The 229,551-nt window shown below is 42.7% G+C and overlaps 1 protein-coding gene, 1 long non-coding RNA gene and 1 other non-coding gene across 15 annotated transcripts; 2 read left to right on the top strand and 1 right to left on the bottom strand.

Moving 5' to 3' along the window:
• Positions 1-15,921: 15,921 nt before the first annotated feature.
• LOC148756084 (uncharacterized) lies at positions 15,922-33,535 on the bottom strand. Its single transcript, XR_016018251.1, has 3 exons — positions 33,401-33,535; positions 19,572-19,639; positions 15,922-16,022 (listed from the first exon to the last, which is right to left on the bottom strand). It is a non-coding gene; the product is annotated as an uncharacterized LOC148756084 (long non-coding RNA).
• On the top strand, positions 33,223-228,772 carry TJP1 (tight junction protein 1). 13 transcript variants are annotated; one of them, XM_074318109.2, is made up of 30 exons: positions 33,223-33,477; positions 42,437-42,569; positions 160,226-160,282; positions 174,833-174,957; positions 175,864-175,966; positions 181,043-181,319; positions 185,763-185,866; positions 186,443-186,611; positions 187,463-187,610; positions 195,757-195,896; positions 196,754-196,859; positions 199,736-199,886; positions 201,895-202,003; positions 202,907-203,126; positions 203,408-203,592; positions 203,695-203,790; positions 206,845-206,927; positions 207,542-207,752; positions 208,053-208,153; positions 211,242-211,592; positions 211,912-212,151; positions 212,769-213,641; positions 213,783-213,880; positions 215,245-215,472; positions 218,821-218,984; positions 221,170-221,647; positions 223,197-223,414; positions 224,517-224,600; positions 227,236-227,340; positions 227,903-228,041. In XM_074318109.2, exons 1-29 carry the CDS (start codon positions 33,305-33,307, stop codon positions 227,328-227,330), a joined length of 5,520 nt encoding a protein of 1,839 aa, XP_074174210.2. In that variant the 5' UTR covers positions 33,223-33,304; the 3' UTR covers positions 227,331-227,340; positions 227,903-228,041. The 13 variants fall into 13 exon arrangements, with proteins under 13 accessions (XP_074174210.2, XP_074174208.2, XP_074174206.2 ...); XM_074318107.2 differs by having other exon boundaries at positions 224,517-224,621; XM_074318105.2 differs by having other exon boundaries at positions 224,517-224,660.
• LOC141568372 (small nucleolar RNA SNORD113/SNORD114 family) lies at positions 101,324-101,398 on the top strand. The gene has a single exon (XR_012491516.1). It is a non-coding gene; the product is annotated as a small nucleolar RNA SNORD113/SNORD114 family (small nucleolar RNA).
• Positions 228,773-229,551: the final 779 nt, after the last annotated feature.

The raw sequence follows: 229,551 nt of genomic DNA, 5'->3' as shown, positions 1-229,551 counted from the left end.
TAATACATAGGGAGGTTTTCTTCAAGATTTGTTAATTCAGGAAGCAAAATAGAATAGGCACATTGTGAATTGTTAAAAAACAATTTTTGACCTCAACATTGACATTTATTCTTCAGACCCTTTATTGTTGAGATACGACATCTAATAGATTAAATTGTGGGGTTTACCTCTGCCAAACAAATCAATGTCAGTTTTATAAAACAATAATGAAAGCAAGAAAAAAATAGATTCACATCTTGTCTGTGTTTAAACCAGGGTTAGATGAATAAGTCTGATGAAGTGCTCATAATGAAAAATATTGGTAAACTAGTGTTTATAGCGGAATTTGATCTAAAATCCCCAAATTACCTATACTACTCTTCAACGGTGGCATGCATTCCTCATAGGAAATTGTCCCCTTAAAAAATTATTTTCTCCACCCTCCATCAATCTCATTAAATAGAGATAACTGTGCTCAAATAACACCGATTAAGTGTTTGTTTTTCAGGTTGCATTTACTAGAAGAAATGCACAAACTACAATTGTTTAGATAAAGAAAACACAAAGCAATACTCCATTCTGTGGCATAACCCAAAGCAAATTGCTGTCATTATTGTGAAAAATGTCAGCACACTACTTGTTCAATATCCTAAAACACAATTTATCGAGAATCCATATCTGAGACATATCTAAAACCTGGGAACATTTTAAAATTTAATATTAGGGCACATGAGCTACCAATTATTTATCTATATTAACTCACTTTAACAGACACATTGTGAATGATGAAAGATACGTTTCCCCTTTCACCCTTTTACTAATTTACAGTCGCAGGGTGTGTAAATCGACTGTGGACACGGGTTTGCCAGTCTCAGGCTGCAGATAAACCGTAATCCTCCTTTAAACAAGGATGGCGATAGATGTAGCACCACTAGGTGGTGCTATGAGGTTGTCATGAAATTCCACATCATTTAAACTTGGTATTGACAGTGATTTTTTTTTTCTTCGAGGAATAAATCACTCTTAATGCCTTCTTGCCATTCCCATTAGCACTGTCTACTCTCTCCTAACGTTAATTTAGTAAATGACCCATTATGAAGGAATGACAGCCTTTGATTCATAACCAAATCTCTTACATAAAGTTCTTTAGGTTAAATAAAATGTGGGCTTCTGAGAAGTGATAGCAGTTGTCCATTATTTTTTTTTTTTACAGTTACCTTCAAGCTAAACAATATTGTAAAGGGAAGCAAATAATAGTTTTCATAGCCAACTAAGCAATGAAAAGAAAAGACAAAATAGCATTAACAAAACCCCAAAACCTCACCATTCATGATATACGTCTTTGACAGCTTCAGCTTTTGTTTATTTCCATTGTTAAGTCTTGCATGGAGAGAACGTTTTGGTAGATAGGGTGAATTAAAGGGCGAGACTGTTTTTATCAGTGTTGGGCTGTGGTTAACACCCTGTTTAATCAATGCATTGCCCTTCTGGCAGCTTCCATGATGGACAGTAGTCCTGGGCTAGTCACCAGGACACAATGGTTTCACTACACAGAGCATTGGAAGCCAACACTCTGAGCTACCAAATATTTCCATTTTTCATTGGAAAAAATTCTACCCCATTGATGCGTGAGGGTCATTCTGGTGCTGATTTGTAATATGTGATTGTAGCTTCTGTCTCGTTTGTGGTCAGCTGATAAGAGTGGTGGTTCGAGAAGGCCTGAGTCAGCTCAGCTCCCAGGAACTCCATGAGAACAGATGTTTCCCTTACCACCATCCTAGCATTTGAATGATTTATTTGAGGTCAGATAGCAAAAATAATATAGAGTATAAAAGGAATCTCCGTAATAATAATATAGATAGAATTGTTAAAGAGAAAAATGCATTGAATGGGTAAATCCCAAAATTAAAGAACTGAAAAGTCATGTGTAAGTTTATATCTTTTTTTATATTTCTCTCCTGAGAGGACACATCCCAGTCATAATTCTTTAGTTCTGAACCTTGAGAAGGAATTCTTGGTACATTTACATCTTATACATACTTGTATGTCTTAGTCCATTGGGCTGCTATAACAAAATACTGTTGATTGGATGCCTTACAGTAACAAACATTTGCTTCTCACTGTTCCTGGTGGCCGAGAAGTCCAAGGTCATAGGGCTGGCCGTGTCTGGTGAGCACTTCCTGGTTCCTTGACAGCCGACTTCTCTCTGAGTCCTCACAGGGAAGAAAGGGACAGGATGCTTTCCGGGGTGTCTTTTACAAGAACGCTGATCCCATTACCACGAGGGCTCCACCCTCATGAATCACCTTCCACAGACCCCACCTTCTAATGCCATCACCTTGGGCATTAGGATGTCAACATGAATCTTGGGGGAACACAAACATTTAGACCATAGGAATTATATGTATATACATATATATATGTATATATATATATATATATATATATATATATATATATATGCTTACACATACATACATACACACACACACACACACACACACACACACACACACACACCAAGGGTACCAAAAAATGTCTACAAGTGGACACTTTGGTCAGTGTTGCTCAAGCAGTAGTTCACCATCCTCCGAAGTGTCTGGACGCTGATGGGAACCACTTTGAGCCCCTCTTGTCATTGCAGACATCACACGTGACTTGTATTCGTCTTTTGTTATCGGTATATATTGAGTATTACAATTTTAATACAGTTTTCCTTTCTTAAAATGTGTATATATATTTTTTGGCACCATATATATATATAAAATTAAAGAATTTGCAATTAAGTTAATATATATTAAAGAACACAGCCAATTTTTAATAAGGAAATAGTCCTTAATATTTCCTAAATAAACATTTTGAACAGATGTTTGCTGAGCACCATCGTGCTAAGTGTTGGGAGAAATGCAAAGTCAAAGGTGGTCCCTACCTTGGGGAACGCATCCCCACACACCTCCCTGAAGAAACCAAGCATGAACTGTTCCAGAGTACAGGCCCCGTGTCACTAGACAGCAGTGCTGAGGGCTGGGTGGGATACAGCAACCTCTTCAGCAGCCAGCAGAGAGAAACTTCTGGAAGAGCAGGGTCTTCAACAGCTCGTGCATTATCTGTTCTCGCCCTGCCTGTGGGCTGGGTCACGTGGACAGCTTCACAGAACACTGATACCTGAGCCCTGCCCTCAGACGTTCTGATTTCATTGATCTGGCCGCCCCCCTGGTGAGTCTAACCACCAGCTGCCTCAGTGTTGGTCCCAGGACTCCTGCTGGTGCAAGAATCCAGTTTGAAACAGAATGTACATCAGCCACACCACTTAGCACAGTGTTTCATTCTGCTGACATCTTTCTTCAGAGAATAACATAATAGGCCATTCTCACTGGAAGAAGCAGTCTATTTACCTTCTGAGACAAGGTCCTCATCTTCTTGGGTCCTGTTTTGAGTCATGCTGCTAAATCATGAGTGGAATTTGCATAGGTTTAGAGGAACAGAAGGGAGCCAACAGTCATGGAAATAGAACAAAGACATTGAAATGGAAAGAAATGATATTCCACAGCTAGCTTTGTCCATGGATCCGACGACACAATCATTAGTCTAAGCATCTAAGCATATGTGTCCATGGTAAATTATAAACAGACACTAGAGGGTTACAAAATGACAATTTAAGATATTAAAAAAATGGTCAGCATTTCTTTCCATTTATTCCACATTTTCCACCTTTCCAAAGCTCTTGATGTTTGTGAGTAAAAATCCATGTTTAATTTACTTCTCTCTGTATTCTGCATTCTTCTCCACCTGTGCTGTAGTGTCTAGCACAGAATACGTATTTAATAGACTTTTTTTGATGTTTTTTATTGTGGAAAATTTCAAACACTTTTAACGTAAACAGAGTAATGTCATGAGCCCATATGTACCAGTTAACCAGTTTCAATAATTACCAGCATCCTGCCATTCCTGCTTCTTCCACAGCTCCACTCACTCCCTGCCCCTCCTGCAGTCACTAATTTTTAACAAAATTTTTATTGGAGCTAAAAATTACATAGATCAAAATGACATGATGACAAAACTGGCTGTACAGTTTTGATACGTGCATACACTCACATAACACAGTTCCTTAGTATCTCTTTCCAGGCAATCCCTCACCAACCAGAAGCAACTAATATGATTGTTTTTTTTCACCTTAAATGAATTTTGCTTATTCTAAAATGTCATCTAAATCAAGCAGACAGTATTGACTCTTTTGCATCCAGATTCTTTTGTTTTACGTACTGTGAGGTTCATCCTTTCAGTAACTATTTTTTTGTTATATATTTTTAAGATTTTTATTAAAAAATATAGCTAACATACAACATTATATATATATAAGTTTCAGGGGTACACCATAGTTATTCAACATTTATATGCCTAACGAAGTGGTCACCATGATAAGTCCGAGAATTCTGGGCTAGAAAGGGTGGGTGCAGAGGGCTCACCCGAGGGGGGGGTGCATGCGGGGTGTGCAGGTTGGCGGCAGTCCATGTCAGTCCTTGGAAGCCAGAAAAGGAACTTGTACTCGATTTTCCTGGCTCCTTCATAACCACCGAGAGGGGCTGGGAGCTGGTTCTCTGCCACCATGTCCCACTCCCCATGGCTTTCATGAGTCATCTCTGTGCCGTGTGCCACTAAGTGGCCGTGTCTGCTGCCAGTTTCTGCTTGCAGTGGGTGTGTTCATACTGTGCCCCCCGAAGAGCTGGCACACTCACACGTCCCATCCTACACCCCCTGGAAAGATGGGGAGAACCATCTGAAAACCTGGCCCAGGCCTTTGAAAGATTGTTCACACCCCTTAAGATGGAAGAGCTGGGGAGGTGAGTGGCACAGAAGCTTGAGAGAAAGGCCTGTGAGCCATGGCCAGGGCCCACATTTGGCTGCACAGGACCTGGCCTTGAATCGCTGGGGAGGGGTTGGAAGTGTCCCACAGGGCTGCCAAGGCCCTTTTGATTTGTTTGCGTGCAACACAATGTCGGGAACATGGCAAACCAACCATCCAACGCAGCAGCGATAAAAGATCTGCTGACCAGCTCAGGCTCAGATACAGCAATACAGGTTGCACCCGTGCCCAGCTTCGGAACATAGAAAGCCCGTGGGAGGAGAGCGAGGAGAGTGTTTTCTTTCAGGGAGACGCTGGAGAAGCGTTTGTGCAGCAGGGGAAAGCGTGTGTGGAGGTGAGCGCTGAGTGACCACTTCTTCCCTCAGCAGCCCACTACCTTCCTTCACATACCAGAAGAGCATACATTTTGGGTCCTTGGAAAGGACAGGAGAGTCCTAGATGCCTTGTTGGAACTGAGAGGAGGAAAGAGAACTCCATGTGTTGGACAACAGGTGTGTTAGTTCCCTGTTGCTGCATAACAAATTACCCCAGACTTTACCTTGCACATTGTCTCACGGTATCTGTGGGTAAGGACCCAGGGCACAGTTTAGTTGGGTTATCCAGTTCGGGGGTCCCTCACAGGCTGCAGTCATGCTGCCAGGCAGGGCTGTGGTCTCAATCTGAAGAGTCAATGGGAGCAGGAGTCACTTCCAAGCTCACCCACGTGGCTGTGTGTGTGTGTGTGAGACATGAGAATGAGGGTCGAGATTCTTCACTGTCAGGTGGTCAGAGGCTGCCCTCGGTTTCTTGCCACGTGAACTTCTCCAGCTTGCTTTCTCAGTGCAAATGTGCGAGAGGTCAGAAAGAGAGCGTGTATGGAGAAGATGGAAGTCACTCCCTTTTAGGACTTAATGACAACACTGACATCCCATCTCCTTTGCAGATTTTATTCTTTCAAGTCAAGTCACTGGGTCCAGCCCATGCACACGGGGAGGGGGAGGGGACTACACAAGGGTGTGAATATCCTCAGGTGGGGGGTCCCTGGGAGCTATGTGGGACGCTGCCTACCACACCTAGGGGGCTGGAAGAAGGGAACTATCACGGACCACAAAACGATGGACAGGATGGAAGTCATCTAGGCACCCAGATGGTGAGCTGAGTTGTATTCCAGGGTGAGCGTGGAGTAATGGCACGGCGTCCAGAACCACGCCCACAGCCATTTGAGCCACGGAAGAGCTCGAGGAAGAGGATGAGCGGCAGACAGAGATGAGGAAGGACCCCGTTTTGACCATGTGAGGACATGTGTACTTAATTCCATTGCACACATCTGTGCAGTTAACTGGTCTGCCATCTGGACAATTAGGTCTGTCCTTGAGAACTCTAGGGAACCCCTGTCCTGGGAATGTCCATTTTTCAGCAGTTTCCTCCTGATTCCCAAAGAACCGACTGATGACACTGACCTTGGCCACGATGTTCACACAGGCGGAAGAAGCCACTTGGATATTTTTTTGAAACAGAATAAGGCCTAGAAATTGTTTTTCCATGATTGCAGTTGTTACTTTTCTAGAAATGGTCTCTTCCTATTTTAGACAAGGACGTGCCATCTGCCCAGTCTGTCTCCCCAAGTTCTAGCGGGAGCCGAATGAGATAATGCTCATAAACACGTTTTGAAAGGATTTTACAGAAGGACAAACGTCTGCTCTCCAAACCACTTATTGTGTTATCATTGCTAGTGCTTTAAACAATTGTGTATCAGGAAAGATCAAAGCTTTCCAGATACGTTTTGGCTCCTTTTGCTGTTTCTGTTCCCAGCGTAGCTAATCCAGACATCCCAACAGGCTGCCTCTTTATGACTCTGAGATTTGCATCTTTCTCTTACTCTCCAGATCCCTGCCTTCGGTCCCCACTCTCCTCAGGCCAGTGGCACACACAGCCCTCATGCTTGTTCCCTGGGCCTCCTAGTGTGGCCAGATCTTCCTTCTGGACCACTTCTACCCCCATGCCATTCTCTGGATAAGGTACAGAGAATGCTCCCAGCCTGCACTGGGGCCTCCCGTGGCCCTCCCATGGTTCCTCACTGACCAGTCTTCACCCAGCTGCCCACCACCTTGCTGAGACCTCGTGTCTGTATGCCTTCTCTGTGTCTGGGAGCAGAGGCAGGGCCCCATTCTGTCCCCTGGGGACTTGCAGCCACCATTACGGCTCCCTGTGGACTTTCCTCAGAACATTTGAACTGGATATAGTTCCACCCCTGCCTTTTGTCTTAAATACGGACTTGAAGTCATTGTCTAGTCAGGTGTGTAATCAGAGACGCCACTACCTGAAGATACATTTGCTCTACAAAGTAAATACGATCATCCCCATTTTCTGGTGGAGGAAGTTGAAGTTCAAGACTGTACAGCTAGTAAAGACCCAGTACCCAGTACCCAGGCCATATGCTCCTCCTGTACGGCCAGTACCTAGTACCCAGGCCATATGCCCCTCCTGTACGGCCAGTACCCAGTACCCGGGCCATATGCTCCTCCTGTACGGCCAGTACCCAGTACCCGGGCCATATGCCCCTCCTGTAAGGCCAGTACCCAGTACCCGGGCCAGATGCCCCTCCTGTACGGCCAGTACCCAGTACCCAGGCCAGATGCCCCTCCTGTACGGCCAGTACCCAGTACCCAGGCCAGATGCCCCTCCTGTACGGCCAGTACCCAGTACCCAGGCCATATGCCCCTCCTGTACGGCCAGTACCCAGTACCCGGGCCATATGCTCCTCCTGTACGGCCAGTACCCAGTACCCGGGCCATATGCCCCTCCTGTAAGGCCAGTACCCAGTACCCGGGCCATATGCCCCTCCTGTAAGGCCAGTACCCAGTACCCGGGCCATATGCTCCTCCTGTACGGCCAGTACCCAGTACCCGGGCCATATGCCCCTCCTGTAAGGCCAGTACCCAGTACCCAGGCCAGATGCCCCTCCTGTACGGCCAGTACCCAGTACCCGGGCCATATGCTCCTCCTGTACGGCCAGTACCCAGTACCCGGGCCATATGCCCCTCCTGTAAGGCCAGTACCCAGTACCCAGGCCATATGCCCCTCCTGTACGGCCAGTACCCAGTACCCGGGCCATATGCCCCTCCTGTAAGGCCAGTACCTAGTACCCGGGCCATATGCCCCTCCTGTACGGCCAGTACCCAGTACCCAGGCCATATGCCCCTCCTGTACGGCCAGTACCCAGTACCCGGGCCATATGCCCCTCCTGTAAGGCCAGTACCTAGTACCCGGGCCATATGCCCCTCCTGTAAGGCCAGTACCCAGTACCCGGGCCATATGCCCCTCCTGTAAGGCCAGTACCCAGTACCCGGGCCATATGCTCCTCCTGTACGGCCAGTACCCAGTACCCGGGCCATATGCCCCTCCTGTACGGCCAGTACCCAGTACCCAGGCCATATGCCCCTCCTGTACGGCCAGTACCCAGTACCCAGGCCATATGCCCCTCCTGTACGGCCAGTACCCAGTACCCAGGCCATATGCCCCTCCTGTACGGCCAGTACCCAGTACCCAGGCCACATGCTCCTCCTGTACATCCAGTACCGAGACCCAGGCCATATGCTCCTCCCATCCAGGGGACCCCCGTGACTCGTCCCCCATTAGATCACAAGACAATGTGTTCTCCAAGTTTTGGGGTCCCCACAATAGGTGGGATTCTGCCGCCCCCAGGGGCAAAATTATGTGTGCAGACTCCTGACAGACACCTACATTTCTGCCACAATTTATTTAACAGTGATACATTTCAATGGATAAAAGGGGTTAACTTGTATTTTGTAAAAATTTCTGATGAAAATGTTATATTTCTGGTGCCAACGTATGCCCATATTAAACATAAAATGTTCCGTTAATGGTGGGCTAAGTCTGGCTCTGTGTCATTAGGCGTCTACCTTAAATGAAGCATCATACCATCTTAAGATTTATTCATTTACATGAAGAGACTCCAGGGTGTAACACTTTTAATCTATAAAAAGTAGTAAAAGTACCCGTTACCATGGCAACACACTGCCTGCGTTAGTTAGTAGCCTCCAAAGGGGAAGCTTGGGAAATGAGCATTTACAGGCTAGTCAAGCCTCCATGGAATGGACTTTTAAATCACCGTTAGCCCTTGGAGTTTCATGCCTAGGTGCAGAAGGAAATCTCAGAGCTTGCCTCCTGCACTCACTGTTTTCAAATTCCAGGGGAGTATTTCATTGGTGAGTGATGGCTGATTTTCTATATATATTTGGAGGAACTGAAAAAAAAAAGTGGATCTGAAAATGCATCCAGATGAGTGAGGCCCATGAACGGCTATGACAATTTGGCAACAGGAGAGCCAAAGGTGGTAGGGCACTCCCCCTACGTGAGGTGGCAGCCATAAGACACTGTCTGTGGCAGAGGAAACGCAAAGAGATGGATCAGCCTGCAGGAGAGCCCACCGACTCCCACACACAGCCCAGGGTGAGCCCAGAGAGCGGCAACACTCCACACCAGTGGGGAGAAGATGGGGTGTTCACATCAACGGTCGGGAGACGATCCCAATAAATGGACTCCGGTCCCTACCCTGCGCTGTGTAATGAAGACAAACTCCTGTTGGATTTGGTTCCTAACTATGAAAAGTACAACCAGAAAGCAGGTGCAGAAAGGTGAAGGAAATGTTTTTGAGGCTGCTGGTGAAACGCACACAAAATTTACCATCTTGACCATTTAAAAAAAAAATTTTTTGGGGGGGGAAAGGGGAACAGGATTTTATTGGGGAACAGTGTGTACTTCCATGACTTTTCCCAAGTCAAGTTGTTGTCCCTTCGATCTTAGTTGTGGAGGGCGCAGCTCAGCTCCAGGTCCAGTTGCCATTGTTGGTTGCAGGGGGTGCAGCCCACCATCCCTTGTGGGACTCAAGGAATTGAACTGGCAACCTTGTGGTTGGGAGCCCACTGGCCCATGTGGGAATCGAACCATCAGCTTTCAGAGTTAGGAGCACAGAGCTCCAACCGCCTGAGCTACCGGGCCGGCTCCCATCTTGACCATTTTTAAGCGTCCTGTTCAGTGGTGTCAGATACATCTACAGTGTTGCACAGCCCTCACCACCAACTATCTCAAGAGCTTTCTCATCTTGCAAAACTGAGACTCTGCTCCCATGACACAATAACTCCCCATTCGCCCTCTCTCCCCAGACCCTGACAGCCACAGCCACCATCCTACTTTCTGTCTCTCTGAATTTTACGGCTCTCAGACCCTCATGTAAGTGGAACCAGACAGGATTTGTCTTTTTAGAACTGGTTTATTTCACCCAGCGTCGTGTCCTCAGGGTTCACCCATGTAGTAGCTTGTGTGAGAATTCCCTTTTCAAGGCCGAGTAATATTCCATCCTACGTATAGACCACAATTTGTAGTGGAGTATTTGTAATGTGCTTAATCTTTCTTTGTCTGTGGGAAGACAATTTCTCCTAAAAACATCTTAAATGTTTTGCTCAGTTTGTTAACACGAATAGCTTCAGATAAATGATTTTCTTTGGCATCCAGTACAAAATACTGCCTAAGAAGCTGCTGATGCGAGATTCAGTAATCCACTCACAATGTATTCACTTCTGCTTCCGGTCTGTTATTTGCCTGGAGATAAAAATAGACAAGAGATTTCAACCTCAGAGCAAAGAGCTGCTCATTGTTTCCTTGGTGTGTCAAAATTAAAACTGTGGTGAATTCTGCAGCTTCCTTTTGCAGAGGCTGCAAAAACCTTTTTTCAGTGTGGTTCCAATAGATTCTCACTTGAACCAAACTGAACTGGTTTGTGTTTTAGGGCTTAAAAACAAACCTCAGGTTAAAATCAAAACGCAGGGGCAACCGGATGGCTCAGTTGGTTAGAGCGCGAGCTCTCAACAAGGTTGCCGGTTCAATTCCCGCATGGGATGGTGGGCTGCGCCCCCCCTGCAACTAAGATTGAAAATGGCGACTGGACTTGGAGCTGAGCTGCACCCTCCACAACTAGATTGAAGGACAATAACTTGGAGCTGATGGGCCCTGGAAAAACACACTGTTCCCCAATATTCCCCAATTTAAAAAAAATAAAAAAAAGAATATTAAAAATAAATCAAAATGCAACCACACCACTGTGGCACCTGAGCTCATGCAGAAACAAAGGGTGTGTGCTATGCCCAGCATGTGTCCAGGGGACACTTTTATACACTCAGTTGAAGCTCTGTGACAACATTTGCGACCAAGGCCGTTATTGCTCACATATGCTTTTTTTCCTAACGTTCGATTGAGGTCACCCCCCTGACTCCATCATGAACTCCACTCTCACCTTCAGGATTGAATCCTTTTTAGATAAATCGAGTAATTATAAGAAAAAAGGGGGTGGGAGAACTTGCCAGTGAGAAGAGGTCACTAAAGGGTATTCACTGCATTGGCCGCCAGAGTTTTGGAGATGGCAGGAGAACATTGATCATTTTGGGGCTGTCTCCTAGAGCACCCCAGTGTCCATCTTGGGGAATCTTCCGTCAGATCCTCTCTCCTGCGCCAGTGCAGGCTGGCACGTTGGCTCCTGAACACTGAATCCTGAGGGTATGATGCAAGGACCTGGGCAGGGTCGGAGGTCGGAGGTCGAATTGTCATCACGGCAGCAGCCTCAGTGACCACAGCCATATCCCGTGAGGCTCTTCTTGACTCTTTTCTACTTCCTGACCTTCCAGAACTTTCTGGTCCTGCTGCTCTGGAGGGCAGTGGGGCACTCGGTGCGTGTTTGTGGGTGTGAATGGCTTGAGCCAGAGTAGCCTGGGCTTTGGAGGAAAATCAGGGAAAGTCACCTTGATGTGGAAACAAACCTGGGTCAGATTCCAGTCCTGCCTCTTCTGAGACACGTGGCCTTGGCCAAGCCCTGCCCCATCCTCCGTGTTTTCCTGTCCTCATTTGTGCTGTGGAGCATAGGCCTTGCCTTGCACAGCTCTCTTTTAAGAGCTGAATGTGGAGAACTTGTCCAATGGGCACATACTGGCCATCAGAGAGATGATTTTACGGTTATAAACCAAAAACCTGCAAGCCACACCAGACTTGGATGTGAAAGGGCTTCACATTGAAAATTGTAGCTCCCACGTCACTTCCTTTTGGCCTCCTCTTGGACCACTAAAGGTGATATCACACCTCCACCTGCTGCTTGGAAGGACAGCAGTAGGCAAGCTTCAGGACTGGCTTGATCCAGGCACTCCCAGGGCCACACCCAAAGTGTCTTTTGCATCCTCACTGCTCCACACAGTGATGTGCAGAGGAAGTCATGGTTCTCCCAAAAGGAAAAGAAGCTGTTTCCTGGAGGGCCCAGTAAACTTCTCAGCTGCTCGTTGGCCTGAATTGGGTCTTAGATCCATTTCTGAACTGACGTAGGGCAAGGAGAATGGGTCACCCTTTGATCAACCACCTCCCAGATCTGGGGTGGAATCCATCTCCCCTGAGGCTCATGGGGGCTTCCATGGATAGGGGGAAGGGAAGAACCACTTAAACTCAGAACTAGGCTAGGAAGGAGGAAGCAGTGAACAGATACCACATATGCATAGAAGAGTCTGGATAAAGGTACACAGCAGTATGTCCAATATGCTGCCATTTTTCATTTAAAAAGAGAGAAAATTATATACAGAGGGTGCCAAAAAATGTATATACATTTTAAGAAAGGAACACTGTATTAAAATTGTAGTACTTAATATATACCAATAACCAATGATGAAAACGAGTCACGTGTGACGTCTGCAATGACCAGAGGTGCTCAAAGGGGTTCCCATCAGCGTCCAGACACTTCTGATTACGGCAAACTACTGCTTGAGCAACGCTGACCCAAGTGTCCACTTGCATACATTTTTTTTGTACCCCCGGTACATTTGTGTATGCATAAAATATATTTGGAAGAATAAATAAGACACTGTTTGTGTGGCTGCCTCATGGGAAGGACCCAGGTATCTGGAGACAGGGGTAGGGGAGAAACTTGTCACTCTATACTCATTTATATCTTTTCCATTTTGAACCATGCAAATATATGGCTAATTCAAAAAATTCATGAATTAAAATTTAAAAATAAAAATGCCCTTGTAGAGGCACGACAGTGTGATGGGACATGGGCAGTGCCAGTTGGGACCCTTTCAAGGATTTTGCTCCCGATTGAGCAGAAGCTATTAAATTGAAGCTTCCTTATGCATCCAAGGACCACTCAGTAGATAACTATTGGGTCAAATAATCTCAGACACACACACACACACACACACACACACACACCAAACATGAATGGGAAATCTTTTCCTAACCCCTTCATAATCTGAACTACAGTCTCTGCCTTTGATGGGGGGACCATTTTCATGCTCAAGCAGAGGAGTAACAGGCCCCCTTCAATTCCCAGCCTCTACAGCACTGGTCCTCCACTGAGGGTGACTTCACTACTATCCCCAAGGGACCCTTGACAGTGTCTGGAGACAATTTTGGTCGTCAGACTTAGGGGTGCTCCAAGTATTTTGTAGGTGGAGGACAAAGATACTGCTACATACCCTACCGTGGACAGAACAGCCCCCAGCAAAGAATTATCCTTTCCCAAACGTCAGTGGTGCCGCTGTGGGGAGACCCTGCTCTAAGGGAAAAAGAACAAGAAAAGAGCCTACAAATCTAGCTCTCGGCGGCCACCGTTTAATAAAGTACCTGTCTTTGGAATTGCCCCTTGTCTTGCTCCCAGCCGAGAACTCTTACGAGAGTTCTGACACAGAAAAGGAAGCAATTTGCAAAGTTGTGATATCCTGGAATAAGTGAGGCCTCAGGGTTTCATGGAGAGGGACGTGGACCTCCCAGGGACGTTTGCTCCGTTCGCTGGAATGGAACGTGGTAGCCCACTGAGCTGCTGTAGCCGTGTGCTAAGCGTTCTTCTAACGTGTCTAAATAATCTAATCTTTATGACAGTGCTACGAGGTAAGCACAGTATCATCCCCACCTTATAGACGGGGTCCAGGTTGGGAAAGTCACACAGGTAGGGAGTTGCTGAGGTGTTATCTGATCCCTGGCAATCCAGTTGCAGGACTTTTATTGTTCTTTTTCTTTTCTGTGCAAAGGAGCTTAACTTTTACGCCCCCAGATTTAGCCATCCTTTCCTACGTGGTTTCTTGAGTCTTATGTCATCCTTAGGGGGCTCTTCCCTATAAAAGACTAGTAAAAATATTTACCCGTTTCTTTCTTATAGATTCGCATTGTGGAACTCTAATCTGTAGTCCATCTGAAATTAGTACACTACATTTGCATGTGCTGTGTTTCTTAACGTGGTAAAAATTGCAAATAGATCCTTTTATATTCTTAGCACAATGCAGCTTTCAGTTGAGGGGACGCTGTCTTTTGAGATTCACCAAAAAGTTGCCTTGAACCTGAATGATGCACCCAACACCCTTCCAAGATTTCTGTAGGCTAAAAAAAAAAAAAAAGATTTCTGTGGGCTCAAGGCGCTAATGGTGACTCTCTGCCCTGGCTGAACACTTTATCTCTCCCGTGTCACCCAGCCCTCACTGTATTGTGCTCTCTGCTTCGTCAGCCAGAGGAGGACCTCAACCTGCCGTCCCTCTTTGGTTTTCCCCACAGACCCTCACGACAGGGTCAGGGTGGGAGGCGGGGCTCCCTGCTGAAGCACCGACTAGAGATTGAACGTTAGACGTTCCATGTTCTCAAGAGTCCTTTGGTCAACTCACCAGGTCAGAATTTCTCCCCGGCACACTTCTCCAAGAGTCTCCCCAGTTTGCTCAACCACACACACGCCATTTTGCTTCCCTCCCACCTTTTTCCCCTTCCCCGACCTTGTTCAGTTTTTGTGCCAAGGACTGTCGCTGTTTCCCTGTTGGGCATTCCGGGGCAACCCACTCCCTCAGGGCTTTGCTTTCCACTCAAAATAGTTTTGACAGAGAGACCATTCCATCCCTAAATACACCCTGGTACTATCTATTAGCATAACCAATCATCCTTTCTGCTACACTAGTGTTTGCAAGTCTTTCCAGCAACACCAATTGAATTTTTCAAATGGCTTCATAGAATGCCATAAGGTTTTCATTCTCTATTAATGAATGAATTCCCCAGTCAAGGATCCTTTCGTTTTTAATGAAGCCTTGCTGAGTCATATTGCATTTCCTGTAAGACTTTGTCTTTTAAGTATGTGTTGGAGATCTGTAACTTGATTCATAAGTGATTTCAAAGTAGAGAGTTTTGCATGCACACGTGTGTAGAACCTCTTGGCTTCAGGTTTTAGAAGCCATCATGCATTTGGATATTGTGTTCTGTGTTTTCACATCGTATCATGTCTTCAAAACGCCCATCAGCATCTCCTGCTTCTGGTGAGAAGAAGAGGAAGGCATTGCCTCTTGAGATGAAGCTCAAGGTCATTGCCAACTGGAGGCTAATGTGCGTGTTCTGAGCACGTTTAAGGTGGGTGAGGCTGAGCTGTGACTTTCCGTAGGTTACGTGCAGGAAATATATGTTCGACTTTCGGTATTTTCCAGTTAGGATGGGTTTTGTGGATGTAACCCCATCGTAAGTCGAGAAGCATCTGTCTTGGAAACACCTCTCCGCTTCTGCTGCCCCCAAGCATTATCTCATTCAATCTCTACAAAGTATCCGTGGTGTGCTTTAAACACCTTTCTGCCTGATTTCAGAGAAACTGTTATTGAAGTTGTAACCCTTTTATGATATGATGTTTTGTGTTAGATTTTTGTATTACAAGACTACAGAATATCTTAACTCTGTTGTTTGATAGATCTAGGGCAGCAAATCCCTTCTGGATATTTTTCTCTGAACTTACATTGAAAGAAAGAAACAGCTGTCAGAAGTATGAAGGCTAAACCGTCAGAAAGCTGACACGGTCTCTGGAAGCTATGATATATCCTACAACACAGGTCAAGTGTCCTGACACTCAAGACCTCTTTTGCTTTTTTGAGGGTCAACATCAATTAGTTGTAGGAGGTTGAAAAGAGGAAGGAGAATAACTGACAAATACAAATGCATGTACAACTCACAGCGGCATTCTATGGTACAGGCATAGTCAAACAAACACGTAATGTTCAAAATATGATTCATATTTCATACCTGATTTATGGTTTGGGAAGCCTGTTCTTAATAACTATTCTCTTTATCCATTGCAACTATTGGACGATATATTTCTTTGTTGCGTGGTCTTGTTCCCCCCCACAAGACCCTATAAAACAGAGGTAATGAAAACAATATTTTACAAATATAATACCACTGCATTTTATCCCTAAGCCATATTTCATTCCTACCTCTCTCACCTTGAAGGAGAATCAAGAGGCTTATGCCCAGAGCAGAGAGTGGGTATGTGCCCTCTTTGGCAAGAGTCTTGGTTATAAATCCAGGCTTTATGGATTTGGTTGATTCTTTCAGTTGCCTTTCAAACTGTCTAGACTTGACTCACAGCTTAAATAAACCTTCTCCTAAAGTGAAGAGAGAAGGAGTCCTTCCTTCTGTCTTTGCTGGGCCTTGGTGCTTTCTTCTGTCTGGTAGGAGGAAGCTCTCATAGCAGAGACATAAAAGAGAAGCCTACCTCCTCCATCCCGAAGGATGATGGGAGAGGAACCAGAGGGTCCAGCCAAGTGGGCGGTTAGCTTGACATAGGTGCTGAGCGTTCCAGCAGACGTCACGGGCTGTGCAAGGAGCTGTAGGATGGGGTCCCCTGAGCCACGTGAGGTGGCCCAACCTACTTAAGAGCACCGAGCAGAGGGGTCAGCCACAGGGGTTTCCAGTCTCCAGCAGCATGGACCTGAGCTGACAGCCACTGGCAGTGGGTGAGGCCAGGCTGCAGAGGGTACCGAGGGTTTGCATGGAGGGCACTACAGGCTCTTTGTGGGGTCTCAGCCAGTGAGATGAAGAACCTGGGTCTGTCGGGGCCGTGCCCCACAGGAACGGTTCCGGAGCCTGCAACTCCCACCATGAATGCACCACCAGCCCCTGACCTCAGCTCAGCTGCAAATTCGTGTATAACTTCTGACTCCCCCATAACTTAACTACCAATAACCTCCTGGTGACCGAAGGCCTTACTAATCACACAAACAGTCAATTGACACCTATTTTGTATATTATACGTATTATCTACTGTATCCTTACAATAAAGTAAGCTAGAGAAGAGAAAACGTTATCAAGAAATCATAAGGAAGAGAAGATACATTCATAGTATTTATAGAAAAAAAAAAAAGCATGTATAAATGGACCCGTGTGGTTCAAACCCGGGTGTTCAAGGGTCAGTTATATTGTATTGAATATCCTTATCGCAATATCTACTATTTCACCTTTTTTTTCTAGTGTCTTCGAAACAACCGTTGTGAAGGCCTCTTCTCTCCCACACTAAGTTGATTTAGGTTTTCCTTAAAAGTCTCTTCGTGTATCACCCTGCTCTAACCCTGCCCTAAGTCACTCCTTTATTTCCCCATTTTATTTCTCATCTCTGTATCTATTTCATCTCAACTCAGTTTACCAGAGGAAGTGCTGCTATGTGCATTGTAATGTTTGACCCTATCCGTTGGGGTCAGGGGTCAGAGGTCAGAATCTGTTTGATGTTAGTAAGGCTTCCTAAGGCCAGCACACCGAGGGCTGTGGGCCTCTTCCTTTTATGGAAGGAGAACACGGTGCGAGTTTGCCGGACCGGAAGCCTTGGGCTTGTCTGTTTTTGGAGTCTGGCACGGTGGCTCGAGCACCGCATTTGGAGTAAGGCCAGCACCAGTAGGAGCATCATGTGAGAGTGTCATCTTAACGGGGACGCTGGAAGTTCCCGTTCCTGATTTGTCATCCAGAATGTTGATGAAGTCAGACTCTGTGGGACTTCCTGCTGTCTTTCCTCTTGATCTCATCCTCTGTTGAGAGAACGGCCATGCCTTTATCAGGCTGTGCTGCCACACATGTGGTGCACTAGACAGAACGGCTTTTCTTCCCCCTGGAAATTTCCAAAGGCAGCCAAAATTCTAAAACGAGGAGCTAAAACTCATGGGCCGGGACGACGGTTCCAGACTGTAAATGCAAAAAGATGTGCGAAGAACTGACGGGCAAGGTGAATGGTAGGGGTGCAGCACCATTTGTCCCCATGGGTGTTGTTCAGATAGCTTAATGGGGCTCTCCCCGCATTCTGAGTGGGACAGTCTTTGTTCAGAACCCTCCCACACGTTATCAGACATTTGGGATTCCAGGCTTCCAGGAACTAAAGAGCTGTAGCATTTCCCTGTCACCATGGCAACCAATAGCACCCTCTATATACGTGTGCTGCCCCTTGGAAGTGGTACCTCCTGCAATTGAGATTCACTAGCTGTCCCCTACGAAGTGTGAATGAATGATTTCAGATGTTCAGTTCAAATTCCATGTGTGTAGTCAATTGTTTCAATCCAAATTTCAAACTTTCAGTACCGGATCCAACTGGAACATGCTGGCCTCCCCCTTGTTAGCCTTTAGTTTTTAGAGCCTTCCTGCAGGAAGTGTGGTCCTCAGACCAGCAGCATCTCCATCACCCGAAAGCACGTTAGAAATGCAAAATATACTGAATCCCAAACTATATTTTGAGAAGATTCCCGTGCAATCCAGACACACACAAAAGTTGGAGACGCAGAGCTGCAGAGCGTCTTGGGACAGCTTCTGGAGCTGGACTTTCTCCCCCTCAGTGGTGCTACTGATTTTGATTTCAACCCCCAACCGTATAAGCCCTTCCAGCTGGCACTTTCCTGCTGAGGAAAATAGACACGTCTCTGTCAAAGAACCATCGAGTTCCTCCCCCACCTGGTTCCCACACCATCGACCGAGTTACCTTGTCATGATGAGAGAGCCAGGATGTCAGGTGATTTTAATCATCCCTGTCACCATCTCTGACAAGCTAATACAGTCTGTGACCGACCGTGTGTGGCGTGGTGCCAGGTCGACTTACACTTTTGGATAAAAGCCGGACACATTTGCTCAGGAGCGAGCCTGCCTGGTGTGGTCCACCTGTCCCACTCGTTGCTGTGATTTCCTTCTTAACCAGGAGATTTCCCCCCATCTAAAGCAGACCCTACTGGAATATTCACCCACCGCTATTTTCTGTCATTGGCAGGGACACAAATCCAAAAGGCCCCAAGACCACAACAGTCCAAAGGGAACACATGAATGGGGGATTGTGCCTCTGTGCGGCCGGCAGGCTTCTAGCATAAAAGACCACTTGTGTCAGCCGCGCTCACCATCAGCTGACTCCACAGGACACTGTACCAGTGGCTCTTGAACTTGGACCAATTCCATGTCCAAAGACACCCTGGGTGCCGGTCTGCTGGGCCCAAGCGCGAATCGCTTCTGTGTCGGTTATGCGGACCTAACTCATCCTTTCCCAGAAGTCAGTAGACATTTAGCAGGTTGTCAACAAAGAAAAGGATGGGCAATCCTGCAAATTTGACCTAGATTTATTTATCCTTTTTTCCTTCAAATCCCAGATTGTCGGTTCCTAGCAAAGCAGATTTTCAGGCATATTTAGATGAATGATGGACTGGGTATTTTGTTTTTTTTTTTTTTCAAGATCATTTTTAAATTGTGGTAAAATACATATAATAAAATTTATCATATCAACTATTTTTAAAAGTATAATTCAGAGGCATTTAGTCCATTTACATTGTTGTACAACCGTCACCACTGTCTAGTTTCAGAATTAATTTTGAAAAAGAGTTCTGCAATCCCAACAATCTTCTATCCTGTATTATATATTTAGAAAAATTTGTGTTTTTCTCACCTTTGTGTGTGCAACCAGGATACACTTGATTGATCTAATTTTGAAGATCTTCTCATGCCGTTTATGCACTAGAGATGAAAAAGAAATGTAGAAAAATATCTGGAACTATCTTTAAACTAAATGTATGCAAATGACTATTTTTGATTTACTAATATTGTCTCTTTATTATTGTCTCTTTATTATTACATATAAACATTGTTTTTTCCTGTACATAGCCTTTTTTACTAAGCCTCAAAAAAATCTAAGCAAGTTCAATACAAACAAAAGAGGAAAGTCATTAATTATATATGTGCTATTCTTTGTAAATTCAAAGCAACTGTCCCATTTATTTTAATGGTTTAAAGAACATTACACACCAACGAATATTTTGAAAGTCCTTGGCTGTGTGCTGAGATAAATACTTTGTTCCTTTCATATAGCCTCAAATGTATTTCTATATATAAAACAGACACACTCACACACACATTTGAAAATTTTCTGACTTTTTTCTGGAGGCTGGTTACTTGGAGGCAAGAAACCAAACTATTGGCACCAAAAAATTGTTGTCAGGAAAATTTGGGGTTGTTGTTTTAATAATATAAGACACAATTAAGTCTGTTCGTGACCCCTTGTTGTGGGTTGATAAGGCTGTGATTAAGTTCTCGTTCTTTTTATTGGTCGTAGCTTTTCATTATTCCTGTCTTTTTATAGCCACCTTCCCCGACGAGCAAAAGCTTCCCACTAATTTGGGGTCTAAGGCACCTTCTTATATTAGTACCATCCACAGGGAGAAATGATTCTCAACCAGTCATACATGCTGGCTCCCTATGTTTCACTTTGGCACACAAAGACCAGAGTTTATTACATCTGGGCAATTCTTTTTTTGTCAGTGACAACATAACAGTAAATTTTGCCTTTAGCTTTTCTCAGAATTTTTGTATTCCTGCTCCCCACTTGCATTGTCTCCTGAATACCAACTATAGATGATGCGCCATTTAGGCAATTATGTTGATAAACAGCGAATAAGTTATGAAAAAGTCAGGACAAGATCTCTTTCAAGCACTGGATTTCCACAGGTTCAAACCAAATGGCTGAGCCAGGCACATGTTTAATACACTTAAAGTAAACAATCTACTTCTTTGCATCGTCAGATATTTTTAAACTTTCAGTAATCTATGACATACTTTCCTCTCTTCTTAAACACTCTATGAGTTAGGGGCATACACACCAATACATGTTTCTAGAAATTGTGACTTGGGATAGACCAGTAAAGAAGTGGGGAGATGTTAAGCCGTGAGCCATGCAGACTCTCTCAAGCTGTCAGAATCTGAATATGGTCAGCCATGTTCAGAAGGGAGTAGGGTTCCTGTGTTGGCCCCAGAAGGCAGGTATCCGACGTTGGGAGGAGTCCCAGCAAGGCAGCTCTAGCTTCACAAATGGAAGACGTTTCTAGAATGTGGAGTTGTTCAGCAATGGAATTGGTCACCTTCTGAGCTGGTCTGTCTCTTGAAATGCTCAGAAAGATTGTGAAAGGAGTTGTGTTGATTGTTTACTGCTTTAACTCCCTTCACACGTTACTTGGCTTATTAGCCAGGGAGCTAAGGGGACAACCTGAGCCTCAAGTGTATTGCTGATTGTGGCCTCAGAGAGGGTTTGGTCTCGTGAGCTTTTTGCTTCTATCTGTGAAGTAGGTCGTTTCGAGGATGGTCACACCAGTCTGTCCCTTCCTGTCCCATCCTGTATGCCCTTTTACAAAGTGCCTTTACTGACAAAGAGGTTCCAGGCAAAATATTGAAAGTGCAGGCACCCTACCGAATGGAAACAAATAATTTCAAATCATTTATCTGGTAAGGGGTTAATATGCAAAACATAGAAAGAACTCATACCACTCAATAGCAAAACGAATTGGATTAAAAAATGGGCAGAGGACCTGAATAGACATGTCTCCAAAGAGGACATACAGATGGCCGACAGACGTAGGAAAAGATGCTCAATGTCACAAATCATCAGGGAAATGCAAATGAAAACCACAGTGAGATATCACCTCACACCTGTTAGAGTGGCTGTTATCAAAAAGACAAGCGATAACAAATGTTGGACAGGATGTGGAGAAAAGAGAACCTTGTGCACTGTTGGTGGGATTGCAGATTGGTGCAGCCACTATGGAAAACAGTATGGAGGTTCCACAAGAAATTAAAAATAGAACTACCTCATGACCCAGCAATTCCACCTCTGGGTATTTATCTGAAGAAAATAAAAACACATGAAATACAGATTTCCTTTCCTCAAGAGCATTGTCCACACAAGATATGTGTATATAAAGCAGATGAGAACAAGTGGGTCACCTTGAATCTCCAGTCTTTGTTCTTGAAAAGTTCCTTGACCACGTCTACCATGTTTCCCTGAAAGTAAGACCTAATTGGAAAACAAGCCCTGGAATGATTTTTCAGGATGACATTCCCTGAACATAAGCCCTAATGTGTGTTTTGGAGCAAAAATTAATATAAGACCCGGTCTTATTTTCGGGGAAACACGGTCCCAGCTCAGGCTCCAGCCTTCTGCCAAGCTGTTAGCCCTCCCTTTCCCTCGTCCTTCTCTGTCCTCCTTCCCCAATTTCTATCCACGCCTTTGGAGAACTCAGCTCTGGGACTCCATTTAAATACTCAGAGACTCTGCTGAACTAGAATCACACCCTTCTTTCTCTCCCACTAGTCTCTTAGAAGAAGAAAGCCGTAGAGAGATGTCTTTCTTCACTGATAGGAATTATGCTGCCTTCCTAAGAAAGCAAGGTAGGAACGGAGAATTTGGGCTCTATGTTCTCCCTTTTCCCATGACTTTTAGATGGCGCTAAGGAAAAGCAACAGTTTAGATCATAATATTGAGGGCTAAAATAGAACTCATTAAGAAAGATAAGGTGCTGAGACCCTGAAGTTTCATTCTACATGACATTTAGTACTATTTTAGCCTTTTTAGATTAAGACTACAAAGAAAATAATAAAATCTAAAATTGAGATAAGTAGCTACTATTAAGGATGGAAATAGGATGGGATGGTAGATGAGCTGAGATTCTCCAACCTCGCCACCCACATGCATTAGACAATCGCTTCTCTCTGGCTGGTGACTTCAGTAGCTAAAGAGCTGAATAAACCCAAATTGGAAGGAAACTTTTTTTAAACCACTGGCTGGTGTGCTTATTTGAATTATACAATTTTAATTACAATATTTAAAGCTAGTTAGAGGTGTGTAATTTAGACATACTTGTAATTTTGACCTATTTCAAGCTGTAGATATAAAATGCATTATGTCATTAGACAAAGCTATTGAGAAATTGCCAGAATGGTTCAAAAACTAAGCACAAACTATAAGGGGGAAGATTAGTCAATCGAAATAGATGCAAATATAAAACTTCTAGGTGCACGGAAAAAAATGAAAAGCCAGGGTAAATTAAGAGAAAACGTTTGCAACACATATAACCCTCAAGGAATTAATTCAGAATATATGGATGTATATGTGTATATGTGTACACACACACACACACACATCAATAAGAAAAAAGCAATGCAATAAAAAAATTATAGGAGACAAATGGGCAATTCACAGAAGAGAAAATAGGGAAGTCTCAATTCCACTAGTAATCAGGAAAATGTCAGTTAAAACCACTATGGAATTTCACTTCATAATCAGGTTGGCAACAGGGAGAGAGTTTCACACCATCAAGCACTGGCTGACTGTAGGACGGTGTGTCACTCTAGTGGGAGTGTGTGAAGAACACTTTGGAACTTTCTATGGAAGTTGGAAAGGTGTACGTTTCATGACCCAGCAATTACACTCCTAGATCTAGACTTACGGATCTCTTTAACCTTTGTAAAATGTTTACTTTACTGAAGGAAAAAAACCTCTGTATAATCATTAGCATATTTTTTGAAATTTGGAAAAAATTTAAAATCGCCTATAATCTGACTAGGGGCTCCATCTAGTCCTAAGAGGGTTTATCCACCCTCAGATTTATGCCTGCAACAAACACGCACCTCCTTTTCCAATCTTTCTGTTCACATTCCAGGTTCCTCTTCCTAGAAATTGAAATCTCCATCCGTTTCCGTAAGAGGGGGTCTAGCCCTTTGGGCGTCTAAGTCCTGTGGTCACAAGACAAAGGTCACAAGACAACGTCTAGTGTGTAGGGCGTCACTGCTGCAGAGGCTTCCGTTTGCATTCTAGTCTCACGATCACCAATGAATGGGTATCCTGACCTTGAGGTTCCTTTTCAGTTTTCCCACCAACTGACTGGCACCCAGCCTGGCCTATAGCGCATATGCAATCTATGTTATCAGTACACTTCTTTCTTTTTATGTACAGATTGCATAGTTGAGGAGTGTCATGTACGTTTGTGTCGTTGTACAACCCATCTTCAAGATGTTGGCATCCTACAAACTGAAACTCTGTCCCCATTAAACAGCTCCAATTCCCCTCCCCCAGCCTCGACAACCACCATTCCACTTCCTGTCTCTAGGATTTTGACTACTGTACGTACCTCCTATAAATGGAATCATGATAAAAAAACAAATCATGACCAAAAAACAGTTGTTTTGTGGATAGCTTGTTTGTCTCTTGTAAGATCGACTCCTTTCCTAGAGGACCAATTTTTCCCCTTTGGGATTGCGAGGGGCCTTTGGCAGCTTGCCACACACAGCTGGGGACTCACTCTCACTTCCCCCCGTGGGCTCTCCTGGTGCTGACCTGTGTCGCTTTGGCTGAAGGTGGAAAAGTGCTCCCCTCACCCTCTCCGGTAAGTCCAGATGTATTTATTTTTCCCCTGTGGTATTCTGGGATTTCTCTCCTGAACTCCTGGACTTTGCAAACACTCTCTCGTCCATGGCGATCATCTAAACCAGTGATTCCAAGCTGTAGACCACAGCCAAGGGGGCCGGAGCCGGTCGGGGGCCACTGAGGGTCCACGGCTGGGACCCAGGTCTGTCTGTTGTTTCTTGATGCACAGGTGGGCGAGACTCTACCTGGGTCCCCTGGCATATGGTGCTGGGTCCCACAAGGGCACTTTGGCCTGTGGGTGAATGCTAAATTGTTGTTGTTGGGGGGGGGGGGATACGGGGGTGGGGGGATATCCTCTTGGTCATCTGGCTGATGTTACTCCACAGTGCTTAACTTGGAAAACATGCAGTGCATTCTAATATTTCCAATTCTATTTCATTTAATATTTTAAGATGTGGCTGAGGACTCCCACGTTACTTTCATAACCCATTCATGGGTTGTAACCTGCAGTGAGAATAGCACTGTTCTAAATTCTGTGTACTTTGATTTGTCACATTTGCATTGGACCTGTGAAAGGTCCCGGGGCTCCTGGTATACTTAATGGTCAGTGTCTCCCGCCTCCCCTCCCAGATGCTACCACTCCATTTTCCTGTTATTTTAGTGTTCTTAAGTTGTCAGAGTTTATTATATATCAGTCTGTTCTGTAGCCTTAATTGAGTCTCTAGATTAATTATTAAAAATTACCTTAGTAAACGAGTATTTACAGTGTGATTAATTATTGCAGACATAAATGTGCCCACAGAAAAGGAAATGGAATGGTAGGCTTCCAAATTGCCCTTAACCGGAGAAGGCTGTGCTACGTATCCAAGTTCAGCGGGTTCAAGATTTCTTTTCAGCGTTCTCTTCCTTCCTCCGAGGCATGGTCAGCCACCCCTGTTTCTGTCCTAATGCGGTCCTCTTTCTTGAATCCCCTTTTCCCTTGATTGGCCACCTCGAGTAACATCTTTTGTGGGCTGGGTGTATAGTCCAACTTTCCAAATGCTCCCGTGTCTGCAATGACTTCGTTTTGGCCACACTTGATTTGGAGTTTCCCCTAAGAATTCTGAGGCATTGCCTTGTTCTGGCAACCAGTGTGTTGGTGAGAGAGCTGATGTCTTCTGCTTCTGACTCTTCTGAAGGTCACCTTTGTTGCTATTCAGAAACTATTGGGATCCCCTCTTGCCTTTGGAATTTCTGCAGGATGTATTCAAGGTACGACTCTCTCTACATTCATCCTGATTCTGTACTGAGCCCTTGCGATCTGAATGCCATCTTTCTTCAGTGCAGATAACTACTCACTTTTATTTCTTCTTTATGGTTTCATTCCCTCTTTCCCTCTGCTCACTGTTTCTACAAATCCTATCTGATAAACGTTTAGTGGCCGGACCTGTCCTCGTGCCTCTTAACTTCTCAGGTTTCCCTTGTTCTACGTCTCAACAGATGTCTTCTTCAACTTGGTCTTGGCCATGGCCTTTCAACCCAGGCATAAACGTTCAATTTGGCAATCATATTTTAATTGGTAGGAAGTCTTTCTTGCTCTCTGGGTGATCCTTTTTCATAGCAACCAATCTTATTTTTTTTGTGGATGCAGTATCCTATCTAAGTTTTCTAAGGATTCTAATTAGAATTCTAAAATTCTTATCTCTTTCCCGAATGATTTTTCTCTAGGTCGACTATTGGGTTGATTCACCTTGGTCTTTTTTATATAATTTTTTTATTGTGGTAAAATATTCATAACATAAAATTGACCATTCTAACCATTTTAGGTATACAATTCAGTGGCATTAAGTACATTCACATTGTTGTGTAGTCATCACCGATATCTAGCTCCAGGATTTCTTCATCATTCCAGACTGAAACTCTGTGCCCCTTAAACACTACACCCCACTGCCCCTTCCTCCCAGCCCCTCCTAACCGCTATTCTACTTTCTGTCTCCATGAATTTGACTGCTCTACACTATGTACCTTATATAGGTGGCATCACACAACATTTGTCCATTTGTGTTTAGCGTAATTCACTTAGCATAATGTTTTCATTGCTTTGTACTTTTTAATGCTGCTGGTTTGCATCCAGTGTCTAGTGTTCCTGGGTGATTATGAATGAATGATCAGGAGGAATAGGGAAGGGAGCTGCAGTTTCCCACAGACCTCCGTGTCACCAGGAGGCTGAGTGTGGCCCCAGAGCTGGTGGACACAGGTATTACCCAGCAGTGGGTGTGGTGAAGGGGGGCAGCCTGGAAACTCCACACTTGGCCAAGTTCCGAGGTGTTTATTCTGGACATGGAGTCCTTGAGTGGTCTCACTCCTTTTGGTCCCTGGGTATGTGGTGTAAATATTTTTGGACTTATCTTAAGTCCTGCTTGTTTTCTGGCTCTGATCCCAGCCCTCACACCCAGCTCCCCTCTCCAGGCAGGTGGTCTACAGGAAGCAGTACTCAGGTGTTCTTCTGCCAGCTTTGCATGTTCTGTATAAACAGGGAGCAAAGGGGGTGTGGGACCCTGGTGACCCTGCTGCTAGGAATGCAAGCTTTCTTCAAGTACCCTGATGATGGACCCATAGCTCATACCAGCAGCCTACTTCCGCTTTTGTCATTAATTAAGTTTGGGGCTTTTACTGTGCCCACTGGGCTTTTATGCACAGAAAGGAACCCTTATCACTACTTGTTTCAGCCCATATTATATTATTATAGTTACAATGGTAAAAATCTTGTTTTCCTTAAACATTGAAGCTTAACGTACAGCTCTTATTTTACTTATAAATGTTATCATTTTAATCAAAATAAGAACAATCACTTTCACTTCTGCTTTTTCAGTTAACTCTTGTATTGAACATATTTAACTAACCAAATTTCCTTGGCTATCTCAAAGTGCAATTTTAATACAATCAACTCTCTCAAGCATTTTAAATACACCAAGGGAGGATTATAAATGTAAGACACAAAATCTTCCTAAGCATATTACCCACGGTTGCCAATCTACTAAATCAGCCTTTTCCATTTTGTAGATAAAATCCTTTTAAGCCTTTCAAAAGTCATTAAAAATATTAACGGGGCATGTACAGGACATCATAAGGGTTCTATTTAAATGCAACTTATATAAGAGTACACTGAGTTTTAGAGATTCTACATTATTCATCCAACTAAGGGGAACAAAACAAGCATGTCAGACCAACTGATGGTCCAAGGTAGGTCAAAAGCTTGGAACAGCGGTCTGAGCATGTAGTGAGACCACACCAGAGGTCCAAAGAGTACAGGATCCCAGCAGCTCTGCCCAGGACATCTTATGGGCAGGTTTTGTCTGCCATGGCACTGGCAGTTTCCAAATTCATGACTTTCAGCGGAGCTTTGACCAATTCTATCAATAAGTCCATTGAAATTAACCAACTCCAATTTTTGACAATCCAGTGATTTTTCAAAAAAAAAAAAAAAAAAAAAAATGACCTGCCCTTATATTAATTAGTGCTTTCCAGGTCTCTGTTTTAAATTTCATTTTCTGTGATTCTCGTGTACATTCCTGCACTATAGCTAAGAATATTGTAATGGAACGTTGAGCTTGTAACCTGATAAAACGTCTTTCTTATCTTTGAAGGCTAATAGTTGACTATCTAGGACACCTTATTTCTATATTATGCCATATAAGCGACTTGTTCTATGTTTTTTCTGTATTTATTAAGACTGCCTAATTTATAAATGTCAAAATCTCGCATTAACAATCGATGCCTGAGTCTTCCACAAATTTCTGATTTAATTTCGTGTGGCTTAGCGAGAATTAGTACATATCCACACTTAGTTTCTGCTATGAATTTTCTGGTTGGCTTTCTGGGATTATTAGTCCGATTACTCTTCTCAGTTTCCTGCTCTCCATGATAGCCACCAAGATATCTTTACCTCTGAAATGTCTGCATTTGAAAAAAAATCTAATTTAAAGCTCCAGCAGCTAACACAATGCTTGGCAGATATTAATATTAGGCTGGTGCAAAAGTAATTGCGGTTTTTGCAATTATTTTTAACCTTTTAAGCCACAATTACTTTTGCACCAACCTAATAGTATGTATTCAGTAATTATTGAATGGATAGAACGGGTGATTAAACAAATCAATTATTATCTTTAGTCACTTGTACCTCTGGATCAATTTCCATAACTCACTTATAGACTTTGAAGAGTCACCTAAGTTATTTTTAGGAGGAATTGAACATATATGACATGGTAGGCTAAGAATGAGCCCACAATGCGTGTTTCTTCCATCGCCTCTCTGGTTGTCTTTTTGAAACGTAATACTACATATCAGCCATAGCATCATTCTGACAATTAGACTCACACTCTGAGATTCCAATTCCTGACGATGAATATTACAAGATTTTTGTCAATATCCTGCAATGGATATTTTATTGTGCAGGGAGCAAAAGTTATAACCAAGGGGTTTTTAATTACCAAGCGATTTGTGTCACTAACTCATTTCTGACGCTGTCCCTTCCCACTTCCTGATTAGTCAGATGGTACCAGCTGTGGCTCTGGGTCAACAGTAGAAAGTACCAGATGGTGTCATACCTACTTAGAGATACAGGAAAAACAAATGAGCTTCATTTGATGGGGGAGAGTAGCGAGTAGATTGTATTACATTAAAACCCTGGATGTGAACGCTGGAGTCTGGATCAATTTCAATCATTTATCTCTAGACTTTGAAGAGACATTTTAAAATCTCGAAGAAACAATTAACGCTTGTAAAAAAAAAAAAAGAAAAAAAAAGATCATACTTACTAATGGATGACTAGGACTCTTTATGGCAAAGATTGCAGGCTGCTTACCCAATGTCTTCTCTCCTTTTTTCCTTAGTAACAGAACTCAACTTTTGTCCAGAGACACAGTGTGCTAAGCTAAAAAAAAAATTTTGACTTCCCGGCCTCCTTGCAGTGAAGGGGGTCATCAGTGACTTTAAGTAGAACTCTGGTTGGTGTTTCCTGAGACTCTTTAAAGGGGTGCTGACTTGGGTGAGAGAGGAGCCTGTCGGCCCCTTGGTCTTGCCCTTTCTATTTTCCTAAAATGTGGACAAGCTGGCTAGAGCTCTGGCAGCCATGCTGTGACCCTGATGACGGAAATAACATGCTAAAGAATGCAGAGCGGAAATTAAAAAGTGCCTGGACCTCTCATGACTTTGTGGAACCACCTTACCAACCCCAGACTGGCAGACGAACGCCTTTTCTTTCTACATGAGAGGAAAGAAATATTGTTTCATTAAGCCATTATAACAGGCTCTTGATACGGCACCAACATCATTTCTCATTGACACATCCTAAAATTCTGGATGTTTATTACATAACAAATCGAAGATTCGTTCACTCATAAGGCAAACATTTACTAAGTAGCTACTGTATGTAAGAAACTGTATGTAAGAAACTGCATCAGACAAGCCACTGTCTACCACCTACAATAGTAATGTAAGATAAAAATTTAAAAGGAGCAGAGGACGGGGTGACAAGACGTCATCTTAGGAGAGCTTCTTGAAGGTGAGGTGTGCAGGTTTTAAACTAAGCAAACTTGAAAACAAGTGATCACAGTATATAGAAAAAAAGAAAATAGTACGTTTCCTTGAGAGGGAGAGAATTATGATTGATAATTCCTTCTTTCTGTTTTTTACATAATTCAGCCGAATGTAAGAACCACTAGAGGCCAAAACTGAAGGATGTCATCAGTTTTGCCAAAAAGCCTTCCCAGTGAAGAAATTCCTCATCTCATATTAGTGGAAGGAAACTATTAAAGCAACATGACAGCTGTTACTTCCAGTAAGTGGGAGCTGAACAATGTAACATTGGAACTGACAAGAGCCAGAATTCATGGCCCTGCCTCTCATCAAATCCACCAATGCAGGAAGTGAAAAGGGTACGTGCACGGCTCCCCAGAACCTCTGCGTCCTTCCACTACATTACATTCCCATTTTTATAACACAATTTGTCATCGTGAGATGTTAGAACAGTGGCGATGAATAGAAGATCTGAAAGCTTCCAGAGTGGGGGACTCAAACAAGCAAACAATGCACTCAGGACACAGAGGGCACTGGGTTTCTCAATAGCAACCTTGGAAACTAGAAGACAAAGGAGCAGTGACCTAGAAACTGAGTCAAATGAGTTGCAACCTAGACTTCCATACTCAATGAAGCAATAAATCAAGATGTCGGCAAAATCATGACTTTTCAGATATGGAAGGTCTTACAATATCTAGGGCTCATGTATTCTTATGATTAGCAAAGATTATCCATCAAAACAAGGAAGTAAGCCAAGAAACAAGATAGGCGGTCCAGAATACAGGGGCCCCAACGTAAGGAGAGAAATGAGAATACTCAGACAGTATGAGCCTAGAATGGAGGCAGCAGGATGGAGGACTCCTGGAGGGCGGGTCCAGGAAAAACGGAAACTAATGGATATCGTGTGTATCCTGAGTGCATGGGAAACTATATTGCAAGGCATTTCACTTTACTGTTGCAAACATAAGGACACTTAGCCATGGATATTAATAAAATTAAACAAGTTGACAAAAAGGTTGTAGGAGAAAGGAAATGTAATCGTGGTACAACATTAGGGTCAGTATCAAACAATGTTTAAATAGTCACAATAAATAAATATGTGGAGTTAACCAAAAATGTTGATGGGCCACAGGGGAGGACATATAAATGTCTTGCCTGGGGTTGCCAGCATTCTGGAAGCGGGTGGGAGAAGAAAGCTTAGCGTTTCAACTCAAGACACAGGCCTTCCTGATTTCTCCCCTTTTCAGTCTGAGGTTGCTAAGATCTACAGTAAGAACGAATCTTCTATCCATGGAATTGCCTAATTTTATAAATTAAACCTTATCATAGGTAGGTATGTAGAGGAAAAAAAACCCGTATATATAGGATTTGGTACTATCTGGGATTTCAGGCATCCACTGGGGGTCTTGGAGCATATCCCCCATAGATAAGGGGGTATAAAAAAGCAGGCTTTGCTTTATAGGTTCAGATAGGCCTGATGGTACGCTACCATGGTTTAGTTAATACCTGTTGCCCAACAATGTGATTTAAATTGCAGTTATCATGGCATTACCTGTAAGTAAATGCATACAGTAAAAATGCATATAGTACAAACATGCCGCTAGCTCTTTAGTCCATAAATCACTACATAAATAACATGCACATCATGACCAGTGGCCAATCACAGCAGTTCTTTCAAAGCCAGTCCGTGATTCGTCTCTGAGCATCTGTTATTTAGTTTAGGCACTGACAGCAAAGTGTGCAGCTGTGTTGCCTCTTTTTCTCTCTGGGATAAACCCACAAAACACTGTATTTTTATATAGGTAACTAAAAGAGGAAACTGCCACCAAAGGTGGAAAGTGCAGCAAAGAAACAAACAAACAAAAATGATAAAGATGGAAGTGCCGTGAAATTTGAATGAAATGTAATTGGAGTTATTAAAAAAAATTGGCAACTGGGAACGTTGACATTGCCATGACCTTTCCAGAGAGTAGACATGCAGTCAGAGGAACGGACTGAATGCAAACTCGAATGAGGAAAGTGGTTGTGACAAAAATGATGAGGATGTCCCAGAAGACATCACAATTCACGATCGTGAAAGAGCAGGGGTTACATGTTGAAAGTGATCCAAACTTTGCTTTGGCAAGGCACAGAAAGGATGCTCTCTGGAGATGTAACAATTCTACCAGGAGAAGACACACAATGTTCGAGTTACTCTTGACAAGTTTTCCTTACAAAGAAATGAAACACTTGAATTCTCAATGTTTTAAATTACATTGTAGTCAGTGATTAGTTTTACAATATTTTTCATTTCCCTATACATTTATAACCATCAATGAAGAGAGTTTGGAATGTTTTGACAAAATTTTTTAAAGGTCATGGAACAATCTTAATTTTCCCCATTGATTATTTGCATGGTTCATGGTCATTTCCACAGGCCCAAACTACTGTGTAAGTGAGGACTGCACATATATATATATATATATATGCACACACATATATATGATATATATATCAGGGGTGCCAAAAAATGTATACAAGTGGACACTTTGGTCAGCGTTGCTCAAGCAGTAGTTCGCCATTAATCAGAAGTGTCTGGAAGCTGATGGGAACCACTCTGAGCCCCTCTTGTAATTGCAGAAGTCACAGGTGACTTGTAGTCATCTTTTGTTATCTGCATATATTGAGTATGACAATTTTAATACAGTTTCCCTTTCTTAAATTGTGTACACATTTTTTGGCACTCTATATATCATAGATATGTACACACACGTGTATATATGTGTGTGCATATATGTGTGTATGTATATCCATGTGTGTATCCATGTGTGTATATATGTGTATATGTATGTGTATATGTGTGTATGTGCCTGCATATATGCATGTATATGTGTATATATATGTGTATATGGATATGTATTTGTGTGTATATGTGTGTATGTGTATGCATGTGTATATGTGTATGAATGTATACACGCATATACACACATTATATGTGTGCATTTTATATACACATCATCTCCAAACACATTAGGCTAGAAAACAAATGATGGTTAGGAACCATTCAGTGGTAATTATAAATGTAAAAAATTATTTTTTTCTGCTCTGGAAACCTGTGGTTGGAATCCTGGTATAAGCGGATCCCGTCACTGGGAAGGAAACTGAGGCCGGCGGAGCCGGGCCGGCGCGAGTGGGTGGGTGGGCGGAGCGGCCCGGCCTGCCCGGCGCGGGATTGGGCGCCCGGAAAGTCGGGCGGCTGCGCCGCGAGCCGGGTGCGCCCCGCGGGGGCCGCGGCTGGCGGGGATGGAGGGGGCGGTGCGGGCGGCGGGAGCGGCGGGCCACGCACGGCGGCGGCGGCGGCGGCGGGAGCGGCCGGCACGCACGACGGCGGCGGCGGGAGCGGGAGCCCGGGCCACGCACGGCGGCGGCGGGAGCGCATGGCCCAGAGCTGATCTATGCGGCGCTTGGAGAGGCTGTGCCTGCGGCGGCGGCGGCGGCGGCGGGGCCCTGCCCGCGAGCGGAGCGGGGACAAGATGAAGTACCAGAAATACCTGACGGTGCTGCAGATGGCCATCGGCGTCACCCCCTCCAACCGCGGCAGCCTCCTGCCGCTCAAGCGGAAGCTGTGGTGAGGGAGCGGCGGGCGCGGGCGCGCCGGGGGGGCCGGGCGGGGGCGCCGGGCGCGGAGATCGCGGGGCGCAGCAGCCATGTCGGGGCCCCGGGCCGAGCGTCGCCGCGACCCTCGGCTGTGCCCGGGGACACGTAGAGCGAGCGAGCTGCGCGCTCCCTGGAGGGATGGAGGGAGGGAGGGGCCGCCGGGAGCGCGGGGAGCCGGGCGCCCGCCCCGGGCTCTCCCGGGGACGGAGAGCCATTTCTGAGCACCGTGCGCGTCTCCCGTTGTTCCCCAGGCCCCTCCTGCCGCGGGTACACAGTGAAGGACGGGCCGCGCCCACGGCGAGGGGCGCGTTGCGAGGTTACAATGGCATCGGGACTGTGTTTCACCTGCATGGGCTCCGGGTCCCCCGCCCTGGAAACTGTTACTGGGGGAACGGGGAAAGGATGCACTTAAAGAAAAACGTCCAGGACTTACCCAGAGCTAGTTCACACAGTTGATTTTCTGTCCGGTTGTATTGCATATTATTAGCATTTAAGTGTGTCATATGGAATCCCAGTGGCTTCCTAGGCTTCCCTCGACTGGAGACTTAGGTGTGAGGTTCTATCACAAAAGGAATAGTCAAGTAAAGGCATGGTGACCGTGGGAAAAGGAGGCCAGGAATCTTGATATTCAGCGGTCATTTCCATTTTACAATTGAGGGCCAATGTAGTTCGTAGTGGTTTCATTCAATTCAATGGAACCCGTAGTCTAATTTAATTTTAAGGTGATAGAGAAAAGGCAGTGAGGCAGCTTTTAGGCATTTGAGAAAAGTAATTTCTGCTGTATAAGACAAGAATGAAAGAATTATCCAAGGAATATCGAGATTGAGCAGTCAAGAAGAGGAGTTAAAGGAAAAAAGAATCCCAACAGTGGAGCATTTTGGAGGTAAGACCAAAAGAATATGGGCTGCGAAGTTCCAATTTCAACTTGGCACTTACTGTGTGACCTTAAGCAAGTGAACTGGAGTATCTGTTTCTTCCTCTGTAAAATGAGCACAGTGTTATTTATCTGCCTCCTGGGGACACAGATGAACGGAGAGAGTGGATACAAAGTGCCTGCCCCGGTGCCTGGCTGAGTAATGGGTGCTTAGTGAATATCCGCGGCCTCCTCCCTGCCTCCCCATTTGTTTAAACAAAGACATTTATTCTGCAAAAGGTAGTTTAATTTGATGGACAGCAAGTGACCGCCTCGAAGGCTAGACTGGTAAAAGTTAGCAGTAACTGAGTTAAGAAATGTCCATGGAAGGAGATGTTAGCAAATACATGAAGACTATGTCATTATTGTGAAGCTAGAAGTAGTGACATTTGAAGATGACTTTTCAGATTGATGGTGGATAGGGGAAAAAAAAGTCAGCACTAACAGTAGTACCCCCAGCCTGCTTTTCTCCAGAGCACTTATCAATATCTAATACTACATATTGGACTTAACCTCTCCCCCCACTAGAATGTAAGTTGTATGGGGGCAGGGCTTTTGTGTATTTAATTCATTACTCAGTCCCCTGCACTACCTGCTACACAATAGTTCTCAGCAGCTATGTTGAATAAATGAATTCTTAATGAAACCTAACTGGGAAAGAAAGTTAAGGAAATCCCTTTTCTTGATGTTAAGTTTACAAACTAAGATGTGGGACTTACTTTTGAGGAGCCTTCAATTATATGCAGCAATTTATCACAAAGTCCGTCAGTTACTAGGTTTAAATCTTTTTCATCATCGGCATGCTGCTTCTCAAAAGACATTCCCCAATACAGAGTTTGTGAAGAGAGAACACCAGGAAATACAATCCAGGTAACTTTTGCACTCTAGAGATTCACATCTGAGGCAGACGGTGAACTGGGGCCAGGGTTAAAAATTCATCTTCCTAAGAAGAGACCAGCCTGGGAAGGGCCTGGGCAGTTGGTTGATCTTTCCCACCATCTTAAAGGAGCATTTCAGAATATCCATTCCGTTTGCAAATGTGAATCCGGTTTCCACAGTGGCAAAGGGAAGCGCGTCCTCTACAAAAACTCTGATGTGAGCGGGACTTTTAAACAGAGATGTCCAGTCCTCTGTTTTTAGCTGGAAAGTACCATGCTGCCTCGACATGGAGTGGGATGGTTTATGTCTTACATCCTCTGGAATTGTTTTTCTGGATAACATTTTATTTTGCCAGTGTCGTAGCCAACTGCACGTGGGGGCATTTGGGATGGAAGGCACTGTTGAATGGCGAGAAGATAGAAGGATAAGGGTTCTGACTCCAGGGTGACGGATGGGAACCAGGCAATGCCTGTCACACCTTGGAACGCACCAGCTTATGTCCATTTACAAGATGTGAGGGCGTCTGATGATAATTGGCCGTGGCGTATATGAAGATGGTTATGATAATGGTGATGAAAATGTGTACGCTCTCTGTGTTTCTTTCTCTACATGATCACAGTCTGTGTGTAAATACTGCACGCTTGCAAATCTTATGCCAGTGAGTACAGGTGGGGTTGAATGAACCAATGCTTTGGCCCCACACTTCTGTCTAGTTTGGCCAGTTCTCCTCATCAGCTTCCCTTTTGCGAAATCTTTCTGTCTTTCTGAACGGCTCCACAAATCCTTTAAGGAGTATTCTGTTTGCAGACCAGTTTCGGTGGAAACTGAAGCAGACCCCCATCCCCTCACCCCCGCCAGACCCACATCTGTGGGGCCTGGAGGAAGCCTCTTGTGTCTTCTCCAAGAAATTTTGAATGTGGGAGCATTTGCAGTGTCAGGTTCTGAATCATTGCTGGTTAAGAGCCTGGGACTAAGCCTGTGACCTCTGCCTGCTGCCTTCCTTCGGGGCCTCCTGTATTTGCCCAAGGTGGAATGAAGCAATAGGGCATGTAGTCCCTAGAGCTGACAAAACATGTTAGCGTGACTTGGTGGCTTTACATGGCAGAAACTATTGTCACAGTTTTGGCGGCCGGAAGTCTGAAATGAAGGTGTCAGCAGACCATGCTCCCTCGAAGGTTCTAAGGAGAATCTTCCCTCCTCCAGCTTCTCATGCTCCTTGTGGCTGCATCATGCCAGGCTCTGCGTCTTCACATTGTATCCGTGTCTCTGTCTTCTATTCTGTTTCTTATAAGGACACTTGTCATTGGAGTTAGGGCCACCAGGATGCTCTAACTTAATCACATCTGCAAAGACCCTTTTTAAAAATAGGGTCACATTCACCCGTTCCTGGGGTTAGGAAGTGTGGGGAGGAAGGGCACCCGTCCACCCACTACAGGTGCTAAGCCCGAGTAGTGGTCCCTTCTGTCCATTTGCTGTGAAGTGTGAAAGTATTTTCATCATAATTTTATTATTGTCAGGACTATTGATCGTTGCACTGAATGCTTTTAGGAGCGTTTATACCCATCTTTGGGAGGCAAAGGGGTGCCATTTCATTTTCTTCTGACTATAGCTCTCCTGGTTATTTGATTCAGTAACAATTGAAAGCCGTGCAGTATCAACTCATCCATTCAAGTAGTCATCCAATAATCAGATTCTGAAAATAGGAAGAGCCGCCGCTCTTTGAGTTGATACCTGCCCTGTGTAAGCGTTTTCCAAGCATCCCTGTGTAAACTACAGCACCCCTGCGAGGTTTTACAAATGAGGTCTGACTTGCCCAGACTCACATATCGAGTTTTATGCCAGTCATTGGATTAAAAACACATTCGAGCAGGGACACAACAGTCTAGGAAGGGAGAACTGAAAACAGGTACAAAACAAGTGGTCTATGGCCACTCCTGGGTCACAGAGGTCCTCCTGGTGGGACAGAAATGGCTCTACTATCCCAAGTCCGTTCTTGGTTTCTTTCACGAGCAAATTATAGGCAGTCACACACGTTATTATCAGTACAACTAAAGGCCATTTAATATTGCCCTGTTAAGTGAGCTATTAAGATGTCTGCCTAGGTCCTGTTGGTATGGTGGCAAGCATTCAGACAATAGAGGGGAGGGATGGTGAGCCAGGTCAAACCGAATCTGAAAACATGGAGGTGCTAACGTGTCGTGACTTAAGTCACATGGAAGTTCATCTCTGTCTCCCATTACTCTGTAGGTTGGAAGTTTACAATGTGGGGAGACCCTGTGCCTCAAAAATCATTTGTGGCCTCAGGTCCTTTCCATCCTGTTGTAGCACTGTCCCCTTAGGTGTCATCTTCATCTGGGTGGAAGGAGCTGGGTCACTACCCTGAGAGACAGAAAAGAGAAGGAAGGAGCCCATTGTCTTGTCGTAAGGTTAGGACCTAGAAGTGGCACATATCCCTGTCACTTACAGCTCCTTGACTATGTCTAACCATCCTAGAAGCCGAGAAACCCATCCAAGGGGGAGGTCATGTGCCAGCAAAACTCTATTTATGGGGGAGAAGAGGAGAGTGGATGGGGTGCAGATCTCTAATAGCTTAAATAAAAGTTATTTTTTAAAAAATTCTGAAACCTTATACTTATAAACAAAAGTTAGCATTTTACAAGCTTTTACTGAAATACCCTTCAGGAAGATTCGGTGTCATTCTAAAGTTTGCTGCGCTGCTGATTTTAGTACCGTGTTTCCCCGAAAATAAGACCCAGCCGGACCATCAGCTCTAATGTGTCTTTTGGAGCAAAAATTAATATAAGACCTGGTATATTACATTATATTATACCCGGTCTTATATAAGATCCTGTCTTATAGTAAAATAAGACCGGGTTTTATATTAATTTCTGCTCCAAAAGACGCGTTAGAGCTGATGGTCCGGCTAGGTCTTATTTTCAGGGAAACACGGTAGTGTTATCTTGAGTTGGTTGTGGCTGTCAGTTGCTGATATTTTAAGGTTAGTACCTTGTAGAATGATTGTTAGGTCTTCTGTTGATAGTTTTGTTCTTGTGTAACTGCCTGATTTTTACCATCTTGATGATTTTTGCCCAATTCTTTGTTATGCTTGAGATTTTTTCCACTCAAAATTAGCAATGGGTGAGGGAGGTGAGCTTGGGAGGTATTTGCCCTGGTCAAAAATGGTCATGAGTCAAAGCTCCTAGTTTAAAACAAAACAAGAGGATGGGCCTGGATTTCTGCCTTTCAGCCACGCCCACAAGTAAAAACATGGCCCCATTCGAGAAGTTATGAAATGAATGGAGGCAGGCCAGAAATTTTCTCTCCCACTGCCCCCTAGGGATGATTAAATGGACTTAAGAATTAGGAAAAATAAAAACTTCATTGTAAGCTAAATACTGTTGTCCCCAGAGTTCAACAGAAAATATCCAAAGTGCTTATGTCTGTGTTCACAACTTTATTTCCCTGTCATCAAGGGCCATTTTCCTAATGATTTGGGGAATAGCTCCCAAGGTCTGAGTTATTCAGTTCCCACACCATGAGGTTGGGAAAGACAGGTGCCTTGGGGTTAAAAACACTCCTTATACTCCACGTTGGGAAGAGCTGCCGTTGGGCTTTTTGTGCCCGGTACAGCTTCTTCTCACCTGAGTTGTAGCTATACCTCTGTATTCTTGCGAGTATCCGGCAGAAAACTGTTTAAACACATATCCATCCCAACCCTAAAACAAATATTAATTCTCAAAAACAATACTAAAATAAGAGAAGTGACATCTTAAATTGCCCTACATCTCAGGCACCTTTCTACTTACACACTAAGTAATATTCCAGGTTATTATCTGAGCTTGTGTTTATTCCTTTTCTTTATCTCCCACCAAAGAAAGGGGGGGTCATCACTGAGCCATATGCTTTATAACAGTTGGCTTCTCAGCATCACAAGGACCTGGTCAGAGCTTTAAAGTTCCTGAAATTACTCCGCGGGAGTCTGGGTGAAATCTTAACAGGAAGTACCAACCATCTCCCTGCTGAGTCTGTGCGTAGAGTGGGTGCAGACCTGATATTCACCTGCTATTTACTAGTTCTGCTTTACGGATTATCACAGATTTCTGCTGTGATCCTGAGTTCCATTCTTCTAATTGTATGTAGGATTTTTTTTTCTGTTTTACTTTGTCACTGAGTCAAATCTGATATATTTTTTGGGTTAGTCATTTATAAAATTTGGTGAATATAAATTCTTATTGCAAACTTTAGGTTTTAGGCTGTTTGGTTTGGAAAAAAAGGAAAAGAGAGATTCCTTTCTAAGTCAGATGAGAGAAAAACTTATGAAAGTTTGGACAAAAAAAGTTTCTATTACATTTGTATTACTTTTAATATGAAAAATAATTTCTTCTAACACAATCATGCCACATAACCAGTGCTATCAAAATAAAGTGAAACAGGAAATAAAGAAAATATTGGTCTTATATATTGTTTTACAATTCCGTTTTTCTTTTCCACCGGCCCTGTTCTCTTGAATGAAGTTCTTCATTATTTTAATGGAAGCTTTAACCTGCAGAGAAGAGAACGAAATGGTACAAGGTGCAGCTTTTTGTATTGAGAATAATGAAGGTGACATCATCAAAATTTTACTCTGGGAGGTACCTTGAAAGGTGGACTCACTGGAAACTCAATGAAATAACAAAAGTAGAAATTTAAAAAGCTACAACAAAAATACTAACCATCTGAATAAATAGTGCAGAATGCTGCCGGTGGACCAGCATTTTTGAGGAATCTCTTGAAAGTTGGTTAGTGATAAGATAAGCTCTAAGAGAAAAACCTTGCAGGGACCATTGTCCAGAAAATGTGCGGGAGGAGATTCTGCAAAGGTAGGGGTGGGTAGCTTGAAGTAGCCTCAAGCTGGGAGAAGCAGAGGCCCCTTGGGAGAATTAAGCAGATTTGCTCTACTAGGTTGGTTGATCCCCTCATCCTCAATAATTTGTGACAAGTAATGGACAGCAGTGTTGCTTTGTCACTTAGTAAAGCAGTGAATGTGAGGCCTGAGGCTGTACCGGAGATCCCTATGCGTCCTCTGACCCAGAAGAGAAGTGACCTCACCAGCCTCCCAGCAGCATGTCCCATTTCTCTGCCCGAGTTGCCCAAGGCGGGCGACAGCACTACAGTGGGGGAACAGATGTTCTCTAACACAAACATATGTAGACACGAAACCTCACCCAACAGTTGAGAAAGCCAGTATTAAGAGAATTACCATAGTCCACAAACAGCAGAACAGACCCCTGAGAAAATAGGAAAATGTTGGATTAGCATGGCTACTTCCAGAAAGATGCAAGAGAATCTTAATTAAAAAGAAACATGCTAGACACGTTAAAAATTTAATACTAACAATTGTCACCCCAATAAACTTTTAAAAAAAATTAAAATCTGCTCACTGAAATAAAAGAGAATGGCTGAATTGACAAATTGGAAAGCAAATTAGTAATCTGGAGGAGTAAGGAAAAGAATCACAAAAGAATAAAGAAATCAAAAATACGAAAGAAAAGTTAGGAGACCTTAAAACGATTTCCAAGAGGCAGGTTGGACTTTTGGTAGGGATGTGGTGGTGCCAGGAAGGAAAGAAAGTGAAGATGTGTTAATGTTATTTCTTGTGTAAGAGGAGATAAACCAATGAACCCTAGATATTCACTGAGAAATATGAGTTTAAATATATACATAGAAATTGTGTGTGTATGTGTGTGTGTATATGTGTGTGTGTATGTGTGTGTGTGTAAAGTTCGAGTTGCCCTAATAAGATGTATAATTTTCAAACTACTATTTGGAAAGGAGGAAAATTCAAGGGTGGGTGGGAACAAAGAAAACTTAATCATACTAAAAAGGCAGGAAAAGAAAGTATTTAAATTTTAAAACCACAGATCATAATACAAGATGGCAGGAATAATTCTAAATATTTCATCAGTAAATACAATGCATTTGAATGGATTACGTTCCTCTCAAAAGATACCACTTCTCAGATTGGGTTAAAAAGAAAAACAATCGAGCTACATGCTATTTACCAAGAGTTAAAGATACAACTAAAAGAAGACAGGGAGACAGACAGATACTTGGAAAGGATGAAAATATAAGCTCAGAAAAAGATAAGCCAGGAAAAGATTAGTATAAAAATATAGATGGGGGAAATTATCAGACAAAATAGCATTTCAGGTAAAATCTTTTAATTGGCACAGAGACTTCCCATATAATACAGGGTTAAATCCCTAAAAAGATGAGTTATTAACATTAAGGCATCGAATAAAACATTTGAAATGTATAAAGGAAAAACTAGGGATGTACAAAGATTGACTGACAAACTCATGTTCACGCTGTGAAATTCTATGATACTCTTTTTTACAGAGATCAGCAACTCAGCAAGACAAATATAATGAAGGACGCAGAGAAGCTGAGTTACAAAGTAGTAAAAAGATAAAATTGGCCTTGTATTTAAGTATTCTCCAAAATGGATATTCTTATATACCGTTGATGGAGGTTTAAAATGGTAAAACCGTTTTGAAAGGCAGTATTTAGTGATGCCTCTGAGTCTGCATTTTCCTTCTAGGAACGTGTCCTGAGTAAATACTGTGTTTGTACCCCACGAGGTTGTCATAGGTGTTCATTGCTTTGATAGCCAACATTTGAAAAGTAAAATAATGCCCATCGGTAGGGGACGGTTGAAGCAATTGTGGTACGCCTATGCTATGGAATACTGTTTAGCCTTTACAAAGAATGAAAGAGATCTGTATGGGTTGTTACAGGGAGAGCTTCAGGCTATGTTATGAAGTGAAAAAAAAAAATAACGTGCAGAACAAAATGAACTATTTGGTCACTTTACTGAAAAATTTCAAAAGGAGGTAAACACATAGATATAAGCATGAGCATTTGGGAGGTTACACAAAGCACTGTTAGTGATTGTCTAGGAAGAAGGATTTGGGGGGAAGGGAAGAAGGAGGCTGTTACTTTTCACTTTTGTATCTTTCTATATTCTTCAAATATTCTAACTATATGGATGGACCTATACCCAGTTACATTGCTATCCTCAAGTAAATGCTTACCGTGTACTTGAGAAATGTGTTCACCTGTAAACCTGTGTTTTAAAAAAATTTTCCCCTTCTTGCAGGGTAACGCCATCCTCTGAAAATCCTAATGGTGCTTCTTCTAGTGTCAGCCAAGGAAAGCCTTCTCTAAGACGAATTAAAGGGAGGTTACATAGAAGCAAAAGCCTCGATAGCATCGATTTTTGTGAACTCACTGTGAGTAGACCATTCAATATTTTTCTCATTTTTCAAAAATTAAAGTTTTTATTTTTTTATTTTCATAAAAATGCAACAGGCTTATTTGGTGGTAAGCATTTTTTAGTAAAAACTGCTTTGTCCAACAGGTTATCACCCAGCATACTTGCTTCACTGATATCCATATGATAGATTAATAATATAATATTTGTAATGATTTCTGTTTGAAAGACCAAGATAAAGAAATGTTTCCTGATCTCTTCGACAAAACTTGAATTAAGTTCAGTGGAGTAAATGTATAATATAATATCTTGTAATATGATATAATGCATAATACATAATATAATGTGTATAATGTAATATATAACATAAATTTGTCAGAAAATTAGAAATTCACTTGTAAATGTAAGTAAAGACCTATGTATTTGATAGGCCTCAAATACCCAATTTCCTGGTAATGCCAGAAAATAGAGTTTCTCTACTATTATAAGGACAGATCCCAATTCAGTTAATGATGCTTCCTTTCCATTCTAACTGATTAACATCGGCGGTCTTATTTTTTTCCTGGCTTAGTGACAGGTTTTCATACGCATATGAGATAAATTCATGCATGTTTTTGGAGGGACACTGGCACTTTCCGGCCCCCCATCCTTTCCTGTTAATTGTACATAAGAGATAATGCAACGCCATAAAGAAAACACTAGAATTTTCTTTGCCATAAGAAGGTTTTATTCACATTTATGTGTTGTAGGGTTCAGTGGCAAATGAACGGACATTTAGGATGCTTAGTCGACCAGATGTATTTATTTCTCCCCTTTGAGCTCTGACAAAATCTGAATTATGAAAGTACGGTTGACCATTATTATTTCAAAAGGTGACGACAAAGTATGAAACTAAAGCTTTTCCTTTCTGAGACTATGACTTCTGCATCTTTTACCTATAATTGATGAGAACAAAAGTTGAGTAAATGTGGACACTCTGTTTTTTTACTTTTTAATTTTTTTTAATTTTAGTAATTATTTTTACTAAAATAGTTTACTCTATTTTACTTAAAAGCGTGCTTAACCACATTTTATGCACAAGACATAAGAGGGCAAAATGTGGCCTATCGGAAAACATTTAAGCTTCCTGAAAAAGAAAGGTAAAAAGCAGTCAATTCTTGCCAAGTAGACCTAACAATTAAAGTGAATGAAGAAAATGTAAGTAAGTAGGATTTAAAATAAAGTGAATTGCTTTTCAAAAGTGAAACATTGAATTAATTGAGAAACAAATTTGAATTATTTGTTGGGATATAAAAATGGAAATGGAAAATTTCGTAGGTTCTTTTATATGATGTTAAGACATTGTCATTACTGAAGCATAATCAGATAACTAATTAATTTGGCATGTCATAAAATATATTTACTTGCGCAAACAATCATTGCGGTTGGGAAAGAAGTTAAAATTTATTTAAATAGGACAGGAAAAAAGCTTTGCTTCATGTAAAGTTGCCTTTGGTTTCCCAAAAATAGATTACCTTAACTGTGAGGTAAATTTGGTGAATAGAGGTATCTTTTTACCATGATGAATTTTTGAAAATTGAGAGTGTATTCCCTGTCTGGTTTCATGAAAGAGTTGATCTGGTTGAAGTTAGTACACAGCCCAAGAAGGAAAAAATAAAAATAACACTACTCAGGTGCCGTCTGCAGAATTAATTTCTTTCTTTTTGATGATCTTTCCTGTTTGACATTTTCTGAAAAGTTCAGTGTCTTAGCCTCTGGAGGGAAGGCTTTTTTTTTTTTTTTAATTTTATTGGGGAACAGTGTGTTTTACCAGGACCCATCAGCTCTAAGGCAAGTGGTTGTTTTTCAAACTAGTTGTGGAGGGCGCAGCTCACTGGCCCATGTCGGAATCGAACCCGCGACCTTGGTGTTTACGAGCACTGCGCTCTAACCACTGAGCCAAAAGGCCGCCCCTGGAGGGAAGGCATTTTGACATTGAAGTTGACAGAGAGGTACGGTTGAGGTTACGGAAGGTCAGTTCCAGGGAGGGCCATGTGTACTGGTGTCACTGTTTACTCAACTCCATGGACTGTGTTGTGATTTGGTTGCTCTTCTTTCTAAACAGTGCATTAAAAGGCCACGGACTTTGGTGTGGTGACATTTCATTTATCTGTCAGCAATAGGAATGTACTCGTGAAATGGAAGTACTGCAGTCAATTTGGGTTTTTTGCAATTTGAGTTCATTTTCATTCTCAGGTGTTCTCTCAGTCATGGCTGGTGGGCAGCCTTTTATATTTATTTTACTCTGGACATTTTTAGATTGTTAAAAATTTTTTACAATGAGCATGTTGCATTTGTAGAAAAGCAATAAACAAATTTTCCAAACAAGAAAAAAATTAAAAGTTTACCAGCTTGCTACTCTCACTTTCTACCATAAGCTATGACAATTAATTCTGTAATATCCAAAGTACATAGGGGCATATAGTATTTTTAGCATAGGGCTAAAAAAATTATTTTCCCTCCACTTTCAAAATTCTGTCTTTTTTTAAAAAACATAGATTAGAGTCTATAATGACTTCCAATTTTATAGGAAGACACGATCCTTCTTCCCTTTAGGAAACAGCATAGCTACCACAGGTATCTCTTCATAAATGGTCTCATTCAAAAAGACTGAACATTTTGTCACATTGTATACTATTTTAAAATTTGTACAAATTTTTATTAAATGTGTGGCTTCCCCTGACTTGCAAAGTAAATAGAAAACCTTAAAATAGAAATACTTAAACTTAGTTCATAATCTGCTGTCACCGGCACATATCACATATTCATGACCAACAGAATAACATTGATATTTTTTTCCATTTTACTTTTAGCTTTGCCTAAGAAAAACAATACAATTATTTATTGCTTTTGGAAGAACACCGCAAGAGGAAGAAGAGGTCCCCTTGCTCTTCCTGGGGGTTTTAATAAGTTCCCCATTTCTGGCTGAGACTGTTGGCTTGGGTTCCTGGCATCAGATTGCTGCCCTTGCACTCCTGGGGAGAGGTGATTGTTTCAGCGTCTCTGTGTGTTCCAATGGGACGGGCTTCCTGGTCCATTCTGGAACCCTGCAGCGTAATCGACATCTTAGTTGACTGAAGGGAACAGGAATCCATCCAATCTCCCTAGGTCCTTGGGATAGTGTCTCAGTGATATTTGGTCAAATTTTCTTAGGCACAGCCTGGAATGGTCAAGTGTTACAAAGATTTGTTTTGCCAAGAAAACCTGAGCCTTTCTTCACACTTCAGTGGGTAAAATGCTATATAAACCATGTGACAAGTTCTGTTTTTTCCTTGGGGTGATGAAGTGATATGTTGATAATAAATATTGTTATCAATTATATATATATATATATATATATATATATATATATATATATATATTTACATGTAAATATTATCAAGGAGAAAAGCAACCTTTTATCTTTAGAGTTAGTTGATGATGTTTACTTAGCTATCCCTTTTCACTCTAGGCTCTTAGCCCCTTTGGAACAATTGGGTTGCATTTTCCCTTCTGTCCCTTCTCTCTCAGTTCCTAAGTGTATCATCAAAGAATTAAAAATTCAACAGATTACTTGAAATTTTACAGCGTCTCTTGATTATACCTCCCCCCTAAAATGGGAGAAGAGAGGCAGTTGGTGAGATTCGTTCATTCTGAGCATAGACTTAAGTCATTTATTTCCTTCTTTGTGGGTATTAACCTAGATTGCTAGTTTTCTCTTTTTCTGCGAACCGAAAAATACTACAAAAAGTTTCAGGTACAATAAGTAGAAACAGTGAACCAATTAATAACTTATGACTGTTCCCTTAGCCTTGGATGAAAGGAGGATTCTGTCACATTGAGAACCACTGGGCAAAAATGATACATGTTTCAAAACCTTTAGAGGAGTTTTTATCATGAGAGGGGAAATTTGTGATAATAAGATATTGTTACATTTGCATCCATTTTGGGACTAATAAGTCACATTTCACTGCTGCCTGAATAATAGTTCTGTGTTTTTTTTAATGAACAGCAATTTTTCATGTTTGAAAAGAAATTCTTTTTCCTGGTAAAGAGGAGTCCCCGTGTAGGCTCATCGAAAATATGTGTAACTCTGTGGAGATATCAGTGATGGAAATTTTCTTCTCCTCCCTGCACCCTCAAAATCTCCAAGTATGAGATCGCTGAGAGGCTGAGAGACCCCAGAGGCCTGTTTCAAAACTAAATATCCCTTTGACTTTGACTATAAACTCCATCTGCTTTCTTCTTGACATGACTTGGGTCCCTGACCAGCGAAGCAGGAGCTGGGCACTAAGAGATGAGAACACGGTGGAGGGACAACCTGGGAAAGGGCATTGAATACCAACTTAGCCTGCTTCCCAGTTCAGTGGGAGGGGCTGGCCACTTCTCCCACGTCTCTCTCCCACTCTGATCTCCACCACCCGCCTCACCCATACGAGGTCCTGGAAGAAACAACGGTGAGCATTGTGGGCTCCCTTTTGCTCGGGGTGCACAGCTGCTCTTTTCACCCTGGGCTCCAGTGATCTGGGCCTCTTTCTGTTCACTTTAACATATCTCTGTGTCATTGTAGGTGCTGTCCCTAGTGCCACCAGCTGAGCTCCTCACTGTGCACTCAACTCTTAGTGCATGTTTTGTGTCCTGATGGTATCATGTACATCGGCGTCTCAGAGGCACGGAATATGTCTTTTGTATTCCCCAAAACACTAAGGATGACTAATTTTATGCTCATTCAACATTTGTTGTTTGATTGTTGGTTCACCGATTGCTTCAGTGACTATTGCAGCCGAGTAGAGAAAAGCTAAGGAACCACGAAATGTTAAAATAGTGGGGGTTGAGGAGCAAGAGGACATGTGCTGTAATGTAACTCATTTGGCATGTAGTCAGGTGAAGTTCCAACTCACTCTGTTTACTTCTGTTATGAGGAATGTGCCTGAGCACTAGGAAGTGATGAAAACATTTTTTGACAAGTCAAGGTCAATGTGGTGTTGGTGGAGGTGGTGACGATGATGGTGGTGGTGATGGTGATGATGGAGGTGGTGACAACGATGATGGTGATGGTGGAGGTGGTGACAATGATGATGGTGCTGCTGATAGTGGAGGTGGTGACAATGATGGTGCTGCTGATGGTGGTGGTGGAGACAATGATGGTGGTGATGGTGATGGTGATGGTGGAGGTGGTGACGATGATAATGGTGATAGTGGAGGTGGTGACGATGATGGTGCTGGTGGCGGTGATGGTGGAGGTAGTGGCAGTGGTGACAGTGATGGGGGTGGTGGTGGTGATGGAAGTGGAGGAGATGATTCCAGCAACTGGCTGGTCTCAAGGTGGCCAGGTCTTTCGTGTTTTGAGGCAGTTAGAATGTTTCTGATGGCATGTAACAAAACACTAACTCAAAGTGTCCTAAACATTAAGGCCATTTATCAAATCACATTCGTAGAAGGCTAAAGGTGAGGTGATCTTCAGGACTAACTGAATCCAGTGGCTCCAGTCCCATTTTCCTGGGAATCTTGGGTCTACTCTCCTGTCTGCATAGACTTCAGAAGTCGGCTTATAAAATGACAGGTGCAACCGTTCTGGGCCTCACATCCACATGAATGAAGCCAGGAAGATTGCAAGTCTCTATGTCTCTCACAAGCATGGAAACCCTTCACTAAAGCCCTCCTCCCCGCTTTCCGTTTATGTCTCATTGGGCCTTTTCCTGGACCAGGTTCTAGCCTGGTGAGTGCCATGCATTGATATGCTTAGCTGGGTTCTTTGACCAAAGCAAATGTCTTAACATCCACCAGTAACAGCTATCAGAATGTAAAAGGCATGGTAAATATGTTTGGAGAGGGAGCAAATAGTCCTCCAGTATCAGTTAGGAGTGTCTTTGGTTGATTGGATTATATTCATTTAAAATAAACCACCAGGAATTTTTTCTCCTGTAGGAGTCTGGGCTTAAGCAGTTCAGGGTGGGCACAGCTCCTCTGTGATGTCCTCAGAGACCCAGCTTTTCCCACCTTTCCAGGCTGCCCTCATTTTCTAGGCCTCTGTCCTCACGCTCTTCTTCCTGTGGTCTCTGGGTGGCTGCTGTGGGTCTGCCCTCATTTATTTCCAGCAAGAAGAAGGGGGCAGAATAAAGGCTCAGACTTCCTCCCAGTGAAGCTTTGCCCTTTTACTTCAGAGGAGATGCCCTTCCCAGGCTACCTGGGATACAAATGGGATTCTGCCGACAAGGAAGAAGGAGGAACCTTTGTAGGTAATCCACCTGCAAACCCCAGCAGGTCTTCAACTCACTGCCATACAAACCAGAAAATGAATGCCACAGTAGGTTAAATTATAATTGGTATCATGGCATTTTATGAAAGTAGTATGTTTCTGAGGCCTCTACATAATTCAAAATTCATACAGTGGGGAGACTAATTTTTCCATAGGACTCACAAAGTATGGTGGCTTATCTCTGTGTTCTAGATAAAGTGATTTGGTTATAGTTCATAAGTTATAGTTCACTCAGCCTGCTAGTTTGAAATCATGTGATTCTCGATGCTTATTTTTAATTTGGGGTATTTGCATAATTTCAGATTTGTGTCTGAAGTGGTACTTTATATTTTATGTTTCATAATTTAGATTTACACAACTGAAATTTGTATCATATGTCACTAAATTGTGTTCAGTTCAAGAAGGCAGGAAAGTGTGCAATACATTTTAGAAAAAAAAAATATAGTCAGATGGTTAAAATACAAAAAGATTTTGTTTGTACCTGAAGTGTTATTTTCAGTTAACTCTAAAAAACTTGTCTATCCAAAACAAATTGTTCCCCATGTTTTTCTTCCCTCAAGGAAGTTTTTGTTTTTACAGTATGGCCTTACAAGATCTCTTCTATTATAATTTACGGCTACACGTTGCCTCCCTAATGTCAAAGACATTATGTGTCATAAAACTAGATATAGCTTCGTAATACCTAGCATAATGCTAAGGGCTTAGTAGAGCTCAATATAAATATTTGTTCAATGAATGAAGGGATTTGATTAAGTAAATAAATGTGAAGGGGCACTGAAAATGGAAACAGAAACCACAACTTGCAAAACGTGTCCTGATTTGCAAAACAGATAAACTATGCCAGACCATGCCATGGTGCCCACCATAGCCTGTGTTCAAGTTCTTTAACACGGGTCTGTACAGACTCCTATGTTCCAGGATAAGACTAGAGACCAACTGGTCTGACAGTAACTCCTTCAAACACTGTTGCTGGGTCGGGTGGGTCTTGAGCCTCCCTCTTCCCCTTCCGCTGAGTAACTGTTTTTATCTGTTCTGCTGGAGGGTGAATGCGAGACACACACCATATCTTTTGAAAAAAAGGATTCTGCTGCTGGTGTGGCTTTGTGAACTAAGAGGGCTAATGCTACAGCCAGAGAACACTGCCAGTTCAAGGGCAATCAGAAGTGGAGAAGCAGGGAAGTTCATGGACAGAAGTCAGAGAAGCTGAGGAGGGCAGTTTCCAGAAGGGAGTGACTGATCCACCGATACATGTGGCCTTAAATAGCTGGGGGAGGCCAAAAGTATCTTGGACCGGCTAGCAGTCAGTGGTCATTTGAGGAGCCGGAACTCAAGTTTATCTTTTCCTTTCTTTTTAATCTTTTTTTTTTTTCCTGATTTGTTTGTTTATTTTGTTCTTTAGATTCCACATATAAGTGAAATCACATTGCATCTGTCTTTCTCTATCTGACGTACTCTGCTCAGCACAATACCCTCCAGGTCCATCCATGCCACTGCAGATGGCAAGAACCCATTCCCTTCCCTGGCTGAGCAAAATGCCACCGTATATATGTACCACCTTCTCTATATCCATTCTTCCATCAACGGACACCCAGGCTGCCTCCACATCTTGACCATTGTAAACAATGCTGCAATGGACAGATGGATGTACATATCTCCTCGAAGTAGCATTTGTGTTTCTTCAGATAAATTCCCAGAAGTGGGGTTATTGAGTCCTTTTTTGTCTCTTGTTATAGCCTTTGTTTTAAAGTCTATTTTGTCTGGTGTAAGTATTGCTACCCCCAACTTTTTTTTTTCATTTCCATTTTCATGAAATATCTTTTTCCATATCTTTACTTTCTGTTTGTGTGTGTCTTTAAATCTGAAGTGAGTGTCTTGTAGGTAGCAGATGTAAGGGTCTTGTTTTTTTGTCCATTCAGCCTTCCTGTGTCTTTTGAGTGGAATATTTAATCCGTTTACATTGAAGTAATTGTTGATAGACATGAAGCTATTGCCATTTTATCATTTGTAATTTTGATCTCCCCACCCCCCATTTTAAAGACGTTCTTCTAACATTCCTTATAATACTGATTTGGTGGTGATGAACTCCTTTAGTTTTTTCTTGTCTGGGAAGCTCTTTATCTGCCCTTTGATTCTAAATGATACTTTTGGTGGGTAGAGTAATCTTGGTTGTAGGTCCTTTCTTTTCATCATGTGGAATATTTTGTGCCAATCCCTTCTGGCTTGCAAAATTTCTGTTAAGAAATCAGCTTACAATCTTATGTGAGCTCCCTTATAAGTTACTAGTTGCCTTTCTTTTGCTGCTTTTAAGATTCTCCCTTTGTTTTTAACCTTTGCCATTTTATTTATAATGTATTTTGGTGTGGGCCTGTTCGGGCTTGTTTGGGACTCTCTGCACTTCCTGGACTTGTATGTCTATTTCCTTTACCAGGTTAGGAAAGGTTTCTGTCATTATTTCCTTAAATAGGTTCTCAATCCCTTTCTTTCTCTCTTCTCTTTCTGGTACTCCTATGATGCGAATGTTGTTACATTTGATATTGTCCCAGAGGTCTTTTAAACTATCCTTATTTTTTTTAATTCTTTTTTTTATTTGTTGTTCTGATTGGGTGTTTTCTGCTACTTTGTCTTCCAACTCACTGATTCCATCCTTTGCTTAATGTCATCTCTTGGTGATTGCTTCTAGTGCATTCTTCATTTCAGTTATTGTATTCTTCACTTCTGACTGGTTCTTTTTTTATATAGTTTCTATGTCCTTTTTATGCTTGCTAGCTCTTCGTTGAAGTTCTCACTAAGTTCCTTGAGCATCCTTATAACCAGTGTTTTGAACTCTGTCTCTGATAGGTTGCTTGCCTCCATTTTGCTTAGTTCTTTTTCAGCAGTTTTCTCCTGTTCTTTCATTTGGGACGTATTTCTTTGTTTCCTCATTTTGGCAGCCTCTCTGTTTGTTTCTATGTATTAGATAGATCTTCTGTGTCTCCCAGTCTTGGCCGGGTGGCCTTAAGTAATAGGTGCCCTGTGGGGCCCAGTGGCACAGTCTCCCTGGTCACCTGCACCAGGTGCTCCAGGAGTGTCCCTTTTGTGGGTTGTGTGTGCCCTCCTGTTATAGTTGAGGCTTGGTTGCTGTTGGCACATGAATGAGTGGGATTGGCCCTCAGGCTGATTGGCTGTGGAGTAAGATGATTGGCCACGTCCACAGGTTATGGGCTGCTGTGTGGGGTGGAGAGGGGAGGGGGGCTTTCTCCACTGATTCACCCCGGCATGCTCCGGTGCCTGTTGAGACCACCCTTTGCATGTGCCACTTGTGGGGCTAATTGTGCGGAGCTCTGCTGTGGCCTGAAGCCAACCTCCAAGTATGTTGGTTCTGGGGCCTCTTGCCAGGGGTTCTGGTGCAGGCCCAAGTCACCCAGTGCCTGTAACTGGTTGTGGAGTACCTGGAAAGAGCTTTGTGAACGTCCACGGTTGTTCACTGCCTCTGCTAACTCTGGAGGTGTGTGGAAGAGGCCATGCCACACTGAGGACTGCCACCAGTACCAGGCCTGGGGTGGCTCCACCAAAAGCCAGGACACCCTAAGGCCTGTTGCCACCTGCTGGCCCTTAAGTTTCAGCCACTGATAAAGCCTCGTGCCATACACCAGTTGGGTAAGGCAGGGTCTCGGAGTCACTAGATTGGGAAGACTTGTGGTTACCAGGTTAATGTAAATTCTGGTTTGGTGCCAGTGTTGACCCTGGATGTGCTCAGCAAAAGTCTCAGAGCCCATCGAGGCCAGTTACTGCCTGGCTAGGGTCTGTCGAACTTAGATAGCTTTTCAAGAAAACGTGCAATGTGGACGGGTGTCATGCGGGGTCTCTGGTCCCACTCCCCACATAAGAACGTAGGATATGGTGAGGCCAAAAAGCAACACCCACAGAGCCATAGATAGGGGAGTCATACCACTATCTTCTCGCTGGTGGCAGGGTTGGAGACACAGGAAGCAGGAGCCGCAATCTGCCGTCCGCTTCTCTGCCAACCAACCAACCAACCAACCAACCCACCCACCCACTAGTGTAGCCTCTGCAGTTACATTAGTGGCTAGTGGCTAACCGGTAACAGCTGACGGCCACCCAGCCACAACGGATGGCCATCTGATTACAGCTGATGGCCATCCAATAACCGAGCCAGCACCTTTCCACGTGGGGCCGAGAGCCTGGCTCTCTAGGACTCTGTCCCCACAGTGGGGCTGGCTGCTCTTGGAGAAAGTTCCTCTAAGGTTGGGGGAATTGTGTGGGGTGGGGTCCCAGTGAGTCAGCAGGGCAGAGCTGTGGAGCTCACCAGACCAGATTCAGGTTTGGCCGTAAGCATGGGGGGGTTGGGCTCAACACATTAAAGGTGGAGGCCGCCTGCCGGCTGCACAGGAAGAGGTCCACTCACAGGGAAATGGGAACTGTCCTCCAGCCCTCAACCCGAAGCAACATAACTCAGTCTGCTCCCGTATGCCTCCAATACCCCCTGAGTTACTGTCCCTCCGCTGGAGCGCAAGGTGAGGGCCTGCGAGCAAGTAAGTCTGTGTGCGGGCCCTTTAAGAGGACACCTGGGTTTCCAGCCACCTTCTGTCCCACTCCAACGGTTGGGATCCCCACTGTTTTTCACAGACAGATGTTGTGAGGGCTCTTCTTCCTGGCACCTGTAGTCCGGGCTGGGGAGGCCAGTGTGGGGCTGGGGTCTCTCGCTCCTCTAGGGAAAGCTCTGCTGCCGAGATACCCTTCCCAGTTCTCACCCGCCACACGGAGGTTTGGTGTTAGACAGGTCGGGGTCTCCGCCCCTCCTACCAGTCTCCACGTGGCTTCTTTGTGTCCTTAGTTATAAAACTCCTGTTCAGCCAGACTTTAAGTGGTTCTTTAGGTTCGTTGTTCTGTAATTTAGTTCTAAGTTTAACGTGTTCGTGGAAGGAAGCAGGCACAGTGTTTATCTACTCTGCCATCTTGGATCTCCCTCCCTCTCTTTTTTATCTTGAGAGGAGAAATATGTAATTTTTCGTACAGTCATAGAACAAAGAAGTATCACTGCTTCAAAATCTACAGAGCTGATGTCATGGACACTGACAGCTCTGTCACATTTCTGACAGTTACAGCCTCCCCCCTTCCCCAGTCTGTGAACAGGGCACACCACAGCGGAACTCACCCTGGGGTGCTGGGCTTGTGGTGGTGAGCGGGGGAGGGCAAAAGTTGGGGGACATTTGGACGTTTGGTGACAGTGGCCAAGGGCAATGGGGCAGGCAGGCAGGCTAGAGGAGATTGCAAATATAGAAATAAAGAGACAGAATATTTTCATGTGTGCTGAATGAGAAAATTTATGGAGATAATTCTTTTTATCTAAAATAGATATGCTTTAGCTTTTCAGAGATGATCTTGTATTATTTCATTCCGTTTCACTCAGTGAACTGAACCATTTGAATTCCACATTTGTTATTGAACAGAATTAATAATCTCCGGAGAACATAATAAATAGTGTAATTATCGGTGTCTGCACACACACACACACACACACACACACACACAGACACACACATACAATTTCAAGTATATGTAGAGGATTAGTTGTTTTTGTCTTTGAAACAGATTCCATTCCATTCCCGCCGGTCTAAATGAAAGCATTTTAACTCATCTGGCTATTATGTGACTTCTGAGCATTAGAATGAAAACTGGAAGTTTCAGAAAGTGTTTTCTATTTCTAGCACTTTCTGTTTTAGGGAAGCCCCACGCCTGACAGTAGCGAATGTTGCGCGAGGGCTGGCAGGGTGCATGGTGGAGAGTGACACGTGGTGGAGAGTGACACGTGGTCACACGTGGCGAGAACACCAGCTCTTCACACTGGCGTAGGGCAGGCCTGAGAAAGTAAACCGGGAAAAGAAGCCTTTCACTTCCTGGGTTTTTCACTGTTCCCTTTCCTATGGCGATGGGGGAATGAAGTATGACTGTTGGTGTCTCTTCAGTAATGACTTCCTAGCTTATAGGAAGGTGTATTCCTCAGCACCTGATTTGGGTGCTGTCATAAGACCCCGTCTTCCTTGTGGCCTGTTTGTTCTGAAAGCCCCTCTCTGAGAGTCACTGGTGGCCTTGGATGACAGCTGTTCCCAGATGTTCTTATTGGAGCTAGCTTTCTCACCTCAGGGGCGCCGAGAGCCTGTCACTGGGGCTGAGGGGACAGGATAGGTTCAGGAAGTGGCCACTGGTGCGTGGAGCGTGGCCGCTGAAAGATCTGCCTCGGGAGGTGCGTTGGTTGGGTGGGAACCAGAGGGCCCCAGAGTGTCCCAGGAGAGACACTGGGCAGCTGGAGATGGGAAGGAAGGGTCCCAAACCACAGAGTGGGCCGAGGGGGAATACCGAAAGCCCAAAGTGCTAAGATACCTCGTTTGCCCCAGTACCGAAGAAAGTCTCACGTGACCTTTATGTCCCACTTTAACTGAAACTATGTATGTAGTGAAGCCTTACCAGCAAAGTGTAGTTGTGAACCGGAAAGACATCATTTCATTGGGCCTCAGCAGCATCTCAGAACTTGAACGTCCCTGTTGGCTGAGCCACGTGAGAGAAGCCAGGAAGGCACATGCCGATAGAGTGGTGGTTTCCATAAGTTACTTGTCACGTGTTCCCGTTGTCCCAGACACTGAGCAGACACTGGGAAAGGTCCGGTGTCTGCTTGGGGACTTGATGCCGCATCTTTTAACAGCCAGAGGTGGGTGGTATTTAACAGGAGCGCTTTAGACCTGAAGCTTCTCCCTTGTGTGTCAGGGCAGCTCGACCAGCTGCACACAGGGCAGTGGCCACAGGGGGGCAGGAGTCCCCATCAACTGCCCACCGACAGCCTGGCGGGGCGGGGCGCTGGGTCTCTGGGTTAGAAACTTCATTCTTCCTCCTTCTCGTCCATCACATCTCTATTCTCATTTATGATCCCTGGACTTTACTGTGGAAATCAAAGAGGACAAAACCTTCCCAATTTGAAGTGATTTGGGTTGTTTGAATTGCTGGAAGCGATTGATATTCAGAGCGATGCAGCTTCGGGCACAGCGGGATTTTGAGCCCCCCCTGTGCTTGTTTAAGGGTGATTTCTATGTCAGGAGCTGATAATAGAAGGATAACCAATAGTAGAGCAGCAGCAGCGACCCCGTTTTATTCTTTGGGGTGAAAAATGAAAGGGCTTCTATTTTTAAGGATTTCTGTGCGGTCAGAAAGAAGCCAAACTTTTGTTACTCATTTTTTTGAAATTCTTTATTTAAACCTAGCTTCATACCAGATATGGTTTTAGTTTTTGTCTTTTTAAAATCATATTTTCATATTCATTTCCATGTTTTAATGTAACATGAGCCATCTTTGTAAGCATCTATTTACTTTGTTTTTCCATTCTCTATAGTGTATTAAATATTGAAAGATTCATTATGGTTAGAGAGAGAGGACCGTAAACTAGCTTTTAAAGTATTTTACTTTTTTTTGCTTTTGATATAACTATATACTTTGAGTTATCTCATTTTATTTAGGAAATTCATAAACACTGGCATTTTCATACTATTTTTGGCATGAAAATTCATTGTCTACATTTTGGAAGTTACATTCAGTATATTCTCGTCCCTGCTGTTTGCTTTATAAAAACCTGTTTAACCCTTGGCTTCCACATACATGTGATTCTTTTAATATGTCAGGTAAAACAAGCACACTGTATGCTTTGTGTTCACCGCAGGATGTTTAAAATGGACTGCTTAATTTTAAGTGGTTCAAATGTTTATTTTCCCCCTTAAAAATATTAGCAAGGTACCATAAGATTAGAAAGGCGTGCTTTGATGCAGGGTTATATTTTAATTCACCTAACTTGTGTTTTAATGTAACACTCGATTTAGCGTCGGATAATTAGATTTCTTTTGAGTGAAAGAGCAATGTTTTCCTTCGAACTTTCTCATATCTAGGTGTATTTTGGACCAAGGCAAAAACACAGCTTCACTGGCACTGAGTTCTCAGGAGTGTCACGTAGGAAAGGATTAGAGGGTCATGCTGCTGCCCTTCTTGACTTACTCCTCACGTGACGATTGTGTTGAGATGTCATTTTATATATTGAATTGGGTCACTGTTGGGTTGTATACATGTTACTTCCTTTGCACATTACGAGGTGTGACAATTAAGTTCGTGAACTCATCCTAGAAAAAGTGCTGCACACCTCGTTGCTGAATATCACTACGGTCACCTTCGAAGTCCTCCCCTTGGGAAGCTCTGCACTGACGCTAGTGCCTAGTCCACCCTTCAAAGCAATTTTGGAATTCAACCTTTATTTCAAGCTATGAAGGACTGCTGTGTGGTATATTCATGAAGCAATCGGGGTCACGCAGCAGTCCCAGCAGATATGTGGGGGACAGACTGAAACTAAGCCAAGAGTTGGGCGATGGGCGTTGCAGTAATGAGGAAGACAGCGTAGGTTTGGAGAGCCAGGGGTGGCCCTTTGGATCCACACACAGGAAGCTGGAGTCTTGGTGAAGGGCTCAGTGGCGTCAGTGTCTACAATAAGCTGGACCAGGGAGGAGGTATTGACGAGGGACGAAACAATATCAAATAATATCATGAAGGGTGAGCAGACCACTGGATTCAGTGGGTAGTGGAGTGTTAAATGTTCTCTATAGAACTTTATAATTGTTAACATAGGCCATTTTTAATGGGAGAGTATTGTGCCTCTATAGTCCTGGGGGAACCTTTGAAGATACCAGAGGGAGGAGGAAAATGGTGCTGTGGGGGTGGGCAGGGTGGCTGGAATTCAAAGCACAGGAGCCGGCAGAACATGCCCCCCCCCCCGCAGAGGAGGAAATGAATATTTGCAGATAGAGATAAGGTTGGGGGTGGGGGTACTTTCATTGTCTAAGTGGGCTCTGAGATTGCCAGTGGAGGAAGAGGCAGTAGGTGAGGATTCTAAAGGGAGGTGATGAGGTAGGTTGCTGCTGAGGGACAAAAGGAGAGGGAAGTGACTGGGAACATGAGGGGACTGGCAGGCAAGGCCGAGGGACCAGCAGAGGTCAGAGACCATGGCTGCCCCAGGGCCAGTCCGTGTGATGGTCCCCAGCAGAGTGCCTGAGCCTGGAGATGGCAGAGGAGAGGGGCCTGGCTGGTTAGAAGGCCGGGTGCAGTGAAAGACGAGGGGAGGAGAGGGTGAGAGTCAAGGTTGAAATGATGGCCCATGGGGACCAGACTGACAATGCGAGGAAGTGAAATCAAAAGGAATTCGGGGGGTTGGGGGGGCTCCAATGTGGACTACAGGAGCTTCAGTACTGGGTGTAGGAGTTTAAGAAGTTGTCGGGGAATGGTGGTAGCCAAGACGAGGTGTGGCTTTGGGAGGGCACTGCTGGAATGGAGTCGGGGGCAGGGTCATTCCAAGAATGGTAAACCTGAGGTTTCTGGTTGTTTGGAATGATCATGGAGGATGAAGCAGGCCTTGGAGTCCCGGCGATTCCCAGCTGTCCTTTCCTGGTCAATTCCTGCTGCTCTGGAAGGTGCGGCGAAGCCACTAGCTCCTCACGGGAGACCCAGGAATTTTAAGAAAATGCTTGACAGTCATCCCCGAGCGAGATAGGGGGTTTAGAGAGCCATTACCCATCATTGCATCATTGCAGCAGAGGGGGTGAGTACAAAGTATAGAAAGGAAATTAAAACACTGAACATGGCATAAAATTTGAGAAACTTGAGAAGAAGAAACCTTTGAAGGAGAAGAAATGGTTAATGGAGGCAGTTGGAGAGTTGGGAACTCGTTGGAGACTTCAGTGCGAGATGTTACCTAGGAGATCTGCAGGTGTCGCTGGGCGTGTGCGGAAGAGCAAAGGTCTCATGTGAGCACATGGAAGAAACATCCGTGGAATGAGGAAGAATGGGGGGGGGGTAGTCATTTCACTGTGATGTCATTTCTGCAGATGCTTCTGAGAGTAAGAATTCTCAGTTCCCTCTTGGCACTGCGCTGATACTACCTCAGAGATGTCCACACGTAAACTGATTTATTTTAACCTACAGGAAGTTAACAGCTGTTTCAGAAACTGGAATGGTTGGACATTTTTGTAAATCTACAATCAAAGGAAAATCTTCGTAAGCTTTACTTCCTCAAATCACATCAACTCTTCACTAATTAGCTTTTGTGTCTAATGAATGTTTGTAGGTGGAGTTGAAAACCACTTTAGATGTTCCACATGTTTCAGTTGTATGTGAAGGTACACTTTCTTTTCAAGTTTTTATTACTCAGAAATTTTAAATCTCTTTTTAAGGAAGGAGTCATTAGCTTTGGGAGCATTCTCGTTTCTCCAGTTTGCTGGGTTTGTGGTACAAGGATGTCTGCATTAGTCGTTCTAACTTGGCGTCGTTCAAGGTGGGGCTGACTTTTGAGAGGCAAAAGGGGGTGTGTGGGGCTTAGATGTGGAAGGAGCTGGAAAGAACACAGTGACAACCCAGCCTGACTTCTCGGTCACAGAGGAGCAACCTTAATACAAGGGCCATGAGTCATCACATCCTTGTTTAATCACAGATGTTTAGGAAAACATGGGTTGGGTTATATCCCCTTGAATTGTTTTGTTTTTAATTCTGTATCTTAAACTAGCAATTATGCACTTGACCATGTAGCATTCACCTACAGTGTGGACAGATGATTAGCAAAACACAATATTACAATAAACCAGTATTTTCCTTCTTTTAAGGAAACAGGAGCTCATCAGTCATTTGGGTCCGTCATTAACTAGTTTTAAAAATGGCCATGACCATCAGTATTTTGAAGTTTCACTCACATTCTGGTCATGGTTCTCTTGCCCTGGGTGAGCTGAAGCAAAAACATAAGGAGGGATTTTTAAAAAATTGTTTCTAGTAAGCTCTCAGATACAGTTGAATGTGCATTCTTGATTTAAGGAGAATTTTGTCCCACGCCAGGTCTTGGTACTAAAATTACCAAGTTTACTTAGGTCATCGTCATCAACTTGAAATGTCTCTATCATGACACTGTTCTTTTCTCGGACTGTCCCCGTTACAAGTCCATCCTCGCCCACTGCCTTCACACCTGTGTCCCTCCTTTTCTTCTCTCTTCTGGCATCTTCTGTCTTTTCAGTGTGTGTATTGGGTTTCTCTCCCTAGAGCTAACTAGATTTCCGCTATCCTGAAAAACACTTTCACTGATTGGTCAGCTTGTCTTTCCTGCCAGATTTGTTGGCTGTATGGTTCACACACTTCTCTTTATCTCCTGTTTGTTTGTTTGTTTGTTTGTTTGTTTGTTTGTTTTGCATTCCCATAATCTGCTATTTTCGCCACAGTCCTCTGTTGCCTTTTCTTGGCTCTCCTTCTCCTTAACTTCTTTGCAGGATTTGGCAGTTGAGCAGTGGCCTCTCGAAATTCTTCCACACTATCCCCACTCCTCCTACCTCTCTGATCGTACCTTCTCTGTTTTCAAGCTCTTTCCCCAGCATCTGAATGTGGCCCTTCTCCCAGCATTTCGTCCTCATTCTTATTTTCCTCCTACAGTCTCTTCCTCCAACAACCTCTCTGTGAGACTGCTGCTCTGAGAATGTCCTCCCGAGTCCACATTCCCGGACCCAACCTTCCTGTTAGCTTATTACATCACCTACTGATTGAGGGACGTCATCTCTGAATGACCCACTCTCACTTCAGACCCACGTTGTCATGCATAGGTACATATTAATATACATATTACAGTGTACAAATACATATCTGTATGTATTAATGGAAACAGTGTCAGGAAAAATTCCAAACTATTAACAAGGATTTGTGTGTGTGTGCATGAAGGATTATTAATAATTTTTATGTTTTTATCTATTTCTTTTTAACTTAACTTTAACATTTTAATTATTTAATATTGTAAATGCTTATTTTAATATCTTTACAATTTGTACAATTGTGAATTATAATCGTAAAAACACTTAAAAATACGTTAGTTTTGAAATATTTTTAATAGTTCTAATACTATTCAAATCAATTTTAGAATTCTGCGTTGGAAATGATAAGAGAAAAAGAATATTCTCAGAGAAGCTGAATATTTGTTTTTTAAAATGGAAACAGAAAATGGAGACTTTTCACACTTGTAAAAATAGCTGAGTTATTTGGAGAGAAGATTGATTATTGACTTGTAGTTCTTTGTATATGGTCGTTATTAGTCCTTTGATGCTGATATTCATTGCAGATATCTTATACTTATCTGGGGTTTATCTTGCACTTTCTCTTTTGTGTTCGTAATTTTAACGTAGTCCTGTTTATTGGTCTTTTCCATTTTGATTTTTACCCTTTTTAATATCTTATTTAAAACCCCCTTTTTTCCTCTAAGTCATAAAGATGCTTCCACTTGGTATTTCTAAAAAAGTTTTAAGGTTTGCTTTTCACGTTTGGATCTTTAATCCTGAAATTCGTTTTTTGAATGTGATAAGATGTAGAGATTGCTTTATGGTGGTGACCAGTAATCTCAGCACTGTGTACTGAATGTCTGTCAAATACAAAGTTTCCACCTCATGTGGCTCTGTTTCTCTCTTCTTTTCCATTGGTCTGTTTATGATTCCTGTGTTGACACACTGTCTTAATTACTGTGACTTAATAACAAATCTTGAAAACTGGTGAGATGACCGCCCTCCCTCCTTTCCTTGATTATTTCAAGTTTCCCTGACCATGCCTTGTTCTTTGATCTTCCTTGTACATTTTGTGATCAACCTGTCAGATTCCACAGAAAACATCCTCTCAGGAGTGCGATTGAAATTACATTGAATGTGCCAAATTGGAATGGGGGAGAATTAATATCTTTATAACTTGAACTCTTGTTAAACTTGGATCAAGCATGTCTCTCTCTCATCTAAAATTACTTTCAGTGAAGTTTCATATGACATGCTGGATAGTTTTTTTGCCATTACAAATGGCAAGTGGCTTATATTTCATTTTCATGTTCTAACTATGCTGATGCGTAGATATATAACTGACTTTTGTATTTTCATGTTATAACCAGCAACCTGTCATTTTCATTCTAATAACTTACAGTCCTAAATCTACTTCCATGTTTGGCCCTCCAGTAGTGGGCACCTCTGTCTTCTAATGTTTCATCATCAAGTAGGGACTTGGCTGTATATCTTTGTAGATCACCTCTATTGGATTAGAGAAATCCTCTTCTAGTCTTAGTTTGCTAGGAGTTTGTATCATGAATGAGTGTTAAATTTTAAAGAGTGCCTTTTCTATACCTATTGAGATGATGCCATTTTTCTCCTTGAATCTTAATTGACATATACACGTGAATGTAATGAACTGCAAAATTACCTTAATGGATTTTCTGGTACGATACTGTCTTTGTGTTACTTGGATAAATTGTACCGTGTTTCCCCGAAAAGAAGACCTCACCGGAAAATAAGCCCTAGCATGAGTTTTCAGGAAGACATCCCCTGAACATAAGCCTTAATGCATCCTTTAGAGCAAAACTTAATGTAAAACTCGGTCTTATTTTCGGGGAAACACGGTACTTGACTTTGACTTTGCAAAATTGTGTTTTCTAACATTTTAAAAAAGAGTTTTTCATCTTCGTCAGGGAGACGTTCATACTGTTCTCATTTGGTTTGGTTTCTGGGTTTTCCTGTCTTCATTGTATGGGCTGGGAATGAGTCCTTCTTTTTCTGTTCTCTGGAGTAGGATGTGGAAATAGAGGTTATCTGCATCTTGAATGTTTGCTCGAACTTGCCTGAAATATCGTTGAGGGCTGGTATCCAGCAGTTTATTTGTTTGTTTCTAGTTTGTCTTGAGGGCTTAGATTTTGAACTGCTGATTGAATTTCTTTAGTCTTTCTAGATTTATTCAAGTTTTCCACTTCTTCCTGAGTCAGTTCTGATGTTAAATTTTTCTTAAAAACTGTTCATTTTCCCTCAAATGTCTGTCGTATTGGTGCAAAGTTGTTCATTCTATCTTTTTAAAATGTCAGCTGTTTCTGTAGTTGTGACCTTTTTTTCATTCCTGATATTGTTTGTTTATGCTTTCTATATTTAGTCTTTTCCAAAAAGCGAGCTTTTGATTTCCATGCTCTTTTTTATTGTTTATTTTTAGTTTCATTATCCTGCTCATAGCCTCTTATCCGTCATCTGCTTTTCAACTTCTTGAGTTGAGTATTTCTTCTTTTCTAATATACACATAAAACATCAGATTTCTAATTAGTCATTTAGCTGAATTTCACATATTTCAATTTTTAGTGCTCCCTTTGTTATAAAGTTTTAAGTATTTTAAAATATTTTTCATGGTTTCTTCTCTGACTTAACGATTATTTAGAACTGCGTCCATGCATTTCCAAGAAGAAGGGCATAAACTGGTTACCTATTTGCTCTTGATTTCTGATTTCACTGTGGTAAAATAATGTGGCCTATATGATAATGATTCTTTGATAATTGTTGAAATTTGCATTTTGCTTCATGAAGTCATTTTTTTTTCATGTCTATGGGGTTGAAAATAATGGATTCTCTAATCAGATTTTATATTTTCTTTAGATTGGGCTTGTTAGTTGTTATTCAGCTTTTCTCTACTTGACCAATTAGTTTACTGAAATGAGTATGGTAAAATCTATTACTGTGATAGTGGGATTATCCATTTTCCTTCTAGTGATCAAATTTTGCTGTTAGAAGTTTTCTTGTTTGTATATGACTTGGGGTTTACTCGTGGTGCATGAGTTTCTGTTGGAGGAATAACCCCGCTGTAGCGTTACTACATCATAGATTGTACATATGTCCAGTTTTATTACATCATACTAAACAGTTTTCTAAAGGGTTTTCAACAATTTCGAATCCTGCCAGTGTTGCATGAGAGTTCCTGTTTCTCTATTTTTAGCAGTACTTGGTGTTGTCAGTTTTTTAAAATTTCAGTTGGGGCGTAGTAGTAGTGCATTGTGGTGTTATTATGAATGTCTGTAATTACTAATGAGATTGAGCCTCTTTTCATATGTTTGTTGTTTCTTTATGGTTTCCAGTTCTTTACCTAAACGATCAATCTTGTCTTTTACCTTGTTGAACATAGTAAGAAAAGTTACTTTAAACTTTGTCTCACTAATATACAGAGTCGCTTGTGATTCCTTCCTTTTTTTTCAGTCTTGTCTTTCTGAGTGTCTGATAATTTTTTTATCGAGTGCCAGGAAAATGAAAAAAATTAAGAAAATTTGAGTTCTAGGATGACGTAGTCTTCTTCCAGAATGGGTTTGTTTCTGCCAGGCACCTGGCAGCTGCAGCGATCTGGGGTCATCTCAGTCCAATTTCAAGAACTGAGGTGATTCAGAACTTGGTTGTCATGCCTACGAAGATCTGGGGATTTCTGGTTCATCTTTATTTTTAGGGGACATTCCTTCAGAATCCCAACCCAAATGAAGGAGGATTCACCAGGCCCCCTGACTTGGGTGGGCCTCAGACTCAGATTTCTGTCCCTTGGTCCCTGGGTGGAGTGGCTGCTCAGCCATACTCTCCAGAATCAGAGGACACCCCTCGGGACAAGTGGCCCCCTGTGCTTGTCTCACCTTCTGGGACCTTTATTCTCCCAGGATTTGGCTTGACAGGGTTTTGCTGTCTTGTTGATTCTTGATGCCTTCGAGAAAGTATCTTTTAGATTTTTCCAGTGATGTTCAGAATTATTAGTCTGAATTATCTAGTCCACCATTTCCAGAATCTAAATTCCTCCCACAGATAGATTTTTCCTGTTTTTCTTCTTAAGTTCTCTGTAGCGGTATGTGTCTCCATGGAGTTTGTGGGGTTTGTTTCTCTTTTTACACAATCTGAATTTATATTCAATTAAATGGACACATTTCATTTATTTATACTTACTGTGATTTATGATGTGTTTGGATGTATTTCTATCATGTTTTTCTATGCTTTGTATTCACTCTGCTTCTTCCAGATTTTTTATTTCTTTGGATCTTTCATTGTCCATCACACGTATGAATTCATTCCTCATCCCAAATAGTTCTGTACTGTTTCTTGGGCCCATATGGTTATTTGTGGGCTTTTGATTATTTTGGGGAATAAGGGCAAACATTATGAAAAACCTATTTTTAAAAAACAAATCAGCTTTTGCTTATAAACTCTCACTTGCTCTCTCTTCTTTAAAGGACCAGAAATTATATTCCCTTCAGCTCCTTTTTTATCCTTGTTTCTTTGGTTTTCAGTAAAATCATGTATTCTGAGCCTTGGGCTTGTTCTCTGGGGGAATGTTGGGGTCGTGAGGGAGTGTTGGGGTCGTGAGGGAGTGTTGGGGTCATGGCACAGTGAGCTCAGCCAGCTCCTGCCCAATCTTAACAGCCAAGCTGCCGGGAGGTGCTGCCAGGCCTCTGAAGAGGTGCTGCAGGGCCTCTGAAGATGGCCACGGGTTAAATGGGCACCCAAGAAAATACAATAAAGAAGGGCAAGATGAGGAGGTGGCTGAGTACAGAGGTGAGGTTACTAATTGATTTTTTATCCCCTCTGTGCTTGTCAAGATCTGCCTGTCAATAATAAAAACCACTGAACTTTACCCTTTAAGTGGGTGAATTTTATGGTTTGTGAGATACACCCCAGTAAAGCTGTAAGAAAAGGAAGACCTACCCTTCAGATAAGTTAAAGGAGAATGCGTCGGAACTAGATTCCAGAAGTCTGCTGACTCAGTGTGACAGATATTTCCAAATACAATACATATAAGGCGCGCGCGCGTGTGTGTGTGTGTGTGTGTGTGTGTGTTTACAGAAATAATTTCCTGGGCTCTTGGTAAGTGCCAGGGTTTCAAAGTTATCATTACTATGTCCAGAGCAGCAAATTGGCATCTTTTGTTTTTAAATGTCGTTTTTTTAATAGAAAAGAGATACACAAAAGAAGGTCCTCCAGTGAGATAAGGGTCCTTATGCCTCCACTTTGTACCTGGCGGTGCTCGTACCTTGGGAGAGAAGCAGGGCCTGGCCTGAGGGACCTGAGCGGCTGCCGTCTCCCTCACCACGCACCGCTGGCCACTTTGCCAGAGCCCTTAGGTGCCCCCCTCCCTTCCTCAGAGATTTGGGTGCTGTCAGAGGAGGGTGCTCAGATCCGGGCAGCCGAGAAGCTCCCCCTACACCCCGCAACTTCCTGCCCGGGGTGGTGTTTCTGCAGTGCAGGGAACCGCGTGCAGCCCTGCGGTGCCGAGGGGCCCAGGGGCAGACCCCGGCGACCGTGCTGATGGTCTCAGGCAGCAGGAAGTGCCACCGTGAGCGCTGCTAGGCTCGGGGGCCGTGCCTGTGAACCGTGCTTTAGACAAGTGACCAGAAACTTCCGACTGGCCGGAACTCCAGCTGTCGGTGTAGCTGACTCTGCTCTGGGAGTGTTTACTGCGGCTGGAGCGGGTTACACAGGGCGCTGCACAGGTGGCCCCCAGCCAGCCGCGCTCCCGAGGGATTAGCTCTGCTGTGTACAGCCTGTGTGTGCTGGGACACCACGCCTCTGCATTCCAGCGAAGCTGAGACGGATGGGATTGAAGTGCGGTATCGGCCAGGAGTCCCAGCCCCTGGGGGGCCCACACCCCAGCGGCATTCCTCAGATAGCCTAGGTCTCCCCGGGGCTGGGGCTGGGGCTGGGGCGGAAGCCGCGGGCGGAACCTCGTGGGCTCCAGGGAAGGGATTGTGACCGCACCCACCCGCAGGTCAGCCTGTGGCTGCGCAGTGTGCTCGGTTAAGAGGGGATGGGATTTGGAGAAAGCAGTGGGTGTCCCCACATCCCGGTTGTAGGTACTGGAACGTACATGACAGGACCACACGGCATAGACACTCTGTGTTCTGCCTTTTTTACACATAGACCATGAACAGTTTTCTTTGTATTCTCTATACCTTGAAGACATCTTAATGTGTTTTGGCTATTCCTTACGGACATATTACAGTTTATTGATTTTTGTTGTTGTTGTTAAACATGTAGATTGCTTGCATTTTTCCCAAATTAAAAAATGATTGCCTTGGATATAAACCTCTGAATTTATGCTTCTTTATGATAGATTTCCAAAATGTAATATCCAAATCAGGGGATAAGAATTGTTATTTTAGCTGTTGGTGTGTATTGTCAGATGGCTTTCTAGAAACGAGGAGTAACAGATGAGTGTATAGCTGGCTTGTTGCATACAGGTGGTGAAACTCACACACAGAATAAACAAATAAAGTGTATTTAGCTTTAATTATAAGAGTACTGAGGTGGCAAAGGGGCATGCAAAGATATTCAGCAGATGAGAGCTTCTTTCTTTTTAATACCTTTATCAAGATATAATTCATGCACCATGCAATTCTCCCATGTAAAATGTGCAGTTCACTGGCTTGGAGTATGTTTACTGAGTTGTGCCTCCACCATCACAATCAATTTTAGAATATTTCCACTAACCCCGCAAACCCTAATCCCTTTAGGTATCACTCCCTCATCCTCCTGTTTCAATCCCTCCCCCTCAGCCCTATGCAACCCAGTGCATGACTTTCTGTTGTATACATTTGCCTGTTCTGGACATTTCATATAAATGGAATCATACACTGTAGTCCTTTGCGACCTCCTTCTTTCACGATGTTTTCCAGGTTCATTCATACAGCGTGTGTCGGGACTTCATTCCTTGTCATGGCCCACAGGAGAGCTCTGCTTGCATCAGCAGATGGGCCTATAAGTCGGTGGTTAAATAAAGAGGATGGGGGCCCATTTGGGAACAGGGATCAGGAATTGATAATGGCACTAAGTTTCTCTGTTGTGGGACTCTTTTCAACATCCTTATGTTTTAAAATGGCCACAGCGGTCTCGTGCATCCTTTCTTGTGGAGGCACCAGTTTATTTTTACCCTGTCTATTGTTAATGGATATTTCAGTTTTTCCTAGTGTTCGCTTTTTTGAACACTGCTTCAGTGGGCATTCTTATGGATTTATCTTTGCACACTTATATGATTGTCTTCTACGGGTAAATTTCTAGAAGTAGATTTGGTAGAAGTAGGTGTGGTCAGTTTACATTTTGACAGAGTGCCACCCACCTTCCTGAAAGGCAAAGGGAATTGATGCACCAACCAGTGGTACAGGAAAGCGTTCCTGTCCCCACGCCCTCATCACCCTAAAATAGTCTTAATCTGTGGTCATTTGATGAGTGAAAAACAGTTCATCAGCGTCCTTGTTTGCATTGCTTGGCACTTTTCAGGTTGAACAGGTCTTTTTTTTTTGCCATTTATGTTTCTTCCTTTTAAACTATATAAGAAGTTTATAAGTAGAAGTTTAGGATTTTTATATGGAAAAGTATTTGTTTTTCAGTATATATTTCCTTCCACTGCTTTAAGTTTAATTAAAGTTTTGATGGTATCTTTTGATTGCTGTTAATTATCATTATTCTACTGTTAACCTGTTTATTATTCCATTATCCTTTCTTTTGATTGTTCTATTACCATTTCCTTTCCACTGCTTCTCTTGTAGCTTTTAATAACCATTTAATTTCTTTTAAAAGTACCACCTTCAGTGTTACTCTTCAAAATATTTATTCTTCTTGAGATGCAAGAAACTTACAACCCTCAATTAGACATTTTCCCACACACAGCTAACCCTTGCATTTTCACACCAATTATTTCTTTTTACTTTAGTTTTAGAAGACTCTAAACTGCTAACTGCAGATTTTCTTAGAAACTTAAAAAGCATGACCCTTTACAGATGTAATGTTTATGTATAGCCTATGGATTAATCTGTTAATTTACAAAGCAAAATTACTAAATATCCAATTAATAAACTTCAGTTTTCCCTGACTTTTGCATTCATTTCCCATATTTCTATATAATTTCTTTTTCTGATTTCCCCAACTCCTCTCTTCATTTTTCCTAATTTCCTTCTTTCCCTTTTTTGGAAAGAGGGAAAAGTTACATTCTTTTGTTCTCCCTATAAAGTCTTCCTTCTTATCCCAGACATTATTTTATGGTGAAAAGAGCCCATCTTTGGAATCAGAGGTAACTCTAGTTCTGAATAATAATTCTGGAATTTTCCAGTTGTGAAGCCAACAGGTAATAGCTGAATAAAGAGATGACCAGAATGTTACATAGAGGAATTAGTATGAAGATGCTTAGTAGGGAAAAAATACAAAACTTTCTGGCTGGCCAAAGAAATACCAAAAAGATAAAAAAGAACAAAGAAAATGGACCCCATCATATACATCAAGTGTTATATAATTCACTCATATTGACAAATGTAAATAGGCCTAAGTACTATTCAAAGTTAATGATTCTCAGATTGGCTGGTAAAGTAAAATCTAACTCTACGCAGAGACACACTTAAAGTGATTGAGAAGTGAGAAATGAAGGCTTGAGAAAGATACACCCGGAAAATACTTGTAAAAAGAAAGGCTTGATATCAGACAAGGTAGAATGCAGGCCAATGGGACAGAGACACCATAAAGGCAAAATACTATAATTTATGATGAAAATGATCATTTTTAATGTCCATGTTCTAAATAACTCAGAAGCAACTTTCCTAAAGCAGAGGCTATAAGACGTGAAAGGAAAAACAGACACACACTAATAAATGGGATTTTAATATACCTCTTTATTTCACACAGAACAAGTGCAAAAATTAGGAAGATGGCCTAAATAATGAGATCTATAGATATTTATTGAACTGTGTACCCCAATAATAGAGACTATACCTCGATTTCAAGTGCTGATGGGTCATGTGTAGCAGTTAACCTTTCTACTAGTTGACTGTAAAAAACTTTTTCAGGTTGGTAAAAAAGTTTTTGTCATTAAAATAATTCCATGAAATTAACTGATAAGCAGTCTTAACATGAACTCATAATTTTCACTAACACTTAAAGATGCTACTAACAGCAGTCAAGAGGGAAATGCGAAAAACAGTCACAGGACTCCACATCCCTCTGCTGTAAAGTTCAGCAGGGGAGAAAGAGCAATTTACTTGCATACCAACTTACTCTACATAGAAACAGGAGCAGTTATCGCTTACAGTGCAGCTAGAGAATAGAATCGAAACCTAAAACGAACGTTAGAGTCAGCGCCTTTTTGAAACAGATGAAGATTTTGAAGCCCAGTGAGAGGAGTTGTTTTCCAGAAAGTCTTCCATCTGATTAGTGTACAGCCAGGGTTTACCTTCTCTGTGTGTCTGGAGTGTACCCCGGAAGCATGATACCTTTCGAGTAAAACAAACAGCACTGGGAGAAGAGGGGAAACAACAGACAAAGAAGATAAGGGAACTACAAGTAAAAACAAAACTTCCTTACAATGTGGACATTTTTAGAGTGGAACGCTCATTTGCTCCAAAGTGTAAGTCTTCCTTAAAGGTTAAAAGTTATCTATTCATTTTTTCAAAAAGGCTCTTAAATCCGGATCATTTAAAACTCTATGAAATAATTCTTGGATCAAAAGGAATATCTGAAGGAAACTACAGAATTCTGAGAAAATAATATTAAAAACATGTCATGTCAGAGTCTATGGGTTGTAGTTGAAACAGCACTTAGTAAGATTCGTAACATATGTGTCTGTATAGGTAAAAATCAAACCAAAAAATGAAAAAACTAATTTAAGCGTCAAACTCAAAACATGGAGGAAATAACAAAATAAACTAAAAGAAGACAGAAAGAAGGTATTAATAAATACAAAAACTGAAATTAACTAGTTAGTAATCAGAAAATAGAATTAATAAATCAAGAATTTTGTTCTTAAGATAAAGATCAAGAAAAGAGAAAAACTACTAACTCACCTAATTTTTAAAAAATGGAGGAGGAAAACAATATACATCTAATTAAGATATGACAAGGGGGAATAACCATCAAAACAGAGGAAATTTGAAATAAAACCGAGACTACTTTGCACAACTCCATGCAAATATGTTTGAAAACCTAGGTGCACCTTTTATAAAAATGTAATTTACTGAAAGTGATCCCAGTAGAGACAGACGATCTAAAGGACCTAATAATACAGGAAGTAGGAAAAATTGCAAAAGAGTTTGATTAAGCACCATGCCCAGATGGTCTCATGGTTATTCCTCCAAAATTCAAATTCAGATAATCCCAATACTATGTAAACTGTTCCAGAGGTCAGGAAAAGAAGGGAAATTTCCAGATTCTTTTAGTGAAGTGAGTTAATAATAAAATCTGGTAAAGGCCTTACAACAAAGGGAAACTGAGGAACAATATTACTTATCAACAATGCAAAAAATTTAAGTAAAACATTAACAAATATAATCTGATGGTACATAAAAAAGGTCATGACCAAGCAGAGTTCCAGGAATTCAAATGTGACTTACTGATCCATTTGTATAGTTTATCATATTAAGTCAATAGATCTAAAGAGAAAAATTAATTATATGCTCATCTGTGTGGATTCCAGAAATTCATTTAACAATATTCAACATTCATTCATTAGAAAGTGCTCAATAACTAAGACTCAATACATAAGAGCTTAATGTGATTAAACATTCTCACATGCATACATACATATGTGTATACGTGCATGCAAATATACATACCCCAGAGTCAGCTTCTTACTTAATGGGGAAAACTAGAGACCACACCTCTATAATCAGGAACTGGAGAGGCATACAATTTGGAAAGGAAGAGTTAAAAATCTTCTCTGCAGATCTCAAGTAAAAACCCTCTCGTTACATTTTAATTAGAAATATTGGTACGAACTGATTTTTTTTTTAATTAAAAAAGAAAAACGTACTTCCTGGCTCTATCCACAGAACAGCCCTAGAGTAATGATAACTCTAGCAGTGAACACATCTAGCGCTCTGACTGTCGCGTCTACACAGGGCTCCTTGGAGGAATAGCTAGTTCCAGGTTTGAGGCAGGAAATACTCAGTATGAGCCTGGAAGTTTTGTATGTGTGTGTGCTAGAAAGCAAAGAAGTTACTAAAGATTGGGATCATGTCTAGAGCATAGAAGCAAACATGAAGGGGCTTGTTTGGGACAATTTTGGGAATCACACACAAAAATCCAATTAATGGAAACACAAAGGATATGTAAAAACCTATGAGTTCATAAGAATACTTTTAAAAGAGAAAATCAAACTGACAACTCATTGGACCCTATTGGGTGAATTCAGAATTAAGGTACTAGTCTTACTCTGCAAGTTAGTAATTGAAGAAAGGAAAGAATTATGCACATATCCTGCCTCTTGTGTATCGACTATAATACAAGTAAACGAACAGCTAACTCATAAGGGAAGGTTGTTCTTTATAGAACTTCAGCTAATAGCTGTGGAGAGAATGATGGAATTAGAAAAATCATCATTTTACAGCCCTGGATGAAATAATGACTCTCAGTGGGAGAAACCACTGGATGAAAGGTTGAGGGGGACTTCGCAGTGAAGTGTTGGGGTGATCATCACCTCAGTCCTCTTGACGATTACTAAGGGAGGAGCCAGCAAACACTGGGCGTCCCCACGTGATGCACTAGGAAGCACGCAGCTCTACCTATGAATTACTCCTGCCAAAACGCAGAACCACGTTGTGGTAAGTTTAACGCTTCTAGAGCTAGCTTCAATTTGCAGAAGGCATGGAAGAAAGAAATTCAACAAATGACACTATGGGGAAACAGGCAGACAAATCCAGAATGTGGGTCAATTGGAGCAAACTCAATAAATCAATGGCACTGAATTAACAGAGGTGGGAGAGAGTGATGCCCGGATGAAAGCAGATGTAACAACAACCACACGTAATAAATACGTGTCTGCGTCTCGACTAAAACCTGTTCGGGTCAAAAGACATTTTTCAGACAATCAGGACATTTTCATTTTCAAGAAGTTGTTTTTAATTTTTAATTTTATGTGCAATAATGACATCGTGGTTGTGTTTTTTAAGCTCTACAATTTTTAGAGAGGCATTTAGAGAGGCGCTGAGTGCTCCTTTAAAGTACTTCCGCAAAGAATGTACTTTAAAGAAAAAAATTGGATTAATGAAGCAAATTGGTCAAAGTCTTGGTACTGGGGTGGGTTCATTATACAGTTCTTTCTACTTTTGAATATATTGAAAATATTTCATAATAAAAAAATGTCTCAGCCATTGAAAGACATGTTCCATGAAAATGGGAATGAACTGAGCTCTCTCAGAAAGGGGATTCAGGCTTCTCCCCCTGTGAGGTCAGTGAGCTGGAATGAAAGGATTTGGTCTGAAGAAACCGGAATTTCATTACCAGCAGCATCACTGTTCCAAGTGAGGAGAAGGTCCCCGAGGAAAGGGGAGCCCAGTAGGAATCGAGGGTCAGGAAGCATGAGGCTGGGTTGTTGAATGCATCATTCACATGGATATTGAAATTACCCAGGATGACGCGAGAGCCTTCCCCCCAGCATTTTATTATGAAAAATTTCAAAAGTTTTACAAAGCTGGAAGAGTGTCACAGTGAAGACTCATATTCCAGGCAAACTCTACCTTGATCATTTTACTTTTCTTGTTTTAGTGAAGTATCCATCCATCCATCCATTTTCCATTTTGGACTCATTTCAAGTAAATTGCATACACTCCTGTGCTTTTCTTATGCAGGAGTTTTGAGGACTAAACGGAAAAGTATTTTTTTAAACTGTTAGATACTATAGAAATGCGTGGTCCTTTAAATCTGGCTAAGAAGTTGTCTGACCTCGGGTTCCACGCGGTGACTCAGGGCTTGAGTCAGCTCAGGCGGGAGCTGCTGAGCCCACATGTCCTGTCCTGCACCTTCCACAGTGCCGCCCTGCAGATGTAAACATTCCCCTGCTCTCAGGGCTAAAGAAACGGCAAGTGTGATGGGAAAGGGAGGCTAAGGTGGAATATTCCAGAAGGGAAGTGGCAGTGATGCTGACAACCCAACCACTGCACCATCTTTCTCTTCCAGGTCGACTTTATTCTATTATTCAGTTTGCATGTCTTTCCTGAATTTAGTTGTTTCTGGTCTGAGGCCGAGTAAGTCTAGCCCTGCCTCTCACCGTGGGTAGGAAATAACAGCTCCAGGAGAAGTTCCAGAAGGACTAGACTTACATTTTTTAAATATGGAATTAAATGATCTTTGGTTCTCATGAACCATTCGCAACTTGAGCTCTATTTTCATTTGCATGGAGAAAATGAAAAGTAACGGAAATGTTTTTATGTCTGGTGAAGACGACCCTGACACAGGCCCAGGTTCCAGTGTGGGCCCTGTCACTGGTGTGATCTGTGAGCCTGGGCAGCTTTCTTACTTGGCAGAGCCCAGTGTCTGCATCTGTCAGGGAAGAGGATGGTACCTTCTCTGCCCATCTCTGGCTTGTGGAAACACATATACGCTGACATGTCTGTCGAGACCAGTTTGGGGCCTGGACTTACCATTTTAGCACTTAACTGCTTCTGCCCCTTCCATCTGGGGTCCCGTGTCCCTTACAAGGTCCCCACTGGGAGGTGAGAGAGAGGATCAGTCTGATAGGGCATCAGCCTGAGAGTGTCTGTGCAGGGAGGAGGCAGGGTGGGGTGGACCTGGGGACCCAAGTGCTCCATATGTTAGTATTCATTGGCCCCCGCTGCTTTCAGCCCCTGCACCCTATTACTCTGCCCTTTGTACTTGCGTCCTGTGTCCCTGAGCCAGGGGCAAGATGGCGTCTCTGGTGTGACGTGCAGTGGCTGCCGTCTGCTTCCTGTTGGTAACCACTCCTGTACTCACTTTCCCTCTTCCCAAAGTGCTGCCATCTCCATCACTTGGATCTTTTCCCTTGTGGTTTTATATCTTTTTTGGGGATGGGGAGGTCGGGGAAGTGATTCAGGAGGAAGAGGAGATAATATGCATGTAGTATGCACTGTCCACCTTTTTAATTAGAAGTCAGTATAGGTGTTTGTTTTTTTTAATAGCTGTAACCATGTAATTATGGATATGCCACTTTTCGTCTTTCTAATCCACTCTTGTACCAATGAAAATCCCAAGTGCTCATTTCAGCCAGTTGGTCTGATTGTCCACATTGATAAACCGTCCCCTGGGAGCTGTGATCCGAATGTGGAAGCCCCTTCTAACCCGTGCTCTGGTGAGCCACAGGCCCCTTCCAGGTACTGTCCTTCCATTGACAGCTGAGGTGGCGTGGCTCTCTGTGTCCCGATAGGACAAGGCATTTCTTAGAGAACGTAGGAAACAGCCACAACAATAATGAAAACTTTATGGAACTGATTCCTAAATGTCTTACCTTTTTCAGTTAATCTAAAGAGGGTTGAAAAATACTTCCAAAGTTGTCAAAATAAATTAACATTAATTTGGCTAAATTGAAACCATAAATATGTGCCATGAAAGATTGGCGTGTATGTGTGTGGAGTGTGTATGCATGTGTGTATGTGTGTGCGTGCGTGCGTGCGTGCGTATGTGTGTGGTGGCAGTTGGAAGGATGGATTAAGGGGAAGGTTTGAAAGGAAATGTCTCCAGGATGACATAATTGACTGTTTTGTCAGTACTTCCAAAATGGTTTGTCCCAATTGTCTAATTAATGCTGTAGAATGACACACGAATTAATTAGCAAGTTGGTTTTAAACCTAACTTAACAGCCACATAATAACATGTAGGTACATCTGCCCTATTATATGCGATCCATAAGAAAGAACGCTGAATTGTACACCTGAAATCTATGTAATTTTACTAACAATTGTCACCCCAATAAATTTAATAAAATAAAATTTAAAAAAAAAAAAAGAAAGAATGCCATCCTCAGACTGACAACAAACCTTATGAAAGCAGAACCTAGGTCTGTAGGAGCTGACTAGTGAAATTGAACAAGACTTCGAGGACCAGAGAAAAATGGATTTGTTACAACACTTGTGTAGGGTTTCAAATTCGCGAAGCTCTGATAGTTTCCAATTTGGCTGCCTGTCACACGAAGTCAGTGTAATTTTACTAGTACCATTTTTTTCCTTTTAAATTAAGGGTGAAGTTAGTTGGCCTCCAGTGGATTCAGTGGAAGACAGCCCCTTGCCCATTCAGGAAATCCGGTTCTGGCTTCTCAAGTTGCTCTGTTAACATTAGATTCTGTGCGTAAAGACCAAGCGCCAGTCCAGAGAGTTCTGTAGTTCTCCTGAGATCTTACAAATACGCTACGGGTATATTGAATAATAAATTACTGTTATTTTAACGCATTATGAGCAAGGAGCTACTGAACAGCTGGTCTGCACTAATAATCTTTCTATAACATGAATTTTAAAGTGTCAGTTTTTAAAGGAAGATGGCTTCTCCAACTGAAAAAATTTTCCAGAAAACATGAACAAAGCAATTATTCCATAAAATGACAGGCTTTTTGTAAACTGTAATTTTAATAGTCACAACTTGGAGTTTTTGTTACTCAAACTGAAATAGGCCAAAACAAAGTAAGCAACTACATACTTTGCCTTCACAAATTAATTTTAAAAGATTTTTGAGATAATCTTCAATATTTCAAATCCTGCGACTAGAATGCAAATGTTAACAGACACTATAATATTAGAGCACTTCATATAATTATTCAGGCTATAAATTCTTTTCCAAGTTATATGAAATCTTATTAGACAAGTTGAAGGAAGATTTGGCCTTGGTTAAGATTTAAATCTTAATAGAAAACCCTTTACTATTAAGTAAAGGTAAATATAAATCATAGTAAATGAGATTGTATGCTTTGCAAATCATCTTTGAAACAGTCCAACAGAGCCAAGCATTTCCCAATTGGAAGGGAGCACAACTGGCGTTGGAGTAGGGTGGGCGAAGGTGGGTGATTGTGAAGGTGGTAACTATTCCATGTAAATTCATGCAGAAGAGAAACTGGAGAATTGCTGGCATTTTGGTTAATTCTTACAATGGTTGACCAGTAAATTGCAAAAAAAGTAAAGCAGAGAACCATACAAAGTGACCCATATACCCTTTATACATTTTATGTTGCATTATTTAAAATACATATAAATGCACACTATTTACCAGTCTTCCGATGTAAATTCCCGTCCTTTTCTTTGAATATAGATTTGCTTAGTTCAACATTTTTGTTCTTCCATTAACCATGCCATTCTGCAGTTGAGTTTCCTTAAAGTGGAAAGACCTGGATAGCCTGGGTAGAAGATTGTTTTATGACTTTTAATAATTTCCTTTCCTCTTTTTTACAGTTAATCTCTTCTGTGCTAAATCTGACGGCATTTCTTTCTTTCTTTTTTTTTTTTTTTTTTTTTAGTAATCAGGTGCTTCCAAAGCATTCATTGCATAATCCTTTTTACATCCATTCATCCGTTAAGTAACAAGTACACACGGAACAGTACAATTGGCTGAGGTTCACAGAGCTCAGCTGGTGAGAGCAGCAGTGCGCGTGCACGTGTGTGTGTGTGTGTGTGTGTGTGTGTGTGTGTGTGTGAGTGTGTGTGGCCGGATGGGGGAGGAGCCTGAGGGCCTCACTGAGGAGCTGGGTGATAGTGGGTCTGACCGCTGTGTGAGTGGAATCCAGGAAAGAGCATACATACCCTGCTGTCTAGTGTAGACATGAGCCTCGGATGCACTTCCAGAAGGTCCCCTTTCTTGGTTCCTGTCAGCTCCATGCAGCTGCCATCTCCATGGCGCCACCTGCCCTGGCCTCCAGGCATCAGCTTCTCTTCTATAGGGCCCTGGCACCTTTGTATTTCTGACCCCGTCGTAGTGTGTGGCTGTTAATACTGCTTGTAGAGCACAGTCTCCCTGGCCGTCTGCTGTTGGGCTTGCTCTGGGCTTCCGAGGCTGTGTCACAGCCATGTGGATCCCAGGTCCTCTGGAGGTGGGGCAGACAGAACAGGCAGGTCCTCTCTATAGAGTCTGAGGGTGGGGAGACTCCTCAGAGTAGGGATGCCCTGAACAGTTATTCAGACACCCGGAGGGACCAGCAGCTCTGGACCCCTGGGAGGCCTCCGTCTTTCTGGTTGGAACATTGTGATATGCTCAGAGCAGAAGCAGGAGGGTCTCCACTGTGGTTTGGTGTCAGCTGGTCTGCTGGCAAAACTAGGCTCAGAGCAGGAAATCACATGTCTCCCTAGGGTCACAGACCTGGAGAGCGATGAAAGCTATGGATCTTAGCAGGAAAACAGACACAGACCCACAGCCTTCTTACCCAGTGTCAGGGAGTTCCAGGCCTCTAGGGTACGGGAAGGGCAACCCTGTGTAGCTAGCATTCCATCCTTCCGAATCCGTCCTCTCTGTCCCTTCCTAGCCGCTCTCAAGCCACTCTGTTCTCCTTTCCTCCTACTGCCTTCTTCTCTTTTGCTTAACCCTTATGTCTGGACACGGCTGCCGTGACCCTCGCTACTGCATTAGCACTCAGGCTAAAGTGTGTTTTTGGCTCTAGATCGACATTTTCCTGAGCGCGTGCCAAAAACTGCCAGTTAATCAAGCTGTTGGGTGGTGAAGAGGAGAGTTCAGCAGAGGTGATAGTGTGACGTGTGGTTCTCAAGGTGAGCCAGCAGCTCTGGGAGCTTCTCAGAAATGCAGAGTCTCAGGCCCGCCCCAGGCCCACTGAGTCCAAAACTCTGGGTGATGTCGCTATAAGCTAACGTGTGAGAACCGCTCACAGCGTGAGTGAGGGCTCCACTCCCCCAGTTTTAATTGGTGTTTTCGAGGCTGTGTAAAGTTCTTTGCCAATTCAGCTTCAAGCCTCTTTCTAACCAGGCTGGAGCCCTTGACCTACTAGAGAGAAATTGTGGATCCTAGGTAAGTGGCTGCAGGGCCAGGAGGTGCCCCCTCCAAGGTGAGCTTCAGTCCCTGGCTCTGAGGGTGGAGCTGTGACAGTGGGATACGGTGATGTCGCCTACTGCTGGAGGAGTGAGCCGAGTCCAGGGCCTGACCTCCGTGGGAGGTCGGGGGCAGAGGTGAGGGGGTGAAGGAAGAGTCATTTTTGCCTCTTCTCAAACAGTCTTTGACTTAACAGATTGCAGAGTTAATGGAATCAGAGAAAAGTCATATAAGAATCATCTTTTTGAAGAACAGTCTGACAGGAAGTCTGTGGGACCACTTTCCTTGAATATCACCGAAGTCAAAGTTAGTGGTATTCTAACTCCACCTTTCCCACCAGACATACAGATGAGCGTTTTTCTGTTGTCTTTCTAAGCACTTTCCTAGACTGACGTATCTGACTAGCTCTCATTCCTATCTCTTTCCCTCCCTACCACCTATTTCTTAGCTCAGCGGCTTCGCCTGTAAGAACCACGTGGGGTGACGCCTTCCCCATTACAGAGGTGCTGGCTCTGATTTTAATGAAGCCCAGGTGGGCCCAGGAGTCTGCATTCCTAACGAGCAGACCAGGACATGGGCTCCCCGGTCCTTGGACCACTCTGCTGGCCCCTGTACTGGAATACATACATAATATTGGTGTATTTTCAAATTGGAATTTTGTCATGCATTACTCGTGTTATATAGGAAGACATTTTAAAAATGGGTTTTTAAATCCCATTTTTGTTTGACTTAGAAATTGAGATAGAGGTGAGCAATTACATTGTTCTGGACCCAACTTTGAGCTCTTGCTGTGTGTGTCAGTCACTGTTTTAACTTGGGAGGTTTGAGGAGGGAGAAAGGGACAAATCAGAAAGAACTTAAAGGCTTGGCTTAATGACTGTTTACTAAAGAAGTACAGATGTGTTCCACAATATGAGTTGCGATCAAACAATATGGTGAATGTTTAAATAAAGAATAATTATTACAGTAGAAGACACATTGCCATTAATCTCCCTCAAAACACTCCCCCTTGCTTTGAACATACTTATCCCATCGGTCTTGCCACTTTTTGAAGCAGTTCTGGAAGTCCTTTTTCGTGAGTGTATTTAGTTGTGCTGTTGTGGCTGCCTCGATGTCCTGAATTCATTCAAAACGTTTACCTTTCATGGTCATTTTGGCTCTGGGGAAGAGCCAGAAGTCTGCATAGGCCAGATTCGGTGAATAAGGTGGGTGAGGATACACCATAATGTTTTTTATGTGACAGAAATTGCCGTACCAGAAACAAGCGTTGTCATGATGGAGGATGATTTATAGCACACTTTAAAATATACCGTCTCTCAACCGTAGCTCACACCCTCCTGACTGCACCGAACAAGTTGAAACTTGTCATACACTGTTACTAAGGTTCGACATGCCACTTCCTATATTGAAGATCCTGCCTTTCCGTTGGGTGGCACTTGGCAGCAGCATTCACTGTATTTTGTGATCAGAGCAGAAAGGTTCCATGTCTCACATCACTTCTGGTGGGTCAATTTTTGTCAAATAAAAACATTACAGTGTGTCCTCATCCACCATATTGACTGGATCTGGCACCCTGTGATTTCTGGCTCTTCCCCAAAGTCAAAATGATCATGAAAGGTAAATGTTTTGAATCGATTCAGGACATCGAGGCAGCCACGACAGTGCAACTAAACATACTCACGAAAGAGAACTTCCAGAACTGCTTCAGAAAGTGGCAAGAACGATGGAATAATTGTGTTCAAAGCGAGGGGGAGTATTTTGAGGGGGATTAATGGCAATGTGCCTTTTACTGTAATAATTTTTTAAAATTTAAACATTCACCATATTTTGTGATCACACCTCATATGTTTTATGTATATAAACACGTGAGAAAGAAGCTATCTGTATTCAAGAAGTAATCCGTGCTGGTGAGTCAAATTCCTAATTCACAAAAACCTTACAGTATATGAAATGTTTTGTACATTTTAAGAAATGAACACTGTCTGGATTGCTATCTTTAGCTTCTTGTCCTCATGTATGTTAAGTTCATTGCCTTATGTGAGCGAAGCAGATGCCATCTGAGGTTTCCTAATGCCGTGAAGAATATGGAAAGCACGCCTACATGGAGAGAGAAATCACTGAGAAGGACTTTGAAGATTGTTTTCTCATCTGCTTTTTATTTTTATATGCAAGAAGGGTCCTCTGCAGTTCATCTTATCTGTCTGTCTGTAGCCAGAAATACTTTGGCCCATAAAAACGGGGGGAAATCTCCAGCGAAGAGAGACACAAGTGGAAAGGTTAAGTATTCGGTTCTTTGAAGTGAAATCATTTTTTGTTGTTGTTGTTCTGTGATACCCCCTTCTGTTCCTCTCCCCTTTCCCTCCTCCCTACACGTACGTCCCGAGTCATCAAACTCACATCTTTACTATCATCTTTGAACTCCCCTTCTCTCACTCTCACTCTCTCACTAGTTAATTGCCAGAAATGCCGTCCTTATGAAGTGTCTCATGACGTCAGTCTGTTCTCTACACACTTACTGCTCCTGCCCCATCACTGTGCACTGGGGCTTGACAATTCTTAACCTTTCCGAGGCTATGAACCTCTGGAGTATCTGATGAAAACCAGAGGCCCTCTCCCTGAGAAAACGCATGTACTCGTGTGTATACACACCTACAGCGTGTACACACACACACACACACACACACACACACACAATTTTGTAATCATTGCAGGGGATTTGCAGACCCTGGTTAAGAGTCTGATCAGTCATTCTCCTGCCTCTAGTATCTCCTGCAGTAAATCAATTCTCCATTATTTTTTACCAAAGTTACCTTTCCAAAACAGACTTTATTATGTCACTCCCCTGCTTCAACGCTTTACTGTCTTTGACTGTAGAATAACTTCTAGGCTATTTCGCATGGTCTTGAAGGACCTCCATACTCTGAATCTGCCTCCCCCACCCCACCCCCTTCTTTTTTTGGCTTCTTTACTTTCATGAACTTTCTACTGCCTGATTTGCTATTCTCCAGACGGACTGAGTCTGCATCACTTTTTGCTTGCTCATGCCATTCCTGCACCTAGAGAGCTTCCCTGCTTGCCGTCCTCCTCCTCGTCTGTTGAAAACATCTTTATTTTCTCAAGACCGTCTCTTACTCCCTTGTCAATCTCTGCTTCGCGTGCTTCCGCACAGCCATCTGCCTCTACCACAGCATAGCATCTGTTAGGTTGAACCACATGAAATTGCTGATAATTCAGTTGCTTTTCATATGTATTCTTTAATTTGTGTACGGTAGAATTTACGCTTTCTGGTATAGATTGTCACTCTCACAAATGCACTGAGTTATGTAACCACCTCCACAATCAAGATATAGCCCAGTTCCATCACCCCCTCTTCCCCCAGAATATGTTCCCTCTCCATAGTGTTCTGTTTTTAATGTAATTTTGTATGGCTCAAACTAATATTTAATCCCAAGCTAAATAGTTGCTTGCTTATTTTTCTCCTCATTAGATTGTAAACTCCTCGAGAATCCAAACCATGCCCCATTTTCCTGTTTCCCCATAGTTTCTGACATAGAGCCTGGTGCTTTTTAAGTTCCCAGGGCCTGAGTCTTACTTGAGTCAACACATGCATGCATGGTGAGCACAGATAATTATGAGGTTGGCTTTAATTATGAGCTTGAACTTCCCTCATCCTCATTTTCCTGCGTTTGCCTGTTCATCTGAATCTTCTAATGGGTTCCACCATGCCCTGCCCTGTTCTTGCGCCAGTCAGGATAGGAACAGCAGCGTTCACTCCTTTGGCCTCAGATTTGGGAATGAAGTGGTGACAGTGAGCAGAGCTGGTTGCTGCATGCCCTCCCGAGCCGAGGCCTTGGCACAGCCTCTCAGGCAGCAGGCAGCTGCGGTCTTGACAGCAGCTAGTGGTTTCCTGAGAGACACCGTTGCAGGTGAATGAAGAGGGCACATGTGAGTTAATCCTTCTTGGCCTCTGGTGTCCTCAGGGTCATCATGGCACAACTTTGCCTTCCACACTCTGAATGCAGCAGGGCTACGTGGAGCTGTCGTGCCGGCCTGGGACCAGAATGGGACATTGAGCCCAGATGTCTCCCCTGCCATGCACACGCGTGCCTCCTTCCCCTGCCTCTCTCTCAGGGCTCGGAGCTCATTGACTTCCCGCTCTGGTAATCTCTTACTCTCTTCCAGTGTACCCCATTACATGTGATTGACAAGTCGGGGCCCCCCTGTGTTACGGTGTGTTGTTTTCAGGAGAGGAGCTGATAAGTCTCACGTCTTTAGGGCTATTGGAACGGGGCTTGATGTCAGTCCTCAAGCATCTCAATACTGATAAAAACTGACTTGCAAGCCCGTTTTTGTCACTCGTGTTATTAGCACGCTCGATAAGAGCTATACCCCAATATAAGTGTTTTCAGCTTGAATAAAATCACTTCGTGCAGGTGGTAAGCATAATCTCCGTTGCTCGATTTAATTAAAATACTTTCCTTCCTACAAACAGCGTTTAAAATATAAAAGTAAGCACAATATCAGAAAATGTTTTACAAGTGGAAAGGTTAAGGGAGTGGTGAAAGTGTTCAAAAACAGGGCTGTGGTTGGTTAGCACTTCCTAGCGATAGGCCAAATGCTTTGGCAAAGGTTCAGGTATTGTAGCCATGTACTTGGGTGGAGTAAGCATAGGAAAGTCACTCTTTCCACTTAGTATTTAAAAATATAAGCAGGCTTTGATGTTCCAGTGAAAGTGAGTGTTCATAGAAAATAAGCACTGTATTTACTTCTTCTCGGGTTTCTGCGACTTTATAGCATTTCTCAGAATAAAAGGCTCCGTCCCCAGCACCTGCTGTTGTTTTGCGAGGCAAGTGGGTGTTAGATATCAATGTAGATTTGGGGAGGTGAGCAAAAGTTCAAATTGTTTTTCCAGATAAGGCGTTTTTACAAATAAACAAAGATCACGTTGCCTTCTTGCCTTCGCGAGGGTTTTCTGGTGTCAGTCCAGGTAGCTCCGCCCTTTGTGGAGCATGGTGAGTCTGGATCATTCTAGAAACTCGACTTTGACCGAGATCAACGATGAAGACATAAAGAATGCTTTAAAGGAAGAGCTAGCTTACTCTCCCCCCTCTGCCTGCCTCGCTTCACCCACGCGTGGCTTCCGTGCAGACCCTCCCCAGCGCCTGTCGGTCACGGCCAGCCCCGCAAGGGCGGAGTCACTGATCTATAGAGACTCTGGTTTGGCACCAGCGCCCGGAGACATTGCGTTGGTGGGTGCGGTGCTGAGCTGCGCTCAGAACTTCGCGCTGCAGGTGGGAGTGACCAGGCAGCAGTGTCCTGAGAGCAGCAGGACTGGCACCCCGAGCTGCTGAGGATGTAGGCACCTATAAGGATGGCTTTGGTTTTCACTCCTGAGCAGTTTGTCCACAAATTGGCTTGAAGAGCGTCAGAATTTCTTATCACATTGAACTATTGTTTGTAAGTTATCCAGCCCTTTCTTTTCAAAGCTGAACACCTTGATAAAGCAGTCACTTATTTTTATCGGTGAATTGCTGGTAATGAACTAGGTCTTTGAAGTTTAAGGGGGAGCAGGGGGAGAGCAGCCTGGAGAGGCTGAGCTCAGTGGGTTTGGCTCAGATGGGCGCTGAGATGGCTCCCAGTGGGAGAAAGGGAGACCTGGAGGAGAAAGGCCACCGAGGACAACCTGCCTTTTCGCTTTACCTTTGGGCAACTCCAGCCGTAGGACACTCCCAGTTACTTGCTTTGAAGAATGTGGAATTGAATCATTGTCCAAGTTGACAGTCTTTCCTGATAGAAACCTTCTTTCCTTAGGATGGCATTTCATAGAAAAATCCCGAGAAGCTCCCTTTTGCATCCTCTGTGGAAGTGAGGCCCCCAGTCCTGCATCCCAGGATGCTCGGTGCCATGCGTCCTCGCTGGCTGTCGGCAGTGCAGCCCTCCCCCCTGGGGTGGGCCTGCAGATATAGCCCCTGAATCCTCTGATGGTTAATTCAGGCACTAACCACCCAGAACTAGCACAGACCCCAACAAGACTTCCGTTACTCAGATGCCAGCTGCACTTTTGACCAAATGGTTGTAAATTTGGGGGTTCCTGTCATCCCCTCTGGTTAGATAACTTGCTAGAAGCACACACAGAACTCAGGAAAGCCCTCAAACAGTCCCAGTTTTGTTATAAACGACACAGATCAGGAGAACCAGTCCAGGGAAGAGATGCCGAGGGCGAGGTCTGTCTGGGAAGGAACACGGAGCAGTGTGCCCTCTCCTCTCGGAGGCCACGTGTCACCCTCCTGGCACATCATGTGTTCACCAACCAGAATCGCCACAGAACTTTGGGGTCCACAGTTTTTTTGGGGGCTTCATGACAGAAGCATGATTAAGTAAGTCACTGGCTATGTGTTTGATCTCAGTCTCCAGCCCCCTTTCCTCCCGTCCATGGAGGTCGGGCAGCCGGAAGTCTCTACCTTCTAATCACAAGGTTAAGCCTTCCTGGTGACCAGCATCCATCGGCAAGCTATCTAGGGGCTCACCCAGGAGTTAGTTACCTCGTTAGCATAATAGACACGCCTATCAGGAAATCCTAGGGTGTTAGAAGCTCCATGCCAAAAAGCTGGGACAAAGATGAGACAAATGCTATATTACACCCCAGTAATGGATTCATATAGTTGAACAAGTTAAATACTCACGGGACAATAGGATTTAAATATCTTCAACCTTTAACTTTTTCTCCAGAATTGCTTCCACATTGCTAACTGACATGCTTATTCAATGTCTCTTGACGCATCTACCCCAGATATTACCCAGCGACTTCCCGTATGGACGATGAGGAGGTAGCCCTCTCACCCTGTGTTCTCCCACTTTTCTTCCTCCCCAGATTCTGAGTGTGTATAGTGTGACTATATAAATATTATTTCACTGCTGAGCCAAGTTGTATATTATGACAACTCTTCCTTTCTTGTGCAAATTTTTGTTTTCCTTGGACTTAAAAATTGCCTCATTTTTTCATTTGCTTAATTTTCTATGTATCTATTACTGTGTCATCTTCAACTGTGTAAGAAAATGACAGAATCCTTCATGTTATTTTTTTACAAGTCACAAACCTTACGTCGATTGGTTCTACCTGGGGACCTTCTTCTGGCTACAGTCCAGAGTCATTGTTCTCTAGGCCTTTGCACAGCTGTTTTCCTCGCGTGTCCTTTCACTCTCATTCCAGAAGTTTCCTTCACCTCTCCTGTTTCTTGGCTCCAGTGAGGCCAGTGGAGGACATTAGGTTTCTGAGAAAGGGTATATTATCAGTTTGTGATGCTTTCTGTTGTAGGTATTAGACAACTAAAAGAGATTTAGACAGAAAGGACATTTATTATGTCAGATAGGTCAGGAGTTAGGATGGTACAGTGAAGGCTAAGTGATATTTTCAAACTCCGGTTCTTTCAAACTTTCAACTCTTTGAGCCTCAGTGTGAGGATTTGGCCTCGTGGGTTAGCAGCAAGGTTGCTGCCGTGTTTCAGGTGTCATGCAGACAATAGTATCTGAAAGCAAAAATAAACTGTTTTCTCTGGTGAGCCAGGAAATCCTTTTCTCAAAGCCTCTTAGCCACAGATGATTCACAAACAATTACTTCAAATCCCAGACCAGAAGGACAGCTGTTGGGTAGACCATCAACAATGAGTGCTGTGATGTCAAGGGAGAGAAATTGAATGTCTGAGTATATGTCACTTGCCATGCGTGTCACCTGCCCACTTGATAGTTCTGTTGGGTATAGAACTCTAGCTTGGGAATCAGTTTCTCCTAATTTTGCAGGCATCACTTAATTGTCTTCTAGTTTCCAGTGTTGTCACTAAATTCAATACCATCCTGATCCTTACTCCTTTATATGTTCTTGTTCCTTCTCTTTGGGAACTTTAGGAAATTACCTATTTCTAGTGTTCTGATAGGCTCTGGAGTAGGTCTTTTTGTATTCACTGTGATGGGCACTTGAAACTTTAAGATGAACGTGGAACTAGAAAATGTCTTCCAAAGTTTGGGAAGTTATGTAGTGGTATTTTCTTCTCTAGCTGGACCCCTTGGACCGATCTTTTCATTTTTTCTTTTTACCTCTTGTTCTTTTCTGCTTTATGAGATAATTGCACAATTTTAGCTTCCAAATTTCTATTGAAATTTTTTCCCTTCCTGCATAGTTTTAATTTTCAAGAGGTACTTTTGTTCTCAGTTGTTTTTTAAAAGAGCAGCAAATGTCAAGAAGAATGGAAGGGTGGGTGAAAATTCCAGGCAACTTTGTTATGCATGCAAGATCGCATTAGGTGAATTTCATCATCCCCGAATAGGTAGGCATGCTGCTTTGTAAAAAAAAAAGGAGATGTGTAGGGGGGTGTAGTTGAAGGAACCTGGAGGGAGCTTGGGAGGAATGGAGAAAGTTACAATGGCCGTGAACAGGAATGCAATGGATAAGTTAAAACAAGGAAACAGCTGGCATTGAGTGCTTAGTTGAAGAGGTTTGTTAGTTCTCAAATTAATGTTGTTAGGTGTCTCAGATTCTTGCATTTGTTATCACCTTTAAATAAACTCTACATTCCTGATTACAAAAGTAATACATTTATTGTAGACATTTTGGAGAATACAAGAAATCACAAAGAAAAACATAAAAATTGTGCATAATCTCATACTCAGAGATAACCATTGTTAATATTTTAGTGTTTTCTGTGTGATATCTAGTAGCATATGAATAGACATGTATATCTTTTCTTAAAAAAACTAGAATCATACTGTAGGTCTTTTTTATACTCTGCCTTCCCCAGTTAACAATAATACTTCATGTGTTTTGAATATTCTTATCAAATATTTTTTCAACATCACTTTTTTTCTTTTGAATTTTTAAAGAATTCATACGCTTTATTTTTAGAGCAGTTGTAGGTTCACATCAAAATTGAGCAGAAAGTAGAGAGTCCCCACGTGTCCCCCTCCCCATGCAGGCACCGGCTCCCTCACTGTCAACCTCACAACAGCATGGCCCATTTGTTACAGTTGATTAACCTATGCTGACACATCATTGTCACCCGAAGTCCATAGTTTCCCTCAGGATTCACTCTGTGTTGTGCATTTGATGGGTTTGGACAAATGTATAATAACATGAAGGTACCACTACATGTCTTACAGAATAGATTTGCCACTGTGAAAACGTCATGCGCGTCACCCATCCACCCCTCTCCCCGGGCCCCCAGCCCCTGCCGACCACTGACCTTTACTGCCTCCACAGTTCCACCTTTTCCAGAAAGTCATACAGTTGGAATCATGTAGTATGTAGCCCTTTCAGACTGGTTTCTTTCGCTTAGTAATGTGCATTTAAGGTTCTTCCGTGTCATCTCGTGGCTTCATGGCTCATTTCTTTTTATTGCTGAACAATATTCCATTGTCTGGATGGACCATAGTCTGTTTATCCATTCACATATTGAAGGGTATTTTGGTCCCTTCCATGTTTTGGCTGCTGTCGACATCCGTGTGCAGGTTTTTGTGTGAACACAAGTGTTCAACGCATTCGGGTAAATACTAAGAAGCGTGATTGTGCATCCCATGTTAAGAGTATGTTTAGTTCTGTAAGAGACCACCAAACTATCTTCTAGTCCAAATTCGTTGTAATAGCCACGTGGTATTTCATCGTAAGTTTAACACCATATTTTACTAATTTCAAATTTTTGAACTTTTAGAGTCTTTGCGATGTTAACCCTAGGATGAATAGTCTTCTTTGAAATCTTCCACACAGTTCTGATTATTTCCTTAATATAAATTCCTCACATTGGTATTGCTGGGTGCAAAGATCTGGTCATTTAAAATCGTGAGCGTTGTGAAATCGTCTTTGCCGAGGGTTATACTACTAATTTATGCTTTTGCCAACAGGATATTGTAGTGACTGCTTCCCATGCTCTTGGCAACACATGTATTATGTATTAATTTCCCAGGGCTGCTGTAACAAATAACCACACACCTGGTGGCTGAAAGCAACAGCAGTGTATTCTGTCACAATTCCAGAGACTGGAAATCTGAAATCAGGTGCGCGCAGGGCCGTGCTCCTTCCAAAGCCCGTGTGGAAGAATTCTCCCTGCTGCTGCTTAGCTTTGGTGGCTCCTGGCTCCTCAGTGACCCTGGCTTGTAGTTGCATCACGCCACCTTGCCTCCATTGTCACATGTCCTCCTCTCCTCTTCTTAGGATACCAGCCATTGGATTAGGACACACTCTAACCCAGTGTGCCCTCATCTTAACTAATTACATCTGCAGAGACCCTTTTTCCAGATAAGGTTACATTAGGAGGTTCTGGGTGGACATGAATTTGGGGGTTACTATTCAACCCTCTACAGTTATCTTCAAATGTCTTTTCCAATCAGAGTGGGGGCGGGGGGGAAGCATATTTTCTGTTTTGTTTTAATTTGCATTTCTGTAATTACTAGTGATGTTGAAATCTTTTGATACACATTTCTTATTTTGTAAACTGTTTGTACCCCTTATCTGGTTTTCATTTGTATGGTTTATCATAACGCGTCAAACAATCGGGAACTTATTTTTATTTATGAAAAGAGGTAGTGATGTAACTCTGTCTTCCTCTTACATCCTGCGTCTTCGCCTCTAATTAGTATACCTCTTACACCTGATCACTTGTTACTGCTTCTCCACCTGCGGGGTCCAAGCCACCCTGTCATGGCAGGAGCCTGAGTCTGATGTCACCACAGCAGCCCAACAATTGTTTTCAAATGTCAATCTGACCCAGTCACTCTCAGGCTCAACATCCTTCTGTGGCTTCTGAGCACATTTGGAACAAAAGCCTGCAGGGCCCGCCCTCTTTTTTCCTGCCACTCTGCCCCTGGCCTCCCTCCCTCCTGTTTATCCAGACGCGTTCACTGATCCCGGACTTGGGCACCAAAGCCAATCCAGCTCTGCCGCAATGTGCTGTAGCTATTTCAGACCTTTCACCCAGCTCCAGGAGGCTGAAGAGGCGATAAGCGAGGCGGCCGCGTCCCAGCGCTTCTGCTGCCCAGCCCTGCGGCTCATCTGGTACGAGCCTGACATCTTGTCTTCAGGTCGCCAACTGCAAACACACGTCCTCTTTTGGATTTTTCCAAGTTAAATTTCCATAAAGGGATTTCCCATTGCTATGACCTCCTGTTTCTTCTGCAGCCAGTTATGCTCCAAGAGTGAGATTGTCTCTGCCAATAATTTAACGCAAGTTCACTTTGGGAAATACCATTATAATAATAATATTTCATAAGCCAGCAGCCTACAGGATCATATCTCTTAATAAGCCAGTAAAAAATAACACTCCAAACACGTGACAGATTAATTACACTATCGTTCCAGGCAAAGCGGGGCTAAAGAAAGTCAAGTGTAGCTGAGGTGGACCTTTCTACGTGGTAGTCCTCAGTATTCAGCCCTTCTAGCTATGGGCTGGCTGTCAGCTGCCAGCTCAGGCCCCTCACTGCTGGGACATGTAGCTCACAGGCGATGGCGCGGGTGTTGGCAAGCAAGGTGGGCTGCTCCAAGGGTCGAGGTAGGCTCACCAAGGCAGGACAAATGTCCCTTCTCTCTCGGAGGCTGCTGCTTGGTGTAGCACTGCTGCCGGCCGAGCAGCCTGGCCACGGCGGAGCTTTCTGTCCATCTGCAGAGCGGCCTTGCCCACACAGAACACTCTGGAACGTCCTCAGTGACTCAACGTTTGAAGTTGAAACGTCCTTTATGTCATAGCCACACTTCCGTATGTCATTGATAAGTCCCCAGCGGTGCCTGTCAACAGCCAACCTTATTGATGGCAACATACGATGACAGCATCCTGTCACAGCTTCCCCAGTGGGGACAGTCCCCCTCAGATTAGGACAGCTTCACTCGAGCCATAAACAAGTGCATTCGAAATCATAACAAACCCAAACACAACATCTGCTTACATGGCTGCTATTCACAAAAGTTCTCCTCTGATTTCTGCAAAAGAAAGGACAAATATCTTGAAGACCGTCAAGGGAAATTTTCTGATTTTTTTTTTTTTTAAATACTTTGAAACTTGGTCAGGTTAAATGTGTACTATGGGACACTAAATAGTTTGTCAAGGAGTAAGGATTTACTCTTTACTGTTTTACCAAATGGCAGGGACATCCTTCTAGATAAATAGTACGTGATGTTAAAAGTACATTTGATCATGGGAGGGAACTGATCATGAAATTTGTGGCAGGCATGTTTTGTGCCTTTGTAAACTCTTCATCTTGAGCTAGATGTAGAGCTTGGGAAAAGATGATACATAGACCAGCGGGAAAGCTTTGCCTCCTTCACGCTCACCCTTCCCTGAGTCAGAAGCCACCAAGTATATGGAGATGGGAGATGGATGAGGGAGCAAGGGGGCTGCCAGTGTTTACAGATTGCCGGTGAATCACTTACGTCACGACCTGGCCTGTTAGATAGAAGACACTTTTCTTAAATGGGGTTGACAGGTGTGTGTTTTTTCCCTTAGAAGTTAATGGCGTGTGTAACAGATGTGAACTTGCTAAATTGTTGGTTTCCACCTCTTCTAGTTCTTACCCGTTTCCTTAGAACCAAAGTGATCCCTTTAGGGCAGGGCGAATGGTACTTTAGTGCAATTTATTAAGTAAAGGAGTGCTGTCTTAACAGAACGAGCTCATGGCAAAAAAGGGACCATTAATAATGAATAGTTCTCATTTTCCTGATCATTTTTTGAAGGTGTTTATAAATGGCAGTAGGACTCTACTCCCGTAAACTTATGAGTGTTGCGATTGGATAGAAAGGTGTTTTGTTTTGTTTTGTTTTAATTAAGCCTGACCCCTGATTGTTTTCCATGTAATTAACTGAGTTTATTTTATCCTTAGTATACTAGTGATTTCTTCCTCCACTTACACTGTCGGTTAGAACAAAATACAAACTTATGACACTTGAGTGTTGACTTAACATTTTCTCAAGTGGTTAAATCTAACTTTCAAATAACCAGCAAGCGGAAAAAATACAAGGCTCCATTTCCTTTCAGCAGAAAGGTTTTAAAATTTCCATTTCTTTATGGCCTATTTCTGTTTATTTCCCATTTTTCCATTTTCTCACAAAATAAAAGTTCAGAGCTCTCCATGATTCAAATTAAAGAACCAAATGTCATGTTGTTAATGATTTGATTTAGTATCTGGATTTTTTTCTCCTCTTTATCTTCCAACTCTTGGAAATAGAGTTGTCTTAAGGGTTGATCTTGTGAACTGGAGGGAAATGCCGAAACTTATGGCTTATTTGCCCATCTTATTTTAATTTTTGTAGTCCTTTTATTTCATCTTATTAAGAACAATGAAATACAGAATTATAGGCTGGTACTAGACGTGAACAGTATAAAAATATTGGAATCAGAACTGAGCACTAAGCAAGCACATCACCCGTTGAATAATGTTATTAAAAGTGACATTTGTTCACTGCTGAGACTCAGAAGGCCCCAGAGGCTTCTGTGGTTCTTGGATCTATGGAAAGAGAAAGCCCCAGGGATGTGATGTAGGGCCTCCCTCCTCAGACAGCTGGACTTTTGCAGAATTTTGCCTCAGAGGTCTATAATGCAGAGTTACGCTGCTGCCTAGAGTTGACTGAATTGAGCTACTGCTGTGAAAGCAAGAACAGTCACACCAAATGTAACAACTATATAGGCAAGGAACATTCAGAAGGAGCCATGTGTGCTGTGGTCTTCAGGACACAGTGACCGGCGTCTCAGTGGTAGACGATCATCCTTCACCATTGGCCGAGCGTTGCCTCAGTTTCCTGTCCTTCTCCTCATCTGTTCTCTTCCTGTGACGTCACCTACTCCTGGATGCCCTGCTAGATATACATCCCCCTTCGGAGTCCACATGCCCTCCCTGCCTGACTTCCGTATCCTGTGGGCATTTCTGGAACTGCGGTTGAACCACGTACTGCAGAGGAATCTTTCTTCTTTCACTAGACTGCGAACTCCCAGACGGTGGATTTCCCGTCTTCCCCCCGTGCGCATCTCTGGGCCTTGCAGAGTCAGAGCCAGGCACAAAGCAGCATGCAGTAGGGTTTGTTGATGTGAATGCAAACGTAACTTGACGACCCGCCGTGCCAGGCATTGGGCTGTGTGCTTGTAGACATTTATCACTCTTCTGATGCTCAGAGTCAGAAATTAAGGCACAGATTATGCAGATTACGTAGCTCGTCAGTAGAATCTGAACCTGTCTGACGCCACTGCCCCACCACCTTACTACACGGTGGAGACTGTAAGATAAGGATTTGATTAAAGACTTGCAGAGCATATAAGTGCTATTTTTTTTAAAAAGGACAGAAATTATGTCCTTGACTTTCTTGCCATGAAGGGATTTGGCCAAAATCTGACAGAGTTTGCATGGTAACCTCTAAGATCTGAATTTAGCACCTGCATGATTGAGTATTTCTTTGGTCTTCCGGGTGAGGCAATTGTGTATATACCGTGTTTCCCCGAAAATAAGACCTAGCCAGACCATCAGCTTTAATGCGTCTTTTGGAGCAAAAATTAATATAAGACCCAGTCTTATTTTACTATAAGACTGGGTGGGTCTTATTTTACTATAAGACTGGGTCTAATATAATATAATAAATGTAATAATATATAATATAACATAATATATACTATAATACCAGGTCTTATATTAATTTTTGCTCCAAAAGATGCATTAGAGCTGATTGTCCGGCTTGGTCTTATTTTCGGGGAAACAGGGTAATTACCAGTTTTGCCAAGTTACCTATCATTATTGAGACCCTGGAATATAGAAATTAAAAATGGATTATATTAGTAGAAGGAGAACTTATGTAACAATAGTCCTTTCACTTCACCCATTACTCATAGTTTAATCACAATATATAACAAATAATCCCATTAAAGTGAACATGGCTGTAGTATATTTTATAATGAGAATGCTGTACGGAACTTTGTTGTTCTAGGTCATGGGTCAGCAAACTTTTGTAATGACCAAGAGGAAAAGAGAAAAGTGACAGTTCCTACTCCTTTTTTCTGATGCTCAAACTCCTCATGTGCCTCCCAGGGGTCTTTAAACCTCTCAGGAAACCTGGGGTGAAGTAGTGTGGTCATTTGCACTTCACTCAAGAAGAGGTTGGGGTTCCCAGGGCTTCTACCGCGTGGCTGTGACCACCTGTCTGGCGGCCTCCCTCCCGCACACCTGTGCCCCTGACGCTGCTGTGCCCGCTGCCTGCCCCAAGGGCTGCCCTCACAGCTGGCCGGATACACAGCACTGGCAAAAGTTCCCGAAGACAACAGAGAGAAAGCTAATGAGGTAAGAAGTTAGATTAGTGAATAACAGCAACGTTATGATTGGAGGCAAAGGAGCGACTTACGAGTAATTGAGAACAGAGAAGAAAACAGGCTTTGGTTGCTAATGGAAAAGGAGTCAGTTGGATACATAAAGTAAGGAAATGGGACTTTTCTGATCAGATATAATGAAAAACAGAAGAGACAGCCACTCCCTCATGCTAGTGGAGGTACTCTGTTACCTACCAGTGACGGGGATCGTGGCATTTTATGCTTTTTAGGCTTTTTTTTTGTTGTTTTATAAATTTCATTGGCGAATACTGGGGAACATTATGTTTCTCCAGGGCCCATCAGCTCCAAGTCATTGTCCTTCAGTCTTAGTTGTGGAGGGCGCAGCTCAGCTCCAAGTCCAGTCGCCGTTTTCAATCTTTAGTTGCAGGGGGTGCAGCCCACCATCCCATGTGGGAATTGAACTGGCAGCCTTGTTAAGAGCTCGCGCTCTAACCAACTGAGCCATCCGGCCTCCCTTTTCGGCTCTTTCTTTAGGAATCACTTTCTGCCTCATGAAATGTTGGCTTAATTTTTTTCAGGGCTGCTGAGGGTGCATGCAAAAGCAAACAGAGAGGCCTAATAAGATGATCATTACCGTCCCTTTCAGAGAGACCAACCCTTGTTTTTCTGTGCGTATTTCATTTCAGCCACCACGCTATTATAGCCAAAACCTAATCAATGGGAACAAAAAATTCGAGTATCTTTTGGTCTTTATCAGTGATCTGTAACCTACATATTTTCATATATTTACTAAACATGTGTTATATCATTTTCTCACTTCTAGAGAATGTGGGTAGGAATAATTCTTCCAGTTTAAGATTCTGTTCGCATTAGGTAACAAACATGCGGTGTTTCTCTTCTCTGACAGATCCTATCTGAACCATTCTGAAACGCCACCATTAAATATAACGATGAAAATTCAAGAGACTTCGCCTTTCAAAAAATAGCTGTTGGCTCTGTTGGGATTCCTTTATGTACCTACTAGTACCCATTTTGAATCTTTCCTAATCTAATCACCCCTGTCAAGTGTGTGGACAGAGCACACCATTCCGTGTGTGCCGCACAAGTGACTGCATGTCTGTTCATCTGGCCCCAGACGCATAGTTAACAAAACCACCAGGGAAAAAGCTTCTCAAGGCGGTGAGACTGCCTTTCCCCCACTTTTTTGCAAAAGCCTACCTATTACATAAACGTTGCTTCATAGAATTTGAGTCACACAGAAAAATGGGCGGGGGCGGTGCCGAGGATGGAGAGAACAGGTATAATAAGCCTGTGGCTCCCAAAGCTTTTGTTTTTGTAGCCTACGAAGTGGGGCGAATAGAAAACTAAAATACTGTTCAGAGAACTCTTTTTTCAGTAGTGCCCATTGTAAATTTGAATTGCAGTGAAAAGACGATGGTCAGAAAGGATCTGAGTGAAGAGTTTCTGGTGTCAACCTCTGGTCAGGAACCTCAGGATTTGAGCTGGAGCCCGTAGATCCAGATTTTCCCAGGATGGCACTGTGTGCAGAGCTTCCCATCCCTGTTGGCTTTTCGTCCTCGCCCTCAGTCCGGAGGCTGACTCACCCCCATTTCACAGCAGGACTGAAGCCCAGGGAGGGTTCAAGTTGCTGAGTGGAGAAAGGTTTGAACTCCAGGTTCCTGACGTCAGGTGTTTGTAGGGCCGCGGAAGGCATCCTGGGAAAAGATGCTGCTGTTGGGATGGAACTGCTTGGGCTGGACCCCAGCGCCCTGAGTCCCTGAGCCGTGCTCCGTCCCTTTGTGCAGGGCGCTCATGGGCTGGCAGGACTCGAACGAGGACATCCCCCCTCCAGTGTCTTCTTCTTAACAGCTCCTGCCCTCTTCTGTGGCCTTGACTTAGCAGTGACTCTGCTTTTTGGACAGTAGATGAGACAGTGAGAAAGGATGGCCTGTCGTCCTCTAGCAGTTGGGTAGAGACTTGCCATCTCATCAAGCTCTCCGCGCAGGACTAAGGAGGGGCCAATCGTGTTTCAACACGTTTCGTATTGACCGTGCTACATAGATTATTCTGTGTGCCCTAGAGTGGTGTGAGCGGTCGGTGCCATGTCTACCAGTTTGTAATTTCCAGAATCTTACCCTTCTGCAAACTGGGACGACAGCGGTCTGGTTCCCATGTCCTGGCAGCTGTCCCTGTTTGTCCCTTACGAGCCACACCAGCGGTGGCCCCATGGGAGCATCAGCCGTTGCTTTTCATCGCAGTGGGAGTGATTCGCTTGGGCCTTGAAGTTGTCAGGCGTGCCCTTCCCTACCTGCAGCTTTTCCAGTGTCAAGAGCTTCCTGATGGTGTGAAGAATTAAGCAAAAATGGTGAAGGAGCTGTCCTTCTGATGGCCTGTTCCCCCCGAGGTCTCGTGTTGCTACAAGGGGCTTCTAACAATCGTTTTATTTTAAATGATATGGGAGGAATTTCACTTCCTGGCAGCAGGATTCTATCCCCCCTCCCAGTTTTGTTGGGCTTTTACACTGGGAGGGGTGGAACAGGGATGGGGGTGTGTGTGGCCCCGCTGTATGGTTCACTGTGCAACTTCTATTTCGCTGGGTGGGGCACACAGCTGGAGGTCAGAACTCTATCTGAAGAGAGGCGATGGGAGAGGAGGAAAGAGAAAAAAATGAAGCTGCCAGAAAGAGAATTTTGATGCAGAAGGAATGAGATATCTTATGGAAGAAACTATTATTATTATTTTTTGCTATGTAGTAGGTGGAAAAAGTATAATTCTGCTATTACCCATGAAATCTGTAGTAAAACATACGACTTGATAATGCCTGTGGCATCGCATCTCTCTGGAGGGTGGGATGAACTACTGTGTGACCTCAACAAGGGAGACAGCTGGGGAGGGAATAGAGCCTGTCATGCGATTCACATGGAAGTCCCCGCCCCCCAGTCCGCCTGCAAGAGATCCTGGGGGAGGAGTAAATGAAGCTGGCCTTACAAAGAACTGCTGTAGTTACTTGTGTTTAAAAATATTACTCAGCATATGGAAGTTACACTTTTTAAAAGCCCATTTTTCTTTTTCAATTTACAAAGCTTATTCCATTGATGAATATTTATTTTGATGCATATTATTTTATGACTTGTTTAATTTTAGTTCATTGGATTTCCCTCAAACATTTTAAACTATGTTCATAGGTATTTTTAAGCATTTAAAATACCTGAGGCAAATTTATAATCTCAATAGAAAAAAAAACGCCTGCCACAAACAAAATCTAATAAATTAGAGTAATCAATTTACCTCAAACATAAGTGTTTTTTTAAATGCAATACATTTCTGATACATCTTTCAACTTTCAGATGATGAGACCATTCTGACAGGTTTTCTGAAATATTACTGACACTTTAAATGGCATTCACTCCGAGATTGTCTTGTACTTTACAGTAAAGCAAAATACAAACACACATGCCATGAATTTGATTCTGCGGCCTCTCGTCTTAACTTTCTTCAGGATTGATTATCCAGCTGAGGGAACAGATTTCCCTTCTCTTGGTCTTGGGGAGCAGGAGTCCTTGGCCTTCCATTGAGCACCATTTTAGGGGGCAGTTTTCAGCGATGGCACTTGGTGACATTCAGTCTGTCTCTGCTGCCCCTTTGGGTTCTGCATTCTCCTGTTATTCTTGTTGGGCTTTCAGCCCCTCTCTGTACTCCTTTGATTAACATCCCTTTGTAATGGACATTCCTCTCGTGCTTCTGTCAGAGGCACATTCCAAAGACATAAGTGAAAGCGCATGAAGTTCCAGCCTCTGGAGTTCTGGGAACATTGCGCCAGAGCCACACCTTACGTAGGTTTTCCTCGTGTACTGTCAGGGTGTACAAGGTGGAGATGGGAACAATGAATACTTGCATGCGGAACGTTTTCGTGTTACCCATGTTAGGAAACAAATTAATTGTGTTTTAATTTTAAATGATTGGTCGTTCTAAGTATGACTATTTAATGTACACTTAATTCATAATGGGCTTTTTATGACTTTATTTTGGGGAAAACAATTGGGACTTTAGGATGCTCTGGGAATTATTATACTTTGAAATGAATGGTAATGCTACATTAATGCCTTTTGGCCTAGTCCTTGTTTTTTTAACAGGTTATGGGTGTGGGTGTGTGTGATATAATAATATACGTAATATATTTATACACTATATATATATATATATATGAACATACACATACATGAAATGGATACATATATAGTATTTTAGTAAATGTTTTAATGAAATATTTTAATATACATAAATCTAAATTTAAAAAACAGTTCTATCCCTCATTGAATATGCAATTAGTATCTTGATTTTTTAACATTATATCATAAAAACTTAAACATTATTACACATTGTTTCCAAGCATCATGTGAAAAGATTGCATAGTTTATTTAACTGCTCTTTAATGCATTTTCACATTGTCTCCAATTTTTTTCACTGTGATAAGCATCTTTGTGCACAGACAGTATTTTATTATGTGTAATTGTTTCCTTAGGCTAGATAGAGTCCCAGAGTGAAATTACTGGGTCATAGGTACCAGTATACTTAAGATACCAGTTACATATGTTGCCAAATTTCCTTCCTAAAAGTTTGTGCTGGTTGACTGGCTACTAGCAAATCTGATACAAATGTTACAGGTCTGTTTATTGGAAATCGCTTAGTCTTTTGATGACCATTTTTAATTCCAAATATTTTTTCCAGTTTGGTGTTTCTTTTCCAGAAATATCACATACACATTTTTTACCTTAAAATTTTTTTTGTCGTTAAACTTTTTAATAGGCTGGTGCAAAAGTAATTGCGATTTTTGCAATTATTTTTAACCTTTTAAACTGCAATTTCTTTTGTACCAATCTAATAGAATTTACCGTTTCCCTGAAAATAAGACCTAGCCAGACCATAGGCTCTAATGCATCTTTTGGAAAAAAAATTAATATAAGACCCGGTCTTATATTATGTAAAAGCTGGTCTGATATTATAGTAAAATAAGGCTCGGTCTTATATTAATTTTTGCTCCAAAAGACGCATTAGAGCTGATGGTCCGGCTAGGTCTTATTTTGGGGGAAACATGGTATAATGTTTCAGTTTTGGGACTTGAATGAGGGGGCCTTTTTTTCCCATCTGAATTGCTACCCAGTTGGCATAATCCTTCCCCAATTTCATTTGATTGATTTGTGATCTCTGTATAATATGTGTAAGTTTTATTTCTGGGTTGTCTTCTCTGGTCTGTGTGTTTCTTCCAGAGCCACACTGCTTAAAATACTATCTGATAGTATTTTCAGATAGTATTTTCAGATAGTATTACTTCTTCTGCAAATTTTCTTTGTAATTCTTGCCTGTTTGTTCTTTCAGATGAATTTTGGGATACTTTTGTTGAATTTACAAATTATTTTAGGAAAAACTGGCCAAGTAAGTTTTTAGTCATCCGAGTCAAACAGGGACTATGTATGTGTTTACTCAAATCTTACTTTTTGTATTTCTCACAGAATTTTCCCATTTTCTTTAAATAGGTCACACCCTTCTTATTATGGTTATTACCACTTATTTTGTAGTTCGTGTTTTGATGTCATTTTCATCTTATTTTTAGACTGCTGATAACTGACATTTTGATTTTGTGTATCTTATATTCATTCATTCATTTATATTAAATCTAATCGTCATCTTCTCAAAATAAGTCTTTTATTATCTTTATAATATTTAAGTACTGGTTTCTGTCTCATGTCTTTTAGCATTGGCCTGAATTTCTTGAAATTTTTAAAATAACAAAACATTTTCAAATGATAAAATAGTAATACTTTAAATTAATAAAAATGTAATGAAGTATGGTTAGTGGCTTTACTTCTTGAAGAGACATTCCATGGGATCTTACTAAACGATAGGTTTTGACGTAACCTGGTTTTCCTGCACCGATGTTTACACTTATGTATGCACACAATGTTTTTAAGTTGGCGTCTCATCTAGCTTGGTTGTGTTGGCTCAAGGAACAGGCAAAGCCTGGATTACAGTTGATGAGGGGTTTTCAAATCTAAAATTATCGAGTGGAACTTGTGCTTATTGAAATGTCTCAAATGTCTCTTTTCCCTGCTCTTCACAAGCCTCCTTTCCCTGCTTTTTTTCTTTTGTTTGTTTTTTGTTTTATTTATTTATTTATTTATTTATTTATTTAGACTCTCTGAGGTATAGATTCCATTTCTCAGCCTAAAGTAGTTTCTAAGAACAGTCCTTTCTCAGTTTGGGGGGGTGGGTTCCAGGACTCCTGTGGGTACCTAAACCCGTGGACGCCCAAGTCCCTTGTACGACATGGTGTAGTATTTGCAATGACCTGTTTGCATGTGAGCTACAGCAGGGTCTGCTTACACATTAACTTCATTCTCCAGTGCAGTGCTTGCAGCGTGGCAAACTTAAGCTTTGCCATTTGGAACTTTCTGAGGTTTTTTTTCAAATATCTTCAATACACAGTTGGTTGAGTCCATGGACACGAAACCTGCGGTGACGGAGGGCCGACTGTACCGCAGACCGAGCCACGTGATGCAGTGCTTACTAGTCTGAGGCAAAATAATAATTTAAGAAATAAAGTGTTTTTCATAATGTGAATTTATTCTACTTCAAGAATTGCTCTTTACGGAATTAGTGGCTTTCCTATGTTGTATAAAATCGTTCCAAAGGTTCTTAGACAGCAAAACAAAAGGTTGGCAATTCTAGGTCAGTCCTGTTTTCCTCCCTCACTTTTTTTTTTTTTAAGTCACTGGCCCAAAGCAGAAAAGAAAAGCAGATTGGCAGATTGTGTATCAGTTTTTGGTGTTATTTTAAAGGTTAAAAATGCCGGGTAGTCGTCTGTTGCCTGTCCTCAGCATCATGGGGAGGGGTGGGGGCAGGGGGGGAGCATTTACTGATAAAGGAGGAGGGAGAGAAAAGGGCAGCGGGGAGAAAGCCTGGTAGCTGCCACTCTCACTTCATGACCCCAGGGAAGTTGCCAGTACCCTCTGAGCCTTGTCCCATCCGTACAAGAATAATCTGTAACACATCTGGTGAATGTTGGGGTTTCTTGTCAAAACTTGGAGTATGCGTAGGGGAGAGGGCAGGGCCCAGATCGACAACAGAGCCTGAAAAGTAGGCGAGTGTGAGGGGTGTGGGGTCACGGAAAGCAGCCCTGTCTGGGTCGGCCTGGCAGTTCTGGAGAGGAACCGCCAGGCCTGAGAGCGTCTGGCTCCTGTCACCTCTCCTTTCTAGTTCACGTTAAGCGCTGCCTTGGAAGGTTGCCACTCAGGACGATGGAAGCCTTCCCTCCGTGTGCACACTTGGCAGTGAGCGTGAGTGGTCCCCTGCCCTTGCCGGCCCAGCCCGCCTTCCTCCCTGGCCGAAAGGCCTTCCTGTGCAGTCTTTCTTGCTCGTGTGAAGCAGAAGAGAGGGCTAGCTTCAGAGACCTCTTAGAGCGCGTCAGTTAGCCTCCAGCCATGGTGCTAGTGGCAGGCTAACGCGGGTTGCACTTGTTTGTGCAAATGTCCCAGCTCTGCTCACTTGCAGACACCATGCGGGCACTTTTGTAGTTAGGACAGTGATGCCCTATGGAATGTGGGCATTCAGTTCAGATTTGTAGATCAATGATGAGAACTGCCAGCGTGCGAGTCACGGATGACGCATAATACGTGTCTGGAACTTTAAGATCCAACACACATGCGCGCGCGCACACACACGATTTGCAGACTAAAAGAATGAATGGGAAATCCTTCAGATGTTGCTGTCAGATAGTTGCAGAAAATGTAACTGTTCATTCTGCCTTTGTACAGGCTAGTTTTTAGTAACTGTTACGTGTATTACAGAGCTCCCGTGTGATGTTTTCATTATTGCATTGTTCTGCCTAGCTCTGCCGCTCCAGTCTTGGGCCACTGGGTTCAAGTTTCTGTGTTTGAAAAGGGAAGAGATAGGAAAACAGAGGTTGTCCAAATGTAATGTACACAAGAATGAGATGGGGTGCTTATTAAAACTGTAGGTGTCCCGGCTCTGAGGTCTGCGGGCCAGGATGGGGGGTAGGGGACTGCAGGTCTAATACACCCCCCGAGTGGTCCGCAGAGCATCTGCTCAGAACCATTGAATAAGGCTTCTCCAGCTCTATTTTAAAAGGATACTTCAGGCATTACAGGCATGTGTTTGTAAATCACTTTCTTTCAAAAGATGTTTATTTTTCCTAGTGCGAGTTCAGTGCAACAACAAGTACAGATAACGAGCAGGTGCCAGATAATTTAGCAGAAAAGATCTGCTTTCAGATTCTGTGCAAGGAGAGAACAGTTAACGGGATGTCCATGCTTTAGTGGGGTGCCCTTACCGTTTGGTCTAAAGACTTTTTCCCAGACATTTTGAACATCCAGGACTTGTCGTACGTACCGTGTGGTCACTTTATAATAGCATGACAGTGGAGCTCAGTTGTGACCCTTTCCCCCTAAACACGAGGCTGTCAAGCTCCATGTACGTGATTTGGCTGCTGTTTCATAAACTTGAGCTGTAAATATTTTATGCATAGACTATATGCACAAATTGTGCAAGATTTATTAAAAAGTCACCATGCATTGAAATGCAGCCCGGCATCACTGGAGACTTTTTCTCTTAAAGAAGAAAGAGAGAAAGAAAGGCCTATCTTCATAATTAAAGCCAGAAATGAAACCCTGCCTCAAAATACCTGTTTATCTTCTTTGTCCTTTGGTCATTCTTCTATTAAATGGCATTGATAGAATAAATGGTCTCAGGATTAAAAGGGCGGGAGCACCACTTCACTGCTAAAAAGTGTGTGTGTGTGTGTGTGTGTGTGTGTGTGTGTGTGTGTGAAGGTAAGGAGACACTTGTGAGGCAGATATGTATGAGATTACAGTTTATTTTATAATTGTATCCTTCAGTCATGATACAAAGTTAATCTCCCATTGAGGAGTAAATATGTTATTGAAGCAACTTGAAACAATTCAGAGTCAAAAAGAACACAGACGGACACTCTGCATTCCATGCATTCTCTGAACTTTCTGCACGGAACAGTCACCAAGCCCTTCTGGAACATTCTTACTGGAAAGCTTTCCAAGCTGCAGGAAATGGACCCAGCCTTACTCTAAGTCCCAAGGCAAGCCTAGTGCTTGGAAAAAATCTTCTGCTTTATTAGATTCCAAATTAAATTTCTGTGACAGTAGTTGGAGGAAGCAGGCCTGTATCCAGTGGACTTCAAGCTGTGTACCATCAAATAGAGGTCTGTCCACGTGGGCTTGGGCAGGATATTTGTTAGGTGTTCTTTCTACCGAGAACAGTAGTTCTGACATTCAAGGGGATGCATTTTTTTCATTAATGAGATTAGTTCTTTCAAACAACCATGTCAAAGGATTTAAATGCTTTAGGCATCTTTGTACTCCTTCCATCTGGAAGTCCTCGGAGTGGCAGCCTCCGGAGGGGCAATAGGAAGGCAAAGACCAGAGTCAGAGGCTTTGGGGGAGTGATGACGTCATCGATGACATCATCGCCACAGCCGGAGGAGTGAGCCACCGATTGCTCAAATCTGGGGTCCATGTAACTATTTCTAGTCCCTCTCCAAAACACCCTCACCAAATTGATCCAAGAGTTGTTTTTGTTTGTTTTTTAACCTACAGGGCACTTCAAACTGTTAGACTTTGAGGAGGGTAATTAGAGAGGGGCATCCTCTGTTAAGCAGGTAGATACACTAGCTCTTCAACTTGCCCCCCACATTTAATCCAGCCGCCTAAGTCTCTGAGGAATTTTGTGCTTAAACTAGTTGCCAATTTCATTTGGGTCCTGTTTCCTCTTCTGCGCGTGACATCATGTGCCTGCTGGTCATTTGGTGGCCCATTTTCTGCAGTCCATTGAATGAGCTGATTTAGAATGAAAGTCACAGAATCATTTTTAGAAAGATTAATGGGGCCGGGGGGTCATTTCATGTTTAAGGTCTGCCCTGTTGTATAGCTTTGAGCCCATTGAGGAAGCAATCTCCCATTTTATGTCCTAGAGTCGAATGTGAAGCCACATCTTCTAACATCTTTTGTATCTGTTACTGCTTGACGTGAAATTATTTTTTAAAAAGTGAATTTTATTTAATGCAGGATCCTGAATTTATAAAGATTAGAGCAGAATGCTGCCAGACCAAAGCAGCAAAGTAACTGACACGTTGTACAGAAAATTGGAGCAGAAGTGAGGAGAAACTTCAGATTTACATGAACTGAAATGCATCCATTTTGTGGGCGTCCTGGTTACTGAAGGCTTTGCTATGTCCACATAAATATGAGATGTAAGCATCTGGGAGGTGGGAAAGGTTTGCGATGATTTGAGGCTGCGGACAGATACATGCAGGTTGTTCACGCTGCTTCCTCGCCCCCGAAGTCTTCAGAGGGATGGAGGGCAGCAGTCCGGGTCGCTTTTCCGCCTTTCCGTAGTCTCAGTTGTGTGTGAACAGCCGGGAGGTGTGCTGTACTAACCAGGAGCTCGAGCAGACCCATCTTTCATCATGTAGAGCAAAGCAACCCAGTAGAACTTTCTGCACTGCTCAGTATGGTTGCCACCAGCCACACGTGACGGGGGGTCATTTGAAATGTGGCTTTAGGGTGTCATTGAAATAGTCACCTGCTGCCATATGAGGCAGCAGAGGCACAGAGTCTGGGCTGAAGTAGCAACACATTTGGTCACTGGAGATGCAACCCGCAGAGACGATGGTGACACTTTCCTCCTAGTGGGAAAACCAAAGCCCACCGCCTGTGTTTGGGGGAGAATTTACAGACTTGAGCTTGGCCTCTCCAGGAGAAGTTCGTCCTCAGATCCTTGCACAAATGGTTGGCTTTAGGAATTCCTGGAACAGGTGGAAAAGTGGACTCAGATAACTTGAAGAGAACAGAGTCGGCCGGCTGTCGTGTTCAACGGCAGTGAGGTACGGAACACAATAAAAGTTGAAAACAAACTCGAAAGCACTTAAACAGCCTCGCAGGTATTGGTTGAAAGTTCAGACTGGAGTCTTGCCTTTCTCTTGGCCACAGGTGATCACGGTGGCTCCAAGAGCTGCCCACCCAATGGGCAGGTACACACTTTGCTTCAAGTCCCCATGGGTCGCCAGGCTGCGATTCAGCGCTCCTTACGAGGCTCTGCTGGGTGCGTGGCAGGTGTGGGCCCGTGGGGAGCAGGAAACCCCTGTGGAAGAGATCTCATCCTCCCTCAAGTCAGGATTTTGTTTCCTGCAGCCCCAGCAGCCTGCAGACGTACAACACATGCTACTGTCCACTGAGGAGGAGAATGAAAATCCAACACCCTTTAAACATTGTTTTAATTGGTATTAATGGCTACTTGCAACCCTGAACTGTCTTTACCCCCACGGTCCTACGGCTGTATATGCGTGTCCGTATCTTTATGTGATGTTTGGGTATAAATTTATCATTAGAAACATCATATTAATCATTGTAATACTAATACCACTATGCACTCATTAACTTGTGTTTAAAGCCATTCATCATTGAAAAAGGAATTAGACTTTTTGTCCCCAAGGCTCACGATCAAGTTTGCAAACAAATTGACATTTTTTTATTCTAAATTTGTTTAAAATGGTGATTGTGCTAGTTTTTACTTGACTGAGAGAATTTCGTTAACATGGATTCCAAGGGGGAAGTCGCCACTCTAGATTCATTGTGATGCTGTGTCATCCGCTCCGAGAGAATGTGGGCAGCGATTTGCTGAGGTTTCTCCTCTTCCAGAAGAGGCCGGCTTCCTTTCCTAAGCCGGGCCACTGTCCCCGACGGCTGTCTGCTGTGGGCTCGTCTCGTGGTGGACGACGCCCCGTTCTCATCGCGTGCACTGTATGTAAGGCTCGCCCTCCTTCCCGACTGCTGTGGGGACCAAGTTCCAGTGAGCCGAGGGCCTGACTGCTTCCGGCAGCACACGGTGGGGACTTCGCAGGGCTCTGCAGCCCCGTCACTGACGTGTTCCTACTGTCACCTTGTCACCCGACTCTTCAGAGAGGAAGGAGGCCATGACACAGGCCCCACGTGGCCACACCTCCACTACTGTTATTTGGTGTGACGAGGGGTGGTGACAGTCATGAGTGGCAGCCTGAAAGAGAACCTGGAGTGTCAGCTTTGTCTAAACACTACACTCGCCGGGGGGTTGGTACATTTTAGGAGGCGGGAGATGAGGAGGGGGAGAGAGAAGAACGCTGCTTTTCTTTCTGCCCCTTTGTCTTGTTTTTGAGCCTATTGGTTGGGAGCTGGGTCTAATGGTGTACTTGGTGCAACGCCAACCGTACTTCTTATTCTCAGCAAAATGGAAAACAACGATCTGCAGAAAGGTTTCCAGACTTATCAGGAGACAACTGCCTGTTTGGAGCAGCCCCCATGAGGCCCTGGAGACCACAAAGCCCAGAGCCTCGTCCAGGCACGGAGCCGGCTTCACGCCCTCCCTGGAGGAAAAGGAGAGCCCGTGCTTGAGCTCTACCAGATGAGAATATTAAAACATGAAACTGAAAACGATTGCCAAGCCTCCGAAAACTGCCTTGATCGTCAGCCAGCAGCCCTCTCTGTTTTCTTTACATTTCCAATTTGATTCAGAAAAGAAACTTACTGGTCACAGGAGGTTTGCTGTCCCAAAGAAGCGTGTGGCCCCCGGCACCGGGGAGTGGGGCCCCCAGGAGTGAGTGTGTGTAGCACGGCCTGTGGTGTCTTCCTCTCCAAGGTGTTTCCAGCACCTGGGTTAGGTTTGGGCTGCGAGGGAGGTCACCTTTGAACTTGGGAGCAACTGATATCCAGAATTCATGTGTTTAAACCTGGAAGAGGAAATCCCTCACAAGTGTGTATCTGGACAAATACAGTCAGTCTACTTAATAAGAAATTCTTTTGCCAGATAGACATCAAAAGAAACGTTCAGAACTGCTTGTTGAATGAAATGTGTGTGCCTGCAGTTTTCTGTACAATTCCACCCATCCTGCCAGGCCCATTTCAAATGCAGCTTTGAACCTCAAAAATGACTCTGTACCCACCCATCTGCTTGTGAAGGATGACACGTCTGTGGGGCTTCATGTCTGTCGCAAAGGGCCAGCTTTCTCCAGTATCTGAGATACGTTTCAGTTCTACTCTCCTTGAATTGTGTTTTGTTTGTCCTTTTTATTTTCTGTTCTGGTCTGTGCTTTCACCTTTGTTTTATATTTTAAATTTGCATTTGAACTCATGGTGCTCGAGAATCATCTCTGATTGAAAGACAATGAAAAGATTTAAATCTGGAGCGAGTGAGGAATGTAAGGTGCTGCCACATCGTCTAGGACAGTACGAGTAGTTCCACGTTTGTGCTCACAGGGTAAGGTACCTCTCTAACCCAACCCTGGGGCATTCTAGACTTTGCAAGAGAAGCACAGCAGGGCTGGACGTGTTTCGCATGGGAAGGTAAGTGGTGTGGCAGAGTCCGTCGGCTGACTGCCTCCTGGTACCATGTTGTCTGTGGCGCTCACAGGTCGCTTCTCCCCCAGCAGACCGCCTGGCTGCGTTCCCACGGCTGTCTGCTGCTGGGTGTTCAGACCCGCTCTCCTTCAAAATACCCCAGGAAACAGAGAAGCATCTCTAAGGCCCTCTATTCCGAGCAGCAGCGTAAGAACTCAACAACTGTTTGTTCGCCTTTTTGATTGACATTTCTCGTGTGTCTTATACGGCAAGAAATCTGTTTTAATATCTTTTCGCAGTTTGATTTCATTGTTGAATGAGAAACCACCCCAGAACTTGGTGGCTCGTTTGTTACTCTCTGTCCTGGTTCTCGGAGGTGGTGCTCATGGACTTGCATTCAGACAGTGTTTGGCTTGGACTCCTGTCAGTGGTCGCCTGGGCTGTACGTCCAGGATTCCAGGATGGCTTCTCCACATGCGCGTGTGGTGCTGCTGCGGGGAGGGCTGGGCCGGCTGAGGGCTGACTGGCTGGCACCTGTCTCTCTCCAGCCATCTGCCCGTGTGACTAGTGTACACATCGTCATAGGAAGGCCTGGCAGGGCATTTGGGCTTCTCCACAGCAAGCATTCCAAGAGGCGCCGGTGGCAGCTTATTCCTCAGAATGAGGTCTCAGAAGTCGCCAGAGCTCCGCCTCTACGGCGTCCGAGGGGAGGGGATTGCCCAGGGGTGAAAGCGGGAGATTTAGCTCTCGGTGGGATGGAAGAACGGGGGTGATTAGCTACGACAGCCAGAAAACCAACTACATACATTTCTAGATTCTGTAATATTTTGTACATTGTTAAACATCTTCTAATTTGACCGTTACTCGCACAGTATTTGAAGTATCTCCCTTTGACCTCGTTTCCTGTTTTGCATGGTTTCTTAGACGTGTACGGGAAGTAACCCAAAAGTTGGGTAAGTGAGCCTTGAGCTGCAGACAGAGGCTTCAATTACCAGCAGTCGGAGTGTTCAGTGTCTCCTGGAGAGGGGTGTCTTCCCTCCTCTCTGTCTGGTCACAATACCGCAGTGCTCAGAGCACAGCTCTTAGAAGTGGCTTCTTCCCGCCTCCCAAGCCCGCATGAGTCGGTGGTGGGAGAAGGTCCAGCTGGAGGAGGAAAGCCGGTGAGTTCCCGCGTGACTTTGGGCAGGTGTGACACATGCACAGCCGTGGTTTCCTCTCTCTGAATATATCAGTCAGTAACCGTGTTCGGTGTATTAATTTCCCCGTCCTTCCTCGTCCTTCCCTTTGCATTTGGCCTCAGTTCAAACTTTTCCTCTCGAGTCCTCCAGCAGGATGTGTCACTGAGGAAGTCCCTTGCGAGGACAGTTCCCCTGACAGGAATGGATAAGGGCACGTTATGTAAAACCTGGAGGGCAGGCTCTCCTTTTCAGGTCAGCGTTCAGCTGCAAGCTACAAGGGGGAATCGACCGTCGGTTTTCTGTGTTCATTCCAGACACTTTCCCAGGGGCGCAATCCATCCAGCCTGCCTGTTTGCAGGCCCGTAGTTACTTAACAAGTGAGTCTCCCAAGACTCAGCATCTTTGGGTTCATCAACTCTAACCCCACCTGCTGAGTTGGTGAGATGTGTTGCTGTCTCCTCGCGTGGCCCTGTGTTTTGTAAGAGAATTTCACGTCCTTAAGAAAAAATAGCATTTATACGCAAGATGCACATGAAATGTATTAGACAACTGTTCTAACGTTTTGTTTCTCTCCCTCTTGTTGACCTTCCACCCGTGTTTCAATCCCATCTCTACTCTGCCTACTGGTTATTTCCTGGTGGTGACTTACCTCCTTTACACATTCATTCATTCATTTGTTCATTCATTCAACAGATGTTATTTTGCGGGCCTGCTCTGGGCTATATAAGTATTACATAGGAAAGATAGAAGGGTGTCGTCCTGCCTTTATGATGCTGGAGCCTTATAATTAGAAACACATTTTTTAAAAAGGGTGCTCGGGCCTAGTGAGGGAGCTCACAGGTCATTAGGGCCACGCAGGGAGCTTTCTAATTGTGTGATGTCTCTAGCGTGTCCATCTGATGTGACAAGGAGGGCGTCATGAGTGCGTGTCATGGGCAGTGTCCGTGGGGTATGTGGTTCAACCTGATCACAGAGCCGGCAGCCCTGTGCCTTCCACAGCGTTGACCTTGGAGCAGAAGCTCAGATCATGGTAGTATGTTTATAGGATAAATTCTCTGTGGTCCAGAGTTTGGTGAGAATATGCGTACGTGTTTCCTAACTTTTCTTAAACATGGCCACGTTCCCCAGAAATATTAACATCTTACCCAGATTCCCCTCAGCGGTGTCAGTGGGTGTCAGTGGGTGACCCCAGGCCTTCCCCAGGGTTTTGCCTTGTGGTGGGTGAAATAAACAGTATCTCATGGTTTATTTGATTTTACCTCTTACAGAGTGTGTGCTATTGAGCCTCTTTGTATGATTTCTGTCTTGTTTTTGAGATTCGTATTTCTCTTCTGTGAATTTTCTGTACGCATTCCCCATTATTCTGTTGGTGTATTGATCTTTCACTTGTTTGAGTGAGCCCTTTCTGAATTAAGGAAGTTAGCCCTTTATGTCTGCGTTGCACATACTTCCCCTGTTGGTTGTTTGATTCTGAGGGTTACGTCCTGGTAGAAAGAGACCGTCTCTCCCGGCCTTGATGTTTGCGTGCTCACTCATCACCCACACTTTCTCTCATGGCTTCACTTTTACGTTTAGAAACTGATTCATCTAAAATTCACTTTCAAATAAGATTGGGAGGAATCTGGCTTTATTTTTTCGAGATAGCTACCCAGTTGCATTAAACACATTTATTAAGTAATCTCTTTTCTTGAAATGCTACCTTGATGGTAACAAAATATACCTTTATCATGTACCTTTATATTAAATTGACTTCGCGTCAACATTTTTAATCGTTTATTTTGATCCATTGTTTATTTCTTCTCCAATCCCAAATTGTTTTGATATTGAAGCTTTATAATCTGTTTTATCTGCAAGGGCTACTTTCTACTCACGACTCTATTTTCAGATTTTTTTCCCCCATGGTAAAACTTGCTTTCTAAAGTTTTGCGAAGTTTGTTAGCAGGAGCAAAAATCTTTGTCTTATTGTCCTCAGAACTGGTTTCTAAAGGAAATTTGAAAAATCTTAAGTTGGGGCTGTTTTACTTAGAAGGTTCACGTTCTCGTTTAACACTGGGAACCTAGTACGTGCAGTGCCACACGTCGTGAGCCGTTTCATTGCCTCGATTTATTTTTTTCATTCCCTTGCTTCCTTTCCATTGGCGTTTATTGCGCGTTGCTGTGTGCGTGGCTGGGGAGTGACAGGAGAGCCAGCGTTCCCCGACTCAGTGACAGCACAGCCAGCTTAGCCTGTCCTTGTCACTTTGCTGCACACACAGGCCCAGTGTTAGAGCTCATGCGATTTTATACGAAGCCAGAACACCAAAAAAGGGAAAGAAGCCTCCTCAGCAACTGTTTTGCATTTTATCCTAAGCCTTTCACAACCGCTGGGCAGAATGATCTACCTTGTAACTGACCAGCTCTTTTTAATACCTGGAAAATTAAAGAGGGACTTAGGCTCTAAGACCCTAATCCTCTGCTAATTCTTCTTAAAAATGTCTAAAACTAATCTTTTACATACTGAGACAACATACCACGTGAACAGCTGGCTGTGGGATGCCTTCTTCCAGGGCGCCTGCTTTCACATTGGGACAAACAGGTCCCCACTTTTACCCTGTCACCTTCTGGGATGGTTGTCACATAGAGAATTCTTTTTTTCCCCCCGTTGATTTCTTGCTTGTCAATTGCCATTTGTGTTTGCAGTGAAATGCCTAAGTTCTAAATATTGGCTGTAGACAAGCCCGTCTGATGTCCAGGGGAGTTCCAGTACCACCAGAAATGGCCCTTTCCATTTTGTACATTTGATACAGTACATACTTTATATTATTGGTTCTCAGTACATGTCATAAGCCCAGTTCAGTGGATTTTGCAGGCTTTTTTATTTTTATTAAATGTACCTCACCCTTGGAGTTGTTTTGGTGTTGTGAAAGGCAAATTATATTTTTCCAATAGATCAGAAATGTTGGAATGCTTCCCAAACATTCCAGAATACTATTTTCTGACGTGACATTTGACTTATAGAATGCAGCCTGGTTTTTGTTTTGTTTTTGTTTGTTTTTTTCCTGCATAAAATACACACTGAGGATGGCTTTTGTAATATAGTAAATACGATCCCACACAAATTCCACAAGATACGCTGTGTGGGGAGTTCACATAATAAGCTGAAGAATGCCTGTTTGTTTTCCCACCAGTGTGGAGTCGTCTTCCTACCCTGCTCTGTCCAAGCCATGCTCAAATACAGAAATGACATGTTTAAACATACTGATTAAAAAGGGACACTTTTTCTTTATCAACAAAACACACCTGTTATTGCGGCTACCCTTTATATTCCACTAAGGGTGAAGGCAAGCTCTAAATATAGCTAATGGCTGAAGCTAATGCTAAATTTGTGAGGGAAAAACGTGTTGAAATTTAGGTGGGTGTTGCCAGAAGGAAGAGGAATGTAGGGGGGCAGAACTTGGTGACACGCACGTAGTCATGGCAGACCAACGCAAATTTCAAAGAGAAAATTTAACGGAGTTAGCACTCTGCTATTTTTGAAAAGGAGAAGGTGTCAGATCACTGAAAGAAAAATAAAAAATGCTTAAAGCTGTATTTACATCCAAGTGTATGTCAGCTTTATGTTTCCTTTCTTCCAAGTGCCCGTGGTGAAAGCATACATTTGCAGTTGTTATTTGCAGATTTATTTCTGTCTCATTACCAGTCAAGGGCAGATCACTTCTCTTTGTAAATATCTTGTGTCCCCAGTTTCTAGCACAACACCTGGCGGTTTGAATTGATCTGAACTGGACTGGATTCATGTTTCTCCTCATCCCTCTGCTTCTGTTTGTTTCGCTTTTCTGTTTGTCTCTCTCATTCACTCCCTCACTTCTTTTCTTCATTCCTTCCTCTTTCTCCATCAACTTTTGAGGCTTTTGAGGGCCAGGTGCATGTATGGTTGTGTTGGTTCTGACTCCTGGCTCTGACTTTGCACGCGACCTTGCTGGACGTGTGTGTATCTTTTCCAACCTTCCTTGCTGCCCAGGCTCCTATGTATATTTGTATTCTTCGGGGTATATGCAGAGGTTTTCAGATGTTCCTCATATTTAGAAACATTAACTCATTCACTTAGCTGATAAATATTGATTAATATAATTTTTACAAATAAAAAATGTGCTGCCTCTGAACATGATCTTGTCGTACGAGGCCCCCAGTCCTTCCAGACACCGCAATTTTCCATGTAGCAGTTACACAGAAGTGGAAGGAAACTGTAGCCCATTCTTTGGGGGAAACTGGATTTCGGGGTTGCACTGGACCCAGCAGAGCAGAATGTCCCATGAGTGGAATCGCCGGCAGAGTTTACGCTACTTAGTATTTGGAAGAATCACCCGCTTCATTCCCCTCGTGCTTAGGCTCTGGATTCACACGTCCGTATCTTCTCGGCATTCGCTTCTGTTGGTAACTGCTCATGGAGTGGTTCTTATCCTTGCAGAGGGAGGGCTGTTGATTTGTGAGGCCAGGACCAAGGAAAACAACCATCTGATCTTGTCCTGGTCTTGTTACATGTTGCTTATCCTGTTCAGGTTCATTTGTAGATTCCAACTCAAACAGATTCGGGAGATCTTGGCTCAAGTGAGGCGTCATGGTTTCCTGAATCTTCGAGTTACAGAGTTGGAAGGGCCCTCTTTTGTCATTCCTGGACAAGGAGAAAAAGAGGTTATTTTAAGCCTTCTAATTTTGCCTCCTGTTTCCTTTTTATTATATACATATATATTTAATTTTAGAAGAGAGAGTTACAAACAAAATATCGGTGTTTGTCAAACCGATAATAAACAGCACACAAATATTTACCACTCGGTACCCAGTAAGGCAAAGAAAAAAAACGGTGCCAAGTATAAAGGATTTGTAGGTGAGAAAGCACCCCATGTTGCTAATTGATAAGAAACATGGGGAGAATGGGATATATAGATGATGTAATACAGAATTGTACACCTGAAATCTATGTAATTTTACTAACAATTGTCACCCCAATAAATTAAAAAAAAAAAAAAAACAATGAAAAAAAAAAAAAAAAAAAGAAACATGGGGAGAGTGATAAGATGGGCAGGAACTCAAAGACACAATACCAGAACCACAAAAAAGATCTTGAAACCCTCAGGGGTCAGATGCCGGGTTCCTTCCTTTGCTTTTATTCCTCTCATTTGGTGAGAGTGCTGTGGCATTGAACCTGGCCCTGGGGCCAAGGGTAACTGGAGCTGAGAAGAGCTTGTAGATAACGGTCCTGACAGCAGGAAACCGGTCCAGTTCCCAAAATAACCACCTCCTCCAGCGGAACCTCAAGAGCTCTCAGGTCACTAAGCTAAAGGAGATGCCCAGCCCCTCCCCTCAAGGAACTTACACTCTGAAAGAAGGACGTGGGTAAACAAGATTCAGAAGAAAGCAAAGGATGCTCTTGGAACGAATGCACATCTTTATAATCTTCAGAGAGAGAAATCTTTGGAGTGTTACCCATGTAAGACAAATGAAAGTCAATACCACATCACGGACTAGCCCCGGAATCTCCACACAGCGGTGGAAGGTACAGCCTGTAGTTGAAACGAAACTGTGCTTCCCAGAAAACCACAGGGGCTGCTTTCTATAGCTTTCCTGTCTTCAACCGTCAGCAGGAAAGAAAGCACAGTGGACAAGACCCTTTGAAAGACTTTATGTGTTTTAATATTGCCGCGGGAGACCGGGCGGAAGCAGCGCCAGCTGTGGAAGTGGCAAGTTCAGCAAAAGCTGTGTCATCCCTGGTGAATCTTAGCTTAACGCACCAGGCAGTCGTTTCACCAGCGCCTGCTCTGTGATCCCACTGCAGTGCAGGGGTGACCCTCATCCCATGAAGCCAGTGTCCGTCCGCTTTCTAATTGTCTATATTGTCACCACCTTAGTTGAGGCACAGGTCGCAAACTGAAATGCTTCCAGGGTCCAGGCCGGTGACATAAATGGATGCTTCTGCCTGGCCACACCTAAAGAGGGAGTGTTGGGGTTGTGGCACCCCAGAAGGAGCTTGCCTCCCCTTCCTCCCCAATCAAGTTCACGGCGTTTCAAAAACACTACTCTAGTCAAACTTAATGTATCTGCCAGCGGAGTCTGCGAGCTGGTTGTGGGGTGAGCACTCTGCTGGAGGGTCCTTGTCATGAAATGTTGCAAGAATCGCCTGAGACCTTCCTCCAGACTCAGCCTCCTGTGACCCACCATCCTTATCGCCAGCAGATCTAGGGGTGTCACTTTCCTGCTACCCCCCTGGGGTGACTCCCCACTGCCCACCAGAGAAGGGCAAACTCAGCCAGGTCTTCAGCCTTACATGCAGGCCCTCTGCACTTTGGCCTTCCTTTGGCTCTGCTGTCACTCCCTGTCCTTTTTGCCCCAATTTAAGGTCTCACCGCACTGGTGACTGTGTGTGTCTCCCACCACATTCCAATCCAAAGGCTTTTTTCTATGTGGAATGACCTTCCCTGGTGAATCTTAGCTTAATTCACCAGGCAGTGGTTTCACCAGCGCCTGCTCTGTGATCCCACACCACGTGTGTATTTCCGCTCTGAACATGCTGCATTGCAATGCCTGGAAGTTCTATAAAGTAGGAGTCGAGTTTTCTCCCTTCCTGTAACTGCCTTTATTCCAAATGCAGAGTAATTTTAGCTTCATCTCTCTGGGCCTTACCTTTCTTACCTGTGACACGAAGATGCTGAAAGTGTTGGACTAGAATTCTGTGGTTCTTAACTAGAGGCGCACGTAAAAATCACTTGGAGTGAAACAAGCGGTCCTGGAACAACAGGGTAGCCACGTGCAAAGGAATCAGGTTGGAGCCCGACTTCACCCTGTACCCAAAACTCAACTCAAAATGGATTATAGACCTAAATGTGAGACTGGAATCTATAAAGCTCTTACAAGAACACACAGGAGTAAATCTTCATGACCCTGGAAGAAGAATGGTTTCTCAAGCAGAACACCAAGAGCACGGTGACAAAAGAAAAAAATAGATGAACTGCACTTCCTCAATGTTACAAACTCGTGTGCTTCAAAGGACGCCATTAAAGTGAAAAGACAACTCCTAAAACGGGACAAAATACTGGCAAATCATATGTCCAATAAGGGTCTCATATCCAGAATATATGAAGAACTTACAAGTCAACCCTAAAAAGACAACTCATTAAAAACTGGCAAAGGACTTGAGACGCTCCTCCAGAGAAGATATTCCAATGGCCCAGAAGCACATGAGAAGACTCAGCATCTGTAGTCATCAGGGGCTGCAGATCAGAAGCTAGAGGAGCTCCCACCTCACACCCACTAGGGCGGCCATCGTCAAGGCTTGTTCAGTTACACTTTTTCAAGGACAAGTGTTGACCAGAAAGGTGAGCAATTGGAACCCTCGTGCATGCTGGCGTGGATGTCAAACGGTGCAGTGCTGTGGAAAAAGTTTGCAGCTCCCCAAAATGTGAAACAGAGAGTTACCATGTGAGCCAGCAGTTCCAGTCCTGGGGGTATATACGTAAGAGGCTGGAAAGCGTGTCCACACAGAACCTTGCACCTAAACGGTCACAGCAGCGTTGCTTCATAGTAACCCCAGCTCCCATCAACTGCTGAGGGACAAACAAAGGTGACCTCCATCCATACAAAAGCACACCATTCAACCACAAGAATGAATAAACGTCTGACATGCTACACATGATGAACCTTGAATACGCTACAGCCGGTCACAAGGGGCCACATACGCTAGCATTCCATTTCCATGAAGTGTTCAGAAAATGCAAATGCATAGAGACAGGAAGTAGGTAACTGGCCAGAGACCAGGAGGTTGGGGAGGGGCCCCCTGGGGAGTGACTGAGGTGATTGTGTGTATGAGTGATTGTATGAGGTACTTCATGGGGCCCTGAAAACATTCTGGAATTAGACAATGGAGGTAGTTGCACAACTTTGTGAATATACTAAAAACCACTGAATTGTGCACTTTCAAAGGGTGACTTTCATGGTATGTGACTTATATCTCAATAAAGCTATTTTTTAAAATCCCTGTGAGAGCTTTTCTACAACACGCAAGTGGCATCTTCTGTCCTGTCGAGATTGACTTTCAGAAAAAACAGAAGATATCTGGCATTCCACCTGCAGTATTCTCCTATGACTTCACAAACCAAGAGCGCGAACGAACAATGGGCATCCTTGGGTTATCCTACAGCAAGAGTGAAGCGTTTCCTAGACACGGAAGAAGAGCTGTGTACATCTGAGGTGTCTCTGGATGGCTTGAGGAAGGAAGGGGAAACAGAGGTGTCCTGTCATTTCAGCTGTGCTGTCTGGAACCCTGGTACCAGCAGGGAGAAGGGAAGGCACCTGCCGCTGCCGCAGATAACCAGGTTCCCGGGGGGAGTGAGGGATGGGAGCACCCCCTCCCAAGGTCAGAGTGTAGGATGTAGGCGGGTCTTGGGCGCGTCCCGAAGCAAGGACTCCAGTATGGACGGCAGTGCAGGGTCACGTGTGAGACAGGACTCGCCCAGGAGCACAGCCGGATGACACATGGCCTGCCTGCCTGCAAGAAGGGTGGCTGTGCCTAGAGCTTCTTTTGGTTGGTAGCCAAACACCTTTGGAGAAGTGCTGTAATTGACACCCTTCTCCCCCCACCCCCAGGATATTTTCTTGTGGAGACATAAACTCATCGAATATAAATGCAAAAATAAAAGCCAACCATAAAATTCATTTAATTCTCAACATAGGGGGACAGGTACGGTACAAAACCATTTGCTTTCTAAATTAGATGGTCCACATAGACCCGTGAATGAGATCGTGGTAATAGCCATCTGATACTCCGTTTGGATATGTCAGAGCTGATCTTAACAGTGGGGTTTAGGAAAAGGACATTTTTCTCATTCTTTAGAATCTAACAGCCCAAATTGCCAGTTATATAAATAGTCACAGGGATGTAAAGTACAGCACAGGGAATATAGTCAATAATATTGTAATAACTATGTGTGGTGTCAGGTGGGTACTAGACTTATCAGGGGGATCGCTACTTAAATTATATAAATGTCTAACCACTATGCTGTACACCTGAAACTAATATAATATTGTATGTCAGCTGTAATTGGAAAACAAATTTAAAAAAATACCTGGAGAAAAAAATCAACTGATAAAAAATTTTAAAAACCTAACCACCCACCTCTTAGCTGGCCTCTCAGGCTGTACTGCATTTTTTTCTTTTTCTTCCAAATTTTAGGTATACTGTGATTTTGGCATAAATAAAACCTCCATCTTAAGGATGAAAATTGAAATACCATGTTGACTGAAACCGTTTGGATTGTTATCGGCTGTCACATTATGTCACTGTATAAACTCCGCAAGAATGTCTTTGCTTTGAGTATATCTCCTGTATTTTAAAGCTGTTTTTCCATTCACACTGTCTTTCAAATCAGTTCTTTCGGAAACGAGATGGACTATATTGTTTGTGTATATTTGTTTCCACCTGAAAGATTAAAATGGGAATGTTCATACAGACACGTTCAGCAAAAAATCAAAAGCATAAACATTGGTAATTTGAGAATTAAAAGAAATAAAACCATTGTTGCCGACAGAACACTTTCTGATAATAATAATCTCAGAAATGAAGCAATACTTGGTAAGTAAGCGTCCCTAACTGAAAATATACCATATTATGGTTTAATTTGTAAAACTAAGGGTAGACAAATTATATCCATCATCTGTGTCCTTTCCAACAGAATTGCCTACCTACATGGGTGGTTAGTAAGTGTCTCTGACTGATAACGTAGCATATCATCCTGTGCTTTGTAGCTGCAGCATTTTGAAATTTCCTGAGGCTGCTTTGCTTAATAGTCCCGTCTATAAAATGATTGTAGTGGTTTTTTTCTTCTGATATTAACATACATTTTTATCATGTTAGATTTTTAAAATAATTTACATTTTATAATGACATAATAAATAAAATATGCAGTATATGATAAGGATTACAACCAAATTGAGCAAAGCAGGCTAAGTCTTACAAGATGATATACTTCTCCAAAAAGACCATTTTATATTAGGACACATATTTTAATGCCTGATGAGGGTAAACTTCACTGAGCTATTGTAAGTGAAAAATCAGTAAAACTAGGAATTATATTTGGGTATATTAATGAATTTGGAGCAGTGTAGCATCACGATAACCACCATATATTAACCATCTCTCCTATGCCAGGGTTTGTGTTATTTCTAACCCTCCAAATAACTTCAAATGGCACATAGTTCTGTTTCTATTTTATCAGTGAAGAAACTGAGGGTCAGAGTGGAAGCCCACGTCTGCTAGGATTGAAACCCCACATGTTAAAATGTGACACACCACAGAAATCCAAAGATGCTGGTTTCCAGTTTTGTCTTTCCCACCAAGTCTTTGGATGAGTCACTTAACCTCTGGTTCCTTTTTTCCTTATTTGTATAAGGGACATGGATTCTATGACTTCTAAATTCCTTTCAAGCCTCATAATATTTAAAAGACAACTATTGAAACACTGTATCCTTGGAGGTTATATACACATAAAATCTTTGTCATTGGAAGCCATCAGGAGATAACAAATTATGAACAGTTAAGCAACTTGGAAAGTTATTGAACTTAAACCTTTAAATTCATCAATTCACATGTTTATTCAATGTATCCTTGGTCTCTTTCAGGAAAATGTTAAAAATTAAACAAGACATAAGCCAGAGGATATAGAAGAGAAAACTGACCAGATCTGGAGACAATGATGGGGGGCGGAAAAGAGGAGTTTTAAATGCAATAGAATAAGCTCAAAATAAAAAAAAGATTGCTAAGTCATACTACATCAAATTTTTTACTAGAAAAAGACATGAGCTGAGAAAATATTTTCGATAAGTAAGGCAGAAAATGGATTAATATCCTCAATAGCTAATATGTTCACTCAAAGTCAAAAGGACACCAGAAAACAGAGAAAATGGAAAAAAGACATTAATAAACAATATAAAAAAGAGCATTGTGTCAATCTCTCAACAAACTTGAGAGTAACTTGTATCTTACAGTATTTAGTCTTCCACCCAATAAACTGGGTATGTCTCAGTTTATTCAGGTCTTCTTGAATAAATAAAAAGTTAATAAATAGTAACAAGATAATAATTTTTGTCTCTTTGTTTTCATATGGGTCCGTGCATTCCTTGATGCTGTGTTTCAATATTTTCATACTTTTGTGAAGGTAGTGTTTATCTAAACTAGCATTTCTGGTATCTAGTAAAAATAACAGCTTAACTCATATTCATCGATTTTATTCTCATTCTTTGCAGAATGCTTATTAATGAAAGGAATTATTTCTTTAATTTTTTGGTGGAATTGCTTCCCTTTGACAATAATTAAAAATTGTTTCTAAGTTTCGTTTTGCTTTTTGTTTGTTTTTGCTGCTCAATAATACCTTTCCATTTGGTTGTTTCTTGTTTGTTCTGGATTCAAAGTTAGTTTGGAGGTCTCGTACTTGCATAAACTAGACTCTGGGTACCCTGTTTCCCCAAAAATAAGACCTAGCCAGATGTCAGCTCTAATGCATCTTTTGGAGCAAAAGTTAACATAAGACTCAGTCTTATTTTACTATAATATAAGACTGCATATAATATAATATAATATAATATAATATAATATAATATAATATAATATAATATAATATAACATACTATATATAATATGTAATATAATAATAATATAATTAATATAAGACTGGGTGTTATATTAGTTTTTGCTCCAAAAGACGCATTAGAGCTGATGGTCTGGCTAGGTCTTATTTTCGGGGGAATACGGTAGCTTGTGTCCTCCAGTATTTTGGAGATCTGTTTTTGGCCTGAACTTAAAGGAGAGTGGTTTTCATGCTTTGCTTTGACTGGCAGGTGAGTGGATTGTAGTCCCTGGAAAAAGGAGTGTGTCAGTTTCCTGTGGCTGCAATGACAAATCACCACACGGTTTTGGAGGCCGGACATCCCAAGTCTGGCAGCCCATACGCCCTCTGGAAGGTCTAGGGGAGAATGCAGCCCTCACCGCTTTCTGTTTCCGGTGGCTGCCCCAGCATTCCCAGTGATCCTTGGCTCGTGGCCTCTTCTCTCCCATTTTGCCTTCATCTTCACATCCCTTTCCCTCTGTCTCTGTCAGCCCTCCCTCTGCCTCACTCTTTTAAGGACACTTGTCGTTGGGTTTAGGGCCCATTGGGAGAATCCAGGATGATCTTCTCACGTCAGTCTCCTTACCTGAAGCCTGTAAAGACCCTTTTTCCAACAAAGATGACATTCATAGGTTTGAGGGTTAGGATGTGGACAGACCTTGTAGGGGGCCACCATACACCCTATTGCACAAGCCAGTACGTAGACTATCTTGTTGGTAGCTTTTTGTACTTCTGTATATTTTTATATACGTCTTGTATTTCTATGTTTTCTACACATGAAGAATATTTCATTTTGCACCTGGATGTAGAGTTTGGTAAAATATATTTTTTCCAAATGATGATACGATTTCCTTTGAAAGTAGCATGACGAGAGAAAGGGCCTGTCACTCTGCTATGTGTTATAAACTGAGTGACAGCCCTGTGACATACCGATGCCCTTATTCATGACTCATGGCTGTCTGCTGGTTGGTGAAGGTACAGTGACCACCTCCCAGCACTGCACACGCACGCACTGTTGCTCCTTAGGTGTGTCCTGCAGCTCACTGTTATCGTGGGATGCAGAAGAGCGTGCTCAGAAAGGATATTCATTTCAGACGCTTGGGTTTTGATGTAAGGAAATTGCTTTCATGATCCCGAAAACAAGCACATTGAGTAACCTTGGAAATTTACATTTTATAGAGCTTTGATTTTTTTTTTTTTTTACAATGTACTGGTATTTGTTTTAGTTTTGATGTGTTGATAAGGAACCACAGGGAATCAGTTCCTCTTATTCAATTTTTATGGCACGGCCATTGTGTTACATATGAAGCTTGTGGGCAAAAACAGAGCTGCTGTAAAGGGTCTGTTTCTCTTTATCTAACCTTTACATATAGTTATAATGTACAATTTTATTGTAATTTTACATAATAAGAATAAATTTTATTTATAAAAATGCAGGGAACTCCCTTGTCCAGTTTCCCCGACGGTAGCCTCTGACCGATAACAGCACAATATCACGTGTCATGAGGCAGCCCCGGGGGACGGTGTGTCCGGTGAGAAGGTGACACCTGCAGACAAACAGCCGTGTGAGTGAGGCCCCTGGGGAGTGGACCCACCAGCCCTTCGAGCCTTCAGATGATTGCAGAGCCCTTGAACCAGAGCCACTCAGCTGAGCTGCTCCTGGATTCCTGACCTTTGCAAACTGTGTGAAATAATACACTTGTGTTAAGTTTGGGGATGTAGCAATAGATAATTACAGCTGACGGTTGAACAGCATGGGGGTTGACCACCTGTGCAGTGGAAAATCCACATATAACTTGATTCCCCCAAAATTTCACTACAGTTCCTTCAGTGTCCGTGGGGGATTGGTTCCAGGACCCCCATGGATACCCAAACCCTGGATGCTCAAGGCCCCTTATAAAATGGCGTAGGTCAACGCGGATTGAAAAGACTGATTTTGATCCACAGATGGTTGAATCCACGGACGAAACCCAGGAATACAGAAGGCGGACTGCATGTTGATTGAAACCAATCCACGTGTAAATGGACCCATGTTTGAACCTGTGTTGTTCAAGTGTTCGCTGTAAAGCACGTAGCACTGTGTACATGTTGCTTTGCACATAGTAGGTGCTCAAACAATTTCTTCAAAAAGCATTGATTTGAGTTAGGTATTTATATGTTTTCAGATACTTTTCTGTGACCGCAGCCCTTTTTTCCCCTCCTTGTACCTCTTTCTAGGTCTGACGTTTTCGAACCCTGCCTCTGTAAATCCCCATTGTTCCAAGTTACCTTTTTAACTCATATCTGGAGTGAAGAAAGGAGGTGGTCTCTTCACTCCCTCTACTTCTCATTTCCCCCTTTTACCCAGATTTACCTGCTCATTGTTCATTCCACTGGGGGCTTGTATATCAAGTCAGCCAATGAGGAGACAAATTATTACTGACCAGAGCCGTGTACATGTGATAAGCCATGATCATCGTGGATGGAGGGACAGACAAAGGGAATAAATAGCATCTGTGAAGGACCTGGGCGGGGTGGGAGCACCAGGAGGACCACAGCTGGAAAGCGGTGCAAAGGAAGGAGTCGTCGGACAAGGCTGGAGGGAGGTCCCCTCATGCAGGACCTGTGGGCCACGTCAGGGATGTGGGGGCTTTAGTTCTGAAGGATTAGAAACAGCAGAAGATAGCGTAAGGTGAGATGCAAACCTAAGAGTGTGTCTGAGACTGGGGTGTTAGAGTGCAGTGATTTTGGGGTGCTGGAAAAGCCTGCTATGTGTGTACCCATGGGCGCTGGGGAGGAGAAAGGTCCAGGACTTGAGAAGCTGCATCACTGATGTCCCCCTGGCCACAGGCAGGGACCGGGCCGGGGGACAAGACCGTGAGCCGGTGTCCTCTGCGGCCGCAGAATAATGGAAATGTCTCAGAATATTACGGTGTACTTTTTATTTTGAAGTTTACCATTTAATGTGTCTATTTGTGCGTCACTTTTTATGTCTTCTCGTCACCTGCCTAGACTGTAATCTCCTTACAAATCTGTTGTAGTCCCAGGAGGTTTCTGCGTTTCCTTTACGGCCTCTGAGGCTTTCACACTTCTGGAATTTCTGGGAAGGCCAATAAGACTTAGCTGGAAAATCCATTTTTGAATAGATTCCAGAGTGTGTTTAACACTTGGGGGAGCGAGAGAGGAAGGAGACACATCCTGAGCAATAATGTCTTTGTCATTGTGTGTTTATAACTTTATCTTTAGTGTCACCAGTGAGATTTAGTATAGGAGATACATCCACGTGTAAACTCTCATGTTTAATTGTAAGACCTTATTAAAATGTTAAAAACTGGTTTAGTAGACCCTTTTTTTGTTTTGTTGAGGATTTTGGAGTATCCGTTTTGATCAGCTCTCTGTTCTTCTTAACCGAGCAAAGCAGTTGACACCGTAAACAGTCCCTTTTCATTCAAGCCTTTTCTTCTCTCAGCTCCTAAGATGCCATCTTCTGTCTTGGGGCCCCTCACACTCAATTAGTTGCCTCTGCTACTTGCCCTGACCCCTTCACCTCGGCGTGTCCCCAGGCTCAGTCCAGAGTCAGCTTTTGGCATCTGCACCCACTCCTTTGTGAGTTCACCCACGTCTGGTGTTGTAAATTGAGGCCCCACCGTCTTAAACTGGTGACGATCCATAATGCATCCTACCTGACCTCTTCTCTGAAGTCCAGATTCAGATTTCCAGCTGCCTCCTCAGCATGTCTGCCTGGACGTCTGGCACGTCCCTCACATGCGACACGTCTCAATCTGGCGTTTAAGGTCAGCCTTTTGACGGTGGTTAGGAGCTTACTTGATGGCAAGTTTGTCCTCTCTGTAGCTCAGATTACGAAATCTTAGCATTTTCCTTGATTGCTCTCTTTTCTCGATACTTCTGTCAGCCAATCCTGCCGGCTCGACTTTGAGACTGTATGTGGCATCCACGGATGGCTTCCCCCGCCAATAATGCCTGGTCCAGACCACCATGCCCTCGTCCCAGGCGGCCTCACATGCCTTCCTGCTCCACCCTGACCCTCTCGCTGCATTCTCTGCACAGCAGCAGTGTTTCTGCTGAAACAACTGCTCCATTGTCACTTCTCATTCAAACTCCTCCAGTGACCCCGCCCCGCCACACGGCTCCTTCACTTCCTTCGTCAGCTCCAGCCCACCGGTCCCCTCCTTGTTCCTCAGACACACCAAGCCCTCGCCCATCTCAGACTGCGCGGTGCTCTCCCCCCTCCCCAAGGCCTTCCCCAGATGTATGCATGGCTCAGTCCCTCTGTTCACATGTCGCCTTCTCAACGAGACCTTCCTGAATCCACAAATCAAACTGTCCCCTGCCTTCCCCACAGATTCCCACTCTTCTTCACGTGATTTTTCCCTGTAGCACTTACTGCCGTCTAACATTTTGCATATTTTTTCTTATTTCTGTCTTTCTCCACCACAGTGGAGTCTGTGTGGGGGGAGGGCTTTTCATCTGCTTTTAACTGCTATGTCCCCAGCAAAGAGAAGAGAATAGACACTCAATCATTGAACTGAGTCTAGAAAACAACTTTGTCATCTTCAGAATGCTTGCCTAACCCTTTTGACTTTTCATTGATAGAATAAGAAAAACTAACCAATAAGCAGCACATAGCAGGTCCGTATTCAAAAGGAAGCAAAGAATAATTCAGTCAAAAAATGAACAGATACTTATTGAGTGTTTATGGACTCTCTCTCATAGCACTGACTTATAAAAAACAGTAATTACCCCCATTTTTATTGATGAGAGAAATTACGCAGTTTGTCCACACGTGGACAATATCTGGCAACGCCAGGACCGTTTGGCAACTTTGCTTGTCTGAAACCCCAGATTAATTTAGCATCATCAGAAGTGAAATTTTCTTTTCACACATGGAGGAAAAATGTGTCATTTAAGAAGACTTACGATTCTCGTGGCTGTGGGTAACAGGTGTTAAGGGAACAGCAAAATGGCTCTTCCTGATGTCTTTGTTAGAAATTGGCACTTCTGGTCATGCATTTAGTGTCCCTTCTATGCGTATATCTGGAAGCTATCACTTGCTCAAATTTCCATCCCTCGCTCAAACAAGACCAAACCAAAAATCGAACTTGGGCTTCCCAGTTGTTGAAAGTGTACCAGAAGGTCAGAACGCCTGCTCTGTCCCATCACCTCTAGAAATGTCCCTAGTTTGGGAATTCTTAAAGGGTCCCTGACCATAGCTTTATTATGTATCCTGCATTTAAGACACTAGAAGACAAAGACCGCAAATTCCAATTCAATTCCCAATCAAATCTAAGTTATGGTCGAGAAGGCGATAGATTGTATTTTTTATGGTACGTATGGCTTTGCCGACAGCTTAAAATTAGTAAAGAAAACGAAGGGCTCAGCTTTGACCTCTTTAAAATCCTGAGGTTTTACTAATCCCACGACATCTGGCTGGAAAGTTGAGAGACAAGTCAGGACTTCACGGCGGATCCGCGACAAAACGTCACTGGGTCAGACTCATTGAGCACAGAGTAAGCGGGACTTAGTCAAAAAGTAAAATTATAACGTACAAAGAAATGCAACCTTTTTATATTTTGCTTGTACCGTAACTCCAATTAAGTGGGAACTAAGTGTTGCAAAGTATATGTTCTGAAGGGTGGGTCTCTTTTTAATGAGTAGTTAAGAATCATTTTTAATCAGCGGGTTGTTTGTACACAAGTATCAATTATTTTCAGTGTTTTCAATATCTTTGCTGAAATATTTTTCACCCTGCTTTTCTGCTCAGTCAGCTTTTGGTCGCGACCCAGCCAGACTCAACTTCATCTTAACCCCGTCTACCTCCTGGTGCTTGCTGGGCTCTGTGCCCTGACTGTCACGTGTAACCGCCAGCCTTCCGGGCTGGTGGCGAGGGTGTCAGGCTTGCCACCCTCTTGTCAACCTTAAGCAGTCACAGTCCCCCTTTGTGGATTCTTCTAGCTCCTCATGGACAATGCCAGTCCCGTGTTTGGAAGACCAGCCCCAAACTGGGGGTTCCCTTTGAAATGTACTTCAAGAACTCTCAGGTCCATTGTTTTCTAGTTCTGCTATTTACCTCCTGCCGTGCCACCTCCTGGGGACTCTTCACCCCAAATCCCCAGTCCGGGTGAAGCTCCCCTCCCTTCTCTGCTCCCCTCCTCCCCTCGCTGTGCCCTTAGCCCTTTCTCTCTGGTACTTATCTCTTATTTTGTCTCCTTTTCTAGACTGTAGATGATTCTTTCCTGCATTCTGAACACCTAGCGTAGTGAGTGGCATCTGAGAAGGAAACATTCATGATTGATGGAGGAGAATGCTTTGTATTCACAATGGGGTACAGCGCGTATGACGTAAGCCTGGCACCCAAGGGTAAATACCCACAGGAATCTCCATGAGCAGACTTCCTAATTTAGACGTGGCCCTTGCAATGTCTGCCTCTTCCTTCCTGGGACAAGGAGATAGTGAGGAGATAGATGTTTATAGTTTTGATTTCTGAACTAAGAATGAAGTAAGGGCGTGGCGAGGAGGAGGAAGGGGAGAGGCAGGCTTATTTATCTGATTGGCCTCTACGAGCCAATCGGGAAGATCCGACGGGAGCCGGTGAGAGGAGCCGTCCCATTCCACGGCTTTCTATGGTGTCTCTTCTACGCCCGCATATCACTAGGGTGACTAACTGACCTTTGCCTGGGAGTGCCCTGGTGCCAGCACTGAGACTGCATGTCCCAGGAAGCCACTCCCTGGGACACAGAAAGCCCGGGCTTCTGGTGAGGGGTCCTGAAGGTTGGGTGGAAAGTACAAAACCCAAGACGTGGCCCCCCAAACAGGGACTGCAAGCTATGCCGGTTTAGTGTCTGATGGATACCACTTAGATTATTTACCTCTGCGGTCACTGTTTTCACCCCAACCCCTGATGGCATCCATGATTGGCAGGACAGAGAAATGGATTACCCATTGTTGCCTCACTCCCAGCAAGGAGATTTAAGTGTGTAATTAGGGGCGTTGTAATCGTGAGCCTTAAGATGCGGCTTTGAGTGGGCCTGTTGATTACCTGCTGTGCTTTGTATCAAGACAGTGAAAATATTAACATTGAGAATATTCTGATCATGTTTTCTAAGAGTTCAGATCGTGAAAATGAAAACGATTCTAATAGCAATGCCAGCATGGCCCAGACCTCACTGAAAAGGAAGGTGAAATGACCGATACTTTAATGACAGGTGGAAGGATGCCAACAGCTGGATTAGGGAGGCAAATGCCAAGACAGAGAATAACATACAATGTGCAGAACCAGAACTGGGCCTGGGGGGACCGTCTGGAGACTGAATCTCCCTACTTGGGGCCCAGATAGGCAAGTACTTCTAAATCAGTCAAGTTTTTTCCCTCTCCAAAAGACACCAAGACTCAACTGAAAATAGCTGCGACTGACTAATCTTGGGCATTCCGCCAAATGTGTTACACTTTCATCCCTCTACTGCCCGATGAAACTGAGTATTTATATTTCCTGATTCGGAGGCTGCAGTGAGGTGCCTTATGGGCAGACAAGAGGCCCAATTGGCATAAAGCTGACTCTGTCACGTCTTACCAACCATCCTGCCTTCTCCAGGGTGTCCGGTGATGGATGCATCAGACTAGGGCATCAGGAATGTGCTCCCCAGGTCTTAGGTACTTTGATTGGGAAATTTAAGTTTCAAATCACCTCCTTGATGTTTATGAAGATTTTAATGAAATCTCAGAAAACAAAATGCACAAAGATTGTTGAAACTTTGTCCTACTTTGCTTATCTATCGGCATATTTGGCAGGTAGTGCAGATATAAATTTGGGGAATTTCATTCAGTCCATAAACCTCTTACCAAAGAGACTGAAAGGATCTTGCCTACCGACTCCTGCACGCCACGTACATAACGCTTTTGTAAAGGACTGTTTTCCCATGATATTGAGGCTTTGATTTGTTTTCCCATGATACTGAGGCTTTTATGATGCAAGTCTTGGGTCACTTTTCAGTTTCCTCAAAATGTGCAGAAGCACTTAATGAGATGCTTGAATTTACAGAATGGAAGGAGAGAGTGTCCTTAGCACATTTGCTTGAAATGGGACTGTCTTTGTTGTTAGACATAAAATGACATACAATAATGTTTGCCTGGCATAAAATCACGTTTTCAAAGTCTGAGACAAAAGGAATGTCCTTTTGTAATCTAGAAATACATTGAGGATGAGAATGGAGAAAAGTACAGGAAAACAGATATTTACGTATATGGTGTTTCTTCAAAACTGTTTATTGATCTTTGACAAGACCATTGAAAAAAGCCTTTGCATGGAGTGATGTATCTGAGTTGTGTAATGTTATGTTTAGGTTGTGGTAAAAACTCATATGGTGATAAAATGACTCATTTTTGGAAATGACTGCTTCAAGTTTTTTTAAGAAGTCATCAGAAAAGGGCAACGAAGTTAAACGGGACTTTCTCGACGAAAGTAAAACTTTGATCTCACAATTTCAAATCATGTCATTGCTTTAAAACTATTTTCCCTGAAAAAGAGAGGTGTAACTTATCCATTCGGGTGTTTGAAAATGATAGACAAATTGAAATGTAAAACGTAAAACTACAGATCGTCTAAAAAAGAACATAACAGAAAATCTCCAGGACTTTGAACTTCGCTAAAGAGCTCTTAGACTTGACTCCAAAAGTACAACCTGTAACAGGAAAAATTGATAAATTGGAACTCCTCAAAATTAACAACATTTCCTCTGGGAATGAGCCTGTTGAAAGGATGAAAAGATAAGCTCTGTATTGGGGAAAAAATATTTGTAAATCACATATCCCACAAAGGCCTTGTATCTAGACTATATAAAGAACTCTCAAAACTCAATAGTTAAAAAACATTCCTAGTGGAAAATGGACAAAAGACATAGATATTTCACTGAAGGGGCTATAGAGGTGGCAGATAAGCACGCGAGAAGCTGTTCAACATCATTAGCCATTAGAGAAATGCAAATTAAACCCACAATGAGACACCGTTATATAACTACCAGAATAGCTAAAATGAAACATAGTGATAACACCAAATGCTGACGAGGACGTAGAGAACTGCTGGTAGGGATGTAAAATGGAGCAGCTACTCTGGAAAATAGCTTGACAGTTCCTTTCAAAACTGAAAACGGATTTATGCTGGGACTCAGCATTTGCATTTGTGGGCATTTGTGCCAGAGAAATGAAGAGTTATTTTCATGCAAGGATTTGTACGTGAACATTCATAGCAGTTTTAATCATGATAGCCACTAGCTGGAATCGAATCAGATGTCCTCCAGAGGGTAATGGTTAAACAAACTGTGGTAACAGCCACACGGTGGAATACTACTCAGCAATAAAAAGGAAGGAACCATGACAGCAAAAGCTTGTATAAACCTCGTGGCAGTTATGTCGAGTGGAAAAAGCTAGTTCTAAAAGGTTACACACTGTTATGATTCCATTTATGTGATATTCACGGAGTAACATAATTATAGGGGTGGAGAACACGAGTCATTGCCAGGGGTCAGGGACAGGGGAGCGGATGGGTGGCTGTGCAGAGATAGCATGAGGGAGTCTTGTGGTGAAGGCCCAGCTGGGTACCTTGGTGGTAATGCTGGTTATCCCGAGGGTAACACTGTTTTAAAGTCACATAGAGCTACACACACACGCACGCACACACACACACACACGCACACACGCACACACACGCACAGGTACGCACACAACAAGCGCATGTCTAACTGGTCTACTCTGAATCCAGTCTTAGGAAATTGTCCCAGTGTCAATTTCTTGGTTTTGCTATTGGACTGGATTATGTGAGATGCCAGCACCGGAAGAGGCTGAGTGAAGGGAGCATGGGACTTCCCTGTACAGTTCTCTGCAACTTCCTGTGACTCTGTCATTATTTAAAAATACCAGGTGTTTTTAGAACAATGGGTATGTTAGACATTGATGGCGTATATGATGAATTTATAGATGCAAACAGCCTGGTTAACAAACGAGCCCATTGGTACCAAGTGGATGGACATTTTTGGAGAGGTGGAAATGAGTGACCACAAGCCTGCAATTGCTCGTAAATAAAATCATAAGTAGTCCACGCGCAGCTGCTTTTGCTGAGAGGATGTTTAGCGTAATGTCATCACATGGGACTGACCAGGGATCAGTGTCCTGTGGGTGCAGAAGAGCAGAGCTGCAGGTCAAAGGGAACTTTACGTATGACTGTATTCTGTTTGGCCACCACATCAAGAAAAGAGGGGTGACCAAAGTGGTGCAGGCAGTTCAGAGAAGTATTACTGGAAAAGGAAGCAGGAAGAGGGAAAACATTCTACTGGATTACAGAGCAGAAAGAAAAAGGGTGTGTGTGTGTGTGTGTGTGTGTGTGTGTGTGTGTGTGTGTGTGTGTGTGTGTGTGGAGGTTAGACATAGGTAATATCTGTTTCATTAGCCCTGTTGTATTTATATTTTCCTTTTAAGAAGTCTCACATTTATAGATCTTAAAAATGCACAATACGAAGCCTTCAGATTTTAAATGCCTAACAAATAATTTTTTAAAAGAGTTAAATTGCTGTATCAGAGGACCGAAAGAAACATTGAAAAATATTGTTTTTCTCACACATTGTTTAAATACTCCTACTACTAATTACTATTGATTGCCACTATTAACCAGTCCTATTGTTTTGTTTAAACAATAACATTTGTGTAACAGACAGGGAAATAAAACAAAATAATATATAATTTTTGTATGCACCTATTTTAATGTTAAAGCAGTAACACACACACACACACACACACACACAGTCTCTTTTGTCTGTTTTTGCTGTGTCTTGGGTTGACTTTCTAAAAGTTGGTCATCCCATGAATAGCTTCTCTTCACAGTAGTGGACTCAGCCATACAAATTAATGAAATCTTGCCATCTGCAAGCACATGGATGGACCTAAAGGGTATTATACTAAGTGAAATAAGTCAGACATAGAAAAATAAATACTGTTTGATCTCACTTATATGTGGAACCTAAAGAACAAAATAAATGACCAAACAAATCAGAAACAGACTCATAGATACAGAGAATGAACTGATGGTTTTCAGATGGGCGAGGGGTTGGGAGGCTGGGTGACAAGGGGGAAGGGATTAAGAAGTACAAATTGGCAGTTTCAAAACAGTTACGGGAATGTAAAGTACCACATAGAGAATCTGGTCGATAACGTTGCAGTAACTATGTACGGTGCCAGGTGGGTAATAGGCTAGTCAGGGGGTTCACTTCGTAAGCTATACAAATGTCTCACCACTATGCTGTACACCTGAAACTAATATAAAATAATATTGAATGTCAACTGTAACTGAAAGAAATAAATTTAAAAAAAAAAAAGCAATGGAAAAAACAATAGTGAAAGAAGCAAGAGTCAGTCCAGCTGGACCCCTTTTCCCTTGAGGTGGGGTGGGGATGGGGAGAGTTCCAATCTGCTCCGTATTTATTTACTCCTCCTGACACCACAGTGCACGGTGTTGACCCATCCGGGGTGTGTTTTCCCCTTAGTAAGAGAGCATTCTGCTTTTAGTACCACATTTTAAATCTATTCTTGAATACTTTGGACATGGCATCCTACCCAACCAAGGCAGGAGTGAGAGTGAAGGGGTATGACGTTAAAAAAAAAGTGGGGAAAAATTTAAGCAAAATTGTTTCTGGCACGTAGTAAATAATATAAATACGTGTTGAATACATGAACAATGAATGAATGAATAATTGAAAGTATCCTGTGTTGATTAATTTTTGAGTCCAGCTAACTGTATAGACTATCTCTAAAAAAAGAATTAAGATTAGAAGTCTTTTGGGTGTTTATCACATGTTTTAGTTGACTTCAATTGATTATAAGTAAAGGAATAGCTTGTTTTATGCTGTTTTAGGCACAAGTTCCTTGCTGCCCTCAGGATATCAGAGAAATGAATTTGGCTTTGTGAGAATGTTTCCACACAACCCGGAGTCAGGAAACCACACCCTTTCAAACCGTACACTCACTCACACGCAGATTTAGGCTTAGCTGGATTTTTATGTTTTTCAATTTGCCTACCTTTTATAAAACTTTTTACTTTCATGTAATATGCACTCTCTTATGGAAGTATCCAACCCATTTAAAATTAGAGCTTTTCGTAGAAACAAAGCCTAGAGTTTTATAATATGTATCTTTCTGAAATTTGTAAGCTCTACAAATAACCACATCCCACGCTGGCCTTACAGCTCCAGGGATGAACAAGATATTCAGCTTTTGACTATTTAGATCACTGAACGTCATGGCTAGAAAGGGTCTCAGAATTAATCCCTCCCACTCCTCCCACCCCCAACCACACACACCCGTCTCCCCATAGAACCCACCTTCTCTTGTGCCCATGAGAAAACTTTTGTCCCATAGCAGACCTTTCCCAGAGTATTTCCATCGTATTCTTTCCGATGCTTTCACCATCTGTGTCCACTTTGCTAACCAAAAAGAGCATTTATTTTAATAGTAGGTAGAATGCTGGTGAATCTGATGACTCTTCCTCAGCGTTTGTGTTACCCTTGCAAAAAGAGAAGGCTGGACTATCAGGGGCAGATTAAAAATGCTCTCCCAAGTGAGGGGTTGTGGGGTGCCCTGGTTTCTGCCATCCCAGCCTTCAGCTCAGCCACAAGTCATCCATCATGTGCCCCCTTCAAGTTTAGTTTCACAAATAATGAAGCAGCCAGTTTTTCATAGTCAATTCTTCCCAAATACCATACCTAATGGTTTTGTGTGTGTGGTTAAACCTTGTTGAATAATGTGAATTCCAAATCCATAGAGTCTGAAAAGGTGTTTCCAATATTTACTCAATAAGAGTATAATGCACCTTTAAAAATTAAGTGAAGAGGTTGGATAAATTAGCATGTACATGTGGTGGCATTTGTGCACATGGGAATTCTAATGTACTGAAAATAGCAATATTCATCAAAAATTAAAGTATCAAGTTAACTTTAAAATATTTCCGACTAAAGAACTAGTATTACGGAGAAACACCGATCTATGTTGAATTTTTCTTTTACAAGTTACTGTGTTTTGCTAACGATACTAAAGTGAGCTACGCAATCCATATGCAGATTGTTTTAGAGCTGTGGGATCCAGCTAAATTGACCAGTCATAAGTTCAAGTCCGTTAGTATTTTCTTTTAGTGAAACATACCTTGGCTAAAACCTCCACAGGCACCTCAGTGGCTTCCATGTTGGTTTTTTCTGTGGCCCTCCAAAGACTCTAATTAATCCTTTTGTGTGGATCCAGCGTTTCCAGGTGGACATCTGTGGCAAAAAGGAAATGATTTGTTCTTAGAATGCATAGGATGAAATCTGCCCTTTTGGAAAGTGTCCCAGATGTGTTCACAGGTAGCCCCAGCTGTGGCCCTCGGGAGTGGGGTCAGCCAGACGCTCACAGGTGATGTGTGCTCTCTCTGTGCACTGGCGGCTTGGGTTGCAAAATTGTTAGGGTGGAAAGGAAGGGCCATGTGCCAGCAATCCCAAAGCCTGTTTCTGTAGGGTCTGGTCAGAGGCAGACTGGTTTCCCCTCACAACAAACACCACAAAGCTCTCCGTAGTTCATCTCCCACACTGGCCTGTGTCAATGGAGGGATTCCTTGGTTTTCCAGCCCTTCTGCACACAGAAGGAGGCGGTCTGCCGAAGCCTCTATTCCCCTGAGAGCAGTTTCCCTATGTAGCATTTCCTAGGGATGTGGAATTCCCATTCAGATACCCTAGTGAGACCTGCCATACCCCACGACTAAGAAGCTAATCTTTTGCGTATGTGAGTGTAGTACCCCCGTTAGGTGTAGCCTTCCGTATCAGTTCGCCCTTGCTGTGTAAGAAGCCACCCCAATACTTAGCATCTTAAAAACACAATCACGATTTGCGGGCTGGCAGTTTGGGCGCAGATCAGCGGAGTGGTCCTTTTGTGAGACTTGCCCGGGCTCCCTCACGCAGATGCAGTTTGTGGCTTGGCCGCGCCTGGATGGCCTAGAATCTCTCCTCATGTGTCCGGGGGCTGGCAGACTTTCAGCCAGGGCCTCTTGTTTCTTTTCCATGTAGCCTTTCCAGCAGGCGCATCTGAGCTTCTCCCCAGGGTGGTCTCAGCAGAGAGAGAGAGAGAGAACGCCCCAGTGCCCACGTGCTTTCCAAGCCCCTGCGTGTGTAACTAGAACTCCTCACACTGCTGCCTGCTCTTCAGGGGTGGAGAGAAAGACTGCCCCTCTTGGTGTGAAGAGCTGCGATGTCACATTGCAATGGGGCATCCAAATTGGACGGCAAGGATTCTGACAATGACTTACAATCTACCTAGCTTTGCTTTTTTGCTTTTATGTTTTTGTTAATTTTCATGATAAAAAAAATTCAAATATACACTAACATGCAAATATACCCCAAAGTAGAAACAATAATCCCATAAACCTGTCCTATGCCCGTCACCTGGATTCACCAGTTTTCAGTATCTTGCTACATTTGCTTCCTCTATTTTTAATTTTTCTCTTTGCCAAAGTATTTTAAAGCTCAATTCCCAAACACTGTGCTGTTTCAACTCTGTTGGTTTCATTGTGCTTCTCCTTACGTAGCCATCTAACACTCAGTCCATCATTCCATTTCCCCAGTTGTCTCAAAAACACCTGTTTGCAATAGGTTGACTTGAAAAGGAACCCATCCATATAAAGTCCCTAACAGCCCCAACTTGCGTTGCTTTTTTGCTATTGACTTGTTTGGAAAACTGAGTCAGTTCTCTTGTATAGAACCTCCCACATTCTGTGTGAGGTCTGACAATTAAGTTCGCGAACTTGTGGCGTCGAAGTTGCTCACCTTTTTTGATATGAGAAGGATTATTCATTATGAAGTTGTACCAGCTGGAGAAACAGTTAACCAAGTTTACTATTGGGAAGTGCTGAAAAGGCTGCGTGAAAAAGTTAGACGACCTGAACTTTTCACCAACCATTCATGGCTCTTGCATCACGACGAGGGTTTCTGGGTGGGAATTTCCGCCCGTTCTCGGTAATTTTTTCGCTTTCCCGTTCCCAAATCCTGAGAAAAGTTGGTTGGGGAATCGGGAAAATCGGCGCCTTGAACCCAGGTTGTTGATAGTATCAGCTGTCACTTTGTGGAAACGATTCATCGTGGAGAACAGAAAACCGTTTATATCTCAGGATTCCGGAACAGGAAAGCGAAAAAAAATTCCTGAGAACAGGTGGGAATTCCTGCCTGGAAACCCTAAGATTCACAACAGTGCACCAGCTCACACGGCACTGTCTGTGAGGGAGTTTTTAGCCAGTAAACAAATCACTGTATTGGAACACCCTCCCTACTCACCTGATCTGGCCCCCAACGATTTCTTTGTTTATCTCAAGATAAAGGAAGATATTTGGATGACATGCAGGACATCAAGGGTAATACAATGACAGCTCTGATGGCCATTCCAGAAAGAGTTCCAAAATTGCTTTGAAGGATGGACTAGGCGCTGGCGTCAGTGCATAGCTTCCCAAGGGGAGCACTTTGAAGGTGCAGTGATATTCAGCAATGAGGCATGTAGCACATTTTCTGGGATGAGTTCACGAGTTTAATTGTCCAACCTAATACTCATCCATTCACTTCCTTGTGGGGTCATTTAACCTCCATCTCTGCCTCCTGTGTTTCTGTTTATGAAAGTTAGCGTTATAGGCTGAATGTCACTCCCATTCCACTCTGGGGGCAGGCATCCTTTTTAGATAGTGCTGTGCTTCCAATTGTGTCACCTAAATGTTTGCTTATCTGACTTTTAATGGGGCTGACATTAAAAGTCCCGTTCCACTCTGGTGGGCTGGTCCTTTGATGATCATTGCCTGATTTCCTCATCCTATATCATTCCTTCCAGATTTACTAGCTAATATTATAGGTTATCAGAAACTCGCCCTCATCAATGAGAGTTATTGGTTATCTGAAGTAGAGTTCATACAAAATACATTCTTTCCTTTTGATTGACAGCTTACAGAATAAGGAGTTGGTGCCCAGGTTATTTCAAGGGCTGTTCAACAAGTAGTTGTCTGGGGTTCTCTTGCTTTCCCTCTTTTTTGTTATTATTATGAATTCATGGGCTTAGCTATTCAGTGTGTTTCAATCAGTTGCATTTTTCTGAGGCTCAAATTGATTCACCTTTGGCCACTGGGAGCTTGTTATTGGCTTCTGTATCCCTTTGATTCATTATTCGTTGAGAACTTTTTTGCTTTCTGGCACGAAATAGCCCAGGATTAGTTTGGGTATTTCTTGCTCCAGACCTGTAATCAGACATTACTGGCTGGAGATTACAACAAGGGAACTAGATGTGTTCCTTGCTTTTGCGTTTTCATTATCTCGGGTCCTTTTCAATGGAAAAGTTAGGAAACATGTATACATTTTTAAAAAATTGTTATACTGATTTTTAAAACTTAAATTAGAATTGTAAAACTTTTACTTCTTTGATTTTACACTTTCTCTTAGAGTTGATTCCTCATGTTTACATACACTAATATGTCTTAATGTATTAACCAATATATTCCTAGTGTAAAAACATACAATATTCACATTATTAGCATACACTATATATATTGACATGTAATATTAGCATTATTACTTTGAAGTTGTTATATATATAACTTTGAACTATTATATACATAATGTAATAATGCTAATATGATAGTTATATATTAAAGCTAATGTATTCAATACACTAATATAGTAATACACATACATAGCAGCTGATCTATATATTAGTTAATACACTAATGAATATATAAGTTTTATATTAGTTAATGTACACATACATATATATATAACAGTTTCAACCTATAGTGGTGATATGATTACTAACAGACTACCAAGTGAAATTTGAGATTTCTCTGCAGTGCTGTTAACCTTAGAATATATTATACTAAGAATACACAGCTAAAGCACTTCGTGGAAGAGTCATTGGAAATAATTCTTTTCCCTGTATGTTAGGTCACCAACTTACTGTGCGTTTTCTTGCTTCAACTTGTTTTCAGTTTTTACAGATTTCTTTTTTCTTCTTGATTACATTTATTTTTCCTAAAATACGTAAAACGTTTATGTTTCCAAAGTCAAAACTATATTACAAAATACATCTAGAAAAGTCTTGTATTGCTGATGTCTTCTCCCCGCTAAACGTAACTCCTTTTATTGTTATCCTTCCAATGTTTTTTTTGCAAATATATTGATATATTTTATTCCCTTTTAAAAATTAATTTAAATATAAAAATATATTTACCTCTTTTTAAATGGAGTTCCACTAACTTTTCTACATTTTTGTTTATTTGTTTTAAAAGACTATTATTATAAAGGTTTTATCACATGTACATAGACACACACACACACACACACAGATGCTTAAACATGGTAAAAAGAAACAAAATCCAAATGTTATACTTTGGAGGACTAGACCATCCAGCTTCTTTTAAGGATTGTCTCTCTTTTATTTTTAATCCATTGAGTTTGGTGCTGTCACCTGGGGAAGACAGACTCCAAACTAAACTGGGGTTGACAGTTTTCTTCTCATCTCCCTTGATTGTCTGAGGCTGAAAAAGTATCCACAGCAGTCCTTTCACAAAGACTCTTAGGAAAAAAGTTGGTGAACATCGTAAGGACAGTGAACGTCCAGGTGAACCTGTGTGTTGTCCCCTGTGACCTTGCGCTTTACACTCGGCCTCATTCTCACAAACCTGAACTTAAGAAAAGTCTAGAGGCTCAAAATCAACATGTCCAAAACAGTGTTGATAAGATTTGGAAAGGAGAACTTGGCAAAATTGGAAGAATATTAGAGAAATTAAAGCATTAAAATTGGTAGAACTTGATGCAGTTTAGATAATAAGTTTAGATAACAGTTTAGATAACAATGTTAATTTTTTTAGTTTTTAAAAATCTACCACAGTTATGTGGAATGTTAACATTAGGGGAAGCTGGGTGAAAGGTATGCAGGCCTTTTTGTACTCTCTCTGCAACTTTCCTGTAAAGCGGAAATTATTCCAAAATAAGTTGTATTTCACACACACACACACACACACTCCCATGCGACAGACTAAGAAAACTTACAGTGCATTCGATGCAAAAGGATGCATAAAGAATTTCAACAAATAAATAAGAGAAATACCTAACAGATAGAAAGGGGGGATGAAATAAACAGGCAAGAGATACACTATTTTTGTCAACCAGATGGGTGAAAATGTAAAAGATTAATATTGTCACGTGTCCTATGGGTGGGGGAAGCAGGAAGTTGATCTGGTTTCTTGGAGGGCAAGTTGACAGTTTAAAATTTTTATTTTAAATAAGTAGATGTCTCAACTCAAAAGGTTCCCTTTGGGATATCTCTCCTAGAGAAATACTTGCACGTGTGTTTCTCTAAAAGGGACATAAGGATTTTCGCATCTAATAAGGATTTTCGCATCTAATAAGGATTTTCATTACAACACTATAATATCAAAATCAACTTAAACTACAGTACCTCCATATTATGGAATATTAGATAGCCATTTTTAAATGATGAGGTAGATTTTCTTGGTTGGACATACTCTCCAAGACCCATATATTGTGGGGGAAAAAAATAAGTTGTAAAACAGTAACTATAGTCTATCATGTTTTTTAAAAACCATGTATTATATATCTACACACACATATCTCCTCTCTCTCCCTCCCTCCTTCCCCCTGTCTCTGTTTCTCTCCATATATATGTGTAAATAAATATACAGGAAGTGATATGGAAATTCACTTCCTGTGTGCTATGTGCTGTTGAGTTAGCTTTGACTCCTGGCGACCCTATGAATGAGTGACATCCACAATGGCCTGTCCTGACAGCTCTGCTCAGCTCCTGGAGACTCAGCCTGTGGCTTCTTTCATGGAGCCCATCTGTCTCGTATTTGATCTTCCTCTTTTCCTGCTGCTTACTATTTTCCCAGCATAATTGTCTTTTCCAAGGAACTCTGCCTTCTCACGATGTGCCCAAAGTGAGTCAGCTTCAGCCTTAAAAGCTCTTCCTTATTCAATGTTGTTATATGACTTTATCGGCAGAGGGACACTTTAAGCAATTTATGGAATTTTTAGAGATAGGGCATAGGAGTGAGATTAGGATTTTTTTTTGTTACGGTGCTTTGATAAAGTTCTCCTAATTCTAGTGTTTTGTATGTATATTCTCCGCTATGACATTATCAACATTTTTTCATATTCTACCACAGTGTTCTAATACTTCCTCTTTGCACTTTGTGCATAAAGTCAGAGCTTGTACCAAAAATAACATAAATATGCTTTTCTAAGGATTTTTTGATAATGGAAACATATACATATAAAACATAAACATATAAAATGTGGATGTGGTATAGGTGTTCATTTGGTCAAGGCTGTTTTAACAAATGGTTCGTTCTAAAATTAATACAGATTTTGCACACAGCGATTTTTTCACTCTGAGCCGCAGACACCAAAAGTCCCACAGGAAGTTGTCTTCGTAAGTGTTGTGGTTTTTCAGTTTCCTGTTCAGTTTGCACGAGACGATCAGAAATAAGAAATCTGTGCAATGGAAAGAGATTCTTGGTTGAACTCTATTGTAACTCTAAACGAGAATCTTAAATTTGCGTAATTTTTTCCCACCTAGAAGGTTTAGAGCAGCTGTAACCACATTCATATGTCAGCATTAAAGTTGTGGTATAATTTGAACATTTTTTTGGTGTTCAGTGGATAAACTCTTCATTGTTCAAGAGGCAGCTATTTGAGAATATGCTTTATGCTTTCCACTTATGAAGGCATCTCCCCAAAATAAACCGGAGTAATGGAGATGTGATTTCAGATATTGATCAGTTTTGTTACTTTTACAAATGAAAAAAACTTTCTCGTTTCCTTGGAGAGAAGGAGATAAATAAAACATATTATACAGTTTAGATATTGTAAACCACATTGAAAATGTTTAAAAGGACACTTATTGAAATATTTGTATTAATGTAATTTTTAAAGCTTCGGATTCTCAAGGTGAAATTTTTTTGCTTGATTTCATTATTTTTGAAACCATGGCAAAAGTAAAATAAACTAAAACTGCAGATCTTCAACAAATCATTGTAATCTAGCATTTAAATTATACAGGGGAGATTTGATGAAAAGTAACAAATGAGAAAAAAGGAAAGGTTTCAGCGCATTTGTAGATAGTGTCTGGTTTAGGGTCTATTAAAGACAGTCTACCTAGTTCTGGGCCTGTTATGCCAATTGCACATATTATTAAATGGTAAGAGTAATAGTGTGAAATTTCTTCAACAACCACTTTTTAAAATTAAAAATAGTATTTTCCAAATTTAAAAAAAAATAGCATTTGCTTTAAGGAAATTTTAATTGCAATTCTTAAAAGAATAAATAATATTTTGTCCAAAAACAAACAAAAAGAATTGCACACAACATGACTTAAAAATAAGTGTCTTCAAAAATTTTTCTGTAGGGGAAAAAAAAAAAACAAAGAAAAAAATAAGGCTATGAGTTGTAGTATGGTTTTTCCCCCAGGTCAGGTAGTTTCAGGTTGCAAAATACATGGTACTTTGAAATCTTGACATTTAGGTCTGATACATGGATATTTATTGGTTAAGATACATTTGATCTTTTCATACAGTTGAGTTCTAAAGAGAAAACCATCGTTCAAAACTTGATGTTTATGCTTTTTTCCATTTGTGTACCTTCTGTGGCAATATACTAGGTACTTTAAAGATGTTATCATTTGATGTTACTCAGAATTTCTGACATTTGACGAGAGCTTTCCATTTTAGAAAGTATAGGATAACGTCTCTTGCATATTCCTTGGTGCTTAGGAAAGCCGCCAGCATGGTGGGAAGTTTGTGTAGTGGCTGATTAAACTGGACAGTGGAATAAATGTCTTTACATCTTTTTCCGCCCAGTATGAGCTGGAGGAACTGGGTTTGGAAATGCAAGGCAGCCTGACCCCTTCACTCACCACTAAGAATTTCAGCAGTTTTGATGCCAAAAAACTATTTTAAAGATCTCTGTCTCGTTGGGCTGGAGAAAGAGACTGTGGCTGTATCTTGAGGCCTAATGTGGGTGGGCCAAGAGCCCCCGAGTCTCTCGGGTACTTCAGACTGCTTGCCTTCGAGTGCCCATGCCCTCGTTGCCAGCTTTCCTTAGGTCAGTCGGTTTGTCGAGAATCAGCGCAATTATTCTGAGCCTGTTGGGAGCTCCTCAGAGCTGAAAGCAAGGATGGCGCTTTAGAGAAACGCATCCTGCCTTCAGAGGGGCAGGAGGGCCCAAGCACGTGGTGCAACCGTGACCACCGTTGTCGACTAGGTTAAGGAAGGACAGTCAGGGATTTGCAGCGGCTGCCCCCCTGCGTGGGTCTAATCCTGCGTGGCTTGTTGAGGGCAAAATGGACAAATCTCTCAGAAGTCAGAAAAGGTTTGGTACACAAGGGCTCCCCCAGGGGTATTTCCGCCGGACCTTTGAATAAAACAAACAGGAAGATTCACACGCCAGCGGAAACTCTGTCTTCCACGTTACTTCGGAAACCGGGCTTTTCCTTCCGCGACCGAGTGCGGACCCCAAAAGGAAGCGGGTCCCGGCCGCTCGCCCCGCCCCCACCGCTCGCCCCGCCCCCATCGTGGCCCCGCCCCCGGCTGGGCATGCTCAGTGGGCCAGGCCGGCAGGTTTGCGTGGCCGCCCGCAGTTGCCGGCGCCGGCTCAGCCCGCCGCCGCCGCGTCCCTGCCCCGGGGCTGGTTCCAGGGAAGTTAGGTGTGGAAGCCGGCTTCGGAGGAGCCAGCGGGCGCGCTGCGGGGACGGCGGGAAGCCCCCGGTGCTGCCGAGGGGCGAGCGGGCGGGGCCGACGTGGCCGAGCCGCGAGAGCTTCGGGAGGCCGAGCCGGTGGCCGCACTCGCAGGGAGGCGCCGGCCGGGCGCGCCCCGTGGAGAAGACCCGGGCGGGGCGGGCGGGCGTTCCCCGGACTTTTGTCCGAGTTGAGTCCCCTCCCCGTGGGCCGGGCCTGTCCGGCCGCCCCCGCCCCCAGCCCCGCTCGCTCCCGGGAGATGTTTATCCGGGCTGTGGCGTGAGGAGCCGGCGGGCTGGTGGCGCGGAGTTTCGGGTCCGAGGAGCCTCGCGCGGCGCTGGGGAGAGACAAGATGTCCGCCAGAGCCGCGGCCGCTAAGGTGAGCGCCTCCGCGGCCGCAGGGGCCCATCCCGAGCGCCTCCGCGGCCCGCGCCCCGCCCTCCTCCCCGCGGGCGTCTGGCCGGGGGCGGGGGCGGCGGCGGCGGGTGGGCCGGGCGGGCGGGGGCTGCGGGCCGCTGGGATCCGGGAGGGCGGGGGCTCCTGGGAACCGCGCGGGCCCGAGGAGGGGTGGCGAGCGCGCGGAGCGCCGTCCCGGGCAGGTGCATCGCCGCCGGCGTCGGTGCCTGGCTCCGGCTCGCGGCGGGCGGGGTCGCGCAACAGGTCCGGCGCCGGGGAACTCGGCGTCGCGAGTGGGTCGTGCGGCCCCCGGCGCCAGCCTGCGGCGGGCGGGACGTCGGGGCTTGGGCTGCCGCCTCCGGCTAGCCCGTAGCTGCTGTGTTTGGAGGAGTGGTTGGTCCCCGGCGAAACCGTGGAGTTTCGATCTGATGTCACTGTGAGTGGTATGCGCGCGCCAGCGATAAGACATGGAGACGGTAAAGCACTCAGCCTGTGTGTAGTACTAGGTTGGATTTTTTCCCCACCCTGCATTATTTAAGGTAACATTGAAAAAACTAGCCCCTTCACACTTAATTGTAGTTTAATTTGAATTAAACTTTCAAAAGTAACACAAAATGCCCCTACAAATGGACAATACGATGAACTCTTAAAAATAAAAACTAGCAAGGATCTGTGGGTTCAGCAAAGAAGTAACACTTTGTCCTGTCAATTCTTCTGTGTGCTTTGAAGTGTTATGCCCTTTTCCCAGTGCTTTGTAACCGACTTGTATATTACATCAAAAATCTGAAGTTCCTAAAAATCAGTTAAAATCCTCTTCTCTTTTTGTACATTTTAATCTTTCATCATAAAGGAGTACCTGTTCGTTTGAACAACTATAGGAATACAGAAATGAAATGTAAATATCCGGGCCCCTCCCCCCCATTAAAATCGATTCATTAATTGAAACATCGAAGTACTTAGCAGGTTGTGGCACTTATTTTTCTGTTTGAAATGCTTCTTCATAATATCTCTGGACAGGTATAGTATGGCCCTGAAGTTTCTGAACTCAAGACCCTGTTTTCCGGCGGGCAGAAGTTTAGTGGTTGCATTTAGTAGTGAATAGATTCTTAGAGTATTCTTTCTTTAAGAAGACTTTAATTTGTATCTCTCTGACTTTATGTTGATGATGAACAATCTAAAGATAAAATTTGATCCAATAACTTGGGGAAAAAAGGTAACATTTTGCTTTGATTTTTAAAATAAGCTCACTTTATTTACCTTTTCTGGGGCTTCCTTTCCTAGGAGGAAAGGCTTTGTTTCCCTAGTACACGGAATGTCAGTTTGTTCCTGAAGTGTGGTCTCTGGCATTTGATATCCTTTAAAGTGCCTTAACACACTTTAAAAAGGTTATTTCAAGACGGGAGAGAAATAAGTTTTTGATGCATTGCCATAGTAAGATAATTTAGGAGGATTCATACTTTTCCTCCTGAATTATGGTATTGAGATTTTATGGCATGTTGAAAAGCATCACAAGTTAAATATTGTCTTGTAGGGACATTTGCATTTTTAACTATTTATGAGTAAAATATGAGTTGAAAGCTTATTTTTTTGAATGCTGTATTATAAATCCACTGAAGTCTTATGTAGAAGAGTAAGGCAGGCCATGAAAAATAGGTGAAATGAAATAATATTCAACAATCTGTTTTCAAATCACATTTAATTTTTTAAGGTGATTAAAATGCTTGCGAAGAGCCAGGCTCCTTACTCAGTACTTTACATATGATACTTTTGTTTTCCCCACCCTCAGTTTAAAAAAATAAATAAATAAATAATGAAGACACTTTAATTTTTCAGCTTGCTTTTTTTTTTACCATCATAGTTTGTAGAACTCTTCTCTAAGCTGATACCTCTGATTCTATATTCTTTGTAATGGTTGAATAGTTTTCTATCCCATTAATATGTTGTGGATCATTCTTGCCTTTTTGATAGACATTCAGCTTGTTGCCAGGATTTTGCTATTGTACTAAGTAGTACTATGTCTGTCTTTACATCTCTGCACTTATATCGTATTACTATATGTCAGATTCTTAAAAATGGATTTTCTGGGTCAAAGGGTATGTGCATTTAAAATTCTGATAAATACTACTAAATCTTTCTCCAAGGAATAAATACAACAACCGTTGGTAAAGTACCTGAATTTTAAAGGACATAAAACCTGAATAAATGAGATGAGAGAGGGAAATATACACTGTGGGTAGGGAGAGTCAGTATTGTAGAATATACCAATTTTCCCCGAGTTGATACATAAATGTAATAGAATTTCAAATAGAATTCCAATGTGGTATTACAGAAAACTTGACACATTAATGAGAAAGTTTATCTGATAAAATAAATGAAGGCTAGCCATGAAATTTTGGGAAAGAAGGCCCTATCAGAACGTAATGTGTTATAAATCCAGAATAATTTAAAGCAGTCTGTCAGCTCGGGAATAGACAGACAATGGAACCACAGAGTCCAGAAACATCTGTGTATTTAAGAGCTTTTCGTGATTACAATCATCAGCATTTAATGTGTCAGGTACTGTTCTAAGTGCTGACCGTGAGTGAACTGATTGAATTCTTAGAGGAGCCCAGTGAAGTGACAGTGTACTATTCCCACTTCATGGATGGGAAAATTGAAACAGATTTTTTTAAAAAAAAAGTAATTCGCCTAAATTCACTTAGCAAGAGGGGAAATTAGGAATATATGATAAAAATAACATTGGAGATTATTGGAGAAAAAATTGGTTTTTCAGTAAATAGTGCTGAGACTGTTGGTTATCCCCCCTCCTCCCTTTAAAAAAAAACCTAATGAAATGTTTGAAAATGAGCAAATAAAGGAAATTATAAAATACTAGAAGAAAGTGTAGGATGCTTTTTTAAAAGATGTACCTGAGTTGAAAAGGCGTTCTCTGTACATGATACTAACTTAAGAAGTAATAAAGCAAATGGTTTTAATATGTGTGATCCACACCTGAAGACGCGAAGACAATTACTAGTGTACCTGGTACAAAATTACTCAAAAGTTGAAACCAGGAATTCAGAGGTGGTTCTGTCTCCCCAAGGAATTGTTAATTATGCAAGAAAACAATCTGAATAATTAGGAACACTTCCATTAGTTGAGTCACAGAAAGTGGCCTAAGGAAGTTGCGGTGGCGTCTGGATTTTCAAGTTGTTTCACTTTGAAGGAAGCAGTCCAATTTTAGATTATACTGTGACTGTGCTTATTAGGTTTTGCTGCTTAAATGTTTTCATTATGTCTGAGGGACAGTATTTTTTTCCCTGTGGTTATCTCTCAAGTTATAATGTAGTTTAGTATGAAAATTATTTACACCATTTTTCATGAACCTATTGTATCAGATAAGGCCTATTGGACTTTTCTTAATAGCTGAACGTTTGAAAGTTAACTGTAGGAAATAACTAAACTAAACTAATGAACAAAACTAACTGCAAAATTAGTCTTTATAGATAGGAATTGTGTCCTGAGTGGATGTTATAATGTAGTTTTAATTGGTACTTAACTGATCAATGCATATTTGCTTCATATTGCTTTAAAGATAAACTAAATACTGTGTTTTATGAGAATTCACTTGATTGTGTCTGCAACTTCTAATGAGCTTTACTGTAGTAATATTTTTCTGGACCTGCTAAGTTTGTACAATAGTTATTACTATTCACTAGAAATATTTTTATAGTATTTAAGGCAAAAGTCTTTTAATGTTTTATGTTAGCATGTTTGGTGTTTTAGACATTCGTGGTTAAAACTGTAATTTATGTATCTGGCTGATAATCCTGGCTACAGTTAAAATCCCTAAGTTTGTTTTAGGGCAGCTCTCTCTGTGAAACAGCTACTTCTCCAATCACTCAGTGCCTTTTCTCCCAGGTTGTGTAATGGCTCAACTTGTCCTGCCGTGCTAGGAAAGACCCCTTTTCCCCCTTCTCTCTCTTTCTTTGTAAAAATACTAATGTTCTCTTGTTAGAAACTGGCAAACTTTTATTTTATACTCAAGAAAGGCTTATGTTGCCCCTTGATTGTTGTCCGCCAGAGATAGAGAAGGTCAGCTGTCCACGCTAACAAGTAATGAGGTTGAAATCAGTCATGGCTTTGAGTGCTCTCCCGCAGTGTATAGAGCACAGTTTCCTGTTTGCTTTGACGGAAAACGATTACAGTAGTTTCACTCATTTTTTTTCAGTCCTGGAAACAATGGACTGGCTCTGACTTTTACTTGCTCTTTAATCTTTTTTCTATTTAGAGACCAAATGTAAACTCAGTACAGTTCTAAGAATAAAACAGAGTATAAGTAAGACAGTCAGATCACTGGGCTGCTAAAGAAAATGTCTTTAAAAATGATGCTTTTGGTGAAAAATTGGGAATATAATTCTGTTTCCTGACATAACACTGACATGACACAAATTCAGTGTACTGAGACCCTGAGTGTGGCCGTAAATTCACGTGCAGTGCCAGCCTCCCCTGACTGCTCAGTCCCCTCCTTCCAGGAGCGTGTACTCAGCGTGCATGGACTCAGTACTGGGTACTGACTGAGCATGCTAGTGGCCAGAAGACAAGCTGGTGGTAGAACTGTTATTTTTGATCAAACGTTAAATAAAATTGATAGTTGTTTATGTCTAGTCTGATATTTCTGAAATATTTGACTGGAATTTGCTTTGCATGTTTGAACTTTGAAAGAAAATCTTGCAAATCCTTATTAATTTAACAAATTTTAATCTTTTAGTAAGAGAGTGACATTAAGGTGTTTACTGAATTTTAAATCTAAAATCGGCGTGTTTCAGAACAATATTTTCAGCATAAGGTAGCTGTAAGCACAGGCCTTTTGCTACCTCTGACCTAGACTAGAGTGCTGCTTAATTTATTTATTACAGAGCAGAGTGGCTTCAGGTTGCTCCTTTATGGGTTAGCCAGGTGCTTTATTTCCATTCCTTCTTAAACAGATAAATTCTTAATAATGAGGAGTGTGTGGTGAGTACATGGGTAGGAAATTTCATTTTATAGCCTAAAAATGGGTGAAAATAATTGACTGAGTGATGGGCTGTACAAAAGCACTGCTTTAGAACATAAGAAAACCAGTGCTGCCAAAAATCGTACCAGAAAACACACCATTTGAGATTTACTAAAAGGCCCTGGCTGTTGCATATGTAGCGTTCCATGCTGAATCTCAGGTGGCCCTTAACTTTGGGACAGATCAGAAGATGAGTTTTTATTAGTTTGTGTGATACGTCGCAGTTATATATCAGGACAACCTAACTGGTGCTGGTAGAATGCTGGGAAGTGAGCTGACTAATGAATGACCTCAGTCATTCTAGTTTCTGGTGCCAGAAGGGAAGTGAAACGGGTTAGTATTACTTTATATGGGTGCTTATTGGGGACATAAGACTAGCATATACCTGGTTTAATTTAAAAATCTTTTTGTGATTTGCTGAAATTTGTTTGTTTGTTTGTTTGTTTTAAATAGTGCACATTCCCAAAGAGTGAAAGTTCATTTTTTGGGGTTATGCTAGGGATTTTCACTCTTCTGGAATCGTCACTCATAATCTTTGGGGTTTGTACTATTTCTGATGACTCAATTAAACTTAATTTCTGATTACCTTTCTTAATTCAGTGCATAATTATCAAATCCAAGAGGATACTGGAAATGACTCATTTTTCTGGTTAGCTGAACAAACACTAATTGAGCACACTGTTGGATCTCTGTTCTTTGGCAGCATGTAGTTTTCTACTTGCTCTACATTGTGATATCACGTGTGGAATCTAATTCATTTTTAAGATCCAAAGAATTTGCATTGTTTACTCATAAGAAATAAACATGAGCGTGCTTCTGGTCAGCTTATAAGAACGCAGCATTCTGGGATGCTGTTTTGGTTGAGGAAGGTGATGGAATCATATCTAAAGCCTGGGCTTGCTGTGACAGGTGATTTCCTGCGTTTTTCCTCATTAGTTTTTTTAAATGTTTTAATTAAATCTGGATACATCCATGTGCTTGATAAAAGTATGTCACTAGGAAAAAGGTTAAGAATACAAAGTAATTAGAATTGCCTTACGTACTTCTAAGCCCTTGGATACACTGACGTGGCAAGTGTAGAGTGTGCTAGCTGTTAGTGTTCTATTTAGGGCTGACAAGTTGTGAAATATGGAACTGTTTGGATTTCTGAAAATGTATTCTACATTCAACAGGTGTTTATTGTGCACCTAGGACATAGCAGGCCGTGTTTTAGATGCTGGAGGTAGAGCAGTGACCTTACCGCTACTCGTGGAGCATTTTGATGGAGTGGGCAGACAGCAAGAAATAAAATACCATAGGTGATAATAAGTGCAAGAATCCCTAGCAGGCCTTCCCCCCAGCGATTACAGCTGTTTTCTGTGCTCCTCATTTTGTAGCTTTTCTTTAGAGTTTTACCACTCAATTATGCATTCCACAAGCACTGTAGTTTTGCCAGTGAACTCACACACACGCACAGAATCTTCCAGTGTGGATTCTGTTGCTCATGGCTGCTTTTACTCAGCATCGTGTGTGTTAGATGATTGGTGTGGGTAGCTGCGGTTCATTAGTTTTCATTGTATTCATGGGTGAAATTCCTGGTAACGCATTGTATGAGAGCTTACTGCCAAATGGGCTTTGGGGAAAAATAGCTTGGACTAGACTTCTGTGGTTTTTTTGGGGAAAATATTGTATGTCTCTGAGGGACAAGAATTAGACAAGCGCGTTCACTAGTCATTGGAGCCCTAACCGCTGTAAAAGATACTAAGCTGCTTTTGGTGTTGATGTGATGTTTACCTTGAAAAGTCATTTTTAGTTTTGAGGGTATTTTACAACTCAGGGCTTAAAATCCATCATCTTAAAGTATGTTTTTAAGGTATCCATTTACCTGACTCTGATGAGACCAATAAAAGCCACCATCAGGTGAAATGCATGCTTTGGGCAAAAACAAGTCTACTTTTTCAAAGTGTAATTGTAGGAAAATTTTCCCATGGTGTCATGGAAAGGAACTTTGGAAGATTTATTTACTGGCTCTTTTTGTTGGCTAAGTGATAAATGTTGGACTATTTAATTAAATAAATGTATCCCAGCACATATTTTGACGCAGCTGTGTCCATAAAATCATAAGACAGCGGCCACAAGTAGAGGTACATGGTAGTCGTGACATGAGAAATGTGTGTCAATAATAAATAACAGCTCCCTACTACTGAACACTGATCCTGTGACAAGTCCTCAGCTGAGTGTTTTACGGGCATCATTTCATTTCATCTTAACCCCGTTAGGGACTACTGTTACCTCTACTTTGTAGGTGAGGAATCGGAGGTTAAATTTCCTTGCTGGAGCTAATGAGGCACCTGCCAATACGCTTTGTAAGTCCTACGTGCATACGCGTCTGCGTTCTGTGATCTCGCAGTGTGGGCGGGTTGCCTATGGAATGTGTCAGGTGCGTCTTGCCTGACAGGTAGCATGAGTCACGGAAGCAGGGGAGAGGGCTGGGGCCGGCGCCTGCCTATCTGAAGGAAGCGGCTGTTGCTCAATGCCAGCTGAGAGCGGGCCTGGAGGAAGGCCGGCCAGGTCGGCTGGGTTTTAAAGCAGGTTGTAAATCCGGATTTCTGTGGAAGTCCCTTTGATTTAATTGTTGTCAGCTGGCTTCGTCTTTTTTTTTAAATCTTTTTATCGTGAACTGTAATACCTGTATAGAGGTACCTAGAACACATGCACACTGATGGATTAGTCTAAAGTGAACACCTATGTAAACACTCCTGGTCGAAGGATAGAATATTGCTGGCTTCTCAGAAGCCCCCCCACACTTGCCTCTTGGTGGTAACGTTACGCTGCCAACCACTAAGGTAGCCACGGGCCTGACCTTCAGCTCGAGTGGTGGCCCTCCGCCCCCTCGGCAGCCGCTGTGTGACTTCGTGCTTCCCGTTTCCTCCGTGCGTGCGTAGGTCCCCGTTCACCTCCATTGCTGTGTAATACTCTGTGGCATGAACGTGCCGTGCTGTGTTCAGTCTGCTATCGACCGACATTTGGGCTGTTTCCTCAGTGGGCTAGAAAGGGTAATGCTCCTACGAACTCGCGTGCGTGTCTCTTGGGGAACATTGCACGTCTCGGTGTATTGAGGGGTGGCGTTGCTACTGGACGGTGAGTGTGTCTTCTGCTTTAGTAGCTCACATCTTCTCCAGAGAGAAGTGCCCCTCGCACCCTTCATCCCCAGTCACTGAGTCCCGTCTGCTGGTGCATCTGTCAGTCTCATTGCAGTTTTAATTTGCACTTCTTTGCCTAGATGAGGTTGAGCAACTTTTCATGTGCATGGCCTGTTCAAGTCTTTTGTCGAGTTTTCTTTGGGATTCTTTTTCTCCCTGAGTTGCTTCCTATGTTTTGGATCCTAGCCAGTTGATTATTGTAGACACAGTTTTCAACCTGGTGGTTCTCTTACTGGTGTTTTCATGAATGGAAGTTCTTACTTTGAATGCCATCTGAGTGTCGTGGCACAGAGAAAGGCCAGCAAGGGAAGAGAGAGTTTCGTTTCAGGAGGGGGTCCTGTCAGCACACCAGATCCTGACAGAGAAGCCGGGTACAGCGAGGGTGAAAGGTTATCATGGAGTTAGTTATCCAGGTCTGTGTCACTTCGCTGTGTGAGTTTAGGCTCTGGACTCTGAGTCTTGGGTCTGCACGTAATAGCTGTTATCTGTAAACTGCAGCTGGTGATAACACAGCCATCTCGGTGTTTGTACTCCCGGCTCGGTGCCCAGCACAGTGAGCTGTTACGTTAGCTGTACCTGTAAAACATTCCGGGTGAAGCCCATGCTGATACAGAAGAGGCGTGTAGGAATTGTGCTTCTGCGTGTGTGCATTTTGTGCAGGCATTTAATTTGTGTGTGTGTTTCTATTGTCCTGAATTTGGTTCTGGACAAAGGTCGGCCTATAGGTTAGGGGTCCCAGCCCAGCAAGATGTGCTGTGGCTTTGGAGAAGGTCCTTGAGCCCTTAGACACCTCTGAAAAATTGCAGTAGCAGTAAAATGCGATCTTTAGTCGGCTGGATTAGGGAATAGAGATTAAAGACTGTTTCAGTTCCATGCACCGTGCCATTCGGGGTGGCAAGGGATTGCTTAGCCAGTTCTGCTCTGCTTTTACCTCCTGAGCACCCCATATCTTTGTAGTTGTTCCATCTGTACTTTCTACTGTTTACACCCCCTCCCCAACACACATGTTCTCTCTCTTTCTCTCTCTCTGCATTCCTGGAATGGCCTCTTAGGTCGTATCATACCCCTTTCCCCTCTACACTCGGTTTTTCTAAAACGATCTTTCCAAAATCCAAGTTTGATTAGTCCCTCCCCACCATACCCCAACTCTCTCTCTCTCTCTCTCTCTCTCTCTCTCTCTCTCTCTCTCTCTCTCTCTCTCTCACCTACTCACTCACCCTAAAACTCCTAGGCTTCTTACTGCCTTTAGAAATAAAACACCAAAATCTATCTATGACATGCTCACAGCCCCCCCCCCCCCCGCCCCCTTACGAGGCCCTGCCTACCCTCTGGCCTCCCCCTGCCTCTTTCTCCTTCCTGCTTTCTGCGCTCACGTGTCCTCTTTTTACTTCCTAGCAGATCCTGCGCTTCCTCTCAGGTTCCTCGTTGAGATTCTCCCATGGCACCGTTTTTTTTCTTCCTTTTTGGTAGTGCTTGTTTAAGCCTATGATTGTATAGTTAGTCATGAATTTGTTGATTATCCAGTTCTCGCACTAAACTATAAGCACCGTGAGAACAAAGGTCATACTGGCTGTGTCCTGTTACCTGCAGAGCTTCACACAGTGTCTGGCACATAGTAAACTCTCACATATTGTTTGAATGAATGAAAGAAGCACGTTCCTACCCTATGGCTCTTGTGCATGCTCTTTGCTCTGCTTGGAAAGCTTCACCACCTCCACCCTCATTCACCCAGCGTCTGTCTAGTCTGTTCCTCAGAACCATGCCCTGAACCCCGAAACTAGGTTAGACTCTGCTTTAGGCTCCCTGTCTGTACCTTCCCTTTATTGCACTTATAACAACTTGTAGTAATTTGTCTGCTGCTTATTTGATTAACATCTAATGTCCCTCCTAGACTAGAGTTGCCTTTTTTACTCTGTTCTTCACTTACTGGTAATAGACCAGCTAAAATTCAGCCCAGAAACTCCCAGAAGATAGTAGTGCATCTTCAGGACTAGCTGCATTTTTCTTGTCTGGAAGAGAAGGCAGCTGCTAGAGTAGCCAGTGGTGGGAAATTTGTTTCATGGCCTGGCGTCTTGGTAGTAGCAGTCATGGTTCGGGGCTGTCCTAGATCAATAATTCATTTCCAGGAACCTCAGGTTACTTTCCTGTTAATGTATTCCGCTGCTGGTAATGAATTTGAGCACCTTCCCCACGTTTATTTCCATCTCGCTCACCTTTTGTGAAGTTGAGTGCTTCCTCACGCTCCTGGCCGTCAGTGGTAGGGTTCTTTGTGTATTCGGGATGCGAATACCAAGTTGGGTGGGTAGATATTATCAGGTTACTTAAAAACCCAGTGTTACCTGAAAATAAATGATGTTGCTTTGTAGTGTATGGGGAAAGTCTCAAGCTTTACTACCTAAATGGCTTGAATATTACAGTGCGTTTACTCCCGTCTTTTGGAACTTTGATTCATTCATTGCTCCTGATACGTGAGTGGTAGGATTTTCCGCCTCAAGGGGCCGGATCTTGGAACTGGAGGGAGGTCCCTGATGGAAACTGTGCAAATGAGGCTTGGCAATTGAAACACTGCTTGTCACCTTTTTATTTAGGCATTTCATGATTTGTTTAAAATTTTATGATTCAAGGTGAAGAAAGGTTAGAGAATCGTGGCTTGTTAAATCTACAGATTTGGCCTGTTTCTCATTGAGTGCTTTGTTGTGTAAGTATCATGATTTTTCGTATATTTTAGAAACTGAAAAGGTGTTTTAAAAACTCTAATTTTGAATAAATGGTAGCCTTAGAGAAAAGTTACAGAAATTAGAGTCCCCTTATATCCCTCTTCTCACTCCCCTTACATCTTACATACCTGTAGAACAATTATTAAGGACAAGAAATGAACATTGCTCAGTAATAGTAACTAACTGCAGCTTGTACTCAGATCATGCTGGCTTTCCTTTGTACTCGTTCAGGGTTCCTTCCACATTGCATTTAATCGTCATTTCTCTTTGGTGGCTGACGGTCACAGACCCTCAGCCTTCCTTGTCCCTTGTGACCTTTGTGATGTTGAAGGGAATTGATCAGTCATTTTGTAGGGTGCACCTCAATTGAGTTGGACGTTTTCTCATCCTTGGAATAAGGTGATGCGTTTTGGGCAAGAATACTGTAAAACTCATGTGTCCTTGGTGCATCACGTCACGGGGTTCGTGATGTTGTGACTGACTTCATCACCTTGTCACGGTGCTGTTTCCCCTCTGTACAGTTACCATAGTTTTGTAATTGGGAAGCGTTTTGGAGGAGATAATTTGAGGCATGCTACCCCTGTTTCTCCTCATACTTTTCACCACCCACCAATTTCAGCATCTACTGGTGGATCTTACCTGCAACAATTTGTGGGACTTGCCTCACAGGTAATTCCCCTTTCCCTTCCACGTTTGTTAATTGAAATTCCACTGTAAGGAAGAGCTGTTCTTTCCTATTTATTTATTAGAGTATATCAGTATGAACCCACAGATACCGGTTTTATTTTATGCGTTAAAATCTAATACTGTCATTATTTTGTCGCTCAACTGATTCCAGCTTTGGCCATTAGAAGCTGTCAGATTGGTTCGTGTGTTCCTTTCACAACCCCCTCTACTTTTCTGAGGGGTCCCTTCACTGCTGGTACCACGTGGTAGGCCAGGGTCATGCCATGTGTTCTCTGCCCCAGCCCTGGACCCAACCACTTTCCCAGGAATCCGGGTTTCTTGTATTAGAGAACAGCATTAGAAATTAAGAATTCCATGCTAGCTGTTCATTTCAGCCTTCCTCCTTTTCTATTTATAACTTTTTTCCTATAATGTAGAAACCCAGCTCTCATTATCTACAGTGTAATTTACTTGTTCACCTCTAGTGCACCTAACATAGATAGTTTCAGCTTTTTACTCCTATCCCCAGGAGAAACACTCTAACTAGGCTACAAAGTTTCTCTAGTTCTTGTGTTTGGCCTTAGACCATTCAGTCAAGATACTGTTTTTCAGTTACTTCTTTCCTTACCCACCTTCATTGTTGTTGGTTACTCGTTTGTAATACACTTAGGTTCAGTAGTTACTGTTTGTTTTCCATTTTGTACCCTCCACCCCACCCCTTGGGTTTTTTAATGCTTTATTTTTTTGATATGTGACGGATGTATGTCATGAAACAATGCCGTGGTTCCCAGAAATTGAACTGGTGTTGAGTATAGTGGGATGTTTTATGCTAAACTTATTTTCTTTTGAGAGCTACACCAAATGGCACACTCAGAAGTGTCACTGGCTCGTCATCCTGCTGCCTGATTCCCTTTCCTCTTTCTACCTGCAAGCAAGTTGAAAGGTCTTTTATCCGTGTTCAGCCATTAAAAAATGTCAACCTAAGAACAGTTTTGGTTTTGAAACCTGAAAAGCACTCGTTTTCTAGAATATCTGTACCCATTCCTGATGAGAATTTTTCAATGTTTAATGTGCATATAATGGTCACTTATTTAAGTTGATATTTTTTCAGTTTGATCTGAGGACAGTGGCAAATACAGTGATTTATCTGTGAACTTACATTTTAAGCAAACCTCCAGCTTTGATCAACCCCGAAATTCCAGGTCTGCCTATGTCCTCCAGCCCTTAGTATTTTCTAATCATATCCATCTCATCCTTTGTTTCCTAGTCGTCAGCCCAGGGCTGATCACAGTAAAGTCGCATTTGAAATTGAACTGGTGTTGAGTATAGTGGGATGTGGGATGCTAAGCTTGCCTTCTTTTGAGGCTGTCATCCCAGAGTTGTTGTACTCTCACTTTGATCATTATTTTAATTCTTATGCTTAGTGAGTTATGCTGTTTGAGAAGTTTGTTGAATCCGTGAGTGTCTACACAATCTCTCTTCGTTTGACCTTCGTTGTTTGTGTTTCTTAATCTACCTTTTGGACATCGCCATTTTGACTTTCCATGACTGCCCTTCAGATCAATCCAGATGAATATTTTACCCCTTTTAACACATATGCTAGTCTTTCTTTGTACTCATTTGCATGGCAGTGATAGAAATTGGAAATTAAATAATTAAAGGTCACAGAGGGGCAGGCGTGGTCTCTTTGAGTCATTGAAATGTAGGTCGCATTTCTCCTTAAGTTCCTGGCTCTATCTCATCTCAGTGGGTGATCTTCCTATTTTGGATGGAGAAAAAGCTAAAACAAAAACAAAAACAAAAAAACAACACTTTGGAGAGCAGAATTGAGAAACAATTCCGTGTAGCAACTCTGCTTCCGAAGGAACCCAGAGAGTTCCTGGGTTTTTACTGAGTTGCCCGGTTCTGCATCCTGGCAGCCATCTTGGACTCCTCCCTCTTTTCTCTTTAACTTTGGAACTGGTCTCCCTGCCTCCAATCCATCTTCTCCACGACAGCTTTCGGAAAGAGTTCTGAGTGTATCATTTGATTGCCCAGAATGCCTTGGTGTTTCCCCATTGACTTTAAAGCCCTTACATTACAAGGCCTTTACTTGGGCAGCGTGTCTTCTCACCCTTCCCCTTGCCCACGGTTTGTACGATTCTGCCCTGGCGGACCAGCTTCCTGTGCAGCGCCAGCAACCTTGCTGACCTGCTGATTCTCCTCCTGAAACATCTTTCCTCACTTGTTCTCCTGCTCATCCTTCAAGCTTGAACTCAACACGTTGCTCTCTCAGTCTGAGTTCTCCAGTCTTCCTAACAGGCAGGACTCCGTGTTAGGAAGTACCCACTATACACCCTTTATGTCGTCTCCGGGCCTTGTCCTTGAGCCCTTAGGAGGAAGGGGGGCCTAGTTTCGGCCTCCACAGCAGTTAGCACATCTGACAAATGTTTGTTGAATGAATGAGTGAATAAATGAATGGATCGTTTTTTAATTATAGGCGTAAGGAGATATATATATGTATATATATATATATATATATATATACACACACACACACACACATATATGTATATATATATCGTTATATCTAGGTATATGTATAGCCTATATATCCAGATCATGTTAGGAGTTAAGATTTTCCTTTTTTGGAGAACACTTGCTTTATTCTTTTTTGGATTTGATCGTCCAGTTATAGGTTCATCCTGTGTCATCAGTTCTTGTGTTCTCCTGTCTTTTCTCCAGTTGGTTTGTAATCAGCCCTGAAGGACAGCGAAACTGCCTGGAGTTGGGATCTGAAGTGTTGGCAGGAAGCCAGCCCTTCAGAGGGGTGATCTGAGCAGTGTCTTCGCCAGCTGGAGCTGAGAACAAAGAAGCCAAACAAACTCTTGGTAGATTCTGAAATGCAGCTTTTTGCTTCCTCAGAAATTGTGATTCCAGTCAGTTGATGCTGACTTGGAAATACACTCTCAGAATCCAGTAGCCACGGGTTGCAGCCTGGATGCCCGCGTGCTTCGTTAGTTACTGAAGCTGCAGACCGGCAGGAATTGGAATTAGAACTGGACTACAGTCGGAATTACAGTTAATCGAATTTTAGAGCTGGGAAGCACTTTCTACGTGAGAAAATTTCATCCAGTTCCCTCACTTATAGGTGAGGAAAGCGGAGGTCACCTGTCTAGTTAATGGTAGATTTGCGCTCTGATCTCAGTATTTCTGGCCTAGTTCATTTTCTGCCTAATAGCATTTTTCAAAGTTACTAAGAAGCGATGGTGCTGGGAGGGATCATGCTTAGAGGAAACACCTTTTCCTCGGTCGGCCACAAACCTGAATGCTTTGGGAATGAGACTAGATTACCAGAAGACCTTTGTCCAAGTTATGCAATTTGTCCAAATTCTGCTTTTTTTTAAATAAGAAAAAAGAATGACAGGCAAGTTTACAATAAAGATGTGGAGTTTTAAAAATCATTTATTTGAATAGATAATAGATGAATTTGATAAAACACTGCGAAAGGGCTCATAGTAAGAAAGTAAGATTCTCACCACCCCACCCTGTTTCGGTTTCTACACCCCAGAGGCCACTAGTTTCTTCGATATTCTTCCAAAGAAAACCCCCTTCCTTTTTTCTTTATGTAGACCTCATGAAAATAGTGCTTAATAAATTGTACTAATACGAATACTGTTTCATATCAATTTAACCTTCAATTTCCGAGTGAGTTGCTGTAAGAATCTCCTCCACTGCCCCACAACAATTTATTATGATTATTTTCTAATATAGTAGAGTTGAAAGGATTTTTAAAATGGATCTTGAATCTTGGCAACTGAGAATCTCTTACGGTATTTTTCTGTATTTGCGTTATCTGTGTGTGCGTCCATCTCTTCATCCCTCTGCATTCAGAACTCCGCATAGGGTCTGCCTGGTTATACAGAGAAACATGGATACAATTCTGCTACTTGTGCCTCTGCAGGAAACCAGAGGCTGGAGAGGAAAGAGAGGTGACATGGTTCGTGGTTTAAACTAGGAATACATTTTTTCTGTTTTGCTGGTTTTTGTTAAGTGATACAGATTGGCAAGGCATAACATTGATATTTTGGGTTAAATTGGTGTAGTGTGCTGGTCCAAAGCCTAACTACCCATTTTGAAGTGGCGTTTCTATTGCCTCCTTGTCCGTGGGTCTCCTTCAGATAAGTCAAACTAATAAGGATATGTTTGACTTGAACAGAGAGGTATTAGGTTGGTGCAAAAGTAATTGCGGTTTAAAAGGTTAAAAATAACTGCAAAAACCGCAAATTACTTTTGCACCAACCTAATATAACCCTTTTGGGGGGAGCCATTGAGTTAGTTGACATGTGTACTCTTCTAATCCCTCCAAAGAAGAAACATTAATTTTGATTGGAATACTGAGAACAATTGTTTTAGGATTTTTATTTTTCCCCTTATCTTACACAAAATAATCTAAATTTCTCGTATTGTACTCTTGAAGCTTGTACATTAAGACATGAATGCGTATAGATCCCTTATGAACAGTAGAATACTTTTTATAATTAACAGTAGAACAAAATAATCTTATTAAATATTATTTGGTTTTCCTAAAAGCTCAAGATAAAATAGGTATTTGAAGTTTCAAATGGGATTTGGTGAATGCGGTTTAAAATACTTTGGCAATTTATTCTGATTGGAAATGGAGAAAGGAAAGCAAAAAGATAAAATTCCTAATGAAAAAATGTCATCCACAATCCCTTCACTTGGAAGCTGATCAGTGTTAACATTTTGTGTATCCTTTCAGCCTTTCTTTTCCTACTCGTGTGTAAACAAAATGAGGGTAACAGCATAAGCTATGTCATAGCTTGTCCCCATTTGATTAATATTCTTTTACAAAATGGGAAGCTATGTGGTCATTAAAACCATATGGAGGATGATAAATGCTTTCATACCAGAGAGTATGTTATCGGGATTGGCCTGTTATCAGATCACTGTTACCAGTTTGCACTGATAGAAAGGGATTAAAAGTATGGGGATGCTGGTGAAGGAAGGGGGTCGGGAAAAGCTAAGTTTAGAGCTCTGCAAGCAGTTCTCAGTCTCGCCAAGTCAGCTAGGACTGGACAACGAGCAATTCTGCAGGTGTTTTTACCATGTGTCTTTTAGTAGGACTCTTGATACTTAGTAGAATTACTCATATCATCATTGCTTCACATTGATGGAGGAATTTTTTTTCAATACATTAAATCCTGGTCAATTTGTGTTAAAGAAAGAAACAAAACAGCTTTGTTTCCATCAGAAGTCTCATTAAAGGGAGGTTTTGCTGCACTTGATTGGAAGATTGGAACAAAACGCTGGTAAGGGTGGCAGTTCTTATCTGTGGGAGTGAACAGAGGGATCCTTTCTCCCTCTCTCTCTCATTCATGTGGCAGGAAAGTTAATCTAGTTGCTTTGAATTTAGGGAAACAGGCTTTCTGCATGGGGATTCATTTTCTAAAGTGGCATTAATCTTTGAGTAAGGTTGCTGTGGGAAAGGAGAAATGGCCCATGGCACCTTGATGGGTATATTCTCGTGATGCTAATAGAAAACAGATCTCACTTGTGAAATAGGCATTTGTAACAGTGAGTAACAGTGGTGTTTTGAGAATGTCATGCTCAGCGTTCTCCACCTTACCTTTTGTTAACTCTGGAAAGGTCTACATATTTTTGTTTGTAAATATATTTAGGAAGCCCAGTTCCATTAAGTGGTAACAGTAAAAGAGGCTGAATTACTTTAAGCCTCCAAGAGCAATTAACCCAATTTATAAGAAATTTATGTTGAATTCTTTAGTGCTTATCCCTGGGATGGTAGTTTATTTCCCTCTGTAGTAAGAGTTTTTTGACAGGAGATAAACCTGAACTACACCGTGTGGTTTCAGTAGTACCTTTGTTGAAGCTTGCGTTGCTCTTATTTATGGTGGTTTTTGGGGGGTATTTTGGAGGTGTGCATGTGTGTGTAACAGTTACGAGAAAAGGCATTTTTTCTTAGGGTTATAAACAATTCGGTAGTAAAACTACCTAGGTGGAGCAGTAGCGTTTAACTGATATTAAACCAACCATTGACCAAACCTATCAAATGGTCTTATCTGGTTTCCTGTAACATGCATATTTATAATTACTGAGTTCAGAGGTATTTGACTTTTCCTTTTCTTTGCACAGTGTAAGAACTGCTTTAAAATGTTTTTTTGTGTGTGTCATTAAATATTTAAAAATAGTACTATCCGACTTCTTTTCTATCTTATGTTAAGTATGAAGTTGAAGAATTAGCTGGAACACTGATTTCAGCAGCATGAAGTGGATATAGAGTGGCATCTGTCCAAATTAAGTTAAAAACAAAGGAAGTTCCTGTGTGTAGTTTCCTGTCTCTTATAACAGAAACAAAAGCAAACAAAAAAACCTTCCATAATTATTAAGCTCCTTTCAAACTAATATTACTAGTAAGAATTTTGGTATTTTACTGTGCTAAATTGTTCTCCCTCACTTTATTAAAGAAGGTAAATGGCTTGTTTTTCTTTTTCTTTATCAGAACACAGCAATGGAGGAAACCGCTATATGGGAACAACACACAGTGACGCTTCACAGGGTAAGTTTCTGTTGCAGTAAATATCTGTGTATAACTCAGGATACTGGCAGCTTTGCAAAACAATAGAGCGAAGCCAGATGTCAGGAAGCCAGAAGAAAGGGGAAAAACTTTTCTATATTCCTTTGTTTAGAATTGCAATAAATTCTTTATTAAGGTCAGAAGTGAGCATGATTACTTTTTCATATGTCCTTTTGGAGGTCATTTGTATATTTGCTGTTTTTATCTCTGACTTAGAGATTAATGGATTAGTTTTTAAATTTGGAGTGCTCAGGTACAAGACACTGTACCTGGTAGAAGTTGTAAACTGCTTCAGCCTTTCTGGGTATGTGTGCCTGTATTGTAGGCCTGGGACTTAAATTAAACCAGGTCGTGTGAGCAATGGAATCTTAGAAGATACTTGTAGACCTAAACTGTTGCTTAAGCAATTGCAGATGGGCAGAGAGCAGACACCAGTAGCTGGTAAGAGTGAGAGCTTTGTCTGAAGCCAGCCTGTCCTGCATTTGAATCCTAGCTCTGCCTCTTTCCCTTTAGAAATGGGCAAGCAGTCCAACTCCCTTTGAAAGCCTTGTTCCACAGGTTTAAAATAGGGCTCGTGGCACCTGCTTACACTTGACACACAGGAAGGACCTCCGGTGATGCTCCTCTTTTCTCCCTTTGAAGAGAGCTGACTAATGAGCACCCTTCTCCTTAGAGAATGAATAGAAAGAGGTTCAAGAATGTCTAGTCTGAATACTTCACCCTTCCTATTTCTACCAACTGTATACGCTTATCACTTCTGCCAGCTGTAGGTATTACCAGGAAAATGGAAAGGGGCAAAAGCATGTTCCTGAACCCTGCCCCCGATTATCTCGTGAATGTTTGAATTTGTACATAATAAATAGATAATGGGTAAATTAATTATCAAAAAACAGTGATTTCAGATAAGATGTAATGGACTTTTTATGTCTCCCTAAGTGACAAAAGGAATCATTAAATATTACTAACCTTAACTATTAGGTTGGTACAAAAGAAATTGCAGTTTTTGCAATTATTTTTAACTTTTTAAACTGCACTTACTTTTGCACCAACCTAATATTTTAATTTATAAAGCTGAAATATGACCGGTTCTTGTTTGAAATACGCTGATAGGTAGCATATTTCAATCAGATTAAACATAAAAATAACTTTATATCTCATAATTGGTTAATTAGCTGGTTATGATGTAATAATTTGGTATTATTTTATCACATTGCATATGTTTTCTGAATACCTTTAGTATCTTCTTTGGTATGATATACATACAATGAAAATCATCCTTAGTGTATAGAATCAAAAGACAATCAAAAGACAGAACAGTTCACCCCGAAACTTTCCTTGTGCCCATTTGTCATCAGCCCTGTCCCTTGAACCCCCAGCATTCAGCAACCACTTCCATGTTTTCTGTTCCTACAGAAATGTTTAGCCTTTTCCAGAATGTCACGTAAGTGAGCTCATACTATATGTAGCCTTTTGAGACTGGTTTCTTGCACTCAGCCTAATGCAGCTGAGATTTCTCCATGATGTTGCTTGTATCAGTGGGTTTTTTTTTGTTTGTTTTTGTTTTTTTTTAGTTCTGTTTTTTGTTAGTGCCTTCTTATGGCTGAGTTGCATTCCATTGTATGAATGTAGAATAATTTGCTTATTCATTCTCCCATTTTGTTACATTTGGCCTGTTTTCAGTTTTGATTGTGAATAAATCTGCTCTAGTATACAGGGTTTTGTATGAACATAACTTTTCATTTCTCTTGGGAAAATGCTTAGGAATGGAATTGCCGTGGGTCTTACGGTAAATGAATATTTAACTCATAAGAAACTGCCAAACTGTGTACCATTTTGCATCCCCACTAGTAAGTGTAAGAGCTCCATTTGCTGTTAGTTACTATTCTCACCAACATTTGATACTATCAGGGTAATTTTGTTTTTTTTCATTTTCTTAATTTTAGACACACCAATAGGTGTGTAATGGTATGTCACTGTGGTTTTAGTTTCCAGTTCTCTAAAGAACTTCCTTGAGTATCTGCTGTGTGCTTATTCATAATACATCTATCTTCTTCGGTGAATGTATTCAAATATTTTGTCCATTTTTAATTGGGTTGTTTGTTTTCTTATTGAGTGTTTTTTTAGTAATTGTAAAATACACGTAACATAAAATTTACCATCTGTTCAAGTCCTTTGCCCATTTTTTAATTGGGTTGTTTTTTAATTGTTGAGTTGTAAGAATTTTTTATATATTCTGGATAGTAACCCTTATCAGATCTACAACTTGCAAATATTTCTTCCCGTGCCATTGATTGTCTTTTCATTCTGTTGTGTCCCTTGGTGCACAGAAGTTGTTACTGAGTTTTGACAGTTCTTTATATATTCGGGATACAAGTTCTTTATCAGGTGTTGTTTTACAAGTGTTTTTTCCAGTCTGTGGCTTGCCTTTTTCTTAACAGTGTCTTTTGCAGAGCTTAAGTTGATAAAGTACAATTTGTTGGTTTTTGCTTTTATCAGTCATGCTTTTGGTTTCGTATCTGAGGTTTTCTTAGAAACCAAGGTCACAAAGATTTAGTTCCTGTTTTTTTCTAGAAGTTCTATTTGAGTAAAATTTTGTATGTGTTATATGGGCAGAGGTTTTCCTTTTTAATAAGAATGTCCAATTTTTTGATCAGCCATTTGTGCAAAGATTATCCTTTCTCCATTTAATTTCTTTCTACCTTTGTCAGAAATCAGTGACCGTATTTGTGTGGGTCTTTCCCTGGTCTGTTCTGTTGATCCATGTATCTTTCTCCCAATTACATCTGCCTTGATTACTACAGCTTTATATTAAGTGTAGAAATCAGGTATTGTGTATCCTCCAAATTTATCCTTTAAAAAAAAAATTGTTTGAGTTATTCTAGTTCCTTTGCCTTTCTATATAGATTTTAGAGTAAATTTGTGAAATAAAAATCGTCTGCTGGGATTTTCATTGGGATTGTATTGATTCTATAGATCAATTTGGAGAGAATTGACGTCTTAATATTGAGTCTTCTAAACTATGAACATGATGTATCTCTCCATTCTTCTATTTTTTTCATTATCGTTTTGTAGTTTTCAGCAAACAGATCCTGCACATTTTGTTAGATTTCTAGTTAATTATGTTTTGTGTTTCCTAGTGTTTTTGTAAATGATATTTTTATTGCAATTTTTGATTGTTCGTTAGTGTATAGAAATATAACTGATTTTTAATAGGTAACTTGCAACTTTCCTAAACTTACTAGTTCTAGGAACTTTTTTGTAGCTTTCTTGGGATTTTTGTATGTAGATAGTCATATCATCTGTGAATAGAGACCATTTGATTTCTTCCTTTTTGATCTATATGCTATTTATTTCTTTTCCCTGCCTTATTGCACTAGCTAGGACTTCCAGGATGTTGTTGAACATTAATGGTGAGCAGACATCCTTGCCTTTTTCCTAATTTTAGATGAAATCATTCTGTCTTTCACCATTAAGTATGATAGTAGCTGCTGGGTTTTTGTAGATGCCCTTTATCAGGTTAAAGAAATTCCCTTGTACTTACAGTTTTCCATTTACTCGGTTGAGGACGTTCTTTTTTATACAGTACTTACTTTGCTGAGAGGCTTTTTTTTTTTAAGTCATGAATGGATGTTGAATTTTCCTCATGCTTTTTTTTTACTATTATTGATTGAAGTTATCTACATGAGTTTTCTTCTTAGTCTGCTGGTGTGGTCAGTTACTTGCTATTTGCATGTTCACCAGCCTTGCATTCCCAAGACAAACTCTGCTTGGTTGTGATGTATTTATTATCCATTTTATATATATTGCTGAATGGATTTGCTAGTGGTTTTTTTTGTGTGTGTTTTTTTGGAGATGCTTGTTTCTGTGTTCATAAGGAATATTGGTCAGTCCTTTTTGTTGTATTGTTTGTATCTGGTTTTGGTATCAGGGAAAGTTACTAGCCTCAAAACAAGCATTTGGGAAGCCTTCCTGTCACGTTTTCTGGTACAGTTCGTTTACAGTTCATGTTGTTTCTTCCTTCAGTGTTTCGTAAAACTCATCAGTGTAGCCATGTGGTCCTGGACTCCTCTTTGTGGGAAGGCTTTTATCTATACATTCGGTATCATTGGTTTTCTGTATGACTATTCAGGTTATGTATTTCTTTGTTAGCTTTTTCTTTTTTTTCTCTTTTTGGTAGCTTTAGTAGTTTGTATCTTTCAAAATATTCACCTCTTTAAGTTGTCAAACTTATGAACATAAAATTGTTTACAATATTCCCTTATTTTATTTTTATTGTAGGGTCTGTAATGAGGTCCCTTTTCTATTTCTGATATTGGTAATTTGTGTCTTATTTCTTGGTCTGTCTGGCTAGAGCTTTAGTAATTTTGATCTTTTCAAAATACCAGCTTTTGTTTTCATTTATATTCTTTCTTTTCTATTTGATTAACTCTGTTCTTATTTTAACATTGCCTTTCTTTTGCTTACATTGGGTTTAAATTGTTTTTCTTTTTATAATTTCTTAAGGTAGAAGCTAGATCATTCTTTTGAGGTGTAGTTTGGCATTATCACATTACATTTGTTTTTTTTCCTAGGTACCTTTTTGTTTTTAAATAAGCAAAATAAAGTAAGGCACATTAGCTAAAATTTGTTTTCCCTTCCTGCTGTTTTGCCTGGTTTTACTAAGAATTCAGGTGTGGGAAAATACTCAGCATATTTCCTACAGATACGTATCTCATACTTAGATCTTGGAGGTTGATATAACAGAAGCTGGTTTTTTTTAATGTGTTCAGCATGTCATACCAACTCATCATAGTAGGTAAAATACTCAGACAAGTCTGAGAACTCCTGTCTAGAAGATTAGTGTAAGTTTATTCTGTAGCTGGCCTCTTCCTCTGCTTCCGTTTTCTTTTGCCGTGAGAAGGGTACCAGCCCAGAAAAATGTCATCAGAAGACACACAGATAAGAGGAGTACACGTCCATAAGTCTTTGGTTTTTAAACATGCTAACTGTTGTTCTGGGAACACAGAGCTGCGTTGCCATGGGCCTCATCAAAGAGACACTGACAGAGTGGAAATCCAGAACAGCCATCCCTCCAGGAATTGGCTTTTTAAATAATCCTCTCAGTGCGGGCATAATTCGGGTGACTTCCTTCTCTGCGGCTGCAGAATAGTACTTTTAGAAATCGCAGTCCTTTGGTGTTCTGAGTTGATCCAGAGTAAAATTTAGAGTATCTAGAGCATTGTCAGCAAACTTTTGCTGTAAACAGCAGATAATAATATTTTCGGCCTCGCAGGTCATAGGTCTCTGTCACAACTGCTCAGCTCTCCAGGTGTGGCTGTGTTCCAGTAAAACTTTATTTACAAAAATGGGCAGCTAACCAGATGTGACCGCAGGCCATAGTTTCTGACCCCGGATCCAGAGCAGGGGCTCTTCGGTTTTATTGTAAAGAGGAGTCAGCTGGGTCATTCCCAGCTGCTCGAGATCCTGATTCAGTCAGTCTGGATGGAACTCCTAACGTGCATTTTGAAAAAATGTTCCAGTTTGAAATGGAGGGCCATGATCTCTGGCGTCACATTTTTGAGAAACAGCAACAGAGAAATGAGAAGTTACTCTCCTTGAGGTGAGCAAATGGGCTTTTGGCAATGGTAGCAAGTGAAGGAAAGAATTTGAGGCCATATTATTCTGTCACTAACCTGAAATGTAGATACTGTGCGTCGTCAAATAAGGGCAAATCCATGTTCTTTGACATCGGATGGTCACTTCCATGTAAGGTGGGGGCGACTTCATCTTTTAAAAGAATAAAAATTCTGTGGATTAAAACACAGTATTTTCTGCTCATAACTGTGAAGAATAATTTATGATATGCTTCTGTATTGCTTCTTTCTTCTACTTGCTTCCTCAGAGGATACGCTCTTCCCCTTAGGATACTGGAGAGGATAGACATCCTGTCCATTCTTCAAGGCTGAGTAATTTGTTGCTGCTGCACAGCGTGCCACGCGCTGGTACAGTCCCCGGAATTATTTAGATCAGAGAAGAGATCAGGCAGGATGTCTGATTGTGGGTTCCGCTCTCCCCGCTGTGCCTCGGGGACAGATGCCTAGATACCTCAGGTCCGTGTACCGTGTCTCCTGTGGCGTCATCATCGGCTCAGAGTAGGAAATCTTAACCAGTTTTCTATCCCCTTCGTGCTGGGTGCTTACGTTATAAGCCCAGTCAAACTTAGGAGGCCACGCTGTGCAACAGTCACTCTCCGGAGGTTTCTGGAGCAGCATTGTAATGCAAAGCACATGCGCCATTTAAAGTTTTCTAGTCTTCACATTAAAAAATGTAAAATGTGGATGAAATTAATTTTATAATAGATCTTATTTAACTCCGTGTATCCGAACTATTATTTCCAACATGTAATCAATATTTAAAAATTGATATACTTTACTTTTCTTCATACTGTGCCTTAGAAAACACTGCATATTACAACTCCAGCACATTTCAGTCAGGCAAGACTAACCACATTTTCCATGCTGGGTAGTCATGTGTCTAATGGCTGTCACCGTGGCCAGTGCAGGTCGGTGACCTGAGGTGGTGGTTGTGTCCAGAGGGTCCTGTGTCCCACCCCTTTGGCCACCACGACACACCCACACTTTCTTCAGTTTCACATGTTCTCCCTTCGAAAATGCATGTATTTTTCTAATCCTTTGAGAAATGAAGTAAATTCTCAGGAATGAGTTGGTCATCTCTGCTTACATTCCATAAACATTTTTTGCATTTAGAATTTGAAATATAAATGGAAAGAGTATTATATACTGAGTCCAAAGCCCTGGGTTCGAGGTGTAGCTTTTTTGGGACATTTCACTAGAACTTGCTTCAACGCAGTTTACTCTGCGGTTATCAATACCTGCTTCACAGAGGCTTAAATGCAGTGAAGAGTTGGAAACACAGTGGACACTCAGTGTAGCCGTGGCCTCAGCCAGGTCAGACGGCCTGCCTTAGCGGGTGTGCTTTCCTGAGTGAGGGACCCCCTATAGCCTTCCTGTACCAGGTATGGAGGCTTCTTTCCCTTCTCCCCACCCTCTTTCCTTGAAACAGCTTTATTGAGATACAATTTCTATATCATAACATTCACCCCCTTTAAAATGTACAGTTCACTGTGTGTATATTCACAGAGTTGTGCAACTGTCAACCATAATTTTGTAACATTTTCATCACCCAAAGGAGAAATTCCCTACCTTTAGCCATCATCCCTCAATCCCCCAAACCCTAAGCAACCGTTAATCTACTTTCTGTCTCTTCTCCTTTTGTAACCGTTTCATCTACATGGAGTCACAAAATATGTGGTCCCCTGTGACTGGCTTCGTTCACTCAGTACAGGTGTCCCCCGCTTTTACAAAGTTCGCTTTAGGCCACCTCGCTTTTACAAAAGATGCACATTCATGCCTGTTTTAGCAAACCAGAATAAATCGAAGAGGATTTCCCCTTTTATGAGAAAAGGGAACGAGTGCTTTGCCGGGAGCAGTTGCAGAGGCAGCAGGCTTTCCCAGCAGCCAGACGGGCCGCCCAGCTCCTTCCCAGAACCGCCAGCGCGTTGAACCTTCTGTGAGCATCTGTGCTCTGTATTGTATTTTGTGCATCCCTTAGCAAAAAGTGCGCTCAGCTAATGGCTTCTTCGCTGTATACCATCTCAGCTCAGGAAGCTTTCCCAGGAATGTGTCCTTGCAGATAGGGGAGGAACCTCATAGTGTCGGTACCCCTAACCACAAGTTCAAGGGTCAGCTGTATATGAATTGATGCAGTCCTAATCTCTCTATTTAAATGAGGGAACTCAAGTCCACAGAGGTCCTGTATAAGGTCAGAATTGGCCAGGAGTAGAGAGACAGGACCCAGGCCTTCTGACTTCGTTTGTAAAAAGCAAGTTGAACAAATGATTGCTGAGGATTCTTTTGGTTTTAGAATCCTGTGATCCCAGCGTCTGCTGTGAAAACAAACGACTAGAACAGGTTGCACAGAATGTTGAGGGTTGGTTGGAAGAATAAAGGGAGAGGAGTGAAACAATAATTGGTGAGAAGTGTTGGGATTGCGTTAGCTGGCTGTGGAAATGCGGCATGGAAAGGAAAAGTGGGAGAAAAGCTCGAAGGCACCAAGGGGGTATCTCAAGTAGAGAATTGGGCGTCTTGGAAGGGAACAGAGAAGAGTCTTTGGAGACGAGATTATCCAGATATTTCTGCAGCTGAATCAGCTATCAGGAACTTCTTTATTCCTTTTTTTAAAAGAATCAAGAAATGCTTTGTAACACATGAGTGGGCAAACCTTTTCTATAAAAGGTCAGATAGTAGACAGTTTCAACTTCATGGGCCTTACGGTCCCTGTTGTAACTGCTACTCCGTGTGCGAACAGGCGTAATGGTCTGGGGGTGGGGGGGTGGCCGGGAAAGCGCATTTGTCATAAATTGTTTCCCTACCAGGCAGAAATGTGAACACATAAGTTATTGCTGCTCGCGGCTGCTTATGCTTCAAAAAGATGAAATAAGGTGAAAGGGAAGGTTTTTGATGTTCTTTCTTCCATTCAAAAGCTGTATCCATATCTGTGTGTTCACATACAGATAAATGAGATCACAGTATATTGCTTTCAACCACGTTCCCCACCACTATAGCAAAAGACATCATCTTGGACGTTTTCTCATGGAAACATAAAAGTCAACTATCATTTCACACACCTAAAAAGTTTATATGGTAAAGATATGTAAGAAATAAAAATGGAATAGTTTGCATTTCTTTTGAAAATTTCTTGGGAAGGCAACCACATTAGTCTTTTAGAAAGTCCAGCACAGAGCATACAATTGCCTCAGAGTAAGAATAATTCTACATCTATCAATTTTGATTACTGGCAACGGTATTAAAACTTTTTACATATGCTATTCCTATTCCTCTCCCCATTTAAAAATACGGTTTTACTCTGTATCATGTAGCTATTACGTAATTTATTTCACCCTTGAATTCTTATTTAATGCTCCTACTATAAGTAAGTATATATTCAGTGCTCATCACCAACCCTCACTGTGTGTTCTCCTGTCGTTGTGATGGTCAGAAAGTCATTCTCTGTTAGATTCCTTAGGAAGGAATCATGAAAACAGTATTTCCTGTCTTGCATGTTTATTAGTTTATCCATACCCTTTTATACTTGAAGTTCGATTTTACTGGACGTTAAATCCTTGGCTCACTGTTTCTCTTGAGTATCTTTATATTATCTTTGGCATAACGTGTTGCTCTCCAAGTGTGACTGATGATCTAAGTTTCTTTCCTCTATAAGTTACGAACTCTTTTTGCCTAGATGCCAAAGAATCTTGCCTTAAAACCTAGTCATTTTGTTTGAATATATCTTGGTGTTAGTCCCTCTGAATTGGTATTTTCAGATAACCCTCAGATATCTACAGTGTGTGTTCTTTGAGTATGTAGTTTCAATTAAAAACATATCAGGGAGTTTTGGGTTTTTTAATTATAGTTTTTACTATTTTTTTCTTTTCCCTTTTTTGGTTTAGTTTTTCAGGGACTCCTGCTATAGGTATATTGTATCTTGTTTGCCTGTGTATGCTTATTTGGGCTTATGTTCCTATCTGAACTGACATTTTAACTTTTCTAATTAGCTCTTGAATTCTGTCAGCTCATTTCTGAGTTTTTCCAATTCGTATTTATGTTCTTTCATGCTTGTATATTTTCTTCGGCCTGTTTGTTTTGTAATAGTAACAGTTTCTATCCTTTTTTTCTTTGTTTGAACACTCATTCTGGCATGCTTTCATGTTCTGTAGGGATATTATTCTGCTGCTCATTAGCTTTATAGTAATTTTGTAAGGGATTTGATACTGAGACTTTTGCTTATTTTTATGTGAAATTAGTTCCTTTGGATTTTTAGAAATTGGCTTAGTTTCCTGGTGTGTGTGTACGTGTGTATACACGTGTGCATGTGCTACAGAACGTAACTGCTGCTTTTTGACACTTCCCAGCTCTGCGCCCTTTGTACGCTTTTGTCTGGACCTTCCCTTTGCTTTGTCTCTGTTCCTGTCCCACTGACATTTGATTCGCTGCCAGCAGTTTGTCCACAGTGGGGGGGGGGGGGGTTCTGTCCTGGAAGGGCCTGGCAGGTCAGAATTCCTAGGGTGACGCTGCTGCAGTGGCCTCGGGCGGGCTCTGCTGCCAGCACCTTGCTCTCACCCACCATGGAGGGAGGCAGAAGGCCTCCCAGTTCCAGCTGCTCTTCTCCAGTCGTCCTGCTGTGCTTTCCAGCCAGTGCTATTGGTTAGCACGGGATTCCTCAGGTCTTAGGTGTGTCACACACCTCGTGGCTTTCCTCCCATGTAACACTGGGGACACACAAAGCTCATAGCTGGGTGCTTACCCACCTGCTTGCATTTTGCACCTGGGCGGGGTACACTGGTTACCTGGTCCTTTTGTAAATGTCCATGTGTTTGTGTGTGTTGTGCAGTCACCCTGCTTGTTTTTTATTGGGAATTCAGGAAGGTTCAAAATCCACGTTACTACCATGGCTGCAGATTTTTCCAGAATTCTGAGATTTTAGTGCTCAAATTAGTGCTACTTTAAAAAAAACCAAATCTCTATAAAGGGAAACAATTACAAAGAAATTGAACAATCAGTTGAGTACTTATTTTAGCTCAAAGCGCCGTGTGTTGGGCCCCTGCAGGGCTGTACTTCGCTGGAATACACGAGGGACATGTGAGCCGTCCAAGTAGGGCCTTGACGGCCAGGCCGGGTGCGCGTGTGAAGTAGCAGAAGCGTGTCCGTGTGTCCGTGTGCTCCGGGAGCGCGCGTGCAGCGTGGGCCGCCTCTACCTGGGGGAAGCTACGCGGGTTATGAATGAGATGACAGTGAACCTGGATTTGAAGGGTGATCTGAAGCCTGCAAGACTCGTGAGGTGCTAGAGAAATCCTCGGGAGCCTCGCTTGATATAATGCACGCCGCGCCTGATCAAGAGGGGCTCAGAGCAGAGACGCGAACGCGAAGCCGGTTGGCTTTGACTTTCAGGATGTTGCATGCTGAGGAATTTGGACGTGTGGGTTGGGTCAGCTTTAGAATAACCCTTCCAACAAAAGGGACGGTAATTGTAGTGCAGTGGAGGTAAGCAGTCTATTGAAAACGCCAAATACAAATAAGCCGATGGTGAAGGCGAGAGGGAAGGGACAGTGTGGAGTAGGTGAGCCCTTTGAAGTGTTTGATCACTGTTTTGCTCTGCTGGTCACAAAGCATTTCCCGCTGAGGTCCTCAGCCCTGCCTGCCCATTAGAGCCACTTGGGGGCTTTAAAGAAACGCCTGCCATCTCTCTTCCTCCAGTTGTATTTAATTGGTATGGGGTGGGGGTTCAGACACCAGCAAGCATTTTGAAACTCTGCCCCAGTGATTCTTCTCTGCAGCCAGGGTTGGGACACAGACTTTGAAATGAACTGTAGCTGATACTGATTCAGCAGATTTCATGCCCTACTAAGTGCAGGAGCTGCATGGAAGCAGTGGCCTGGGCCGGTGCTAGGCTGTCACTGCAGCCAAATACCTTCCCAGCTCTGCCTTCCTCATGGAAAGTTCCTGATTCTTTCAGCATTTCTTTCATAGTTTTGTTGATTCTGCTATTTCAGTAAAATAATTAGCAAACAAGATGTAAAGGGACAGTATACAAGCCTGTAGAGTCAAAAGCTTCACCCCACCTCTTTCCAGGAGGAAAGAAAAGCAAAGCGGTAATTCCCCTCCCGCATCCCTTGGGAATTTAGGGTTTTCTCCCCATATTTGCAGTGACAGTCTGCAATGCATCATTGTGTGCATATGTGTTTTCATATTGTTGGAGACGTATGTCTTCAGGGTACATTCCTAGAAACCGGTTTGCTGTGTCGAAAGGTGAGAGCTCTTGTAGTTTTGTTAGCTAGTGCCAAATTCCTCTGCGGAAGACTCGAGCAGATCAGCTGCCGAGCAGATTACCTGCCGTCCGTCGCGTGATGAGCCAGCAAGCGTGTCTGTTCTCTGCAGTCGCCCCAGCAACGTGTGTTGTCATATTGAATTTATACCTTTCTCCCTCCCAGTGGTTTTAGTTTGCATTTCTCTAATTGTGAGTTTTAATCTCTCGTAACTTTTGTAAATTGTTTCATTTTTGTGTGTGTTTGTTTTCCTGAGGTAACCTTGGTTTATAACGTTCTGTAAGTTTCCGGTGTACAGCATTGTATCTCAGCATCTGCCATGCGTGCTCAGCACCAGGGCCGAGTTTCCGTCCGTCACCCCTTGCCCTCTGCTAAGTGCAATCTGTTATCTACATCTCTCAGTTTTTCCTTTTTTTTAAAAATGCTCCACGTATGAGTGAAATCATACAGTATTTGTCTTTCTCCATCTGACTTATTTCCTTTAGCATAATACTGTCAGGGTCCATCCATGTTGTCACAAATGGCAAGCTTTCATCTTCTTTATGGCTGAGTAATATTCCAGGGCCGTGTGTGTGTGTGTGTGTGTGTGTGTGTGTGTGTGTGTGTGTCTACTTTATTCATTCATTTGTTGATGGACACTTAGGTTGTTTTCATATCTTGACTGTTGTGAATAATGCTGCAGATATCATTTTGAATTAGTGTTTTTGTATTCTTTGGATAAATACCCAGAAGCAGAGTTGTTGGATCACATGTTAGTTCTATTCTTAATTTTTTGAGGAACCTCCACACTGTTTTCCATGGTGGCTGCACCAATTTGCAGTCCCACCAGCAGTGCACAAGGGCTCCCTTTTCGCCACATCTTCCCTAAGACTTGCTGTTAATATTTTTTATAATAGCGATTGTAATAGGTGTGATATCTCATTGTGGTTTTAATTTTCATTTCCCTAATAATGTTGAACATCTTTTCATGTGCCTATTGGCCATCCGTATGTTTTCTTTGGGAAAAATGTCTGTTCAGGTCCTCGGCCATTTTTTTAATTGAGCTGTTTTTTGTTGTTTTGAGTTGTATGAGTTCTTTTTATATTTTGCATATTAACCCCTTATCATATGTATGATTTACAAATATCTTCCCATTCAGGGTTGTCTTTTCATTTTATTGATAGTTTTCTTTGCTGTGCAAAAGCTTTTTAGTTTGATGTTTTTGGTTTTGTTTCCTTTGCTGTTGGAATCAATTCCACAAAAACATCGCTGAAACCAACATCAAGGAGCTTAGGGCCTGTGTTTTCTTCTATGTGTCTTATGGTTTCAGGTCTTACATTCAAGTCTTTAATCCATTTTGAGTTAATTTTTGTGTATGGTGTAAGAAGGTGGTCTAGTTTCATTGTCCTGTCTGTTTCCATAGATTTGTCTTCTGAACATTTTATATGAATGGAATTATACAACATGTGGTCTTTCATGATTGGCTTCTTGCACTTAGCATGATATTTTCAGCGTTCATCTGTTTCATCACATGCATTAATTAGTACTTCATTTCTTTTTATTGCACATAATATTCCATTCTAATGACATACCACGTGTTATTTACCCATTCATCAGTCAGTGGGCATTTGGGTGGTTTCTACTTTGGGGATATTAGAAATGACTGTGGACGTGTGGGTACAAGTCTGTGTGTGGACATGTGCTTTCATCTTTCTTGGGTTTATACTTAGGAGTGGAACTGCTGGTGTTTATTCTTTTAGAAGGAGAGGTTTTTTCCTCTTTCTTTTGCCACTTCAGTTGGCTTCAGGGTGGGAGCGAAGGTCACGATGAATGCCCAGTCCATGGTGGGTGGTTTGAATTGGAGGGCATATTGTAGAACAACATTATATGAAAGGACACCATGCTGGTCTAGTGATTCTGGAGCCCAGGAAAGTATTTCACGTTCCTTTAGACTAGTCTGCATACTTGACTTCACTTCCTCTCTCGAGGGTGGCTTGGATTTCTTGAAATTAGGTAATTTTTTAATAACTTGGAAATATTTTGAATTTTTTTTTGTACAGGGCTATCCTTAGTTATTGTGGTAAAGATTTTCAGTTCATTTACAAGTACCTAGTTTACTGTATTTTCTTTAATTAAAAATATATTTTAAATGCTTGTGATGATTAATATATTCCTATTGCATTCAATGTTTATAAGACAGTAATAGTGTAGTACTTTTAAAGAGATTTTAACGTAAGTGAAGGAAGTTGAAATAACTTAATTGATCTTCATAGCTATTGATGTTTTACTATGGAAAGTGGCTCTGGTGTATATGCTAATTAAGTCTGTCATCACTTGGGGCACTGCCAGTCCCCTCAGGACCCTTCTGATAATCAGAAATAAACTTGGCATTTCAGCGTTCAAAATTTCAAAATGTATTTTAGTTCTTAAAGAATATTAACGTGATCGGCAGTTTTTACTATTCTGTTCTGCCCAGCATGTTCAGTTTGTTGGAGCATTCCCACACCAGGAGAAGTCATTCTGACGTGTAAGCATCCACATAAGCGAGTGAGTGTGGATCACAAATGTACTAAGATTGTCGGTTTTGTTTTAACTTTTTTAGTTTGTAGAGCATGACATGAGGAACAATCATTTTTCTTAATAGTAATATTTGACTGTAATTATGACTTCAGGCTCCTGGATTTGGATTTGGAATTGCAATATCCGGTGGAAGAGATAATCCTCATTTTCAGAGTGGGGAAACGTCAATAGTGATTTCAGATGTGCTGAAAGGAGGACCAGCCGAAGGACAGCTGCAGTAAGCGTGTGTCTTCTCCTGCCCTAAGCCTCTGGCAAACTGTGCTGGTGATGCTTTAAATTCATGCACGTTTTTCCTTCCCTCTGTCATAAATGGCAAGCAAGTATACGTATCTTAACCAGACGGTCGCTGTAAAAATAAAGTGTGTTAAAGAAAACTTGTTACTCAGTTTTGGGTCTACTCCAGCCTTTAGGAGCCTCTCACCCTGAGTCTTGCCCTTTTTGTTCAAAGATTATCAAGATAAAGAGGCAAAAGATACAGTAGCACAAAAGTGAGAGTATAATCTGAAGGACAGAAATAAAATCAGGAGAGCATTTATTTTTTTCAAAGGGGGAATAACTTTATCCAGCTGTGTGACATACCGTGTTTCCCCGAAAATAAGACCTAGCCGGACCATCAGCTCTAATGTGTCCTTTGGAGCAAAAATTAATATAAGACCCGGTCTTATTTTACTATAACACTGGGTCTTATATAATATATAATTAATATAATAACAGGTCTGATGTAATATAGTACCTGGTCTTATATTAATTTTTGCTCCAAAAGACACATTAGAGCTGATGGTCCAGCTAGGTCTTACTTTCAGGGAAACACAGTAGTATCCCTTATGCCCCATAACATAACTACCAAAAATTACTTTGTGTATCATGGTAGTTTTCAATTCTTTGGGGAAACATTGTGTTAATGGTTTAAAACAATTAATGATCTGTCGTTAGTTACTAATTGTGCTTGTGGAAAATCTGAAAAGTAAATTGTGTGGTATTATTTTATCATTAATCTGAAGGCAAATAGATTAGTTAGCCCATAATTAGAATATTTTTCAGAAGTACCCATCTTGAAAAAGTCTTCACAAACTTACCTGTATACTTTTCTCTAACATATATTTTGGTGACTTTTTTTCCTTAGAGAAAATGACCGCGTTGCAATGGTTAATGGAGTTTCAATGGATAATGTTGAACATGCTTTTGCTGTTCAACAACTAAGGAAAAGTGGGAAGAATGCAAAAATTGTAAGTATCTTTTACCTTTATTGTTGATAAAACGTTTCTGGTGTTTGAACATATCCTTCCCCTTTAAGAAAAGGAAAACTGGAACAGTAGTTCTAAAGTTAGTTGTTCATAAGAGTATTTCTTCTAAACATGGGTGGTGTGTTTTGTCACCCGTGCGTATTTTCTCAAAGCTGAGATAGCAGGATTTTTTTTTAATTGCAAGAGGAGAAAGGTGGTTGAATGGTTACATCTTCGTGGCTTAAGGTTTCCTTCTCTTTAGGTGCTTGTTACACTGAATCTTGGCACGTAGTCTGTTTGAAATATACAGCCTTGTTTTGTTACAGGGTTTGTTTAATGGGCGACTTGTACAGTGTCCCTTGAACACATACCCCAGCAGCAGCTACTTCCCTTGTTACTGTGATACAGGTTGAAGGGAGAGAAAGTGGTAAGATTTTCTTTGTAGAGTTGCTCAGGGTGCATTTAATGTTACTGACTCAGTGGAAGGTAGAGTCTGCTATTTTTTATTTCTCTGAAAATTTCCTTTAAAATCAGAGGAAAGACCTGCACTTAACTCTGATGCCCGGCCTCCTGTTACAGTTAAATTAGACCCACGTGGCACAGAATGGATGTCACATAAAAGTCCTAATACAATTACGGCCACGTTCGGGAGCCCGTGAGCTGTGTTGCCCCCTTTGCTCCTCCCATTTCTGCCCCTCCGGCCTCTGGAAGGCCTGAGCCAGGCCCTGTGGAGGCCTTAGCTCCGGGGTGCAGAGCAGACGGAAGCGGCCGGGCGGCCAGACAGCTGACCTGCCCGGTCCACGGACAACCTTTCTGCTTCCAGCAGATACTCAGCGCCCCGCGGGCAGGCGCGGGTGGGGCGTGGGGCGGCCTGCTTTGTGTCTGACCACCGGGAGCTGTGGTGAGGGCCAGGCGGCTGCTCCCCGAAGCTGTAGCCCCACGGTGGCAGGGCCTCCCGCCCTGTGTCGGTGGCCACTCCATATGGCTCGTGAGCGCGCGGCAGGGCGCGCAGTGTTTAGTTACCGCCTTCGCGATGACAGGCGCCCTCTGTTGTGTGTGTGCACAGCGCCCTGGGATCGGACTTGTACAGCAACTCGTGCACGGCCTCGCTAGCTAGTGGGTGGTAGACTTTCTAACAGGCTTATAACAGGGTTGTGGGTGTACAGAAGCAAACTGCTGACTTTTATAATGGTTGACGTTTGTAAACTGAACCGGCTTTCGCTGTGTCGCCTCGGCTGCTGGTCCTGAGCCTTGGCAGGGTTTCCGTAGGGTTTGTCAGATGCCGGGCTGTGCCGTGCGCGGAAGGGAGGGGGTTTTCTTCCTGCAGCTGAGGTCCTGAGCTTCACCCCTCGCTCCTGCTTTTGGAGCCCTCCATTCCTCTGAAATGTTGCGCTGCTTTGCTTTTCCACGCCGAATATTCGGTACACATCCCCCACATGGGTACTGCCTCCCAGGAAGCCGCAGTCCTACGCTGCGACTTCCCCACAGACGTGCTTGTGCAGCGACTAGGTCCAAGCCTGGAAGGTACTTGGAAGAGGATGTGTGGGGAGGATTTGAGGCAGCTCGGAGGGCAGCGGGTCCTCTGACTGCGTAGTGACGTCAGCTGGAAGGCGGAGCCAGGAAGCACGTGGTCTGCTCTGGTGGGGGGGTTCTCACCCGCACAGAGCCGTGGTTCAGAACGTTCTACCGTTGGAGAGACTGCTCATGTCAGTAATTTATGTTAAGCTCTTCGTTGCCACATGACGTTGAGCGTAGAACCCCAAGGTCTTCGGATGTGGCCTTCCATTGTCAGAGGGCTTCCTGGACTTAGCCCTGCCATACCAGATACGTGGGTTTTGTTTTCTGCGGTTCTGGCTACCCAGCTCCTTCCTCCCCTCCCCACCCACTAATCTGCCTTCTTCCCTGCGCTCTGCTGTTATAGTGGGGCTCTCTTTATATGATTGTATTTCTATAAGCTAAGAGCCCTTTGGGTGGTAGGCTCAATAAATGATTTCTGTTGAATTAAAATGTTAGAACTTTTTAAATAATATACCGTTAATAGGTGAAGATAGAAATAGATATGCTTATAACACAGTGAGCATGTGTAATTTTGACTAAAATTCTGAGCTTACTGCAGACGCATTGTGAAGCAAATGAATAGACAGAACCCGGTAGCCATAACCAGTGTGACATGTCAGGGAGTAGCCACGTGGCAGCTAGCACGTCACTGCGTCCACACACACACACAACACACACACACACCCAGCCCTTCCCCATGGGCGTGTCTGTGCCGGGTTCCCACAAGTATTCAAACGTGTTGTGTCCCTCCGTCCTTGTTCCTTCACTGTTTAAGCATGGCTTCCTAGGAGTGGCTTGTGGGTGGGGAGTCGGGCGGAAGGACTGGTAGGTGGATTACCCGTCTCCCGTCAGAAAACCAGCCGGGCAGTGAGAGTCCAGCTGCGTCCACATTTCCTCATCTTTGCCAGACACTTACAGCAAACACAGTGTTACAGGCATTATTCGATGTGGGTAATACTTTTTCAAAGCGTTAACATATTTTAAAGTACAAGTGAGTTTGAGCATTTCATAGTGTATGTCCTGCCCGTTTGTGTTTCTTCTTTGCCTGGTCATGTCCTTTTGCATTTATATGGTGGCAATTGTCATATCAGTGTTGTGTGTAGTAGCCTTTTGTCATATTTACTGCATGTATTGTTCACCTATTTGCTTTTGTGAGTGTAAGTTGTCTATGGTGGTTTTTTGGTTTGATTTTATATCATTTTGTTTCAATATGGAAATGTTTTAATTTTTATGTTGTCGTATCTGTCAGACCTTTTCATTTGATTGGTGCTGCCTTTAGTGTCATGTTTACAAAAGCTTTTACCTTTCTAGAGTTATAAAAGCATAAATCTTATAGTATGTTCTAGTATTAGCATGATCTCATTGTTTTATTTTACATTTGAATATTTAATTCAGCCAAACTGTTTTGAAATAGGCATTTTTCCCCCAAAATTTCTGTTTCACAATTATCAGTTGTTAAAATCAAACGTCATTGTCGAGCCTTTTAAATATCTTCGTGGGGGTTTATGTTAGTTAACTGATCATGTAAATGGAGAATCGTAATAGGACTGGATAGTTTTCAGAAAGTTAAGCACTTAACTGGATGCAAATATTTCTTTACATGTTGGGTTGAATGCATGGTAAGGACCCCAAGGGACTTGAGTCTTAATGGAATAGATGGGCACAGACAGTCATGACCCCAAGTAGTTCAAGTACAGTTGATTTCCAAAGAGGTGGCAGTCTCTTAGAGGAGCTGTAGGGAAAGCTTTGTGCTCGACTGGTTACTTGGTTGTGGTTATACATTATGAGGGAGGAATTGACAATAAAAGCTCTAATACAAAGTATTGCTTCTGTTACAGTATGTTGGAGATTGAAATAGAGGTGAGACTGAAATGCAGGAGTCAGGAAGGCATTACAGTAAATGCTGCCTCAGCCGGGCGTGCAGGGGCAGTGAAAGTGTCAGTTCATAAAGCATTGGTGTTCCTCCTTCTGCCATGCTGGCCTCTTGCTCCTTACCAAGCAGAATTGCTAAACCTGCTAAAGATCCTCACGTATCTGTATAAATCAGCTCAGTGTCCTTTGCTCACAGGCCTTCTCTGGTCTCTTGGTCGTGGTAAGGAGCAGCTGTGTTAAGGCTAGAACAGCCCTTTGAAGAAAGTGAGCCACAAAGGGAAGAGATAAGATGATGGCTTGGAAATGAGTGCAAGGCAGAGGAATGGAAGATTAATGGGCAGATTAGTAGGCAGAAGACAGATTTGAGGTAGATAAGGAGTGATTAGAGTCGTAAGTACCTTGGGGGATGGTAATTGATGAAGAAAGTTCTTGGAGGTGGGTGGGGATAAGAATAGAGCTCAGACAGCAGGGTTTCACTCACACGGGAAGAGGCTCTGCGGAACTTTGAGACCAGGAGGAAGAACAAATGAATGAGACACGGAAAAAACTGAGGAGTAGCGGGGATGTGAAGGGGCATTGATCTCTGTAAATCAGGCCTTGCAGAATAGTTTTCGAATACCTGTGCTAGCAAATTCCAGAGAGGCAGGCAGCAAGAAGTACAGAGAGGAACGGATCGCTGGCCAAGCACAGTTCTGTCAAGGAGAATGAATTCGTAGAGGACTCAGTCAGCAAAGTGTGGAAGTGCAGCCATCAGGACAGCGCTGGAGTTTGTCATGGTAGCTGATTGAGGTCCAGAGGAAGTCAGTTAAATATCACAACTTGGGGTGTCCTGCATACTCGGAAGGAAGGCGTGTGAAACCAGGAGGAAATTGATGGACGGAGGGGATGGAGGAATCAGAAATAAGATGGACGTGGAAAAGTCTCAGTAGATGAAGGGGTCCGAAGTAGGAGATAAGGACTGGTACCCGCAGATCTTGCAGACGTCTGATGAGATGAAGTGTGTGCCAGCGTGAGAAGGCCAAGTGCAGTCCAGGGACAGAGGCCACTTAATCAGAAGGTAATGCACACAGACCGTGAAGGAAGTAAGTGCACGGGGCAAATTGAAGCAGTTACCAGAGTCACTGGGGAAAGAAAGCCTGAAGGAGAGATTTCCTCCCCCTAGACCAGGGACTACAAATGGAGAGAGACAGAACTGAAAGCCGTGTGCGTGGTGACGTTAGTGTGGGGGTGCAGTCAGCTGGTCTCTGAGAGGCCTGCAGGACCAGCGTGGGCCTTGATTGATGCTGACGGATTCGGAAAGTATATTTGGGGAATAGAGTACAGTGCCCCATTTATTTATTCACACGACCAGCAATTACTAGTTTTCCTTCAAGCTTGTGATGATTACACCTGGAAGATCTTTGAATTAATTCATCAATTAGGCCCACTCTTCCAAATTTGGTTCTTAACCAGATCTGTTTATCAGGAAGCAGATAACACAACCATTGTGGGAAAATATTCCTTAGTAATATTACAATTGCGCATTATATCACTTTGATTCATGATTTAGTGAACATGGCACCCAAAAAATATAGTTTTCCTTTCTCTTAGGAACTGAAGGTACATATCTGAAAATCAGTCAGCTTATTGGTAACCCTTTTTTGTTTGTAGACCATCCGAAGGAAGAAGAAAGTTCAGATTCCAGTAAGTCGCCCTGACCCTGAGCCAGTGTCCGAGAATGAAGAAGATAGTTATGATGAGGACGTCCACGACGCAAGAAGGGGCCACGGGAGCCTGGCTCCTCGGAGGAGTGAGAAGAGCTGGGCGAGGGACAGGAGCGCGAGTCGGGAGAGGAGTTTGTCCCCGCGCTCTGACAGGCGTTCTGTGGCCTCCAGTCAGCCTGCCAAGCCCACCAAAGTCACGCTGGTCAAATCCCGGAAAAATGAAGGTAGGTGTCCTTGACCGACTCGCTTATCGTTTTCTCATGAAAAAATTTAAACTGATTTGAGTGAGAGGTCAACTTGCCATCTCTTCACATCTTTGCTTTTGTTGCTTTTTGTTGTCTTCGTTCTCGTGTCCTCGTGCCATCAGTCGAATCCCCTTATGGCGGGCTTCAGCAATCTTTCCTCTTGATTCGTTTCTTTTAGCCGTCAGTACTTCAGATACATTGTCCGGTAGTTGGAGTTTGGATTTCTTACTGCTGTTTGAACAGACAAGTACCAGTTATTCTAACAAGAAATGTCACACCATCACCACAATGAAACTCGGTGTTTTACTTAGTTAGGGGAGGGGTCTCTTGTAGGGTATTTCTCTGTGACGCAGGGCTTCTTTAAAAGTTTTGAAACTGAATCCCAGCTGCCTCCCCTCACTTAATCAAATTTGATAAAAATGGACTTGACTATAGCTTCTTCCTGCTGTGGGCATGTCTCAAATGCAGGAAAGCATTTAGGACTGGTCATTTTGTGAAACAGGGTTACGGTAAGAATATTAGGAAGGCTCACCTTTGCAAAACCCGACCCATTTCCTGGGTACTGCTGCCCACCCCGCTAGGGTCTCAGTCAGGCTCCGCTCTTGCCATTGGTTTCACCACTCACTCTTTAACCCGCTCTGTACTTTTTCCACCCTGTTCCCAAAACTGTTCACAGTCAGTCAGCTTATTGGTAACCTTTTTTGATAGAAATCCAGTAGAAATTTTCAGTCTTTATCTTACTTGCTTTTTCAGTACCGTGTTGCATATTAACTACTCCCTATGTTTTAAAATGCTGTCTTCTCCTTGGTTTCCGTAGTATTGCATCCTTTTGGGGTCTCCCACTTTTTCTGTATCCCTGGCAAGCTTATTATCCTCATTCCACCCTTCACCATTCTATAGATTTCTGTTCTAGAACCTTTTCCCACTTAACATAACCTGTATGGCCAATCTCATCTGCCCTCATTGCCTCAGTTAGCTGCTGATGATAGCAAAACTTATTTCTCCAACCCAAGTCCGTATGTATGTATCTTCTTGTGTCCCCGCTGACCATTAGGCATATTCACCTGGGGGTTCCGTACAGGTCCCTCGGACTCAACACATGTCAAACGAAACTCACATCTCCCTCTCAAAATTTTGGTCTGTTTCTTATGCGGTATCGGGTTGACTGCCTTCCCATCTACCCAGTTTCCCGAGCCACTGACAGATAAGATGGTAGTTACTCTTCACCATCTCTCTTTTTTCTCTTTCCCACGCCCACTTAATCCATCCTCACTTCCTGCATACCACTCTTAACCATCCCGCTTGTGCCTTTCTCCACTGCCACCACCCTTGTCCAAGCTACCATCATGTTTTTCTTCCAGCTTTACTGAGGTGTAACTGACATTGTATCTAAATATATAAAATTGTATATATTTAGGGTGTACAGGGTGACGTATACATTATGAAATCGTCACAATCAAATTAACACATCCCGGGTTAGAGCTCCATACTCCTAACTCCGAAGGCTGCTGGTTCGATTCCCACATGGGCCAGTGGGCTCTCAACCACAAGGTTGCCAGTTCGATTCCTCGAGTCCCGCAAGGGATGGTGGGCAGCGCCCCCTGCAACTAAGATTGAACATGGCACCTTGAGCTGAGCTGCCGCTGAGCTCCCAGATGGCTCAGTTGGTTGGAGCACGTCCTCTCAACCACAAGGTTGCCGGTTCGACTCCCGCAAGGGATGGTGGGCTGCACCCCCTGCAACTATAAACAGCAACTGGACCTGGAGCTGAGTTGCGCCCTCCACAACTAAGACTGAAAGGACAACTTGAAGCTGAACATCACCCTCCACAACTAAGATTGAAAGGACAACAACTTGACTTGGAAAAAAGTCCTGGAAGTATACACTGGTCTCCAATAAAGTCATATTCCTCTCCCCCCCCCCCCCAAAACAAAAGAATTAACACATCCATCACCTCACATCGTGTGTGTGTGTGTGTGTGTGTGTGTGTGGCGAGCACCATCTTGGTCTTCAGGGGACTCCTTCAGTCTCATAAACGAGTCTCTGGATCCCTTCCGGGTGATTCCGCAGGCTTGCCCGCACGGCTGCTCTGTCTTCCTCTTCCGCCCTCTTGCAGTTACTTCTCTGTCTGAGCTAGCCTGCATGCGTGGCTTCTGCAAACCTGCCTGTCTTTCCTTCATGTCTGGTGGTGCATTTGTTTGTAACCACTCTGTCCTTACCACCTCACCTACGCACGCAGGCACACACGCACCTCGTCCTTCGGGCTTCGTTTTAGTATTTTCACTTTAGTATTTCTTAGGTAAAGTTTCAGCTTTAGTGTTTCTTCCTCAGGGAGGCACTCTTTGACCCCTGCTAGACACAGAACCCTGAATCGCCCCTTTCTGCACTCTTCATCACACTTGTATTGTGTCCCCCCAAAAATAAGACCTAGCCGTGCCATCAGCTCTAATGTGTCTTTTGGAGCAAAAATAAGACCCGGTCTTATTTTAATATAATATGAGACTGGGTCTTATCTAACAATATAAGACCGAGTCTTATGTTAATTTTTGCTCCAAAAGATGCATTAGAGCTGATGGTCCAGCTAGGTCTTATTTTCGGGAAACATGGTAGTTACCATGGTAACATCTTTTTTCCTACCAGCTATGTAAGTTGCCCAGGTACAGGTACTCTGTCATTTGCTGCTTTTCAGCCATAGTTCCCGACACATAGTTAATATTTGCCCAAGAAAATACTTGGAATAAATTAATAAATTAATATATAAGGAATATTTTGGAGTCAGCTCTGTATTGGTCATTTATCCTTTTCAATCTTAGTTGTGGAAGGTTCTGTTCAGCTTCAAGTTGTTGTTCTTTCAGTCTTAGTTGTGGAGGGCGCAGCTCAGCTCCAGGTCCAGTTGCCGTTGCTAGTTGCAGGGGGAACAGCCCACCATCCCTTGCGGGAGTCGAGGAGTTGAACCAGCAACCTTGTGGTTGAGAGGACATACTCCAACCAACTGAGCCATCCGGGAGCTCAGCGGCAGCTCAGCTCAAGGTGCCATGTTCAATTTTAGTTGCAGGGGGCAGAGCCCACCATCCCTTGCGGGACTCGAGGAATCGAACTGGCAACCTTGTGGTTGAGAGCCCATGCTCCAACCAACAACTGAGCCATGCGGGAGGCAGCTCAGCTCAAGGTGCCGTGTTCAATCTTAGTTGCAGGGGGCGGAGCCCACCATCCCTTGCAGGACTCGAGGAATTGAACTGGCAACCTTGTGGTTGGGAGCCCACAGGCCCATGTGGGAATCGAACAGGCAACCTTCGGAGTTAGGAGCACGGAGCTCTAACTGCCTGAGCCACCGGGCTGGCCCATTTATGACTTTTTAATCTTGAGTCAGTACAATCTTTTAATCAGTGTCATATTCTTCCGTGATACAAAAGCCGTTTCTAAAGCACATAGTTCATTGCCTGGATCCCCTAGAAAGTCATTTTATTTTTCTTCTCCCCGATTCTATTCCTGTTTTTGAGCACTCTTTGAATATTTACCTTAAGTTAAACTGTAATTGATGTAACTTTTAGAGTAGCAGGTCTGCTAACTTATATTAAAAACGGTTTTCTATTTCCCATCTTGGTTTTCATTTTTTGTTTAAATGTAACGACACCCAGAGTCCTTTTCTCTCTCCTGAGTCAACCATGAGCAGTCCTTCTCCTATTGACATTATGTTGTAGTCATTGTTCTAATTAAAAAAAAAATTCTACAGCTTCGCAGTCCCCTGAACAGTTTTCTGACTCTCCCGGAAACGTCCTCAGCTCTGACCACTCCCTTGCCTCACCCTCGGATACAATTAATGTTTCCTTGGTCTTGGCGACGTGGTTTGTGGTGAAAGGCAAGGCCCAGCTGTGCCTGGCTGGTCAGAAGCCTGCGGTGGCGCTAATACTGAGATGCGTGCCGTGCTGTTGAGTGTGTCTCCAGTGCCAGTGCTGTGGCAGCCCAGAGAGACAGACTTTGGCTCTAGGAACTGGGCAGAATGAAAACATGTATGCGTGGTAGCAGCCGTCACCAGTAAAGTCAGCCTTCCCATAGCTTTTTCAGACCTGACGCAATTTATGTGTCAGAATGGTATTCATTAACCCTTCTGAGAAGCTGGTGTGTCAGTACAGCTGGCTGGAAAGAAGCCGCCTTCTCTTCTGGGCTTTCCCACTTTCGGGAAAATGGGAATCCGGTGTCAGTCTTCCATTTGAACCACACTTTCCCTTTGCTGTTACATTGACAGTGCAAACTTGTTGATGACTGGAGGAAATGTCGTCTTTGCAGGGTGACCAAGAATTCTTTCTTGTTGATTACACTTGAAAACCCTTCACGCCATGATTGTTGTTAGTCTTATACTTTCAAATTCTATCTACGTGTCTTAGGATTGTACACTAAAGATGTTTAAATATCCTATTTCAGAATATGGGCTTCGATTGGCCAGCCATATATTTGTAAAGGAAATTTCACAAGACAGTTTGGCAGCAAGAGACGGCAATATTCAGGAAGGTGATGTTGTATTGAAGGTACAGTCGTATCCTTACATCTTAATGCGCTGAGCTAGAAAATGGGGCTAGTGTGACCACATGGCTTCTGCTCATGTGTGAAGCAATTCTGCCAAAAAGAATTAAAAATCAGTGTTTGGGGAACTGGGTAGTTTGCTACTGTCCATTTTTACATGTCAACACTGTTACTCTTCTTTAGGCATAGAGCCATCCTAAGAGAATTAATCGCTACAAATGTGTATCATTCACTAGTAAGAGCTACTTTGTATATAGATATGTTTCTTACACAATAAGTGGTTTTGATAGCTGCTCCAGATATTATTGAAATGTTTGCTTTGTTAGTTTGCTTATGAGTAATTGAAAGGGACAGGCTTTTGGGGAGGGGCTTGGGGGTGCTAATTTGGGTTGTCTGACCACAATGTAGTAAAGACTTTATTTCAGGAAGGACGAGGACTTGGATAATACTGGGCAGTGCACAGGGAATGTTTTGGTTCTTATAGCCAAGGAGTAGTTTAGATATTCCTGGTCAGGTCAGACTTCAGTTAACATTCATATTTGGGTCATTTGCTTTCAACTATAGTTTCTTTTCTATTGCAGATAAATGGTACCGTGACAGAAAATATGTCATTGACAGATGCAAAGACATTGATAGAAAGGTCCAAAGGCAAGTTAAAAATGGTGGTTCAGAGAGACGAGCGGGCTACCCTGCTGAACGTTCCTGATCTTTCTGACAGCATCCATTCCGCGAATGCCTCTGAGAGAGACGGTGAGTGCGGCATTGTTTGGAGATTCCTTCTGTAAGTGACCCAGTTGAGTACTGGGGAGATTCGACATGTTGGAGTGAAATAATTTTCTGCAAGCCAGACACCTTCATTACCTAAGAATTGCTAATGTATATGCATGTATGTACCACACACACAGGATTAATTTATTTTTTTCCAGTTTTAATGAGAAATAATTGACATAATCACTGTATAAGTTTAAGGTGTACAGTATGATGGTTTGATTTACATATATTGTGAAATGATCACAATATGTTTAGTTAAGACCCATCACCCATCATCTTATAAAGATACAATATAAAGGGAAGAAAGATTTATCCTTGTGATGGGAACGCGTGGGACCTACTGTCTTAGTAACGTTCCTGTGTGTCATACAGCAGCGTTAACGGGTCACCTCGCTGTACATGGCATCCCTGCCCCTCATTTATCTGATAACTACACATCTGTACCTTTTCACCACCTTCCTCCTCTTCTCCCTCCTCCCACCCCCACCTCTGACAACCACAAATCTGACCTCTTTTTCTATGAGTTTGGAGGGGGTTTGTGGTTTTTTGTTGTTAAGTGCGCATATAAGTGCGATCATACAACGTTTGTTTTTCTCTGGCTCACTTACCTCACTCCGCAGAATGCCCTCGAGTCCACCCATGTTGTCTGTGTATGTTGTTTTCCTGTGGACAGTACACTGCTGTTGCCCAGTTGCTGATGAAGTTAATGCTTGAATCAGCCGTTCTGTGTGAAGTTACAGTTAGTAGCTTGTATCCATTATCATTGGCATGCCTTATATGTTACTGTTCTCATCTCCTGGGGAAGTAAATAGCACCCTTTTGTTGAACAGACATTTCAGAAATCCAGTCCCTGGCATCAGACCACTCGGGTCCATCCCACGACAGGCCTCCCCGCCACAGCCGCTCGCGGTCTCCTGACCAACGCTCAGAGCCTTCCGACCACTCCAGACACTCGCCCCAGCGGCCCGGCAGCGGCAGGTAATCACACTCTGCTGTTTGCAGTAAGATGCTGTGTGTGCTTGGTACGTGGTTCTGGTATTGCTTACAAATACAGCTGGAAGAGAGGTGTTTTTTTTTATTATTCAAGGTTGGGTTTGTTTTTCTTTATCAATATTCAAGATGGATTTGTTTTTCTTTATCAATTTAGGTATTTCTTATCTAGAAAAACAGAGGTCAGTCACACTTAAAGGGCCAGATATTTTAGGCATGTGAGCCATACTGTTTCTTCTCACTAGTCAACTCTTCTTTGTAGCACAAAAGTAACCGCAGACAGTATGTAATTGAATGGGCATGGTTGTATGCCAATAAAACTTTGTTTATAAAAACGGTTGGCCCACAGCTTCAGGTTTGCTGACCCAGTACGTTAGAAGGTACTAGCAAGCTCAGTTAATCTGCTTGGAAGGTTAACGATAGGAAGTCCTTTACTAGGCAGACTAACCTGGTCTTCGTTTTCCCTTTTCCGAATCCCCTGGTATTTATGCTAGTGGTGTGTGACTTTCCTGAGTTTATGTTGTCTTTGGGGGTCACGTAGACATTGAGAGAGTCTGAAGGAAATTTGACCCTTACCTCCAGAAAATGCACATGTAGCATTTTACATAAAATTTCTGGGCATTCCATTCCCACGGCTTTCGTAGGCCACCAACTGATGTGTGGTTGTACAACAGTCCATGTAGAGCTCTCCTGGAGGCACTTGAAAATTCAGGAGCTGAACAGTTTCAGATTAGAGATGGTGCTTTGGGACTTACCTGCATTGAGGTGTTAGACTGAGCTATAGAAGCCACTAGAATTGCTAAGAGAAGGCCAAGAATCAGACCACAGGAAGGGCCTTCCTTGAGGAAGGTGAGGAGGCAAAGGAGGAGTAAATGGAGAAACAGGAGTCCCCAGCCAGGAGGAGAAGCTGTTTTAAAGACTGTCAGAAACCATAGCGACACAGTTGTTGGTCACTGCTGTTTTTAGATATTTGTGAAGCTGACTTGCTCTAAATTTCAAATTTTAGGTTTATAAATTACATTAACCCTGATCTTTAGTTGAAGGTTGTAATGATTGTTTAAGGGGCTGTTATAGTATGTCACATGCAAAACTGGCTTATCTTGTAACTGATTTATATTTAACTGTTGCAGGGTAATATATTAATTCTGAAATCCTTGCTGACACAGCGTAGTCGCTATCTGGGAAAAGGATTGCTGCCAAGTGATAGAACTAACACCCTTGATGATTCACGGCGAGCAGCCATAAATCTAACACGTATCTCTCACCTAGAAACCAGGCTGGTATCGAGCAATCGGGATGTGATTTTCCTTTAAAACAGGAAGAAAGAAATGTTCCTTAAAAAGTTGGCCATTTGTTTTTATTGTAAGAAAATTCTCAATCTTAGAAAGTTCTTTTTGGTATCTTTTTTTTAACTTAGATTTTTTAAAACGTTTGACATCTATAACTTAAAAGTTGAAGAGGTTTTTTTTCAAAAGATGACTGTTTTCATAATCTCTTGGGATATTTTACTGACCTGGGGAACCTCAGGTATTCTTGTGGGTAACACCAGTCATCTGAGATCTTTTAGAAAGACAGACTCCTGGGCCCTGTCTTTAGTTCATATGACATGGAGGCAGAAAATACTTTTCTATTTTTTTAACTTCCGGTATCAGTCTCCAAATTGGGAAACTTCTGGTTAGAGTATGAAGCATATACTAAAGAAAAGATAGAAGCACTTCAACTACAGAAGACCAAAAGTCGCTGACTCTTCCCTAATTTTTGTGCTGAGAACTCGGTTCAATAACCTGCTTTTAGTCAAGTTGTAAAATACTTGCTTAAAGGCTTCACTTCCCCCTAAAATTAACGTTCAAATCCAGGTAACTGGTGTTTTAGTTTAGAGGATGGCCCCGCATTTTGAGAAACAATTTGCAGATCTTCTAACAGTAAATCCTAGTATTAAACGCCATGGAACCTTCACATATTCTTTTACTTTTGTTATTTAATTTTGTTTGTACAAATGACTTTGTTTTATACATGTTATTTTAATTCTGTTTTTTAAAGAAGTGATGCAAAAGTAACTTGATCTCTGGGAGAAAAGCTTCAGTTGAATGTGCAGAGAGGTCCGGCTTGTTCTCTTCCTAGATTTCTGTATATTTATGTGTCTTTTTAGGATACGCAGTTACCTGCTAAAAATCAATCGTCATTTTGTCAGAGGCAGTAGAATATAGTGGTTTCTTTGGGCTTCGGGGCCAGACTCCTGGATTTGAATCCCCGGCTGCCACTGCTTACTTGCATGACCTTGAAACCTCTCTGTGCTTTCGTTTTCCCATTTGTCATAATGTAGGGCTGGTCATATATTGCAGAGTTGTGAGAATTATTGTAATACCTGACACAAATTTTAACTGCTACTAGGAGGAGGAGGAGTACTGGTGATAGTATCTTGAGTTAGAATTTCAAATGTCCTTTCACATCTGCTTGTATTTAACCATTTCTAAGATTTCCTCATTCTGTCGGCAAGTAAACTGAAGCTCAGAGGTAGTGATAAAGTCCAGAGTTGTACAGTTGACACGAGAGTGGTGCCAGGATTACAACTCCTGGCCTTTTGACACAGTCTTTGACCTGACTGCTGAGGAGAAAGAAGGGAAGTAAAAGTTAATTGCTACTTAATCTTCAGGAGACAAAAGTCTACAAAACATTCCATTGTTGTCGCGATACTCATGTTCCTCTGTGTGGTGTTCTTGTCTTAGACAGCAAACGTTATGTGGACAGAGTTCTGAGAAAAACACGTGAGCTTGTTTCTTCATTATAACCAGCTAGCCACACACGCTCACTGTTACCTAGAACAGGGGTTGGCAAACTACAACCTGTGGGCCAAGTCCAGCCTGCTGCCTGGTTTTGCAAATAAAGTATTATTGGAACCCATCCTGCAATGACATAATTGAGAGTTTGCGACAGAGTTTGTATGGCCCACAGAGCCGTATACAGAAAAGGTTTGCCAATCCCTGGTCTAGAATGCAAAAATAGTTTGGTTTTGTTTTTTTAAACTAAAAAACAATGTATATGTAGAGAGAATTATTACAGTGATTTTCTTAATCCTCTGATGTTTGTTGCTAGGTTTGTTTTGTATTTTATTCAGTGTTGTTTCAGAGCCCACTCACTCTGGGCCAAGACCTGTGCCTGTGTTAAAAAACATTTTTAATACGGATTCTAGAACATTTTAAATTACATAAGTGACTTGCTCCATAATTCTGTAAGTTGCACTGCTCTAGAACTGCAGTGTGTTACTGAATAATGCCTCCATCTTTTGGTAGGTAACAGAAATGCACTAAAAAGAGCATTGGTTTTCCAAATACTAATTTTTCACACAAAAAATTTAATAGAATGATAGAATGATATGAGTTACATCGTCTGAAATGTTATTTAAGTCATAATTGCATTAGAGGAAAAAACTTTGATAGATAATATGGTATGAAAATTAGCCAAATATGCAATACAGTGGTACCTCGGTTTTCTAATGTAATCCATTCTGGAAGACCGTTCCAGTTTCCCCATAGAAAGTAATGCAAAAACGGATTAATCTTTTCCAAGCCTTTAAAATCAACCCCTAAAACTGCAAATTTAGCATGAATTTTACTATCTAATGATACCATAGATCCATAAAATTTACTGCGTTCGTAAACAGAAATGCTCGTCAATGGAGACGTTCAAAAACCAAGGTACCACTGTACTAGCAGGAGTTTTGTGTGATATATGGGCCAGGAGCCCTGTTGCACAGCAAATGACAGTCTGGTGGTTATCACTGGGCGCATATGCAGATGAAAATACTGTCAGTGATTCTAAGTTATCAAGATGGTAGTTAGTAATGTCAGTCACATTTTAAAAAATGTAAATTTAGAAAATTGTTTTTAAGTTATAAGAAAGAAGAAAATCAATTGGAAATGTTTGGTTTTCGATCTTTTTAAAGCAAATAGTTTATAAAGTTTGCTTGTTGCAGAGCATCCGAAATCTATAGAATTATTAAAATTATGTGGTTCTTTATCTCATTCTTTAAAATGTTCATATTTATAATATAATCATTTGCATTTTTAGAAGAGAATGCAGGGAGAATTTACTAGTTTATACTTCCCTTTATATTCTCAGGCGCCTAGACCAGTTGGGGGGATAAAGTTTAATTGTACTTATCATTCTTAGGCTGTTTTATGTGAGATGTTATTACGTAAGCAGTGGCTGAAATTTTTGACCCTTGGCGATTTAAAAGTTGTTCATTCTGGTTTGCACTGGAAAATATCTTGGCTTTTAGAGTTTTTTCCTAAAAGATTGTTTTACTTATATGCAGCTTTTTTAATATATATAGTTTAAAACTAGAGTATACCCCCACAGAATAGTTAAATGAATATGAAAATAGAAACTATGAAAGTGTTTATGTTTTATCCTTTCAGGAGAAGAGCAGAGAAGAAACATTTTCCTGATAAGAGACTGCTAGTAATATGCATTAATAGAACCAAATTATTTGTCTAAAGTTAGGCTTCATTCTGTTAAAAAATACTGTTATTTTAAAATCAACATTGTTTTAAAATATTTTAAAACATTTCAGTCTCTGTAAGTAACATGTAATTATTTGCTTACAAAAATTGAAATTAATTAGAGGTAAATCCAAAATTCCTCTCAGCTACTGTTTTGTCCGCTTCTCCCTACAGGGTGAACCACTATTGCCTGTGTGGTTCTATCCATCTAGGTCTTTCTGCATTTGTGTATATCTGTGTACATGTGTTTGTGTAGCTATAGTGAGAATTGTAATACCTCAGTGGTGACTTACTGTACATATTCTGTAGTTTGTCTTCTGCATGTTTTGTTGTGGAGTTATTTTCATGTCTCTATATAGCTCTCCTTCGTTGTGACTTATTTTAATATTTTACTCTTCATCTTCGATTCTAAAAGCAATGTGTGCTTACTAAAACAAGTGAAATAGGTCACCTTACCAATTCCACCTCACCCTGGTTCCCACTCCTCCAGAATTAAGTTTTTCTGTACTCGTACAAACATTTAGCAAAACATAGAGTTTGTGTGTGTTTTTTAATAATTAAAAAAGTTCAGGCTCTGCACGTTATTTCCCAGCTATCTTATTTCACTTAACAACACAAAGTGAACATTCTTCCAGCTTATTCTTCTGATGAGAAACTTTCTATATTGTGGAACATCTGTTTCTAGGTCTTTGCCAGTGCACACAGTGCTGTGTAAGCGTCCTTGTCCGTGATTTCATATGCTGGCTTGTTTTATTTCTGAAGTCATCAAAGAGTGTGGTGGTGTTCCTTTAACATTTGCATGGATAGTGCCAGATTGCCTTTCAAAAGTAATGTTTGAAGGTCAGCCCGGTGGCTCAGGTGGTTGGAGCGCTGTGCTCCTAACGCCGAGGTCGCCGGTTCGATTCCCACATGGGCCAGTGAGCTGCACCCTCTGCAGCTAAGATTGTGAACAACGGCTCTCCCTGTAGCTGGGCTGCCCTGTGTGCTACCAGGACCGGCCACGCACAACGTCCTCAGACCGCCTCAGCCTCAGCCCCGGGGAGCGCAAGGCTCCTAATACCAACATGGGCCAGGGAGCTGCGTCCTACACAACTAGACTGAGAAACAACAGCTTGAACCGGAGTAGGGGAGAAGCGGAAGGAGGGGGAAAGTAATGTTTGAGACTATACTTGTTTTTCTCAGAATTCCACATTTACCAAAATGATGGTTGCAAAACATCGACTCTTTATTTTAAATTGACAGTTTCCTGCCGACTAGTGGGGCTGAGCAATAGACCATTACATTGCTTCCCCAGTGTATTTATTGTTGCCTGGCTCATTTCTGTTGTCATTTTTCTGTTGGGTAGTTCTTTTTCATCTTTAATCAGTTAGTGGTGGTGTGCTGCAAATATGTGCATATCTTTTCTTGTGCAGTGAAACATTTTTAATCTAGTGATAAATTTTCGTATTTCCTTAATGGCTTCTGAATTTTTAACTTGCTTTTTTAGGGAGATATCCCCCCCCCCCCCCCCCCAATGTAAGATTGTACAAATTTTCTCAAGAGTTTTACAATTTTTAATGCTACTGTTACTGGCATATTTTTTTCCTTTTCATTTCTGTTTGACTATTGAGGATAGTGAAAACAATTTGTGGATTTTAAAAGTAACTAATATTCTCTTAATTCGTGTAGTTTTTTAAATTATTCTTTTATACTCACTAAATTTTTTTCCCCAGTACTTCAAGCCCATTATCTCATAATTGTATCACCTGAGTCTTCAAAATGGTGGTAAATAACAGTCGTGTTGGCAGATATCCCTGTGCTGTTACTGATTGGAGTGTAAATACTTTGAGTATTTCACTGTTTATAATGTGATGCTAGCTCTTAGTTTTGGGAAATAGTCTCATAATTTTGTTGCTTTATGAATGGTTTTTAGGAATGGCTATTAAATTTTTTCACTTGACTGTTAACATTTTTTTCTGTAATATTTGGATGAATTTTCCATGTTGAAAGATTTTTAAAAATTAGAGCACTTTCTGTATTTTTCTATGGTGTAGGATAGTTGAAGAAACATTATTTTGTTTTTCAGAAGTTGGGAGGTATAGAAGGTGTAAAAACCTTCTATACCTGTTAATTTTTAGAATGGTACATCTCGATTTATCTTTTTATTTGAGATATCTTTATTGTCCTTTTTTACAAGTATATGGGTCGTCTTGGTTCAGCTTTTATAATTTATATTTTTCTGGGGAAACTGTTGATGGGCTTTAATTGTTTTGTTTGTTGCTACTAGAACTGGTATCAGAATAAATAGTCTTACGTCTTCTTGGACATATATGTGTTTCTCTAGGATAAACCTAGAAGTGGAATTATTGCATATTTGTGTTTTTTGTTTGGATAAATAACTCCCATTTTACCCTCAAATAGCTATACTTTTTTTTTTTTTCAACCAAACGTACTCCATTTAATTATAAAACTTTCCAACATTTACCCCAAGTCACACACTTTAGACTACCCTCACAACAGCCCATTATTTTATCAAAAGATTGACCAAATGACAACCTAGAAAAATAAACAAGCTGTGGATCATTCACATCAGACATCATTGGGGAATAAACTTCTAAGCAAGGTGTATTTGATGATGGATTGCACAACCTATCCTTATTTCCACATTCTCAAATGTGTCCCTTCTCTTTCCAAACTTGCCAATTGGCAGCTTTGGAAAATTCTCACAGGGTCTCCTTTTTCTGGCAGAGTATGCTTAGAGATGCAAGCCTAATAGCTATACTGTTTACACTTATTTTTACCAGCGTTGTGTGAATGTGTTTCTCCATGTCGTCCCCTACAGTTGATGTTATAGGGAAGTTCTCAGGAGAGAGAACTTTCAGGAAAGTTCTCTAGTTAATTTAATGGGCATTTCCCTAGTTACTAGTGAAGTTGAACATTTTTCATGTTTATTGTCTTTGTGTGTATTGGTTTTGGTGACTTGCCTCTTCCTAGTATTTTTCTCTTAAGTTGCCTCTTTTAAAATGACTTATAGTTCTTCATATTTATTCTTAATATCAAATTCTTACGATATATGTTGTTAGGTCAACATATGTAATCTCAGTATTGAACTCTTAAACACACATTTCATTTTGTTCAACCCAATGCATATATATTTTTCCAATTATTTGCATGCCTTTTAACTTGTTTTCATGAAGTCACTTTTGTTGATGTATTATGACTTTTGTGCATTGAGTCTTTTAAAGTTCTTTATTTTCAGTGATACAAATTTTTTACAAATATTTTGTTCAGGACTTTATTCCATCAGAAGTAAATTTATATTTTTGTCATTGATATGCATATAGATCTAATTTCTCTAAATTTGTGGAAAATTGTCCTAAAGCTATTTATTAAAAGTTGTATGTTCTTTTCCAACAATTTTGGACTGCCACTCATAATAAGCTTTGCTGCTGTGGATGTATTTCTCCATTTTCTGTTACATTGATCTATTCTGTTTCTGTGGCAGTACCACCCTGGTTTTAATAACTAGTTGTTTACAATATTTTGATAGCTGTTAGAGCAAGTCTTTGTCATTGATTTTTAGAGTTGTTCTCTTACAAATGATTTTCAGAGTCATCTTCATGCTTATCGTTTTATATTTTATGAATGTATAGTCTCCGGAGCAGAGAGGAAGAGAGAGTTTCTAAGCCTGGGGCTGTCGCGACTCCTGTAAAGCATGCTGATGACCACCCACCTAAGACCGTGGAAGAAGTGACAGTTGAAAGAAATGAGAAGCAAGCACCCACTCTTCCAGGTGAGCCCCGAAATCCTGAGTCCAGGACAGGCAGACTGCAGTCATTGGCAGGTCTTACAGAGACTTAAATTGCTGTTACTACTGCTCTACTTGGGTGTGAATTTTTCTGTGGTTGACTTCCAGTGTTTTCCTGTGGGTAGAGGGTTTGCACAAATCAGTAGGCAGTTGTAGGTTTTTAAAAATATTTTCTAGATAGAAATTATTCATGGCTAACAGCTGCTCAGAATGAGTAAGGTTCTCTAGCACTGCTCATGACAGAAACATTAGATGGGCTTAAGAAAAAAGTTTTAGTTATTATTGAAAGTGTTCTCGTAAACACCATGTAAAGTGTACCTCATAGAGCTGTGTATGAAATCAGATGGAAGCATATGCAGGGTTTCGAGATCTGTTGCTTGAACAGCCTGGAGATTTGGGTTCTAATGTCCCTCAGTTTCTGTTCTCGAATCTTTTTGCTTGGCTTGTTTAGTGCCAGGAATGTGGACATTTGAAAACAGATTTTACCACAATGAAGAAAGAAGTCTGTTTTGACAGTCGTAACAGAGAAATGTTGAGAGTCTCTTACATTCTTCTGTTATTCTTCCTTTGAGAATAGATTTTTCAGAACAAACCAGCTGGTTCTGTGGAAAGCACAGGTGATTGTGAAACACGCATACTTGTTATAAAGACATTCGAATTTATGATTGTCAACCATATTCTAATACATACAGTATGCATGTTCCTTATCAGGTTCTCTAAACTTCTATTTTTGCTGATGAATTTTATTTATATTTTGCAGACATTTGATTGCGTGGTTATTTCACTGGGTACTTACATTATTATTTCATTTTTAAAATAAGTTCAAATTTTCTTTCTTCTAGAACCAAAGCCTGTGTATGCTCAAGTTGGGCAGCCCGATGTGGACTTACCTGTCAGTCCATCTGATGGCGTCCTGCCTAATTCTACTCCTGAAGATGGGATTCTTCGGTAACGTGACTTTTAAACTTGTGTTGCCTTCGCTAGCCGTTAGCAGGCATTATTGAAAGTGACAAAGCCGTTGCAAACCGTATTGCATAGTTTTTAAAATAGTGTACCCACTTAATGCTGTGAGTAGGGTTTTGTCTTGTTTTGTTTTTATTTATATGATAGAAGCAGAGATTAGAGAACAACAGGAACTGTTTGGATGTTTACGTCTTTCTCACCCCTATTTCATACCTAGTTTTTTAGGTCATGAATTACAAAATTAAAAGATTGTTTTCTGTTAGATATTAGAGTTTTCACAAGCTTTCTAGTGCCCTAGCTTTTTGTTTTTAATATATATCAGTGTTTCTCTATTTCAGGACTATTGGCATTTTGGCCAGATAATGGCTTATAGGGTAGACTGGCCTTCGCAGTGTGGCCTGTTTAGTAGCACCCCTGACCCCTGGCTGCCAGGAGCAGCCCCCAGTTGTGATAACCAAATGTGTCCGGGAAGGGGGCGGGGTGCACCCCTGGTTGAGAATCTGTTCTAGATTAGTTAGCAATTATTTAAGTTTTTGATATTCCACACCTTTTATTACTTGATATTTGGTAGTTGATGGGATTGAGATGTAAATATTATAACCAAGTTTCAAACCATCTTGATTATCACATTAGTTTTCTCTTGCCTCTAGCAAAAGGGACATGATGTGAGTAATTGAAAATTACCACATTTCTTAAAGTGGCTTAAATCTAGCCCCCTACTCTCATCTATTTTCTACTAAAGAAAATTGGATTGTTACTGCAAGACCCACCCAGGTAGTGAGAAATTATTTCTGAAAGAGATGGGTATCACGCAAGTTAAAAAATGTATAATATATATTTTTAATATTAGGTAACTGATTATTCAAAATTTTTTAAATTATGAAGCGATAATCCCCTTCTTTTCCTTTCCTTAAGGATTACTTGAAAGCTTTTATAACTCTAAGGTTTGAGAAAACTTGAATGTTTAGATTCCAGAGACCTGTTTCCCTGGGGAAGCCCGGAGAACAGACACCAGAGAGGATTGAGGAAGTGGGCGGGAGTGGAGGCTGGGCCAGGAAAGTTTCTTACTCATTCAGGGGCAGGCGTGTGAGTGAGTCTACTTGTTGCTGTGGGGCAGAGCGGAAAATGTCAAAACTGTCAGGCGCGTGGCACTGAGATTGGCCTAACTCTGTGCTCGATTGGTGGTTTCTGAAAGCCACATTCTACTGAAGGATGCAGACTAGCCAGCTGCTTTTACCTTTTGAGGCACGTAGACTGGTCAGTGTTAGAAGAGGACTTCCAGGACCTGGAGTCTTAAGGCCTTTGAGGAAACGATTAAAACAGCTCTGTACAGTGGGTTTTGGGGAGGAGTCTGTGGTTAGCTCTTGGCTCGGCTGGAAAAGCAGGATGACATCACAACCAGGGGACTCACACCCTTCATGATAAAACCATAAATAGTTTCAGAGAGAGATCAAAGGAGCCATCCACCTAGCAATGAGTGACCTCATGTAACCTGCAGGTTTGTAGGTTTATGTCTGGCTAATGTTCTAGATGAGGAAGCCGGATCAAACGTGAATACCGTATAAGTTCCAACTAAAGCTAGCGTGGTCTTTAGTTGGTTTAAAACAGGTGTGTCCATACTTTTTTCAACGTTTTTTTACCAAGGGCCATATGCGGTAAAATACACAAACAGCCGGGCCACTCACTCGAGGTGAAGTATGTATTGCCTCACCTGGTTTATTTAAGTAAACTAAATATATTTTTGGAATTTGCTGCGGGCCAGTTAGCAATGGATTGCAGACCGCAGTTGGCCCGCGGGCCACAGTTTTGACACCCCTGGTTTAAAAGGATTAGACATCTTCTGATTTCTTAATTCAGTTATTCATTTATTTGATTTGTGTTTTTAGTTAGACTCTATTAGTTTCTAATTATTGGCTCATTGTTACTTAGTGAACTAAGGGGAAAAGGAGTCTTTTTGTACTTAATGTCAAAATAGGTAAAAGAATTGTGTGTCTGCTAGGCTGGGAATGTGGGATAGTTATGGAAACCTAAGGGTACTTTGTAGTTATGTACGTAAATTGTAATTACCCTAAAAGGAGTTTGTAATTACCATCTGTTTTCGCCCGGCCATTCTTCTAAGGCATCTGTCCTTCAGTGTTGGTTTCAGGAGTGTCGCAGGGTGTTGACGCCACACAGATTATAGACGGCTGTGCACGCATTAATTCCTTCCCATTCTCTCTCTTCTGAGAAAGGGGGAGATTGAATATGGGGCTAATCCAGAAATGCTGAGTGATGTTGAGATGTGTGTTTCAAATTTAAAGTGGAAGAGATCGTTGGGAACTCCTGAGAGAGCTGCCACCTCCCAGTGTCAAAGCCACTGTCCCTTGGATGTAGAGATCACAGTGCTTAGAGCCTGATTCGGACTCCCTGGTGTTGGGGAGACCTGTCCATTTGTGCTTCCAGTTCTGCCTATAATTTATAAAACAGTACTTCTCAGTTACTCAGTAGAGATGATAAGGTAGGAATTGGGATCAAAAAAGAAATGGAATATTTTTTTTTAAGCCATTCAGAATGCACCATACATATCCAAGCCTCAGAGTTGGGAAAACATCGTAATTTTATAAATTAGTATGTAAGATAGTACTTGCATGTTATATGCAGATATTTTAAAACTTATTTTGTTCATCAGAGAATAAAAGAAAATGCTATTAAATCTGATGTGGAATGCTAACACTAAATTTTATTCAGTAAATTGGTGATGTGGGGGAAATTTCAGAGGTGATGGTCCTTTATTTCATTCTGAATCGGTTTTCATTGTAGCAGTTTGCTATAGCTTTTTAATCCTCTCTTAACTGTTTCAAATGAGATATTTGTTTTAACAGGCCCAGCATGAAATTGGTAAAATTCAGAAAAGGAGATAGTGTGGGTTTGCGGCTGGCTGGTGGAAATGATGTCGGAATATTTGTAGCTGGTGTTCTAGAAGACAGCCCTGCAGCCAAAGAAGGCCTAGAAGAGGGTGACCAAATTCTCAGGGTACGTCATTATATCAACTTCTGCACGTTTGAAGCACCTAGGTCTCTAGTAAAAGGCATCAAACACAGCAAACCGACTGTGGTCATGAGAGTGGAGTCTGTGTCACAGTCTCATTAAACGTTCACAGTAAGAACCCAGCAGGTAGGTCTCGCTGTTCCGGACCTGGCACTTCCTGTCCTGCGTGGGCTCTTGCCTACCGCTGTGTGTGTATCACGACACAGTGTGACGCTTTGGTTTTCATTAGAACCTACTCAGAAAAATCAGTCTTAGATTCCTGTCATCTGCTCCAGCTCGTCTTTGTAAGTTCAGCTGCACCCTCAGGCTGGCAGGACTGCCCTGAGCCACGACTTGCCAGGAGGCCAAGGTCAGGTGCTGCTGTCCCAGAGGTGTGGGCTCTGCAACAGTCCACATGGTCCCCTGGGACCTCCTTTGTCCCAGTTATGGCTCAGGCACGGAAGGTGGGGCTCACATCAGGCAGGTGGGGAAGCACCAGAGTCAGGGCCCAGAGTAGATGCGCTCTGCCACTGGGGCCTCTTGTCTGTGGTGGATTTTTCTCTTTCGTTTCCAAGCAGCGTTGCCAGTAACATTGTGACAGTTTTAGCTATCTCTTCTCTTTTTAAAATACCCAAAACTCCTGGCAGATAAGCCATCTCATCAGAAGATCAAATCTCTCCAGAGAGTTTCTGTGTGGTCTTCTCTACCTCTCTGCCTCCATTCTGGTGTCTTCCGGCATCGGGCTTGCGCTCGTGTCCTGGCTCCCGTCTCCTGCTGCTGCCGAATCTTGCTGCTTTGCCTGTGTGTCCCTTTCCCTCTCCTGGTCCCTCCTCCCCTCCTCTGTCTCTCTCCTCCTTTTGCTGTTGAACTTGGTGAAGGTATTGTTGAGTCCCTTCCTGCTTCCTTTTCAGTCCGTGCTGTCATCAGCTTTTACAGTCTGGCTTCCACTGTAGTCGCTGCTGAATCCGGACTGTTATAGGCCACCCTTGACCTAATGGCATGTTCAGCCTCCTTTTCCGGGACTTCTTAGCCACATTGGGAAGGCTGTAAATAATCCTTCCTGCACTGCTCTCCCATGGATTCCACAGCAGTGCCACCTGGAACTCGTCTGAGCTCCCCAGTTCTCTCCCTGCCCTCTTTGAGATCCTTCTGAAACTTGGGGGTGTCAGCAGCCCCCTGCTTCTCTCTTGCTGCTCAGTCTCGGCTTCCTCCTGAGGATACTGACATTGTCCTCAGACAACAGCGTGTAGAATAGTGGCCACTGTGCTGAAGAAGTAAACAGACCTCTCCTCTTACCCACCTCGTATCGTATCCCGGTGCCATAATCAGCGCTCACATCATTGAAAACACTGCTGAATAGTTCGTGTTGGCTTTGTGTCACGTAAGGAGTGCCTGTGCGCTTTCTCTTTTATACATGATGTGGGGGATTTCTAGAAGATGTGGAGAAAATGTGCGTGCGGCGCAGTCACTCGTGATGGTTTGGTCCTTAGGAGCATCTGCCGTGAGTGAGTGCGGACACACTGGTCCTGAGCCCACGTCTGCAGACGCTCCTGCGGACACGCCGCAGTGCCCACGCCGCTGTTGCCCCTCTCGGGCCGGCCTTCTGGCTTCTTTCTCAGAGACCAGGAAGAAGGAGGGCTCGGGCATATTCATAGAACTTACCACTTCATATTTGAGAGCCAGAGCCTTGACAATAATAACAAATCTTGGGAATTAGAAGTTGTCTTTTTCTGGTCTACGTTGGTTAGCTCTTGCAAGGGATGGTCTTGAATGTCAGGATGCACGTGACTGCTCCTGAAACGAATTTCCACCTTCACTCCCTTTGTGGACTCAGTTTCTACTTGTTTCAAATGAGAGTATATTCTTCTCTCCAAAGTAAAATAAAGTTGTTCCCTCTTAAAGATGGGATGCATTTAAATTAAGTAAACTGAGAATGTTTTTTTCCTGTGTAGATAAATATTTTTATAATCTTTACGTAATGGCCAAGGGTAATTGGTGAAATGTGTTTTAACAGGTAAACAATGTAGACTTCACAAATATCATACGAGAAGAAGCCGTCCTTTTCCTGCTCGACCTCCCCAAAGGAGAAGAGGTGACCATTTTGGCCCAGAAGAAGAAGGATGGTGAGATGCTGTCAGAAAACAGAGAAATGGAACCTTTAGAAATTTGTGGGCTTACGTAGGGATTTTAATTCAAATGTTTTAAGTAAATCACTCAAAATTGAGCGATAAATGAATTTGCTAATCTCAGGGAGTTTATGTTAAGTTACGTAGGGGCTGCCTGGCACAAAGCGGACGTCACGGCTCGTTTAAGGACAATGCCGGCCAGCCCTGTGCAAGGCGTAGAGGAGCCTGTTTGTTTATAGCCGTCAGAGCCACACAGAAGTGTAGATGGGCAGCTTCTGAATTGTGCTGATGTTTTCTAGGCAGTACCCTCTGATGCTTGTTAGCATTAATTCAGAGAACGCCTAAGCTTTCTGTGGTTAAGCGGAAACCCTGTTTCATTTAGAACAGGGTTCCTCAGCCTCGGCACTGGTGCATTGTGGGATGTTTAGCAGCATCTCTGGCCTCTTCTCACTAGGTGCCAGTAACACACACTCTTCTCCCAACACGTAGTTGCAACAATCAGATAGCTGCTGGGCCAGATAGCTGCTGGGCCAGCACCATTGCCCTCATTTGAGAACAACTCATTTTGAAAATGGGACTGTCTAATGCTTGCAGGGAACTAAGTTCGGTTAGTTAAGCAGAAAGCATGTGTGTGGCTTTGGGCAGGTGGTTCGATGTGTTTCTGTGCCGGTTTCCTCATCTGCAAAATGAAGGTGCTAAGAGTTGTCATTTCATGAGGCAACATGAGACGTGGTGACGTACATGAGACAGAATACTTAATCCAGTACCTGACACATAATAAGGGTACTGTTGTTTTTGTTACTGTTAATACTACCAATGGCATCTTCACGTATGTTTTCTCTTCAGGTTAATTTCTTACCCACTAGCTATTGATAACATTCTTATCTTGATTCTTTGTAGTTTATCGTCGCATCGTAGAATCAGATGTAGGCGATTCTTTCTATATTAGAACCCATTTTGAATATGAAAAGGAATCTCCGTATGGACTTAGTTTTAACAAAGGAGAGGTGTTCCGTGTCGTGGATACCTTGTACAATGGAAAACTGGGCTCCTGGCTTGCTATTCGAATTGGCAAAAATCATAAGGAGGTAGAACGAGGCATCATCCCTAATAAGAACAGGTATGCGTGTGTGGCTGCTTCTCATAGAACGTGTTAAGTAAATGATGACAGCAGATTTCGATCCCGTTATGGTATTTTGGTAACAGAGAGAATTAGTTTCTATCATATTTACCGTGTCTATAATGGACTTGCTTGTGCAAATTGCCTTTATTTTAGTTTAACTGTTAAGATTTAAACTGCATGTGGTGTTCTGTCCAGAATTTTGACATTTGTTTCATTGTGAGTCTTTTCCATTGTGTTTTTAAAATAGCCTTATTTTATGTTTATCTTCTCTTGTCCAGAGCTGAGCAGTTAGCCAGTGTACAGTACACACTTCCGAAAACAGCAGGAGGAGACCGAGCGGACTTCTGGAGATTCCGAGGTCTTCGCAGCTCCAAGAGAAACCTTCGAAAAAGCAGAGAGGATTTGTCCGCTCAGCCAGTTCAAACAAAGTTCCCAGCGTATGAAAGAGTCGTTCTTCGAGAAGGTAGTTTATTTTCCACAGACTAACCTAATACCCTTTAATGTCAGTGTACTTAAGAAAGAAGAAGTGTAAGCTGTGCGACTCTTCATTTGCATCTCTCCCCAGCTGGCTTTCTGAGGCCTGTCACTATCTTCGGACCAATAGCTGATGTTGCCAGAGAAAAGCTGGCAAGAGAAGAACCAGACATCTATCAGATTGCAAGTAAGTAGCCTCAAGACTGAGTGCACATGAGGTTGAAGGTGTTTCTTTACTACTTACTCTAAAGGATGGGTCTGATCCATTCACTGAGTAGAAGTGAAAACTGGCCGTTTACCCATTTATTTAATTTGGAGGGTGACCTGAGTGTGTCCTTGTCCTACCAACTTCCTTCAATAATGAGAACTGCTGTTTTCTGAAGCCCTGGGCTTTACAAGAGAAGTGCTTAGCACACAGTCTTGTTTTGACCTGCCAGAATGGCCACGAGGTGAGTATCCTGAGCCTGAGGGCGGCCCTGGTCGGCACCACCCCAGCCTCTTCAGGCTGAACTTTGCGGTGACAGACACCCAGCCAGTGAGTCACAAAACTCGGCTTTGAACCCCGCCCTTTGTGGCTGCGGTCCAGGGCTTTCAGTCATTAGGCTGACAGAAATACTCAAACACATAAAAAGAATACTACAAGCATGATTCATGCTGTAAGTTGTTACCGCAGACAGGTCAGTAAGTTAGTACTAAGTACAGATACTGAGGAGGTAGTGCTGTAAATGCTTGCTGGCCTTTGCTTGCAGTTCCTTTCCTTGTTCTGTGGTGTTTTCCTTTCCATTATGGTAGTTTAAATATACAGACTTAGTCACGACCACTTTGGCTTGCGAAGTCACATGTAGAACCTTACATGTAAGTTATAGAAGTTATATGTAAAAACCTACACTTTTTTTTTCTGTTTATAAAAACATCATTCCCTATTTGGAAAAGTTAAAAAATTAATTTTGACACGTGTCGTCATCACCCTAAATTTTACTGTGCTTTCTGCCCTTCCTAGCCGTACTTCTGTGGGGTTTTATTTATACTGTTTAGAAAGCTTTGTACCTCATTTTCCTTCTTAGGAGATAATGCCATGTTTTTATTTGATTATTCTGCAATCAATTTGTGGTTTGATGAGCCGTCTATTTATATAGTTTGTTTCAAATTTTTATTTTATTACAAAGAATGCAGGAATCTCCATATTTGGTTTGCTTATTTATACTTCGCCTTGTTTCCCAGAGGATTTAACTCCTCAAGAATTTAGCTTTTCCCATATTTATGATTTTCTAAGAAAATTCCCAAAGATAGGAAGGAAAGAACCAGAGGACATGCCCATTTTCTGGCTACTGCTGTGTGTAATTATTGCTGCTCTCCAGAGGGTCGTGCCTTTCTTGTTATTCTCACCAGCACTGTATGAGACCCTCATGAATACTTTTAAACTATGGAAGTGCTCATTTACGGAATCAGAACGTTGCCTTACTGTTAAATTGCTTTTCATTTAGTTGCTGGTGAAGTTGAATGAGGGTATTTATTTTCTGACACTCAGAAGATTTGCAGACAAATAATAGTAAAATTTAAGCAAGTTAGAAAATAGTGATTTCTGATTCCCCATCAGTTTGTTTTTTTTCAGAAGGGGTCCTCTGGTCGTCTGTAGACAATATTTTGCCTGAAGTTGGTGGTGACCCCACCCATAACCAAACTTAGGGTTTTTAAATTTAGGAAAAGTAAGTGCTGACAGTTACAGGGCTCTATCTTAAGGAGCAGTTGATGGGTTAATTGGGTTTACTCTACAGCCAGGCTCCTAGAAAAGGGGTTCAGATAGCTCAGCTGTCTATATAAAATAGATCACTTAGTAATATGCGTCCTCTTCAAATCTGATGGCAGTCTTTTGAGTTTAGGAACAAGTAGCACTTTCTCCAACCCACACTCCCCGTCGATCTCGGCTCAGTTCTGTGTCCACCAGGTCTGAAACTCCACCCTCCTTGCCTGATGACCTTTGTCTTGCCATGGTCTCACTGTCATGTCATTCACCTTGACCCTCAGTGTGACCTGGCTTTCCAGATCTCTGCTTTTGTCTGATCTAAAGCACCAGAGCTCTTCCTTTGCTTCCCAGCTTTCCCTGTGACAGTCTAGTGAGGAACTTCGTATCAGTCGGACCGCTGAGGGTCTTGGTTAGACACTGGCCCAGGCTGCATTTGGCATATTGTCCGGGGAAGTTGCCAGTATGAGCCCCAGGCTGTCTGTCTCACGGGTACAGATGAGCGCCCTCCTCTGCTTCCTGGTCCCTGTACTGACGCATGAAGGTCTCTAACCCAGCACTCCCTGGCCAGGCCTCCGTGTTGATGATGGCGATGGACCAGCCCAGGTGTTGATCTCCTCAGCCCTCGTGGCTGGGTGGGGTTCTGGCCAAGAGAAGCCTTCTCCCCTTTCCTCAGTGTGCCATATAAATAATACCATGTTCTCATATGGCACAGAGTGCAAAAGCATTGAAAGTGCCACACCAAGCCATACTGGAGCCGTAGGCAAAAGAAAAGCATGCATCCCTATATACATGTTGTGGTTTTTTTCAATGGCTGATTTTTTTCTAGAACATTAAAGTAGTTAGAAAATTTTTTAGACTAATGCATATTAAAACTCACATTATTTTAAATTTAAATATGTTATGTATACCAAACACTGAATTTAAAATTTTACTTTCCTGGCTTTAATGAAAGAAAGCTCGTCAATATTATTTTTTAAACCTACTTTTTAAAAACCTCATTTTCAGTTGAGAGAATTGCTGTTTTTGATGTTGTCTCTTGACCAAGTGACAATCTTAAATTAATTTTACTCAAGTTCCACTTTCTGATTCTATTTAAAATTTTTGGTGTGGTGTTCATTATGGAGTATTAATTTCGATGTTTTGAACATGTTGTCTCCATATATTACGTGATTGCTGAGGTTTGGAGTGGGGACACCCATGAAATTTTGCCCCTGAGGCAAGTGCCTCGCTTGCCTTCTCCTCATCTGGGCCTTGTTGACGTCTGCCAGAGGTTCTCAGCCAGGGGCGGCTCTGCCCATAGAGGATACTTGGCCATGTCTGGTTTTGTGCCAAGGGGGACGAAAGGGTGGCAGGGGCTGCTACTGGCCTCTGGAGGGTGGAGGCCAGCCCCTCAACTTTGTCCCAGAGCCCGCACGGCAGTAGTGCCCATTAGCTGAGACTCTGACCTAACCCTACTGCAAAGGTGATGTTTTGTTTTTGTCCCGACTTCATGAACAGAAAGTGAACCACGAGATGCTGGGACGGACCAACGCAGCTCTGGCATTATTCGCCTGCACACAATAAAGCAAATAATAGATCAGGTAAGTTACTGAAAGTTGACCTGTTTCATATCAGCTGTGAGTGCTGTGTTTTGAGTGGGATGGGGTTTGGTTTATTGGAAAGTAGAAAGTAGTTTTTCTAAACTGATTACTGGTATATCGTAAGAAAATGAAGCCCTTACTGAAAGGCGTAATAATCACTCACATGCATGAAGAGAGGATCGTTGATTACCCCCAAAAAGGTACACAGTATTCAGCTCTGCTAACAGAATGTTTGCACAGTGCAGTTCAAGCTGCACTTAACACTTACGCGATGGGGAGCATGGTGTTCCTCGGGCATCACGTCAGGAACGTGAAATTGCTGTACTTATCACCAGTCTGAACATAGGTAATAATGTCAGCCTGCAGGTATTGGGCTGTCTTAAAAGTGAACTGCTTAAAAGGTGTTTTGTTGTTGTTGTTTTTAAGTTGTGCTGGAAATTGTATTGAATTAACTTCTGATTACCGATTTTCTCTTACGTGCTCCTGAGACATTTTGGAGCACAATTGAAGGTCTGTTACCATTGGGATGTCTAGGCTGGGACCTTTTCTGAAAGTGATGATTCTTCATTAACTGCATCTAACGTTCTTGTTTCTTTTTTTCTTTGCATCTCCAGGACAAACACGCTTTATTAGATGTAACACCAAATGCAGTGGATCGCCTGAACTACGCCCAGTGGTACCCAATTGTAGTGTTCCTTAACCCGGACTCGAAGCAAGGTGTGAAAACCATGAGAATGAGGCTATGTCCAGAGTCTCGGAAAAGTGCCAGGAAATTATACGAGCGGTCTCACAAACTTCGGAAAAATAATCACCATCTTTTTACAAGTGAGTATTTTCAGGGCCTTCTTTCAGCTTAAAGTGTCTGGGCAACACTAAGTAGGCAGAAATGTTGTGTAGTTCAAATACCAAAGCTTACATAACCTTTGCCTGGAGAGCTGCCTGCTGTATTAACAGGTGCCATTCGAGTCAAAGAAAATGTACAGGCCAAAATAGAATTTCAAAGCTTTGTGTCTTCAGACACCATCTTTCAGATAACTCAGTAGTGACAATTGAGCTCTAAGCAGGTTTGAATGAATTCTGACTTTTGGCAGTGTTCATAAAACAATGTTGTTAATTTATTTTCAGCCACAATTAACTTAAATTCAATGAATGATGGTTGGTATGGTGCATTGAAAGAAGCAATTCAACAGCAACAGAACCAGTTGGTGTGGGTTTCTGAGGGAAAGGTAAGACATTTCCTGTCATTTTTTAACCTGTTCACTAAATTATATAACTAATCAGAGGTGCCTTTGAGTTACTTTGTTTTCTAATTAGAGTAATTGGGGGAGAGTTAGCTTTTAGGATTTTGTAATTGTACATAGGGGTGGTGAAAGGGGTTTTTGATAGCAAGAGAACCGAACATTTCCCAACTGTTGAATTACCACTTCAGTGTTCTCTCCAGAGAATTTTAAATTAGAACCAAAAAAAGCAGGGTTGCGTTCTGACTCTGCCTCTGTCTGACTGATGAGTGACTTGGACCCTGGCTTCGGTTTCCTCTTCTGAAAATGAGGGGGGTTGCGTGGGTGAAACAAATGTTCCCCAAAATGTTGTGTTCAGCTCAAGAGATTCCGGACTTGCTGTGGAAAAAACAAAGGCCCTCTGAAGGCAGGTCATGGTGGGAAAAGCTGCCAGCAGAAGCCCCTGTGAGGAGAGCCAGTGTGCACCTGCGCGTTAGCGGCTCTGAGAAGTCGAACGTAAAAAGCACACTTTACTGCAAGGCTTAAGCACAAATTCTTACCGAGGGAATTTTGTTTTCCACTCAGCACCTGTTAACGTTCTTACAACATAGCAGGAAACGTTGGACAAAACAATATATCCTTTTTGGTTTTGAGTTTTGATTTTACATGCAGCCATATGCCAGCTTTGAAATACTTTCTGTTGTCAGTCTTTCTTGTGTTAGGAAAGGTCTGTTCGTTTTGTGGGGAGAGGTAATAGTTTTCTCAAAGCATCCAGTTGAAGAACTTTTTGTTTTTAATGTCTTTCACCTTCAGATGAGTACAGTGTTAACACGTTTTGGTTGCTAGGAAAGACAGGATATCTGTTTTTTTATTTTGTTCTTTATATTTCCTGTTGGCTTGGTTTGGTTGTGTCGTGCCCCTGCATGGTCCTGCTTTCCTCTTCCTGGCTGCAGATGCCCTGCGTGCATGCTGCATGCTTACCACCCCTCCTTTACCCCGAAAACACGCAGCCTCTGCAAGAAGAGAGGTCCGAATGCTTACATGTAGCGGTAGTGTCTGCTCTTCCCACCTGTAGTAATGTACCGGAACCCAGGGTTTTCTCATCAGCGCCCCTCTGCGTGCTGGACCGTGTGTGAGATCCCCAGACCACTTTGCATAACTGACGTCACAGCTGGGACACCTGAGAGACCAGTCATGGTGGAGAAAACCCACTACACCACTCGACAGCAACATGCTTTTACTAGTTTTTTCTCTCGGGGCCTTTGATGAAAAGGATCGCAGCCCTCTGCGTACTAATCGCCTGTGACAGCACAGGTCTGTTAGCACCTTTTCAGGTCCGACGGGAATGGCCTGCTGGTGATTCTTGAAGGGAAATTAGTTCATAAATGCACAGTGTAGACTGTCTGCCGGTCTGAGAGGTGTTTTTTTCTTTAATCCACAAATCTTAATTTTCTGTAATTTCTCTTTGTGATATTATTATGGTTTCCTTTCTTGGCTTGTATTTCCAAGTAAAGGTCAAACTCCCCCAACTGTTGATGTAGGAAAGTAGATCATTTATTATTAGGATAAACTGATGCATTTTGTAGATCAGAAAAAGTTGTTGTAATTTAAATCAGGCCTGACTTATCCCACCCCCTTCCACTCGTGTCTATTTACCTGGTTAGATGAGTTCACTTCATTTCACATTGACTTTCCTACGCTCACTACTTTGATCTGATTGCTTCAAAGCGTTCCTTTTTATAAGATCTGATACAGTCTGTGTGTTCCCTACTAAACCAAGAAAAGTCATCCCGAAGCTTTCTTAACATGTAGGCGTATGTCATTTCCTGGTTCAAAGCAACCCTTGGTTCTTGTGCACTTTTGCATTTCTCACCACGATCAAAGCGAGGGGGATTGGTGAGTTCCAGGTTGTTCTTCACCATGGCCTTAAACATTCCCCTGGCTGGCTGCTGGGTTCCAGTCTCCAGAACCCTGGCAAGGTAGAGAGCGAGAAGACTTCTCTGCTTCAGCATCCTCTGCAGAACTTAGGAGCCATGAGTGGGAGAGACTGCTGTGCCATGGAGCAGAGCCCTGGGGTCTGTGTCCTGAGCCCGGCAGGCGCTCTGGTGAAAACCAGAGCCGCCCGGAGGCCTGACACGCCCTCGTCTCTCACATCAAGTGCTCAGGGTCAGGCGTGTACAGGGGCACCTGTGTGGGAAGCTCCAGTCAGGCAGCTCGAGCCTTCTGTCCGTCCCTCCGTCCTTGCTGGGGCGGAAGAACCATTGTCTGGATTCTGACTCCAGGCCCTGCAGTTCTCGCGCCTTAGCGCGCACGGTGTCCTGGCACCATCTTCAGGAACTCGTGTCACGGTGGTACCCAGTGACAGCCTGGTGCTGTTAAGTCTTGAGTTCCCTTTTCCTCAAATACTTCTCATTTCCTTCTGCTCTACTCAGAAGGTAACGCAGTCTATTAAACACTGACTCGGCTCTTAAATTACTTGTAAAGGAGAAGTGGAACAGCATTTCTCTCTCACCATTGGCTACCACACCTGTGCAAAACAATAAAGAAAAAAATTCTTGCTAAGGCATCCAGCACTTAGGTGATGCTTTTCCATTGTGTCTTATAAAAGCTTTAGGGCCAAATACCAACTTTTTAAAAAAGTTGTTTTATGTTTATATTAGCTATGACTCAACTTGAACTCTGGCCTTGGTTTTCATAGTTATTCTCTCGTGCATTGTTCTGTGGGTCTGTCCCCGTTGCTGTGAGCTTACTCTCGTAGCCGTCTCCTTCTTCCCCTTGCTTTGGGCTGACACATTTGTGACGGACTCGAGAGGCGCCAGGGTTCCCTTCGCCGTCTTTGGGGCTGGGCCCCGGAGCCCAGCTGCTCCTGACTGGCCCGCCAGCGTTCTGTTCATCCCAGCCTGTCACGTCTCAGAGGCTGCTCTGTGTGTGTGCATGTGTGCTGTCCGGTCTTCTTGACCTTTCCTCACCAGAAGCTTCAAGAAACAGATGGGATTTCTTCAAAGAAAAATATCCTTTTCTATCTCCCTTTTAAAATAAAGGCCATCTCTTAAAGAACTACTGAATAAATGTGTTACTTTACTTTTATTTGACCCAGGCGGACGGTGCCACAAGTGACGACCTTGATTTGCATGATGATCGTCTGTCCTACCTGTCAGCCCCAGGTAGTGAGTACTCACTGTATAGCACGGACAGTAGACACACTTCTGACTACGAAGACACAGACACAGAAGGCGGGGCCTACACTGATCAAGAACTAGATGAAACTCTTAATGATGAGGTTGGGACTCCGCCGGAGTCTGCCATTACTCGGTCCTCTGAGCCTGTCAGAGAGGACGCCTCGGGGATGCAGCACGAGAGCCACACATACCCTCCTTTTTCAGCACAAGCGCAGCCACAGCCAGTTCATAGACTAGACTCCCCCGGATTTAAAACAGCCTCTCAACAGGTAAGCGGCCAGCATTCGGCGTGTGGTAGTCGGAGGTGCATTGTCAGATTCGAGAATGTGGTGATTGAGTTAAAGAATATATGCTGTCCTCTCTCCAGAGTGAGAATTCATTTTGAATTCCGAGGTGAGAATACCAAGGACTGAATTCTAAACTTTGTGGGTGCAGTACACTGAATTTCTTTTGGTTTAATGTCGGACCTGAAGTCCTAGTTTTGTATTCAGCACACTGAAATGTGTGTCCACCAACCACGATAAGTAGAGGTGGGAAGTTAGCAGGCAACAGAAACACTGTATTGAAAGTATTTTAAACACTTCACAGAAAGCAGAAGCCTCATCTCCAGCCCCTTCCCTTTCGCCTGAAACCACCCCAGCACCATCAACCTCTGCTGTTCCTCATAACGTAGATTGCACTCATGTCAGACTGGAGGGGCCCCCCCCAGCTCCTCCCGCCTCTCACTCGCCACAAGCTGGCCCTGTAAGAACACCAGGTGCCGAGGCAGCTCACTTAATGCTAAGAGACCGAGAAGCTTCATTGTCGTCGCATGTAGACCCGCCACAGGTACCGGGCTGCAGTGTCGCGCTCGTGCTGCTCTGCCTCTGTCTGGCACGTGATCATTGCTGCTTCCCCTCAGTGTCCTCTGCTTTGTGACTGGGCGCACATGCCACAGAGCTTCCGAATCGGACAGGCCACTTCCGTTTTGTAGTGTGCATGGCTTCCGGTAGTATGCTGGCGGTTTGAAAGTAGGCCTTTGAATCGGATTTGTGCTAAATATTTTCATTGTTTTATTTCTTGCTTTTCAGTGTCTTTCAGAATTCCTTAATACGTAGTTGAGACCCACGGTAGACATGTTTATGTTTTATAAATTGTGGTGTCCATAAATTTTCTGTATGATTTTTATTTTCAATGTCCAAATCAAGTTGAATCAATAGTTCAGTGCATTAATTTCTGCTAGATTTAAATAATTACCTTTCACTCACTTTTCATGTAGCACATGCTAAGACATACAAGCCTCTCCCTGCACTATAAATTTTGAGCTTTCACTGAAACTGGCTTTCTCCACTAATGTCTTCCTATCCTGGTAATAAATGGTAGAACGTACCATTTTCTCGTGATAAATCATAGTTCCGTCTAGAAGTGAAAGCACGCCTGTGTACTCACCGTGGGTTTCCATGCAGGTGTACAGGAAGGATCCGTATCACGAAGACATGGGGAGGCAGAACCCGGCTTTGAAGCAGCTGCCTGCTGGGCACCCGGGGCCGAGGCCAGACAAGGAGCCTCACCTGAGCTACGAGCCTCAGCCGCAGTATGTGGAGAAACAAGCCAGCAGAGACCTGGAGCAGCCCCCATACAGATATGACTCCTCCAGCTATGCAGACCAGTTCTCCCGAAACTTCGAGCAGCGTCTGCGCTACGAAGAGCGCATCCCCGCGTACGAGGAGCATTGGACGTACTACGAGGACAAACAGCCCTACCAGCCCCGGCCTGCCTTTGAGAACCAGCACTCTCGGGACCTCGACCCCAGGCAGCATCCCGAAGAGGCCTCCGAACGGGGCTATTTCCCGCGGTTTGAAGAGCCAGCCCCTCTGTCCTACGACAGCAGACCGCGCTATGAACAGCCTCCTCGGACCTCTACCCTCCGGCACGAAGAGCCCCCTGCCCCCAGCTACGAGGTGCATGCCAGATACAGAGCCGAGGCCCAGCCCTACTCTGCCGCAGGCCCGAAGGCCTCGGAGCCCAAGCAGTACTGTGAGCAGTACCCTCGAGGGTACGAGCCAGTGCCGTCCCAGGGCTCCGCCTCCAAAGCAGGCCAGTACGAGCCTCTGCAGGGCGCCGCCCCCGTCCCTCCCCTCATACCTGCCTCTCAGCACAAGCCGGAAGTCCTGCCTCCAGCCACCAAACCTCTGCCTCCACCCCCACCTCTGACTGAAGAAGAGGAAGACCCGGCCATGAAGCCACAGTCTGTGCTCACTAGGGTGAAAATGTTTGAAAACAAAAGGTCTGCGTCCCTGGAGAACAAGAAGGATGAAAACCACACTGCTGGCTTTAAGGTAAAGGAGGACCTGTGTGTGCCTGCCTTGGCTGCATGCGCACATTCAGTGAAATGCTGCTTAGCCACCCCCTCACCGCCCCTCCAGGAAGCCTGTTTTGTAATTCTCTGCTCCTGGGCCTTGTTTGTCTTCTTTCTGCAGCCTCCAGAGGTAGCATCGAAACCTCCAGGTGCTCCCGTCGTTGGTCCAAAAGCCACTTCTCAGAATCAGTTCAGTGAACATGACAAAACACTGTACAGGTGGGTACACTTGGTGGTGTTTGTGGCGGGGACTGACGGAACTCACTGCTGAGTCAGTGAGCAGGCCTCCGACTGTGAGTAGGGGAGAGAAAGGAAAAGGGAGAGGACATCGTTTGCCCTTGAAAGAAAACCACTAGCCTTTCTAGTGAAATAAAACAGGTGGTCCTAGAAAGGAAAACACAGGCCTTCCTTATACCTCTGTAACAGAGCTTGGTTACAGCTTCAGGAAACAGATACTTTGAAAAGAGTTTTCTATCAAATGATTAAGATAAAAATTGTGCAGTTCTAACATTCGTTTTATGTGTTTTACTTTTAAATGTGCTTTCAAATATGCAAACTTAGTTTTCAGAGATAAGGAAACAGTTTCAGATCGGCTAAAACTGAGCATTCAGTGAGCATACCCTGTAGGCTTGCCCCTAGTTATGCTAAGGACCTCGGGCCACGCAGGACGCTGTCGGCCCATCTTCAGGAGGCACCGAGGCTGGGGTCACTGGCCTTGGGAGAGCTGCGAGACAAAGCAGGCCGCTTGTGTTCTTAACCGTGGCCTTGTCATACTGCTCGTAAGTGACACTGGATTTGAATATAGTCTTCTGCCTAACTAGCGTGTCTTATTTGCTTACGTTTGTGCTCATAATAAAGAGGAACTAACATACACATTTTCCTTTTTTAAATGATGTCCAGTGCTTTTCATGAAAAGGTAAACTACTGCGGTGTCTCCTTTAGCCAGTATCATTAGCAGATGTGCTATTTTACATAAAATAAACTTATAAAAACTGAAGCTTAGCCCCTCTTCTTTTTTGGGGGGTGTGTGAAACCTATTTAAGTTTATCCATTTTTGATGGAAGTTTCTAGTATTTACTAGGTGGAGCATAGATTATGATGTGTTAATTTGCTTAATAACTTTCTTCCCCATTTGCTTCTATGCCCTCTAGAACTTTGGATGGTATAGAGCTATTTCCTTATATGAGGATCATTTATTGATCTTGGGTTAAAGTTTCTTAAAAACCCTTTAAAAAGTTGTTAAATTTTATCAGTTATTACTTGCTGCTCATGTTGCTGTATGTGTGTCCTTCAGGAAGTTCTTCACTGTCTTGGTTACATTTCCTTTTCTTTTTCTAATTAACGGCTGCTGACCTGCACGAGGCCTCTGACCGGCAATGGTCAGGCTTATTTGATTGTGTTCAGTGACCCTGGGCGTTTTGAGTATAGTGTATGAAGACGTGGGGTTTAGACCATCCATCTGACCGCTCGGCCTTCCCTGGGTAGTCACCGCAGTCCGTGGAAGGTCAGCATCAACCGTTTCTATTCCACTGTCTTTGTAACATGCACATTAAAAAGTTGTCCCATTTGCCATTGGTTGTCAGGATCGCAGAACCTCAGAAACCTCAGCCGAAGCCCCCTGAAGACATTGTTCGCGCAAATCATTACGATCCTGAGGAAGATGAAGAATATTACCGAAAACAGCTCTCATACTTTGATCGGAGAAGTTTCGAGAGCAAGCCTTCTGCACACATTGCTGCTGGCCACCTCCCGGAGCCTGCCAAGCCAGCCCATGCTCAGAACCAAGCCGGTTTTTCTAGTTATTCTTCCAAGTAAGTGCCTTCCCTGAAGACTTGCCGTTTGAAAATAAGGTGACACATGCAGGTTTGATCGCAGAGTGTAGTCAGTCACAGGAAGTTCAGTGCATTTGGAAGGAAACAGCTAAGTACGGAGCACGCTGTACTCTCTCTAGGCTCCAGCGGGTCAGCACTTACGCGCTTCCTAGCTCTAGGGGGTGTGTTTTGTTCTAAAACTCAGACATCAGACTGTAAAGCTTTGCATTAAGAAAGACGTTAAAATCAAAGTTAAGAGAGTAATTGTGAAGACCTTGGTTTTCAGGTGAATCGGAAGAGTCTCTTCTTTCCGTGCTGCGCAGTCCATGCTGGTTCTTTTCCTCCTTTTCTGCTTTGGTTTTTAAGATACAAAAACAGGGATGTGGTGGGGACGACACAGTCTGAGGAAAGGTAACAGAGAGCCGGTTTTTCCAAGGCAAGAAAGAGCTTGTCTGTTTTTATTATTGGAGCAAGGGCAACTTCAGAGATTTTTGGGCTGATTTGATACCTGAGGAAACCAGCATGCAGTGAGGTGACGTGACAGGCAGAGCGAGGCCTGAACCCCACGCTTCGCAGTCTTTTTTTCCCTGTTCTGTCTTGCTCCCTTCTGTTTACTTGTCTCTTCAGTTTTCTTGCTTGTGGGTTCTTTGGGGGTATACACCCACATGTGCCTGTGTGGGTTCCTGTCTCCTGCTGCTTCTGCCCCTCTGGCTAAACCCCAAGTGATAGAGAATGTGGTACTGAGAGGGGGTATAAACCACACAGGCACAGGTGGGTTCATATTTCCACAAAACAAGCCCACAGGGACGAAAAGCGGTGTGGGTTTATTTCAAGGAATTTGCTTACACAGTTGTGGGACCTGGCTGAGCATGTCCCTGGGGCAGGCAGAGAAGATCAAAACTGTTTGGAAGTCTCTGAGTACAGGGAAGGCCAAGTTCTCTTTAAAGATCCCATCCAGATAACCTTCTTTTTGATGAACTTGAGACTCAACCAATTAGAGGTGGTACATCTGAAAATCCCCTTCACAGCAGCACCTTCGTTAGTATTTGAATAGCTGTGACAGTTGTCAGCCTGACCAAGTGGACACATCACCAAGCCATCACAAACCACTGTCTTTCTAAGACATCATTTGAGGTGAAGAGTTAGAACCTTTTTTTCCACTGTAACCCACTGAAACCTTTGTCCACAAAAGAAGGCAGTTTATAAGCAATACAAATGCAGATTTTGAGCGCTGCGATGAGTTCTATTAAACGCAGAGTGTCTTATGCGTGTACATACTGTTGTGACCTTCCCTAACACAACACTGAGAGGTGCCCAGGGCATCTGAAGAGTGTCCGGACCCCAGCCACCGTGACACTGTGCCGTAGGCACTCACATTGGTCTGGTAGAAGGGCGGACCTTTCGTAATTGTCTTTAATTGTCATTAAACACATTCATTCCTGTGAGAGGAGGGTCCGGGCATATAGGTTAAGGAGATTTTTTTTATCCTGTTACTTACTCGGTAAATAGAACACAGCCTTAAAAGAGGACATTTAGGTCTAAAAAATAAGTAAAAAGTGTTGCCAGGGGCTCAGACAGCAACACATGTTTGGGTTCATATTCATTTGGTTTTCCAGAGAAGCCTTAACGTTTTCTGTTATGTACAGCTTGGAGACAGGGTCTAGAACATTGCCTTCGCTTTATGACTGGTGGTGGGCACGGTCTTGCCAGAAAGGAACATTCGTTACCTTTCAAAGGCAGGCCTGCTTCCGCCTCCCGGTCCCTCCTCACCTTGCCAGGGGATCAGAGCTGCTGCTGTGGTCTGTCACTCTTTTGTGCCTTCACTTGGGTTTCTTTTGCCTCGCCCTGGACTTCTGGTGGAGCACTTGATGGTCACTTACTGCGAACCTGCTGGCTATCCTTAGTACTGCTGCGCGAGTTCATTCATTGCTTTGCTCACCACCGGCACCTGCAGCAGAAGTGGGCAGAGATGGAAGAGGAGTGAAGGAGTGAAGCCCAGACACGTGGCTGCTGAGGGACAGCCCCAGTTAGTGTGTGCAGGGCGGGCAGGCCCTCGCTCAGCCCCTGTGGTTTGCTTCGTCGGTCATCTCCCTAGCGAAATGGGAGTCAGTCACATTTTCTTTTATAGATGGAATTACTTTGAAATGATGCGTACTTTTTGGTTGCTATTTTAAAGTGACATTTGAGTTCTATTTGCTGCAAATTTCATAGTTAGATTGACCATTTTCTTTCATTTTTCTATTGCGCTTGCTTTGCCATCACCTAGATTTCTTGGCTCTTACACTAGCTATGACTTCTTGAAAAGGAGCGTCAAGTGGTAAGACTGTCATTGATGTGAGGCTGTTGCGTCAGGTGTTTCTCTCTGTCATTGGCATTATGTGCACTTCGAGATTTTAACATCATCTCCCAATGCTTAGGCTAAATGCCGGCAAGCAGATAACAGCCTAGTTTTAAAACTAATGATCAAACGAGACTTTTTGAGCAAACGTCTTCCGTGAAAGTACATTCCGCATGTCTGCGTTGCTGTTTGTGCACATAAAGCCAGTGCTGCTTTGGCTCTCCGCAAAGGTCTAGATGGCAGTGTTGCAATTATGGGTCTATTTTACAGGTTTATGCGCTGCATACTAAAAATTGGCAATCTGTAAAAACAAGCATGAGTGGCACTGTCTGACTTCAGTGGGCCTTGTAAAATTAAGCATTATTTGCTACTCTAGCTATTGTTAAACAAAAAAATCGATCTGGTAAAAACGCAAATTTTAAAATAAATGATGTCAGTTTTTTGGTGTTGCTGGAACACCGCCAGCCACATTGATTCATTTACATGTTGTCTGTGGCTGCTCTGGGGCAGAGTTTGAATAGTGGTGACCGAGACTGTATGATCCAAAAAGCCCAAAACATTTGCTCTCTGGCCCTTGCCTAAAAACTTTTGCTGACCTCTGCTGTGGCATCATTTTTTAGGTGCTCTGAGTGTGCCCGAATCCACGGCTTGGTACCTTAGGCTTGAAGTCAGAAGTGAATATAAGGAAGATGTGGGCCAATGAATATTTTCCAAAATATTTGCAAGACTTTCTTAAGTTGTAAACAATACAATTAAGTATGACAAGTATACCCAAAATTTCATCTGCCTTTTGGTTGCCATCTTCTGGGTGTTTCACTGATTTTCTTAAAGTACCTGTGCTGTCTTTACATTTCTCGTGCTGGTGAATGTAGCTATCCATAATTCATAAGAATAAATTCAGAAATTTCTCGAGTTTTTTCAAAAAAATTTAGGGGTAGTTAGAGGAGTGAGAACTTGTTGTAAATGTGAGTCCATTTTCAGGTGTCGGTGTTTTCTTCATTTTTTCACAGGGGAAAGTCCACTGACGCTGATGCATTTGGCGACAAACGCTATGACCCGGTCCAGGCCACACCCCCGCCACCTCCATTGCCCGCCCAGTACACCCAGCCTTCTCAGCCCGTGTCCAGCTCGTCCCTCGGCCTCCACACACATGCGAAGGGAGCACACGGTGAAGGTAGGACGTGCAGAAGGTGGCATGACCGCTGTACTAGAGTAATACTCGTACAATTCAGTTCTCGTCGTTTCTACGCAAAAAGACTTTTCACGTGAAAATACTTTGAATCCTTTAGTCTGGAGACAATGACAACTGAGGATTTTGTTACAAGTACATTGCCTGTTTTTATGACTATGACCATTGTATTGGACAGACCATTTAGCTAAATAGATTTTGATGTTTTATTGACATAGCTCAGTTTCTGGAAGTAGTATTTGTGTACCAGTTCATCTGAATGTAAATACTCAAATGGAGGTGTGTAAAAATCATTGCTCTGTTCCATGCACACCTGAACACAGGAAAGCTGCAGTTTCACGTAGCCCTCAGCCCCCGGCCTCGACGTTAGGTTCTGTGCAGTCTCCGCAGGTGGATAACACCGTTCCAATGTACTGCTCTTAATAGCTGTGTATCCCTGCATTTTCACCTGTGTTCATTCTCCCCTTCTCATCTCTGAGCAAGAACTGTTTTCCCTTAACCCACGCTGACACCTCTTCCTGGTCCATTGGCCCAACTCCTCTCCCTCCTCCCTGTTTTCTTCATCTTCCATCATTCTCTCCCTTTCCACGGAGTCCTGCCTTCTGCCCCCAGGTCACCCGCTCCATCGGTAAAAAGCACCTTTCTTTAAACTGCTTTCACATCTCTCTGCCTTTCAAAGTCCCTGGAAGGGAGACTGCTGCCTCCACCTCCCAACACCCCTTTACTTGTTTGGCCCTTCCGAAACAATAGAATAAGAAGCTGTGTCTTTTCTCCTAAGAATATATCTTCTTTCTCCTTCTCCTGTTGACATTTGCCACTGCAAACAGGACTTCTCTGTCCAGGCTGTCTCAAGCAGACAGGTTGTAGCTGTAGCTTGACAAACTTCATGTTAGCATTTTCTGTAGACACTGTCATGTCTGCAGAGAACGGAAGTTTCAATTCTTACTCTCCAGTCCTATGCCTCTTATTTCTTTGTCTTGCCTTTTGGCACTGGCTGGGACCTCGAGTAAGATGTCAATTAGAAGTGACGAAAGCAGACATCTTTTGCTGCTTCCCCATCTCAGGGAGAAAGGATTTAATGTTTCATCTGACCAACGTTAGCTGCAGGTTTTTTGTGAATTTTTATAGCTGCCTTTTATTCCTAAATTGCTGAAATAATTTTATCAAATGCTTTTACTGCATGTATTAAGATGCTCGTAAGATTTTTTGCTCTTTTAATGTAGTAAATTATATTCCTATGTTCACAAGGAATTTGGCTTCGTAATTTTCTTTCCTTGTACTGTCCTTGTCTGGTTTGGGTATCAATCAAGGTTATGTTAGTTTCCTAAGAAAGCTGTGACGTGTTCCCTCTGACTCTTTTCTGCGAGACCGTGTGTAGCGTTCATAGTGTTTTCTCCTTAATTACTTCATAGAATCCAATTGGGACTGTTCTACATCACCAGCAGTACGTGGAAATTCCTGTTCCACATTTTTGCCAGCACTTGGCATTACCAAACTTAAGTTTTGCTAATCTAATGGGGGTGAAATGGTATTTCGTGTTTTTCGTTTGTTTGAGGTTTGCATTTTCCTAATTAATAGTGAGGTCAGGTATTTTACTGGATGGTTCCTGAGCATTCTAGTTTTCTCTTCCGTTTTTGCCTGTTTAGTCTTTGCCCATCATCCTGTTAGGTTGATGGTCTTTCTTACGGGTGTATAGGAGTTCTTCATAGGTTTTGGATCCTACTTCTTTATCAGTTACACGGGCTGTTAATAGCTTCTACCAGTCTGGGACCTTTCTTTTGACTTTAATTATGGTGAATTCTGTAGTACTGATTTTTTTTTTTTTTTTTAACACAGCCAAATATGTCTTTCTGTTTGTAATTTGTTATGGACGTTGCAGAAAAGTTACTCAAACGCCAGTCTCTGGAAGCCGAGACCCTTAGCATCATGCCCCTGACTCGCAGGCAGCAGGGTACACTTACTAATAGCACCACACATGTCCAAGCCACCTCCTGGCCCCTCCGCACCACACATGGCCGCCAGAGTTAATGAGCCACCCTCTGACTGTGGCAACCCTGAAGTAGGCCTGGACTTTGGCACCAGGGCAAGCTAAGATGGGAGCAAGTTCAGAGGGGCTCTGAAAACTTCTTTCAGGAAGTTTTTAAAAGGATTCTGTATGTTTATTTTTCAGGTAATTCAGTGTCACTGGATTTTCAGAATTCTTTAGTATCCAAACCAGACCCACCTCCAGCTCAACATAAGCCAGCAACGTTCAGACCACCGAACCGAGAAGACCCTGCTCAGTGCACTTTCTACCCCCAGAAAAGCTTCCCAGATAAAGGTCCAGTGAATGGGACCGAGCAGACTCCGAAAACAGTCACGCCTGCCTACAATCGCTTCACCCCAAAACCGTACACAAGCTCTGCTCGGCCCTTTGAACGCAAGTTTGAAAGTCCTAAATTCAGTCACAACCTTCTGCCAAGTGAGACCGCACACAAACCCGACTTGTCTTCAAAGATCCCTGCGTCTCCAAAAAGTCTCCTGAAAGCACACGGCTCGGCCCAACCTTCCGAGGCCGACAGTGGCGTGGACGCCTTCTCCATCCATGCGGATAGGCCCAAGTATCAGATAAACAATGTCGGCACACTGTCCAAAGCTGTGCCCGTGAGGTAAGGTTTGTGCCTTTTCCTTGGCCTTGTGGTTTGGCTGACGTGAACTTGAGGTAGTTTATGTGATCTGGGACTTGAAATGATAGATTTCACTCGAACGTCAAACTGAACAGTGTTGTCCAAAATGCTGTTGCCGTTACGTAGGAGGGCCTGCCAGAGGCACAAGATAATGTCAGTGACATAGTGAAGCTGACAGGCAGGGAGGGTCGGCAGGTACTGTCGTTACCCCGTTTTACTGAGAACTGAGGCTCAGTGACATTGCAGTTTGCCCAAGGCCACACAGTAGGGTGAGGGGGCCTAGATTCAGCCCCTGGTCATCCGACCTCAGCCCGTGCTCTTAACCAACCATGGCTTCCCGTAACCTCTGACCTTCCACTGGCGAGGCCCCTTTGGAGAGTATCTCAGAAATACAAGCATCTGCGTTCCTTGTTTACTGTTTGTTTAGCAATGACGTTCAAAAAAGAAAGATGTAGTAACCTCCAAGTGCTTGTTAAAAGACAGCAGCTCCTTTTAAAGTCTGTGTGAGTGAGCTGTCTGAGCAACGGGACAGGGCGAGCCCATCTGGAGCCACGCTCCACCTGCTCCTTTCTCTCGCCACTCAGCAGGACTGACCAGCCCCGCTGCGGCCACACCACATGCAAGCTCCCCTCAGGCGCCCAAGCCCACTTACATTTGCAAGCCCTCCCAGGCAGAGCCAAGGGTGGGGGTGGGGGGCAGAGGGCCAGGCTCCCCCTCCCAGGTGTGGGCGTACCCCCTGACGCACCGTCGTGCACAGACTTGGATTTGGTCAGTCCCTCTCTCAGCTCACCTTTATGGTCCTGGTGCAAAGTTTGACTTCAAGAAGTCTTGCTGTCTCCATATTTTGAACAGTCATTGACACCGCCCCTCCCCGGCCCCCCTTTTTAGTATTCTTCATGTGCTAAGTTAATGTGCTGTCTTTTTTTCATGGCTGTTTGGGGTGTTCCCATGCAGAGTCTTTATTACCTCATGGAGCTGTGGAGGCCTTGCCTTTGACAGCAGGGCTGTTTGGGACTCGGAGCAGAAAGGAAAGGCCATATGTGTCACACTTAAAACCCTAGGGAGGTGTAGGACCTACCTGGTACGTTTAGTCAGGCCTGAGATGCCATCTGTTGTGAGACGCAGCATTGTCTCACGTAGCACTGAGAAGCACAGGTAGTGCTACCAATTAAAGCATGACTTGCTATCAGTTTTAAAACACCAGTTTTATGGATGTTAAAATGTACTTAATGTCAATGAACGATAGTAGTTGGGGGAACAAGGCATCCAACTTTGTACGTTCTGGTTGTAAAAATCAGCAATGAAGGCAATTTGATTAGCTACCTTCAAAAACACAAATCATTTCTCCAGGAAGAATATGCTTAGTTACCCCTGTGAGTAAATTCTGTCACTCAAAACGTACCTTGTTCAAGTAAGGAACTTCTTGATTGTATGGAGACAGAAAAGTAAGATGAAACTGCCAATGACAGTAGTAATGGCAGCACCCGTGGGGTTCTGGAGACTTACTCACGACCCGTTTCTGAAATCTCAGCCCCTCAGCTGTGGAAGAAGATGACGACGAGGACGGTCACACTGTGGTGGCCACGGCCCGAGGCGTGTTTAACAGCAACGGTGGGGTGCTGAGTTCCATAGAGACGGGCGTTAGTATAATTATCCCACAGGGAGCCATTCCTGAGGGGACTGAGCAGGAAATCTACTTCAAGGTCTGTCGGGACAACAGCATCCTCCCACCCTTAGACAAGGAGAAAGGTAACGTGTCTGTCTGTCTGTCTGTCTGCTTAGTTTAATTGTTGCCCTGTGAGCTTACAGTGCTCAGGCGAGAGGATTGTCTAGACCCCTTCTCTGCCTCCACACTGACCAACCACAGCCCCTTCCTCTGGTCAGGGGGGCCTCTCCCATGAGCACTGGGGGAGGGCTGTCCGGGTGGGCACACAGGTGTGCACGCATGCAGTGGGCACCCCGCAGGACAGGAGTTGCGAGGTGTAGAGGTGAGCATGGCACGATCGTCACCCTATCTGCTGGGTGGTCTCGGCTGACCTCACCCCTGCCATTCCTAGAGGAGGTGGGTTAGGTAACACCCGTCAGTCAGGCTGTGCTCTGTGCCTGTCCCCTGACGGGAACATCAGCCTCGTGGGGCACCCACCACCCCAGAACTAGCACTGAACACTCAGCAGGATGAGTGAAACACCCCATCGGGTGTTCAGAGCCGGTCTCTGAGCTCCTCAAGGCGGCCAGGGTGCTGTTTCCCCACCTCCCTGGGCCCGTCAGACGATGTGGTGATGAGCTGTGTTAGACTCCTGTTAGAATCTTCCAGCCTCACGTCATGTCCCTGAGTACTTCGTTTTAGCTTGCTTTCTTAAATTTTGTGAGAACACTAACGTATGTTGGCGCTGGAGGAATCCCTTAAAGCAAGTGTGTATTAAAAACAAGATACACGTAGCATTTTTACAAAGGACATTTGAATGGACCTTCATTCAAATGGGCCCTGTGACCAACTGCTGTAGCTCCAGCTACATGCGGTTCCAGCTACATGTTGGCACTTGGGAAGTGGCCGTTTTTGGTTGAAATGGGCTGGAAGTGTAAAATACAACACACTGGCTGCAACTGATTACACGTTGACCTAATTTTGGGATATATTGGGTTACATAAATATTAAAATTGATTTCACCTATTTTTTTTTTTTTTTTTTTTTTTAATGTGGCTACTAGAAAAAACCACATGTATGGCTTGTGTTGTTTGCTAAGTGCTGCTGTAGAGAACTAGAGCATTTGGTGGTGAGAATCTCACTGGGGGGAGAACTGTGGCCAGAAGGAAGCCGCCCGCTAACCTCTCCCCGCCCTCCCGGCTGCAGGTGAGACGCTGCTGAGCCCCCTGGTGATGTGCGGGCCCCATGGCCTCAAGTTCCTGAAGCCCGTGGAGCTGCGCCTACCACACTGTGCGTCCATGACTCCTGACGGTTGGTCTTTTGCTCTAAAATCATCCGACTCCTCGTCGGGTATGCTGTCTTCACTCTGTCCTTTGGGGCTTTGGGGACTGTCACTGATCCCGGGGCTGACGGTCAGCACACCGCTGCCTCCTGCTGTGGCCTTGTAGGCGTCACCAGTGTTTGAACGAATAGGGAGAGGTGGAGAACTTTTTGCCTTTTAAACATCCACGATTTGGCCGAAGGTTGGCTATTCCTTGGGGTTCGACAGAATTATTCGTTCTGTCAAAAGATTTAAGAGTCAATGGGAGAACTGATACTCTCCGACATACATAGGCGTTTTCACCTTCTTACTGAAATGATTTGATTCCTCTGTGGAACAATTTCTAGTCTCGGTTACTATTCTTAAGTTTTCAATCTACAAAGGATACGTACCAGAGAAACTTGAAAGACAAATACCTTCCACTGTGACCGTACTTGGCCATGGTTTCTGAATGTAAAATTCTAAATCACTTCTATTATACACACTATTTTTGAATGACTTTTTGCTCTTACGATCATAATTTCAAAGCTTCCAATGCATTTTCAGTTTCTCATTTCCTTGGGTGACTAAGTCAGTTACCAGTTGGAACTTGGTATATTTGGGGTATAGATCACTTTAATTGAACCTGATACAGACCAAGAATTCATAGTCCTGTTACGTTTTGGGAAGTCACGTGAGCACGGGCAGTGTTAGTACAGTAGGAAGTAGTTTCGTATTGTGAAGCGTACAGGAGCACATCGTAGTCCTACACAAGACAAATAATATGTAAATACCAGGGGAGCCAAAAAAATGTATATACATGACTTTTATTCATCTTTTGATTTCTGTATATATTGAGTATTACAGTTTTAATAGTTTTTTCCTTTCTTAAAATGTGTATACATTTTTTTGGCACCCTCTGTATATATTTCCTGATATTCACAAGTACCCCATTTTCTGGGGAAAAGTTACTAAATTAGTTTTAACATGCTAGATATTAAAGCTATTTCCTCAAGGTTGCCACTGAGAAACATTTTATTAGCCTAGTTTGAATTAATTAACATTAATCAAGCTGCATTTAAAACGTGTATTCTGAAAGTCAGGTTGTAGCATGAGCTCTGATTATTCTCTAAACCAAATGAGAATGAAGGTCCTTAAAATAACTGTTTATTGTAGTTACTTGGTATAAGTGGTATTTTCCAGATATTATATGAAGCATAAATGATTTCTCCATTTGTTATTCCAGAGTTTTATGCCACAGAACATAAGTTGTGTTAGATTGAAACCACTTTTTCCTGTGTTAAATTTGAGTATATTCACCCAGAAGAGAAATGTACCTCTGTGTAATGCTATCTGACTTTAGTGCTTTGCTGCCGTAAATTTCTGTTCAGAAAGTCAGGGGTAGATTTTGACAACTACTGACTTAATCCCAACAAAAAATAGCATATTAGAAAGACACTTGAGCCTAAAGATGAGATTGTTTAATTTACTTCCAAGTTGTTGTTATGACTCGATCTCATTGCCTAAATAATTTATTGTGTACAGTGTTGCATACACACATGTATGTCTGTGACATTAAATCACTCACTGTGGCTTAAAGTGCCAAGCCCATCAGCGCTCAGTGACTGCTTAGGGATGGCCGCCTGCTGTGACATCGGCCAGGTCCTTCTTTGTTGTGGGGCCGCCCTGTGCATTGCGGGATGTTCCGCAGCCTCCCTGGTCTCTGCACTACATGCCAGTTGGGACGAGCAGTCATCTCGTGGCTGCTTGAGAGCTGCTGCTGTGAGGGAAGCAGAAGACAGCCCCGTGCCTTGGCTCCCATGGAGACCTTCAGCCGTCCCAGCCTCCTCACATTCAGTGTCCACGACCAGGGTCCTCTGAGCTCCAGCTGCGACTCTCAGACACGCAGGCCCCACATCACACGCACAGCCAGCCTCCTATCACAGCTCCACGGGTGATTCTGCTGCCGGGGTCAGGCGAGCAGCTCGGGGGCAGTGTCACTGATTTCCTTTCCTTTTCGTAAAGCGGAGGACGGTCCTTAGGACCGGATTCTGCACCACTTTCAGGGTTGCGTTGGTTGGTCTGTAGTTGAGTGTGAGAAGTGTGTTGTCACACTCAGCTCCGGTGGGTGATCACGTAATTATTGTCCACACTTCAGGAAGTGAAAGAAGGGCGCTGTTACCAATTACGTGGCCTCAGGCAAACTGGAGCCATCCCAGGCATGTGGTCCCCTGACTTTTACTCATTTTTTTAAAAAAGCAGGAATGTGAGAAGTACAATAAAAGGGAAATTGGAAACAGTTTTCAAATTGTCACATTCCAGTGGATCTTCACTGAAATCCAGCACTTAGAGTTCTTTTTAAGTAAGAGGGTGTAGAATGTTGCATTAGTCCTGTTAGTGTCAGGGGTACAGTACAGTGAGCGACAGCTCTGTCCTTACAGTGTGATCGCCCCGCGAGTCCTGTACTCGTCTAGCACTTAGGAGTCTTCATACACGTGTACTGTGCAGAAGAAACAAGACAATTGTGTCTAAATGTATGTGTGTATTTTTGCCTTGTGATTGCAAAGCATGACGGCTACCAGTTGAACCAACTACAAATGATGTAAACTTCTTTTTCTCTCGTAGGTGATCCTAAAACCTGGCAAAACAAGTGTCTTCCCGGAGATCCAAATTACCTTGTTGGAGCAAACTGTGTTTCTGTCCTGATTGACCACTTTTAATTCTGAAAATGTAGGAACTTGATCAAATAATGTGAACCTGGGTTAAACTTACTAAATCTCAGTGGCACCACTCTAGCAAGTGTTACACTTTTCTTAGAGTTGATACTGCATTTGTTAGGATTAAATATCTTGTTTGAACTGTTGAAGGTTAGTGAGCACACACCTGACCGCACTCAGAAGACGTGCTGCCAGCTGCGTGCTTATGCAGGGACGACTGGTGGCATTGGCTAGAGGTTCAAAGACGTTTCGTTTCGTAATGATTATTGTACTTTTTTTACAGTCACTGCTTAACTTCACATATTGATTTCCGTTAAAATACCAGCCAGTAAAGGGGGTGCGTTTGAGTTTTAGTGTTTCAAAAGTGCACTGTTTCAGACTTTTGTAGCCCTGGCCTGGCATACACATTTATTTTATTATGCATGAGGTAATGTGCACACATTTGAAAATGCACCTGGACTATATAACCAGTGTAGTGGATATAACAGAAGTGTACAGCAAGGGGGGACTTATAGCTGTGGGGGGGTCAAGTGAAGACAATTACTGATTGTATATGAGAACACTTTTTTTTTTAGGGAAGGACTCCAAAACATGTGAGACTGCTTCCGTGGCCTCTGGATCTCTAAATTAACCACATCACCACAGACGTACTAACCAGCAGCAATGCCTTATCCTCGTGTTTTTAATTCTTAGATCATTCTCTCTGTGTATTACTGGGCTTTTATGGCTTTTGTGCGCATCTAGATACTGAATCATGAAAGAGACAAAGTAAATTGTGGATTTGGCGGTTTCAAAAATGTATTATCACCCAGAAGAAAATAATGGTGTGATTTGGGGATTTTTTTTCCTCCTTTTTTTTTTTTTTTTTGTGTGTGTGTGACAAGAGGCAGTGATGGTTTTGTTTTTTTGGCTCTGCATTTAAAATTTTTGATGTTTTAAGGATGCTTGTACATAACGCGTGCATACCACTTTTGTTCTCGGTTTGTAAATTAACTTTTATAAACTTTACCTTTTTTATACATAAACAAAACCAAGTTTCTTAAGGCTACCTTTGTATTCTCTCCTGTACCTCTTGAGCCTTGAGCTCTGACCTCTGCAGCAATAAAGCAGCATTTCTATGACACACACAAGGTCATTTTTTTAAGAAAAAGAATGCACAGAGTTGTTACATTTTTAAGTGCTGCATTTAAAAGATAAAGTTACTCAGAATTCTCTAGTTTGATTAAATTCTTGCAAAATATCCCTACTGTAATTTGTGATACAATGCTGTGCCCTAAAGTGTATTTTTTTACTAATAGACAATTTATTATGGCACATCAGCACGATTTCTGCTTGGATAATACACCACTACATTCTGTTAATCATTAGGTGTGACTGGATTTCTCTTGCGGTTATTAAAAAATCTCAAATTTCTAAACCTGCAGAATAAAAGTTTTTAAAATAAAGTGCTGGCTTGGTCTGTTTTCCCAGTGTTTCCAGTTTCGTGCACCTTGCAATCCTGTTTTCAAATCCCGCACACTGTGCTTGTCACCCAGTCCCCTGCTGCCATGTCTGGCCTGGTGGCACTCCTCCAGTGTGTCCCGTGGCCATGGGCCTGTGGATGAGCACTGACAGCGGCATGGGGGCGGACGGCCTGGAGAATGGACGGCTGTCTTCACACTGTCTCTTGAAACACGTGTGTATTGATGTGTGTGTTTGTGTTCCTTAGAGCCAATTCGTATATAGTTTTGTAGCCTACTTTTGCCCCAAAACATAACATGGGCTTTTTCTCACGTCACTGCATTTGAGGGAAGAAAATGATTTTTAATGGTTACAGATACTCCATCGATTGCCATATTTATGTAACCACCACCCCAATTGACATTTCAGTTGTTGCTATGAAGTGAACATATGTGTAGATTAGTCTATTGTATTTATTACATTTTTTTTTATTAAGGTATAATCTACATACAGTAAACATCCATTCTAATGTCTAGTTCTCTAAAGTTTGACAAACACATAGTCTTATAACCATTACCATCATTACTATGGAGAACAGTTCATCATCCCCCAAAAAATTCCAATGTACCCCATCATACTCAGCCCTTCTGCCAGGCCACGGCAGGCAGTGATCTCTCCTGTCCCAAGTGTCACAGAAGCGGACTCACAGAGTACAGAGCCTTTGCTTCTGGCTTCTCGCACTTGGCAGAAAGCGTGGGGCGCCTCAGCAAGTGGCCGCCGACTC

This window comes from Rhinolophus sinicus, chromosome 13 (assembly GCF_057876585.1).
Source record: "Rhinolophus sinicus isolate RSI-liver-muscle chromosome 13, RSI-T2T, whole genome shotgun sequence".
NCBI lineage: Eukaryota > Metazoa > Chordata > Mammalia > Chiroptera > Rhinolophidae > Rhinolophus > Rhinolophus sinicus.
The sequence above is the reverse complement of the archived record's forward strand: the minus strand, read 5'-3'. Positions and strand labels throughout refer to the sequence as shown.

Bases quoted from the DNA above. Each gene is read 5' to 3' on its own strand.
- TJP1 (XM_074318104.2), top strand. From the start codon at position 33,305: ATGCGGCGCTTGGAGAGGCTGTGCCTGCGGCGGCGGCGGCGGCGGCGG. The intron at 175,967-181,042 runs GTAAGTATCTTT...TTTTGTTTGTAG, and splicing joins GTGGGAAGAATGCAAAAATT to ACCATCCGAAGGAAGAAGAA. The intron at 224,661-227,235 runs GTATGCTGTCTT...TTTCTCTCGTAG, and splicing joins ATCATCCGACTCCTCGTCGG to GTGATCCTAAAACCTGGCAA.